Genomic DNA, 284,645 nt, shown 5'->3' on the forward strand with positions numbered 1-284,645 from the left:
CAATTCAACCTAGTTATAGCTTCCATAGTTGATCTTTATACCTGAAAGATCAACTATGAAAGCTATACATCTTTTTAGACAACTTATTGAGAGATATAGAGAGGGGAACAAAGATTTGCATATGGTTTTTATTGATTTGGAGAAGGCATACGATAGAGTACCTAGGGATGTTCTCTGGTGGACAATGATGAAGAAAGGTATCTCTCTCAAGTACATTAGTATAATTAAAGATATGTACGAAGGAGTAGTAACCAATGTCCGTACTTGTGGAGGGGTGACAAACAATTTTCCTATAACGGTTGGGTTACATCTGCATTAAGCCCTTTCCTTTTTGCTATAGTGATAGATGAACTTACGAGATCAATTCAAGAAAATGTGTCGTGGTGTATGTTGTTTGCTGATGATATTGTTTTGATTGATGAGTCTAGAGTTGGGGTTAATGCTAAGTTAGAATTATGGAGACAGACTTTGGAAGCAAGAGGTTTTACGTTGAGTAAGAGTAAGACAAAATATATGGAATGTCGGTTTAGTAAGCAACAAAGTAGTGATGAGAGTGTAGTGAAGCTTGGTGAGTAAGAAATAGCGGTGGATGACTGTTTCAAATATTTGGGATCTATCATTCCAAAGAACGGAGAAAATGATGGAGATGTAAATCATAGGACATTAAAGTTGGGTGGATGAAATGGAAAAGTGCAACTGGAGTGTTGTGCGATCGTAGAATGCCATTGCGGTTGAAGGAGAAGTTTAATAGGACGACAGTTAGACCCGCTTTACTATATGGTACGTAATGTTGGGCTGCCAAGAGACATCATTTTCAAAAAATGAGTGTAACTGAGATGCGTATGCTTCGATGGATGTGTGGAAAGACACTAAAAGATAAGATTCAGAACGAGGAAATACGTAAGAAGGTAGGCGTTGCATCCATTGAAAATAAGATGAGTGAGAATCGTTTACGATGGTTTGGGCATATTCGACGAAGGCTTAATGATGCTCTGGTTAAAAGGATGGAGAAATGGGAAAATATATTAGCTAAAAGAGGTCGGGGTAGGCCTAAGAAGACTTGGATGGAGATGATAAGAAAGGATATGAATGCTTTGAACCTCACCGAGGACATGACATTGGATAGAAATGAGTGGAGGAGAAGGATTCATGTGGAGGACCCAAAATGATTTTCTTTTTGGTTCATATCGCCAAACCCAATTGTTTGGGATGAAGGAGTTGTTGTTGTTGTTGTTGTTGTTGTTGTTGTTGTTGTTGTTGTATTCATCATATCACTTCTGCTCTTATCATGAGGAAAAGAAGAATTCTTTCATAGTAATCCATGACTTGAACTGACTGACCAAAACTAAAACAAGAAAAATTAGGCATGAGGCAATTCATCTAGTTTGATGTGACAAAACTACCTTTAAACCGTGCATGGATGTACTAACTTATACGCAAAGTCAGATATTTTAGGTTATTATATATTATTATTTCATAATGCAATTTTCCAGCTTATCCCAACTTTTTGGATAAGTGGCTTCATCTAAAGCCCCCCTTCAACTCCTTGATATATTGCTAGCATGTGGTATAGAGATTGTGTCACAAAAGACAGGGTCAAACATCCATTATGGGATCTTCTACCGTATATTCTAGTTATTTGCAGAGTCCATACTATATTCTATTTTTTTTTTCTTGGGAGCCTGGGGAACAAGGATGGCAAGTCGCGGGGAGGAAGACATGAATCGGGGATGGAGGTTAAAATCAAAACTCGTGCAGGGATGGACTTACGCTTTTTCCTGTCCCATTCCCGCCTCAATCCCCACCCCACCCCATCCCATCCCATCCCCAATCCTTCTTTAGGGATGACAATGGACCGAAGGGAAATGGGGTCCAGTCCCGCCTCACCCCATTTGGACCAGGGATGGAGGACATGAAACGGGCATGGAGGTTAAAATCAAAACTCGTGCGGGGATGGAGGCAGGGATGGACTTACACTCCCCCCCCCCCGGTCCCCATCCCCATCCCAATCCCCACCCCATCCCCACCCCATCCCCAATCCTTAGGGATGACAATGGACCGAAGGGAAATGGGCTCCAGCCCCACCTCGCCCAGTTTGGACCGGGAATAGAGGATAAAATCAAAACCCATGTGGGGATGGAGGGCACTGTCATCCCTACTGGAGAATGATGAAGCATGACAAGCTTTTGTTGCAAAACTCTATCTTTTTTTTGGGTTACTCTTCTTTTCCAAAAAAGAAATGAACCTAGACATGTGGGTCGGACCAAACTTTTGATTTGTAGTGCAATTGATCCATGCCTAGCTATAGCTATGCTCAGGAAATGGCAATCAAGCTGTTCCAGTACTGCAAAATACACAAACAAATGACTGGCTTAACTGCTAATTGGTTACATAAGGAACAATGGATAATTTGAACAAAGGCCCGATTAAACCACCATACCTAAGCGCAGACCACATGAGGGGGCTTGGTTTTTGCAAGCCAATGTAAAAAAAAAAAACAGTCCAGTAAGTGAATCGGTTTTCTCAGAAAAAAAAAAAAGATAAAATGGCTCAAATTCCAGTTGTTTTTGAATTGGACCTTTTCAAAAATTGAATTGTGTTCAACATGTATGTGTGTGTGTGGTGGTTGGTGGGGTTGGGAGTATTGGCTACTGAGTGGGTTCCAAACCCCTTGGTTGAAACTCATATGCGGAGGTTGTTTTGACCAAATCTGACCTGATAGATGTGTTCAGCTTGGTCAAAATAATAGAAATCAACTCTTGGATTGTATTTTTTCGATGTAAAATTAACATTTCCTGAGGGTTGAAAATTTGGCGCATTGTAGACAGTTTATTTTTTTACTTCCATAAAATCTGGCATGGACATCAAAAAAATATGACCCATGTAGATCACATTCGTGATAGAATTGGCCTGATATGGGCCAACTCTACAAAAATCGGTTGATTCTAAGAGGGCCTAGCCCGTATCACTGTGTCGATTTGAGTAGAACCCGCCGATTCGAATCGGTTTTCACAACATCACTGCAGGGAGGACATGCCCAATTTTGTCCAACCTGAACCATGCTGTCCTAGTCCACCCCTACTTAGGCGTTATGGGTTGCTCCATGATCCATCCCAAGCTTACAAGACCATGGTTTGCGATGCTCCTACCAGTCTTACCAACAAGCACTTTTTTTTGACAGAGAAAGCTGGGGTTAGGCAGACCCCTACCAGTTATACAACCATAACATTGGGATTCGAACTTGCAACGTCCCAAGACAAGGTGTCGTGCACTAACTGCTCCTGCAGGACAAGTGGAGTAGAGAGGGTGGTGTATGTTCCCCCTGGAACACGGGGCCGCGTGTTCAGGGGTCCGAATGAGTGCCACGTGGCACTCATTCGGCTGGTTATGTACGGAGGAAGATCTTGGGTTTTGCAATATTCCTTCCTCCGTACACAACCAGCCGAATGAGTGCCATGTGGCACTCATTCGGACCCCTGAACATGCGGCCCCGTGTTCAGGGGGTAACATACAACCTGCTCGGAGTGGAGTCCCCCTTGGTTACCAACAAGGACTTGCAAGTGAAGCACACGCAAGATCGGATACAAGTCTCCATCAAGTTGATGAGGTTCATCCACATTGCCTGCCCCACATGTATGCCTTGCAAATTAGCTACTTAGTTGGACAGCTTTAGTGTGGGCCACTAGAGAATTGTCCAAGTTGATAAAGTCTAGCCACTGCAACACGATTACGTTATATCATTATTTGAGGTCTGCATAGAGGACAAAACAGAGTTGTCCCACCATTTTGATCTTTAAGATCCAAGTAATTTTGGTAGCTTACAAGTTTGCTTCTCTTATATTACATATATGTAGTTTTTTTTTGTGGTAAATGTTTCTTCTTAGACTCAGCAGTAAATGAAAGTGATGGAGATGTGATACCCCACAGTTATAGAAGGAAAATGCCATTTTGTCATAATGCATAAGATCTTAGTGCCATAAGAATATAAATTTAAGTAGCCTAAAGTGTCGTCATGTTTATAAGGATTGCATGCCATGAGCTTAGACATGCATAAACATTGATATGGCTGAGGCCTTCATGTGGAAGAGGGTTCCAATTTTAACCACTCTAGAAATGAGGCATATCTTGATGCAATTGTCACAAGAAACTCTTGGGGGGGGGGGGGGGTGCGTTTGTGTGCAGAGGAAGAAAACTCTGCTCAAGGATTTCTGAAGTCTTCTTCCGCTGAAACAGACGGGAAAGCTTTTCACATAAAGGGGGGATCACATTGAAAAACGGGTCTCTCTTTCTATTGGCAAAGAGAGGGCAGTGTTTGTATAGCCATGGTGGAGCCCGTGAAAATGCTTCGTGTTTTGTGTGTTTCCGCAAAAAAACCTGTTTCTGTGGCATGCAAATGTGCCCTTAGAAGTTCTTCCCTTGAAAATCAGGAACAAAAAATTAGGAGATGTGGGATATAGGAAGCACTGTTTCCGGTATCTATCTATTTCTAAATAGCCTTGCAATTTGTATTGCAATTTCTCCTTTTGCAATGAAACTTGAACCGCATGAGGGGGAGGATTTCTTAGGTTATCAAATAATACATAGTGCGATATGGTCCTAACAAGGTATATCGTAAAAACATATATACCGTAGACAAGACATCTAATCAATGCATCCTCTCTTTTCCCATCCAACTCGTTCTTGTTTGGGTATAGTTATAAGAGATTGTGTATTAGAAATCCTTTATTCGTGCAACCCTCCTCCCCGCCTACATCGCCATTCAATATTTCTTGACCCACTATTGGCCAAACCACCTGGGCACTGGGTCCGATGTGAGTAGGGTCGCTTAGCCATGCTTCATGATTGGAAAACCATGGAAATACATGCCACTCAGCCAAAGAAAGATGATGGATAGTTGACCGAAATGAGCACTAAATATTTTTAGGGAGATCTCCTCCAAAACACTGGCATGGCTATCGAATTAATGGTGAGCATCAGCATGTAGGTTTCAAATCCAAGTGGTAGTATCAGGGCCCTTAGCTATTGTCCTTGAGAAATGGCCGGGTCTGGCCCATTCCTCGAATGGAAATTTAGGCAAATACTTTTTTTTTGTAATGACTAGAAAACTTATCCAAGGTGTGAGACCATTTGGTAGATTCAAAATCCACATGGTATGGGCAAGGCTTGGGTTGGTAAAACCCTTAAGAGTACACTCAGCTTGGACCTTACGGTAAAGGATGCTCCTCATGGATTTCGAACTCATGATGTCCCATTAACTTTGTGAAGTTCACAAGCTGCCCTTTTTAGATAAGCTGAGCCCTTGTGGCATCAACAAGGAAAGCCTTTGAAACATTAAATTCCTAGAATTTTTTTATGCCAATGTGTAAGGCAGTCTTGGGAAGCCATGAATCATGAATATTATCTTGTTCCATTAAATTAGGTGGAAGGTGATGCCTTTCATGCCCGTCTGACTAAAGACAAGATGTCTGCACAAGCACTTGTTCGGTCAATATCTTCTTTATCAAAGAAATTTGTTTAGGTCAGTATCAGATGATGCTGTATCTCATGATCGTGAATAAATTTCTTGTAAAAGGGGATCCACCACATTGCATATTGATGTTTTTTTTTCATCAATTGATTGTAAAAGAAAGGTTAATTAAAATATAGGCACGTATGAAAATTTTACAATTAGCTGCCTAAAGTTCAAAATATTTAAGATAGACTGCTAATATTTTAACAAAATTGAACGATTAGCTTAGTTTCCTTTATATCGAAAAATGAATGTTCTGCAAACGGTGCATTTTTAAGAATGCCCCACAATTTACCAAATCTATCAATGGACAATTTCGCATGTTCTTAATTTTTTTAGGACCTTTTTACACTTTTCATGTGTGAACCTCAAGAATTTTGCAACCCCATGCAAATTTTCTCAAAAACCTATATAACAGACTCTATTCTCAAATCTATATCTCAATTCTCATATCTATATCTCAGTCATCCGACATTAAAAACTCATATTTTTATAATCATTGAAAAGTTGAGACACTGATTTGGAATTTTTCTTTTTTGAGTCAACCAAAAACCCTTCTAGGGTTCTCATTTTTTAGACCTAAAACCGGAATAAAAAATTGTTATGCTATTTGTTACAACCAAATAGTCTGTGTTCCAAAAGACATTTCTTTTCAACCATTCATCAGATCAATTTGATCTTGATGATAACATTTTGATCTTTCTCAATTATTTATTCTATTTTCTCATAATTATTGGCACAGGTAGTCATAAAATAGCATATAATAACTATGATAGGCATAGTTGCACCTTTTTATCTCATGTTTTATGAATGTGTTGGGCTTGTATCTCAACGTTTGTTCGTTGTTTTTCAATGAATGAATAAAATATTGTTAGGAAAATACTTTTATCTATAATCTTTATTTTTTTTGTGTGTTTTTTGTATTCTTTCATTTTCTTGATAAAAAATCAACAAGATGAAGTACTGCCAATGAAGTATCATTATGTGTGTTTTGTTGAAAATGAAATGTTGCATTTAATGCGGCAGGAATTCCACAAACATTTCAGTTTGTTAGAGTGAATGCTTCTGCATCATCATCTTTAATATTTTTCGTTAATGAAATGTTGTCGATCTTCTCACCATCGATACTTTTACCAAAAAAAATCACCATCGATGAAATATCGCTCATGCTTTTACCGATAAAACTCATCATCGATGAAGTGTCGCCCATGCTTTTACCGGAAAAACTTACCATCGATAAAGTCACCCATGCTTTCAAAGTTTACCAGCACCGATGAACTGCCATCAATAAGAAATTTTCGCAAAGCTTAAATGTCGTCGAAATGATTGGGAACCAAAAGAACCTTAAGGTTTCAAAATTAGGGCATCTGGATGTAAATAAAGGGTTGAAAAACGAAGTGTCATTTATATAGACAATAGACAGGAAATTCACAATATAAGTGGGATACTCCTTGAAAATTTTGCAATATAAGATTTTTGTAAGTTTTTAATAATTTCTCAATACTTTATGCGATACTCCTTGAGAATTTTGTAAGGTAAAGGATTTTATTGAAATTTTGCAATAATTTTTAGAATATCACAACCTTAAGTGTGATTTTGTTGATGAGTTTCGCAAGTCAAACAACTTTTAGCGTCATGACCTGCAAAAATAAAAAATTCATAGCTACTAAGGGTAAATGCGTTAAGAAAATAGAAACTTGAAAAATTATTCATTTGACAAATTTAGTAAATTGTGGAGCATTTCAAAAAATATGTCAAATTCATCCTATAGTATGATCATTTTTTGCTTTTTTTATTTTGTTTTTTATAGGCAAGTTGGGTTTTGGCAGACTCCCACCAATTATGCATGTATCATAGGGTTTTAAACTTGCAATGTCCCTTAGTTGCTTTTTTGTAGAGGTGGGCACTGGGCTGGGCAGCAGCCCACCGTAGGCCGGGTCCGGGCCAGTATATTTGGCCTCTGGCTCGGCCCAAACCGGGCCTATGGCTTGGTCCAAACCGAAGTGGGCTGACATGGGCTGGGCCATGGTCCGGCCCAGTCCAGCCCATTATTATATATATAACATAATAGATATAATATATAATACACTATATAAATAATATATGTTATATTTTATAAATAACATATTATATGTTATATATTATATAATGAGCCCGGCCACATTAGGCCCATGTGCCTAATGGGCAGGCTGTGGGCCAAGGGTTTTCCCAACGAACCGGCCCAAACCGGGCGTTTGGACCGACTCGTCATTGATGGGTTGGGCCATTGATTGGGCCAGCCGGGTCCATTAGCAGCCGGCCCATGCCCACCCCTACTTTCTTGTTCATCTAAGCCTAACTAACTCTCCAAAACAATCATTTTAACATTTCTTTTTTTAATTATTAAATGTCACTTTTGTAGCCCTCAACTTTGGTAACTATACTTAAGGGTAAATACGTGATTTTGGAGAGCAAAGCAACTCATGCAATTATCTAAGCAATTTCTTAAAAGTTTTCATGTCTATCCTAAATATTTGAAATTAACCTGAGGCCAAATTCGCTATATATTAGCGCCATATATAAATTATCAGAAAAAGAATAAGCGTTTTAATTCCATGGATTTCTTTGCGCTTAAGGAAATAGAAACGCTTGTATTAATACAAACACATGTATCGTTTTCTTTCAATTTTAGGTTATTTTTTTAAATATTTTTATTCATTATTCTTCATAAATTATATTCTCATTAGGCCATGAAATAAGAAGCTCTTGAATTGCCACTTCAAAAAGGTAGCCATGCCCTGACGCTACGTTGCATGATGCGGGTACGCAAACTTTTTTGCAAAAAGGAAAACAGAAAAAGCAGAAAAGATCATAGTATGGAGGTCCATTATGATAAAGTCATGACAGTTACTTCTGATGACCACATACTTAAATATAGGACACGCATTTCGTATCAAAATAGCCAAAAGTACCATATATTTAGTGCTTAATCTCTAATGTTCAAGATATTTGAAATGCTTTTTCAGTTGTGGACACTTTTAACAGGTATAGTCGGTAAAGATTATGGTTAGGGTTAGGGATGGCAGTGGGGCGGGGCGGGGCGGGGGACAAGGTCTCCAGCCCCGCCCCGCCTCAAGATTTTATCCTCCATCCCCGGGGGGGATGGATTTTATCCTCCACCCCCGCCTTCATCCCCGCTTCATGTCCTCCATCCCCGGTTCAAACGGGGATGAGGCGGGTCAGGCGGGGAAAAGTGGTCGGGGCGGGGATCGGGGTGGGGAAAAGTGCACGTCCATCCCCGCTTCCACCACCGGACGGGGATGGATTTTAACCTTCGTTCCCGCCTCCATCCTCGTTTCATACCATTCATCCTCGGTCCAAAGAGGCGGGTGGGGCCCGCTTTCCCCGGGTTCACTGCCATCCCTAGTTACGGTGATATATATATATATATGTTAGAGAGAGAGAGAGTAAATATTGACTGCTAATGAAAGTAAGGAACTAATGAGTAGAAATAACTCTTAAAAAAAATCATGAATAAAAAAACTATCCAGACCAGACCAAGCCATGGACACTGGTTATTCATAATTTTTATTTTTGAACCGAGTCACGAGCGTCTCGTCTGGATTTCCATCTCTCCTTGCCCGACTCTTTTCAAGATCGATCAGACTTCTCGTCTAGCCGGTGCCATACCGATTCTTCACCCTTCGTCTCGGCTACCGTCAGACTGCAGACGACAGAGCACCTCCTTCCGACGACTGCGACGCGACTTACACCTGCGACAGGCCACCTCAGGCGTTCCTTCCAATGATAAGTTGCCACGCCGGCTCTGATACTCGTGCGGCAGGAGTGGCGGGTCGGGAATGGCACGGGCGTGCTTGTGGCTAAGGAGCGGCGGATGACGTGGAAGCTCGGCGGGCACGGCCCGCCTCCTCCCTATAAATAGGAGACTGGAGGCTCCCTCTACCTTCATTTTCCGACAAAGGCAGAGAATCGGAGACGGAAGAACCGGCGATGGATCTCACGGGGTTTCGGGCTCTGGGCCCTCTGCTTCACCTCCTCGTCCCTCTCTCTGTCCACTGGATAGCCGAGGAGATGACAGTCTCCGTGCTCGTCGACGTTACTACAGGAGCGCTCTGCCCCGGTAAGACGACGTGCTCAATCGCTATCTACCTCACGGGGTTGCAGCAGACGGTGAGCTTCTTCTTCTTGTTTTTTCTCTTTTTTCTGTAATTTTCTCTGATAAGTTCTCGATCGGTTTTTTAGTTCTCTTGAGCGAGAAATTTCGGTGATTTCGCGGTTCTTTTTATGTAGTACTGCTGATTTTTGTGTCGATTCAACCGAGTTTCTTCTGTCATTAAAATTTACGTTGTGCTTGATGGATTCTTCTCCTTATTCTTCTTCTTCTTTATTTGTTCTCCTCCTTTTTCATGTAAGTTTTTCTCTGATTGTTTTAAACCGGTTTGTAGTTCTCGTGCACTAAATTTGCGTATTTCCGCGCTCTTCTGGTGTGCTACTTCTGGTTTTTGTCTAATTCAACCGAGTTTGCTATGTTAATGTCGATTAAGCGTGTGCTTGATGAGTTAAGTGGCCTTTTGGCGAGAATTGTGGTCTTGGAGGAAATTTTTTATGCAGAACGCCGGAACCTTTTCTGTGTGGAGTCTTGGCCGTTGTTCAGTATGATTTCGTTGATTTTGTGTGCATCTTTGTAGTTCGTGAAACTAATGGAGATTAGAGTTTGTTTTCACGATGAAAGGTTTTGGTTCCTCTAAGAATGCTCCCCGTGCGGTGTGGAATTTGATGTATGTGAATGGCCTGTGCTTTTGTGCGAATTCAGGGATTTTTGAAATAATTAATGGTGAGTGTGTGTTTTTGTTGGTAATTGTAATGACCCTATTCGGGGCCTCTGGAGCCCGGGTACGTGGACCTTAGTTTCTAGAGAGAAATTACTCTAATAACCTCAAAAACAACTTTAAAAATTATACCATAATTTATTTATTTATTTATTAATTAAAGGTTTATACATTCTTTTACAATATTATAACCATCCAAATACATAAGCAGAATAAATAGAAGAGTGTAAGTGAATCATACTTCAATTGTACTGAAAACTGGTAGCAGAGTTGAAGTCTACTATTAAGTCATTGGCAGCAGATCCTGAACCTACAATTACAATCAAAAGAGAGGGGTGAGTCTACAATTCAGTAAGATTTCATTTATAAATAGATACGACTCTTACAATTGTAGTAAGCTCCAAGCTTTTAGTCTTAGTTTAATTTGCTAATTATACACACATGTAATCATTTTTCTCAAATATCTCCTCTACTCTAATCGGCTATTCCGAATATAGTCTCTTCGGACGTAGCAACCCATGTAGACAACTCAAAGTCTACGATGTTGGCTAAATATATTAATCATTCATAACAACATATTTCAAACCGGTTCAGACTACGAATACAGGTGTTGCAGCTGCTCACCGGGAGCTAAAGAACTCAATCGATAACTAGCTAAAGAGTCAGGGTGGCTATACCTACCTCCAAGGTGTTTCAAGGAGCTATACTTATCCCCAACGTATCTCAAAGTGGTATACTTGCCCCCAAGGTGTTTCAAGGATTTATACATGCCCTCAAGGTTTTGTGGTTCATGCTACATCCTACATGTGTCTAGTAACAATGTTTTAACCTTGAAAGATTACCTAGGAATGTTTGAGATATTCTCAAGGTACAAATCTCAATAATGCCCTAGAATATGCCTCCTAATAGAGTTCTTTATTAAGTTCTGTGTGGTTATCCTATATACAACATTCTTTCAACATTCATATCTTAAAGTCAGTGCATTATACAATCAACAATGTATGTTCACCAACTATTTTTTAACACATGTTCTCATGTCAGAACTTTTAAGGATAGCAGACTTATTAATTCTCGACACTTATAATGTTCCTACCAAAGTATAAACGTGACATTCTCAGAACAGTTCTTACCCTGAGACTCTGAAACTCTACCCTCAATTCTCAAACTCACAAATCATTCTTTTACATGCAGTAATGCTATGATACATTCATATTTATGTCATGAATCAAGAAATATGCATCACCATATTTAAGCAGCATACTGAACATTAACCTTTATAGATCCCTAAGCGTGTCAAACAATATTTTATTCATAATAAATAAAACTAGCATACTTAAAACACATGGAATCACGTTGAAAGATGCCTAAACTAGCTAGCATATATTTTATTCAACTAAAGAGGAATTTGCAAATATTCACTTATCTAGAATGCTTAAATTCTAATTCTAAGGAATATCCTTAGCCTTATGCAAGTTTTAATTTGAAATCAACGAATATCTCGTATCATCATTTACAATCTTGTATTTATCAAAATTACCAAAATACCCTTGAGCTTAAATGGTAAATTTTTACTCCATTCTTTCAGAGTTTGTCATCACATCTCTTGCTGATGGATCCTACTCGAAAAGTAGAATCCAAGGATAAAAAAACACTTGAATCTGACATCAGGGTATCAAGTTATGCCTTGCTTAATAATCAGGCATATTGAGGGCAAAATAGTCTTTTTACTTTTTGACCAAATGTAACAACATCTATGCTGTCTTTACACCACATCTTTACACAATGTCTAATTCATATTAAATTCCGGATCCAAATTCACGCTGATTTCAAAATGGATCACTTAGGTTTTAACCAAAATTCCAATTGGATCTGGTACGCTCGATCGAAACCTATTTAAGTCCACTTAGTTTCGAATCCACTTGGGTGTATGTGATTGGACTTGAGTTTTGGGTCCAAATTGGGATTCAAACTTGGATCCGATTTGTGATGGAAAATCGAGGTCTTCGCTATCTCGATCTTTCCACCAAACCTTTTCAATCACGCGCACACATATCTTTATATACATCAAAAGTCTGATTTGTCTTGGTTTAGACTGAGTCGGTCTGACCCATATTGGCCTGACTTGGTTTGGATCGAGTCGGTCCACAAATACAAACCTGACTTGGTCTACCCATACCGAGTCGGTTTGCTAAACTAATTCGAACCTGACTCTGTAACGCCCCAAATTTCAAATTTGCGAACATTTTCAAAAAAACAGGCAAGAGACTAGAAATATCTCTTTCCTTCAGAGTTTGTTTATGAAATCAGCGGAAGATTTTTCTTTTTATAAATCATAAGACAAGCTGACAACTTTGGGCACGTTAGCTAAAAGAACCAAAACTCACAAGATTCGGATATCCCAAGGAAATCCGATACAAACTCATAGCGTCCAGGACGCGAGCTAAGAGCAGAAAGAAGAAGTCTTGAAGCCATGTTGCAATCGCGCCATCGCCCGTAGAGTACCTAATCATCACCTGTACCCATATAATGGGTTAGTTTCGCGAAAAACTAGTAGGTGCATAAGAGAGACTACAAGAAACTGAATTAAGTACATTTAATTGAGTAGGTTACGCAGTTTAAAGAAGATATGCAGTTAAACAGGTAAGCAATGCAAGCAGGTGAATAGTGCAAATGCGTAAGTAGTGCAAATGCGTAAGTAGTGCAAACAGTAAGCAGTTCAAAGCAAGTAAGCAGTGCAACTGACAAACGCAGCATACGATTCAATTGATCGTAGGCTGTGAACCACCACGCAACTAGCTTGTTCTCGTTCCTAGAACGAGGTCACAACATCTAATCATCATCAGGACATCGTTTGTCGCTCACTACTTCTAACAAACGCGTTGTCCTGAACAACCTTAATCTATTCTCATCTCTCAAAACCTTACGCGGCCAACTGTCACCTGTTATGACTCACTAAGGCGTCATACTTTCTCAGAAAAGCTCACCCTTCCGTAGAAGGTCCAAAACATAAACACTAAGTCAAATCGCTAACGATCTGATTCTTACATCTGAGTCCTGCATGTAATCATGCTAAAACAGAAAGCCGAAACTATGAATTCATAGTTGGCTATCACAAACAATCTCAGAAGATCATCACAACTCACCATAACTTTTTATGGTAAGCAAAAACACAAGATCCACATCGGATCGCTCGGTCCCGGAGATATACGACCTGACAAGGAATTACCGCCCTAGAGGGTATACTTGGTCTTGCACTATACATTTCCTCACAGGAGTTCACCGTCTTTGCGACTACCCGTTCGTGGATAGTGTACCTCCTCACAGAGAATCTCCCACTCTAGCCGGGTCACCTGATCTTGATCATACATACCCCCACAGCGAAACCTTTGGGAACCCGGTCCCCAACAAATGCCATATCCAATGAAAATCATTGTGATACATGCATCAACACGAATGACCGCTCTCAAGGTCGATAGCTACTAATACAAACAACAAGATCAACGCCGGATCACCTGGTCTGGGAAATGTATAACCTCATAAGGAATTCCGCCCTAGATGGTATACCTGGTCTTGGACCATACACTTCCTCACAAGAGTTCACCGCCTTTGCGGCTACCCGTTCATGGACAGTATACATCCTCACAGACAACCTACCACTCTAGCCGGGTACCTGGTCTTGATCATACACGCCCTCGCAGATAATCCTTTGGAGATCAGGTGCTCGACAGACACCCCACTCAGTGATACATGCATCATTAATCGACTGCTCTGAACCATTGACCGCCTCAGGGTCAGTAGCCACAATATGGGCACAAGCATGTATATCAGCAATATGCATCGTATCACTTCACATAGAAGCATATAATCCTACGCATCGTGTTATTGTCACGAGGAACATTACAATCCTCAAATAGGACCTCAAAGCATGCGTAAACGACACATGAGAACACGCAGACATGGCAATCCAGTTGATTTTATGGGCGAAAAGTAACTAACTCTACCCGTCAGCCAAACAAAACAACTGAATAAGACGAGCACTCATAACAATGCTCGTAAAACATACAATTACCATCAAATGGCTCAGTTCATCAACAAGTAATTAAATTAATCGTAAGGCATAAACCATTGCATCACAAGTCATTCATAAGGAATCATACGGCAACAGTTATATCATAATATGTAAGCAGCTTATAGGACAAGCGGCCACATCAATCCTAGTTGCCACCAGTTCGTAGATTACGAGCTGTATGCAATCACATCAATCATAAGAGATGCAAGCCAACAAGTGCTACGCAACAATAAGCACCAAACAGTTTGACCCAGGGATAAAGCAAGTCACATGCTAATATGTAGCAACTGGCATAATGCTATTATTATAAGCATTTAACTAGTATGAGAAGCTCCTTTTTACTCCGCAAAGAACTGCATAATCAGTTTAACCAACTAGAGTAATGCCTTGACAGGCATGCACAGCTCAACGAGTAACATACTGAACTACCGAGCAAGCAAGCGATTCAGTAGTGCAAGCGAATCAATAGTGCAGGCGAGTCAGTAGTGCAAGCGAATCAATAGTGCAGGCGAGTCAGTAGTGCAAGCGAATCAGTAGTGCAAGCGAGTCTCACGACCCAACAACCAATATGAATAGACTTTATGTTCTGATATTACTGGTCTGCAGGTACGCGCAGGCAAAACGTAGAAACAACTGAGACTAGTTCGGGCGTCTGTTATTCTATGTATTTTCAATAACCCGAATAGCTAGTTGAGTCCGCTCCAAAGGGGACGGCTTTAGCCGAGAGAGGATTCCTCAGAGGTTGAAAAAGCAGTGCCACGGATGCATCCAACTTCTGCAGAAGTCGTGATCTAACTATTGTAGCCCTTTTCCCCTTAACTCCAATGACTGGGGAGGCCAGATCATTGCCTGTGGGGTGGTTGTTAACAACCTGTCCATTGGAGTTTTGTACTGATCTGTCCTCTTTCTTGACAGACAACCAAAAGCGAATGGGTGTGTTAAGGGTTGCTTAACTAACGACCCATTCTATGTTGTGGTCTTTAAACCACTCAAACATCTTGCCTGTGAAGGTGAATGTGAGGCCATTTATGTGATTACAGCATTGTGCATTGTGCATTGTTCGAGGTCGCACAACCGTCTCATCCGATCATCACAGTACTAGACGTGTCGTGCACGACTACAAGTACTCTAGGATGAAGGGGGTATAGCTTCTCAATAGAAGCCTCAACATGAGTGTTTCATAAAGATGTAAAGTTTATCAACTTTACTCTATCTTTTGAAACAACAGTACATTGTGCCAACATTATGCATGTGATTATCTCGAATCACATCTGCTATCGGGGTATCTACATGTCTCGCATGACTCGATACCGGCCTCGATAGACGGGATACGGGTTTCTCAACAGAACACCTGCTAAGAAGTTCGCTCGAACCCCCAATTCGGGATCACCCGAGATATGCCAAAAAGGCGGGCAGAACCAACCAGTCACATCCTTCCAAATGCTTTGTTTTGGAGTAGTCTTTGATGCTTTTACGCAGCTCCCTAAAATCTCAAGTCGACTCTGCAGGACTGCGCACACGAAGAGCCAGGATCCTTGCGAGGTATCCCTCTCCTTAGACGAGGATGTGTCGTTCGCTCCCGACTGAACTCTTGTCGCAAGAGGAAGAGTGGTAAATGCCCCTTGCATCCTCCACGAGGATGCCTTTAATGCATACGTAAAGAGCAAGAACCTGCACGTCATCTGCAATAGCAAGGCAATACCAACACATATGCAAAAGCAAGAGCCTAGGCGCAAAGCGCGGCGACAAAGTAAAGACGGTAAGCAAAAGTGCAACGTAAAACCTTCGTGTGGTGCGCGACGACAAAGTAAAGGGCTGTAAGCAGGAATACAATGCAAAACCTTTGCGCGACGGCAAAGTAAAGGACAAGGATCGCGAAACCGCATCCTCTAGTTAAATGCGTACTCGTATAAATATATATGATATATACATACATATATATATATATATGCATATATATTTATTTAATCATCCTTTTTAGTTAATTGAACTCAATTCAATTGTCCAAGTCTTCTGTGCAATCTTCTCCTACCTTAAGGGGTGACGGTCCTCGTATGTCAGCTGCGTAAGTAAGCATGAGCTCAAGCCATGAAGAGCGAGCAGGATCCACCGTTCAACCTGTGATGCTAAAAAGGTTAGCATGCTAAAATACAAATGAGAAGTGGGTCTGGTAAGACCTGCAACAGTACCAGACCCCGATACGAGGTTAGGCAGGGAGCTCAACTCCCTGCAGAAGGCAGAAGAGCAACAAAGGCAGCAAGATCAAGGCACAGGGGCGAAACCCCCTACCGGAAAACAAACAAGGTGTAGGGGGCAACGATCCCCGCCAACCTTAAAGAAATGCGAGGCAGGGTCCAACGACCCTTACTGCCGAAGAACAGATGCAGGGGACGTCGCCCCTGTCGACAAAGGACAGGCAGGGCTCCAGCCCCTGCCGACCTCCCAGAAATGACAGGCAGGGGATTTAGCCCCTACCGATCCAAAAGTTTTAGGCGACAGGGTCAATGCCCCTGTCGTCCTGTCAAAAGACGTTATGTAGGGGCCACAACCCCTACCGGCCAACGATAACAGAGAGAGAGAGAGGGGCAGGGGCTGGAAACCCCTGTCAGTCGATAAACAACAGGCGGCAGGGGGGGCATCACCCCCTGCCAACCAGTCGGACACAGGCGACAGGAGGCGTCGCCCCTGCCAGCTTGCCGACTGAAAAGAAGGAGAGAAGAGGACGATGGTGCAGGGAGGGGCTCGACCCCTCCCCTGACCAAAAGAGGCAGCAGGGAGGGCTCAACCCTCCCCTGCCGTCATGAGATGCAGGGAGCAGGGAGGAGGGGCTCGACCCCTCCCCTGTCGTAACAGAAGCAGGGAGGGGTCGTGCCCCTCCCCTACCGAACAGAGGGAACAGAGAGGAGGGGGCGAGCCCCTCCTCTGCCGTAACAGAGAGGACAGAGAGGAGGGGGGCGGGCCCCTCCTCTGCCGTGATAGGCCAATCGGCAGGGGCTTTTGCCCCTGTCAGTCGATGAAGGGAGAGGAAAAGAAAAAAAAGGGGAAAAAATGAGGGGAGGTGCTCAGCATCTCTCTCCCTGGCAGACCCAGAGCCACCACGATTGGTGGCTCTGGTTCACCGACCCTTGAAGAGGAGTGTCGGGGGAGACGAAGAGGAGAGAAGGAGAAAGAGAAGCGTACCTGGGGAGTCGTCTGAGGAAGAATTGTCGGCATGCGAGCGTCGTCGGCGAGGTCGCAGAGTGGAGGCTCGAGCAAGCTGCCGACGTCAGGGCCTTTCGATGAGCCGAGAGATCGCAGCAGGAAGAGGAGCGATCGTCGTCGGCGAGGGGGGAATCCGGCGATGCTGTCGTCGGTGGCGGCGGGTCGATAGGGGTCTCCAGCGAGAGAGAGTGCAAAGCCGAGTCAGTCGGGGAAGAGAGACCGAGAGACGAGAGGGGGAAGGAGGTTTCCAAAACCTCCTCCCTCAGTCGCTGCGTGCTTTTAAAAGCACACAGCCGACTGATTTATCCGGGTCAGATCCGGGTCCGGATCCGGCCCGGATCCAAACTTTTTTTTTGTCGCGTTATTACAGACTCGGTCCAAACAAACTGAGTCAGTCCATCGAAAAATAAAGACCTGACTCGGTCTGTCCAAACCGAGTCGGTCTGTTGATTTACACAGACCCGACTCGGTCTGTGTAGACCGAGTCGGTCTATCGAACAATTTTTTTTTGCTGCTTGGCTTGGTTTGGGCACACCCAGATTGAGTAATCTCGGTCTGCCTTGACCCGGCTCAGTCTGGGTCATGCCCAGACCGAGCATTATGGTCAACTCGGTCTGCAGAAAATGCAGACCGAGTCTGTCATTCACAATCTGCAGAAACGCAGGTCAATGCCTGCCGACGGTGAGGGCAGCGGCCAGACCTCTTGCCTCCTCGCGGCAGGCGGTCCGTCCCATTTTCCATCAGTGTCTGGTAGCCATAGCAAAGGGAAAACTCCTCTGCTACTCCCTCTTTTCTATAATAAGGTAGGGACCCATACCTCTGCAACTTGCCGGGGTTTATAATAGCAAAGGAAAAACCCCTCTGCTATCTTCTTTTCTACACCAAGGCAGGGACAAGGTTATCCTTGTCCCTGTAGTTCTGCAACTCGCCAATCGACGACCTTTGCGTAAACTAAAAGTAAAACGAGATGGAGGGGGACTTACCTGTCTGTTGGCGGTTTGCTCCTCCTCCTCTCCTTCTCCTGTTCTCTCTTCTCTCCCTTTCTCTGAGTAGTCGAATGGGGAAGGGAGGAGCCCTCCCATGACTTTTATAGCCATGGGTGGGGGCGTCGGTTACCCCCCTCACTTTGGCCTTCCTTCGTGGGGGAGCCGTTTCCCCCCTCTCCCTCTCCCATTTTCGTGGGAGAGGGAGAGGGGCGGCAGTTCCCCCTCTTCCCGTAACCGCCCCACAAGGGCAGCGTTACAGTAATGCTATACTAAGTTTTGGAGACAAGGTGATTCGTGAGTTGAGGAAGATGCTTTTTCTGATGGTCAAATTGTTAAAAGTTTGGTTAGGAGGATGTCTATGTTGACTCGTCGTAAGTTTAGGTGGGCTTTGGAGCGAGACGCCTTTTGCGATAAGATGTGTGTGTTTCTTTTAAGTTTTCGGATTTAGAAATGTGCCGGCCATATCGGGAGCAGAACCAGAGTTTCCTTTGAATTTTTTTAGGTAAAGAAACTCTCTCTCTCTCTCTCTCTCAACATACACACACAAAAAAGCATGTATGCATGCGACCAGACATGCACAGAACAATAAACTTCATGGTATATGACTTAAGCTTTAAAAAGCATCTGGTGTTATCAATGTGCAGTGGAAAGTGATTTGTTTATGTATTTTTCACTATATACTTTATCCTTGTTACGTATATCCTGATGTTTCTCAGGTTATTTGCACTTGTAGGTCGTTGGAGTGTTCAAAATGATCGTCCTTCCGATCCTTGGCCAGCTTGCAGATGAGTATGGGCGTAAACCAATGCTTCTCATTACTATTTCAACGTCTATTGTTCCGTTTGGTATGGTGTTTCCTTGATACTGCTTTGTTTCTCTTAGGTGTTAGTCATTCTTCATGCTTAATACCGTCGATCTGTATCACAGTAACTCATGCTACTAGTTACTAGTTAGAGATGCTTGGGTTGCGTGCATGTATTTGGCATGTCATTTGTGGGCAATTTTATGGGAGCATTTCTTTGTGATTCCATTTACTGTTCTTTTGGGGCAAGGAAGGTGGGTAAGAGGCTACTCGACCAATGACAGTTGGGGATTCCATTTACTGTTCTTTCTTTGGCTTGAGGAGACCCGGATGTATATTGCTACACAACATTGTGTAAGCATAGCATTGGTTGATAGGGTTATCAAGATCATGTCCCATATCTTAAGCTACTTGAGAAGTCACTCATGTAAGACTTTGTCAGCCAAGTGCTACTGAACATGACTCATTTGATCTGAGTTGGGTAGCGGAACCCTTGTCTCAATTTTGGGTTTCATGTCCTCTAACTCTGGGTACATCAACTGTACTTTATACAACAATAGGGATACTTTATTAGGCACAGCTCAGAAACGGCAAGGAAAATGCATATTTGGGTGCTGTTTTTCTGAAAGATCTTTTACAAATATGCGTGTACATCATCAATGCACATTTCCCTGACACAGTTGACTTAGAATATTTCAAGACGATGTTTCTGTGTAGTACACTCCTTTTCAATTTGTTGCATTTCTGTATCAATGCCATTACTGTATCTAATAGCTGTGCCAAGATGTGTTTGACACTAGACGCAAGCATCCTGGTTGGAGTAATGGGTTAATTTCTTATCAATGATATATAGGAAAAAAAGGAACTCCCTTCCTTTGATTGGTTCTTCTGATGTAGACTTTTGACATAGTCGATTCAAAGTGGGCAGAGCTGCAGAGAGAATGGGAAGTCTGTGGAATCTTGCAGCAACTTAAAGCTAAATTTGGAGTAGAAAACAAGGAGGTTCTGGATATTGAATTAACTCAAGTTGAAGAACTATTTCTTATCCTCTACACTGTCCCTTATCCTTTCAAGGACAAATTCACAGGCACTAGCATAATAAGATCTGAATGCCTTGGTCAAACTAAGAAAATTTCTGATGGGATTCATCTGTAGAAACAAAAGGTATCTGTTTAAAGACAGAAAAATATCTGTCTTCCACGGAATCGATAGTCTTCATTGCAAGATGAGTTGATAATGTAGGGGCACAGAATAATGAAAAAGTCACATAAAACACTACATTCTTGGAGGAAAATGCATATTTCTTGCTGAATCTGAAAAGTGGATTCTGTTCTTTCTTTTTCTTTTTCATGAGTTGCCAAATTTTCATTTTCAGCGCTGTTTGTTTTCTGACCTTTCACTACAAAGAAATATGTCTGGCTTAAAAAACAGATATGATGGTTGTCTAGACATGATGCTGTTGTTTATTTGTGTTTCAGCTTTATTTTCTTGGTATAAATCAGAGTACTTTATGTATGCGTGATCTACCTAATGATTTAATGAATCTCATGTAACTCTGTGTTTCAGCTCTACTCGCTTGGAATGAATCAAAGCCCTTTGTCTATGCATATTATGTTGCCCGAACAATTTCATATATCATAAGTCAAGGAAGCATATTTTGCATATCAGTTGCTTATGGGGTAAGTTCCTTGGGTGTTTGTTTCTTTTGGACATGAAATGTCATTATATAGCAGATGCAGCTGCCATTAACAATTTCATATTTTATTTTTAAACTTATCAGTTCTATAATTTTCTATTTCTTTGGTATGTTATAGTTGATCAGGTCTTCATAGCTCCCAAACCATTTGGTAAAACTTTTCATATTAGATGTTTTTCCATCATAAAACTCTGCCAGCCATCATGTTAATTTTTTAAGCTAATTAAATGAACTCCATAATTTGTAATTTCTAGGGTAACAGGTAAGACATGGATTGATTACTTGTCCTAGTCATATCCATCCTCAAGGACAGAACATGGATGTGTGATATAGCACTACTAGAATATGGACACAGATGTGGCCCTTGAAATACATGACAATTTGGAACTGAATCTGGATATAACGGTGCATCTCACTAATTTATATTTGAATATGTTTCTATATGTTTAAAAATTAAATTAAAAACTGAAAATAAAAAATTGAAATTTGTTTTTTTCTGGAAAAAGTTGCATAAGTCTTCTGGTGTTTTTTCAATTTGAAGTTTATCACAACATTTGGAGTATTTTGGTTCTAAAAGCTTTTTTAATTGTGCTGAAAGTATCATGGGATTTGGCGACTGTATGTACACATGTGCACATGTGTGCACTCCATGGGTGTCTTCATATGTAAACTGGGAATGATCAAGCTGGCACATTGCATGAATTCACTAATTTATGGCATTGAATGTGGCATCATAGGGTTGGCAAGTGCAAATTAGGATTTTTTTATCTTTCCCAGATTGACATAACTTGTGTATTTTGTATTAAACACATTTTCACATCTTTATAGGCAGATGTTATAGAAGACAGCAAGAGAGCTGCAGCTTTTGGATACATTACTGGTCTTTTCTCTGCTTCACATGTATTGGGGAATGTGCTTGCACGCTTCCTTCCAGAAGATTATATTTTTGAGGTGTATTTCTCAACCATATGTGAAAATTGGTATTATTTGTCATATGCATGTACCATCTTAAGCTTCCCATATGTGTATGATATGGTTTCATATTTGTTAAGCCTATTGACAGAATTGCACATTCAGGTCTCGGTTTGTCTGTTGATCTGTTCCACAATTTACATGAAGCTGTTTCTAGTCGAGACAGTTGAGAGAACTCCTATGTCAACTGAGCATGCACCATTTACAGTTATGATTAAGAATGTTTTCAAGAACCGAGTCAATTCAATGAAAGACACTATTACAGTGGTTATGGGAAGGTTTTGTTCGCATATTGCCTGATAGTTACACTTCTACCGCACATTTTCTGCTTATATTTATGTAATTTACCTAAGAGGCTCTAGTAAGGATAAGTTCTCTAACAATAGGGAATTGCTTTGACAGTGGGATACTTAAGCGCATAGCATGTGTTTCTTTCTTCTATGAGTTGGGAATGTCTGGCATCAACAGTGTATTACTGGTATAACTTCCTCTCTCTCTCTCTCTCTCTCTCTGTGTGTGTGTGTGTGTGTGTGTGTGTGTGTGTGTGTGTGTGTGTGTGTGCATGTGCAGATATGCACTTTTTGGGTGTTCCTTGCTTATATCTTGCTCTTAAGTCTCTATCTTTTTCTTTATGCTGAATCTTCATGCATTGGCATTTTTTCCACCAACCTGATGGTAGAAAACCTGTTTAAGACCGCTAGGTTTGAAAATTCATATTCATGTCTCATTCATTTTGTTAGCTCTGCAAACATTTAATGCCTAAGAAAGTGGGGTTTTGCAGAGTAATTGTGGGCCTCTTTTGACAGCATTTTATGCTTAATATTCCTTGTATTCACAAATAACTGCCAAGACTGTGTTATTGTATTAAAAGGAAAAAGAGGGAAAAAAAAAAGAAAGAAAGAAAAGGTTTATTGGTCTACGTAATGTGTATCACTTGTTCTTGAGTTTGTTCACAGTCTCTATCGCAATTTAAATACCAGAAGAGAAAACTCATTTAAATTTTGAATGTACAAAGAAACATAAAAGTCCTTGATGTTTTCTGATCTATAAATTGTTCCACTAAAATGGGTAACATATGAATTAATATAATATGGAACATTGAAATATTTATTTGCATGGCAGCTGCAACATATAATGTGACAGATAATTAAGAGTTCGATCCATTGCTTCAAGAATTCTTTTATGCCAACTTTTAAATATATATGCCTTCACACAAAATTGTTACTTCCTATTGATGCTAGATTGTCCTAGCAATGTGATAGTTGTGACTTCAATCACGGCAAAGCTTTTGTCTTTTCTAGTTGTCTTCTAAAGGCTTCAGGTTTATGCCTTAGCCTGCTTATAAACTCCTTACTGGTTGTGCAGTACTACCTAAAGGCGGCTTTTGGTTTTAGCAAGAACCAGTTGTCGGAGGTACTGATGATGGTTGGAATTGGTTCTATTTTTTCTCAGGTATCTTATGCATTAAATGATTCATATCATTGTGATAATGCATCAATTCCTCTTTTCCCTTTGTTCCATTTTCTACTTATTTGCTTTGTTCTAGTAGTACATTTAGTTTCTATTATATTGTAATAAAGATGCAAATGGAAACCTCATTTTGTTGTGCTTTTGCAAATTTTCTTCATTCATGTGATTCTTTTGGTCTGTGGATGTGTTTCCATTGTGTGTGTGTGTGTGTGTGTGTGTGTGTGTATATATATATATATAGGGAGAGAGAGAGAGAGTGAATAATAACTCTCAGACCATCTCAGATCCCTTTAAAAAATGCACTTACATGTGTTTCTGTTTAATCAAAACATATAAATGTGTTTATCTTATCATTACTTATTCATTAATAATCATGATTTGGATCAAATCAATTTAACAAGAATTTTTTATTTTTGGATAATGAAGTTGTTGGTGTGGTACAGGTCGGCTCAGCTTAAGAGAGAGCTAAAATGATAAACCATTGATTTTTTTGTTGAGCTAAAAACACATGTAAACATGAAAATGTTTAAACTAATACATGTTTTTTACTAAATAAAGTATAGAGATCACATATACGGGTTTAGATTAAGTAGAAAACACATGCAAATATGTTTTTAAAGGAGTCTGGGATGGTCTAGAACTTGCACATTACTCTATATACATATGTATATAAAGCAAATGCTTTACAAACGACTCGCTTGTCTAGAAGATGGTAAAAGTATAGAATTTCTCATTGTTTTAATCAAGGTTGTAAAAAGCATATTGTAACCGGTATCGGCTGGGCTTAAAATAAGATACTCAGTCATTAAACATTCAGCTAAGCATAAATGTCATAATCAATTAAATATAGATTTCATTATACAAATGTTTTGTGACAAAATATACAAAACATCATCATCAAACATCCCACATTTTACATCAGAGATGACATCTTGTTGTGGGCCTTGTGGCTCTTCATCATCTTTATCATTTGGTTGTGCAGCCAGTACTGGAAAATATGTCATTGCTTGTACCGTTTGCTCCCTTATATTTTTCATATTTTTAATTTCTTCTATATCAGCGCACATCTCAGCTCGTGCATCATCTATAGCCATCCGAGATGCTAGCGCTCCCTCACCAAACACCACAATGTGCAGCTTCATGCGGTGCAAGCCTCTGTAAGCAATAAATGGTAGAACCTACATCTCAGTCACATGCCCTCTATGACCATCAATAACCTCGCAGTATCGCCATGTTGGGTCATCAACATATGGGAGATGTCAAGCCATTAGTAAATCTTGTCATCACAAATATAGTTGATTAAGACAAAATGTCACTACATACAAAAGCTAAAAGGTTTTCACAATTCATTACAAAAGTTACAATTACAAAATGTCGGCATACAAGCTAGAGTTCAAAAACATATATGTATATATACAGAAGTCATCTTCAATATCAAATTTAAGTTCAATGATTTTCTCCATTTATTGCAATAGCCTGAGATGATAATGAATCATTTTCATCTTCTAAATCAGGGACCACCTTTAGCAAATTTTCTCAAACAAATGTTGCATGTATTTGTATATTTCTTTTATCAAAGACTAGTAAGAAGCTCGACACTAATATCAGATGGAATATGATGAGTACATAATCACATGTTGGAGTTGTTATGCCCCACAACATAATACTTAAATCTATGCAACTCACTATACATTATAAAACCACAAAAGTCACACTTTACTATTCTTTTTAAACCTTAGGCAAAACTAGGCTCAATTACAGACCTAGGACTAGATTTTGCGTTCTATGGGCACAAAAAAGGGAATCAAGGGTAAAAACAAAGAAATATCTTGCAAAAACATTAAGAAGAAGGAGCTTACCCTCCTCCAACTTCAATCTTGGACAAATAAAGCAAAAAACAAGGCCTTTTTATCTCAAAGCATGTCTTTAAGCAAATAATAGGTGGAAAAATGCTCCCTTGCATGAAAAGCTCAAAAACCCTCTCCCTTGCACAAAAATCAGCCTTTCAAAATGCCTCCAAGCCCTATAGTGTGTGTAGGTTCTATTGAAAGTCCATTTAATATAGAGTAGCATAGTTTTATGTAAAGTAGTCTTGTATAAATTAGTATTTACATACCCTATAAAGAAGGGGGCATACTAGTCATTTTATTTTGTTTACCTTTATGTTGTACTAAAGGGGATCGGCCCTCTTAGAGAGGAATACTTTCATTTCATGATATCTATAGAGAAACTTTGTTCTCCCCCTTCTTTGTTATCTCTCCTCTAACCCTAACCTCTTTTTTCTTATTTCTCATATCATTAACATGGTATCAAAGTCATGCCTGCATTTTTGAAGAGGAGATTTGAAGGCATTTGTGAGGGGAGGAGGGCTCAATTCTGAGGTTGTGTGAAGATTGTGCTGACATCATCTTTGGGGGTGTCGACTGGTACAATCAGGTCATTTTGTGATTTTTGAGTTTGGGATTCACTAGCTCATGATTTTAGAAGTAGATATCAAGTGATTTGAAGCAGAATTGGATTTTTGGTGATTTTTCTAAGGATTTCTGGATTGTAGAGTAGTTCCTAACTAGATTTGAGAAATTTCTTGAATCTAATTAGGTTTTGAGTTTTTTAGTCCAGAAATTGCTTGGATTCATATCATTTTTCTTGGAGGCTGACAAATCTGCTTGGGTGAGCAGGTTTGGTGTTTTGGAGGAGTTTGTGGAGTTTTTGGGGTGATACTAGCAGGCGGTAACCCATTTTTTGGGGTTTTACTTTGCACGACTGCCCTGGTATTACTGAATTTTGGCGATGTTAGCATATGTATTATGCTTTGAAAGCAGGGTTGGTGTTTTAGAGGACCTTTGTGGTGTTACCAGGCAGCCTATTGGGTTTTGGCTGGTTATAAAGTCTGGAATCTCATATGAAAAAAAGGTGGAAACCCCAAAAGTTATAAGTGCTAAATTAAGACTCAAAGATGGTGTTCTACTTGAAGATCCTACTCCATATCATTAATTAATTGGATCTCTTATCTCTCTATTACCCGACTTGATATTGTTCATGTTGTTCATGCGGCAAGCCAGTTTCAACATGACCCTACCACCGTACACATGGCAGCAGTAACGAGGATTGTGCGATATATTAAAATTATCATTTCAAAAGAGCTTTTCTTATCCTCTTCTTCATCTTTTAGTTTAACTATTTATCCTGATGCTGAATGGGAATGTAATCCAAATGATAAAATCTTAACTACTAGTTTTTTTTCGAAGGTAATCCAAATGATAGAATCTTAACTACTGGTTTTTGTATTTTTTAGGAGATTCGCTAATTTTTTGGAGGTGCAAGAAACAACAAAAGGTGTCTCTATCCTCAACTGAAGCCGAATATCGTGCCATGGCCACAACAACAATGGAGATTGTGTGGCTTAAAAGTTTTCTCAGTGATATGGGTATCATCATCTCAATTCCATCGAAGATATGCTGTGACATTAAAAGTGCAAGCTATATTGCAAGCAATCATACCTTCCATAAGTGCACCAAACATATTGAGATGGATTGCCATTATGTTCGTGATGAATATTTAAGATGAACTATTACATTTCCATATGTCACCTCGAAGTATCAGTTGGCCGATTTCTTCACCAAAGCTCTTACTACTGATTTTCTCTTTCTTCTTAGCCAACTTTCAGTTCTTTCCCCGTAAAGTTTGAGAGGGAGTGTTAAAATATATATATATATATATATATATATATATATATATATATATATATATATAATTCTTTTGTATTGCCCGATAGGGGCATTTTTGTATTTTTACTTATATAATAGGTTATTTATTAGAAATAACTTATTCTTTTTTTTTCTTTTTTACCTTTTTTTTTTTCTTTTTTACCTTTTTTTATTTCTTTTTGAGCATTGGGACCCCACTTTTGGAGTCGTTGGGTCCCCAACGATCATAAATATGACCGTTGGGAGCTACATAACGACTCCAAGAGTGGGGAGCTCCTAATGGCTCCATCTCCTTTTTCTTGTATATATATAGGGGTGTTCCCTTTTCATTTATATAGAGTTCTCTCACTCATATTTTCAATAATATTTACCTTTTTTTCCTTTTTGCATTATCCCTTTGTGGATTTATGTGTGTGCACTTAAAGTGCTTGTATACTCTCTTTGTTTTTGTCCATTGTTGGACTTGTAAGTGTTCTACACTTGATATTTGCATTTTCGCTTACTTCATTACACTACCCGTCTTGTAACCTGCTTGGGGGACTTTACGAGACCGATAAAGGTACCGACGTGAGCTGGACTCAGAGAACTTCGAGACCTTTCTCCCTATAGACTCATCAGGGATGTCAGTGTGGGTCCTTTCTTTAGGATCTTCATCGAATATGATATTTTGCATCATATAGGGTGGCATCCCATACGTGGGATTATCCAAAGGTAGTTCTTCTATGATGGATTGGATTTGGAATTTTCAGGCTTTGGATCAGGTATTCATTATACTCCAAGCAATTGGTTCAGACAAGCCCAAACAAGTAATGAGAGATTTTCAAAAATAATGGGTACCTTAGTTCTCGAAAGATGTATCTAAAAATCTGCAAGGTCTCTTCGGGTTCTAGGATTTAGGGTTCCCTTCCGAGTCTACACCGATGTACTCAAGCTAACAACTTAAGGGTATTGATGTAGATTATTCGGCTCCAGTGGTACCTCTATCGATATACCCAAGCTAACAACTTAAAGGTACTCGTTGGGAAATCCAAAGATCCAAATGATAAGACAGGGGATTTTTCAAAAATTTTCAATAAAAAGGCAACTCTTTTCCTAAAAGAAAGATAAAATCAAGAGCACACCAAAAGAGATCCAAATAAGGTCCTGTATTTTTTCTATTTTCTAAGTGGCATGAATATCTCCAGCAAGGGTTTCTAAAATGTGATTGGCCTAAACCTAATGTTTATGCATGCATGACAAACAACTAAAAAAAAGACTAACAGAAGATCTGCCAAAGAGAAACAAAGGAAAGCGACAGTGTGATCTACACAGCACTGTACGAACAGTAGAGTCATCTAGACGGCAAAACCTACCAGATGGTTAATTTGTCATATGGCACAATCTAACAGATGTCAATACTAGCCAAGATAGTAGGCAGAATAGAGGACATTGTTTGCGGACATAGAAGCACTTTTTGTCGATGCTGCAGACGACACTCTTTGCGGACGGCACTGTCGGCAAACACAAAAACACTTTCTGTCAATGTTGCAGATGACACTGTCTGTGAACGGTGAAGCTACCGACACGCGGGTCTGCGAACAATAGAACTAGAAAAAGACTACAGACTTCGGGTCTGTGAATGGCAAAATCTTACCGGACGGCAGAATGTTTGCAGATGGCGGGAGTCGAATGGCAAAAAATCAGTGGACGACAGAAGTTGGATGTCAAAACAGGGTTTGTCGTCTGAACAGTGATAGAAACCCAAAAATAGAGATTTTGGGCTCGTTAGGGCTCAAAATCTCCCCGCAATATAATTCTAGCTACGAAAAAAAAGTACGGTGTCCCACCATGATGTGATTACCAAAAACTGTTTGCAAATTTTTTTGAATGGGGAAGAACAAAACTTACCTGGATTTGATGAAATCCTTTTTAAATTGTTGGGACACTGTTTTCAAGTCTTAACTGCCCTTTGCCCAAAGGAAAGGTAAAGTCAAGACCATTTTTTTTTTCGTAGCTTGAATCTAACCATCGTAGATTCATATATGTAAATAAAATAAAAATGTGTGTAAGCAACAATCGAAAGAATAAATGAAATTGAAATAAATAGATTGGTGATTTGTAAAATACCTTTTTCATACTTGGGGGTTTGTTTAGCTTTTAGGCTCCTTTTGGTTTGTCTGCACCTTCGCATAGGTACAATGGTTCTTTAATGGCGTCAGGATAGAGTATCAACAGGGCTTGAGTAGTCATATTTTGCAGGGCCAACACTTCGGCATCTAATTTCCAGATGCATGGGTCATAGGGGTGAGCTCCTATTTATAAGACTCAGAACAAGATACAGGTCAAGGGATTTCTTTGGATCTTAATCCAATCCTAGTGGATCTGTTCTTATCCCCAGATGGAGATAAAACTTATCCAAGAGAGTCTTCTCGGATGAAGGCTCATCCAAGAGGAGACCTCCCACCCTGAAAAACTCGCAGGGCAGTCCTAAAGAGATAGGGATAAGCCAAATGGCTTATCCACACATTTGGTGCAACGAACAATGAATGAGCTATGTCATCCCATAGCGGACGACAATCTCGTTTTGACGGCCCCAATACCGGACGACAGTCCATTATACCATCCTGTAGAGGACGACAATAGACGAAGTTGTCCCCTGGATAGATGGCCAAATCCTCTTTGTCGTCTGAGTTTTAAGGGGTATTTGATTCCTGTTGGGTACCTGCAAACACTTGTTTTAAAATATGTCAGTAATCGGGCATCATAAAAATTTTGTGTCTACAGATGGGTAGTGGGCAACTTCAGAGAATAGAGCAGGTTCAACATCAAACCCAAAAATTGCAGCTTCTTGCTCAGTCAGTCGTTGACCCTTCTTCTTCTGCTATGCTTGCCTCATCTTCTGGTATTGTGTTCTCAGGTATCTCAGGCCCTTTATCTGGTTGGCTAATAGATTCTAGGGCTTCATGCCATATAACACCTCATGAATCTATTTTAGCTCATTGTCGTCTCTGCAGTGGCATTTTTCACGCTGCAGATGGTTCTTCTATGTTTGTTTTTAAAGTAGGTTCAATTACTTATGATTCCTATTCTGGTAGTAAGTTTAATCTTTCTCAAGTTTTTCATGTTTTATTCCTTGCTATAAATCTTATCTCTGTGGGTTAAATTGCCAAACTTAACTGTAATGTCATTTTCTCCTTAATTGGTTGTGTTGTGCAGGATTAGTTGTTAGGGAAGAAGATTGGGATTGGCCATAAGAAAGGAGATTTGTACTACCTGGATTTAATTGATATGAGAGAGCAGAAAGAAGTTAGAAGCGGATATGGAGCTTCAGTTTTGTATGAGTATGTTTTGTGACACCAGAGACGGGGGCATATTTTCAGGTCTAGGTTGCAAGGTTTAGTGTCCTCGAGAAGTTTTGGAAAATCCAAACTAGTTGTGTCAAATTATGTTAAAGACTGTGTGAGTTGTAAATTGGCCAAGAGTCATGCTCTCCATTCAAGTGTAATGATAGGGAATCAGAAAGTCCTTTTGATTTGATACATTCAGATGCATGGGGTCCTCTTGTTGTGTCAAAAGGAGGATCATATTATTTTGTGACTTTTATAGATGATTGTACAAGGTTTACTTAGATATACTTTATGAAAATACAAGTAATCTTTTTGAAATCTTTAAAAGCTTTTGTGCCATGATTGAGAATCAATTTTTAGTTAAGATTAAAACTTTGCATACTGACTCTGTTGGTGAATACATTAGTTATGTGTTTGAAAGGTTTCTACAAGAAAGAGGTATGATTCACCAAAAGTCTTGTCCTTACACTCCTGAGCAAAATGGTGTAGCTGAGAGAAAGAACATGTGTATCTTGGAAATAGTTAGAGTTCTGTTTGGTGGAGAAGTAGCTAAAGTGTTTTAGGCATATGCAATTCAACTGAGCATTTATCAAATAAATCGTATGCCTTCTAGAGTACTTAGCATATCACCTTTTCATAAACTATATAGAAGAGTTCCAAATTATGATATGTTGAAAGTGTTTGGTTGTGTATGTTTTATCCTACTAGCTGACAGATACAAAGATAAGTTCTCTTAAAGCTGCAAAATATTGCTTTTTTGGTTTTTCTGAGGGTCAGAAAGGATATAAGTGCTATGATCCGATTGGAAAGAAAGTGTGGGTATCCATACATGTGGTTTTTCAGGAGAATGTGCTATACTTTAGCTAATATGGAGAGAAGACTGAGAATGAAAGTGACTTGTCCTTCTTGGTTCCCTTTGAAGAAAGGGAAGGTGGGAGAGAGAGGATGGAGAATCAAGAGGAGAAAGTTCTAGCTAGAGGAGATAGGTTTGGTTAGACTTACTCAAGGAGACATGAAGGTGTATTTGAAATTTCATTTTTAAATCAAGTGGAAGAGCAGGGAAGTGAAGAGGTCAATCTTGATCTCATTCTTCGACAACAGTCCGGGACAACAACAACAAAACTTAGGGTTACCTTATTCTTCTTCCTTATCCTCTGGTCAGGTATGTAAAAGTTTTAGACCTTCTGTACTTCTGTCTCATTTTGTGTTCTATGAGTCTTTCACCTCATCATCGTGCTTTCTTAACCCTAATCTATTCCTATGTTGAGCCTAAGTCCTATGCAGAAGCCATAGAAAAGGAGTAACAAAGAGCCACATTGATTAAATGAATGCACTGGGATGAATGCAAGCATGGGAACTAGTAAAACCTCCTCCCAAGAAAAATATTATTGGCAGCAAATGGGTGTATAAGGTAAAGACAAAGGCAGATGGGTGGAGAGGTATAAAGCTAGATTGGTGGATAAGGGGTACAGTCAACGGTTTGGAATTGACTTTAGAGAAACCTTTGCTCTGTGACTCATATGACCATGATTTGTACTCTTCTAGCAATGGCAGCCATACAACAGTGGGACCTTTGGCAGTTAGATGTCAAGAATGCATTCTTGAATGGGGACTTACAAGAAGAAGTCTATATTGAGCTTCCACAAGGATACTCAAATCCAGAAGGCAAGGTGTGTAAACTTTGTAGAGCTCTATATGGTCTAAAACAAGCACCTTGAGCTTAGTTTGAGAAGTTCAGTTCAGCAGTGAGGTCACTTGGTTTTGAGCAGAGTCATCATGATCCTACCTTGTTTGTATATTCCTCTATTCTTGGACAATGTATATAGCTTCTTTATGTAGATGATATTGTTCTTACTAGAGATGACATAAAGAAGACTAAAGAGATCAAAAAGAAACTGGTCAATATGTTTTAGATGAAAGATTTAGGGCGTTTGAAGTACTTTCTTGAGCTTGTGATAACTTACTCTTCAAGGAGACTGTAGTTGTCCCAACATAAGTATGCTACAGTTTTGGTTGTGAAAGCAAGATTTATGGATGACTCGAAATAAGATAATTCCCTCATTGAGGCAAATTCGAAGATAAGAACTATTGATGGTGTTGAGCTAGAGGATCTTGTTGTATACAGGCACTTAGCCTTATATATTTGACTATATCTAGACTAGATATAACGCACCCAGTTCATGTAGTAAGTCAATTTATGAGTGCTCCCCAATAAGTTCATTTGGTAGCAGTACTCAGGATCACCAGGTATGGAAGAGATTCTATGCATTATGGTATGTTTTTCTCGTTTTCGTCGGGCAAAGAGTTGAGAGCTTTCTATGATGCTGATTTTGAAGGCTCTACTAGGGATCACCTTTCTACTATAGGATTTTGTGTTTTTCTTGAAAGCTCCTTGATCTCATGGAAGAGCAAGAAACAACAAAGGGTGGCCTTGTCCACTGTGAAATAAAATACAGAGCGTTGGCTCAAGTTGTGGCTAAGATTATTTGGATTCGATGGCTATTAGGGGAATTGAGAATTTCATGTGAAAAGAGAACTCAGTTATATTATGACAATATGAGTGTTATTCATATTACAAAGAATCCAGAGTTTCATGAGTGCACTAAGTACATTAAAATAGATTGCCATTATACAATAACTTATGAAGAAGGAATTATAGCTTTAGAGCATGTCAGCTCAAAGAATCAAATTGCAGATGTGTTTACAAAAAGTCTTTCTCCTTGCATTTCAATTCTTTTCTTTCCAAACTTGGAATGATTTCTTTACATCCTTCCAAGTTTGAAGGGGAGTATTGAAAGTATATATAATATAGACTAGCATAGTTTTATGTAAAATAGTCTTGTATAAGTTAGTATGTACATACCCTATAAAGAAGGGGGCATACTAATCATTTTATTTTGTTTACCTTTATGGTGTACTCTGCCTGTGTATAACTGTTTAGTTATACACTGTCGGTCCCAAGCCCGGATAAAGGAGGAGGGTTGCGGTAGGCCTGTGACAGCCAGCATAAAAACTTAGTCATACCCTATGAATATGAACCAATATGAGAATTTCGTTGGGGCGTTCCCTACTGAGCGACGCGTTGTACTCTATAGGCCCGGAGGCAGTGATAAATGGGCAAGGGTTGCTAGGTCGTCGCCCGGAAGCGACGCGTCACACCGGCGCCCGGGTGTGGTGTCAAATAGGCAAGGGTTCCCTCACTTTGTTGGACGGGTGGGGGTAAAGAAGTTAGTCCAAGACCAAAAAATTAGGTTAGCCACTTGGAACATAGGGTCTTTAACTGGTAAGTCGGTAGAGTTAGTAGATGTTATGTGTAGGAGAAAGATTGATATTTTATGTCTACAAGAGACCAAATGGGTAGGTGAGAAAGCAAAAGTGATAGAACCTTGGGGATATAAGATTTGGTATACAAGAATAAATAGGAATAAGAATGGAGTAGGGATTGTTATGAGTCGTGAGTTTATAGATAATGTAGTTGAGGTCCGTAGGAAGGGTGATAGGATTTTACTTATTAAATTAGTATTAGGTACGGATATTATTAATATTATTAGTGTTTATGCACCTCAAGTAGGTTTAGATGATTCCACTAAGCATCAATTTTGGGAAGATTTAGATGGAGTAGTACAAGGGATATCTTATGGAGAAAGGCTTTTCATCGGCGGTGACCTTAATGGGCATGTAGGCATTAGTAGGGATGGATTTGAGAGTATCCATGGAGGCTATGGTATAGGAGAAAGAAACGATAGTGGAGAAAGGATTTTAGATTTTGGTTTGTCCTATGATATGATCTTAGCAAACACTTGGTTTAGGAAGAGGGAGTTTCACCTAGTAACATTTAAAAGTGGGGTTAATACGAGTCAGATAGATTTTTTCCTACTTAGAAAGAGAGATAGGGGTTGTTGCATCGATTGTAAGGTTATACCGGGAGAAAGTGTAGCTACACAACATAAAGTCTTAATTTTAGATCTTAGAATTAGACAATGCCGCAAAAGGGATAAACATAGGATAGATCCTAGAATTAAGTGGTGGGCACTGAAAGGAGCTTAACAAGGAATGTTTGTAGAGCGGGTAGTTAAGGAAGTTGATTGGTGTCTCGAGGAGGATTCAGAATCTATGTGGAATAAGATAGCGGGTGGCATGAGAAAGGTGGCTAAGGAGGTATTGGGTGAGTCTAAAGGCGGTGCACCGCTAGGTAAGGATACATCGTGGTGGAACGAGGATGTCAAATTAGCTATTAAGGTTAAAAGAGAGTGTTATAGAAATCTAAGTAAAAGTCGTGATAATGAGAATTTGGAGAAGTATATGATAGCAAAGAAGGAAGCTAAAAAAGTAGTTCGGAACGCGAGGGATAAGGTATATAAGGAGGTTTATGAAAAGTTTGATACCAAAGAGGGTGAGAAGGATATTTATAGGATTGCAAAAATGAGAGATAGGAAATCGAGGGATCTGGGTATGGTTAGATGTATCAAAGATGAAACGCAAAGGGTTTTAGTCAAAGATGAGGAAATTAAGGAGAGATGGAAAGATTATTTTGATAAGCTATTTAATGAAAGTCCTGCTCAGGATCTTGGAGACTTTTTCATCCCTTGTCATGAGATGAATCGTGACTTCATGTGCAAGATTCAAAAGAAAGAAATTGCAGAGGCTTTGAAGAAAATGAAATCAAGAAGGGTAGTTGGCCCAGATGGTATACCTATCGAGGCTTGGAAATGCTTGGGAGAGAAAGGTTTAGAATGGTTGACAAATATTTTTAACAAGATTTGGCGGACAAATAAGATGCCTAATAAGTGGAGGAAGAGTACTTTGGTGCCTCTATATAAGAATAAGGGTGATATACAAGATTGCACAAACTATCGTGGTATAAAACTCATGAGTCATACTATGAAACTTTGGGAGAAGGTGATTGAGTCTAGGTTGAGGAAGGTTGTCATGATATCGGAGAATCAATTTGGTTTTATGCCTGGAAGATCTACTATGGAAGCTATACATCTTCTTAGACAACTTATTGAGAGAAATAGAGAGAGGAACAAAGATTTGCATATGGTTTTTATTGATTTGGAGAAGGCTTACGATAGAGTACCTAGGGACGTTCTCTGGTGGACAATGATGAAGAAAGGTGTTTCTCTCAAGTACATTAGTATAATTAAAGATATGTATGAAGGAGTAGTAACCAATGTCCACACTTGTGGAGGGGTGACAACCAATTTTCCTATAACGGTTGGGTTACATCAAGGATCTGCTTTAAGCCCTTTCCTATTTGCTATAGTGATGGATGAGCTTACGAGATCAATTCAAGAAAATGTGTCGTGGTGTATGTTGTTTGCTGATGATATTGTTTTGATTGATGAGTCTAGGGCTGGGGTTAATGCTAAGTTAGAATTATGGAGACAGACATTGGAAGCAAGATGTTTTAAGTTGAGTAAGAGTAAGACAGAATACATGGAATGTCGATTTAGTAAGCAACGAAATAGAGATGGGAGTCTAGTGAAGCTTGGTGAGCAAGAAATACCGGTGGATGATTCTTTCAAATATTTGGGATCTATCATTCAAAAATATGGAGAAATTGATGGAGATGTAAATCATAGGATAAAGGTTGGGTGGATGAAATAGAAGAGTGCAATTGGAGTGTTGTGCGATCATAGAATGTCATTGCGGTTGAAGGGAAAGTTTTATAGGACGACTATTAGGCCCGCTTTACTATATGGTACGGAATGTTGGGCTGCCAAGAGACATCATATTCAAAAAATGAGTGTAGCTGAGATGCGTATGCTGAGATGGATGTGTGGAAATACAATAAAAGATACGATTCAGAACGAGGAGATACGTAAGAAGGTAGGCGTTGCACCCATTGAAAATAAGATGAGAGAGAATCGTTTACGGTGGTTTAGACATATTCGACGAAAGCCTAATGATGCTCCAGTTAGAAGGATGGAGAAATGGGAAAATATATTAGTTAAAAGAGGTCGGGGTAGGCCTAGGAAGACATGGATGGAGGTGATAGGAAAGGATATGAATGCTTTGAACCTCACCGAGGACATGGCATTGGATAGAATGAATGGAGGAGAAGGATTCATGTGGAAGACCCAGAATGATTTTCTTTGTTAGTTCATATCGCCGACCCCAATTGTTTTGGGATGAAGGCGTAGTTGTTGTTGTTTGTTGTTGTTGTTGTTGTTGTACCTTTATGGTGTACTAAAGGGGATCGACCCTCTTAGAGAGGAATACTCTCATTTCATGATATCTATAGAGAAACTTTGTTCTCTCCCTTCTTTGTTATCTCTCCTCTAACCCTAACGTCTATTCTCTTATTTCTCATATCATTAATAGGTTCTTCTCTACTGACTTCTAAACAAATGAAGGAACAGGCCCTAGGGGGTTTAAAACCCAAAACACAAAATTACCTTTTTGGTCCTATTTGAATACCGTCGAGGATGTATCATATGATACAGGGGATACAAGACACACGAGTCTGCATCGTATCCCATATGGCCTTTGATACGATATCATATCATGTCATACAATCTAGTATGATACAACACTGGTTTTAATCAAAATGTTCAAAGATGTAATGCATGCTCTAAGATGGAATTTAGACTCTATTTCGGTATGCAACATCTCAATGTTCAATATGAGAAAACCATGGTAATAGTAATCCATGGATGGCATTTTTTTCAATATGTCATTGTATGGTGTAATCAGCTGTGGTTTCTTCCTTTTTTTTATTAATATAGCCTTCCAAGCTGCATCTGAAATCTTATATTGCACTTTCATGCATTCATGCGCGCACACACACACACACACACATGCAAAATACTCTGTACAATTGAAAGAAGTCTGAAATATGACTAATAAAATGGCTGTAAGGTCCAGAGGTCCTAATGCTAGAGGACTCAAAAGAAAATGATGGGTGGATGGCTTATCCATCTGATGATGGTATTTTGCTATTCTTTCTAGGGAAGATATTAAGAGCATCAGGAATGGAATTTCTACTTACATTTGTGTACTAAGAAGGGTAGACTTATATCCCAAAGCAGGCTCTGTTTTTATTTTTCATTTTTTATGTGTACTATCTCATCATCATATTCATAAATTTTTTATGTTGTCTTCATATGCTCCCATTGAAGGAGATGTTCCGTTGTTTGCTTGTTGAGATTGCTGACATGCAGTTTGTTCCTTATAGATTTTGGTGCTTCCTGTCATCAACCCTTTGATAGGAGAGAAAGGGGTTCTATGTCTTGCATTGAGTGCAGCAATTGCCTATGTATGACCATAATATGTAATCATATCCTACTTATTTAATTAGAACTTCATAATTATTTCTTCTTCAATGACAATGTTTATTTGTGCAGGCTTTTCTCTATGGTTTGGCATGGGCAGCTTGGGTATGTAAAAATCACTCTTAAAAGTCATTGAGAATTGAAAAAGTTGTTTATCTACTTTCACACATTGTAGCATGTTTATTTATGCTCTAAGTAGGAGATAATATGTACTTTTTATCTGTTAAGCCAAATACTATATTGACAATCATGAATAGTCAAGTTTTTCCCTGTACTTATGCCATGTAATCAAAAGCACTAGGCAATGCCAAGGGTCTGGTTCCTTCCTGGTCACCTGTCTTGCTTAGGCATGCCTGAGCTTCTCCGATAGCTGCAATGCAATTAAAGGAAAAGAATAATACTTAGGTCAATTTGGTTGCCTATCTTGCTTAAGCCTTGCCTCTTGCCTCAGTCACCTAGACCATTGTGTAGCTTTTGTCAAATGAGTGTTGTCTAATCACCAACCAGGACCTAGGTCAACTAGGCAACACTTAGTGCCTTTTGCTACAACAATATTAGAATTTAGAAATTCATAATGCATCTTTCTTGACCGTCGTCACTGTTTCATTATAATAAATTTATTTCTCTTATTATAAAACAAGATAAGTTTAATTTTAGGTCATAAATGCCGCAGTACATGGGAAAGAAAAGGACTTGGAAGTCTCCGTCAGACCTCAAAAGGGTGCAGTATCTCTAGGAAGACTTCATTAATCTTAATTGACATTGTAGAATATATTTAAGGAAAAGTTTTGTTATACCTAGGAGAGTGTAAAGGAAACTTGCAGAGGATGATGAATACATATCTTCTCTGGTGAGTAGAGAAATAAAGGAGAAAGAACCATGAACCTAGCAGCTTACCATGAATTAACAACAGGTTTAGTGGCTCAATTTCTGAATGAATTGAGAATGAGTGTGTAACGACCCCAACTCATACCTCTTAAAAATGCAGAATTTTTTTTTTCAAAACCATTACGGAAATATTCTCAGAGACCAGGGGCCTTTACAGTTCCACTCTCAGTTGGATAACCAAACAAAACACTCGAGATCTTACATTTATCATCCACACCATAGCAAACCAATATTTTATTAACTAAGTAGAATAGCCTCGAGACAATTGCATAATAAAAATCAGAGTGCATTAACAATTTAATGTAAAGAAAAATAAAAAGGAAAGTAGAGTCAGTCTATCTGTGAAGTTGTCTAGCAAACGTGTAGTACTCATAGCTCTCCCAAAAGTGAATCACTTCACTGATCCCCTACAGCTGCGAAAACCACAAAAGTAAGGGTGTCAGAAATCCGAGAAATTTTGTGCACAAATCCCTCTAATGAAATAAATGAGCATAAAGAATATAGATAAAATTCATGCAATAACTTAGAGGTATGCAATTATGATAAATTCATAATTCGATTAAGCATTCATGCATTAGAGACAATTATTAAGCATGAAAGAACATTTAATAAATAATAAAGATCACAATTTAAGCAATACAATCATCTAACATGTATTAGAAAACAATAAATTCACCAACATTTAACAATTAGGGGAACAGGTAAACATGTATGATCTAATGCATAGCAGGAATATGCATGGCTTTGGTGCAATGCATGAGTAAATTATTACCTCTTATTAGAATTTTCTTTTCATATGCATATCCTTATTAAATGCACACAATTTAAGTTTCTCTTTTTAATTATCATTGCCCGCGGATACACCAAATGGGTAAAATCCCCGAGGTCAAATTAGGTTCTTAGGATAGCTTAGCACACAATTTGTATTTTATTACTATGTTTCAAACTTAACCCTCGATCAAAACAGCCTTCAGAACATTAAACCACTCATCTAATGTCGAGAATACTAGAGACCACCCATCCACAAGTGCCACTTTTCTTGGTATACCAGAACAACAGTTGTGTCTACATACCACCTCCAAGCAAAGTGGCGAAAACTGCCTAAAATTGTGGTCAGGAGAAAGAACCCCAATATCGGGTTCAGGGGTAATCAATAAAGCACACGAAGTTTTTGTAACCTCGTGGTCTCTCAAAATCGAAACTCTAAGATTCTCATTCTTTCGACGAGAGATGTCAGAACCTATATTACACTATTCTTTTATTTTTATTAGATTATTATTATCTCATTTCTTTAATTTGCAATTCGGCATGCAAACAAAGGCAATAACTCGCATATTCCCCTGCGAGAACCATCACGGGACCACCGTCCGCGGAAAAACATAGAACAGTGCAATACAGTGCAAAATATTAATATGATTTTTGCGATGCATTTAAACAAGTAAAGCAAGAGCAAACCAAAGCTCAAGGCTCTCCAGGCCTACAATGATTCATATTGATCATTGATGCACTATATGCAAAAACCAGAGTTACCGGAAGCGCCTAGGCAAAAGGGGAAGCGCGCTTCGGAAGCGCGAAACGTTGCACTTCCGAAGCGTGAGGGGAAGCGTCCCCCTTTTATGGGAAGCGAGCTTCCCTTTTATGGGAAGCGCTTCCCCCACGTTTCCCTCTTGCTTCCCCATTTTTTCATTTTTTCGCTTCCCCCTCGCTTCCGATTCGCTTCCTAGGTCGCTTCCGAGACGGTTCGGAATTTTCTTCTAAGTGGTCCCACGCTTCCCCGCTTCCTAAATTTTTGAAAGTGCCTCGCTTCCCGCTCCCGCTTTCCGTATCGCTTCCCGCTCCCGCTTCCTCGACCAAATGCACATTCATATATACAAATCTTTAACTATGCACATGATACAAAAATATTCATACGCATGTTTTATTTCATTTCATATGTTAGTGACAAATACAAGCTTTCATTTAATGCTCATCTTTAAATCAATTGCATACTTGCATTGCAAACACATATTCACATCAAAGCATAATTTTCTTAAGTGTACATACCCTGTCAATGCATGCTTCTTTTTGTTCATCAAGTGTATACATAACTGTCAATGCAATGTTTTTTTTTAATATGCATTTACCTGTAGATGCACGCTTTCATTAAGTTTGCATATGACTGTCAATGCATATTTTCATTAAGTTTGCACTTACCTATCAATGCATGTTTTAATTAATAAATCATTTCATTTAAAACATAGGAATGCTCATGCCATCATTTGCATGCTACAACTATAAATTTCACATATGCACGTGTATGCACAACTGTGTCATAACCTTTTAATTAAGCATGATATACTACTGTGCCAGCATACAAACTTTTTATTACTTTACACGCATACGGTTGATCCCAATTTTTGAGTTTTACATCTGGAAAAAAATATTTAAATCACAACATATAATATATTTTTTTCAAATCTGTCCAAACCAAGCCCTCGACTGGGGCTCGACCTCAGCCCAGCCAACCAGCTGACTGAGCCCATTCTGGGCCAGCTGCCCAGCTGACAGTGAATTTGCTGGGGCCCAAGTGACAAAAAAAAGAAGAAAAAAAGAAATCACTTCTGTTATGCTTCCTTTTTTTTTCGAAAGTTGCCCGATCGAGCCCCACTCGACTGGGTTCAGTAAAGTCGGTTGGTCTGGCAAGCCAGGCCAGCTGAACCCAGTTCAGCCAAGCCTGACAGGCCAGCCAGAACTTGAAGTGGGCCTGGTCAGTTGGCCAGGTCCAAACAAGTTAAATTTAGGTGACTAGATCCAGACAAGTCGGACCACAAAGAATTGAATTTGAAAAGGTCAAAGGGACTAGACAAGATCTAGCTTAAATGTGTTGGTTTGATCATTGACCACATCAGCTCAAAGACATAGAGTTAAGTAGGTTGAAATCCATTAATCATTATTCTTCCTGACAAACTCACAACTTATAACACATATTACAGCAGTATTGGTTTCACTAGTAGAGGCTATACTATAATCAGACATCCGATTATCTTGGTTCTACCATTGCATTAAACAAGAAATAAAATGTGGGGAAAAAAAACTTCAAACAACAACGGGAGCAGTAACTTGATTAGATCTACTGATCTAGAATGTGCTAAACCAGTATCAAAATGATTGAAATAGGAATATCCTCCACCTAATATTATGAAACTGTCAGTAAGTTGAGGGATCAATTACAATATAATAGACAAACAAAAGCACCAAAGGCTAACCACAACATACAATACAAGCAAAAAGAGAACATCAGCACAACAGAAAATGCTGACAAGGTGCAAAGCAATTAGAAGTATGTAGCTAAACTATCAGCCTATGAAGTTTCTTGATGAGAAAAAAAAAACAGGAGTTGGACAATATGATTTCACATGACGTCAATTTTATAACTATATTTTACATCAGTTAGCTTATGCATTTCCTTCCACCCACATCAAAACCTAGAAATTCTTTGATCAATACCTGCATGAACAACCAAGATGTTGATTCTTACATGTACTAAATCTGGGCTAGATTTGCACATGTTACAAACATGGCGAATCTGTCCCGATTTAGGTATCCACAAATACAAGCATCAATATATATATATATATATATATATATATATATATATATATATATATATTTCCCCAAAATAAACTTCGAAAATGAGAAACATCAAACCCATATTAGAGTAAATATCCAGATTCGTTCTTCCACATGGATTCCTACTAAATTATTCCATAAAAAATGAATCCATATTCTTTTTCTCATTTGAAATTAAAAGAGGAACCTGTACCTTTGTAAAAATTGAAAAATAATGAGGAGCAATGGTGGAAAAGGGGCTGCATGGTTGGAGAAGGACCTTCTTCTTCTTCTTCTTCTTCTTCTTCTTCTTCTTCTTCTTCTCTTTCCTCTCTTTCCTCTTTCTTTCCTCTCTCTCTCTCCTCTTTCCCTCTTTCTTACTTTCCCTTCTCTTTTTTTTTTGTTTATTTATATATAAAGAGGGTGAGAGGGGGGTGATGGCCCCCCCTTCTCCAGCCCTTCTAAATGGGTTGGAGAGGGTGAGTTTCTAAAAAATTTGAAACTCCTCTCTTGTTTCCAAAAAATTTCCAACTCCTCCATGTTGACTTTTCTAAAACTTTTCAATTCTTTTAAAACTCTCTCTTAATACTTCTTAAGCCTTCTTAGGTAAGTAGGAGGACTCTTTTAATAAGTCCTACTCAGCCCTAAACCAAATTTTCGGAATTAATAAAATTTAATTTAATAATTAATTATTAAATAAATAAATTTCAAATTTTCAAAGTTAGTTTAATTACTCTAGGAGCCTTTTTAACCCTAACTAACTTTATTTTAAAGCTTTAAACTTAATTTAAAGCTAAGATGTTTTGGACATTGATTTGGATCCGGATCCAAAATCCAAACCCATATCCAAAATGAAATTGGATCGAAATCTAGATCAGGCCTAGATTAAAGTGGGTCTTGAATCAGACCCAAACCCATATTAAATCAGATCATATGCATCGGATTCATTTTGACAAACTGCTCAATTTTTGAAAAATTATGATTTTTGGGCCAACCAAAACTCGAATTCAGGAAAGTAAAATATCATTGCCCTCAGAATTCCGAGATGCATCCAACGACATATTACACGAATATCAAATTCTGAAATTTGTTTGAAAATAACTCGAATTTTGCTTGAATTTCAAAGTCGAAAGTAAAACTTTTTATCTCGCTTTGATTGGCTTGTTACGACCTTGTCGATGGGGACCTGGACCATGACTAGACTCAAAAATATCGGTTTAAAATTGAAGCTCAAATGATTTTTTTCTCAGACTTAGCCAAATTTTTGACAAAATATAAAAATGATTAAGTGTGGAAATGTGTGATATTACAGAGTGGTTGGCCTGCTATGCCACACAGATGCTCCACTTTGACTCCTACGACGTATCCCCTTCTATACATCATATTAGAAACTTCATAAAAATGGTCGTAGTCCTGTATCTGCAGCCCATTGTGTTGAGGTTGTCATTCATATCGTGAATTGTTTATTAAATCATCTTTCATGCCCCTTTTCCAATCATTGTGTTGCTAAAAGTGGTGTGCCATGCTGAATCTGGAATCATGAACAAATATCATTCTAGACTTCTTTGTGCTCAAGCCTTATCTAATAGTAGTTGCAATGCAGGTGCCATATCTTGGTGCTTCTTTTGGTGTTGTATATGTTCTTGTGAAACCCTCTGTAAGTACCATGGGATTTTGTGTCATCTATATATTTAGATGATTGATTTCTTTCATTCATAAAATTTTTCCTTTCTTTTTATTATGTTGATATAGCTTGTGTTATTCAATGCTTTTGTTCTTTGATGTTGGGCAGACTTACGCAATTATATCCAAAGCAACAAATGCAAATAATCAGGTTTGACATATTTTCTCTTGTTGTCTACTTGCTTGATAAGATTCTTAGTTCCTGAACTAGGCTTTTTTTTTTTAAAGAAACCTTAACTGGGTTGGATTGCTATTTACTTCCAATACTAAAAGTAACATTTTTGTCCAACTCTTTGAAGTGACCCATGCTAAAAGCAAAATTGGAAAGAAAAAATTGCAAAACAAGAACTTGTTCTAATAAAAGCTTTTTGAAAGGGAGGAAGATGGTGGGATTTGAACTCAATTCACTTTCAAAGTAAAGCAATGACTTACCCATTAAGGTAAGACCTCTCTTTGTGACCATGAACAAAATTCATACATATATAAAATCTAATTTCTTTATATAACTATGTGAGTTGAGCTTATCCGAGCTGAACTGTCTGTTCAAGCTCGGCTCGTTTAAGTTTATCGAGCCTGAACCCTTGTTCAATCTTGGCTCATTTATTTTTTTGAACGAGTTCTAGCCGAGCACCCACTTATCTATAAAAATATCATTAGGGTAATTGTGTTGTAACAGTATGCAATTTACCAACTTGTCCTCCTTTTCTGGATAATTTGGATAATTGAGTGCATTCAAGTAACTCCTTAGAATTGAGTTAACAGAGCTCTCTCTCTCTCTCTCTCTCTCTCTCTCTCTCTCTCTCTCTCTCTCTCTCTCTCAACTGTTGCCGGTCTATGAAACTTTTGCAGGGAAAAGCCCAAGGATCTATTGCTGGGGTGCAGTCCATTGCCAGTTTGCTGTCTCCAATTGCGATGAGCCCATTAACATGTAAGTAATTTGACCATGTACAGTAGAGACCATGATGATCGGACTAAAGATTTTCCACTCAGCTACTGAAAGGAAAATAGGAATAACGTGTGTGGCCGAGTACACTACAATGATGACCCAACGTGTAAATCAATGAACGACATGCATTGACAGGCCTCCATTCTGCATTCCTCGTTTCCCATCTCTCATGTCATTCATAAGCATTTGCCATTGCAACTTTTAAGAATGGTTCGCCTTGTTGGCTCCCAATTCTTCTGTGAGAAAGTGGGCTCCATGAGGTGCTTCGTTCTCAACTCTCAAGCTTGCTTTTCTCAACTCCCTATTCCAACATGGTTCATAGAGGTGCACCATGACCATGAATATGCCGTTGGCTACCCCTACATCTTCCCTTTCCTCCCATTTATCTATCTACTTGCTTTGCAAATGCTTGCTTTCACCCTATCGCTTTCTCATTGCAATTTACTTTTTTGTTTGTGTGGATGCATCAGGGTACTTCCTGTCCAGCGACGCACCATTCCATTGCAAGGGTTTCAGCCTCGTGTGTGCCTCCATCTCAATGGTGACCTCTCTCTCTCTCTCTCTCTCTCTCTCTCTCTCTCTCTCTCTCTCTCTCTCTCTCTGGGTCTTACTGGGGAGAATGATAGCTCACCATGGCACTAACCGAACTAAGGGTTGACTCACCTGGATATGGGCTGAGCCCGAGTTGAACCGCTCTAGATCTTTGATCGGACCTGGCATAGGCAGAATCAAATCTGGGTCGAAGTCCAGATTATAAGGACCAGACCCAGTAAGATACATGTTTTTCCAATACTTTACGTGTAAAATCCTTGAATCCAGTTTTTAAACTTACAAACCCAATTGATCCCATTGCCACCGTCCCGTGTGCAAGTGGCGGGGCCTACGATAAAGGCTCTAATGACGTTCACCATCGGTGGTCATGGTGGTCGCTGTAGATGCACCACGATGATGGTGTGGATGTTACAAGACAAAAAAAAGTGGGTGATTTAGCGTATCACTGACTTTTTTTTTCGATGAAGAAAGCTGGGGTATAGCTCGACTTTTCAGTTTTCCCACCAGACCAGACAAACAGAAACAGCTACACTCCCCTGACATCTGTCTACCAATGGGCTATACAGGAAACCCCTAGATATGGGCTTACTGCTGGGGTTTTGAAGTTTGACCGGGTTCAAGCCAAGCAGGCTTTAAGATGCTTACCTAAAAACTTTTATTGTCCATACATACATACCCCTGTTGAGGGCCCATACTCGTCGGTGCTGGGGCTCGGGCGACTCGATAAAGAACCCTCACAGTGGTTTCATAAGAAGCATGGTGAACTTCACTAACTCATGGGACAGTGTTAAGACCACTTCAGCTACCCTTAGCGCCCGGTTGTTAACATTGCTCGGTTGCTCATGGTGCTATTGAGCGAGGCAACTTTCGTCTTTTCTGTCATTTACCCTTAGGGCCTGTTTGGAATCTCGTTGCTGGGATGGGCGCTTATGCATTTGGTGTTCTCTAGGCAAAATCTTGGTCAAACGCTCATGGTGGTCCTGTTTGGAATCTTGGTGTTAGGATGGGCGCTTATGCATTTGGGATGGAAAGTGAGGCCCTTTCTCCTTTGTATTTAAACCAAGGGATGGATTTGGCAACCACGCAAAGCAGCTGCTACTTCCTCAAATGCTAAACGTCCATCCCAGCTACCGGTCCCAAACAGCCCTTAAGAATTTTGGGTCATTAGTTGGGAATTTTGTTGAAAGGCAAGCTGGGGTTAGGCAGACCCCTATACAACTATACCATTGGGATTTGAACTTGCAATGTCTGACATGCCCTAGTTACTCCCGTTGGTACAAGTTGGGAATTTCTGCTTTTACTCCAACAGGCAATGGCGTGGCTTATCCCACGATGCTGGATAAGTGGGTTCGGATTCCCTCAACCGCAATTTCTCAGTTTAGTCGATTTTATCCTATTTTCGAGTTAAAATATCTCCACTCACTAAATTTGCAAATCCTCATACCATGACAGGTCGCTGCTTTGTTCCAAGCACTGACGCTAAAAACAAAAGAGGACGAAGATAATCCACAATGCCAGGACATAAACGACAACCTTGAAGCACCCCTTCTCACCTAATACTCAAAATTTTCAACTGTGCAAAAGATGCCAATTTTTTAGATAGAGCATGGGAGCCATTGTGAAGAGGAACAACTCAAAGCTACTCATAAATAAGGGGATATCTTCCAACCACGACTCGGCAATCAGTACAGTGGCTGCTAGTTTACTTTCATCTTCATCCGCAATGTAATGTAAAGAAAAAAAATCAGAGACGAGTGTAAATATCATAAATTATCAACCTCTTTCGTTGTTTCTCAAGTCCCTTTGTCAGGTAAAATGATGACTAGATTTGAGCCAAAAAAAAAAAAAAGGTTCCGTCGAAGCATGTGATGAAATGATAAAAAATTACGAGAGGACAGCCTCTGGTGATCAAAAGGTGCCACGCCCCCAAAATCTAAAGCCTAAAAGAAATAAAGACGTCATACGTTACCAAAGGAAACTCCAAGGCAATGACTCAGAAAAATGCATCAGTGCTCGCTTTTGAGGGTTAAAGATGACCAATCTCGTCGCCACTCAAAGGAAACAAAAGTACAGAACAGTGAGTGGAACCTTTCAAGAATAAGCCAATCTGGAGTGCGGTTGCTTAGGTTTAGTCAGTGAAAATGTGAAAGCTACCCCAATTTAAACCGTATATGAAAACAGAAAATCTCCAGACCCATAGAGAGATCAATAACAAGGGCACAAAAGCTTGGTCTCTGGGCCTGGAGCGGTTTCTCCAAATAAAATAAAATAAAATGATAGCAATAACACGGGGCACGATGGTGCGTTCATCACAGAAGCGCCAGATGGCCACTCCCACCCCCCAAAACTTTTTCTATAGCAGAGTCTATAGCTAGCTGACGCTACCTCTTGCTACGATGGGCAAAGTAAAGAGTAGACAGCTATCTATCAAGTTGTAAAGAAGCTTTCTTTTAAACCTAGTTTGGATAGCTTACCGCAGGTAATAAAGTAGGGATAACCGTAAAATACGTCAAATCATAATTCAAAAACTCAGAAAAACGACGGAGGACGACCGCTGATAATTCAAAGAAAAACGACGGAGGACAGTCTGTCGTGTATGCCAGAAGACAGGCTACGAGTGGAACTCCAGAACGCCTGAAACAAGCGAATATGATTTATGAACAATATGAGAGAGAGTAAAGAAACGTCCACATATCCACACCACGCATCTAAAAGATCCACAATAACAGATAACATGAGCAAATGAAACGGAGAGAGTCCTAGGAGGTTACACACTCCACGCGCAACGCTTTACCCACACAACCCACCCTCACTAAATGTTTTTCACGGACGAAACCAAACACTGCGTCTCCATTCAACCGCAGAAAGGAGTTTCCTTCAGAAACAGAGAAAGAGAGGAAGGTGGTCGGGTTTCTCTTCATGAGGGCTCCGTTTTTTACTTTTTTTCTGGTTGATGTCGCCGTTGCCTTTTCTATCTTAGTAAGGGATAGAGACTCCTTCAGAACCGCATCAGATCTTCTCCAGCTTCTCGGCCTTCACCACAGGGTTCTCCTTGCGGATCGTATCCTGACCACGCAGCTTGTAGTCGTAGTCGCACTTGTGCTCCTCAGGGTATCGGTGGGAAGAACAGAAGGTCCTGCCGCAGCGGCACCGGAATCCAGTGAGCCCAACGCGCTTCCGGCATGAGGAGCAGCGGTTGGGCGGCTGGTGGGCCGGGGGATCCGACGGCACTGTGCAGGAAGATGAAGCGTGCTTCAGGCAGTAGTCCTCCGGACCGGTGGAGGGCGGTGCAGGGTCAGCCTCGGCTTGGGTGGTGGCGATGGCACCGAGGGATTTCTCCACGGCGGCCTTGGCCGAGGAGGCCTGCTCCTCCTTGAGGCAGTGGTCGCGGTAGCACTTGGAGCAGAGGTTGAGGGTGGCGGGGCTGCCGAAGAATCCGCAGTTGTTGGCGCACAAGCGGTGGCTTTCGGGGGCCTGGCAGCCGGTGCCGTCGGTACCTCGGTTCCAGCTTTCCTCCGCCATTGCTGAGCTTCTTTTCTCTTGTTGAGAGATATGCAATGTCAGAGGCGTTCTCTCTGCCCAAAAACAAGGGCTTCTTGTGTCCAACCGCAACCTGAAAATCCACAAATACACAAAAGAACCAGGATGAGAGAGAGAGGGTGATAGCGAGATTCTCTCCTGCTGTGTCAACCCAGAGCCGACAATAAGGACAATAAGCATATATTGCATTTATGTGTGACCAACCTCTTGTAACCGCATCCCAATTCTGCAACGAACTAGTAAGATAAAAGGATTAGCTCTAGGTAGGAGTCGCATCACGATGCTAACCTAGCATTGTATGATGAATTTTTGGTGCTTCTTCTCAGGAGTCAAAAAGCAAAATAAAAAAGTATCAGGAAAAAATGGCATCACTCATTGGGTGTATTGGCGTAAAACCTCAGGACTCCCTGGTTCATCAGGGATAAAGGATAAAAGTAAAAAATGTTACCATTCCTCTCTCTCCTAACTTTCATGTTTATCTTTATATGTTTTCTCGTGTCCAAAACATAATTTGCTGGTTTTTTGTCCCTTAAGGGTGTGTTTGATGGCATGTCGCGCGGGACACCGCGCCCATCAAACACTGGATGCGGCGCAAACGCAGAGCAGTAAAATACTGTTTCACCCTCCCTGCTACGCTGGGAACAGGGACGGTGGTAACACCGCTAACGCTTTGGATTATAAAGGAGAGGAACGGAACGAAACCTTTGATGAAAGAAAGAGATACGAACCAAATAAGGGGCCGACACCACAAGACATAAACGGAACGGAAAGAATGATGACTCTAAAAAGGCCGAATCATAAAAGTATTTAGCGTAAATCCTGAACAAAATCCCTAACGTAAACATGAATTCGGAAGAGGAGGATTGGAATCTGAGATTCCAGAAAAGCATCCGCTGTAAGACGAACAAAAGGAAAGGAGATGAGATTAGGATTCATTTGGAGGAAAATAAGAAAAAGAAAGACCGATTTTAAACCAAACAACGACATAACGACACCATTTTCAGATTATCAAAGGAATCAAACACACAAAACAAGCCAAAAAGGGAGTACCAGGCAAGATGTGGGTTGCAAGAAGAATAGGCTTTTATGGCGTAAGAGCTTTGAAAAACCCAAACCATGAAAAGTAAGATTAATGATAGATGAACTGTGAAAAAAAAAACATATCAATGATAGATGAGTTGCATAAAAACAAATTTAGACAAAAAATAGAGAAAATGGAGAGTTTGAAATCGCATATGCAGGAGAGATACACAAACGCATCTCATGCAGCCCAAAAGAGAGAAAATCAAATTTTCTATTTTCAACGAGAATTCGAACCAAAAATATCCATAAATTTTATCTTCACGCAAGAAAGATTACGTTATGAGGTTATCCCATCTACACGCAAACATAATCTATAAAGACACCCCCCTCAAAGGAAAGCAACAGAAGATACGAAGCTTCACGCCATGGACGAAGAACGATCTACGAAAAGGCAAAAGGCCAAGATGACGATCGGATGCGGAGAAGGGGAGAAAGAAACACGATCAAAAAAAAATCGGAGAAAATTTTAGAAAGAGTCGCAGATCATGCAGAAAAATAACCAAATTCCAGGCAGGAAACCTCAAAACCGCAAATTAAACGGGAAGAAAGCCCCAGAAAAACCAAAATACGGCCAAAAAGAAAAACCGAAACCTGTCTAACAAGGACCTCAAAGGCGTAGAATCCATCCCAAAAAACTCACAAACCAATCAAAACCAGCACTGAAGCACATAAAACCCCAAAATCCAAACTGAAACCCCACAAACGCTCAAAACAAGCCAAAAACGACCTAAAAACTTCCAAAAACGTCGAAACCAAAACAAGACCCCGCAAAACCTTCACGGATCATGAAAAAAATCAAGATCGTCGAGAACTCCACCCGAAAACCGACGATCGGAGCCAAAACACAAGCCATATCTTTTCCGATCTAGCCGAAAACCAGGTAAAAAGAAGCAAGACATCAGATCCACGCACCGACGTACCTGCAGGCTCCCGTCCTCCGAGACCTACGGCCCAGAGCGATCCTCTCTGTCTCTATAACAAACGATCATTCAACGAACAAAGAGAGAGGGCAGAAAACGCAAAACACGAAGCCAAAGAGGGAGAAGGGCGTAGGGATGAAGAAGAGAAAACGCAGAAAAAGAGAAAAGGAAATAGAAGGAAGAGATTCTTCGGGGCGAGGGATTCCGCCCTAATACTTCGATTTCTGGGGTATAAGTTTTCGTGGGTGAAGAAGAAGGGGGTATCAGATTTCAAAGGAAGGAGGACGTTTTGGGGAAGAATTTATATAGAGGAAAGAGAGAGAAACGAGTCGTCTTCGTCTCTCTCTCTCTCTCTCTCTCTCTCTCTCTCCTCGAACCCACCAACCTTCCTTTGGGCTGCAACCAATAATACCATAAAACTGCAAAACCGGAAGTGGTTTTAGGAAGATTCCCGATCTCTCTCCTTCTCTCTTTTCGCTAACCTAATCTGGTTTTTAATGAATTATTAGTCCGTAGTGCCTGAAATACCCCTTCCTTTTTATTTAATGTTGTGGTTTGTCCACGGTCAATGTGACACCCCTTAGGCCGTAACAAAACCATATCGGTAGTTTCTAATCGAGTTAATCTGAAACCGACTCAATGCAAATAAAAATTTGTGTTTCTCGAAAAATCTTACAATTTTTAAAAATTCGGTCATGTTCAAAACCGCAACTTTTCGATCGTACAAAAAACTTTTCCACCGTTCACATGTGTAAATTTTCTCTAATATGTGAATTTTCTCCCATAGATTTGCGAATGTCTTCTTAGATGCTTTCACATTTATGAATGTCTTAACCTTTGCACGTGAATGTCCTTTTATTTATTTGTGCTCTTTACGCAATTTTTAGTAAAAAGAGTTTGTTGGTAAGAACTGAATGACATTTAACAATATTTCAAAAGTGTCACTAAAGCCTTTAGCAATACTTTAAATGCACATATTTGAAAAAAATTTTAAAAAAAAATTACATATTCTCATATTTTGAGAAAAAATTCACATATTTGAAAGAAAATTCACAAATAATAAAAGAAATTCGCATATTTAAATATTTGAGAGACATATGAGAAAATCAGCATGTGCAAAAGGTGAAAAGGTTGTTTTACAACCAACAAAAAGTTGTGGTTTTGGGCATGGGTGGATTTTTGAAATTTGTAGATTTTTTCTGAAAACATATCAATTTTGTTCTATAGTACAGTCATTTTTCCTAAGAAAATGCATTGTTTTAAAGTTGTAGGCAATAGGACTTACAACTCCAAACTTATTGAGTTTATCTTAATATTTCCTAAAGAATTTAGGTTTTTTGTGTATTTTCAACTATATTTATTTCTGAAATTTGATATACAAGAACTGGTGTTTGTGTACGAATAAACTTGGAGCAAAAAAATGTATTATTAAGGTTGCAATTGAGTACGCGTGTGGGTTTTGAGCTCTAATGAGGCTTTAATGGATATTAGTAAGGATGCAAACTGTTTGGATCCAGTACAGCTAAAATACATTGGGGAGTTGGATCCAGAACAGCCAAAACTTGCAAAACCATTAATCTGGATCTGAGGATGCCCTGCATAGTTGTAGGATAAATTTCTCAGTAAGATCCAAATTGAGCGATCATAACCGGTTTATACTATAGAACTATGACATGGATTAGATAATCTCCTAACTGAGATCCAAGGCAACCAAACGCACCTAGTTTTCTGTGGTTTTGTAGAAACAATTTGCACCGTAGTTACTGTGCAGACCCTTCGTAGGGGGTGCCGTATGGATTTGAGTAGGTTGGACCCATTATTTTTGGGATATGGATCCTTAAAAGATCCAAGTGTATTTTCGGTTCTGATTGACGCACATAAGGTCCAACTAGCAATTGGATTGACCTTTTCTATTGGATCTATTTTTGGATGTGGAGCACGTCCGATCTGTTTATGCATTCTACATGCAACAAAACTCCATAAATGGAATTTTCTCCGTGAGAGAAAGTCTTCTGATGAATAAGTTAAATAATACAAATTTGTGATATTTAAAATTGTTTTTTATAATATATCTGGCCACTGTGATAATATTTTCAAAGTGTGGCAATAATTTTGGATTTTATAAGTGTACGAAATTATATTGATGAAAATCATGATACTTCCAAATATCATCAATATTGGTTGCATAGTTTTCAACCTATTTTTACCGGATCCAATACTACGATATGAAAAACCTGGATTTTAAATCAAATATATTCCAAGGGATTTGTATTTCGCAATGCAATTAGGGTTCTGATTTATTTCTTTAAAATTCGTTCGGGTTCGGATCCGAATGCAGTGCAATCCGTTTTTGCATCATCCACTGTGCCATCCGCGTGAAGGTGTGAGGGCAATTTGGTCATAGAATTTGTAGGAAGACTGCCTTGAGAAAGGCACCCCCAAAGTGCAGACCCGGTCCACAAAACGGCCTACACGCGTAATAACGTAATCACGGACGGCGTAAAACCCTACGCGTTGCCCATACGGCTCCCTCTTGTCCATTCTTGATTTGAACCCTTATTTACTTTGTCTTGACCAAAATAACCTTTCGGTGTTGGATCCTCATGGGATCTGGGCCAGGACCAGACTTGGTGGGTCCGGGTGCACAAGGAAAAACGGGTCCAAAGGAAAAGTGGACAGCCATGGCCCATGAACCGGTCTTAGGCGAGCAAACTGAATTCGGGTTGACCTAGGGGTGGCAGGAAACCCTTTAATACAGGGACAAACATGAAATATGGATCCGGGTCTTCACTCAAAATCGGTCTGAATCGGCCCATTCAGATCGAATCGACCCTTAGTAGATTCAAAACAGGGTTCGATTGGATTCCCCCTCCAACATCGTGTCAAAATCGTCATTTTCAATTGAATCGGTTATTCAAGGGATTGAGATTCTACTTTATGAACATTTTTTTTTAAATATCATCTTTATTAATGTTGTCTATATTGGGATATATTGTTTTGTTATTTTTTACAAAATTTTATTTGTTTAATTTTGTATTTTTAAATTTTTTGAATAAAAAACAAATTTTTTTTTTTTTTAGTATTGCTAAGTACTATATTGGATCTGGAATGTATTTAACGGATCGGGTTCAGTTAGACCCGCAATAACAAAACGTGAGTTGCAAGAAATATTAAAGACTAATTAAATATATTTTACCAAACAGGGCTTGTATGAATATAATTTACATTCAAACGGCCAGATAAAATAATGGCACTAAAAAAAAAATCTGCGTATGATGTGTACGGGATTATTCGGACCTAATTTTACAAAACAAAGTAAAGAGCCAAGACAATATGTTTTTTTTTTTAAAGGCAAGCTGGGGTTAGGCAATAGGCAGATAGGGATGTCAACGGATTTGGTTTGGTTCGGACCCTGGTGGAACCTGACTTGGACCAGATTTTCAGGTATAAACATGTGTTCGGACCGGATTCTAATTGGGTACACTATAAGAAAAGCCATACCTGGTCTCGATAAGAATTACATGAAGCAAACCTGGACCATACCCAGTAAAACCATATTTTTTATCATTTTTACATTGAAAATTTGCGGGTCTTAATCGAAACTCGGGTCAGGTCCGGGTCCGGTATAAAAGTTTACAAACTATACCCAGATCCATGTATTAATCGAGTCTTCTTATTTATCACCATACCCCCGACCCTATAAGGATTGGTTCTGGTAAACCATGCCGGTTCACACCCCTAAGCAGAGTCCTACCAGTCATACAGTGAGATCTGAGCTCATTGGTAGGGGCGACTGGTGAACACAGAACATGGCCAAGTTGACCGGACCAAAGCTGGGTGCACTTCCTAGTAGGCAAGGAGATATGCAGTCTTTGTCCGAACGTTGCAGTTTTTCCTTGTTTATCCAAAAAAATATGATCATATATCCCAATCTAATGTATTATTTTCGGATATCAGTACTAAAATAAAGTACCGACTGTCCCCTAGCATAATGGTTGGAGGGGTCTGGGGTTCGAAACTTGGCAGCGCCCAAGTCAGAGAAAATGTTCAAAATAAAATCGCAATGTGTTTTCACACGAGAGTCAAGCTTAGTTTGGATTTGTACTAGGATTTGGATCGACCTTTTAGTTGGATATGTATTTGAAATCCATATCAAATTTGATTTTTTTATGCATTTAGCATGCGAAGTACAATTTTTTGACCTATTTTTACTTGATCTATGGTCTGATTTTAATTTGGATTTGGACTAAACATTGAAGATTCGTAACAACCATGAATAACCTTTTTGCAACCATAAATAAATAAATATTGTTGCCATTACCTAGAAATATCGTTTCTTTTCATTTTTTAGTTGCTTTTCATGAAATTAACCTTATAGATGTACTCTACATGTTTCACATAGTGAGAATTGGCTCTTGAATTGTTCGATTAGGACATATACAAGTAGGCATGATACTTTCTTGGTTTATAAAGTCATGATTTTTTAATGGAAAAAATATGATCCAAAAGCCAATTCTCACTATTTGAATCCATCCAGGAGGTCGGATTCGAACAGAACAACATGGGCATGAGAGATCTGGAGGTATTTGTACATAATGGCACCATTACTAAAATATTACCCTATATATATATATATATTGGTATACGCTTGATTTACATAGATCTAAGCTCGAAAAGCAAAATCTAACCTTTGAATCATGTTATATATTGGTATACGCTTTATTTACATAGATCTAAGCTAGAAAAGCAAAATCTAACCTTTGAATCATGTTTAGCATGTTATATTTATTATTTTCATGAATTCAAGTTGACTGACAGGTGATGATTTAATCATTTTTAAACCATCCTTATTTACATGAATTGTGAACCGTTGGTTTTTTACTGTCCCAAAAATGAAATCTTGAAGTTTATTAGACATGATGAAACCTTCTATCATAGTAAATAAACCAAGTTAAACACATCCGTACAACCGTTAGATCTGCCATTTAATGGTTAGATCCATCTAAACAAGAGCATGCACCACCGTATGATATCATGTATAGAATCACCATATATATATTATATTATGTGGCGTTATGTTTCTTGAAAGAACATCCCAATATGAATTCCTCTAAGAGAGAGAGAGAGTATTTATGCTTGATTTTTCAAAGCCATCAAATATTTTTAAACCCAAAAGATACTTTTCATCCAACCATTAGTTGATTACATATCATTTGGGCTTACTTTTCATACAGCCATTAATTTATTATAAATTATATTAATGCCAAAAAAAGTTTTGCAGCTTTATAATGAATTCTGAGTATGAGTTGTCTGAAGGTTGGTTTTTTAATATAATATCATAACTTTTTTTTTTTTAGCTTCAGCCAATATAATAATCCATCAAAGTAGCCAACACTATGATGGCTGTGCAGGACCATTGTTTTGGCAGCATAAAAACTCTGTGGGCTTACGCCTTCGACTTGCGTAAGGGATGATGCTCATAGGATTTGAACCTAGGTCGTCGGACTAGCAGCCTAGCCTCCATCCCTCTATGCCAAACCCCTTTGGGGCAATTTGGCTCCATTTGAGTCTTGAATCAGAGATCCGATGATCAGATCTGGGTGGGGGCAGCGCTGATGTGGTGCTGGGCCCAGACATGACCACAGGATCTCAAACGACTTATCTGAAATCCTCACTTTTTTATCTTCTCGAGGAAGAACCAAGGTTCACAAAAAAAAAATGTGGGCACCGGCTAGAGATCCTTAGGGTTGAATGAGGTCAAGAGTTCGATACCCAGGATGTGCATCTTTTGCCGCTCGACCAGTAATGGGATGTCCAAACCATAATGGTGGTTTATCCATGAAATAAAAAGAAGCTGAGTTTAGTTTGGAGTAAAAATTTAGTGCTTACTCTATGGACCTGGACCCAGATCTGGTTCTGCCTAAGACAGGTCTGAGATTCATATCAGCAGCCGGTGGCAGCACCTCAAAAGTCAGACCTGGGTCAGGGTCCAGATTTGTCAGGCTCAAGTAAGACTCGTTGATGGCCCTAGTCATCTAGACATCCGTATGCTTTTAAAGAAGTTTGTAGAGCTTGAATTGGGTAATCTAGATTACCCACCACCTATAGCTCAAATTCTGCAACATTATGTAATTGCATAAAGATCATTTTTTATTTTTCAATAACCTTGGATTCATTGGACCCCCATGTTCAACCTCTAATTGTTTATTGGATCATATCCTGATGAGATGGATCGAGCTCCGGTATATATATGACCCAAGTTACCACATGTTCCTTGGGCCTGTTTGGGATCGGTAGTTGGGATGGGCGTTTATGGAGTTTATGCATTTAAGGAAGTGACGGTCGCTTTGCCGGTTACTGTCAAATCCATCCTTTAGCGTAAATTCGAAGGAAAAAGAGCCTTACTTTCCATCCCAAATGCATAAATGCCCATCCTAACGCCGAGATTCTAAACGGGACCACCATGGGCATTTGACCAAGATTTTGCTTCCGGGAACACCAAATGCATAAACTCCCATCTCAGTGCCCAGATTCCAAACAGGCCCCTCAAAACCTCTTAAGTTCTTCACCACATGCATAAGATTCCACGTTTCCTTCACATTTATAAAATTTGATTAGATGTGTATGCTTGCTAACGGGGCTCTGCGTGGTTGGTAGGAGCTGTCAGCACATATCTCCTTGTGGTGGGACGTTGCAGGTTCAAAACCCGTAGGTTGAGTAATAAACCGGTGGGGAGTCTGCCTAACTCCAGCTTGCCTTAAAAAAAAAATGCATCGTTCGATTGCAGTGGCAAACTGGCTTCCGAAGAACTTATACAAAAAGACAAAACAGAGGGCGGTAACTGTGATCTATGTGGACGGTGAAGACCGGTTCACGTGGCAGGAAATTACTGGTGGAGAAGGAGATAGATATGAATCAACACACACACACCGGCGGTTCCCGTCCAGGTAAGCAGATTCTGTGGCTTTTCTACATGAGTGGAGATGCCTTAGTTTTTTTTTAAATATATTAAGTAATTAAAAATATTAAAAATAAATAAAAAGGCTTTATCTTTTTTAAATGTTAGTATATCAATTGGATGCAATTTAATCCTATGGTTGGATTATTATATTTACACTAATCTAATAGTTGGAGGGTTAGTCGTAAATGACAATGGGTAAGATATACTAGCCAGGGTTTTAGAAAGAGGGATCTTCACATGAGATGGTGCCCATCCATCTGCCATGAGGACATCATCTGGCCGTCAAACTTGAAACTTTTGGTTGAAGGTGGATGGCCCACATCTTGGGCTTGTCTTGTGTATGTGCATTGTGCCATAATTCTTTTGGAAGACGTGAGCTAAAGTGAATTGAGATCGAATGCAATGTGATTGCACACTTTTAAGTGTGTTTCTGTAATTGATCACCCACCATTTGCTGTTGGGCCCCACAGATGACAGGGTGATCAGAGCGGCGGCACACTAAAAGTGTGCAATCACATTACACCTGATCCTCCCTCTTTTGCATTGGCCTAAATCCAAGGTATTTGATCAGGGTAAGAAGGCAGATTAGGTGCAAACGCATCTCACAGAAAAAAATGCAACGCTTGCTTGGCTGGGCAACACTTGTCCACTTCAGGCTGTGAGACCCACAAACCTTTGACAATTCTTGGCATGTTTTGTGGGGTCCAACAACACATGTTGTGCAAGTCGATGGGGGTGTCATATTTATTTTATGCAATTGCATTGCACCTGATCCTGTCAATTTCGATTATTGATTATGGATTCATGGTAGGAGGGAGGATCGGTCATTGGTACAAGTGCATTGCACAAAAAATGTGATGCCCATTTCGGCCGTGCAACTCTAGTCCGATCAATATTTTGAATCTGACAAACTTTAACCAGTTCTTAGCATGTCTTCTGGGGCCCAGCAGCAGCATGGGTTGTGCAAGTAGAATGGGTGTCTCATTTACTTTATGCAATTGCATTGCACCTGATCTCTCAGTGTCATTGTACATCCAAGCTGTTGGTCATATTCGGAGGGTGGATCAAGTGTAATCACATTGCACAAAATAAAGCAACGTGTTGGCCATGCAACACTTGTCTGATTCACACCGTGTGCCCCCTACAAACTTTTTTTTTTGACAGAGAAAGCTGAGGCTAAGCGACCCCTACCAGTAGGGACGGCAGTGGACAGGGGTGGAGACAAAGTCTTCACCCCCTCCCCATCTCAAAATTTTGCCTTCCATCCCTGCACTGGTTTTGATTTTAACCTCCATCCTTGTTTTGTGTCCTCCATCTCTGGTCCAAACGAGGTGAGGCAAGGCAGGGCCCTGTTTTCCCTCGGTCCATTGCCATCCCTAAAGAAGGATTGGAGACCGGAAAGACAGGGATGGGATGGGACAGAGATGGGAAAAAGCGTAAGTCTATCCCCGCCTCCATCCTAGCACGGATTTTGATTTTAACCTCCATCCCCGCCTCATGTCTTCCATCCCCGATCCAAATCGGGCAAGGTGGAGCGGAGCCCCATTCCAGTTCCACTGCCATCCCTACTTACCAGTTATACAATCATACCATTGGGATTCGAACTTGCAATGTTAACACATGGTGAGGTGTACTAACTGCTCATGCCAGACAAGCCGAGCCCCTATTGGTGAGCCCCCACAAACTTTTAACACCAGTTCCCGGCATGTTAAGGGATGTCACATCTATTTCATGCAATTACATTGCACTTGATCTCGAGTGTCATTATAGATGATTAGGCCTAATTTGTTCAAGTAAGAAAAAAAAAACATTTTTAAACAAGTAAAAAGGGGGGGTGTCACATTTATTTCATGCAATTACATTGCACCTGATCTCGAGTGTCATTATAGATGATTAGGCCTAATTTGTTTATGTAAGAAAAAAAAAGTTAGCCATTTCTATAGATGTCTATTTTAAAACATCTTAAACCAACTAAATGTGTTTTTGCATTCTTACCGGTCCAAACCCATCTAGACCCGATAATAACCGAGCTTGGACCCACAAAATCAGGCTTGTTTAGATAAATGGTTTCGGACCTAGAGGTGGGATCGGTAAGAGGCCTGGACCTTTCCAGCATTTGTAATTCAGACACAAGTCCGATCTGAGATCCAATTAAGATTTTTTTTTCTTTTTGATAATCAACTGGGGGGAAGAGTCGGGCCAGAGATACACTGATCTCTAATCCTTGGATCTCAAATCCGAGCTTAAGATCCAAGCAGACAACTCAAGATCTTATTATGTCTTGTTCTTGCCATTAGATAAACTTGTGTGCACAAACAAAAGCAGTCTTACTCCCATATTTGAAATTCCAAAAGGCTAACGATAGTATGTTCTCTTGCAGATGATGAAAGCCATAGTGGAAGTGGGATAGGGACCCCCATTCAACCACATAAGGATATGGTTCTCAGTGATGCCATCCCAGGGAAGCTTAAATAAGTTCTCTTTACAAACCACAAGTATCATTGTCAAGAATTTCTCTGCAAGGGAATATCTCAGGATATTTTTCAAAAAAAAAAACTTTGAACAATCTCAATGAATTTACAAAAATAAACTGTTCTTTTTTTTTTTATAACGAAGCGAAAACCATTGTTGTGGTTCAGATGTCCCGATACGGGCCGAAATGAGTGACCATGGCTTTGTTCGGTTAATGGTATAGTTGTATAACTGGTAGGGGTCTGCCTAACTGCAGCTTTCTCTGTAAAATATATATATATATATATATATATATATATATATATATATATATATATATATATATATATATATATATATATATATATATATATATATATATATATATATATATATATTTTAGAAATCAACTTTTGAGTTTTTTTTTTTTTTGTAGTTAAGGGAAAACACCCCCACCCAATCATTGATGGCACATTGGCTGGCCTCTGGTTGATAAAACCCTTAAGGTCCCCTCTGCCTACCAAGGAGTATAATCATCTTAGACATTGTAGCAAGAGACAGACTCTCTGGCTTTAAAACTTGTGACATCCTGTAACTTAGTGACATTTACAAGTCGCCCTTACCAGATGAGCGGAGCCCTTATTGGCAGAAATCAACCGGACCTTTGTAATACCATCCGGCATAGGCCTAACTTATCCTGCTATCCACCTACTCTTTGGTTCATGTTTGGTCCTAAAATCGTTCAATGGACCTTTGTTTAGGCAAATAAAGTGAATAAAATGCTCTTAGTGCCTGTTTGTTCAATAAAAGAACATAAGATGACAGAAAAATAAGTAAAAATCTAGAAATGTAACAAAATGTCGTTTATACCTAGGGATGGCAATGGACCGGGGTGGGGGCGGGGGACAGGGTCTCCACCTCTGCCCCGTCTCAAGATTAGAACCTCCATCCCCGCACAGGGATGAATTTTAACCTCCACTCCCGCCTTCATCCCTGTTTCATGACCTCCATCCCCGGTTTAAACAGGGTGGGGGCCCGTTTCCCCGTAGTCTATTGCCATCCTTTAGAAGGGTTGGGGATGGGGCGGGGTAGGGACAGGGCAGGGCGGAGAAAAGTGTAAGTCCATCACCGAATGGGGATGGATTTTAACCTTCGTCCCCGCCTCCATCCCCGTTTCATACCCTTCATCCCCGGTCCAAACCGGGCGAGGCGGGGCGGGGCCCCGCTTTCCCCGGGTCCACTGCCATCCCTATTTATACCTCAAGTATTTTGAAGTGCCTTCATATTAATATGGCTTTGAATGTAATGCAAGAATTTCTGTGAATAGCTGATAAATTGGGTACACTTTTTTTTTAAAACCCAAATGTATCACATTCAGTCTACTGGTCTATTAAAAATTATGTCATCTTTAAAACATATATTTTGAGATATTTAACAATAAATTCAAAATTTTGTGGAGATGGCATTGATTAGCCAGTAACATTCTCATTTTTTTCTTTTTTCTTTTTTCTTTTTTCTTTTTTCTTTTTTTTGAAAGACGGAAAAACCACCTCACCCACTCAATCAGCTCATTGGTGTAACCACTGTTGTTAGTTTAATATCATTGCGAATCGTTCTGAATATTTTTAAAAAGTGTTAAAAATAGTTTTAAATATTTTTATATTTTCAATATTAATCACGTCACTGCTGGTTAAAAATTGGTCGATTCATATCAATTTTATTGAGAATAAAAACCAGTTGTTTTTCTGAATCATTTTGAAAATCAATTCAGCCCCCCGGTACTGATTGTGACAACATTGGGTGTAACCATAGTTGCATTTGTACTTGATATGCACTAGTGTATCGTGTATCAGGCGTGCCTTACCAGGTACCGATATGAAACTCGTCTCGGAAACCATAAATTAAAGAACCAAATGTTTAATAAACCCGTTTCAATTAATTGAAAAACATATGCCATATTTACACAGAAACACATTTTTATTATAATAAAAATGAGTATCAAGTTCATTTTTATTAGCATTTTTGCATAAAAACAATAATTTTATTTTATAAAGACATTTTTTTAAGAATAATAAATATTGTAATTTGCCAACAATTATTCTACAATATTGATTGAATTACGTATTACGTTTACCGTTTTAATTTATAGGTATCTTTATAAAAAATATATGCTTTGTATCAACTTTTAAGAAAACACTTACCAATTCTTTTAGAAACTGTCAATGTATATTAAAAACTCATGTCGATATTTTTTGGAATTGTCTCAACATTTGTTTCAAATAAAAACGTACCTGACTTACCTGTACCTGTACCCGTTCCTGGCAATTATGGGTGTAACACCCAGCTTTGGCCATAGGCAAGAGTAAGGTCACAGATCAGGTGCAATCACATTGCACACTTTGGGTGTGTACCGTTGCACCTAGCTGCCCTCAATCTTTTGCTGATATGTGGGGCCAACAACAAATGAAGGTCTGGCAGGTGCAGCGGCACACTCAAAGTGTGCAATGTGATGGCACCTGATCTGTCATCCGTCTCTTCAGCTCAGTGACGTTAGTGCGCCGCCACTAGTAGATAAGTGCAGCCCTTGTGGCCTTGTGTAGGCTTGGTGTCATATGGTAGGTGTAGAGTACACTCAGCCCTACTGTTACTGTTTAGGGATGCCAGTAGGTTGGGTCCTGACTTGGGTCTGGGCTAGCTGGATCCAACCCAGTCCAGGTTTGGAGAAGAATTAACAATAGATTTGGGGTAAATTTTGATCTAGCCGACCTTTTTCAGTTTCTTTATAAAAACAATGTAAAAATCCAATTTCAACTTAACAAGTTCAGCTCATACTTCTATCTAGGACCCACAAATGTTCCCTAAGTTGTTCTTAGGTTTTATCTGTTGGATTTTGAATCTACTAAAAAACTAAATAGATCGTTAATCGTGTTCACGTTAAATTGTTAAAAAGAACAAACAGAATCTAAAACTTGATATGAAAGTGTACTTAAATTCATTGGTGCTCTGATAGATCTTCACAAGTATGATCTTTCAGGACCTTTATACGTGGCTTTGCCTTCTTCTCTAAACCTTATGAGAGAAAGATAGTTTTTCTTTGATGATGATGAGGAGCCAAAAGAAAATTCATAACTTAATTGTAACCACTTTAAGGTTTATTTCTAATTTAGCCCATCATAAAATAAAAAATTGACAGATAAGAATACATGAGGTTTATACACATAACAAGATCATACCATATGAGATATCACATGGCCCAACCGTATGAGATCACATAATACGAGCCTTAACCTTAGACATCCTATAATGTATGATTAAGCATATGTAGGCCCACGCTATTTTTCTAACAATCTCTCACTTGGACCACATATGTCACCTTATAATCATGCATTATATCCTTATGAGTTCAAAACCATTGTTTTATAAAATGATATCTCTAGCAATCTGGTTCATTGATCATGTCAACATAAAACCAAAATGATCTTCATTACAAATATCGTAATTAGACCCATCAATGATCATGTATATTAACATAACCAAAAAGCATAGATCAAATATGGATGTGAAGCATGAAAATTACATGTAATGTGATCCAAACATGCCTATTTTCAACTGGTCATGCCCTAATCTTTAGTGAGATAACAAAAAATGAGTAGAGAATGAAACCGAAACTTGAACTTTATGAAGTGGTAAACTGAAACTTTATTATATCATAGAATGTCCAAATACAAACTCCTACTAAACTAATATATAATTAAATGATAAAACACTCATTCGAGCAGTATGCACATAAAAGACCTTGGATAGCAAACCTTTGGTAGGCGGATTCATAATCATAGAGTTTGTGCTAATATATTCTATCGATATCTGACTATTCTGCACTATTTTTTTAACAATAAGAAATTTGATGTCAATATGCTTTGACTTTGATGAGCTCCTGCTGTTGTTGGAATATAGTACTATTGACTTATTGTCATAAAACAACTTTATCAGTCTTTCAACAATATCCAAAATCTATAGCCTAGTGACAAAAGTGTGTAACTATATTCCATGATTGGATGCCTCATAACAGGATACGAACTCTGATGCCATAGTGGAAGAAGTAATGAGTGTCTGCTTAACACTCCTCCAAAAAATAGCTCCCACAGCCAACAGAAAAATATAATCTAACGTGGATTTGCGATTGTTTTGGCATCCAACAAAATCAGAATCAAAATACCCAATGATCTCCAACTGATCTGACTTCTTGTATGTGAGCATATAACCTTTTGTTCTTTACAAATACTATATAACCCGTTTGACTACTTTCCAATGATTCATACCCGGGTTACTAATATATGTGCCTAACATCCTAACAATGTATGTTATATTCAAACGCGTACACACTTGAGCATACATAAAACTTCTCATAACAGATGCATAGAGAAACTTTTTTATACCCTTAACTTCAGTCTAGTATTTAGGGCACTGAGCGAGACTAAACTTGTTTTCCTTAGCAATAGGAGTATCACCTGGTTTACAATCCTCCATACTAAATCTATCTAGAATCCTTTCGATATAGCTCTTTTGTGAAAATCTAAGAATACTTTGAGAACGATCTCGATGTATTTGGATCTCTAACATAAATGAAGCATCACCAAGATCTTTTATTTCAAATTTCTTTGTCAGAAATCTCTTGGTTTCGTACAATATGCATATATCATTACTGACAACTAATATGTCATCGATATATAAAATCAAAAAATTATACTTATCCCCATTAAACTTATGGTATATACAATCATTTCAAAACTAAATGAGAGGACAACTTGATAAAATTTATGATACCATTGATGGGAAGCCTGCGTAAGTCCATAGATGGATTTCTTTAATTTGCAAACCATTTTCTTTGCATTGCCTTAGACAAAATATTTTGATTGCACCATATATATTGTCTAATTAATGTTAGTATTAAAGAATGAAGTTTTTACATCCATCTGATGCAGCTTCAAATCATAATGAGTCACAAGTTCTATCATAATTCTAAAAGTGTCATTGGTAAAAATTGGAGAGAAAGTCTTTGTATAGTGAATACCAACCATTTGAGTAAACACTTTTACAACAAGACGTACCTTATATCTTTCAATATTACCCATTGATTCTCTCCTGATTTTAAATATCTATTTGCAACCAATGTGCTTCACACATTCAGGTAATGGAACAAGATCTTATACGTCATTGTCTTTCATGGATTTAATCTCGTTATGCATTGCATCAATCCATTTTTTAGAGTTAGAACTTTGCATAGCTTGGTGAAAGTTGATTGGATCATCTTTCCTTAATACAATATCACTCTTATATTCTTGAAGAAAAATAATATAATCATATGAAATTACCCTTCTCTCTCTAGTTGATTTTTTTAATGGCACTTGTTATTGAGTTACTTGAGATGTTTCTTGATGTTGTTGAGTTTGCACTTCAGAAGAAAAAACTTAATTTTGGATAGGGAGATCTAGAACATTGCCTTGATCTGAATTTGTTGAGACGATGTCAAAAAAAAATTTTGATCATTGTCAACAATAAATGTAAGAAGGGTAAAAGATTCTTCTTCAAAAACAATGTCTTTTACATTATCACTATTGTCAAACTCAGCATTATCAAATAAACAAATGTTTCTCATCTCAAAAAAGGACTTATTCAAAAGGTCATAAAATTTATAACTCCTAAATCTTTCAAAATACCCAACAAAATATCAGCTAATCGTTCTTTAATCTAGTTTCTTTTCATGTGGCTTGTAGGGCCTAGCCTCAGCTGAACATACCTAAATATGAAAATGTTTCATATTAGGCTTTTTACCTGTCAACATTTCATATGAGGTCTTGGTCACTGTTTTAGATGATACCATGTTCAGTACATAAGTTGCAGTCTTTAATGCCTCTCTCTAGAGAGACTCTGGTAAGGTAGAATGAGAAATCATACTCAATACCATATCCTTTAAGGTCATATTTTGTTTCTCAGCAACACCATTAATGCTAGAAGTGCCTGACATGACATACTCATGAGGGACAATATCATAGTCCTCTAGAAATTTAGCAAAGGACCCTGAACGTTGTTCACATAATCCATCATATCTATCATAGCATTCTCCACCATGGTCAGATTTGACAACCTTAATCTTTTTTCCAAATTGGTTTTCAACTTTAACCTTAAATGATTTGAATACATTCAAGGACTGAGACTTTTCATTAATTAAATACAAGTACCCATAATGAGAATAGTCATCTATGAACGCAATAAAATATTATTGACCATTCTATAAAGTTGTAAGGAATGACCCACAAATATCAGTAAGAATTAATTCTAAGATGTTTGTTATCATTCAACACCTAATTTCTTTATGTTTGTTTGTTTCTCTTTTATATACTCAACACAAACCTAAAAGTTAGTAAAATTAAGGAAATCAAGAATTTCACTTGTCACAAGCCTTTTAATTCTTTGTTTAGAAATATGACCTAAGCAATTGTGCCATAATAAAGTGAAATTCTCAATTATTAATTTTCGTTTTGTACTATGAGAAATACAATGCAAGGTTTCATTGTACGAAATAATAATATTAAGCAAATAAAGGTTATCAACCATAGATAAATAATTGGTCTCAATAAGATTTGAATCAAGAAACAATTTAAATTGTTTATTTTCAAATAAACAAGAATAACTAGATTTATCTAAAGCAAAAATAGAAACCAAATTTTGTCTAAAAGACAGTACAATGTATGTTTCTTTCAAATCTAAATAACTACGAGTTTTTAATAGTAACATAAATGTCCCTATTACCTTAATATGTACTGATTTGCCATCACCCACATAAATAAATCTTTCAGCATCAATTGGTATTCGACAACTTAGGCAACCTTGCATGGATAGACATATGTGAGTGGTAGCAGCAGAATCCATCCATCAAGTGTGTTTAGGTACAGAAGTTAAATTAACCTAAAGACAAACCAATGCAATGAGCATATATTTCTTCATGTGACCCTCTCCTTTGTAAAAGAAACAATTGAACTTTAAATTCTGATGTCTCTTCTGTTTCTTCTGTGATTGAGGGTTTACTGCAGCTTTCTTATTCCTTTTATTTTTCTTAAATTTGTCCTTAAAGGCTACTGCTAAGTAAACACTTTCTATCTTTTCTTACTTCATCATTTTCTCTTCTTGCACATAGTAGAAAATGAGCTCATTTAAGAGTTCATTTGTCCTTCTAGCTGTTATAACTAACCTTAAACTGACTATATTGTGCCAGAAGAGATATCAAAACTAAGTGCACAAGTAAGTCCTTAGACAACTCTAACTTTAGTACATTTAGTTTCGAAGCAAGATGAAATATTTATATAATGTACTCTCTAATATTTTATTTTCCTTTATATCCCATTGAAATAAGACTCGAAAAAAGAGTGATTGTCTCAACCTTTTTATTTTTAGCAAAAATTTCTTCTCAATAAACTCTTTGACATTGACCTTTTCGTTAATAATGCCTTTGAACGAATCGAGAATTGCACGTTTTATGATCATATGACTCATGCGATTGGATCGATCCCACCACACAAAATTCTTTTTATCACCAGCAAAACTCCTATCCGTAAGAGCAGGTAGTTGTTCATCTCGAAGTGCAAGATCCAAATCCATACATTCAATAACAATCATAATGTTATTTTTTCAGTTTTTTGAAGTTAGAACCACTCAAAAGAACGATCGAATTTATATTTGCAAATATCATAGAAGCAGAAGTATTAACTGAATCAATAATAAAATAAGCTCACGATTAACATACATATTCACATGCATTAACACAAAATAATATATTTAAACTGTGGTAAAACCCATCACAAGATACCCAACATAACAATGACATTTAATCTTTGGATATAAATGTCAACTTATAAGTGGTACTCTCATTACAGTAATCAAACATGAATAATTAATCTTGTCAAACAACGAGCATTTCTTTAGATCGACTTGTTATTCACAAAAAAAAACGTACAATTGTCTCATATTTATTACTAAAAAATATGTATTTGAGCTCTGCCAAATAGTAATCTTTCTTTGGGCCGATCACTATTTGCATGAACCTCAAATATATAAACATCTCAATATTCTAAATGAGTCAATCTACATAAGAGAGGTTACTTTGATAACATATTGTTTCAAACAACTCGATTAGAATATCAGACCCTTATTCTGAAAAGAATAACAAGGTTTAAATACATCAATACATACATATGAACAAAAGAAAAACATAACTATAATCTGTATAGAGCCAAAAAATGACCGAAGATGGCCCTTCAAAGGTACCCATTATGCATACTGAATGGTCCTGAATTTAATAATAAAGTCTTCATAATTTATCTTTTTTTATTACAAGGCACATGCAAGGGTTCGGCCCATGGGATCGGGCCGGACCCATCGACAAGTAAAAAACTGGCCTGACCTGGCACAGGTCAGACCCAACTGTATCATAATCGAGTATGAGCCTGAGCTATCGGGTCGGGTCTAACCAGGCTCGACCCACACAATGGCACCGCCTAACTCGGTTCGGCACCACAACTAAATGGGGACTGAACCGGGTCATCAACCCCCATCCCCAAATGAGATATGAGCCGACCTAGCTCCAACTGGGAGCTGAACCTGACTCGGGTTGCTGGTGAGAGCTACAGCCGGCATGGTACATGACCGAACTGGTCCACCCAACTAAAACGGTTGAAGGCTGCCAAACCGTCTTGTGCCTAATGACTAAATCAGCCTAGGACTGACAACTGAATCGCCTTGGAACTAATAACCAAATCCCACCGATGGAGGGCCAAACCAGATGCCAACTGTTGCCGACCCTCGAAAGATGCTGGTGATGGTTGAATCCGGCTCAGGATGTCGACGAATATGCTAGATCAGGCAGAGGGCCAAAATCTAAAAAATGAAGACAGTCGAGAACGACCTTGGGTGGCCGTGGAATCGAGTGCATCCAGCGATGGTCAAAATCGGCCCCCAATGCTGAAGAACTCGGGTTTGAATGGGTGTCCGCCCTTCCACCGTCCGACGATCTGATCAGCAAGCCCCTGTTCGGCAAACCATTTGGATGACACCCCCGTCCGACAAACCAAGAAAAGGAAAAAACTCTTTGATCATTTGGACGGTGGTCTGAATGGTGACATCCTTCTGGTAAACAAGAGAAAAATGGGTGAAGGCTGATCGGCTCTCCTGACCGACTTTTTGAAGGGGGAAGAACCTATCGGCCCTTCCTATCCGGTCCACCCAAAGGGGACTCATCCAGCTCAATGAAAGGGGAAGGGCCTGCCAACCCTTCCCGTCCGGCTAACTCAAAAGGGATGAACCCTTTGTAGGCCAGCAATGATCCGATATTCAGAAGAGGGAGGGCCGATCAACCCTCCCGTCTGTCTAAAAAACCTAAAAGGGGGGTCGATCGGCCCTCCTCCACTCGCACCCACCGATCAAAGTAGATCATCACCACCAGCGAAAAAATATAAAATATATATTAAAATTGAACATTTCAATGATTCGCTCTGATACCAATTGTTGGATTTTGAATCTACTAAAAAACTAAATAGATTGTTAATCTTGTTCACGCTAAATCGTTGAAAAGAACAAACATAATCTAAAATTTAATGCAGAATCGTACCTGAATTTAGTGGTACTCTGATAGATCTTCACGAGTATGATCTTTCAGGACCTCTATACGTGGTTTTGCCTTCTTCTCTAAACCTTACAAGAGAAGGACAATTTTCTCTTGATGATGATGGAGAGCCGAAAAAGAATAGCCACTATATATGGTTTGAGAATCATAACCTAATTATAACCACCTTGGGGTCTATTTTCAATTTAACCCATCATAAAATAAAAAATTAACAAATAAGGGCACATGAGGTCTCTACACGTAACAAGACCATATCGTATGAGATCACATAATACATGCCTTAACCTTAGACAACCTATAATATATGATTAAGCATATGCTGGCCCATACAATTTTTTTAACATTATCCATAATAATTACAAGGTTTAAAAAAAATGTTTTTTAAGAAAGTACTTTGAAAATCTTTGTAAATAAAATGAGTGTCACAATCTCTCTCTCTCTCTTTATATATATATATATATATATATATATATATATATATATATATATATATATATATATATATATATATATATATATATATATATATATGAGATGAGCCTAACAGTCAATGACATCTGTTGTTCACTGTTAATGGACGCGCACTCGATCAGCAGCAGGCACTGATTTAAACAATTTTGAGCTTTTAGTGGCGGCTCTTGACCAGTGCTAAAAGCGCTTTTTCTGCCCAGCACTTTAGGTGGGTTAAGACTGCGCCAAAGCACCATTTTTGTTTTATTTTGTGCAAAATCACATTCTCAGCGAGCGTATGACACTTGTTCGATGATTGGGCATTCATTGTTACACTCAAAATATATATATATATATATATATCATTTAAAAAATGATTAAAACACGTTAAAACTGTGATGCATTGAAATTAGGTGATAAGACTTAGGAATTGTGAGTGGGGCCCACCATATCTGCATCAAGTGAGATGTGTGGTGGGGAATATAATTATGTAACTGATGAACTAGTGTTATTTTTTTAACAATATAACTGATGAATTAGCAATAATGGAGAATTTGGATATGAGCCCTCTCATATCTGACCCGACAAATACCTGACTCAATTTGGACTCCATTTTTAGGGTCAGGTATGTGGAATCCAAATGGGTCTGATACGTATGACTTACTGACAGCACTACTTGCGAATCTCCATCAAGTGAGATGTACAGTGGGGATTGAATATAACTGATGAATTGGTAATATAACATATGACCTGATCTGCCATGGCTGTATAAATATATTGCTCATGATATATTTCTATGAAAGGACTGGATCACATGCCCTTTATGACTGGTAAACAGCAGTAGATGACGTGAAAAGACGTCAACATGGTTGAATTTTTTATACTCAATGATAGTTTTGGTTGATTTTGCAATTAAGAAATGTTCTTGAGATTCAAAATTTACATTTTTTTATTTACTTACGGTCACTGTGCTAGCAGCATAAAACTCCAAAGGCCTACTTAAGCTAAATATGTTCTCTTCTAAATTGGGGTGTTTCTTTTTTTTTATTTAAGCAAGGCGATGGTCATAACCAAATGACACTCAAAGACACCTTTGGAAGCAAGAAAGATACAAGAAAAGTGATACAAAATGAAAAATTCTTAAGAATTTTTTTGACCCTTCCAAACAAGAGACATTTCCGCTGATAAGGGTTTTTAAGAAAGTACACTTTTTTTTATATAAAACATTCCTCCATTGAAGAGAAGTGAAAGAATGTTTCCTACCAAAAATTTATTTTTATATTCCCCACCACCACCACACATTATCTCACCATCACCACCACCCTCCTCCTCCTCCTCGCTCTCATTTTTTCACATTTTTCCATTCTATTTTTCTCATGATATACAAACAAGCAAAAAACTTTCTTTTGAAAAACTTCTCATGTCAAAAACTCTCACAAACAAAACTTTTTTTCCTATCAGAGTTTTTCTCTCTTCCAATGTGCCCTTAAGCAATCTTGGTAGCGCGCCATAATGTTCGGCGAACAAGTTGATACAACCTCACAAGTTCCAAATCCATGGGAAGAAGTCCCTTGGTGTCTGGTCGAAGCTGGATGTACCCCGAGATGGGGATGCCAACAGATTGGAGCAGACCATACCTGGGTGGATCCAGGTTTAACTGTGAGGTGTTCAGATTTGGAATTTCGGGCCAGATTGTACCTCTTTAGGTATAATGAGGCCCTAGTCCCATTATAAATAGCACAAACCAGATATGATCAAATCTCAAAAATTTGAAGTTTTTACATCTAAAACATGACTTTTATCATGACTCAAGTAGGACCCGGGTCTGATCTTATACTTGTTAAAGCCAATCTCTTATCCTACAAATCCAAGATCCAAATTAGAATCGGGAGACATACCAGAGCTATTGACAGCCCTACTCCTCGATTGGCATGGGGAACCTCAAAGAGTTTCATCAACCAACGGAGCTCGGCGTGGTTGGCAGGAGCTATCAGTTCATGTCTCGTTGTAGTGGGATGTTGCAGGTTCAAACCTCAGTGGTACGTGGGGTCTGCTTTTGAAAAAAAAAAGCAAGGCCTGTCAATGTTTGGTCAACAATCAGGGGCTTTTCCCTTGGCCCAGTAAATGAAAAAAAAAAATGCAAAAGCACCCAAAAAAAACAAAAAGAAAATAAAGAACTTCAATACTTCCTTATAGGGGTGGCAAAATCTGACCCGACCTGCCAACCAGCTTCTTAGCTGGGTTAGGGTTTGGCTTAAACAGGTTTGTGTCATAAATGGGTCGACCCACCTAACCCGTTTATTAAACGGGTCACGTTCGTGTTAGGGGTATGCCAACCCGCCAACCCGTTTGACCCGTTTAATAAACGGGTTAGGCGGGCGGGTCAACCCATTTACACAAACCCGTCAACCCGCAACCCATTTATATATATTAACTTCTAACCCTACAAGAGTAGTGTTAACGTTAAAGTTAGGAGTTAGGTTTTATGTTAATGTTGGTACTCTCGACCCTTTCTTTTTTCTGAAAACCGAAGAGGGTTAAACCCTCACCTATTCTCAAAAACACTGGTTTAAGTTTTGACGACGATACACCGGTGGAGTTCGCCCCAGTGAACCGGCGATGGAGTCCAACCACTATAGGTCTCGATCGATGCCTTAGTGGGTGTTGATCGAGCCGATTCCGCTTTCACAACACGTTTGGGGCTTTTTCGGCGATGAGATGGGTGATCTCCGACGATTCAAACTGGACCTTACATCGAGTATTGTTGTTAGACTCCCTATCCCTCGAGATGTCCTGAAAATTTTGGCGAGAAGGGTATCTGACCCTTCTTCTCGTTGTTTTCTTCTTCTCAATAGAGGGGTTTTCTTCTTCTTAGTTTGATCTTTGATTTAAAGGGGATTTTGGTGACTCTCACTGCATAAAAACAGTGAGCAAGAATATTTGCAAGCCGGGAAAATACACGGCGGCCTCTGGCTACCACTAACTCAGTTTTGTTTTTCCTGTTTCTTTTTTCTTTAATGTATTTAGGGAGCACCTTAGAGCAGTCACCTGGATTCCTTTGTTCAACGAATTTTCAGTGACCGTCAAAAGAGGGTGTCAATAATCGGAAAACAAAAACTGACAATTATCTAAACCCCTTTCTCCTTAATACTTTTTTCTTTTTCCTATATATATATATATATATATATATATATATATATATATATATATATATATATATATATATATATATGTGTGTGTGTGTGTGTGTGTGTGTGTGTGTGTGTGTGTGTGTGCGCGTGTGTGCTGTAAAAGAATTTTTTTTCCAGTTTTTTGATATTTGGGTTAGACAAGTTATTCGGGTTACTCGGGTCGGTTATCGTGTCTATGTTATCAGGTTGACCCGTTTAATAAACGGGTCGTTGTGACATGTAATTGTGTCGACCCGACCCATTTATTAAACAGGTTAATCATGTCGGGTCAGGTTACCCATTTAATAAATGGGTCATGTTCGTGTTTGCCACATTCAACCCGTTTAATAAATGGGTCGTGTTCAGGGCAGTGCCCCCCAAAAAAAATGTAGTGTGATAGTCTGGGGTTTAGGGCAGTGCCCCAAAAAATTTTTTTTGAGATAAAATAGAAAATGGCTACAATTATTAATAAAAATCCATTTCATATGGACAAATCAAACTATTTGCTAGAGTCGGAGCTGGGCTAGGACTGGGCTACAAAAATGGATAAAAAACTATTTCATATAGAATCAATGTAAAAACCAAAAAATTTCGCTAATAAATTTTGTTTATATTACGAAATATGCAAATTTGGGCCGAAGATCCACATTTCGGATCTAGGACTCATAAAGGGATATCTAGTTATAAATGCTACTACCTACGTTTATACTAATAATAATAATAGAAATATTAATAATAAATATTTAAAACATATAAATATAAATATATATAAACTTAATATGAGGATCCACAGTTGGATCCAACTTGTGAATCCATATAAGAAGGGTAAGGCATGGACCCAACTCGGGGTCGGTTACCGGGTCCCGAGTTCAGATCCGGGTCGCGCCCTGTGTAACGAGCACATAAGGGGCAACCCGATAAGGGTTGCCCGATAATTCTAAAAAGTGGAAAGAAAGAAGGGGTTAGGGTTAAGAGAGAGAACCCTAACTGCTATCGCGTGAAGGAAAGGGGGATGGGCTTGGAGCGCAGCCGCTGGAGGGAAGGGGGCTCCGATTTTGTCGGGCCTTCCCCATCAAAAAAGGGTCCTGAGTTGGTTCTATTTCCCCATTTTCTCTCTCTCTCTCCCTCCCTCTCTCTCTGTTGGTGTGCGCACGCCGGATAACTGGGGCCATCGGCTGCCATTGGAGGCCAGCGAGCATCCCTGTCACGGCAGCGGTGAGGTGCGACTTCAACTGACCCTTCTCTCGCAACGACGACAGTCTCTGATCACCCAAAATTTCACTAAAAAGGTATGGTCCTTCTTGGAACCCGGGTGAAGAATCGAACAGGGGTTCAATTTCGTACGATGATTCAAGATGGGTTCATGGAACCCCCCCCCCCCGTAGGTGTTTGTTTTCCCTCAAGAACCATTGGGACAGACTATAACTTGATTCCCCTGGCCCGACTTTCTCGTGGGGAAAAAGATCTAGGGATTAAAGGAGGATTTAAGTCTCGTATGGTTCTTCGAGATGAGGGTATACAAAGAATTTTTTTGGGGTAATCTGGAAACTGAGTTTTACTGCATGCCTGGATTTGTCTTGGTATTATTCTTGAGCATAAAATTTCGGACTCTTTGGGTGTGTTTTAACCTGTTTCGTCTTGCCCATGTTTATCTTGCCCTTGAGGGTTCTAATTGGTATTTGGCATGCGTATGAATGAGGAGATTTAGATCATTTATCATAATTTCTTTTATTTCCCTTTTTGGTATGAAAGAACAATACTGTGCAAGTCAATCTAACAGGTTTTTTTGGGTTGATTGAAATCTTGGGTTTCTTTTTGGCTAATATGAAATTGTTATTTCTGAATCATGAGTATTGTATTCTTAAATTGAATACATGATTCCAGAAAATGGATTTTTACATTTCCTTGTTACATTCGGATATTGCATTCTCCAATAGGGATATTTATACATGTAAGATTTGTTAAAAAGAGGTCATGTGATATCGTGTTTGGACTGGGTAATTAGGACTCAGAAATTGGTTTCAAATGTTGTTTTGTAATATTGTACAGTAATATGCCATATATGAGGACCGATCCATTTGATACACAGGATTATCCTTGTGTACAACCTGTATACTCGACAGTATAAGGTCCAGTACAGAGGTGGTATGAAATTATGGAAACCTTAACTTAGGTTACCACCAGATTTACAACAGAACTTCTATTTTAAATCTTTACATCAACCTACTGGGAACACGTAGACAATAGAGCACGATGAATTCCCAGGGCACATACTCCATGTGTCTACGGCCCAGTTATGTATAACCATGTGGATTTAGAACCTGTTCGAAAGGAAGGACAGGTAAATCTGAAATCCAATACATGATTTCCAGATGTGACTTGCCTTTGCTGTTTCTATTTGGGCATTGCATTCTTGAATAGAATTTCATGTGTTATTTAAAGGCTTGCTTATTGGTTTGCTATGGAAGTCTATGATTACACTTGACTGATATGAATTAGTTTTAATAAAAATGTGTTTCAGATCTAATGACTATTGTGTATGATCTAAATTCTGATATGAATAAAGGAAAATTTTTGGAACCTACCTATACCTATGTGTATGTCAAGAATCCCAGACTTTGGGACTATGCTGGAATGTTTAGCTAGAAGGATGGGAGTTCGGGATTGGTAAGCCTGACTATCTTCTCTAGCATATGCGGAAACCTACACTTCTGCCTGGTGAATATGTGAAGTATTATCTCAGTATATCACTTTACTGGTTGTACAATCATGAACGTGATCATGGATTGGTTATTGATATTTTTGTTGAGCATGTACGCTTGATGAGAATCTTTATTGCATGTGTACACTCACACACTCAACAGAAATGTGCATTGGTTAATACACGTATATGATGTAGGTACCACATATAGTGAAAATGTGTATGATTAAGAAATGGCATGCATAGGATTGGGTTATGTTTGCATGAGTGCACATGTTTTTGGCACTATTGGCCTAGTGTTATGAATAAACACTACTTGGTTTTATTATGTGATGCATCGATGACCTAAATGAACCATCACCGGCCTGGAGAGTTGTGGGTTGGGTTTCTTTCATATATATTTTGAACTGCATCACTTAAACCACATTAGTTGGTATGACACACTATTACACTGTTTTAGTTATTCTCACGGACTGGAGTCCCGTAAGGGCCCCCGCAAGGGAGGATGCGGGTTTTCACTTTACTTTTGCATATGGTGTTGCAAACTTAAAGAATTGACTTAAATAAAAATATAATGAATAAGAACAGTGTAATATACGTTCTAGGATATCTCATTTGGGTATGAGAATCTTAGAGATCCGGTATTGGAGAGATTGTGAGGATATAAAACTCTGTGTGCTGTAATTTTGTCCCCTGAACCTGATATTGAGGTTCTTTCTCCTGGACACGGTTTTAGGGAGAATCTGCCACTTTACCCGGGAGTGATGTGTTAACACAACTGTTGTTTATGGTACCAAGGAAGTGACACTTGTAGGCGTGGGGTGTCCCTTGTGTCTCCGACATTAGATGTGGACGTCTAATGTTCCGAAGGTGATTCGGTCGAGGGCTAAGTTGGAACCCAGTAATAAAATACTAATTGTGTGTTAAGCAACCTTGGGAACCTACTTGACCTCGGGGATTATACTCGTTTGGTGTATCCGCGAGCAACGGTAATTAAAAAGAGGAACTTAAAGTTGCGTGCATTTAATAGGGCATGTATATATAAAGATGAGACTTAAATAAAAGATAACAAAAGGAATCATGCATTGCACATAATCATGCATTTTTCTGTTATGCATTAGATCATGCATATTTAAATTGTTCTCTTTATCATGACATGATATGGTGGTAGTATGTTATTTACTTCCTAAAAACATGCTGCAAGGTTTGATTATTTACTTTCGATATATGGTACTGCTTTTTTGTTCTCAACTGGTGAGTATATGCAATCTGTCACATGTATAAATTGTTAAACACTGCAAATTGTTATATCTGCACTCACTCAAATCATGATATGAAATCTTATCAATGTTCTTTGTCTCACCTGGTTTCTTTAGAAGTAGTTGTGCTTAAAATTTCGGTTCTGACACCCTACTTTGTTGGTTTTTTCATAGAAAATGGTGAACAATGAGGTAGGACTGGCTACTGAGGATGGATGTGAGTCATACTTGGGCTTGACAGCTTCGGCAGGAGACAGTGTGACTCTTTTTTTTGTTTTAATTCTTCTTGCTTTTTCAGTTGTTACTTTACTTTCAGTCGAATAAAACATTTCTATGAAATTCACTCTTATTCTTAAATAAAGAAATTGTTTCAGTTCTTATGGATGATGGTTGCTAGTTCGTTTGTGGTGTTTGGGCTATCTAAGGGAAATTGGAATTGCAAAGACCCCGGATCTCTGGGAAAGTTTCCGCATTGATTGAAAAAAAAATATTCTGCATTTTCAAATGGTATAATTTGGGGTCGTTACAGGTTTGATATCAGAGCCCTGTTCTGAAGCGTCAACAAGTGTGACTCGTCCTCAAGAGCAGTCATCTTCATTGGTAAGGCCATTTAATACTTTTACTTAAATTATGTGTATTATGTGTGATTGATTGCAATTATAGTTCAATATTCTTTGGTGTGGATTTAAAAGTCTTAGTGTGATTACATGAACGATTATTGTTCGTGATCAACCCTAAGGAAGTAGGATCCGTGAGAGTCTAATTTGTAGAAAGGATGTGCGTTGTAGATGTCGCATTATACCCGTCGAGGTGCTTCGTCTTCTTCTGCTGCTCCTGCGAACTAGCAGAAATAGAGGAACTTTATGATGGAGGCCATTCACACCCTGACCGAGACTATGACGATTCAGGCAACTCAAACTGCTCAGGCTCTGCAGGCTGCACAGGCCATGCAGGTGGCACAGGTTGCTCAGACAGCACAAGCAGTGTAGGCGGCGCAGGCAGTTGTGCGTGATCCTCCTATTGTCGTTGGTTCAAACACATGCGGCATTTCATTTGAAAGGTTCATGAAGTTGGATCCACCAACTTTTTCAGAAAAGGCAGACCTAGAGGCTGCAGAGAGTTGGGTCGAGGAGATTGAGTGGGCGTTCGACGTCTTACCTGTCATTGAGGACAGAAAGACACCGTTTGACACGTACCGTCTGAAGGGCGATGCCAAAAAGTGGTGGGACACCCTACGAAGGGTGAAGTTCGCCGATTGGGACGAGATCCCCTGGGAGGCATTCAGGGAAGAGTTTCTGGATGCATACTTTCCCTCTTATGCCGATGAACATATGCAACGAGAGTTCCTTGATTTGACTCAGGGAACCATGAGTCTGGTAGATTACACTACCAAGTTTCGGAGTCTTGAGAGGTACTGTCCGAACCTCTTCAAGAATGAGAAGGCAAGTGCGGCGAAGTATGTGCATGGACTAAAGGATGGGTTACAGACTCGTGTCCTGACAGGTCGACCTCCTACTTTGGTCGATGCGATCGAGTCAGATACTGTTCTGACCAAGGACTGGGAGAGGTCTAGAAATATTTCACAAAAAGGATACATCAATGGAGGGGATGCTTCGGGCGAAAAGAGAAATGACTCACCTACAAGCGGAAAGACTTAGGGTGGCAAGAAGCAGCGAACCCATGAGGGACAACAACAAGAAAAGGCCCTGCCAACATGTCATAAGTGCGGCAAGAACCACCCACTAGGTTTCTGCCCGTTGTTCAAGGGAATTTGCTATCAGTGTCGGCAGCCAGGGCACATTGCTCATTTCTGTCCGAACAAGCCAATGGCGCAGGATGAACAACAACCACAACAGCAACAACAACAACAAATACCTCAGTCGGAATAGGGTCAATGGAGGACTAACAGGAGGGTTTATGCCGTTACGACTACTACCCAGGACGATCAGACTGAGCTGGTCTAAGGTATCTTCTTAGTTGTCAATCGTTAGGACTTGTGTCACAATTGATTTTAGTACTACTCATATTTAGTACATTTTAATTTCACGAACGAAATTCTTTTAAGGAGATAAGGATGTAAAAACCAAAAATTTCGCTAATAAATTTTGTTTATATTACAAAATATTACGAAATATGCAAATTTGGGCCGGAGATCCACATTTCGGATCTAGGACTCATAAAGGGATATCTAGTTATAAATGATACTACCTACGTTTATACTAATAATAATAATAGAAATATTAATAATAAATATTTAAAACAAATAAATATAAATATATATAAACTTAATATGAGGATCCACAGTTGGATCCATCTGGATCCAACTTGTGGATCCATATAAGAGGGGTAAGGCGTGGACCCAACTCGGGTTCGATTACCGGGTCCCGGGGTCGGTTACCGGTTCCCGGGTTCGGACCTGGGCCGCGCCCTGTGTAACGAGCACATAAGGGGCAACCCAATAAGGGTTGCCTGATAATTCTGAAAAGGGGAAAGAAAGAAGGGGTTAGGGTTCTGAGAGAGAACCCAAAATGCTATCGCGTGAAGGAAAGGGGGAGGGGCTTGGAGCGCAGCCGCTGGAGGGAAGGGGGCTCCGATTTTGCTGGGCCTTCCCCTTCAAAAAAGGGTCCTGAGTTGGTTCTATTTCCCCATTTTCTCTCTCTCTCTCCCTCTCTCTGTTGGTGTGCGCATGCCGGATAACTCGGGCCATCGGCTGCCATTGGAGGCCAGCGAGCATCCCTGTCACGACGACGGTGAGGTGCGACTTCAGCCGACCCTTCTCTCGTAACGACGACAGTCTCTGATCGTCAAAAATTTAATTGAAAAGGTACGATCCTTCTTGGAACTTGGGTGAGGAATCGAACAGGGGTTCGATTTCGTACGTTGATTCGAGATGGGTTCATGGAAACCTCCCCGTAGGTGTTTGTTTTCCCTCAAGAACCATGGGGACAGACTATAACTTGATTCCTCTCGCCCGACTTTCTCGTGGGGAAAAAGATCTAGGGATTGAAGGAGGATTTAAGTCTCGTATGGTTCTTCGAGATGAGGGTATACAAAGAATTTTTTTGGGGTAATCTGGAAACTGAGTTTTACTGCATGCCTGGATTTGTCTTGGTATTGTTCTTGAGCATAAAATTTTGGACTCTCTGGGTGTGTTTTAACTTGTTTCATCTTGCCGTTGAGGGTTCTAATTGGTATATGGCATGCGCTTGAATAAGGAGATTTAGATCATTTATCGTAATTTCTTTTCTTTTCCTTTTTGGTATGAAAGAACAGTATTGTGCAAGTCAATCTAACGAGTTCTTTTTGGTTGATTGAAATCTTGAGTTTCTTTTTGGCTAATATGAAATTGTTATTTCTAAATCATGAGTATTGTATTCTTAAATTGAATACATGATTCCAGAAAATGGGTATTTACATTCGGATATTGCATTCTCCAATAGGGATATTTATGCATGTAAGATTTGTTAAATAGAGGTCGTGATATCGTGTTTGGACTGGGTAATTAGGACTCATAAATTGGTTTCAAATGTTGTTTTGTAATATTGTACAATAATATGCCATACATGAGGACCAATCCATTTGGTACACATGATTATCCTTGTGTACAACCAGTATACTCGACAGTATAAGGTCCAGTACAGAGGTGGTATGAAATTCTTAAAACCTTAACTTAGGTTACCACCAGATTTACAACAGAACTTCTGTTTTAGATCTTTACTTCAGCCTGCTGGGAACACATAGACAATAGAGCATGATGAATGTCTAGGGCACATGCTCCATGTGTCTACGGCCCAGTTATGTATAACCATGTGGATTTATAACCTATTTGAAAGGAAGGACAGGTAAATCTGAAATCCAATACATGATTTCCAGATGTGACTTACCTTTGTTGTTTCTATTTGGGCATTGCATTCTTGAATAGAATTCCATGTGTTATTTAAAGGCTTGCTTATTGGTTTGCTATGAAAGTCTATGATTACACTTGACTGATATGAATTAGTTTTAATAAAAATGTGTTTTAGATCTAATGACTATTGTGTATGATCGAAATTCCGATATGAATAAAGGATTTTTTTTTGAACCTACCTATACCTATGTGTATGTCAAGAATCCCAGACTTTGGGACTATGCTGGAATGTTTAGCTAGAAGGATGGGAGTTCGGGATTGGTAAGCCCGATTATCTTCTCTAGCATATGCAGAAACCTACACTTCTGCCTGGTGAATATGTGAAGTATTATCTCAGTATATCACTTTACTGGTTGTACAATCATGAACGTGATCATGGATTGGTTATTGATATTTTTGTTGAGCATGTACGCTTGATGAGAATCTTTATTGCATGTGTACACTCACACACTCAACAGAAATGTGCATTGGTTAATACACGTATATGATGTAGGTACCACATATAGTGAAAATGTGTATGATTAAGAAATGGCATGCATAGGATTGGGTTATGTTTGCATGAGTGCACATGTTTTTGGCACTATTGGCCTAGTGTTATGAATAAACACTACTTGGTTTTATTATGTGATGCATCGATGACCTAAATGAACCATCACCGGCCTGGAGAGTTGTGGGTTGGGTTTCTTTCATATATATTTTGAACTGCATCACTTAAACCACATTAGTTGGTATGACACACTATTACACTGTTTTAGTTATTCTCACGGACTGGAGTCCCGTAAGGGCCCCCGCAAGGGAGGATGCGGGTTTTCACTTTACTTTTGCATATGGTGTTGCAAACTTAAAGAATTGACTTAAATAAAAATATAATGAATAAGAACAGTGTAATATACGTTCTAGGATATCTCATTTGGGTATGAGAATCTTAGAGATCCGGTATTGGAGAGATTGTGAGGATATAAAACTCTGTGTGCTGTAATTTTGTCCCCTGAACCTGATATTGAGGTTCTTTCTCCTGGACACGGTTTTAGGGAGAATCTGCCACTTTACCCGGGAGTGATGTGTTAACACAACTGTTGTTTATGGTACCAAGGAAGTGACACTTGTAGGCGTGGGGTGTCCCTTGTGTCTCCGACATTAGATGTGGACGTCTAATGTTCCGAAGGTGATTCGGTCGAGGGCTAAGTTGGAACCCAGTAATAAAATACTAATTGTGTGTTAAGCAACCTTGGGAACCTACTTGACCTCGGGGATTATACTCGTTTGGTGTATCCGCGAGCAACGGTAATTAAAAAGAGGAACTTAAAGTTGCGTGCATTTAATAGGGCATGTATATATAAAGATGAGACTTAAATAAAAGATAACAAAAGGAATCATGCATTGCACATAATCATGCATTTTTCTGTTATGCATTAGATCATGCATATTTAAATTGTTCTCTTTATCATGACATGATATGGTGGTAGTATGTTATTTACTTCCTAAAAACATGCTGCAAGGTTTGATTATTTACTTTCGATATATGGTACTGCTTTTTTGTTCTCAATTGGTGAGTATATGCAATCTGTCACATGTATAAATTGTTAAACACTGCAAATTGTTATATCTGCACTCACTCAAATCATGATATGAAATCTTATCAATGTTCTTTTTCTCACCTGGTTTCTTTAGAAGTAGTTGTACTTAGAATTTCGGTTCTGACACCCTACTTTGTTGGTTTTTCATAGAAAATGGTGAACAGTGAGGTAGGACTGGCTACTGGGGATGGATGCGAGTCATAATTGGGCTTGACAGCTTCAGCAGGAGACAATGTGACTCTTTCTTTTGTTTCAATTCTTCTTGCTTTTTCAGTTGTTACTTTACTTTGAGTCGAATAAAATATTGTCTCTGAAATTCACTCTTATTCATAAATAAAGAAATGTTGCAAGTTTGTTTGTGGTGTTTGGGCTATCCAAGGAAAATTGGAACTGTGAGGACTCCGAATCTTTGGGAAGGTTTCCGCATTGATTGAAAAAAAAATTATTCCGCATTTTCAAAAGGTATAATTTGGGGTCATTACAATCAAGGCTGGGCTAGAATTGGGCTTTAAAAAAAAAATTAAAAATTAACTAAACTGAGAGGCAGGATTGGGCTACAGCCCAGTTCTCTCCCCCCCCCCCAGCTCCACCTATGACCCCTTATGTGGTTTTTATTGTCACGGAAATAGAATTGGACCCCCTATCACAGGAACCGTTTTTGCGGAAAAGATGGGGTCATCGTGTAAAATGACACACCCATCGACGCAAATCAGCAATGCCATGTTTGTTTTGGCATTGTGGGCTCTGCGACCCGGCGATGCATTTATGCGAAAAACCCAATTTTTTTGTCACACACATATACCCCTTTAGTGTAAATACAAAGGAGAAAGGGCCTCACTTCCCATCCTAAATGCATAAATGTCTATCCTAGCGTCATCCATCCTAGCATCCAGATTCCAAACATGACCACCATGGGTGTTTGACCAAGATTTTGCCTTCGAAACTCCAAATGCATAAACGCCCATCCCAGCACCGAGATTCCAAGCAGGCCCTGAACATAATCAAACGTAACTTAATTGGACTCGTAGTCCATGGAAAAAGACTACCAAATTCAAAATCCTATTAGTCAGTTTTTCTCTAATTGGATCTACATTTCCATGTAACCAGTGCAGATTCAGCCGGATATAGAGTTGGGAAGTTCAAATACATATTTAAGCATCTGAAATCTGACTTGACCCAATTAACTATTGAGAACTGGAAACCTATATCAAATCTGACTAAACAGATTCAGGTCAGTACAATATCTAACGTGAACTCATATGGTTGACATCCCTACCCACCAAGAAGATGGAGATACATTAAGTACAGCCGCAACTGTTTTTTGTTCACGAGATAATAGTATAGGGCATGATCTAGTGATTGGACAGAGCACCTAGCAGTGCACTTTGTGTCCCTTTGCAAGTCATAGAGCTACATTTTCTATGAGATGCTGGCACGTTTGGAAGAGAGAAAAACTCTCATAGGAAAACAAAATTTTTGCACATGAGAGTTTTTTATATGAGAAGTTTTCCAAAAGAAAGTTTTTCTCTTGTTTGTGTAGTATGAGAAAATGTGAAAAATGAGAGAGAGGCGGCGGATGGTGGTGGCGGAGATTCACCTTTCCCCACTGATGAATGTTTCCTATCAAAAAGTGTACTTTTAGAAAAACCCACTCAACAAAAAAGTCTGTTTCATTTGGAAGGGTTGAAAAATTGGTACAGATTTTTCGTTTTGCATTACTTTTCCTACATCTTTCTCTTCCAAACATGCCTACCAGTGACTTGAAAAATCTTTAAACTCAAAAGTGATTTTCTTTCAAAAATTGTTTAACAAGAAAACAAACTTCAAAAAATCCATCTTATTGTTAAACATAATAGCAAATTTCGCTTGAAATATTTGAATACAACAATTCATAAAAAATGATGCTAACGACCTCTATGGTACGCAAGGAGAGCCTGAATCAGATGATTTGTCAAATCACTTTAATGTAATGATTTGACATCTCCACCGTCCATTGACCTCATGGTTTTTCCTCATAGTTTTTGTGCATACTGTAGACAGTGAGGATGCCAAATCACTTTTGTGATTTGGCAGATCACCTGATTTGCTTCGACAGTAAGGGTGTGACAGGAAACAAGAGTTGCATTTTTGGGGGCCAAGTACCTTGCTAAGTACTTATATAATGACATTGTATTGATTTGCCATCCACCACAACGTATCTGTTTAGGAAAATTTTCAAAAACATTGATGATAATAGAAAACACACCCAAGTTTTTTATCGTGATAAAAAATACACCTAAATTTACACTTCATTAATCAAAAACACATTCTCGACAATTTAACTTGGGTTATCATTAACATTATTAGAATAAAGTTACTAATTTACTCTCTTAAACTTTTTATTTTTTTGTTTTTTTTTTTTTAAACAGTTTTGATGATAATAAAAAAACACACCTAACAACACGCATTCAACGGCTTTCACATGTGCAAACACTCAGATGCTTTCGATTAACCATGAAAAAGTTTTAGTTTGTCTTTGACAATACGAAAAACTTAGGTGTTTTTTAATTATCACCCAAAATTTATGTGTGTTTCTAAAAATTCTTTCTTATTCTTTTATGATGAGAAAACCTTGCCCAAACCAGAGAAACCCTGGGTGAAGAAACTAAACCCGGCAGGAAGATCTGATCGTGCTGGCTTAACCTGCCATACCTACAGTCATCATGCCGGCAGCGTAAAACTCGGAGGCTAGGACCCCTGCCCTTGGGGCTTATGCTACATGTTAGCTTGCCCAGAGGGATGACGCCCATGGAAATCAAACCTTGGCTGCCGTCTAGCAGCCAAGGCCCCCACCCCACTACACCAACTCCCTTAGGGCGACCATCATGTGCTATGCCTTCTTCCTCCGCCTTCTCTTTTCATTCTCCTCCTTATTTCTTTGCTTTGCCTTCTCTTCGTCATCCTTCTTCTGCGTCTTTCGTTCTTCAACATTCTTCCTTTGGTCCGCAGCCTCGATATCTGAGGGATAATCCTCCGCATAATACAATTCCAAGGCTTTCTTCTTGTCTTCATCGTTCTCAATCTTAAGTATATTTTGGTACCTCTCAAAAACCTTAGATAGATGAGATTGGCGGATCACTTCTCTAATACACAAATTAACCATAAAACGACGGGGCATCTCTTCTCTGATGAGCCGCAGACATTGCTAACCTGCACAACACATTAAACGATCATCATGATTACAAATCGTCGCAATATTTGAGTTCATAAGTACACATCTTTGTAAGATTTATCAAACTTACAAATCGTTGTATAAGAAACAACCTACAGATTGAATAACAAAACCTTACACGAAACTCACCGAAACGATAGGATTTTGGATATTCCAACTGTAGAGTAAGCAACAGTAACAACTAATACGCAACAGAAAGTGGCAACGATGTTGCGACTGCGCGTAAGACGGAAACGGATGCTCTGGAACAAAGGAAATGATGCTCCGTTGTACACAGATGAAAGAAAGTATGCTCTGGTAGAGTTTTTTGCTTAGGGCGAGAATGGATTGTTTTGAACTGTTTAAATCTTACAACATATAGCTTGCTGCATACGCAAACTTTGCGAAACATTTTGGTGCGATAACGATGGAAGGCAATTTTGTCATTTTCACGAACCGCCGATTCAGTTTTCTAGATGGAGGGCATTTATGTCCGTTCGAGGAAGATGAAGAGAATGACGGTAAAGGGTACTTAAGTCTTTGCGACGACACTAAATTACGATGCAATATGATGCGGACATACATGGGGATACATGCCGATCTGCATCTTATACGTGGCGCTCTTTGGGAACACTCGAACATGAGATGGAGTACCGACCCTGTTCAGGGGGGCACATATAACTTGCTTCGGACTTACATGGCGTACCTTCTCGAGCTACGAACACACCCGTGTCACCGTGTGCCAATGGGCCCAGAATTTTTGGCATCCAATTGATTCTGGGAAGGGGATAATGAAAATGGGAATTAAAAAAAAAAACGGAGACCCCGCCCATTTTTATTTTAAAAATTTGGGGTTAGGCAGGGGTGGTTGGACTCCGGATGGCACAAAAATTGTGCATTAAGCACTTGATTGCCCTCCATCAGTTCTTGAGGCCCCACAACTGACAGCCCTGTCGCCAAGATGGAGGGTGATCGTCCAATCATATTGCACCTGATCTTCACGGTTAGTTGGGGGACAGAAGGGTAGTTGGAATGAAAAGCGAGAGGGAGGCGAGAATTAGACCCTGCACAGCAGTCTCCACCTCCAAAAAGGCACCCAAAGGTAGAATTTGCTTTGGTTAACATTCCTTTGATTTCCTTTTTCCCCTTCTCCTCCTCCTTCGTGCTCCCACAATTTCCTTCCTCTGTGTCTGTCTCTGCGTTTGGTTGATGGACAGGCAGAGGGTTGTACGCGTGCTGTGGTCCCTCTTCTTGGGCCAAGTCGTCTCCTTCTTCCTCACCATCGAGAGCTTCGCTACCTCCTTCCTCACCGATCTAGGCGAGCCTCTCTCTCTCTCTCTCTCTCTCTCTCTCTCTCGTTGCGACTTAGGGTTTTGATCTTCTTCCTCTCGTTTGGTTCTTGCAGGTGTGGATGCTCCGTTGACACTGTCGTTCTGCAATTACTTCCTTTTGGCTCTCGTTTTCGGAGGTATCCTTCTCTACCGGCGCAGGAGATTGAAGGTACAACTCTCTCTCAGTGTGTGTGTGTGCGTGCCCGCATGAGTGCGTACGAGTATGTGCTTGTGCGTGCATCCACACGTGCGTACGAGTATGTGCACGTGTGTGTCTCGTTGCATTTTAGCGAGAATGAAGGCCATTTGAGCTTAAATTCTCTCAGGTGATGTTGAGTTCTGGAGTTCTAGTGAAAATCGAGCTTGAATTTTAGCTACTTGTGTTATAACCTCCAAATTTACAATGAGATTTCTAGGCGATCGTGTTGCTCGAATTTTAGTGAAAATTGAGGTTGCGTGCACATCTGGTTGCATTTTAGTGAGAGTCAATGCTACTTGGACGTGGATTTCTTCATGATAATGTTGAGTTTCTGAAGTTCTTGTGACGATTGAGCTTGAGTTATCGTTGTTGTGTAAGTAGGTTCCAAACTTATGATGAGAATTTTAGCTATTCATGCTTTTGGATTTTTTAGTGACAAATTGAGCTTGAATACTCACTACTTGTGTTTGAATTTCCATATTTTTAGCGAGTTTAGATGAGTCAAGATTCCTGTTTTTTGAGTGAGAGTTGAGCTTTGATCGTTGCTACTTGTATTTCAACCTTTCCAAAGGTTCAACGACAGTTTAGGTGAGTCAAGTTTAATGTCTCCAGCACCGGCGAGCCTTTTTGGATTTTTAACAAGAATCAGGGTAAACAGAGTATGAAGAATAGATGGTTTAGTTAAAGAAAGTTTTTGGCTTTTCTTTCTTGTTTGCATTATCTGATCTTCATTAGTAATAGGGAATGTAGTTGGGACTTGTTTTTTTGCCAATTCCTGCTGGTGATGAGTTTTGTGCCATGTCAAACATTATGGGGATCTTGTTGTAATAACTCACACATGGGTTGTCGGACACGTCAACACTTCAAAAACTAGGTACAGGGATACAACTGCACAAAAAAAATGATTGAATGACACATTTATTAGCGGCACACAATGTCCTTTAATATCTGCTCTTTATAAAATTATTTACATGACCATGTTGGTAATGACTAATGACTAATGCACTTAACCAACAATATCTTTTAAAAACTTTTAGGGGCGTAGCTACAGATAAAAAAGAAAAGAGCAAGACAGTTGAACTTTTTAACTGCAAGGAAAGACAACTAATAGTGAGATATATAAGATCAAGAGTTAACACTGTATAAGATTAAGAGTTAACCACGTACTAGTGTTTTATTCTTAATTTTTTGATTTTCGAGTAAAACCATGAAGTATAGTGTTGCTAATATGCTTATTATTGTAGACAATTATAACAGAATTAACCGCTAAAGTAACATAGAATCATAGGTTTTAGGGCTTGACTGTTTTTTCTGTTCAATTATGGGACTCGAGAAGTTTTCTTGTGTGCATTGATGGATATGGTGGTCAGTAACAAATGTAATACAAAATGACTTCATGCTTATTTTTGCCTTTCTTTTTTTTCCCCTTTTTTGGGGAGAGTTGTCTTGAGTTTTATGGGAATTAAGGCAAACTACAAGTGCAGTAAGGAAATGATTTTATGCTTGTTTTCGTCCTTTCTTTTTCTTGGAAGAGTGGGGTTTTATGAGATTAGCACAAATGAGAATGTATATCACTGGTAGTTCTAAGGAAATTGTTACTGAGCTTAGAGGAAATAGGATTTTGGTTGATTTGAGTGTGTTTATTATGTGCTCTATGAAACCACTTTAGAATGAGCAATTTCTTCTCCAAAGTTTCTGAATTATTGTTAGGGAGCATAAATCATCTATTGAAGTGTCGAAGAAATTTGAGAAGTTTAAAACTTTCTATTTTATTTACAATTCACAGATGGATTTATAGGGAAAGATACATAATATGTTATGGAGTTTGTAGTTGTCCTTACATTAGTTGATTGACGGTCTTTAACCTTTTTTTTTATACATTTTTGTATATCACCCTTAGTATGAAGGGTATAATGGACTTTTTGGTGTAAAAGATGATCCTTTTAATAAAATGAATGTGTGAGTCGAGAATTTTATTCTCTCTCTCTCAATGTGTCTTCTCTTTTCATCTTCTTCCTCCTTCTCTACTCATTCACTTTTGCGGCTGATTCTAGAGGAAAATAGCGGCACAACCAGACATATAACCATATGAAGATGGTATCAGAGCTTCACTACTAAGCCTAGCGTGATGTCAGATGCTGACATCATGCCTAAGCCAGTAGAGAGGGGATCTAAGGATGGGACTACAGGCCTTTTGAATAACATCATTTTTAAAGATTTATGGTGATTTCCCAAGATTTTATATGAGTATTTCATGTGTTGTTGATTTTAGAGATGGTGGGCAAGTGTTTACATTGTGATATGTGTCAAAGAGCCAAACTGTGTAGAGTGTTTTTTCGTATCAATCAAACGAATCATGTTTTTTTTAGTTAGTACACTCAGATGTTTGGGGTCTTGCTCTTGTCATGTCTCTTTTTGGATATAAGTACATTGTGACCTTTATAGATGATTTTTCAAGAATGACTATGATTTACATGTTAAAATCCAAAGATGAAGTGTGCTCTGTTTTTCCCATTTATCATAAGATGGTTGAGAACCAATATCAAGCCAAAGTGAAGATATTGCAATATGATAATGGTGGAGTATATATCTCTCAATGATTAAAAGGTTATCTTCACGTGCAAGCAGTGGCGTAGCTAGGATTCATGTGAGGGGGCGTCAAACAGGGGTGTAGCAAAAAAAAATTAGTGTGACAGTCTGGGGTTCCAGGGCAGCGCCCTCGAATTTTTTTTTTTGAGATAAAATAAAAAATGGCTACAAATATTAATAAAAATCTATTTCATATAGACAAATCAAACTATTTTCTGCAATCAGGGCTGGGCTAGGACTGGGCTACAAAAATGGATAAAAATCTATTTCATATGGAATCAGTGCTGGGCTAGGACTGGGCTACAGCCCAGTTCTGCCCCCCCCCCCCCCAACTCCGCCTATGCCCAGTTCTGCCCCCCCCCCCCCCCAACTCCGCCTATGCGTGCAAGGTATTGACTCTCAAACCATATTCTCAAATACACTCCAAAAAATGGGGGTGCTGAAAGAAAAAAACAACACCTATTTAAAATAACTTGCTCCTTGATGCTACAAATGAATGTTCCGAAGGCATATTGGCTTGAAGGAGCCCTTACTGGGGTTGCTGAAAGAAAAAACCAACACCTATTTGAAGTAACTCGCTTCTTGATGCTACAATGAATGTTCCCAAGTCATATTGGCCTGAAGGAGCCCTTAGTGCTGCCTATCTCATCAATAGGATGCCCATAAAAGCCTTGAAAGGTAAATCTCCCATCAATGTTTTGAAACCCAAGGAACCTTTATTTCATGTCAATCCCAGGGTGTGTTTGTTATGTGCATCTTCCTACTATGTATAGAGACAAACTTGATCCTAGAGCTAGAAAATGCATATTTGTTGGTTATCCTCCATCTCAAAAAGGGCACAAGTGCTATGATCCTTTTATGAAGAAGAAATTTGTCTCCATGGATGTAACCATTTTTAAAGAAATTTCATATTATACCCAAGATACCAATGAGGGGGAGTTTCTAAATTATAACAAAGAAATGTATGAAACCCCCTACCTTCCTAGAGTTTCTCTTGAAAGTGAATTGAGGGAGGTTGTCCCTACACCTGAGATTACAAAGGTTTACACTAGAGGAGAGGTATGTCTCTCTACCCTCCATGTTCACTTCAAAGGAGACTCTTGACTCAAGATCCCAAGTGCAAGAACATGAGATTTCAATACCTCCAGTAAGTGATCTTGACTTACCTGTAGCCTTGCATGAGAGAAAGAGATAATGTGTCACTTATCGTATGTGTAACTTTGTATCCTATCAATTCATATCTAAATCTTGCAGGAGCTTCATTGCCACATGTGAGTTTGTTCTGATTCCAAAGAGTGTGTAGGCAGATTTAGCAGTTTCTAAATGGAAGGAGGCTATAAAAAGTGAAATGAAAACTTTAGAAAAGAATCATACATGGGACTTAGTTCTATCAGCCCTTTGCGAAGAAGGTTGTGGGTTGTAAATGGGTATGTACTCTCAAGTTCAATCCTCATGGAATTATTGATCGATATAAAGCTCGTTTGGTGACAAAAGGGTATACTCAGACCTATGGGATAAATTATCAAGAGACATTTGCACTCGTGACAAAGTTGAATTTTATACATCTCATCTTTACTCTAGCAGCTTGCAAATAGTAGCCACTATATCAATTAGATGTAAAGAATGCATTCTTACATGGACAACTTACTGAATAAGGGTCTATGGCTCCTCTATCCAGATTCGTGCTGAGAAAGAGTCAGAACCTAGCATGCAAGTTAAGAAAGGCTATCTATGGCTTAAAGCAATCTCCCCGTGCCTAGTTCGATAAATTCAACAAGGCAATCATTGAGTTTAGATATCATAGAAGTGTCTTTGATCAAACTCTTTTTATCAAAAGAGGACAATTTGTGAGTATTCTTAGAGTATATGTTGATGACAGTAGTTACTGGAGATGATGAAGAAGAAATCAAGAGATTAAAACTCCATCTGAAGAAAGCATTTGACATTAAGGATTTGGGAGTGCTTCAATATTTACTTGGAATTGAAGTACTAAGATCATCCCAAGGGATAGTTATTTCGGAAAGGAAGTATGTGTTAGATCTCTTAAAGGAGACAGGGATGTCATGATGCAAAACAATAGATACTCCTTCGGACCCTAACAATAAACTATGTCAAAACAATAGGGAGCCTTGTGGAGATAAGTTATAGTACCAAAGACTTGTGGGAAAGTTGATTTATCTTACCATAACCATAGATATTGCCTATATTGTAGGGATATTGAGTGTTAAAACATATGTAATAATACCATAATACCCGATAGGGGTATTATGGTCATTTCACAAAGTACCCCATAGGGGTACTTATTTTGTTTCTTTTATTTCACCATTTTTTATTTTTCTTTTTATTTTTATTTTTGTATTTTTTGGATACTGAAAAGGGGCCCCACAATGGAGTCGTTGGGGCCCCCAACGGTCACATATGTGACCGTTGGGGGCTCCCAACGACTCTATTGGGAGCCCCTTTGGTCTCCTTTTCTTATAAATAGGGGGAACCCCCCATGTATGGAGTATTGCTCTTGAGAGCTCCTCTTCAATAATAGTGATATTATTTTTCATGTGTGTTGCCTTTTTATAAGGCCCTTTGTATATCCCTTAGTGGATTTTCTCTCTTGTGCTTGTTGCACTTGTCCGTGTGGGACATAGTGAATGCTTTAGCATTCTTGGTTTCTTCCGCTTATTTCATTACAATTGAGTAGGTTCATGCATGCCCCAAGCAATCTTCATATGCAAAGTGCATTCAGTGTGTTGAGGTATTTAAAAAGGAATCCAAGGAAAGGGATTCTCTATGCCAATCATAATCATTACAAAGTAGAGATCTACACTGATGCAGATTGGGCTGAGCCCATTGATGATAGAAGATCTACTTTTGGATATTGTACTTTTATGGGGGGAAAGCTTGTTTCATGGAGAAGTAAAAAGCAAGATATGGTGTCAAGATCTAGTGTTGAAGCTGAGTATAGGGCAATGGCTCTAGGTGCTTGTGAATGAATGTGGATCAGGTCAATCTTGTATGAAATGGGTGTTGATGTGGTTGTTCTTATGTCCCTTTGTTGTGATAATAGTTCAACTATCCACATTGCAACAAATCCGGTTCATCACAAAAGAACCAAGCATATTGGGATTTATTGCCACTTTATTAAAGAAAAGGTTGAGAATGGAATTTTCAAACTCAATTGGCAGACTTTCTTACTAAAGCAATTAACAGGACAAAGCATGAATAAATATCTTACAAGTTGGAAATGATAGATGTATTCATTCACAACTTGAGGGGGTGTAGAGGATACATAATGTGTTAATAAAGTTTGTAGTTGTCCTTATATTAGATGATTGATGGTATTTAAATCCTTTTTTGTACATTTTTGTATATCACCATTAATAATAGACTTTTGATTGTAAAAGAGGGCCCTTTTAATAAAATGAATAGGAGTCAGTTGAGTATTTTTTTTCTTTCTCTTTTCTGAGAAGAAGCCTTGGAACTCATGCAACCTACAGTAGAAGATGCAATAGAATGGCAGCAAGAATGAGAGGATGTCCCACATGATTAGGGTTCTTCTCTTTTTATATTTAAGATATTTTAGATGCACAAAAATACCGTTGAACATATACAACATGTACAAACATATCATGATATAACTTGAAAGACTAAAATACCCCTATTTAAAGTACACGTCTACTCTTAACACTCTCCTTCAAACTGTGTATGGTTATAGATCATGGACAGTTTGGCTTTCAGAAACCAATGCCTCTTAACTGAAAGAGGTTTGGTAAATAAATCTGCAATTTGCCTCTCACTGGTCACAAACACAAGTTGAATTTCTTTATTCTCAACCTTTTCCTAAAAAAAATGTTGATCTAACTCCACGTGTTTCATTTTTTCATGTACAAGATTAGTGGAAATAACAACTGCACTCTGGTTATCACAATAGATCACTGATTTTACTATTCAAGAGGGCCCTTTTAATAAAATGAATAGGAGTGAGTCAAGTATTTTTTTTCTCTTTCCTTTCTGAGAAGAAGCCTTGGAATTCATGCAACCTACAGTAGAAGATGCAATAGAATGGCAGCCAAGAATGAGAGGATGTCCCACATGATTAGGGTTCTCCTCTTTTTGTATTTAAGATATTTTAGATATACAAAAATACCCTTGAACATATACAACATGTACAAACATATCATGATATAACTTGAAAGACTAAAATACCCCTATTTAAAGTACACGTCTACTCTTAACACTCTCCTTCAAACTGTGTATGGTTATAGATCATGGACAGTTTGGCTTTCAGAAACCAATGCCTCTTAACTGAAAGAGGTTTGGTAAATAAATCTGCAATTTGCCTCTCACTGGTCACAAACACAAGTTGAATTTCTTTATTCTCAACCTTTTCCTAAAAAAAATGTTGATCTAACTCCACGTGTTTCATTTTTTCATGTACAAGATTAGTGGAAATAACAACTGCACTCTGGTTATCACAATAGATCACTGATTTCACTATTCAAGAGGGCCCTTTTAATAAAATGAATAGGAGTGAGTCAAGTATTTTTTTTCTCTTTCCTTTCTGAGAAGAAGCCTTGGAATTCATGCAACCTACAGTAGAAGATGCAATAGAATGGCAGCCAAGAATGAGAGGATGTCCCACATGATTAGGGTTCTCCTCTTTTTGTATTTAAGATATTTTAGATATACAAAAATACCCTTGAACATATACAACATGTACAAACATATCATGATATAACTTGAAAGACTAAAATACCCCTTTTTAAAGTACACATCTACTCTTAACACTCCTTCAAACTGTGTATGGTTATAGATCATGGACAGTTTGGCTTTCAGAAACCAATGCCTCTTAACTGAAAGAGGTTTGGTAAATAAATCTGCAATTTGCCTCTGACTGGTCACAAACACTGGTTAAATTTCTTTATCCTCAACCTTTTCCTAAAAAAAATGTTGATCTAACTCCACGTGTTTCATTTTTTCATGTACAAGATTAGTGGAAATAACAAATGCACTCTGATTGTCACAATAGATCACTGATTTCACTATTCCCTGATGCAACGCTATCAAGAGATGTCTAATCAACAAAACTTATGTTGTAATTACTGCCATGGCTCTATACTTCGATTTTGGACTAGATCTTTTGACGGTTCTTTACCTTTTGCTAGACCAAGAGACAATATGCGCCCCAAGGTATATCCCGTAGCTACTCACTGACCTTCTAGTGGTTGGATTGCCTGCCCAATTAACATCTGAGTATGCTATAATAGTGATATGTTAATGAACAACCAGAAAAAGCACCTTTAATGAATCATAAAATTCTCTTGACACCTTCTATGTGGCTTTGTCTAGGCATATGCATGTATTAAGAAATTTGAATGACAACATAAACAAGATCAGGTTTAGTGAAAGTCATGTATTGTAGGGCTCCCACAATACTTCTGAATTTTTGTTGTTGCTCAAGCAACAAATCACCATCTTGAGTTTCCTATAATTTTATATTTTTAGCCATGGATTTTGGTTGGTTTGCATTACATCATCCCACTTCACTGAAGAAGATCACGATCATAAAAACAAGAGCATCATCTCTTTGGTCCACTTAAACTCCCATAAAATATGTCAACAACTCTAGATCTTTCATGTGAAATCGATCATGTAATAATCTTTTCAACTCTTTGATCCTGGAGATGTCACTTCTTGTTATGACTATATCATCCACATAAACAAGCAAAATAGTCAAATCTTTGTTGTCATGATGAATAAACAACAAATAATTGCAGTGACCGAGATGTCTAATTACATCACTAAAGGTCTCAAACCAGGCTCTAGATTCCTGCTTCAGCCCATAGATAGCTTTATTCAATATGAGAACCGTACCTTTGGTGTCATAAGGGTGATCCATGTAAACTTCCTCGTATAGATTCTTGTGAAGAAAGGAGTTCTTCACGTCTAGCTGAAATAAAGGCCATTTGTGAGGAGTTGTGAGGCACAAAACCACTCTTATTATACCCATTCGAACAACAGGGCTGAAGGTTTCATCAAAATCCAGTCAGTGTTCTTGGGTGTATCCTTTGGCAATGAGGCTTTAAACCTCTCTATGCTCCTATTAGACTTATATTTAATTTTGTACACCCATATGCAACATAAAATATTCTTTCCTGGTGGTCGGTCAACGTCCATGTGTTGCATTCATGTAATGCCTTGATTTCCTCATTCATGGCCTCCACCCATCGGGGGTTTTGACTAGTTGCTCCATAGGAGACATGTTCTTTTTCATTATCAAGTGTTGCAGCGAACACAATGAAGTCTAAGGAGAATGATTCTTATGTGACAAAACGATCTAGAGAATGTCTCACCCTCAAAGATTTCCTTATCTGTCTAGGAAGGTCAACAACAATGTTGATCTGATTTTCACCTGTACTAGGTTGTATATAATTCAGTTTTGAAGAGGATTCAACATGCATGTCATCTCTTTCAAATGTTGGTTGATTGTGTTTGCGGTATACTTTATAAAATCGAGGAAATGCATGATCGAATGACAAAGTAGAGGAAGTATGAACACGTTCAGCTTGGGACATCTGTGATGTGTTGTCTTGTCTACCAGTAGGCACGAGTATACGATAAATTTGGTTAAAATGATGTGCTGAAATGCTGGTTCCACTGACATGGGAATTGTGGGAGGAAGGCCAAAAAACAGCTAATCTATGTGACTGGGTGCAGTTACAATCCTTGCTACAATTTTCCATCTTGTTTTTATCAAAGATAACATCTCATGAAACAATTTACGAAAATCATGGTCAAAACATCTATAGCCTTTATACTCATCATCATAATGAACAAACTGACAAGGTCTGGCTCTTGGAGCAAACTTGTCTCTAAGAGTCTTATGGATGTGAACATAGCATATGCAGCCAAAAACCTTAATGTGTGAATAATCTGGTTCTTTCTCAAACATCAAGAATACGGTGTATGACCATTCAGATTTGTCAAGACATTCGGTTAATAAGAAAGTTGTGGTATGGAATGCCTCTGTCCATAAGTTGGTCCTAATGTTGGACTCGATCATTATAGTAAGGGCAGTTTCAACTATATGCCAGTGTTTACGCTTAGCAACATCATTTTGTTCTGGTGTTCTAGGACAACACATCTCATGCAAGATGGCTTTATCATACAAGAATTGTTTGAATGCACTGGATGTGTACTCACCATCACCATCACCATCACTCATGAGGGTAAGGATTTTACGAGAAAAATGGTTTTCAACATAATTCTTGAAACGTTGGAAGGCAAAAAGTACTTGATCCTTAGATTTAAGAAAAAAGATCCAATTATATATGCTTAAATCATCTATAAAGGTAACATAATGTCGAGATTTAAAAAAAGAGAGAACAAGACAGGTCCCCAGAGATCAGTATGAATCAACTCAAAGGGGAAAGAAGACCTTTTACTAGATATTTCAAAGGGGAGCTCATGGCTCTTATAAATTTAACTGAATAAACAAATGGATGAAGTTTTAGGGATCTTATTTTTCAAAGGAACAAGATTCTTATTACATAAAACATTGAGAAAATTAAAATTGCAATAACTGAGTCTTCGATGTCACAACTCAGTCTCTTTATTCATACTCTCAATAGTAGACATAAAAACTGAACTAAAGGACGATGATGACGGAAGTTGAGTTCCACTAATGACACCGAGATCTTGCATCTCCTTCCTTCAACGAACATCCGATTCGTGTGAAGGTCCTTCACAAAAATAGAAGACCGGGGTGAAGTAAATGTAAGACTTAGACTGATCACAAAGTTGAGCAACTGAAATGAGGTTACATTGAATACTGAGAACAAGAAAAGTGTTTGGAAGATGCATAATGCCAGAACTTGTGGGAACAACAGTTGTTCCTACTGTTAGAAAGTATGCGGAAATGAACTACAAGAATGCATAATGCATTCATAAGGTCCAATATTGGACAAACACAACCCCATAATGGGGAATAACAAAATGGTCCACTAAGGGACACCATAAGAAGCCTACGAAGAGGCATAAGTTGCACATACTTCATTGAATGAGGGCCTAAAAGGCCATAAAAATACATGGGGTAGAGACCCCTATTTATACAAGAAAGAGGGCTGAAAAAGGGGAGCCATTGGGAGCTCCCCATAGAGACGTTGGGAGCCCCAACAGTCACATTTGTGATCGTTGGGGCCCCAACGACTCTATGTGGGGCCCCTTGTGCGTGGATCCCTTATTTAAAATAAAATAAAAAAATAAAAAAATAAAAAACAAAAAACAAAATATAATTATTTACATAAAATAGTTGTTTCTAAAAACAACTATGTAAAATGACAAAAATACCCCTATCGGGTATTTCACATATATATACTTATAAGTGCATATATATATATATATATTTATATATATATGTGAGAACATATATATTTTAATATCCCCCCTCAAACTTTACGTGGGGATAACGAATAGTTTGAAGATACAAAAATGAGAGTTCCAGGTCTTTAAAGAATCTTCAATGGAAGCCATCATCTTTAGAGTACATGAAAGAACTTTGCAAATATCAGCTTTTAACTGCCTTTAATGATCATCCTCAAGCTTCTTCCATGATGTATCATAGATACTTCTTTCGTCTCATCTTGGTGATCCTGTAGAATAAGCCAAAAGAACTTCAAGTAAAAAATATCTTTGTATCTTAATCAAATAAAAGATAAATAAGATTGACCATATGATTTCATCAAAACAACTATTTAAAAGATATTTCATGCATTTTAATTGAGTATTATGCAAAAATAACTTAAACTTAAATATTCTATTGATAAAACACACTATGTTCTCGAAGAAGGATATGTGCACAAAGGCCATACTAAGAATACTTAAATAAATGTATCTAAAAGGTACAAGAGAGGACACCCACAAATGCACAATTTATATATTTAGAACCGATGCCAAAGATATTTCTCACAAAGGGTTTTATCAATATTTGGTAGTAAGAAGTGTGTGCACGGAGAACACTCACAAGTGCACAAAGACACAAAATTATGAAATGTGTATTAAGATTAAAAAGGTTTCATGCATTACAAATATCTTTAAGAACACAATATTCACATAAGAACTAATGGCTCCCAAAAAAGAACATACGAACGAAAGCATATTTGACACACAAATCAATAATAGGGAGACATTTTAACACAAGATGATCTAATGATTTTTTTCACATCTTAGAGAGAAGAAATTCTAAACAAATGTCACATGTGATCTTGCTAAAAATGTCCACCCAAGAGTCAAGAGTAAAAGATATTTGAGTAGAAAACCTTACACATTGAGGAAATTCTTACTCAAATATTTGCAAATACAAAAACTCATTAGGTGGCCGAAAAATCAAAAAACACTTAATATATAGGTTAAATGCCAAAATATTAAATTGGTTTCCAAATATGCATATCAATTATATGATCCACTAGAATATCTTAAAACACAAGTTATGAATGAAAATTTGCAAATTTCAATAATAGTTCATCCACTACAAGCATCTACCTCATTAGTCCTCAAAAACCCATAAATCAAGTGTATAAGCTACTAGATCAAGAACATAAATATAATGCTATTAAAGGCCAAAGACACACACAAAGGTGCGTAAAAATACCTCTTGTCTACATGTAATAATACTTGAAATGAGTGCATCAACAACAAGAACAAGAGAATACACGTCAATATGGACCAAAAGCATCTTTTGTCTACGTAAAAATACACTCAAAATCAAATATGTTCAGCTACTAGAACAAGAGTACCAAGCCAACCATGGGCAAAAACACACACGATGTGACAAAACATTTCTTGTCTACTTAAAATGACACTTGAAATGAGTGAAAGAAGCCAACCATGGGCATACATCTCAGTGACTAGAACAAGAACACAAATGCCAACATTGACTAAAATCACGCACAATTGTGTGAATCAACGTGCCTTGTCTACATATAATGACACTCAAGACAAATGCGTTCAACTACTAGACAAAGAGCATAAGAATATGCCACTAAAGTGCTACCAACACACAAAGGTGTAATAATATGTCTTGTCTACATATGATGACACTTAGATAAGAGGTATAAAAAGGAGAAGACTTTTGAGGCAATAAGACTTGCAATGACAAACATTTAACAAATAAAACATTAATTCCAATATACCTTAAAACATTTGAGGTTTCAAACTTCATACATCCATCACAGGTACACATAATTAAGAGCATCCATAAAAACAATGACAAAAAATAAATGAGTGACACACTCATAATTAGATATCACATAACAAGTCATTTTAGAGTCAAACTACAAGTTGACAATCTAAAATGACATAACACGAGGTGCCCATAACTCACCTCAACAAACATCTCTAATATAACAATAATAAGGCCAAAAAGGATTGATGCATCATATAACAACTTGTGATGGATACATATAAATGCCATAAAAAGGCAATGAACACTTAGGGAAATCATTTTCCAAATAGGTGATTTTACAAAAAGGGCCGATTTGAAAAAATCAAATCAAAGGTCCAATATAATCAATCAAACAATATGCTTTATAATAACGATTTTGCATAAACACGAATTATGCTTAATCATGATCAATTCTTCAAAGAAGTTAAAAAGGTTTATTATGCAACAAACACAACATGAAATATTAAGCAACGTCATGTGCACAAAGACTATAAGCATACAAGCATAAATACTTGATAAACAAATGTGCACAAATGCACTTACACCACACTTGCACAAATATGTAAAATACAAAAAAAATGAGCAAGCATGCACTTTTACGCAATACAAGATGTCGAATGACAATAATCTTGAATGAGCAAATAACAAATTTAGGACAACATAGGCATTCATAAAGATGGTAAGATTATGAAGTTTGAAAATCTTATGAAGACCACTATTGTAACTTAAAAAAGATGCTCACAACCAATCTCAAAAGATCCACAAAGGTTTACAATTATTAATGAATCTTTGAAGGATATTATGCAAGAGAAAGATACTCACAAACAATCTTCTCACAATAATCATGAAATCTTCATAAATAGTATATACTCATAAGAAGATTACAAGGACCAAAAGGCTCCTCAAAGAGAGTTCAAATACAAAAAACACGCAAGATCCCCAAATGAGGGTACACATGAAAAGAAGGAGAGGAAAAACTTCATTAAAGTGGGAGAAATCCCAACAAAGAAGAATAATAGGTTTATTAAAAAACCTTACAACAAAATAAGATTGCACTGTGGCATAAATCTATAAAATCAAATATTTATTGAAAAAAAATTCAAAACTCATAAGTTTATCAAAATCATATGACTTAATAGGTTATAACCAACTTCTAATGCAATAAGTATGCAACAAGCATTAATGAAGATCATAAATTTTACAATGAGACAAACTCTTGAAATCAAATTTGAAGAATCTTTAAGAGTATAAAGATGTAAAGAGAATAACCATATTTCATAAGACCATTTTAAAATTTAATTCAACCGGTATTATAAGACGCATTCTTAATCAAATATTGTTCATATGAAAAGGACACATTAGGTAAGGGAATCAAAACTTAATAAGGAATTTTTCATAGATGATATATGTCAATCATTTTTCCAAAACACACACGATATTATAAGAAGTCACATATAAGACTTTTTAGTGGATAAACACACATCTTCAATACGAAACAACAAATATGATGAGAGTGTAGAAGAGTATGTGATCGATACTATATATCTCGCAAACATTTTAATCTTAACACAACTTTCTTTAAAGACTTATCATTCATATAAAAGATATTCTTACAAACAAAGTTAAATATAAATTCAAAAACTCCAATGGTCATAAATTTTTACCGACCCATTAAAGCACGTTTTGAGCAATCATATATCTAATTGAAAAAGAAAACAAGTTCACCGGTTTTTAGAAATTAACATTTAAATTTTTTCAAAGAAAAACATACGAAAAAGTATAATATACGAAAAAGGTTCAATAGAGTATCAAGTAACCCAAACTCTTATAAAAAAGACATAATGACAAAGAGAATACATATGAAAAATATATATAATTCTTCATAATGCTCGACACTTAAAGAAATAGAATGCATACCAAATAACTTTAAGAAAGAAAAGAGAGAGAGAAATGAAAACTTTACCATTTTTCTTTAAAATTTCTTGAATAACACGCTTCTCGATGCACCAAAGAAAAACTCGATCCCAACCTGGCTCTGATACCATGTTAGAAAGTATGCGGAAATGAATTACAAGAATGCATAATGCATTCATAAGGTCCAATATTGGACAAACACAACCCCATAATGGGGAATAACAAAATGGTCCACTAAGGGACACCATAAGAAGCCTACGAAGAGGCATAAGTTGCACATACTTCATTGAATGAGGGCCTAAAAGGCCATAAAAATACATGGGGTAGAGACCCCTATTTATACAAGAAAGAGGGCTGAAAAAGGGGAGCCATTGGGAGCTCCCCATAAAGACGTTGGGAGCCCCAACGGTCACATTTGTGACCATTGGGGCCCCAACGACTCTATGTGGGGCCCCTTATGCGTGGATCCCTTATTCAAAATAAAAGGAAAAAATAAAAAACTAAAAATAATTATTTACATAAAATAGTTGTTTCTAAAAACAACTATGTAAAATGACAAAAATACTCCTATCAGGTATTTCACATATATATACTTATAAGTGCATATATATATATATATATGTGAGAACATATATATTTTAACACCTACATGAGTGATGTGGTGGTGTCCTCCATCACCAATGACTATTTTACCCATGCCATGATAAGAAACTGCATTAACAAGCTTACCTAAATCACCGGTTACATGGTGTGTAGCCCCGAAATCAAAATACCAAGCATTGGAGTGCTGCCCATTGGATGCCCCTGATGTGCTACTTGTTGCAGCCCATGGAGAAGATGAATTGGCTGGATCTGCCCAAGTACTTGCAAGAGGATTCTGGTTCACACTTAAGTTGTAGAAGCCAACACTCAGAGTGTCAAGATCTTGGGCTTCAACTTGAGGTGAACCGAGGAGTAGCATATCCGGAACCCATGTAGGATGGTACATGTGGTCTGGGAGAAGAAGGAAGACCAATAGTTGCTAAGGCTCTGAAACGTGCAGGGATGGGAACTGTAGGTGGACTGTAGGAAGGCACATATCTCCAGTAGCAATCATAACTAGTATGACCACACTTCCTGCACATTTGACACATTATTTGGTCTTGGACCTGATGGAGTAGGTAGTATACCTAATCCACTCCCATACTGTTTGCCTCTGCCTTTGCCTGATCCTGGTGGTCTAGGTGCAGCATGCCCGGTAAAAAGAATTTCATGCTGAGAAGTTGTTGGTTCCTTGTTGACACTGACAGATATATGAAACATCGTTTCATGTTCTAGAAGTTTGCTGCAGAGTTGATCAAAGTTTGGTCGGGGACTTATGCCAGTATACATTATAACAAACATGTCATACTCAGGCCCTAATCTCCTAATGGTCTTCATGCAAATATCCTCATCATATATTAGAGATCCAAAAACAGCCAATTGATCTGTAATAGATTTGATTTGATTGAGATATTCAATGCCATGAGAGTCCCCACGTTTCAGTTAAGCAAAATTTCCCTTCAAATGATATATTTTGAGGTAGAATGTATGTTGAAACTCCCATCGATACCTGCAAGAAAACTTCCTTCGATAGAGTAGTTGTAATAAAAGCGACTACAGATTGATCATGTTTCTTCCAAGCCAAATACGTTGGATTCTTAGTATCTGGTTGCCCCTCTTTTGCATCTAGGGTTGCAACAAATTCATTAGGCATAGGAAGAGTCCCTTCATGATGCCCCAACAAATCAAGACTGTTGATGAATGGTATAATTTGCTTTTTTCAGGTTATAAAGTTTGAAGAATCCAGCTTGTCAGAAACAAGTTGATTCAGGAATGAGGAATTGATGTTTTAGAATTTTGGGAAGACATGTTGTTAACACATGGTGATTCAACGATCTCAAAGAAAATAAGAGGGAGAGGTCTCAAACACTAATATGATTAAAAACAAATCAGCAAATAAATCTAAACAGGGAATGACATGAGTAAGAGGAAAATAAATAGGGATCGAAATCAGTGATCGTTGTTAAAATATATGTAATCATATATATATATATATATATATATATATATATATATATATATATATATATATATATATATATATATATATATATCATACCCGATAAAAGGTATTTTTGTAATTCTGCCTATTAGGGGCATTTTAGTCTTTTTACAATATTTTATTTTTCATTTTCATTTTATTTTTATTTTTTCTATTTTTCTTAAATATAAAATGCATTTAATGCATTGCATTGGGGGCCCAACCAAAGGAGTCGTTGGACCCCCAACGGTCACAAATGTGACTGTTGGGGGCCCAACGAGTTCCTTTTGGGCCTCCCAAGGTCCTCTTTCTCTCACTCCTTTGTGTATAAATAGAGGGGTTATCCCTCATGTATTTCATGGCCTTTTAGGCCCTCATTCAATGAATCATATGTAACTTATGCCTCTTCGTAGGCTTCTTGTGGTGTTCCTTAGTTGACCTTTTTGTTATTCCCGATTGTGGGGTTGTGTTTGTCTAATGTTGGACCTTATGAATGCATTATGCATTCTTGTAATTCATTTCCGCATACTTTCTAACATGGTATCAGAGCTCAGTTGGGATCGAGTTGTTCTTTGGTGCATTGGGAAGCGTGTTATTCAAGAAATTTTAAAAGAAAAATGTGAAGTATTCATTTATCTCTCTTTTCTTTCTTAAAGTTATTCGGTATGCATTCTATTTCTTTAAGTGTCGTATGAAGAATTTGATATGTTTTTCACGTGTTCTCTTTGTCATTATGTCTTTTTATAAGAATTTGAGTTACTTGATACTCCATTGAATCTTTTTCGTATACATACTTTTTCATATGTTTTTCTTTGAAAATTTTAAATGATAATTTCTAAAAACCGGTGAACTTGTTTTTCGAAAAATTAGATATGTGATTGCTCAAGACTTGCTTTAATGGGCCGGTAAAATTTATGACCATTGGAGTTTTGAATTTATATTTTATACCTAACTTTGTTTGTAAGAATACCTTTTATATGAATGGTAAGTCTTTAAAGAAAGTTATGTTGAGATTAAAATGTTTGTGAGATATGTAGTTTGATCACATACTCTTCTACTCTCTCATCATATTTGTTGTTTCGTATTGAAGGTATGTGTTTATCCACTAAAAGGTCTTATATATGGCTTCTTATAATATCGTGTGTTTTTAAAAAAAATGCTTGACATATATGAAAAATTCCTTATTAAGTTTTGATTCCCTTACCTAATGTGTCATTTTCATATGATCAATATTTGATTAAGAAGGATTTTTATAATGCCGGTTGAATTAAGTTTTAAAATGGTCTTAAGGAATATGGTGATTTTTTTTGCATCCTTATACTCTTAAAGATTCTTCAATTTGATTTAAAGAGTTTGTCTCATTGTAAAATTTATGGTCTTCATTAATGTTTGTTGCGTACTTATTGCATTTGGAGTTGGTAATAACCTATTAAGTCATATGTTTTTTATAAACTTATGAGTTTTGAATTTTTCCTCCTTAATGAATGTTTGATTTTATAGATTTATGCCATAGTACAATCTTATTTTGTTATAAGGTTTTTTAATAAATCTATTATTCTTCTTTGTTGGGATTTCTCCCACTTTAATGAAGTTTTCCCCCTCCTTTGGGAATTTTGTGTATTTTTGAGCTCTCTTTAAGGAGCCTTTCCGTCCTTATAATCTTCTTGTGAGTATATACTCTTTTGTGAAGATTTCAGGGTTGTTGTGAGAAGATTGCTTGTGAGTATCTTTCTCTTGCATAATATCCTTCAAAGATTCATTAATACTTGTAAACCTTTGTGTATCTTTTGAGATTGGTTGTGAGCATCATTTTTAAGTTAGAATAGTGGATTTCATAAGATTTTCAATCTTCGTAATCTTACCATCTTTATGAATGCCTATATTGGCCTAAATTTGTTATTTGCTCACTCAAGATTATTGTCATTCAACATCTTGTATTGCATAAAAGTGCATCTATTATCATTTGGTGTGCATATAATTGCACTTTATATCTATCATAATTAAGGCTTGTTTTGACTCTTTGATTATTCCAAATCTGTTCTTACACATGATGTTGCTTAATATTTCATGTTGTGTTTGTTGCATGATAAGCGTATAAATGACTTCTTTTGAAGAATTGATCATGATTAAGCATAATTCGTGTTTATGCAAAATTGTTGTTATAAGGCATATTGTTATGATTGATTATATTGGACCTTTGATTTGATTTTTTTTTTTAAATCGACCCTCTTTGTAAAATCACCTATTTGGAAAATGATTTCCTCATGTGTTCATTGCCTTTTTATGACATTTATATTTATCCATCACAAGTTGTTATATGATGCATCAATCCTTTTTGGCCTTGTTATTGTTATATTAGAGATGTTTGTTGAGGTGAGTTATGGGTACCTCGTGTTATGTCATTTTAGGTTGTCAACTTGTAGTTTCACTCTAAAATGACTTGTTATGTGATCTCTAATTATGAGTGTGTCACTCATTTGTTTGTGGCCGTTGTTTTTATGGATGCTTTTAATTATGTATACTTGTGATGGATGTCTAAAGTTTGAAACCTTAGTGTTTTAAGGTATATTGAGAAATTGGTGTTCTTTAATTGTATTTCCATTACAAGCTTTCTTGCCTAAGTATTCTCCTTTTATACCTCTTATCTAAGTGTCATCATATGTAGGCAAGATTTTTTATTACACCTTTGTGTGTTGGTAGCCCTTTGTTGGCTTTGTTCTCTTGGTCTATAAGCTGAACATACTTGTCTTGAGTGTCATTATATGTAGACAAGGCGCATTGATTCACACTATTGTGTGTGATTTTAGTTCATGTTGACATTTGTGCCCTTGTTCTAGTCGCTGAGATGTGTGCCCATGGTTGACTTCTTTCACTCATTTCAAGTGTTATTTTATATAGACAAGAGATGTATTGGCACACCTTCATATGTGTTTTAACCCATGGTTGGCTTGGTACTCTTGTTCTAGTAGCTGAACATACTTGATTTTGAGTGTCTCTTTACGTAGACAAGAGATGCTTTTAATCCATGTTGGCGTGTATTCTTTTGTTCTTGTCGTTGATACACTCATTTCAAGTATTATTACATGTAGACAAGAGGTATTTTTACACACCTTTGTGTGTGTCTTTGGCCTTTAATGGCATTATGTTTATATTCTTGTTCTAGTTGCTTATACACTTGATTTATGGGTTTTTGGAGGACTAATGAGGTAGATGCTTGTAGTGGATGAACTATTGTTGAAATTTGTAAAATTTCATTCATATTTTGTTTTTAAGAGATACAAGTGAATCATATCATTGATATGCATATTTGGAAATCAGTTTGACCTATATATTAAGTACTTATAGTTTTTCGGCCACCTAATGAGTTTTTGTACTTGCAAACATTTGAGTGAGATTTCCCTAAATGTGTAAGGCTCTCTACTCAAATAACATTTATTCTTGACTCTTGGGTGGATATTTTTAATGTAATCTTGTTCTTACAAATTCTCATATGACATTTGTTTGGCATAGAATTTCTTCTCTCTAAAGATGTGAGGAGAATCATTAACTCATCTTTTATTGATAAAAAGTCCTCTTAGTGTTGATTTATGTGCTTTTGTAAAGCCCCTCTTGGGATCTCATATATTGAAGTTCATATTTTTCATGCTTTTGTGCATGTGTATATGTGCCTTTGTGCACTTGTGAGTGTTCTCCTTTGTGCCTTTGTGCACTCTTTGTTTTTCTTGTATTGTGGTATTACACAAAATCTCTTTTTATAAAGATTTTCACATGTACTTTTGTGTACTTTTATTCAAGTATTCTTGATGTGTCTTTGTACACGTTTTCTTTTAGGGTGTTGGAACTTGTAGTGCACATCTTTGAAGACATTTTTACATTTATTAGTGTTCTCTACTTAGTGTAGCCCTTGTGCACATATCCTTCTTCAAGAACATATTGTGTTTTATCAATAGAGTATTTAAGTTTAAATCGTTTTTGCATAATACTCAATTGAAATGCATGAAATATCTTATGAATTGTTGTTTTTTATGAAATTATATGTCCTTCTTAATCAATATTATGGTCTATTATTATTTGATATCTTTTATTTGATTAAGATACAAAGATATCTTTTACTTGGAGTTCTTTTGGCTTGTTCTACAAGATCGCCAAGATGAGAGGAAAGGAGTATCTATGATACATTGTGGATGGAGCTTGGGGATGATCATTGAAGACAGTTAAAGGCTGAACTTTGCAAATTTCTTTCATGCACTATAAAGATGACTTCAATTTTTTTAAGACTTGGAACCCTCCTTTTGTATCTTCAAACTTTTCGTTATCCCCACGTAAAGTTTGAGGAGGGGTGTTAAAAAAAAAAAATATATATATATATATATATATATATGTATATATCATCATCATCATACCTGATAAAAGGTATTTTTGTAATTCTGCCCATTATGGGCATTTTAGTCTTTTTATAGTATTTTATTTTTTATTTTCATTTTCTTTATTTTTCTATTTTTATTAAATGTAAAATGCATTTAATGCATTGCATTGGGGGCCCAACCAAAGGAGTCGTTGGACCCCCAACGATCACAAATGTGACCGTTGGGGGCCCAACGAGTTTCTTTTGGGCCTCCCAAGGTCTTCTCTCTCTCTCACTCCTTTGTGTATAAATAGAGGGGTTATCCCTCATGTATTTCATGGCCTTTTAGGCCCTCATTCAATGAAGCATATGTAACTTATGCCTCTTCGTAGGCTTCTTGTGGTGTCCCTTAGTGGACCTTTTGTTATTCCTCATTGTAGGGTTGTGTTTGTTCAATGTTGGACCTTATGAATGCATTATGCATTCTTGTAATTCATTTCTGCATATTTTCTAACATATATATTTTTGGAATAGATCTGATCATAAAGTTTTTTTTTTTAAAGGGATCTTTCCTCTCTTTTTTTTTTGGCCCTTTTTTTTTTCTTTTTTTGAATCAGAGTCCTTTTTTTATAGTTTTGAGTTCGACCCCCTTTTTTTATCACTTTCTTTTCTTTTTGGAACGATGGTGCTGCCTTTCGAGAGTGAAAACCTGCAGTAGAAGATGCAATAGAGTGGCAACCAAGAATGAGAGGACCTCCCACATGATTAGGATTCTCATATTTTTATATTAAGATATTTTAGATATACAAAAATACACTTGAACATATACAACATGTACAAATATATCTTGATATAACTTGAAAGACTAAAATACCCTTATTTAAAGTACACGTCTACTCTTAACACTTCTCATCATTTCTTCTTCTCTTTTCATCCTCTTCCTTCTTCTCTACTCATTCACTTTTGCAGCTGATTCTAGAGGAAAATAGAGGCACAACCAGACACATAACCATCTGAAGAGGATTTTCATGAATAATTTGAAAAGCAGCCAGAAATGACTTTTTTAAATTGTTTTTCCTTTAAGGCAGCCTTGTAGAGATGGCACTTTTGTTAAGACAGAAAGATAAACCTGAAGAAAGAGATTTTATTGAAGTTTTCTAATTGATCATTTAATGCTTAATATTTGCCATGAAACCCATGCCACCTCCAAGTCCAAGATTGAACTCAATTGAACTGCATTGGAGAAAGACCAATTAACTATAATGTGAAAATGGAAACTGTAAGTAAAATCACAATTCAAAGCCAAAGTCAAAGTCAAAACTAAAACTGATGTGGCCTGTGGTTATTGTCAGATATTATCCGATCTTTTTGTACATGACCACATACGCCTAGTTCTGCTGTTATACCGAGAATTACCGTGGTTACATAAAAACTTCTACAGATGATATGTTTTTATGTTTATTTTTGCTTTTCAAGATGTTCAATTGCTCTCTTCTTCTTGTGCAGTTATTAAATCTGTTCCATAAACTTGAGATGCATTTTACATAATCGTGGTAGCATGGACCTTGCAGGTTTCTTGGTATTGGTATATCTTTTTGGGCTTCATTGATGTCCAAGGAAATTATCTTGGTAAGCGTGATAGTTCTTGTTTTCTATCTGGAGTTAATCTAAAAGCATGTTCATAACCCTGAGAATAGATATGGTAAAGTCCTTGAATGTGAAGTGTTTTGATGGCTGTCACTGTTAATGAATAATAAGCACCAATTGTACCAAATTCTTGCACTTTTCTCATTTTCTGAACTAATACTAAAGGCATTCTATGTGTTGGTACAGTTTTGAAGTCATACCAGTACACATCAATCACAAGTGTAACACTGTTGGATTGTTGTACTATACCATGGGTGGTTATACTCACCAGAATCTATATTGGAACGAGATATACGATCCTGCAGTGTCTTGGTGCAGCCATCTGTGTGCTGGGTCTAATTTTAGTGCTTTTTTCAGATGCTGGGGTATCTGGAGGAGGTATTTGACCTTGTCCTGCTTTCACCGCAAACATGCATTTTCATTTTCATTTTCATTTATCTTCTTATTTTCACTGAGTTTCTTATAACATTGTGTAATAAAAAGCATACATTCTTACGAGAGGAAACAGAGAAGAATGTAAAATGGAAGTACTTTTATTGTTTAGAATATATACTACAAATTCTATTGACATTTTTTTAGTTATTAAGATGTCATTAGATTATTTTGACTATTGCAGTATTGGAAGTTTCCAGGAATTACCTTTGATTGAAAAATCCTGGCAACTTTTAGCTGAATCATTAAAATACATAAATGTTTGGCATCTTTGATGTGCCAAGATGTGGATTGCTGCACAAAATAAACTAAATTTGAGATTAAGCACAACATCCATGTATTTCATGAATACCATTTTAAATATCATGATTCTGTTAGTCTTGCTACATATTGATGTTTTTGTGCACCATTTTTGGTTTGTTGTAGTTTCATGTTGGAAATTGACCGAATGCACGTGCATCAATAACTTGTAAGAAACAAGAAAAGTGCTTGTGTCCTATTGATAGCATGGAGGGAAAATTAATTATTGTCTGAATACAGGTGGAACAAAGCCCCTTGTTGGTGATGTGCTTGTCGTTGCAGGGACAGTTTTTTATGCAATCAGCAATGTTTGGGAGGTTAGTTTTTTCCCTATTGTTGTTGTCCTTAACTGTTACTGATAACTACTTGCCGGCATGGGTGTAACGCCCCAAATTTCAAACTTGCGAACCTTTTCAGAAAAACAGACAAGAGACTACAAATATCTCTTTCCTTCAGAGTTGTTTTATGAAATCAGCGGAAGATTTTTCTTTTGATAAATCATAAAGCAAGCTGACAACTTTGGGCACGTTAGCTAAAAGAACCAAAACTCACAAGATTCGGATATCCCAAGGAAAATCCGATACAAACCCATAGCGTCCAGGACGCGAGCTAAGAGCAGGAAGAAGAAGTCTTGAAGCCATCTTGCAATCGCGCCATCGCCCGTAGTGTACCTAATCATCACTTGTACCCATAGAATGGGTTAGTTTCGCGAAAAACTAGTAGGTGCACAAGAGAGACTACAAGAAACTGAATTAAGTACATTTAATTCAGTAGGCTACACAGTTTAAAGCAGATATGCAGTTAAACAGGTAAGCAATGCAAGCAGGTGAATAGTGCAAACACGTAAGCAGTACAAGCGAATAAGGCGTGTGAGCGAGTAAGTAGTGCAAGCGAGTAAGCAGTGCAAATGCGTAAGTAGTGCAAACAGTAAGCAGTTCAACGCAAGTAAGCAGTGCAACTGACCAACGCAGCATACGATCCATTTGATCGTAAGTTGTGAACTACTACGCAACAAGTTTGTCCTTGTTCCTAGAACGAGGTCTCTGCATCTAATCACCACCAAGACATAGTTTGTCACTTGCTACTTCTAACCAACGTTTTGTCCTGAACGACCTTAATCTATCCTCATCTCTCAAAGTCTTACGCGGCTAACCGTCACCGGTTATGACGCACTAAGGCGTCATACTGTTTCAGAAAAGCTCACCCTTTCGTAGAAGGTCCAAAACATGATCACTAACTCAAATCGCTAACGATCTGATTCTCACACCTGAGTCAAGCATGTAATCATGCTAAAACAGAAAGTCGAAACTATGAATTCATAGTTGGCTATCACAAACAATCTTAGAAGATCGTCACAGCTCACCATAACTTTTTATGGTAAGCAAAAATACAAGATCCACGTCGGATCGTTCGGTCTGAGAGATATACGACCGGACAAAGAATTACCGCCCTACAGGGTATACCTGATCTTAGACCCTACACTTCCTCACAGGAGTTCACCGTCTTTGCGGCTACCCGTTCGTGGACAGTGTACATCCTCATAGAGATCTCCCACTCTAGCCGGGTCACCTGATCTAGGAAATGTATAACCTCACAGCGAAACCTTTGGGAGATCAGTCTCTAACAAATGCCATATCCAATGAAAATCATTGCGATACACGCATCCACACAAATGACCGCTCTCAGGGTCGATAGCCACTAATACAAACAACAAGATCAACGCCCGGATCACCTGGTCTGGGACATGTATAACCTCACAAAGAATTTCGCCCTAGATGGTATACCTGGTCTTGGACCATACACTTCCTCACAGAAGTTCACCGTCTTTGCGGCTACCCGTTCGTGGACAGTGTACATCCTCACAGATAATCTACCACTCTAGTCGGGTACCTGGTCTTGATCATACACGCCCTCGCAGATAATCCTTTGGAGATCAGGTGCTCGACAGACACCCCACTCACTGATGCATGCATCAATAATTGACTGCTCTAAACCATTGACCGCCTCGGGGTCGGTAGCCACAATATGGGCACAAGCATGCATATCATCAATGTGCATCGTATCACTTCACATAGAAGCATAATATCCTATGCATCGTGTTATTGCCACGAGGAACATTATAATCCTCAAATAGGACCTCAAAGCATGCGTAAACGACACATGAGAACACGCAGACATGGCAATCCAGTTGATTTTATGGGCGAAGAGTAACTAACTCTACCCGTCAGCCAAACAAAACAACTGAATAAGACAAGCACTCATAACAATGCTCGTAAAACATACAATTACCATCAAATGGCTCAGTCCATCAACAAGTAATTAAATTAATCGCAAGGCATAAACCATTGCATCACAAGCCATTCATAAGGAATCATACGGCAGCAGTTATATCACAATATGTAAGCAGCTTATAGGACAAGCGGCCACATCAATCCTAGTTGTCACCAGTTCGTAGATTACGAGCTGTATGCAATCACATCAATCATAAGAAATGCAAGCCAACAAGTGCTACGCTACAATAAGCACCAAACAGTTCGACCAAGGGATAAAGCAAGTCACATGCTAATATGTAGCAACTAGTATAATGCTATTATTATAAGCATTTAACTAGTATGAGAAGCTCCTTATTACTCCGCAAAGAACTGTGTAAGCAGTTTAACCAACTAAAGTAACGCCTTGACAGGCGTGCACAACTCAACGAGTAGCATACTGAACTATCGAGCAAGCAAGCGAATTAGTAGTGCAGGCGAAGCAGTAGTGCAAGTGAATCAGTAGTGCAAGAGAAGCAGTAGTGCAAGCGAAGCAGTAGTGCAAGTGAATCTCACGACTCAACGACCAGTGTGAACAGACCTTATGTTTCGATAATTACAAACCTGCGGGTACGCGCAGGCAAAACGTAGAACCAACTGAAACTAGTTTGGGCGTCTGTTATTCTATGTATTTTCAATAACCCGAATAGCTAGTTGAGTTCGCTCCAAAGGGACGACTTTAGCCGAGAAAGGATTCCCCGAAGGAGGTTGTGCCACGGACGCATCCAACTTCTGCAGAAGTGTTGAGCTAACTAATGTAGCCCCTTTCCCCTAACTCCAATGACTGGGGAGGCCAGATCGTTGCCCGTAGGGTGGTTGTTAACAACCTGTCCATTGGAGTTTGTACCGCTCTGTCCTCTCCCTTGACAGACAACCAGAAGCGAATAGGTACGTTAGGGGTTGCTTAACTAACGACCCATTTTATGCTGTGGTATTTAAACCACTCGAGCATCTTGCCTGTGAAGGCGAATGTGAGGCCATTTATATGATTACAACATTTTGCATTTAGCGTTGTTCGAGGTCGCACGATCGTCTCATCCGATCATCGCAGTACTAGACGTGTCGTGCACGACTATAAGTACTCTAGGATGAAGGGGGTATAGCTCCTCAATAGAAGCCTCAACAGGAGTGTTTCACAAAGATGTAAAGTTTATCAACTTTATTTTATCTTTTGAAACAACAGTACCTTGTGCCAACGTTATGCATGTGATTATCTCGAATCACATCCGCTATCGGGGTATCTACATGTCTCGCATGACTCGATACCGACCTCGATAGACGGGATACGGGTTTCTCAACAGAACACCCGCTAAGAAGTTCGCTCGAACCCCCAATTCGGGATCACCCGAGATATGCCAAAAAGGCGAGCAGAACCAGCCAGTCACATCCTTTTGAATGCTTCGATTTGGAGCAGTCTTCGATGCTTTTGCGCAGCTCCCTAAAATCTCAAGTCGACTCTGCAGGACTGCGCACACAAAGAGCTAGGATCCTTGCAAGGTATCCCTCTCCTTAGACAAGGATGTGCCGCTCGCTCCCGACTGAACTCTTGTCACAAGAGGGAGAGATATATGTCTCTTGCATCCTCCACAAGGATGCCTCAAACGCGTATGCAATGAGCGAGAACCTGAGCGTCATCTGCAATAGCAAGGCAGTAACAACACATATGCAAAAGCAAGAGCCTAGCGCAAAGCGCGACGACAAAGTAAAGGCGGTAAGAAGAAGTGCAACGCAAACCCCCGACACAACGCGCAACGGCAAAGTAAAGATCGTAAGCAGGAGTGGAACACAAAACCTTTGCGTAATGCACAACAACAAAGTAAAGGACAAGGATCGCGAAACCGCGTCCTTGAGTTAAATGCGTACTCATATAAATATATATGATATATATATATGCATATATATTTATTTAATTGTCCTTTTTAGTTAATTGAATTCAATTCAATTATCCAAGTCTTCTGTGCAATCTTTCCCTACCTTTGAGAGTTGCAAGTTTGCTGTCGTCCACGGATGTACGCGATCGGCGGCTCGGGTCGCGGAGCGCGAGCGGGATCCATCGTACGAGCTGTAAAAGTAACAATCTTAGCAAGCTAATACCAAAAATAGAAGGTCAGGGGCATTGACGCCGTCCTGACGTAAGGGAAGCAAAGGCAGGGGCATCGTGCACATGCGCACCTACTATAAGCGCAAGAAGCAGGGGCAAGGGCTTGGTCCCTGCTTGACGAACACGCAAACAAGCAGGGGTGAAGCCCCTGCCTGATGCCAGGGAAGAGGGAGCAATGAGGGGGCTCGACCACTCTCCTCCTACCAAAACGCAGGGAAAATGACAGATGGCCCCTACCGACCTATCCGAACATAGGGAGGTGGCAAGGGCTCGACCCCTGCCCACTCAATCAAGAAAAAAAAAGGGAGACGGCGAGAGGGCTCAGCCCCTGCCATCATTCCCGAACTCAGGGAGGTGGCAAGGGCTCGACCCTTGCCAACCTACCGAGAACCCGAAGAAAGGAGGTGGCAGGGGTTCGGCCCCCGCTGACCTGCCTGAACAAGAGGCAGGCAGGGGGCCCTGCCACCCTACCAACCACAGCACAAGGGCCACCAGAGAGCCCTCCCTCGGGAGCCCTCTGCCTGAGAGGAAGCGACGCAGGCGGCAGCCCTGTCGCCTGCCGAAAAAGAGAGCGGGGGCGGCAGGGGCTTGATTCCTGCCGGCCTGCTGGAGTAGGCTGACGACAGGCCCTCTCCCCTGTCATCCCTCCGAAGAGGAGACAGACCAGGAGGGGTAGACCCAGAGCGAGAGGCAAGGGGGGAGTCCCCTTGCCGACGGGTGGCGACGACAGGGGGTCAGTTCCCCTATCGGTCGACCCCAAAAGAGAGAGGCAAGGGGGGAAATCCCCCTGCCAATGAGGGGTGACGACAGGGGCTCAGCCCCCCTGTCAGTCGACCCCACACAGAGAGAGGCAAGGGGGGAAATCCCCCTGCCAATGAGGGGCGATGACAGGGGCTCAGCCCCCCTGTCAGTCAACCCCACACAGAGAAAGGCAAGGGGGAAATCCCCCTGCCAATGAGGGGCGACGACAGGGGCTTAGCCCCCCCCCGTCAGTCGACCCCACACAGAGAGAGGCAAGGGGGGAAATCCCCCTGCCAATGAGGGGGCTCATGCCCCCCCCCCCCCTTGTCGGTCGATCCTAAGAGAAAAGCAAGGGGGTAACCCCCCTGCTGATGAGAGGTGAGGAAAACAAGAGGGGAAAAGGGGGGAAAAAGGCGTACCTGAGGCTGCCGGAAGAAGGAGCTCGTCGGAAGAGAGCTTGCCGGAAGGAGGGGGCCGTCGGTGGCCACTACTCGGCAAATGCGAGGTCGGGTACGGAGGCATCACCGACGAGAGAGAGAGAGAGTCGGGGGAGAAGGGAAGAGAGATGGTGAGGGGGAGAGACAGCGAGGGGGTTCGAGAACCTCCCCTCCTTTGGCCTCGTCTTTCAAAAGGGGAAACAGAGGCGATGCCTCAGTTGGGTCCGGGTCGGGTCCGGATCCGACCCGAATCCAAGCTAATTTTTTTTTTCGTTTATTACAATGGGTGCTTAACCAGCAAAATTCCTATTGATCTGATAAAATATAATTTTTCTCATGAATAACCATTTCCCTGTGTCATATCAACATATGTCATGGGAAGAACTTTGATTTATCTCTAACCATTCAAGGATGGTTTTTGTGTGCTATTTTGTACTTCAAATTTAAAGGTGAATTTTCTTTCAATTCACTAAATAATTTCAATTTTTTTAAAGCATACTAAGGTTAGCACATGAAATTCAACCAATAATATATATCTTTCAATCAGACCTTTTGTTCTCCAAGTTGGAAGTTTGGAACTTTAGTGTCTCTCTCTCTCTCTTCTGGCCCCTTAATGCATTCTTTTCTAGGTTCAGTCCACTGGGTGTAACACAAGAATTCACATCCCAAGCCAAGGTCCTGACTTTATCTCAACCTTAGGCTTGGCATTTTCCATCAAAACCATTTGTTCTCTTTCCTTTGTTCGTTCTTGTCTATTTCTCCTTTGTTTGGAGAGTTGGAAGTTATTCATTGCAGTTTGAGAAAACATTTAATTGCATATTAGTATGGGTATTAGGACTCCTTTGTGTTCAATGAATATGTAGATACGAGTGTAGGCTATGCATGTGCAGGCATTTGTAGAAGTTGAGGTCATCATAGCAATTGCAGGCTCACGCTTCTAGGTGTAAAAAGCTGCTATCCAGGTAGGATATGTTTCTGGTTTGCAATAACTTTGGAGGGAGAGGTGTGATCACCCCAAGTTAGGATAAGCACCATCTCATAGTGCGGTCTGATCATTTAGTCAAATTCATTTCAATGTCCCAGTTTCTAGATTTCTGTTTCACAGATGAAATTTCGAAGTAAGCAACCTGTTTCTTGAGTGTTTGGTCGTGATAGTAAAGCCTTGGCTAACTTTGCGCCAGCACAGGGTGGTGGTGGATTTTTTTTTTTTTTTGGGGGGGGGGGGAGATATGTAGACTAGAGAGATTCAATTTGCAGTTCCACATGTTCCACCAAATCTCCATTCATTTCTGGCATGACTGGATGACAAAGAAATTTTTTGAGTAAAATTCTTGTGAGATTGGGTGAAGATGATTTCTCGTAGTGCAAAATATAGAAAATATAAGATTTTCCTTCATTTCACTTTCATGAAGTTAAGCAAATAAAGAAAAAAACTTATGATATAGGTGCTGAACTACAGATTGGTTTGGAGTTATTGTCCAATAACAATTCAAAGATTGAAATGCAGATAAAATTGTTCAGATATTTGAAGGAATTTCATCGGTGATATTCTAGGATGATTAATAGTCCAAGAAAAAAGAATCAGATTGCTTAACTAATATATTACCGATTATATTGAGTAACTATTTTATTGGAAGATGGCCATAATGAATCCTAGATATTGTTTGCCAATGTTAGGGATTTTTCTGTTAACCCTATTCATTTGACTTACGAGGTTTTTGAACAAATACACTGAAACCAGCATGATGGAATTGAGTGCCTTTCTGAACATTTACAAAAATATTAACTAATGTTTATGTGTGCAGTGTGCACTGACCAAAATAAAACCATCAAGTTAGATATCTCTTGCACCCCAAAATTCTCACAAGAGAATTACACGTGTGGCTGAACATTTTAAGAAAATGTTCAAAGTGAATCTCAAGTAATTGAAATTTCTTATTGCCAGAAACATATCAAATTCACCGGGAAAAAACAAACCCTATTAATGAGCTATATAGTAATCACTTAGACAATACATATAACGATGATGGGCCGATCAATGATCGAATCATCTTATCTAACTGATTTAAAAAATTGTGTACCTACATAATCCTAGGCAAAGTCTAACTGCATGCAACCACCAACTTAGAAACATTCAGACTGGTACAAGTGGTAAACTTCAGAAAGTGCCGAGGCTAACCATCTATAGAGGTGAGCATCTTCCGAAAGATCTGAATGAGTTGTTGCAATACCAATTGATGTTAAGATTTTTAATTTCATCTATTTGCAACATGGTTTGATGTGCTTTCTTTCCTTCTGATTGTGCAATATGAGTGTCTTATGTTTGCATTGGAGTAATGTTCATCTCAGGTATGAAACTTTCTATCTATTAATCTGCAGGAATATTGTGTTAAAAAGAAAGACCTCATTGAAGTCATTGGAATGCTTGGAGTTTTTGGGGCTCTGATTAGTGGATGTGAAATGTATCCTTTTCATCCTTGATGTATTTCTGGGACATGTTTTTATGTTTCCGTGTAGTTGTACATAGGACTTGCTTGTATTAAGTACTCCAATTTGCACCTTTTGATGATGATAAATTTGTTAGTGTTTCATGAATTTTTCCATTCAGTGGTTATCAAATAGTCCCTGTATGATTGTCATGGCTAGAGCGAAAGATTGGTTTAGGCAGATACACATTTGGCTTGTTCTGATTATCTGAAACCTATGGTACCAGGACACGCCATTTTACCCTCCGTACCCGTCTCGACATGCATTGACACTGGGACACGCCATTTTACCCTTCGTACATACAAGTTTGTATTCAATTTATTCAGTTTATAATTTATTTTCAGTATATAATATATATTTTAGATATACCATATATATTTAGATTATATTCAGGTTATTTTGAATTTATTTTATCTTTATGTGATATATATAGCCGTGTTTCCATACCCACATTTTTTTGAATTGCTGTGTCATACCCGTACCTGTACCCGTACCCGTACCCGTACCCGTACCCACACCTGTACCCAGGTGACATAGTCTGAAACATTGATAATTTCAACTACTACGTGTTGAGACAATTGTTAAAGCGATAGTTTTAAAACCCAGTGACCCATCACTCGGCTTGTCATGAGTTGACTCGTGACTCAGCCATGTCATGTCAACTTTATATTTTATATAAAATATGCAAAGATATGTAAATATGTATATTGTAGTATATTACTAATATATTGCATATAATATGTATTATATTGATATTGTTATGATATGTTTATTTCATAATTTATTAATATATGTATAACCATCCTTTTATATATAATATACATAATATTATATTATATTTCATATAATAATGCTAATTATATAAAAATATATAATATATGTATCAAATAGATGTATGACTCGGCGAAATCAACCTATGACTTGCCTAAGTCATGCCAAAACTTGGCTAACTCGGCCGAGTTCTGTGAATTCCCGGGCATTCACTAGTTTGACCCAGTAAGGGAACAAAGTGGGCCAACTCAACAGAGTCACTGGGTTGACTTGGCGGGTTTTTAAACACTTGTTAAAGTTAGGATATATGTTCTACATGCATTTAATTTGCTACTTATGCATGTATATAAATGCTCATGCTGGAGTTGGTAAGTGCATGATTTGTGGTTGGCAACAGGAATGTAACTTTAAGAATACCCTTTTAGCCATCGACATGTTTTGTTAGTCATGCATGCGTCCCATTGTCCTTGCATGCAGTTTTCATGGCTAAACATATGCTTGAGTTGTCAACCACTTGGTGTACGTTTGGATGCTATGGATCTCAACCAGAGATCTTTGGATATGCTGATCAAGGGATGGATCCAGCATTCCCTCAAACAGAGGGTTAGATCTGGAGATCTGAGATCCCCAAAGAAACTAAAACATGTGGATTTCTAGTCCTTTTTTTGGGTGGGTTGAGTTTGTCAGACTAGAAATCCACAGATCTCAGATCCTAGGGCCTCAAGTCAAGATGCATGGATATCGGATCTAGGTGCATTCAAACGCACCCTTAAATAATTAAAATGCCAATATCTGCTTATGTTTTATCCATACACTGGATGACTGCAATTATCAAGTTATCAACTATACCTTATCACAATTATATGTTCCTGTAATAACATCTAGGTTCTGTTTGGGAACCAGTATTTGACAATGAAATGTAAAATTCCTGAGTTGCCAAATCTTGGATTTGGGTTGTAAGAGATTTGGCATTCCCATTAGTTGTTTGGAAACCTTTTCAGGATTCTGGCTAGAGTTGGTATATGATCTTAAATAGGAAACTGTATGTAATGGTTATACGTTTATGATCAAGACCTACATTATGTTATTGATCTTGTTGGATCTAGGTTTGTCCAATTTAAATACAACCAGATTAGTTGCAGCTGATCAAATAGAAACCATATTGAAGCCGTCTCATCTCTCTTAGTGTAGGCATCATAAATGTACCACATTTGTTTGGGGCATTTCATCAAATATTTGCTGCACATCTATTTTGCCATATTTAGCACACCCACGTATTACAGCAGTCCAAGCCACAACATTTCTGTTTGGCATTTCAACAAACAATTTTCTTGTAATCACCTACACCACAATCATGGTTGTCCATAAAACTTCATTTCTATGAGGCATTCGATCAAACATTTATGGTCATTACATTTGCATCCTCTGATCTTAGAACATCATCCAAAATGTGACACAGAAGCGCTGCACCCAGGATCCCTTTGGGCAAAGTTCTTCATGCTCAGAAAATAGAACAGGAAAAAGGAAGAAAAAATCATACTGTATTCTGTGATAGATGTTCTTTGATCACAGTTTCACTTTTTTTATGTTACTTCAGTTATTAACAAGAGCATGATTTGTAATTTAGTGATGTATTTCTTCTTTGTATATGTTAACTGAGATATTTTCAGCTTGATTTTTGAGAAGGCAGTGCTGGAATCAGTCCACTGGACACCCAAAATTGTAAGATACTATTTTTCAGCCACTTTGTGAACTTCAGTCTTATCTGATCTGATCTGTTAAGAATCTAGACAGAGCATATGTCATGTGAAATAACTAACAGAAGTCCTGCCAGTCCATGTTCATTTTCACATAACATTTCTTGTTGGAAAACAAGTCCATGATGTGAACAACGTAACAGAAAAAATCCTATATACTCTAAACACGTTGTGTAACTTTCAGCCGGATTCTGTCACCCTAGAAAAGCAATGCACCTCATGCACGGTGTAGGAGAATGGTTCACTTTGTCAACCACACCGTGTATTTCTTAGCACATCTTAGGATCTACTTTTATTTCCTATATTCAAATACCAGTGTGCAGCATGTATGCTGAGCACAAGTATTGATAATGGTTACAAGAAAAATGTATTAAATGGTGGCTCGAACAAACTATAATGGCATAAATGAGGCAAAGTACGTGCATTAAATACTTGAATAAATTTTTTCAGACTGAGACAGGATTATAAGTTTGTATATGTTTCTAATTTCTGGAATTTATGTTTCCTGTAATCTTTGATAATGTAGAATTTCAAACTAAGATTTATTTATGTGCTTTTTATTTCAGATACTCCTCATTGCTGGTTTTGCTATCGCAACCTTTTCATTTTATAGTACAGTTCCTTTCATTCTTCAGGTATGGATTCCTTTTCTAGCATCTTTTATTTGTATCTTTAGTGATGTGATACTTTAATTTTCAGTAGTCATTAATACTTATGCTGTTATGCACTGCCTGAACTGTAGATAATCTCATAGAAAGTACAAAATAAAACTTTAAACCATCAAGTGTAGCAACTTTCCTCCCATCCTTTTTGGATGTGAATGATGTAATACTCTTGCATTTAGAAAATCTAAAGATAACGTGGTGGGTGCAGTTGTATACAGTGGATGACCTAAGCAGTTTGTAATATGCATACTTGGGAAAAGAGTCCTACTCATTTTTGGTATTGGATTAGGTTCATCGTTAGCGCTACTGCTTAGATCATCAAGTCATTGCGCTCAGGCCTCTTGACTTTCTTCCTGACCAAAATGAAGAGAGGCATCCATAGAAATCAGATCCTCATGCTCCATCCACCACATACAAATTTACCTCATGCCATAAACAGGCCTCTTCATGCTGTGGGATATCATTATCTTTTTTATTGATATTAACATGCAAGATTAAAAGAAAAGGGGATCAAGTTGACATGCAGTGCAGGGTAATAAGCAAAAGCAAGCTGCTGTTGTTCCCACACATCCAACAATTAAAGTCCTACAGTTTCCAGTCTCATGGGTAGACTTTTCACATTCTTTTAGGGCTTGTTTGATGGCTTGTTCAAGATAGGACAGAACGAACAAACATAACACACGTTCTGTCTGTTCTGTAAGAATTGTACGTCGTCCAACGTTTGTTTTGACCATACACGAAAGCTATGTTCATTATGTCTGTCGTTTGATTTACGTTGTGCGGACAACTTGGACAAACATGGATAATGGATCAGATAACTTTGTTTTGGATCGTACGACCCGATCTGCCCTACCATTATCTATGTTTTGACATGTTTATTATGGATTTTAGCTCCGGATATGAATCTCGAATTGGATCCAAATACGAAAAAAGTATAAAACATATGTAAAACAAATATGCAAACCATATTTTCGTTATACAAATGTTATAATTGGACTGAAACAGGCATCACGTTCTTGGTTTGACAGTTTTTCTGTAGAGATACAGAGGCACGGTTTCTCACGATCACTCTTAGATCATTCTCTGTTTATTTTTAGACAGAGACATGTAATCACCTTGCTGCTCATATATGTTGATGATATTGTTATTACTGGGAACTCTAGAGATCATATTGAAAAGGTCAAACAACTTCTAAGTCAAAGGTTTAAGATGAAAGACTTAGGGGAGTTATGATATTTTCTTAGAATTGAGGTTGACAGAAAGTCAGATGTCCTAATGCTCACTCAACATAAATAGACCATGGATATCTTGACTAAGGCAGGTATAAAAGAATGTAAACCTTTGAGCACTCCATGCATACTTCACCATAAGTTAAGCTCAAAAGATGGAGATTTATATGAAGATCCTACACGATATCGAAGCTTGGTTGGCATGCTCCAGTATCTCACTTTTACTCGACCTAACATAGTTTACTCTATCAATCAGGTCTCACAGTTTATGCATGAACCAAGGGTAGGGCATATGGAAGCTATTAAAAGGATCCTTCGATATTTAAAATGGACGATTGGAGATGGTCTTCTGTAAAAACCGAGCTTGTCAAACATGAGATTGTTGTCTACAACGATGCTAATTGGGAAGGAGATCCAGATGAACGAAGGTCAGTTTCAGGTTACTGTGTTTATATTGGGTTGAACTTAATATCATGGAGCAGTAGAAAACAAAAGGTTGTTGCAAGATCAAGTACAAAAGCCGAATATAGATCAATGGTTGCTGCCACTGCTAAAGCCACTTGGATCAGACATATATTGACTGAAGTGAGACAACATATTTCACGAACACTCTTATTGTGTGACAATCAGAGTGTGATTAATGTCTTTCAACCCCATTCATCATAGTCGGGCTAAACATATTGAAATAGACCAGAGTTACCGGAAGCGCCTAGGTAAAAGGAGAAGCGCGAAACATCGTGCTTCCGAAGCGTGAGGGGAAGCGTCCCCCTTTTTTGGAAAGCGCGCTTCCCATTTATGGGAAGCACGCTTCCCCCACGTTTCCCCCGCGCTTCACCCACGCTTCCTCCTCGCTTCCCCCATTTTTTCATTTTTTTTGTTTCCCCCTCGCTTCCGGTTCGCTTCCTAGGTCGCTTCCGAGACGGTTCAGAATTTTCTTCTAAGTGGTCCCACGCTTCCCTGCTTCCTAAATTTTTGAAAGTGCCTCGCTTCCCGCTCCCGCTTCCTCGACTGGTAACTCTGAAATAGACCAACATTTTGTGAGGCAAAAGGTAGAAGACAAGGAGGTTGAACCTCAATTTGTGAGAACTGAAGATCAAGTAGCAGACTTATTCACCAAAGGGTTAACGAAGGACAAATTTTGGATACAAAAAGGCAAGTTGTCCATGGTACAAGGCCATGTACAACTTGAGGGAGGGTGAAAAGATAATGTCAGTTTGTTTTGTATCTTGGACCGGATCCTTAAGATCCAGATCCAATCATTTTTATGTCTAATATTCCAGACATCACTTATAGGTGTACATGTAATTTTTAATTATTGTTTAAGGGTAAACTTGTACCCTAATACGTCTTGTAAGCTAAGTCACACGGACTCGGCTAAAAGGTCGACACACCCGCGTCGTCCATACCCGACACGGGTGCGGACACGGTCAACGCATCGGGACCGAGTCCATCCACATTTTGGTCTCGGTCAACTTTGACCAAGTCTATTTTTGTCCATTTATTAAAATTATTTTTGGACTTGGTCAACTTTGACTGAGTCTATTTTTATCCATTTATGATTGTTATATATATATATATATATATTTTTTTTTTATTGTTATTATTGTTATATATATATATATATTGTCAACTTTGACCGGTCAACTTATTGCTTTAAAATTTATAATCTTATTATTGTTATATATATATATATAGCCGTGTCCCCGTATCCAAAATTTTTGAAATTGCTCCGCACCCGTGTCGCACCCGTACCCGCACCCATGTGACATAGCTTGTAAGATCCATATATTCAATGAGAAAGGACGCCCAAGGTGGTTGGGTTCCCTCTCTGTTTCGTGTAGCCCCTTTCTTTCTATTGTCTTTCTTTCTTCTACGGGTAAAAGACTGGAGATCTGAAAATCTAATAGGAGGGAGGGTGGAAGGGTGGAACGGTGAAATACCGTTCTAGGGACATGGCGGACGTGCCTTCCGTGTGTCCATAGTTTTATAGCGATCGTGTGATTTGTGGTTGCGCCATCCCGAATCACGTGGTGGACGAGCCAACAAACATATCCTTACTGTACGATATTCTGACAATGAGAAAATCCATTTTCGCCTTCATCTCATGCATTGATTGTTCACTAAGATAAACAACATAAAGTTGCCATGAAAGCTTCTATAAATGTGTTGTAGAATTTGCAAAGAGTGATATATATGCCTAAATGTTCTTTCTTCTTTAGGCGCTGTTTGGAAAGTGACCATTGGAGGTCACCAAGTAATAAGTGTGGAATCCCCACTTCCAAAACCGTTTGGAATACAGGAAATGGAGAAAAATAGGAACTGCCATGACATTTGTCACTTCCAATTCCTCATTTCAGCTACCACCAGGGTGAGGTGGTAATTACCAAATGCTACATCAGTGTCACTTCCAATGGTCATGCCCGTGACTTTCTGGTGACCTTTTCAATTAATTTATGAGGGTAAAAAGTGCATCCCAAACAATATAACCTTGGAAGTGGGGAATCCTTAGTGGATTCTAAAGACTGCTCCCAAACGACTCTAAGGATTTGCTAAATCCATGACCATTATGGAATCCACCTTTCCATCCCAAAGAGGCAGTTTCCAAACAGAGCCTTTTACTTCTTCAGTTCTGAATGTTGGTATCCAAAGAAAAGCGATATTAGTTGTGAATATATATTATCAGTCTCCTTTTCTCCCATCCTATTTAAGTTCTCTTACTAAAAGTTTCTCTACTACGGCGCACAGACAAGTGGAGCAACAATGTTCAACCTCTCCCTCCTCACCTCTGATATGTGGGCCGTTTTGATTCGTATTTTTTTCTATCATCAGGAGGTTTTATCTAGATCCCTCAAGTTTGGTTCCTGATGTTTATACTGTTTTCCTTTTCTCCCTTTTTGAGCTTTTTGTTACCTTTTGCAGGTTGATTGGCTTTATTATGTTTCCTTTGCTGCTGTCGCAATTGGTCTTACCATGTATTCAGCCTTGTAAGTACTCTGAACTGTCTCATACTTTGACAGAGATAGAGCGGACTAACCATACTACATTGGTCCTTACAGAGAAAAAGGTTCTGGCCATGCAACACAAATAGAGGATTCAGGGAGTGTCCAATATCATCAGCTCAGTGAAGAAGAAAGTGGTTTGAATGAGGTACAAGTGAGCTGAAACTGCTGATCACTGAAGTCGGAATACAAAAGATCTTCATGCAAGCTAAATTTGAGGGAGAACTGGTGGCTGGTCGCTATTGAGACCAACTTACAGCAAGGTTGAAAGCAGAAGTTTTATCTATAATAAGGCGAGGCATGCATCACAATTTCCATATTCACGTTGAATCAGATCCCGTCAGTGATTGGTAAAACAAGTTTCATCTATACTAAGATCAGGCATGCACAGCAATTTCCACATTCACGTTGAAGGAGATTCCATCAGTGAGTGAAAATATTCTGAGAACTGCTTGCCATGGGTAAGGTCATCCTTGTTTGTGAGCACCTTGTAAATGTGCTTGAAACAGTGATAAGAATGCAAATAACATCCTAGCTCTATATATGTGGGCTGTTGATTTTTTTACACCGTAAAGGTCCTTCCTACACATTGCAATGTGATCCAAAACCTCTTTTTTAATTAAGCAAACAGTTTTGTTCAGATCTGTAGGGTTTTTTGACCATCTAATAATTTGATGGATGGTTTAAGGTGAGTCCACACCTAGGCACACTGATTATATATATATATAAGGAAATGAAAACCTCCCCAATGGAAACCTCTCCCAAACCTCCTCAATGGACGTTTTATTGAATTTTTGGTTTTTTTTTTTTCAAAATTTTGACTGTACTGTGATCTATATGTTTGTTTTTATAGGAATCAGTTCTTGGAGCATTTGATTCTGATGCATGGATAGGTTTTTATAAGTTTCAAAATCAACAACGTACAATTTTCATAAATTTTCAAGGCTCCAAATACCATTTTTCTATCCAAAATTCACAATCCAAGTGGCGATTTGCAGTAAATAAATCATGCTGAACACGTGTATGGTCAGAATTTGGAAAAAAAAATACCAAAAAAAATTCATTTGGGAGGGTTTCCATTGAAGATATATATATATATATATATATATATATATATATATATATATATATATATATATATATATATATATATATATATATATATATATATATATATATATATATATATATACGTGCGTGTATCAGAGAGAGTACAATTCTCTTGCAATGCCCGTTTCAGTTTAAAGGATACACGGTAAACCATTTTAGTTCTCTTGAATCACTTGTTTGCAGTTTCATGCTTTGAAGAAATCGTTGCCCATTTACTTTATATATATATTTGAAAAGCAAGCTGGTGTTAGGCAGACTCCTACCAGTTATACAACTATACCATTGGGTTTTGAACCTGCAGAGTCCCAACACAAGGTGACGTGCACTAGCTGCTCCTACCAGAAAAGGGTAGCTGCTCCTACCAGACAAGGGGAGCCCCGTTGGTCCATTTACTTTATAATTCATTTTACTGGTGAAGGCCAAAACCTCTTCATATTTGACATCATCGTCTCCAATATATTTATCTGCATTTCTTCTTTCTTCTGTCTGGCAAATATTCGGAACTGATTCCCTCATCTTAGTGAGAGTAAAATAAGGTCGAATCCTGGCCTTCACCATTCTGCACTGGGATAGGCCATCTCTCTCTCTCTCTCTCATGCACGTGTTCACGCCCACGACCCACACACACCCAATAGTTTCATATTTTGTTGGTTAATCCCTTTCATCTTCATCAATGAAATAGTAACAGTTCTTAGAAGCATTAAGAAATTTGCAAGTCTAGAAGTTCTATGACTAGCGCCCAAGCATGGCGGAAGTTGTATCTCAATGATGCTGCAATCCAAATCCCTGAATGTATATATTGCAAAACTTGACATTGCATTGATTCTGCAAATTTAAATCATGAGAACCCACAATATCTCTGATAGACCTGAATTTTAAGATAATCCAAGAACTGCATCATCCAAGCTTCTTCTGGAGGAATCTGATATCTTTTTCATGATTTTATGGGCCGACTGTGGCCATCCGAAATTTGATTCCTACCATATGACTCGCTCCATGAACACTTCCATTTTGTTTAAGGCCTACCAAAATATATAATGCATCTGTAAAGCTATAAATGTGCCACAAGCAACTTTATTATATGCACGATTTTTGTTAGTCTATTAGCTTATGCACATGACCTAAGTATGTCTATGATGAAAGTCAAATGCCACAGTCAGTCTGTTATGAGAGGGCGGTGTATGTTCTCCCCCGATGGTTCACTGAATCCCACGTCTGTGTTAGGGGGTCTGAATGAGCACCACGTATACAAGCACATGGCGCTCGTATTCTCGTGTATGTTGACATCACTTAGCATTGGAGTCTAGTGTGGCTGCAAAGACTTCAGTACCCTTTCTTGCTATTCTTCTCATAAAGCGATGGTTTGAGAAAATAACAAAAATGCCCTTCATTCAAAAAAAAATAGTTCAAAAAAAGGACAAACATGTCCTCCATCCAAAAAGTCGAGAATGATGTTGACTCTTCAAAGTCTTCTTCTTCTTTCTTCGTAAAACACTGTAAAACCATCTCTCTCTCTCTAGAGAAGAAATCAAGAGAGGCAAAGAGTTCTCCCTGGAGAAGGCCATGAACATCAACCCTCTCACACTCTCTCCCTTCTCTCTCTACTTCTGTGCACATCCAACATCGATTTGTAGTATTTTCGGGTCTCCAACAAGCCCCACAATGATTTATAGTGTTATCCGGCTTTTCAACAACGATTTGTAGTGTCTTCCGCAAATCACTATAGCGATTTATAGTATTTTTGGGTCTCCAACGAGCCCCACAACAATTTATAGTGTTATCCAGCTTTTCAACAGCGGTTTGTAGTGTCTTCCGCAAATCACTATAGCGATTTGTAGTGTCTTCCGCAAATCACTATAGCGATTTGTAGTGTTATTTAGTAAGCAAATCGCTATCCGAATTAGGACCAACTTGTCAGGGTCATATATCCTCGAAGGTCATATTCCAAATCCGTAAAAAGCGGTGTCTTCGTTATTGAGTCTAGTTTATTCCTGTAAATTTTCAACGATTTATATTGTCATTTCATTTCCCATTTTAACTAAAAACCAGACCCCTATTATTCTGTGTTATTTAAGTTGCACAACACCATTCTCGCTTGACATCCACATCTTGATTCTAGCATGCTCCTTGTTGGATTTTCCATTGACTTCTTTCAACCTTGCTTGAAACAAACATATGTCTTCCTCACTGTGATCATCGCAAAAATTTTCCTCTCGTAATATTCTCTCTTTTCCTTTCCAACCTATATTTTCTCCTTTTTGAAGGGAGAAAAATAAAAGACAGAAAGAAAGAGAGAAGAAAAAAAAAGAGAAAAGAAGAGAAGATGAACTCTTTTGCGGGGTCTCACTTGACCTTAATTTTGAAAATATTTAGGAAATTACTCGCCTCCATTTTGAAATATTTGCGAGAAAACTAGGAGACGGGATTCGCTCGTCGGTACAAGGTTCGACCGTTCCTGACGCCTTTACCAGGGGTAATCGAACCAAGGGTTGAATTTATGCCTTTTGTTTTGCCGAAATATCACCTAAGAATTTATCCTAAGTCTAAATGCACAAAGAATAATGCTTGTGCAATGCAAGGATGTATGCTCCTTTTGAAAAGTGATTTGGAAATCCCCAAGTGTTTCTGAGATGAATATGATAATAGAGTGAAGAAATGGTTTACTTAGAACTTAAGATTTAAAGTTCTAAGTTTTTGGAATAATCAGAGCTTTGGGAAAATAACTCTGGACTTTGAGAAGGAATGTTTGAGATAAAAGGAGAAGAAAGGAAATTTTAAAATCATAAATGGACTTTGAATTTTAGAATTTTGAATCAGGATAGAGATGAAATGTGATTTAAATTTCAGCTTTAAAGTTTGAAATCAGAGTAAGATTTGAGAAATCCAAATAGAATTGATAGATGGAATTGGTTTTTGGAATTTTAGGAATCAAAACTTAGATTTTGAAATCTGGGATAAAATGGAATTGGATTTAAGAATAGAAGTTGATTTGAAATCTGGAATTCAAGATGGAATTTGAATCCAAAGTCTGGATTCTAAATAGAGTCGAGATTCAAAATTGAATTCTGGGTTTAGAATCCTAAATGGGAATTGGATCTGAGTTTTTGGAATGGAATTTGGATTTGAAGTCTAAGATCCAGGATGGAGTTGGATTCTGGATCCTATACTGGGTTTTGGATCTAAAGTCTGAGATCCAAGGTGAAGTTGGATTCTGTATCCTAAAAACGGATTTTGGATCTGAAGTCTGAGATCCAAGATGAAGTTGAATTCTAGATCTAGAATCCTAAATGGGAATTGGATCTGAAGTCTGAGATCCAAAAAGTGGAGATTGTACTTTGGAAATCTGGATTCAAGTTGGGATTAGGATCTAATTTTGGATTTTGAAAGTCCAAATATGACTTTTGAATATGAATCTGGGTTTTTGAAAACCCAGATTAAAATTAAAAACTTTAGGAAGATTGAGATTCAGAATCAATCTCAAACTTGGAATTTGAATTTGAAGATAGGAAGATAAACTTGGTTTTAAATCAGAAAATGAATCAGAAACTTCAAAGTTAATCTGAACTTTGAAGTTTGAATTTTGAATTTGAATTGGAAATTTGAAGTTTGAATAAAAAATGATTTCGAAATTACAAAGTCAATTTAGGCTTTGAAATTGAGCCTTGAAATGAGATAGAATTGAATTTGAATCTATAAATAAGATTTGATTTGAGAAATGAAGAAAAAGAATCACTTGGAATTTTGAAAAGAGAATTTTGAAAATATAATGCAATTCTATCCTAAAATGATGAATGAATTTAAATAATTTTGAAATTAGATTTGAAAGGCATATTTCATTCTTTAAATGAATTAAGAATGAGATTGAAGATATAATATATCCCTGACTATGGTCATTGAATGTATTATAAAATAACCACATTTAAATTCAAGTGAAGAATAAAATACATTTTTTTGGTGCTTTTATAGAGTTCAAAATGAAACTAACTCTCAATATACCCTGACTATGGCCATTGGTATATATATTGAATTAATTTTAAATTAAACTTTGATAAAAGAAGAAAATATTTAAAAATATGATGATTTTTGAAGAGGATCCAATGTGGATCCAATATTATTTTATAAAAGATAAAAATCCTAAGTTTTGTTTACATCCTGACTATGACCATTGATGTAAATCGTCAACTTAGGATTAATTACCTCTTACGAAATGGTGCACGTGCCATTCGTGTTCCCATTCGTGAATTTTTGAAAATAAAGAAGAAAATAGGAGAACAAGTAATTCATGATATTTACAATGCTCATTCATTCTAATCTAGAACTGGAAATGCAAATTTCTCATTTATATCTAATTTATTACAAGTTTGAATTGCAAACATCAGAAATTTCTAGTCCAAGGGAGAAATTCAAGCTTCTTATATCTTCCTGCAAAACATAGTTAGCACAGGACATTGAATATATAATAGACGGATGTTATATTAAGAACTGATATATATCTATGTAGGCAATGTACATATATATCTATATCTCTCTATATATATAGGCATATACATATACATATATATATATACACATGTACATGTATATATACATATATATATATATATATATAGAGAGAGAGAGAGAGAGAACATGTGCTTATATTGTAACGAGGAATGAAAATGTCCCTCCTACTTGCTAGATAAAAATTGTGTATAATACCTATACTGAGGCCTATGTATTTATGCATCTAAGGTAAATGTGAACATGATGGCAAATGGAGGTAAATGTTGAAGAAAAGGAAAGAGCAGGTAGGCTATAACATGTTTGGGGAGTGAAGGATGGGTACATAATATGAAGATGATATTATAGCTGGACAATGGGTTGTGAAATGAGGGGTTGGTGTTGTGAAAACATGGTGGAATGTGCAGGTGACAGAGGATGTGGTGGAATTGAGTATGACAGTAGATGGTGTATTATGAAGAGATGATATCGGGGAATGTAACATGGTGGAGTCATTAAGGAGCTGGAGGGTGGAAATAATGATGCTATCATGCACAGACTGCGTGCAGGGATGAGGGTGAGTGGGATGTTACAGAGTGGAAATGTAAGTGATAGATGCACATGCTGCGTAGCGAGTATTGCCGCAAGTAGAAGATGGTACAACCGATGGTGTTGGTGGCTATAATGCAATGTAGGTGAGTATTAACAGGGATGAATTATAACAAGTGGTATAGGTGATAAGATTGGGCTGAAGTGGATTTTACGATAGGTAGTAAGTGCTGTGAATGTGAAAATATAGTGGAGATATTTGCAGTGATAGTGAGATATGGGAGTTGGCTGTAAGACAATGAATGGATTGCAAGGGGTGACAAACAGAGAATTAGTGCAGAGGTATGATTGCAACTTATAGCAGGTAAGTGCATGGGCTGTAGAGTCACTGTGAAAGTAGAATGACATGAGTACTGTGGGTAGATACAATAGGTGAGAGGATGATGTGCAGTGAACATGAGAAGGAGTTTGTGATGGTGTTGTGCAATGGACAATAATAACTGCAATGTAGGAGATGAAATGAAGCTGATATATGAGTGTTACAAGTGTAAGTGGTAACATGAATATGTGTAGCAGCTATATTAGTGACGACTTTAGCCTTCTCGCAGTGATGAGGCTCTGCAGCAGCACAGAAAAGCTGTGAAACACTACAACAAATGAGACCACAGGGGAAGATGGTGGCAAATATATCATTTGAGACTGTGACTGTATCAACACCTGCGGCTGGACCTGCATCCGTTGCAGAACTTGAGGTTGCATCTGTGAAAAGTGGACTGCCAATATGATTTAGACAATCATGGGGAAAGGACAACAGAAGCAAAAAGAACTAAATCAATACCCTGTATCGCTGTGAGTGTTTGAAAACCACGGCAGTGCCTAGGTACTACTGTGGTAAAGCAATCACATCAATGTTTTTAGTATTGTTGTAAGTGTGGTGAAAAGCTACAAGGAAAAGTGATAAGATGGTGAGAATGGAAGGCTAGATGTAACCAACATTGAAGATGAATGTGGTGTTGCTGTGAAGATGATAGGTACACGAAATTTGGATATACTGAATAAATGAAGGGGTGATGTTTGTGTTGTAGAGAAGATTACAGGGGATGAGTGGCAATAGGGTTGGATGTCTACAGGGCAGCAAATGGTGATGTTGCAGTTAGTAAAGGAGAATGTGGTTGTATTGTCAAAGGAAGAAGGCATAGATGGGGATGAAATTGATCTCCAATTAAGTTGTGAACATGAAGTCTGCATCCTTGGAAGAGGTAGCTGTGATGAAATTGCAACTGGCATATTGGGCATCATCTAAGAGTTCTGTGATGTCTGTACAACATTGAACAAGGCATTATTTGCAATTTCAGAGGATTGATCCATATGAATTCTTAACTGGCTTCCTTGAGAAATTTACCCCTATGTGATATTTCACTGAATATGTCCAGGCTGCAATGGCCTGTTTTGGAATCAAGAATGTGCTAGAGACTGAGAAAATTGTGATTGACGTTGGCCAGGTACTAGTTGGAACTTCTGTGGAATCTGCCCATGAAGGTCATGTAGCTGAACCTATTGTATGCTATACTAGTCTTGGTATGGAAGCTTGAGTGATATGTCCTAAGAGACCAAGTGATGAGGTGTGGCTGACGATGTGCTAAATGCAAATGCACATATGATAGGGGTGTAACGATATGCCATGGGGTGACATACTGGGTAGTGATGGCAATGTGTTGGAGATGTAGTGGTAGCAAAAAGCTACTGTATGGGCAGGCCATGAAGGTGGAGGTAGGTATGATGCTAGTCTGGTGGGACTTGAATTGAACCATGCAAATATAGTTGCTAACCTATAAATGCATAGTGCACAGATGCTGCAGGTGATTACTATATATGTAATGTGCAATATGGAAAATGGATCTATTAGATAGCAGGTGGATGCATTGTAGCCGTGCAATGGTTAGGAGATAGATACTGTGTACGGGGGTGAGACATTGTTGTGCACAGTGGAGGTGAGGGGCTGATGCACGTGGGTGCTATGCAACAGATATGAAGCAAGGTATAGCAAATGGAGAATGCACCAGATTTCTGCCATCTACAGTATCTAAGAGTTCTGACTTACCTATTTTAAGATTGAGCCCAGAAATGACGATATTTTAGCATTCACTAGAGGCATTTTAGATATAATCCCTGCGATTCATACACAGGCTTAGCCTATCAGCAGAAAATAATGTGATTTCACAAATTCTATATTAGTTACAATGTGCTGGGCTGCTACAATCTGAATCACCCGAACTGAGAGTTTTTCTCACAATGGATAGAGCTAAAACAACAAAATTGTCCAATCAAAATATTGCATCAAAATAAAAAAAATCTTGGATCTGCAATATGGTTTAACACCATCCTCGTAGTAATCCATTCTTCCACTATTCTAGAAGGATCTGATGGGTATCTGATTAGTTATACCTTGTTTGTAAATCAATGTAACAATTGGATTTGATACTATACACACATGATGCTTGTTGATACCCAGCTATTGAATCTTGTGTTGCCAATGGATACACTACAAATCGAGTTGAAGGGATAATTGCCACCCGATCTGGGATCCACTAATTCTGGATACTTTTCTTATGATTTACCTTGCTAACGACATCTTAACGGAGGAACATGGTATTTGGGTTCAGGTGTAGATAAACTTGCCTTCAAGATAACCGTCTTGGCTGAGATGAATTCACGGAGAGCAGCCCCAGAACACATGGATGTTCACTCCAGAAGAGCCACTCTCAAGACGAACATGCTCAAGGGATACTGATATGATGCAATTGGCACAAATATTATGCTAAAAAAAATGTTGAACATGCGACATAATGAAATGCACAAATGCGATATACAGATAGGTTCACTTTACAGGAATAACACGAAGCCTAGATTCAAGGTGTGCAATACAGAACAATGCAAATAGAAACTAAATGCAGGATATGCGCCAATCTGAAGCTAGTATGGCAAAGAATGCAGATGGGAAGAAGTAACATTAAATAAAATAGTGTAATAAACGAAAACACAATGTTACTCATCGGCACGCGTAGCAACTAGAGATCACAACAAGGTAAACCATTGCATCACAACTCACCAATTATAAGCTGGAACAAAAAAAATGGAGGAATTATGAAGAAGAGGAGATCTGTAGGAATGTGGACATTCTGTTATTGTGGCAAAAGGTGGATCGACACTGCTATATGCAGGTCGATCCTACCGATTATGCCTAAAAAAAAATGCAATCAAAGCCAAGAGGTACTGAAAAAAAAAAATGAAAGAGTATGGTAAAGCAAGAAAGGAAATCTCCACGGAGGGTTAAAGGGATGAAGAAGATGATCACTCACCTGCGATTCTGCTGGAACTCTGATCGATTCTTTCAGAAGAAGGAAGGAGTTGATTGCTGCAGGGATCTAAACCGAGGAGGGCTGGAGCCGATCGAGCTCCTTGGCGGTACCTTTGTAATGGAGCCGACTTACCTCAGTTGGTGGAGAAAGCCAGGGGAAGAAGCAGGAAGGGGATAATGCAGAAGATAAGAATCGTCAAGGGGAAGGATGGGAGCCGATTGTGAAGAGGAGTGCGGGGGTGATAGTGGATGAAGTCGATGGATCAGAGGATGTACAATGGAAAGGTAAAGAATGGATGGCTCCTCCCCCCTGCATGCTCCCCTTTTAAAGAGCAAAAGGAGAGTTCGAGAGAGGGGCATTGTTGGAGATAGAGGGCCACCCACCAGAGAAGAAGGCGATGGAGGGTGCGCGGGAGGATGGTCGTTGCCATTTTCCTCAAATTCCAAAAGAGGGGGCGCTTTTCAGGATTTTCTAAAAAATGGTCTTTGATTTTCAAAAAGGGGTTTTAAGAGAGGGTTTTTAACAAAAAGTTTAAAAAAGAGAGTAAACTGCATAGTTTTCTGAATTTTTTGGATTTTTTATTTTCTTTTTTTTTGTTCTTTTCTTAAATTTCAATATTTTTTGTATTTTTTGAAGACAAAATTCTAAAAACTAAGGAATTTAAACTACCTTTACAAAATTTCAAAATATTTACAAAAGAAGAGTTTTTCTGAAAAGTCAAGGTTATTTTGGGAAAATTTCTTCAGAAGAATGGGTTTGGATCCAGGTTTTGAGAAAATGTTCTAGTTTTGAAACTTGAATCGAGAAATACAACGTGATGGATCCACACGGATGTCGGATGGACTGTTTGAGCTATTTAAAAACTATTTTTGGTATTTTTTGTAATTTTAGTTTAAAAGTTGGACAACGAGACTCAGATTTGGATCTTGACAATGAATCTGGATCCGAAATCGATGTCAAATATATAAAATGAATTTAATTTCAGTAAAATTTGAGAAATGAACTGAAATTTAGATTTAAAAGTGACTCAATTGCTCAGAAAATGAAATCAGGGACAAAAAGGGAATATTTAAAAGATTTTGAAAAATTTGAGGTGTTCACACTCACCATGACACCCTGTGCATTTTTTGACCACGACACCCGGGACCCGTGCCGGAGGGGAGCCCTCGGACCTCCCTTCTATAAGGGCAAAAACTCTAAATCAGGCTCCACAATGAATCAAGTTGAACGATGCTACCCACGCTGGGAGGAACCCCCAAACCCTTCTCTTGTAAGGGCAAAAACTCTGAATCAGACGCCACAACGAATCAAGTTGAACGATGGTATTCATGCTAAGAGGAGCCCTCAGACCCCCCTTCTGTAAGGGTAAAAACTCTGAATCAGACTCTACAACTCTTCAAGTTGAATGATGCTACCCACGCTAGGAGGAGCCCTCAGACCCCCCTTCTGTAAGGGTAAAAACTCTGAATCAGACTCCACAACTCTTCAAGTTGAATGATGCTACTCATGCTGGGAGGAGCCCTCAGACCCCCCTTTCTGTAAGGGTAAAAACTCTGAATCAGACTCAACAACTCTTCAAGTTAAATGATGCTACCCACGCTGGGAGGAGCCCCCAGACCCCTCTCTTGTAACGGCAAAAACTCTGAATCAGGATCTATAACTCATTTAGTTGAATGATGCTACCCACGCTGGGAGGAGCCTCTAAACCCTCCTCCTGTAAGGGTAAAAACTCTGAATCAGGCTATAACAGTCAATGTGCAGGTCAGTCCGTGCTTGATGGAGCAATGTAGGATAATCTTCTGCTGGATGTGCACAGAAGCAGAAAAAGAAGGGAGAGAAAGAGTAAGAGAGTTGATGTTCATGGCCTTTTCCAGGGGAGATTTCTTTCTCGGATAATCCTGCAGTGCAGAGACTGGGTCTTAAATAATCATCTTCGGGGCACTTAAGTCTTTACAACCACTCCTTTTCTAGAATCGTCATTTTTTTTTGCACCAATGGAGGAAAGGGTACATAAGTCTTTGCAATCGCATCAAACTCCAACTCTAATTAATGCTGACAAACATGGGGATACGAGACGCACATGCTTACATACGTGGTGCTCTTTGGGACCCCCCGAACATGAGATGTAGCTAACTGCCCTGTTCGAGGGGGAGAACATATAACCTGCTTCGGTCTGTTATGGTTCCCCCCCCCCCCCCCCCCCCACCACACGCACACACACACACCACCTCCCACCTTCAATTCATTGACGACCTTTATGTAGGGGCCTTTGAGAAAAAATATCAATTGGCTATTAGTCCAGTGAATCCATCAAATCAATAAATAGAAAAATATTTTTTTACTATTTTTTAGTACTCGAATATTTAGTTTTCTTCACTGAGCATTTTATACTTTCTTGGATATTTCCTGGATCAAGCCCTAGAATATTCTCTATGTTGATTATTTATTTAAATTCAAGTTTTGAATTGTGTGATTGTGATGTGGGAGCAGATTTATTAAATGATTGAAAGATCAATGGTCCATAGTATACCAAAATTTCATGCTAAAAAAATAGGTAGTCACATCAAGACAATATTGTCACGGTAGTTACCCATATGGTCAGCGGGGAGCATGGGGGATACCGTTGCTTTATCACGGTTGGGTCATGTAACACTGGGTGGTTGCGTTTGCATCCCAGAGTCTTACCTCTTGGGGGAGGCAGGCCCATTAAGTGACTTGGCTCTCGATGAGGGTTTTTCTTCATCATAAACAAATAAATAAATAGATAAATCTGACAATTACATAGAAAGCCCTCCCTTTTATTGGAAATACTATTACTAACCGCAAGCTAGAAAATATAACAAACTCGACCAATTTAGTGTTTATTTGACACTATTTTTCCTTTGTTGCCTGAAAATTTAAGTGTCTAATTTTTCAGGAGACAACTTATATGGCGCCTGATTTTTTCAGGCGACACTTACATGGTGCAAGATTTTTTCAGGCAACTTAGATAAATGGTTCGACTAAGGTGTCTATTTTTTAGGCTATAGAAAGGTAAAACCGTCAAGAAAAAAATCAAGTGGGCATGTTTGACATATTTTGAGTATTAAACTGGCCATGTTTGACACATTTCTTTAGTCTCGGCCAAAAACCAGAAATAGTGCCAAAAGTGAGTACCATCTATGTCATTGTCAGATAAATAAATGAACCATATTGAACTCAACTGAGAGGGTAGATTGAGCAAATAAAGCTCACACCTCTGATTTTGTATTAGACAATCAATAGTATGAGATGATTACCTGTAAGCAATCTGCTTATTAACATAGATTAGGTACAAGCAATGCGAAGATGGATCCTGACTCTGAACTTGATTCAGACATAGAGAACCGGTTCTTACATGTTACAATCGAGATATCTTAGGGATGATTCTGATCTAAGGACATAAACAGTTTTATAATTGGTTCAGCCTGGTGCATTACCAAATCCAGTTATATGATCTGGACATGGATTTAGACTTGTGTTGGGAGCATCATTATAAGACCTGAATCCCATCAGCTCCCTTATTCTTATCTGGCATAAAATATGTGAAGTAGCTCAATTTGGATCTGGATTTAAGGTATCCTGTAGATTTATATTTGGATCCCCCTTGCCGGATGTGCCCCATTATTTTATTAGATACTTTAGGGGCTTAACAGATCCAGCTAATGGGTATGCTGTTGGTCGTGTGGCCCATACCATCGGTATCCCTATTTTTGCAGTGGATTTGGTTCCATGCTGATCTTGCATTCTGATGCAAAGTGGACCTGTGATACAGTTGACCCTGATGCTAGGATCCAGGATCCAAATCTTAAGCCAGTTGATTCTGGACCCAAACTGGACACCGAGCCTAGTCGGGGAGATTCACCTGTGCAAAGTTTGTTAAGGTCAATGAGAGGACAAAGGAGGTAAGCGTAGTCCTTCACCTCCCTAGTTGGATCCAGGCTTACCATAGTTCAAACAGGTCTATGCAATAGACCCTCCACATGATCCAAATCCGGTTTCATATTTCTGTAAGAGACTATATATAATTGTTCAGAGAGGGGAGAGAGTTAGTTAAAAGATTACATAAACTCTAATTTACTATTTTCTTTTTTGTTATGCTTGATTTTCAATTCAATCGGTCATAGTTTCTTCTAGTTTTGGTATGGATCTGCAAGGTTAGGGAGAAATCCTCCTATTCACTGCATCACATTCAAAGCCGGATATGATCCAAGCAGATCTAATCTTCAGGATCTAAGTCAACCTATATTGTAAACTCACTTATGGGCTTACCGGCCCCATTAAACCTTGTCACTTTCAATATACCTATTACACATTTCACAAAATCTTCCTTCTCATGCAAATTAAGACTTTGACAAGTTCCCGCAATTCTGTTTGAGCATCCCAGTACTGTGTTGGATCTACAGTTGATCCGGATGCCATTATAATGGTTCTACAGTAGAACAGTAGTGGACAATAGATCCTAACCATAGGAAGTCCCAAGATTGGTGTGATGGCACTATCGAGCTGTTCTAACATGTAACGGGAAATCTATGGATTCTGACTAGCAGAAATGAGCTCATCCTATCTCTTTGTAAGCGTGTTGAATTCCATATATCTTTTTTTATCTCCTTTATTTAATATGTTCACCTAATGAGTTAATGACTTTTTGTTAATTATTATTATTATTTTCTTTTTACTATACAAGGGATTGGCATGAGATACTCCAACCAGTTGACAATAATATAAAACTAGTTTCTCTCTAAGTTCGGATTTCGTAAGGCTTGAATCATTCCGAAATCCTAAACGGAAACCTACAAAAGCCAACTGGGAGATCTAGGGTCGTTTGCAAGCTGTGTGGTGCTAAGTGCTAAATCATGCAGTTCTCTGTGTCCCTCTTGCTTCTACTTCTTTCATTTGCTGTAGCAGATGGGGATAGCAGATCCAAGGTAACGTGTTGCATGAGAGAGAGAGAGAGAGAGTATGGTGTGGTATGGAGATACTAAGAAATTTCTCTGTTTCCTTCGTATGCAGCACTATATTGTTTACATGGGTAGTCATTTTCGTCCAAACACAGAGGCTGTGATTCATTCAAATCATGCAATTCTTTCATCGGTGATGAGCAGGTGCAACCAAACACAAGACGATGATCATCTGCATCAGTTGGCGTTCATTTCTTGTAGCTCTTTAGCATCTTGATTTTGTGGTAATTTTTCAAGTCATGTGAACTTTCAGCTTGCATGGGGCGCGACGTGCTGTTCTTCACCACTACAGCAAGAGCTTTAGGGGCTTCTCTGCGGTATTAACATCCGAGCAAGCTCATAGACTCTCAGGTATGCATAACTCCACAACTATTCAGCCGAAAGCCAATCTTCCAGAATCAGACACCATAATCAACACAACAACAACAACAACAACAATTTAGTATTTATTTTTAATGACAAAAAACCCTCACTGAGAACCGGGTTAATTTTTTGGGGCCGCATCCCCATGAAGTTTCAAGTAAAACTTCATAGGGTTGAGGACACGACCACCCAGCCTTACAGCAATATATTTATCTATTACATTACATGCTTCATGGGGAACGCAGACCCCCCCGCCCCCCACATATATATATATATATATATATATATATATATATATATATATATATATATATATATATATATATAGAGAGAGAGAGAGAGAGAGAGAGAGAGAGAGAGAGAGAGAGAGGTGCTTGCAATAAGTGCTTGATGGGTTTTCCTGTTCTTTCGGTGGTTTTTTTTGCAGTTACAAAAATTTTAGACCGATGATTTTTCAAACCTTATAAAAACCCACCCATGTATCAAAATCTAACACTTCAAGAGTTGATCCCTATAAAATCAAGCACATAGATCACATTTGTACGGCCAAAATTTAAAAATAAAATAAAACAAACTTGAAAAATCCACCATGTATCACAAGTATCTAACGTTCAAGCACCTAAGCTCTCTCTCTCTCTCTCTCTCTCTCTCTCTCTCTCTCTCTCTCTCTCTATATATATATATATATATATATATATATATATATATATATATATATATATATATATATATATATATATATAGGCTACAATTGAAGGTAAGGAATTAATTAATGAGTAAAAATCACTTTTTTCTTAAAAAAAGTTATTTTTTTATATATCAAATATTACATAGGTAATCTACATGGTTTGTTTAGTAGGAAACTTGCTTTTGAATCACATGATTATAACAAATAATTGGGTTTTTAAAGGGATTCAAGAATCAATGGTCCACAATGTACCAAAATTGTATAACTCAAAAAATCACATTTTTACATGAAAAAAGAACTATTCGAGGCTTATCCTTAGCAAACAAACTATGTTAAACACTTTGTGGTTAGATTGAGTGAATACAGCCTACACCTATGATTTCTAGCTCATTAGTAGCCAATATTGACCATATATATATATATATATATATATATATATATATATATATATATATATATATAAAAGGAACTAATGAATAGAAAACACTTTTTTCTTTAATTTTTATTTTTATTTTTTGTAGATCAAATATTGCATATGTGATCTACATGGCTTATTTAATAGGAAACTTGTTTTGAATTATGTGATTATGACAAGTAATTAACTTTTTAAAGGGGTAAAAAAATCTTTGGCCCATGATGTGCCAAAATTTTATAATGATCATGTGCACGATCCAAGGCTTGATTCTTTGCTAACAAGCCATGTTGAACACATCTATGTGGTTAGATTGAGTCAATACAACTTGTACCTATAATTTGTAGATCATTAATTCCTTACCTTCGTTAGTAGCAAATATATATGACACTGCATATGAGTTCACCATAGTCAATTTGTTTATACTTTTTTTTTTTTTTAAAAACATGATTTTTGGATGCTTGAGAATTTACAAAAATTCTAAGTTGTCAAATTTCAGGCCTTAGAAAATCCTACTTATGCATTGCAGTTGGATGATTCAAAAGCCAACCCCTTAAAACCAAGCATGTAGATCACATCCTTATGATTAGATTTAAGCAAAAAAACACTATATACAGTAATGAGTCTGTGCTAACTAAGTTTTTCAGGGTTTTTTCATCTTATTTTTAAATTTTGACCCGTACATATGTGATATATGAACTTGATTTTATAGGGATCAGTTCTTGAAGTGTCCGATACATGGGTGGGTTTTTATAATGTTCAAAAAATCAACGATCCAAAATCTTTATAAATTTTTGAGGCTCCAAATATCATTTTTTTCATCGAAAACACATGATCCAAGTGTGGATTCCTCGTAAATCGTCCATGCCCAACACATTTATGGGGTCGGAACTGCAAAAAAAAAAACATAAAGAGCAGAAAAACCGTTTAGCGTGTTTCATTTAGCATGGACTCATATATATAAGTTGGTTCACACTCTAATTGTCATATTAAAATACAAAAAGTTAATTTTTTATTGGTTAAACAATTAAAAGAAATCCATGTCCTTCTCAACAAAAAATTGAACTTGAGTCACGTGTGGGGGTCACGTAGGTACCCGTATCTTTGTGACATAGGTCATCTCGGTAGACCTGTCAGCACGTTTAAGGGTTATGCAAATTGAACACAGGCCCTAAGTTGAGATTAACGGTTAGGATGGAACAGTGACAGGGACTAACAGTCGAGATGAAACATTGACTTTTGCAGAGCATGAGGAGGTGGTATCTGTGTTTGAGAGTCAGATGTATCCTGTCCACACATCTCATTCGTGGGACTTCTTGGGAGTAAGCAGCGACATCTTCGGCGCAGGCAATGACTTCGTCGCACAGGGGGACGTCATCGTAGGCCACATCGACACAGGTGAGGCCTTTGATGCTATATAGGGATGTAAACAGGTTGGACTCGGGTTGGATCTATGAAGTATCAAATTCCAATCGGATCGAGTCCGGTCTGATCGGATTCAGATTCGGAGGCGGAATCAGATGAGATCAGCTAAAACTGAATGCAGATCCGACCAGCTTAAAATCTTGCACTCGGATTCGGATGTAAAATTCGATGCCGAACCCGGCTGGATCCAATTTTGTGAGATTCTGATCCAGGTCAGATGGATATATCTGAGCCCTTGACATTCCTACTCCTCTCACTCACCCCCTCCATGTATTCCTGCAAACGGCCCTAACCATGCGTTGCATATGATTCGTGAGCTTTTGAAGGATGTTTGGTTCCGAAATGGAGTGATATGGTTCTACAGTTTGAGAGTAGATTCAATGCTCGGAGCCGATTACTTAGCAAAGTAGTTGGTTCGACTGGGTGCTGCTGCCCACGTCATGGAGCACACCCTCCCTTGCGGAGGACAGATCAGGTGATTTGACAAAACATAAATTTTTGTGTTTTGAAATCCCCACCGCCCATCACTTCAATCACCCCACCCCACTCTGGAAGTGGAGGCCACCAAAAGTGATCCAGTGATCTGCCAAATCACTTTTAGAAAAGTGATTTGGCATCCTCACGGTCTACAAAGACCATGAATCAATGGACGGTGAAGATGTCAAATCACTTTCTTAAAGTGCTTTGACAAATCACCTGATCTGGCCCACAAAAGAATCTTAGTGAGTGAGGTGTTTTTTTCTGATTATCCCACCAAAAAAAAAAACAGCTGAGTTATTGGTGCCTTTGATCCAATCTAACCCGCCTTGCATGACAAAAAAAAGCATGACTTAAATTAGTGGTGGACAACTGGACATGGGGCTGGACAGGTACCTGTTAGGGCTTGACAGGCCAGACCCAGACCCAGGCTCTTTGAAAGACCGATCAGGCTTTTTTTCCCTTTTTTTAGCCAACATGACGGGTCCAATCTAATTTTGTACCCAAAACTTAAGGGCCTAAGAACTAAGCTGCTCCCTCTTTACCCAAAATGAAAGGTGTTTGGATATGCTTCGCTGCCATGATAGGTGGGCTATGGTGGCCCATAAAGAAGGCAGGAGAGAGAGAGAGAGAGAGAGAGAGAGAGAGATTAGAAGGAAACTGAAGTTAAAACAAGTGGAACAAGGCGGTGTGGTTGCAGCGGCAATATCTTAACAAATATCAGGATTTTATTGCATCACATCCAAAACACAATAAAATAACGATTATCACCCATTGGGAGAGTAAGGTTGAATTCGTGTTGTGACATTTTCTAAAATATCACCTATTCTCAAGTTTCAAAACTTTACTTAACAATTTTTTGATTTTTCAATATTTTTCCAAATTAAGGTTTTGATTATTTATACATGACAACATTTCCCCTGAAGTTTTTTTAAAGAACAATTTTTTAACTTATCACAAGATTTTCCAAATCCCGGTGCATTTGGCAAGATTTGTCACAACTGGCTCATCATTTTTTAATTGGCCGAGCCCACTGGCTTTGCTCACCAAGCTGGAAGGATGTTACAAGTTCAAAACTGTCACTGCGGGGTGGTTGTGAGGGTGCTGAGATGAAGGCACCGAATCAAACCTCACTGGCGCACGGGTGTTTCCGTTGCTTTCAAAGGTGGACCATGTAATGCAGGGTGGGCGTGGGGCCTCACCGGGGGTTTTCCTCACTTTGGTGAGGGTTCTTCATCATAAAAAATAAAAAGGTTCAAAACTGGCAGGGGCATCCGGGCTGGGGACCTTAAGTGTGTTACCAAAGGCAGGACAATATTGTGCAATTAGTGGTGGGGATTTTTTCCCTTGGTCTAATAAAGAAAATGGGTTTTCTCCTCAATGGATTTTAAGGAGTGTTACAATCCTTGGATGTAGGCCCCAAGTTAGGTCCGATCCATTAATTGTCTGATAATAGCTGTTAGTATCTTTAGACAAAATAGTAAAACCCAAAAATTTTAATCACTTTTTGGCGACAGGGATATGGCCAGAGTCGAAGAGCTTCAGTGACTCAGGGATGGGACCTGTACCCCAGCGATTCAAGGGTCAATGTGTTACAGGACAGAACTTTACCTTAGCTAATTGCAACAGGCAACCTCTCTCTCTCTCTCTCTCTCACACACACACACACACGCATGCACATCATGCATTATCCCATTGACAGAGACTTTCATGATGAAGCTTATGCATGGCTTTGTTGAAATTTTGTTTAATTCTGGGCAACTTTAGATATTGCACACTTTGGCCTCTAACTTCTGCATGTTCCACTGTAGTTTCTTTCAGTCTTCATATATATATATATATATATATATATATATATATATATATATATATATATATATATATATATATATATATATATATATATATATATATATATATATATACATGCAGATTCGCAGTATTGTTACTGTTAGCTTATCTTCTAATTACCAGTATAATTGCACAGGAAAATCATTGGTGCCCGTTATTACTACAAAGGATTTGAGGCAAATATTAGCCCCCTTGAATTTGTTGGCCGACTTTTCTATCGTTCAGCCCGAGACGCTGATGGCCATGGCACGCACACTGCCTCCACGGTAGCCGGATCATTAGTTGCCAATGCCAGTTTCGTGGGATTAGCCAGTGGGACTGCAAGAGGTGGTGCACCTGGTGCTAGGCTAGCCATCTACAAGGCTTGCTGGTTTGGCTGGTGTAGTGGTGTGGATCTACTTGCTGCCTTTGATGATGCCATTAGTGATGGAGTTGATATCATATCCATATCAGCAGCACCATATCCACCACAACCAAGTATCTTTCAAGATTCATTTTCTATTGGGGGATTCCATGCATTTCTGAAAGGAATCCTTGTATGTGCTTCAGCAGGCAACGAGGGCCTACCCAGTAGTGCTACCAATGTTGCTCCATGGATGTTTACTATTGCAGCTAGCTCCATAGACAGAAGTTTTTATTCTGATCTAGTCCTTGGGAACCAGGTTGTCTTGAAGGTAAAATTTTGGAATAGATTGTTGATTTCTCTATTTTTAGTTTCTTGTTCAGTTGAACATGCTCACAGTTACCACTGATGCAATAGAAGGGTGTTTGGTATCTGCTGAAACACATTTCTCTATTTGAGTTTCTTGTTAAATTAAACATGCTCACAGCTACCACTGATGCAATAGAAGGGTGTTTGGTATCGGCTGAAACATGGAAAAGTTCATGAACTTGTGCTTTTTCTAATTAGTAGTGAGAAAAACAACCAAGGCTATCAATAAGTGAGACGCTTCACCTGATTTTGACACAATTAATACTAGACCAAAACTATACTCGTGAATCCAGCAGGCTTATATATTTGGTGAGCTTAGAAACAAAACCCAGTTGGGGATTGATCAGGTTTGCCAGGAGTCAAGTCCACATGTGGCCCCCGTGGGTTGCCTGGTCAGCGGGGTCTTCTAAAAGGCGTCCAAGTAAAAAGGAGTCTGGAGTTGGTCCCTCATTGGCAGGAGAGTACACCACAGTTAACTTCATTGGTGGGACCACTAAGTGACCTGTGCCCCTGTTAAGGTACCTTGACATAAAAGGAAGTTTTATTTCCATAAGTACACAAAGAAAACAAAGGGTTGGTTTATATGCAACAATTTTCTCAACCCTCAAGCTTTCTTAAGATAAAGAGTTGTAGTTTCTCTTGTTTCTGTGTTTTTTTTTTCTATAAGATGGCAAAGTAGCTACTGACAGTGACTTGATATCCTTAACTGCAGGGTAGTTCACTAACCCCTTCAGGGTTAAGTGAGTTTCATGATCTGATTGATGCAAGAAATGCAGCAGCTCCTGGTGTTCCCATTGCTAATGCAAGGTACTTTCTTCTCACTTGAGAAACAAGCAACATTGTTGTTTGACCAGGTCCCTTATGTTGAGGCACGTGTAGCTAGTGCAAATACCTCTAAAAAAGTTGACGAAGTTAGGATTAAGTCTATTGATCCCAGTCAATTTGTGAACACAAAGTTGGAAACCAAAGGGTAAAACTAGCACATGAACCAGGTGTTGGAGGCTTGAGTATCTCGCAACACATCTTGCGAGGCCAGATATTGAATGTCTCATGTTCTAAGTGCCTTCTTGTCTGCTAGGCCTGTTTCTCACCAAGCCTAACTTAATTGGTTCAATAAGCCAAGCAAGCTCTGATGCCTACTTCAGGTATGGTTAAGGTTCGATTTGAGATTGTGAATCCAGGTTGAGCTTGATTTGAGGGTTATTTGGTGGACAGGCCATGCTTGCAAAAACCTTGACTCCATAAAAAACAATCTGCAATCGCATAACTGCCGGTTGCCACATCTCGAGTTGATTCAGTGAAACCTTGGTCAATAAAATTATCACATCTACATGTGTTGCTGATTCATCATCAAACAGTATCACATCTACTTGGGATCATCTTCCCATTTCAAAAAATTTGGCACTACCTAAGCTGATTGCTGAGCTAATATTGCTATGCTTTCTTATGAATCCCTGATTGGCTGGTTGCATTTTTCTAGTTAACAAGCCCTTATGTCATGTTATAACCCAATCTAGATTGGTTAATATTATTATCAATTTTTGTGCAGCTTTTGCATGCCGAACTCATTGGATTCTACTTTGGTGACTGGAAAGATTGTGATATGCACCGTGGATACGACAAGCAACAGCAGAATAGAGAAGAGTATTGTTGTGCAACAAAGCGGGGGTGTGGGAATGATCCTCTTGGATCCCATCTTTAAAGATTTGGGGATCTCATACTTTATACATACAACAGTAATTGGACAAGAGCAGTATCAACAAGTTCTGCAGTACATGGACACTCAAGGGTATGTTTTGTATATTCCATATATCTAACAACTCTGTCACTTGGGTTGTGTTTGGATGCAACCAAAAGACTTGCATTTCTTGGGTATTTGAATTCCAAACTCACCAATAGTGGCACAAAAAATTCTTGAAAATAACCCAGTATTATTCAGGTTTATACTTTGGCATTTAAAATCTAATAAACTGTGGACTTTCATGCCTATGCTTAGGTGAGAATGTTGAAAGTATATTAATACAGGATAAAGTTTGATAGACCATGAACTGTAGAGTTGGCTCAGCTTTGAGCCAGCTTCAATCAGTTAGCTATGTTTTATTAACTTTCGTTTTCCTTATGCATCTTAGGAGGCCCACTGCAAGAATCCAACCACCAGTAACCATACTCGATGTCAAACCAGCGCCACAGGTAGCTGCATTTTCTTCAATGGGACCCAACACTATGAATCCAGACATCATCAAAGTACTCTCTCTCTCTCTCTCACACGTTAAATTATTAAGGTTAACAACATTCAACTCATTGAAATGACTAAAACACCTTCTAGAGCAAATACAAAGAATTAAAAAGGTATAGTTACTTTTAAGGGTATATCAGGTCTTTTGTTTTAAAAGGAAAAAACAAAGTTAAACATAATTTTCAAAAAAATAAAATAAAACCATTTTTATAATTCTCAATTTAAAAGTTGAAAGTAACATTTTTAACTTTAAAAAGTAACTGGTGTATTTCTAAAAAACTATTTATTCTATAGGTGTTTTGGTCATTTCAATCAATTGGATGTTATATGTGTGTATGTGTGAAGGAAAAGAACTGGGTTCATTTTTAATGGTAATGTGGCTGAAACGTGGTCTGATTCTGTTTAGAACATGCAACAAGCTTATTTATGACATATCTCCTATTTTGTAGCCTGACATAACAGCCCCGGGATTGAACATCTTAGCAGCATGGTCTCCAGTAGCACTGGGAGGATCTGGGGGAAGATCTGTGGACTTCAACATAATCTCTGGCACTTCAATGTCCTGCCCTCATGTTTCTGCGGCTGCTGCACTCATAAAATCTCGGCATCCTTCGTGGGGCCCCGCAGCTATTAAGTCTGCCTTAATGACAACAGGTATATATATATATATATTTCTGATGTTTGATGATTAGAATTACTGAAACAATATGAAATATCACTAGAGGGAGTAAAGGATAAATGATCAAGCAGGCACCCCTGCATCTTCAATTTCTTAAGGACCATGATTCTTCACAAAATCTCTACACCAACACTGGTTTTGGTTGTTGGAATTCAATGCGGGTGGGATAACCCAAGATGCACGATCTCTTGAGGCCAAGTATAAAAGAAAATTTAAAACTAATACCAAAAAGAGTTTTTAGTGTTCCTCTTGTGATCATCACTATAATCTCCTCATATTTGGCTAATGTGGGGAACATGAGGAGTCTATGCTTATCATGAAAGCGTATAGACTTTGCAAGTAGACCAGTAACTTAACCCATGATGTTTATAGGGTCTGTATTTTTGTTTTTGATGTGGGTATGTAGTTTGGCATCTATTTTAGATAAGAGTTTGGCATTTAAGGTGCTAAAGAGAGGCTAAAGGTGTCCTCTAGATTTTGTTTGAATTAGTTAAACATTATGAGCATTGGATTTACCTTTATTTATTTTTCTTACAATGGGATCTTATGGAGAATTTGATGAACCTTCTCCTTGAGGAATCTTGTGTCAGACTTAATTACTGAAGAGTTCATTAGCTACCGCATTTTACTTTATTAAAAGGGTTAGCAACAAGTTGTCCATAAAGGGGCACCCCTTTTTCTTTTCCTTTTTCCATATAATGAATGTTTTTAACTTGTTTCTTCATGATTGATTCAGCCACTATCAAAGACAACACTGGAGGTCCTATACTGAGGCAACCACAAGGCACTAGAGCAACTCCTTTCGACTTCGGATCAGGGCATTTGAACCCGGTTTCTGCGCTTGATCCTGGTCTAGTCTATGAGTTCGACGCGGAGAATCTCATAGACCATCTTTGTGCTACAAATGCAACACAAGTTCAGCTGCTATTTTTCATAGGCAACACGATCAACTGTACTAATCGCCAACTTCCTGCCTACAACCTCAACTATCCTTCCATTGCTGTGGCTCAGTTGAGAGGAACTGCATCTATTTTTCGGACTCTTACAAATTATGCAGAAGGTGGTTCGGTTTACACGGCCACAATCGAGCCTCTAACAGGGGTTAATGTCACAATAACACCAGACAAGCTTAGTTTCACTAGAAATAGTGAGAAGCTTTCATATAGGCTGGACTTCTCTGTACAAAAGCCAAGTAATGGGAATTTTATTTTTAGCTATTTAACATGGAGTGATGGAAAACACAGTGTACGCAGTCCAATTGCTGTAAATGCAGTTTCTGCATGACTTTTAACAATGAAACAATTAAGAATTCTTTATATTCTTATACTCGTGTGTGTGTGCGTGTCACAAAAAACTTGCTTCAAAGAAAGGGAAGGTGGTGGTTACAAATGGAGCCTTAAGTTGAAAAAAGAAAAAAAAAATCCTTAGCAGGCATCTAGTCTCTCTCTCCTCTTCGGACAAAGTACTTGACTCTACCTGGTATAGCCATAAACTCTTCCGGGCATAACCCTTTTAATTATCTATGGTGCCTCATATTATTACTTGAATAAAATGTGAGTTGTATATATATATATATATATATATATATATATATATATATATATATATATATATATATATATATATATATATATATATATATATATATACATGCGCTGGTGCTGCCCACTTTTCTCGTTCTGTCCCGTTAGGCTCCTTCAAAAATCATAGTTTTTTGCATTTTTTCTCACATCTAACACCATAGATGTGACCTATAGGTTTTGTTAAGTGAGAACTGGTTTTTGGATCGCCGGAATCTAACCTGTATACAGGGTTTTTGGGTGATCCAAAATCAATGGCCACGAAGGCATCACATTTTCTCGACTCATATTAATATTAACTTTCTTTGGTTAAAAAACAAGATCCAATATCGAGCATGCTAAACATATCTAATGGTTTAGATCTATCATAAAACACTTCAAACTATGAGAGTTAACTGGGCAGAAGTAGAAAAGAACGCTTAATATGTCCAGTTCTCATCTCTCTCTCTCTCTATCTATATATATATATATATATATATATATATATATATGCGTGGTCCTTATTGGAGGGATTTCTTTCTCACTTCGGGTGAAACAAACACCCCCACACAAAAAAGTTGTGTGGGCCCACCCACTTAAACAGACTGAGGCATGAAATGCCGCCAAAGTCGCCACACCTTCCCTGGGAAATGAAATTGGTCACTTTCAAGGCAAAATGCCTGTATGCTCTAACCCATGTGTAAAAACGAGCCCTTAGAGGGTGTTTGTTTCATGCCCTTTATTACAAATATAAAACAAAACAAATTTTTTTAAAGTAAAAAAAATGTCAGTTGATAAATATGTAGCGGAACCAACATAATAAATGTAAAAAAGCAGATCAAAATAGGTTCATACCTCTCCCATAGGAAAGCACTTTCCCTCCAGAGTGACCATTTGAAAGGAAAGAGGCTTCCTAGGAGTGTAACAAACGCCCCCTTAAAGCACGTATGCAAACACATGAGAACTGTAGTTAGATTTTTTTCCTTAAGAGTGCCTTGTGTGCTGCTGAAAGTTCAGCATTTCTACGGGAGCACAACCTTTCTCAGGGGAGAGGAAATGGGGTGTTGATTCAGTAGTTTCCACACAAGAAGGCTCTGTATGGAATTCATGGGTGATTTTTCCAGCGAAAAAACCACCTAAGGAGAAGGACACACAATTTTCATGGAACTTTTCTCAATGATCAAAATTTGAGTCTATCTCATGAGATAATGAACCACACATTTGGCTTTTCATGTGATATGAATCTTTAAAATTTCTAAGGAAAAATTTATCACTTAGAAACATGGCCTTCACTCATTTGAAATTGGAAAAACATATGAGAAAGTTCTACCTTTGTAAGAAAAAAAAGAAACTTTTTCCACCCTACCTTATGCACGATACTAAAAACATCCCTGTCTTGATTTTCAAGATCATCCTTGCATCTGGAAACGTTAAGATAAATTCGCTGTACGTTTTTTTTTTTTTTGGGGGGGGGGGGGGGGTTGATTTTACCATGGTTGCCCAAAAAGATGATTTTGTAAACTAGGATAAATGAAGCATAGTTTTGGATTTGCCTTATGAAGGACTATTATGAAAACAACAATTTCTTTTTTTTTAAGGAAAGCAACAATCTTCTTTCTATACATGGTATGTATTACATAAAAAAAATGGCCTGATTTTCAAAACTATACTTGAAAAAATATCCCCCCAAAAAAAATATCTTTTTTTTTTAAGAAAAAGTAAAATTCATTGAAGTAGTAAAACATAAAGTATACGGTCATGGTTGGCCCTGACCAAGTTGGCTTCCATTACATTGAAACGGTGTTGGAAAGATAGACCCCTGATTGCCGTAGTGGAATGGTGGCCTAGACTGTTAGAATGTCAGTCTAGGTTCAAATCCCATAGGTGTCACCCCCTGCATAAGCCTTGGTGACTCCCCGAGGTCGAGGGGTAAGCCCTCACAGTTTTACACTGACATGGACAGAGACCGTAATATGGCAGGCTGAGCCAGCCCAGATAGGTCTCTGCGTCTGGGGTGATTTCTTCAAGTAAAAAAAAAGATAGACCCCTGGTTGGCACCCTTAAGGAATGAGGTGCAAATACCCATTTTTGTTGTACACAGTTTTACCTCGATTCACTGGTAGGAGTGCTCCTAACCCCAGCTTGACTATCGAAAAAAGAAGGAAAGTATACAATCATGGTGATAAGGTATCATCATGTCCAAAATTTATCAACATAATCTGTTTATGGTGCAAGGGTGAGCCTTGGTAGATGGAGCATGGGTCGAGATACCATAAAATATCACATATGGACCAATAACTAGGACGGATGGGAGAAACCACCTTCGGCATCATAAATCTAGTCATGCTGGTTAAGTCTGTCAGACTTGTGGTCTCTATAAATCCATGGCACACTCCTCAAAAGTTGCCAAGCTTCAGCTGAATAAGAGCTTATCCCTTACCCTCATTAAGGGGCTAATGGCCATGAGAATAGAACCCTATTCACTCATCTAGTGGCCACGGTTCCTTCCAAAGGGATGTTAATAGATCGAGGGGAATCAGAGCCCCGCCCCGTTTGAATAGGAGATGAAGGATATGAAATAGAGAATAGTGTGGAGGATCGGAGGAGCATACACATTGTGTATAACATATATTTGAAGGGATATGGCCACATACCTGTCCCTGCCATTGCATTGATGTGAGAGACACGATCTCCTGCTCCTGTTGATGAGTATAGGCCTTCAAGCAGTGGGTGAGTAGTGACCGATCTCTGTAAGCCTTCAAAATTTTCACTTGCTACACCATTGCCCATATCATATGGTATATATATAGGTATCCAAGGGATAACTCTGAAGGGTCACCATGCATCATACCAAAAAGTATGATGCATGGAAAGAGATACATACAAAGGGACACTTTATTTTCCAACATTATTTCACTTGACTCGAGTATGTGAAAGTTCATGTGGATAGGTCTTAAGCCCACTTTATCAGTCCAAATTTGTTGTTATGCTAAACTCTTAAACTTTATGAGCAAACTTGATGCATAACCAATAAAAGAACGAAAGAGAAAATCATATCTTTATTACCATAATGTGATCACATAAAAGTCAGTGTACATAATTACAGTGTTTCAAACAAGCTCATTCTCTTAACATGTTCGACATATAATCTTGGGGCCAAACCCTTAGTAAGAGGATCAACTATCATTTTCTTAGTCCTTATGTTTTCAATATACACCAAAAGATTCTATGTCCTCTCCTTTACAACAAAATACTTCAACTCCATATGCTTGCAAGACATAGTACTTTTATTATTATTGAAGAAGGATACAACGACTTCATTATCACAGAATACTTTCAGTGGTCGCCCAATGGATTCAACCATCTGAAGTCCTAAGATGAAGTTCCGCAACAAAATGACCTGTGAAGTTGTCTCAAATAGAGCTATGAACTCAGCCTCCATGGTGTGGGCAGTAGTAGTGGACTGCTTCCCACTCCTCCAAGAAATCGCACCACCGGCTAGCAGAAATATGTATCATGTGGTAGACTTTCTACTATCAGGACAACCTTCCAGATTTGCATCTGAATAGCCAATAACCTCAAGGTGGTCCACCTTTCTATAGGTTAACATATAGTCTTTTGTCCCTTGCAGATAGCGCATGACTTTCTTAGCAGCCTTCCAGTGAGCTAGACCAGGATTCGACTGAAATTTGCCAAGAACCCCGACTGTAAATGATATGTCAGAGTGAGTGCATGTCTGAACGTACTACAAGCTACCAATCACTGATGCATATGGTATCATGGTCATCTACACTTTTTCTTCTCCAGTCTGTAGACAGTTCTTAAGGCTCAATTTATCCCCTTTTAATATGGGTGTCGTAGTAGGAGCACAATGCTTCATCTCATATCTCTTAAGAACTTTATTAATATAAGCTTTCTAAGAGATACCTAGTACACCTTTAGACCTGTCTCGACGGATCTCAATGTCGAGAACATAGGCAGCCTCTCCCAGGTCTTTCATTTCAAAATGGAAGGATAAAAATTGTTTGGTTTCTGTCAGCATATCATTATCGTTGGTTACAAGTAATATGTCATCCACATAAAGCACCAGAATTATGAACTTACTCCTACTTGTTTTGAGGTATACACATCGATCAATGATGTTTTCTGTGAATTCAAAGGTTAAAATGACTTCGGTGAACTTCATATACCATTGACGGGAGGCATGTTTAAGTCCATATATTGACTTTTTTAACTTGCAAACCAAACGGTTTGACTTATCTTTATAGAGACCTAGAGGTTGTTTCATGTATACCTCTTCACTTAATTCACCATTTAGGAAAGTTATTTTTACATCCATTTTGTGTAGCTCTAAATCAAAATGAGTTACTAGAGCAAAAATAATTCTCATTGACTCCTTAGTTGAGATAGGAAAAAATGTCTTGTTGTAGTCAATGCCCTCCATTTGAGTGAAACCTTTAGCAACCAACCTTGCCTTATACTTTTTGATATTGTCTTTAAAGTCTCTTTTGGTCTTAAAGACCCACTTACACCCTACGAGCTTGACTCCTCTAGGCAATTCGACAAGATCCCATACTTAGTTTTTGGGCATATAGTCTAGCTATTCTTTCATGGCCTCTATTCAAGATGAAGATTGATCACACTCAACAACTTCCTTAAAAGAAGATGGAACCTCAATATCTATGAAATCATTGAGCTCCTTTAGATACACCACATAATCTGGATGAATAGCTGATCTTTTAATTCTTGTGGATCTCCTGACAGGTGAACTAACTTGATCAACCTGTGGATGCTCTTCAGCATAATCCATAAATGGTTCTTCTTGAGTTGGTGCATCACTAATAGAATCAATTTATGTTTCATCATTTGAATGAATAATGAAAGAAAGTTTTAAATTTTCAGGTGGAGTAACTTTATCCTGAATTTCCTCAAAAGAGAGGTTTTGCAATGCATTTATACCAACTGAACCATCTTCTAAAAATCTAGCTTTATCTGTTTCTACTATTTGTGGTATATGAGATAAACAATAAAACCTGAAACCTTTTGACCTTTCTAGATAACCAATGAAGAAACCACTGATTATTTTGGGGTCAAAAGCCATGATGTGAGGATTATATAATTTTGCTTCTGCAGGAAAACCCCATATGTGCATGTAACTTAGACATGGTTTCCTATATGTTCACAACTTATAAAGTGTTGTTGACACGGCTTTGGTAGGAACCTTGCTTAAGACATGTATGGTTGTTCGCAGAGCTTCACCCCACAGGGTGATGAGAAAGGTTGACTAGTTCAACAATGCACATACCATTTCTTTAAGCGTACGATTTCTTCTTTCAGTTACACCATTCTGGTATGCACTTTCCGGCATGATGTACTAACGGACTATTCCTTCTTCCCTAAGAAATCACGCTAATGGTCCTTTCCGTTGTCTCATCTCAGTGAAACGACTATAGTACTCGCCACCTCAATCTGATCCTACTATTTTTATTGTGTCACCTTTTTGTTTATCTACTTCTTTCTTAAAGTCTTTGAAAATATTATAGACTTCAGATTTTTTAAATAACAAGTAGAGATATATGTACCAGGAGTAATCATCAATAAATGTGACGAAGTACCTTTCTCCTGTATGGTAAAGAGAGAAGGGTCCACATACATCCGTATAAACAATTTCCAACTTATGGTTGCTCCTTTTGGCACCTTTCTTGTATGTGTTGGTTTGTTTGGCCTTTATGCAATCCAAACACGGTTACTAACTCTGAAATCAATGGATTTAAAATTCCTTCTTTCACAAGTCGTTGGATCCTATCTTTAAAGATATGACCCAGACGACGATGCCAGAGCATATAGGATTGCTCATCTAATAAGCCACGTTTATTGCCAATCAACACATTTTTTGAAGAAAGGGTTTCACAAATTTGGACATTAGTTTTCAGACGGTATAATCCATCACTTACATTTGCGGAACCAACGAGAACTAAATTCTTATAGATAGTCATTTTTTAATTTTCAAATTTAAAACAATATCCAATGAAATGCAATTTTGATACAGAAATGAGGTTCTTGCAGTATGTTGGTACATAAAATGTATCAAATAAGTCCAAAATAAACCCATTTCTCAAAATCACTCTGCAAGTTTCAACAGTCTTAACATGTGAGCGCATCTTGTTTCCTTAGAAGATGCTCTTTTCATGATCTGTTGAATCCCTTTTGTTCAGGAAGACTTGCAAAGTGTTGGCAATATGGACAGTGACACCCAAATCAATCCACCAGCTATTAGTTGAAATGTTGATCAAATTATATTCATGAGTAATGAATGACAAATTACATTTCTTTGCCAGCCATTTATTGTGCCTCATACAGTCTGCCTTTAAATGTCTCTTCTTCTTTCAAAAGAGGCACTTGATAGAAAATTTTTCATGGGACTTGGTGCCTGACTAGTTGAACACAGATGCATCTGAGTTCCTTTTTGCCTTTTCCTTAATGACATTCTTCTTTGGTTCATGCCTTTTGTGACCTTTATGAGAAGATACGTGAGCGCTATGTATCTTCTTCCCTTTCAATCTCTCTTCTTTCTCAACACACTTGGACATCAAGTCATTGAATGTCTATTCATTATTATGAGTGTTGTAAGAGATCTTGAAAGGTTCATATTCACTAGGTAGAGAAGTCATTATTAAGTGGACCAGGAAGAAATCAGATATGCTGACCTTCATATCATTCAATTGAGTTGTTGTATTTCTCATTTCTAGAATGTGTTGTCGGATGTTCCCCCCACTGGTATATTTCATAGATATTAACCTTGCCATCAAGGTGCTAGCCCTTGCTTTATGCGAACTGACAAATTGCGCCTCTATAGCTTCCAAAATTTTTTTTACTGTTCTACATGTGGGTATGAAACTCCTTATATTCTTAGCCACACGAGACTGCAGGAGCAGTAAGCTAAATATAATTGAGTGTTCTCACTTATCAAAATCAATTTTCTTTTCAGTTGTGCTATTGTCAGTTAACGGTGCAGGCTCAGGCTTGCGCAGGGCTAAATCTAGATCCATATAACCTAATATGAATTGTACAGTTTCCTTCCAATCACTAAAATTTGATCCATCTAAAAAAAGAATATGACTTGAACCACCAGGAACCACAAAATTAGACACTGTAAGGACAAAAAAGACATTTTTAAATATTCATGCACATTCGAGATTTGAAAAGGTAAATGCAATAACATGACCTCTTTATCATTTACACTTTTCTAAGCAAGTGTTAGGGGTCATTATGGTCCCACTTTGGTGAGTACTCATAACATGCAAATGCATTTCACATCCCACTATTTGATAAAACTGAACAGACATGTAGCGAGAGAAAAGTCGATATGGCACCTTTGGGTGCTACATGTTTCATGTGTTGGGATACATTCTTTTCATTTTATCCTGCTAAACTTTAAACATGACATCACTGTTGTTTGGGCAATCCATCATTTTATTAAGCGTAACACAATTCTAATATTGACTCATTCCATTATTGATATAAAATAACTTAATTAATCATACATTTGACCACTTTGGTGATTACAAATGCATCTTAATCAAGATTCAAATACCATTTTTTATGTCAATATTGTTCATATGATGTACAAAAATACATATTTCTAAGACATAAATGAAACATCATGCATCATAACATAATATGTGTGAAACAAACTAAGTGTTATAAATGAAATGTGCTTAAAACTCCTTAATTGATTCTAAAACTGAATGAATCAATCACAATGATACTAAAAAAACAGTCCAAAAAAGCCCCAAAAATATTGAACCGACACCAAAACCATTCAAACTGGTCATTTTACATATAAAGAGTATTCAAAAACATGATAAACCCGTAAACATGGCCTCTAAACCGATTAGAAAAGTAGTGAACCAGTCCAGAAAATCCCTGAATCGGTCTGGAAAGGCTTTGAATCGGTCTAAAATACAATGAATAAGACCAGAATGGACAAAAACAGTCTCAGAAAACACTGAACCAACCCTTAAACGCCTCAAACCAGTTCTATACAGCCCCAAATCGGTCCCAAAATAATCAATCTAAAACAGATAGAACTGGTCCTAGAAACGGTCAAAACCTGATTAACCGGTTCTGGACAGATTCATTTTGGAACCAATTTGTTCCCTATTGTCCGAAATGGGAACTGGATTGGGTCGGGTTCAATGATAAACATTATCCGAGATCTGAAACAGTAAATGGATTTTGATATTGGGGTCCCATGATCTAAATACCTGATAAATCTGAGTAACGGATCCGAATCCGAAAAATTTGAGGACCGAGATCCAAAAATCAAATAGATTCGGGTTTTGGATTTGGATCTCAAAGTACTTCGTCGACCCAAGATCCATAAACTTAATGGATCCGGGTCAGTGACAATGGCAGACCCGAATCCAGAAAACTTAATGGATCTGGTTGTGGGTGCGGGTCTTGAAACTTGAAGTAGACCTAGATCCAAAAACAAAAATGGATCTGGATTACAGGTCCAGACCCGAACCCCGCCACGGGCCGGGTCAGGATCCTCCCGGATTGGGTCTACTATCTCCAGACCTGATCCAGAATGTAAAATAAAACCCGTTAGGGTTTTTATTTTTCATCTTCCCGAAATTTCTGAGAGAGAGAGGGGGGAACGGTGGACGACGAGTAGACCACCGACGATCGATGTCTCTGGTAGGGGCAGAAACAGCACTGTTTCCCGACGTTACTCCTCGACCCTAAAAGGGGAAACTGCGGGCAAACCGAAAGCGGCAGGCATCGGGCGGACCACAGATGACCGACGTCTCCAGCAAGGGAGTGCATAACAACGCCAGGAAAAAGGTTTTCCCGACATCACTTTTCGACCCAGACCTACCGGTGTCTCTGGCGGGTTCGATCGACCCACAGAGAGCAGACAACCTTCGACCGATAGTCAATGGTCCTGACGATCCACCTACATAACCTGACACTGGCAAACCAAGAGAAGAGGGGATTTGACAACCCTCGGAAGTTACATGTCGCTGGATGGCAAAAAGCACTTCTCCCCCCGGCGTCAACCCGTGATGACCCTGGATTCGGCGGACCCGGTAGTAAAGTCTTTCACCTTTCTTGTTTTTTTTTTTACAAATGCAATATCCCGGCGACTACTGGCAGCATATGCCGTCGGTCGGGATAGGGAAAAGGAAAAAGACCAGTACCGAGTCATCGATTCGAGTCTCGAACCAAAATGGTTTGATTCCCGAGATGATCAATCCGACCCGATTCTGTAGAATCGGGTCTCTGTACGGGTCAAGTCCAACTGGATTCGATTTAGATCCAAAAGAATTCGAGTCAGAACCGGTTCCTGAAATGGACCCCGATAAAAAATAATACACGTCGGTTCCGATTTTTCCTCTTTCTGTTTTAACAGAAATACAGAGAGGGAGAAAACATGATCAATGGGCAAAAAATGTATGGGAGAGCCAACACTCTGATACCACAATGTGGAGGATCGGAGGAGCATATACATTGTGTATAAAACATATTTGAAGAAACATGACCACATACTTGTCCCTGCCATTGCGTTGATGTGAGAGACGAACGATCTTCTCAGCCGAACTGCTCCCGTTGATGAATACAAGCCTTCAAGCAGTGGGTGAGTAGAGATCAATCTCTGTAAGCCTTCAAATTTCTTACTTGCTACACCACTACCCATCATGTGGTATGTATATAGGTATCCAAGGGATAACTCTGAAGGGTCACCATGTATTATACCAAAATGTATGATGCATGAGAAGAGACACATACAAAAGGACACTTATTTTCCAACAAATAAACCAAGGATAGAGGTTAAAATCAAAACCGGTGCGGGAATGAAGGTTGGGATGCACTTACTATTGACCTTGCCCCACCTCAAATCCCCGTTAAAGAAATTACTATTATACTTTTATATATATATTCCTAACCTTAACATAAAACCCTTTCTCAAATGTCTTGTCTTCTTTCTCTAATGAGCCATAAGGTCTTGTTTCTCTCCTCTACTTCCTCTTACTAAGGAAAGCGGCAACGAATGAAGAAACTGGGACAATATAAAACCAAGAATGAACAAAAAATGTAGGTTAAAATCAAAACCAGTGCAAAAATAGACGGGGAGATGAAGAGCAAAATTTTGAGATGGGAAGGAGGTGGACATTGTCCCCCACCTCCGCCCCGGTCCACTGCCATCCCTACCCTTTCACACATCCACACTGCACCAAACTCGATAGGCTTATGGACCAACAATTAGCCCATGTCCATATCCACATCATTTGGCATAGGTGGATGCGGATCGATCAACCCCAACCCACCCATATTCAATCCCTACTTTATTCTCTCTCTCTCTCTCTCTCTCTCTCTCTCTCTCTCAACAGAAGAAGGGATGGAGGCAGAGCAAGCCCCTCCTCCTACAACGCCGTCTTCCTCTGCTCCAGTTTCTTCTTCTGTCCTTCCTACCTCATCACCCCCTCCAAATCCTGCTCCCACCCCAACTCCATCCTTCACTACCACCATCCCCACCACCACCGCCATTGCCACCACCACCACATCGATCACCCCTACCACTGTTACCACCGCTACCCCAACCACCACCACCACCAATGACACCAACATCCCATCATCGACCAGTACCACCATCACCACCACCACCAATGCCTCCAACATCCCAACTGTCACCAGTACCACCACCGCCACCATCACCACCCCCAATCCCACCTCCCCATACTCTATTTTCGATCGCCCATCACCAACAACTACACTTCCTCTAAGACCCGCTTTTCCAATCAATAGGAACCGCCCCCAAACGCCGTATCCCCACTTTGCCCAACACCTTCCTTCTCCTTCCCCGCCTTCTCTGTCCTTCCCTTCTTCTTCATCACCATCTCCTTCTTCTTCGTCATCCTCGTCTTCGTCTACATCATTATCATCATCTGCTTCTTCTTCTTCGTTGCCGTCCTCTTCTCCTTCCCCCCTCCAGAGAGGGGGCGTTGCCATTGGCGTCCCTGCTTACCACGCCAGACCTCAACAACCAACCTCTTTGTTGCCTTCGCCGACGTTCGCTTCACCGTCTTTTGGTCACCAACTAGGAGGGTTGGGCAGAATTCCTGATCAGACGCCAAGCTCAAGCTCTCAGGTTTGAGAATTGAGGAATTTTTACTTGTCTTTTGGCGATTTTCTTTGAGTAGTTTGCTTGCTTAGGTTCGAATTATGATTGAAAATGATGGGTTTCTTCCGTTTCTAACATGAATCTTATTTGGTTGATAGCTTTACATGAGTTTCTGAATGTGCCAAGTTCTTTGGCATATACATGACTGACGAAGCGGTTGAGTGTCTTTTAGATCATATCGTGTATGGATAGTTCTGCGTAGAGATGTATTCTGGATAAATAAACCGTAGGTCCGTTATTTTTGTCACCATAATTTGAACGAGATTTTTGTTTTTAGAGGATGCACGCATTTATCCACAAAAGTGGGATAGACGATGCAGTATCAGGTCTTATCCCGTTTCAAATAATCATAGGAAATGAGTGTTGCTAAGAGTCTAGTTTATTCAAGTGTTATGTTTTCATGCGTATTGTACCTGTTTTCTTTTTTCCTGGAAATTTAGGTTTTTTGTTTTGTTTTCTATAGTAGACTAGAAAACTGCCAATCCTTAAGGACGGGATGGAAACGAAAAGATATGTAGCCATTTGTATCCACAAGCTGTTTTAACTGCAAATATGAAACATATTGGTAAATTTCAGTATAAACTTGCAGTTTGCAATGTAAGTTAGCAATAAAAAAAATGCCTGTTTTCTTTCCACTTGAATGAAGAGAAGTGAATACATATACTACAATGCTTTCATAAAATCAAACATATTACACAGATTTCATCAAATCAAATACATTACACTGATAAATACATGGTTACTGTCATGTATTAACTGCAGCTCCCTTGAACACTGTTACATTCTTGTACGGGTCATAGAGAGTAATGAAAACTGTCATGAGACTTGCTTTTGTAGAATCTCTAGCTACTACAGCATCACAAAATCTAGCTTCCCAATGCTCAAAAGCATTTAATAAAACACTGAATATTTGCAGTAAGCAGCAACTGAGAACTGGTTATGCATCTGCTGAAAACCAGAAGTGAAGATCAAGTTTGATTCTTTCTCCTATAAAAACAGAGTGAAGAAGGTCAAGGTGTGTCTTGCTGCTTTTGTCCACTTTACTACTATTTCAGCTTGAGCAGTCATTAGTCATCCACAGAAGAGAAAGTCTTCTTCCATGTTGAGATGAGCAGTTATTAAAATAAAAATGAAACACTAAATCATGGTTACGGAACTGAAGGGATCATCTAATAGATCTCATAATGCATGATTCAACTTTTACAGCCAAAACACAAGTTGTTATCTGTCAAATATAGGACTTGGAACCTCAAAAAGAAACACATTCAAAATACAAACGAGATTTCACAAAAGACAAAAAAAGTCCAATTACTATATCAATTAACCATCAAAGAGAGAGACAAACTAGTTTTATGCATTGAAAGACTTGCAACTCTGTTACAACTCTATAATCTCCTTGATTGGAACACGTCACACCAGTCCATTAGGTAAGTCAGGTAAGTCACCATCCCCACAAGGTTCATCTCCAAACTATGCATACACCACTCCAACAAAGTCATTTAGTGCCTTCATACCTTCTATGGTGGTGTTTTTGAGAGATCATGAGAGTAATCACAAAAAAGAAAAAGAAAAAAAGTTTATCTCACTCATAGAAAAACACTTACTTGAAGCCTATCAACATCAAGGTTTGCTTCAACAAAACCCACACTTTCATTGGTATACCAGACTACCAAAGATCATTAACCACAGCATACACAAATACACACATATTAGCATAATTCAACATCTATCACTGTAAGAAGATACATAAAACCCCTACACCAGAAAGAGAAAAAAGAAAATCCCAGTTGGCAGTTGGCAATACACTAAGCTTATAGTTCATGCAAAAAAAAAACCCCATCCATCATCAGTGTCATCTAGATAGTTGAATTTATCACATAAATCATGAAAAAATCAGATCATTGGAAAAAGAGAGATTAGAATATCTTCCTCAGAATGGGACCCAAATAGTAGATCCTTTGAAGCTATCATCCTCAATGTAATTAAAATCCTTCATAAATCCCTAAAAAGCTCACAACCTAATAAAATAAAAGAAAATAAACTCATATAGAAATCCCTAACCCTAATTCTCTACACAAATGAGGCAAATCAACCAATCAAATTTGATTGTTCTCATTGAGTCACCAACCGAGTAGGCAAGGTAAGGAGAACCCGTGAGTAAAATAAATAAATAATAAAATCCACCAAAACAAAAAAAAATAAGAGATAGATTTCATCACGACTCTTACAAAGTTACCATATTGTTGATGGGTAATCCTGATCTTACCTAGGGACATCATTGATATTGCATGTTTTTCGTTGGAATCGACAAGCTCCTCCACATTCTTATCAGTTAAATTCCTTGAAGATGAAGAACTGCTTCAAACATTGTTCACAGAAGGCCCCTCACGGATGGACTTCCTGAACCACTATCATCCATCTTCCTAAAGCAAAAAAAAAAACCCTAATTAACCATACATCCCAAAATAATTCACAACAAATAGAAAAAAGTAAACCCAATAAAAAAAGTTGAGCACACAAAAAAAAACACGTCTCTGTGAAGCGATGATAAAAAGAGAAAAAAACAACAACTCTAGACCCACCAAAAGAAATTGAGGATCTAATCAGCAAATTCTATTTATGACAGAACACATGTTGTACGAAGCAGGAAATAGATTTTAAGGCACACAAAAAATAAAAACAACTAAACATGGAGCAACAGCAACCTAGTTATGAAGCAAACAACACAAAAGGAGTAAAGAAAATGCTTGCTATGATTAAAAAAGATTGCAAACCAAGGACAATGAAGAGTACTATATCAAAAGAAAAAAAGGAATCACAAAAAAATGAAAATAATAGCAAAAACAAAGAACCCAAACCAACCATCCTCTTCCTGAATATAGCAAGTTGTTCCTGCTCATAGGTTCTTCAAGGCTGGGGAGGAAAAGATAATGAAACAAAATGACAGAAAAAGAGTGAAAAAATAGCTAAAAAATCTCTATTCTACCTTCCTCCTTCGTGGACACAGCAAGTTGCTCTTGCTCATAAGTGTTCCATGACTGAAAAACTAAAGGGGTGAAAAAGGAAAGAAAGAAAATGACAGTTAATAGAGCACAAGAAATAGAAGAAATCCATTTGTTGATTGTGATGTGGGCCCATACGAAAGAGAGAAAGAGAGATACGGATGCGAAACCACCTTCCTGGTTGGAAGGTGTAGACTGGTGCTTGAGGCACCTGTCCACCCTACACCCTACAAACCAAGACCATGTAGCAGATATATTCAAGTGAAGTTCAAAAGGTTGAGCCAACTTTGACTCAAACCCAAGATTGTCACCACCTATGTACCAAAAACCACTGCAACAATCACATATCACACCTAATACAACTTTCGTACAAATAAATATCAAAACTCCATCCATGTACAACAGAACCTGAACCCTTACGGTTTCACTCCTTTATTTTCTTGGACTTGAGGACAAGATCAAGCATCAAACATCATAATAAACAAAGAGATACAAATAAATCATGGTTTTCCGGATGGAAAGATCACAATACAATGAAATACGGCAAAGATTGCTGCCATCTTTGCTTGAAAATGAGAGTTTTTCACTGATTTTGAGGATTGGCCCCAAAAAAAATCCAAACCACAATAAATATCAAAGAAACCAACATAAATCAAAGGAAAAAGGGAAAAAAAGATATTTCCTTGATGACAAGAGTGATTGGAGAGAGCATTACCTTGAAGGCTGCAGCGTGCAAATTCCAAACCTTTCCACAAAACAACTCATTGAAGCAAATAAAATAAAATAAAAAAACACATAATCACTTCTCCAACCATCTTCAGCAGAGTCGATTTGTTCGCCAATCACCTCCTTCCACAGCTTCTTGCATCACGGAGGCCTACTCTTCGATCAGGAAGGGGCTGATGGCCCTTCTCCGATATTTCATAGGGAACAACGAGAGAGAGAGAGAAGGAGAGACGATGCTGGTGGTGGTTGTGTTGCTGGCGGTGGGGAAGGGGCTGATGACCCATTTGTGGCAACGAGAGAGAGAGAGAGAGAGAGAGAGAGAGAGAGAGAGAGAGAGAGAGAGAGAGAGAGAGAGAGAGAGAGAGAGAGAGAGAGAGAGAGCAGCTCAATAAAAGACATTTTACGTAAGTGCCCAAAAACTTAAAAAAAATTACGAAAACGCAAGGTTCGTGATGGGGGTAGTTCTTCATAAAACTAAAAGGCTAATACAAATTAAAAAATTACATGCAATTCAACTGGAATAGCTTTGTCATTTTGAAATTGTTAAAACTCTGAAGCATTTTGATCCCCTGATGCTCCTCTTTATTCCCTTATAACTCGTATAGAAAAGACCAAGAGCTTTTCAAGATATCTGAATTTGTTGACCTTGTTTGTGTAATTTTAGTAATCTGTGATTGTGATCCCTTTGAACATTTTAGTATGTAGGTGGTTGATGTTCCTTTTTTTTTGGACTGATGATGATTGGACACATTGGTTTTAGATGTGTTGCATTTAAGTGAATATTTTGGTAATTGCTAAAACTGATTTATTTTGTAATTTTCTCATGCAGGCTAGACCGAGCATGCAAGGGATTCAAACAATTGGGATGATGGGTGCACTTTCAGGTTCGCAAATTCATCCTGGAGGTGTTACTGGGCATCTTCCACCACGACCTGGTCAGCCACAATTGAGACCACAGCCTCCTACTAATAACCAACCCTTAGCACCTCAGGTTAATTTTTTCCATTTTTTTTATGAGAATGTATTTGCTTTTCCTAATTGATGTATGATTTATTAAGCCAAGTGATCTACATGTTTCTGATTTTTGTCACTTCTATTAAACAAACATCAAACTGAAATGATTGCTTAGCAACAAACAGTTTGGGAAGGCATGCCATAGCATCCTTGTGATGTATGCAAGGTTTTAGTGAGTGGTGCACCTTAGTATGGTCCACTTCATCACCATCTTTAATTTATTTTTCAGACTGATCACTTCACTATCTTTTCTGTTTAACAGCATAATGTTCGCTAACAGTCTTTTTTTAGTTTAGCCTGTTGTTTCATTAGATTTTACTTTTAAAATTATTTGTATCCTAACAGGCCAAGCTCTTAAGTGAAGACCTTAATAGTAGTGTTTACTGAGTGCTAATTCTGTATCACAAACTTGTTGATTGTTGTTAGAACCATTCGTCATGAACCTTGTCTTTTGTGGGTGGTTGATGGCTCAATGGTTTACTTCTTTATATTGTGCTATCTGAATTTTGCAGAAACAGCAAGGTCCTGGCTTGTCAAGAGTCTCCTCATTCGGTTCAGGGAATTCTCAATCACCCACCATGCCACAAAGTCCGCAATCACATCCACAGCCATGGTTGTCATCTCAAGGAAAACCAACACCTGCATCTGTTTTGTCTTCTCCTTCTTACAGACCACAGTTTCGATCACCTATCTTGCCACAAAGACCAACAAATGCTCAGCAACAACAGAATCCCATGCCGGTGACACCCCAACAACAACAAAGTCTATCTTCACAGCAGTCACAACCGCAACAACAACAACCACAACCACAGCAACAACAACAATCACATCAACCTCAACAAAACACATCACAAATGCAACATGCACCAGAGTACTATCCTCAACTGTATCACCCATCTAGGATGCAGCATCCTGTGTCGCAGCAGCAGCAAGGCCTACGATCTCAAGGATCAACTCAGAAAATCTCTCCATCCACGATTCAATCAGCTCATCATCGACCTCTTGCACCAACCTTAGCATCTGAAGCTGCCGAAACAAGCAATAAAATACTTTCCAAGAGAAGCATCCATGAGTTAGTCACCCAGGTGTGCTATGCTACTGTTGCTTTTGTTCATTATGGTTGAGATTACTGCTGCTCCAAGTCCAACCTTATAAACTTGTTTTGTCTAGAATTGTCACGATGTGGCACAGAATCCGAGACACAGGAAATACTAAAGAAAAACAATAATTTCATCGGACATAGATGAAATCCAAATGCATTATTATAATGCATTTGGCTAGATTAAATCATACATAGCTATGAGGAAAAACAAAACATAAAAAATAAATATTTTATTAATGATAAATATTCACACAAATATACAAGGTAACCTCACTACAACACACACACACACACACACACACACACATATATATATATATATACATACATACAGCCTCTCTCAATAAACACTATGAGGAATAAACCTCATTTATGTACAAACAGCCATATACTAGCTGCTAGGATATTCTAACACCTAGTTTGACTAGCCTAAGGGCTAGTTTGACCCAACAACTAGTCCAACGGCTAGTTAGGCCAGCTACAAAAAAACAATAAAATAAAAATACAAAAATGAAACACACAAAATAAGTGTATGAAAAGAACCCTATTCTAGCCTACAAGTTTACAATTAAGTATACTTATCCTAACTAAATAGGTATACCTTGTGTATACCTAGAATACAAAACAAAAAGAACACAATAAATATAATACACGATACCTATAAGTATACACAAGTATGTTAGATTTTGATCCCTGCTGAATACCTGCAAGAAAACGTGAGAAGAGGAGGAAGAAGACAAGTTGAAACAAGGAGCAGCAATTCACGTTAATTTTTTCATGTTTATTGCTGCTGTCTATTCACTTGATTTTATGTTATAGGTTAGGGTTTGGTAATTTAACAAAATACCCTTAATAATATTACAACTTACAATCTTACATGACGTGTTTTATAGAATGGATCGGGTCTGCTCAGACCCCATCAAAAATCTGTATATACTATATACTAACTTTTTTACAGCCTCCCTTAAGCTGTACATGTAGTTTGGATCATGGACAACTTGCTCTTTAAAAACCAGAATCTTGCCTTTGTAAGTACCTTTGTGAGCAGTGTTGTTAAAAGCGCGCCTCACTTTGAGGCGAGGCCCTCTGCGCCTCAAGGCACCAGACTAAGGCATGAAGAAGAAGAAGAATTTATTTATTTGTAGACATTTTTTATAGTTTTTTTAATCAGTTTTTTATAGTTTTTTATAATCAGTTTTTTATAGTTTTTTTAAATCAGTTTTTTAATCCTGTTATGCAATCAGTTTCTCAGTTACTTTTAGTATTTATTTGAGATTTTCTATTTCTTTTTGGTTGTTGCTTCATCAATAAAGCATTTATTTATTTATTTATATTTTTAGATATATTTTTATAGTTTTTTTTAAGTTTTCAAATATTTTTTGAGGCTTACGCGTTACGCCTCGCCTCAGTTATTGGTGGAGCGCCCCGCTACGCCTCAACGCTTTTCACAACATTGTTTGTGAGAATGTCTGCCACTTGATTATTAGAATCAACATACTTTGCCTCAATATTTTTGTCCTCAATTTTCTCCTGAATAAAATGTTGATCTAATTGAATGTGCATAGTTCTGCCATGATGAATGAGATTCAACCAGATTTTGATACTACTCTGATTGTCGCAATATATAACGGAGCATCCAACTTTCTGATTTAAAATAGTGAGACTATGACAAATCCAAGTAATTTCCGCAACAAGAGATGCCATAGAACAATATTCTGCCTCCACACTTGATCTGGCTACAGTGCGTTGCTTGCTATTCCAAAATATTAGATTACTTCTCAAGAAGATGCAATATCCTGACACAAACCTCTTCATATCCAGATCTCTTGCCCAATCCACATCCGTGAAGCCAAAAACAATTAGAGGATCACATTTGTCTGGGTGATATTGCAAACCATCATTAAGTGTGCCTTTAATATATCTCATAATACGCTTCACAACCTTCATATGTCCTCTCGGATCATGCATAAATTGTGATACTTGGCTGACTGTGTAGGCTATATCTCGATGAGTGAAACTCAAATATTGTATCCCTCCCACTATGCTTCTATAGAACGTCACATCTTGAATAGGCTCCCCCTCATCAATTCTCAACTTTTCATTAACAGATTGGTTTACAATCCTTCATTCCAGTCTTGTTAAGCAAATCTATGGCATATTTTTGCTGTGATAGGAACATTCGGTCTGTAGTCCGATCAATCTCTACTCTTAGAAAGTACTTCAGGTCCCCCAAATCCTTCATTTGAAAGCTTCTTTGTAAGTATTTTTTTAACTCTGCTACATGCTGATCAGAACTTCTATGCTTTTCAATGCAAGTAAAGAGAGAATAGTTTACTTGACTTCTTTGGAATCCATAACTTTGAATTTCATCTGAAAATCTTTGGAACCAAGCTCTTGAGGCTTGTTTCAATCCATAAAGTGATCGTTGTATGAGGTGTACTTTTCTCGTTAGATCTGTAAATTTTTCTCTCGGTTCCTGTATTGAGAAAGAGAAGAGAAATAGAGAGGGAGAGAAAAGGGAGAGAGCGACTTCGGCTGTCAGGATTTCTATATGAAATCGTGACCTAAACTTAGGTATTTAAGTTACATTAAGGTATGGGTCCGGGTCTGGTGTATCCAGACCCGATAAATGAAAAACAAAAAAATACATTACATGTTACATAGATTGGGTACATGGATCGGATCCTATGCACCTTTTTCATCCCCCCTCAAGTTGATCATGGTTTTGGACCATGAACAACTTGCTTTTAAGCATCCAAAAGCGATCCTTGGTTAGCCCTTTTGTAAATATGTCTGCAACCTGTCTTTCAGTACTGACAAACTCAGGTTTAATCTCTTTTTCTTCAACCTTCTGTCTCACAAAGTGTTGGTCGATCTCAATGTGTTTGGCACGACTGTGATGTACTGGATTGAAAGACATACTGATAGCACTTTGATTGTCGCAGAACAAGGCAGTGTGGGAGATCTTTTCTCCTACTTCAGTTAGAAGATGCCTGATCCATGTGACTTCGGCAGTGGCAGCAACCATGGATCTATATTCAGCCTCAGTGCTTGATCTAGCGATAGCTTTTTGTTTTCTACTGCTCTAAGAGACTAAATTTCTTCCAATGAAGGCACAATATCCTGATGTAGATCTTCTTTCGTCGGGATCTCCTGCCCAGTCTGCATCACAATATACAGCAATTTCGTGCTCGTTTTGGCCATGGGACTGTGGTAAATATATCAATCCATCCCCAATAGTCCCTTTCAGATATCTAAGGATCCTCTTGACCGCTTTCATATGTCCAGTACGTGGCGCATGCATAAATTGAGACACTTGATTGACTGAATAAACAATATCAGGTCTAGTGAATGTGAGGTATTGTAACATTCCTATTATGCTGCGATACCTGGTGGGGTCATCACACAGATCTCCATCATGAGCGCTAAGTTTTTGATGAAGTACACTCGGAGTTCCTAGAGGTTTGCAGTCTTTCATGCCTGTCTTGCTGAGAACATCTACGGTGTACTTGTGTTGAGTGAGTATCAATCCATGAGCCTGGTTGTCAACTTCTACACCAAGGAAATAGCGTAGAACTCCAAGGTCTTTCATTTTGAACCTTTGACCTAATAAGTCTTTTATTTCTTGAATGTGGTCCGCAGAGTTTCCTGTGATGATAATATCATCGACATAAATTAATAATAGAGTGGTCACAGACTGGCTTTTAAAAATAAATAATGAGTGGTCCAGCATGGAACGTGAAAATCCATGTTTCTGAATTTCAGATGAGAAGCTATCAAACCAAGAGCGAGAGGCTTGCTTCAGGCCGTAGATGGCTCTTTTTAACCTGCATACATGGGTTTTATAATTTTGTTCTTGATATCCAGGGGGTTGTTCCATGTATACCTCCTCCTTCAAATCCCCATGTAAGAATGCATTTTTTACATCAAGCTGGCTCAACTTCCATCCATGTTCAACAGCCAGGGAAATGATAATTCGAATCGTTCCCATTCTTACAACCGGACTAAAGGTCTCATCATAGTCTTGCCCTGCTTCTTGAGTGAATCCTTTTGCTACAAGCCTTGCTTTATATCGTTCAATAGTTCCATCTGGCTTGTACTTGATTTTGTAGACCCATTTGCATCCGACAACATTTTTGTCGGGTGGTCTGGGAACAACTTCCCATGTTCCACATTCATGCAAGGCTTGCATTTCATCATTCATGGTTTCTACCCATTTCATAGAAGTTGCTGCCTGATAATACATGATGGGCTCTTCATCCTTATTGATGGCAGTTAAAAACAATTGAAGGTCCAAGGAGAAGTTGTTATAGCTAACCCACATGTCAATAGGATGCCGTATGCGGTTTGATTTTCTGACTGCGAGGGTATGAGAAGGAGTAGGATTGGCGGCTGAGACCTGATCTAAAAGACTTGATGTTGTCGGTCTTTGTCTGGAATAGACAATGCCTTTGTATCTGCCTGGTACTTCCTCTGCATTCTGTGACCCCGACGTCCCAGTGTTCTCAAAAACCTCTTCTTCTTGTCGCACGCAATCTGAGGAACATGTTTCATTGGAGCCAACAAAAAGTTCTGAGCTTAGCCAAGGATGGTAAATTTCAGTTGGCATACTCGTTGTGTTAGCTCCGTGATCAAAATTTTGTTCATCAAAGACAACATTTCTTGAGGTTCTGATACGTTTGTTGTTGGGATCATAACACCTATACCCTTTGTAATCATCTGCATATCCTACAAATATGCACTTTTGGGCTTTGTCTTGAAACTTGTTTCTCAGGGACTGATCGATATGCACATAACAAACACATCCAAAAACACGCAGATCATAATAACTGGGATAAGTTCCAAAAAGACAGTGATAAGGAGACTTATTTTCCAGAATAACCATAGGCAGTCTGTTTATCACATGCACAGCAGAATGGAAGGCTTCTGTCCATAAGTTGATGGGAAGATTGCTGTCATGAAGCATACTCATGGCACTTTCAACGATATGCCTGTGTTTTCATTCATCAATTCCATTTTGTTGAGGGGTGTGAGGACAGGACACCCTTCTTCCTATTCCATTACTTTGAAGAAAAGAGATAAAATCACGGGATGAGAATTCCCCACCTCCATCACATTGGAAAAATTGAATGGACTCAGAAAATTGATTTTTGACAAGTGAAAGAAAATTTTAAAACAAAGAGAAGACTTCCGACTTATTTTTTATGAAATATATCCAAGTGTATCGAGTATAGCTATCAACAAAGATTAGATAGTATTTGCTCCAAGATCCAGAAACAACTGGGGCTGGTCCTCATACATCAGAACAGATGATCTCAAAAGGTTTTGAAGCTCTCTTATTAATGGAATGAAAAGGCAATACATGACTCTTGCAGGAAAGACAACTGGAACATTTGTGACTGTTCTCATCCCTATTCAGACTTTCTTTTGGAATGAGATTATTAGATACAAGTTTCTTAATGAAATGACCCCCACAATGTCCTAATCGACTATGCCATAAGAATGACTTATTACATTCAGAAATACTAAAAACATTAGCAGAAGAAGATGAACACGACTCTAATGAAGGCTCTGAATTCAGGTGGACAGGGCGGACAACATGACAAGGAGCTTCTTCAAAGACATACATATTGCCTCGTCTCTTTCCTTCAGCGAATGTTTCCCTCGTGCGAAGGTCCTTGACCTGCACAGAGAAGGGAGTGAATTCAACTGAAGCATTATTATCATCAATAAGTTTGGAGACAGAGACAATATTTTTCTTAATGTCAGGAGCATGAAGAACGTCAGAAAGAGTAAGAGTGGAATGTGACATGGGAATGACAGTTTTTCCAACATGAGAAACAGGATGGTGGGACCCATCTCCAGTGACAATCTTACTTTTTCCAAAATAAGGAATGGGATTAGAAATCTTACCTGCATCACCTGTTACATGAGTCGCTGCCCCTGAGTCGACAAACCAGGTGCCTTCATCGCTCTGCTTCAATTTCAACTCTGACAAGGCAGATATCAACAAATCTTTAATCTCTCCACTGCTTGAGAACTTCCTCTTGTTTTCTGTCTGTGGACCCTTTCCTTTATTCTCTGGATTATGCCAACAATTTGCCTTGATATGTCCCTTTTTATTACAAAGGAAGCAGGTAGGAATGGATCTTGGCCCCTGCGCATGAGCTAACATATTTAGAGTGGGAAGTAAACCACGCCCTCCGTGTCCACTTCGCCCTTGTCCTCCTCGTCCGCGTCCTCTACCATAAGACATCCCTGTGGCAAAAACTTCTTGAGAATTTGTGTGAACGTGACATTCCTCAGAGAACCCTTTCAGAGTCATCTCATACTGAATTAATTTTGCTCGCAACTCATCAAAGGTAGGTAGAGCAGGGAGACATAATAAGGAAGTGACGATCATGTTGTAGTCGGATCCCAATCCACTCAGAGTCTGTTGTACCATATCGCTGTCATTCACCGCGCATCCTATAACTGCAAGTTGATCCTATAACTGCAAGTTGATCTGTGATAGTCTTCATCTTGTTCAGATATTCCATGATGGTCATGAAATCTTTTCTCAACATCTGGAATTCCCTCTTGAGAAAAACCATTCTCGCTTGCGAAACTTGTGAATATGTTTGAACCAATTTTTCCCAAAGTTGCAGAGCAGTACAATTGTCGGGGATGGCAACAAGGACCTCTTGGGACAAGGTGGAAGTGATGTAAGCAACCACTGATTGATCTTTCCTTTCCCAGTTGAGGTACTCAACATTCTTGACATACACAATTGAACTTACTCCTTTGTCGTCTTTTTCTTCTCTCGTAACAAATTCGAGTGGGACGGGAGTGGTTCCATCAAGGTGACCTAAGAGACCTTGACTCCTTATAAAAGGAATAATTTGCCTCTTCCAAATCAAGAAGTTTGAGGTAGTTAACTTTTCAGAAACGAGTTGAGTGAGAAAACTTGAGGAAAGGTTGGATGAAGAGGAATGAAGATCCATGAAAAGGGTTTTAACAAGAAAGAGAACCGCCTTTTGAGTTTTTGAGTATTGACAGATTGCTCAGTCTGCAGTCAGAGTGGTTTGCTGATGGCCTTTTTTTTTTTCCGGCTGTAGTAACTCAAGGATAGACCGATCAGAAACTGTCAGAAGAAAGCACTGAGTTTTCAATGTGAATCCCACTTGTAACAGTCAAAACAAGAATGATACGAAAAAAAAAATTAAGGCAAAGGAATGAAACAGATTTTCTGTCCCACAGCAGGCTGAACAACAAAAATTTTGTTGGATCCTGCGTGAACAGATTAGGGATTCACGTGAGATGTGAATCCACTAAATGAAGTAATCGCAGAAATGAAGTACACGTGAAATTAGGGATTCACGTGTGATTCACTGCGTGAAAAAATTGGGAAAACAAAAAAGGGGAAAACGAGAGGTTGATATTGAAATCGTGATAAAAAAAACAAGATTCACGTGAGATGTGAAACGATTAGGGATTCACTGCGTGAAAAAATGAGAAAACAGAAAGGATAAAAAAAAAACCAAGATTCACGTGAGATGTGAACTGATTAGGGATTCACGTGAATCCTGTGTGGCGTGAACTAATTAGGGATTCACGTGGGATGTGAATCCACTAAAGGAAGAGATCGTGGAAATGAAATCCACGTGATATTAGGGATTCACAGCGAGGAAAAGGTGGGAAAACAGAAAGAGAAAGGAGAAGTGGAGATTGGAATCGTGGTAAAAGAAAAAACTGAAGGAGATGAAGAAAAGAGTAGGCGAAACCTCAAACCTTGATTTTCGGCACCTTCGGAATCCACTTCCACCCTTAGTTGGATCTTGGCTCTGATACCATGTAAATTTTTCTCTCGGTTCCTGTATTGAGAAAGAGAAGAGAAATAGAGAGGGAGAGAAAAGGGAGAGAGCGACTTCGGTTGTCACGATTTCTATATGAAATCGTGACCTAAACTTAGGTATTTAAGTTACATTAAGGTATGGGTCCGGGTCTGGTGTATCCAGACCCGATAAATGAAAAACAAAAAAATACATTACATGTTACATAGATTGGGTACATGGATCGGATCCTATGCACCTTTTTCAAGATCACCTTATGCAAATCCCGGAGGTTGCTCCATATAAACCTTTTCTTTAAGTTCACCATGAAGGAAAGCATTCTTTACATCCATTTGATGCATTCTCCAGTTATACATCACAACAAGGCAAAACACCAATCGTATGGTTCTCATTTTGTTCACGGGGCTAAAAGTTTCATCATATTCCAGACCGTATTCTTGTGTGTATCCTTTTACCACAAGTCGAGCTTTGTTTCTTTCTATACTTCCATCGGCTTTCTGCTTCACCTTATACATCCATTTGTTGCCAACCACGTTCTTGCCAATGGGTCTATCAACTATCCTCCATGTTTGGCATACATGGAGTGCACACATTTCTTCATTCATTGCCTCGATCCGATGATAATCTTTTGCTGCTTCTGAGTAGTGTTTAGGTTCTTTGATCTCCATCATTGTGTTAAAATATACCTGATAATCAACACTAAAATCATCATAACTCACCCACCTGTCAATGGGATGACGCTCGCATGCAAATTTGTGCATTTCAGCCTGTGGAATTTGTTGGCCCGTGTTTAGCATTGAGATCAGATGAAGTTGTTGAAAGAGAGTTTGCCGTTGCAATATTATGTTCATCATTGAAGGGAGCATGCTGGGATGCAGAATCAGCTGCACTTTCTTTTGGCAGATCTGTCCATGAAGTATCCTGCTGTATAAAGAGTTCAACCAATCTTGCAGATTATAATTATATATGGAAGATAGAGGAGGTTTATCTGTATCAGAGCCTTTTCCTGTAAAACCAAAAGTATTTTCATAAAAAACGACATGCTTGGATATAGTTATGCATTGTTTTGCAAGGTTCCAACAGCGGTCCCCCCTGTATTCATTATCATACCCTACATATCGATGCATTTGGGAGAAATTTATTATGCTGAGAATCATCTACACAAATATAGCAAACACAACCCCATACTTTCAAATCTTGGAAACAAGGATCTTGCTGAAAAAGAACTGAATATGGTGTCATGTTCAAAATTTTCACTGGCAGCCTATTTATGATGTGGACAGCTGTATGAAAAGCTTCAGTCCATGGCTCACGTGAATAATGGTCGTAGCACTCTCAACTATATGCTGATGCTTCTTTTCAGTTATACCATTCTGTTCAGGTGTATGAGGACATGATTTTTGATGTATTATGCCATGACTTTGTAAATATTCTTTAAAGGCATTGGAACTATATTCACCACCACCATCACTGTGAAGACGGATGATATTTCGCTTAAACTGTTTTTTCACAAAGGCATGAAAATGACAAAACAAGCCAAACACTTCAGATTTTTGTTTCATGAAAAAGATCCACGTATGTCGACTATAACCATCTATGAATATCACATAATACTTAGTTGATGAATACGAGGAAACAAGAGCTGGACTCCAAACATTAGAGTAAACGATTTCGAAAGGAAAATAAACCCTTTTATTGAAAACTTGAAAAGAGAGTTGATGACTTTTACACACTTGATAACTAGGACAAAGACTATTTGTCACCAACTCTTTATTACAAAAAGAACCAGACCCTAGACCAACACTAACTAAAGATTGTAAAAAAGGTTGCCCATAATGGGCGAGACAACGATGCCAAAGATCAACTGGTGGTGTCCAAGCAGACTGAGACTCAGAAAGGGGCAATAAAAACTTTCGAGCTTCTTTTATCACATATAGGCTCCCGTCTCTTTCCCCTTCAACGTACGCTTCCTTTGAATCCAGTCTCTTCACATAAACATGAGTAAAAATAATAGAAGAATTATTTTGTTGACAAAGTTGAGAAACTGACACAAAATTATGTTTGAGCCCCGAGACAAGAAATGTGTTAGATAGGACTATAGGTTTTGGGCTGCTAGAGAGATAGGCTTTTCTTACATAAGTGATGGAATGAATAGTTCGGTCACCTGTACTAATTTTACCATGGCCAGTATATACCTTGGGTTCAGATATCTTATGCTCATCACCTGTAACATGATTGCTGGCTCCTGAATCTAAGATCCATGCTTTATCTCGAGATCCTTTTTCCGTTTGGTCCACTTGCATTCCCTGAAATGCTTCAGCTAAGGCTTCATGACTTTGTTGCTTTTCATTGCCTTCTGAATTTGAGCATAATTAATGTTATATTCGACCTTTTTTGCTCCGGCTACCACTCCATAACTAGGCAAATCCCAACAGTTAGCTGCACTATGCCCTCTTTTCTTGCATAGCTAAGTAAGACTCCCATGATTCTGATTTGAATGCTGCTGAAAATTTCGCTGCTGTTGTTGCGGTAAGGAAAGTAATCCTCTTCTTCCTTGTCCATAGTTCGTGCCACGTCTCCATGATATGAAATTATTGTCGCCATCGACCTCTATTCAACATGTTTGTTTTGTTGATCATCACCTCCCTTTTTAACATGTGAAGCCTCATGTTGCAACAATATGGTTCGCAATTTCTCATAAGGAAGACACTCCTATCACTCCAGAGATATGACAAGCATGGAATACTCCGGTCCAAGTACAACAAGTATTTGCTGTACCTTATTCTTGTCAGAAACGGGCTGTCCAATCAAGGCCAACTCATCGGTAATGGTCTTCACCTTGTTCATGTATTCCATGATAGATGATGAATTCTGATTCAAATTAAGAAATTGAGATTTCAGTTGTATTGCTCTAGATTTAGAAACCTGAGAATAAACCTCACGAAGTTTATCCCAGAGTTCCTTTGCCCTCATCCCATCGTCTATGCTGATAAGAACATCTCGTGAGAGAGTAGACAAGAGATATGCCACCAACATTTTAGCCTGCCGAATCCACTGATGATACACGAGGTTTTGTGTGAGACTGCTGCCAATGTTCCCTTCTCCATCATTTTTCTTAGTTAGGAATTTAGAGGGTTTGGGATTGGAGGTGTCACATTAGATCTATACTCTCTATTAAGGGAGTAATTTGACGTTTCCAGATTAGGTAGTTGGAAGAGGTAAGTTTTTCTGGAATAAGCTTGGAAAGGAGATAAGGATTCATTAGAAAATGAGTGGAGATTTGAGCCATTTGTAGAAGTTGGGTGCAAAGGTCAGAAGAATAAACAAGATGTGAAACTAGACTCACGCTTTTTTTTTGGGTCAGGTAGGGTCGAAAAACTGAATAGCACCCGAGATGCTGTAGGAAAATACTAAATAATAAAAGAGGGATTCAAGAGAAGCTTTGATTCCAAGAAATCATGTTTTGCATGATTTTGATATATTTTTTTGATAGGGAAAATATTAAGGAAGAAAAGGGAAATTTGAAAGATCATCCCTTTCCCCCTTTTTTTTATTGACCAGGAAATACGATTTCCCTCTTGAGATATGGAGACAACATAGAATCTATATTCAAAAGATTCAAGAGAGGAAAAAGAGATATATATTTTTTTTCGAAAATACCAAAGAAAATAGGGAAATGAGAGATTTTGGAAAAATCCAAGATATTTTTCAGAGAGATTTGAGGAGAAAATAAATTCGGAGAAAAGATGTCGAAGATTGGAAGAGGAGAGGGATCAAGATTAAAAAAAAACGTGAATAAGGAAAAACTGGGTTTTCCTTTGGAAAAGATTGGAAAGTTTAAGGAAGAGGAGAAAGATAAAGAAAAAGAGAGATAGAGAGTATTAGATCTGATAATAACTCACCTAGATGAAAATCTGACCCATATACCATGTTAGATTTTGATCCCTGCTGAATACGTGCAAGAAAACGTGAGAAGAGGAGGAAGAAGATAGAAGTTGAAACAATGTGCAGCAGTTCACCTTAATTTTTTCATGTGTATTGTTGCTGTCTATTCACTTGATTTTATGTTACAGGTTAGGGTTTGGTATTTTACCAAAATACCCTTAATAATATTACAGCTTACAAGCTTACACGACGTGTTTTATAGAATGGATCAGGTCTACCCAAACTCGATCCAAAATATGTATATACTAACTTTCTTTCAGAGTATACTTATGTGTATATAAGACAAGTACATTTTTAGTTGTCATAGGCGCTAGGCGGTGAGCCCCTAAAAAGGCCTAGGTGGTACACAAAATAAAAAAATAAAAAGAAACATAAAAAACATAATAAGAAACATGTATATTGTCTTCTTTTTCTTCTTCTTCTCCTCCTCCTCCTCGAAGAAGAAAACAAATGATGTCTTCAAAAAAAAGAAAAACTAAAAAAAAAGAAAAAAGCCTAGGCGATGATAGCCTTGGCGGCGCTTAGACAGCAATATAGGGCCCCACCGCCCTGACCTGGTCGCCCAGGCGGTGGGGCTGTGCCTAGGCGCCACCTTTGACAACTAAGAGTACATTGCATATTTTCTCACAATAATATGTGACTTGATGATTATGATAATGTTGATGATAGTGAGTTTAGAATTTGTTGTGAATCTACTATGAGTTGTACCCTAGGTTACCAAAACACTATAAGACTCGAGGAAGCACGCTTCCTTGAAAATCATTTGCTTTCGAAACACGAGGGGAAGCTCGCTTCCCAATATAGAGAAGTGAGTTTTCTTTTTTTTTGGGGGCTTGGACAATTTTAGGCTTTTAGCCTTTAGTATAATTTTTTTACACAAAAAAGAAAAGAAACTCTGTTTTTAAAAGGGTAAAATAGTCATTTTCAAAATTTCGTGAAATATGAAAAAATGAAAATGATTAGGGTTTGAGGTTTTGGATTCCCAATCCCTACCCTCTCTCATTTTAGAGTCCTAGACTTTCGATGACCTCCAACGAGCTTTGGTGACCTTCGACGACCTCCTACGACCTCCAACAACCTCCATGGGTGTCCACTGTCTTTCTCTCTGACTCTTCTGTAACACCCCGAAAATCCAGGCCTTGTAACTTTTAGAATAGTTTAGAAAGCTTTGAAATCATATGATTATCAGAGTTTAAATAGTAATTCAGCAGAAAATGATATTTTTAAAACAAGTCAATGGACCTTGAGCGCATTACAGCGTAAACTTTCCTTTGTTGAATTCCACACAACTATTGAAATCAAATGGTTTCAAAATGCAGTTTTAATAATTGAGAATTTGTACATCAGATTTTGCAACTCATTATATTTATTGAAACAAAAAAGAAGTTTAGTATAACAGTTTAGTAACTCAAGGTTTAATTAAAAGAGAATTTTTGAAATACACTTTATACCAAATTTATCAACATGTCCTCATGAACGAAACGTCAGGGAAAAAGCCTCATCTTGATCTCATCACGTCATCGTGCCATCACAAGCAGCATTGACGTATACATCACCTGCCCATAAAATAGGTCAGTTTCACGAAAAACTGGTAGGTGCACAAGTGAGACAATATAAAACTGCACTAAACAATTTAGAACAAGAGATGAGTTATATCAAACATGTGCAAATAGACTATGCAAATGAATAACTATTTCTAATATGAACAATTGAGTATGCAAATAAATAAAGGTTTTTAATATGAGCAATTTACTATAAAATCAAGTGAACTATCAACTATTACATGGTAAGAGTTCATTTCACATAAGACATACACAATTTCATGACAAACAAATACATTAATCATAAGGTGCACGCAATTACACAACAAACAATTCTATTAATTACAAGACGCAAGTAATTCGTAAACCATAAGCTATAAGCAATTGCACCACAAGTAGTTTATAAGCTATATGCGGCAAGCAATCACACGACAGTAATTATATTAATCACTGATTGTAAGCAGCTCATAAGACAAACAACTACAATAGTCCTAGTTATAAACAGTTCGTAGATTATGAGTTGTAAGCCATTACATTGCAAGCAATTCTTCCAAGCACATGGTATAGGCAATGTGCAAATTACAAACCATAAGCAATTGTACAATCAAGCAATTACATTAGCCATAAGATGTAAACGGTTCGTAGATTTGAGTTGTAAGCCGTCACATTAGTCATGAGAGACTCAAACCAACAAATGCTACATTACGACCAATACGAATAGTTTAACCAAGTAGTAAAGCAAGTCACATGCATCATATTGCAACTATTATAATGCTATTATCATAAGAATTTAACTAGTATTGAACAACTAGTTATTACTAGCAAATAATTAGTGTAATGCTGAAACAAACGTACATACTTCAACGAGTAGTATATTGAACTATTGAGCAAACAAGCAAGTCACATCACGACACACAATCTTAATAATGTGAATAGTTTAACTTATGTTTCGATATTAGCTGGCCAGGCGGGTACGCGCAAGGCACGAAACGTAAAAACAATCGAGACCAGTCCAGGGGTTTATTATGCTATGTGTTTTAGATAACCCGGATGGCTGACTGAGTCCGCTCCTAAGGGGACGACCAATGACCAAGAGAGTAAATCCCAAAGGCGTGTGAGTGGTTCATGGATGCATCCAACTGTAAGCTACCTTTTGTAGCCCATTTTTCCTAACTCCGATGACTGGGGAATCCGAGTCTTTTGCCCGTAACTGCCATTAAAGGACCTGTCCATCGGAGTTGAATTCCACACAACTATTGAAATCAAATGGTTTCAAAATGCAGTTTTAATAATTGAGAATTTGTACATCAGATTTTGCAACTCATTATATTTATTGAAACAAAAAAGAAGTTTAGTATAACAGTTTAGTAACTCAAGGTTTAATTAAAAGAGAATTTTTGAAATACACTTTATACCAAATTTATCAACATGTCCTCATGAACGAAACGTCAGGGAAAAAGCCTCATCTTGATCTCATCACGTCATCGTGCCATCACAAGCAGCATTGACGTATACATCACCTGCCCATAAAATAGGTCAGTTTCACGAAAAACTGGTAGGTGCACAAGTGAGACAATATAAAACTGCACTAAACAATTTAGAACAAGAGATGAGTTATATCAAACATGTGCAAATAGACTATGCAAATGAATAACTATTTCTAATATGAACAATTGAGTATGCAAATAAATAAAGGTTTTTAATATGAGCAATTTACTATAAAATCAAGTGAACTATCAACTATTACATGGTAAGAGTTCATTTCACATAAGACATACACAATTTCATGACAAACAAATACATTAATCATAAGGTGCACGCAATTACACAACAAACAATTCTATTAATTACAAGGCGCAAGTAATTCGTAAACCATAAGCTATAAGCAATTGCACCACAAGTAGTTTATAAGCTATATGCGGCAGGCAATCACACGACAGTAATTATATTAATCACTGATTGTAAGCAGCTCATAAGACAAACAACTACAATAGTCCTAGTTATAAACAGTTCGTAGATTATGAGTTGTAAGCCATTACATTGCAAGCAATTCTTCCAAGCACATGGTATAGGCAATGTGCAAATTACAAACCATAAGCAATTGTACAATCAAGCAATTACATTAGCCATAAGATGTAAACGGTTCGTAGATTTGAGTTGTAAGCCGTCACATTAGTCATGAGAGACTCAAACCAACAAATGCTACATTACGACCAATACGAATAGTTTAACCAAGTAGTAAAGCAAGTCACATGCATCATATTGCAACTATTATAATGCTATTATCATAAGAATTTAACTAGTATTGAACAACTAGTTATTACTAGCAAATAATTAGTGTAATGCTGAAACAAACGTACATACTTCAACGAGTAGTATATTGAACTATTGAGCAAACAAGCAAGTCACATCACGACACACAATCTTAATAATGTGAATAGTTTAACTTATGTTTCGATATTAGCTGGCCAGGCGGGTACGCGCAAGGCATGAAACGTAAAAACAATCGAGACCAGTCCAGGGGTTTATTATGCTATGTGTTTTAGATAACCCGGATGGCTGACTGAGTCCGCTCCTAAGGGGACGACCAATGACCAAGAGAGTAAATCCCAAAGGCGTGTGAGTGGTTCATGGATGCATCCAACTGTAAGCTACCTTTTGTAGCCCATTTTTCCTAACTCCGATGACTGGGGAATCCGAGTCTTTTGCCCGTAACTGCCATTAAAGGACCTGTCCATCGGAGTTTTGTACCATCCGCCCTCTCTTTTGACGAACCGTGTCGAACGAGCATGACAGAGGTTTCTTAACCGCCGCCTCGTTCTACATGCTCTGTTCTTTCGACCCACTCGCGCATCTTGCCTGTGAAGGTGAAACCATCACCATTATGTGGATTATACGCACCATTGCACGTTTAAGGTAAACATGAACCTCTCATCCTACTTATTGTAATACGCAACATACATGTTTAAAAGTACAACCACGATGAGAGGGGAATGAATTTCTCATATGAAATCTCCAACAGCCTTGCTTTGTAAAAGTACACAGTGTAACCACTCGAGTTCATATTTGTCATGCTCTGGTCCTTTAGACCCTCACGAGCCTTTTTGCCTGTTAGGCGATCATCAACATTACATGATTACAATAAGGTGCCAAAACACGTTTCGAGGTTACCACAGACCTCTCATTCGATCATCGTAACACCAATGTGACATACCTGTCTAAAGGTACGACCATACCTGTCAAAAGGTACGACTACGATAAAAAGAGGAAATGGTTTCTCAAAAGAAACCCCAACGTTTATCTTTTATAAAAGAAGGGGAAAAGCTCCTGTCGAAGGAATCCCAACGATAGCAGGGGCATCGTCCCTGCCGGCCGAAACAAAAGAGGGAGACAAAGAGGGGCAGGGCATCACCCCTGCCGACCAAACCAAAGGCGGCAGGGGCCTTGCCCCTGTCTGCCGGGAAAGACACAAAGGGCAGGGGCGAAGCCCCTACAGAGAAGGTAAAGGCGGCAGGGGCTCGGCCCCTGCTATCCTACAAGGAACCCAGGCGGCAGGGGGATTGGCCCCTGTCGGTCTGCCGAAAAGAGGCGGCAGGGCCATAGCCTTGTCGGTCTATCAGAGGAACCGAAGGCAGCAGGGGCTCGGCCCCTGCCGACCTATCGAAAGAAGGCCTAGGCAACAGGGGTTCAGCCCTTGCCGGCCTGTCGGAGGGCGAGCGAAAAGGAAATCGATAGGGGCAAAGCCCTTGCCAGACCAAGGGAAGGCATGGCGTCACCCTGCCTGCCAAAAGTCTCAGGCGACAGCGGCGTCGCCCCTGCCGAATGAAGAAGAAGAGGAAGCAAACAACAAAGGGAGAGAGAGAGTAACCTGAGAAGAGACCGACAAGGTCGGCATCACCAACGATGGCTCGCAGGCCGGAGCTCGGAGGTCGATCATAAGGGGCGAGCGGGTGAACACAGAGAGGGTGAGAATGGCAAGGAGCCAGTGGTGTTCGGGGCACACCTGACAGGAGGGCTACTCGGGCTAGCTCCGACGAATCGAGGAAGGCGCGGGAGTGTGAGAGAGAGAGGAGGGTGATCGGGAGGGAGAGGAGGAAATATGCGCACATGCCCTCTTTCCCCTCGCACGACCTCTTAAAGGGCCCAGGTGGAAGCATGAATCGGGAAACCCTAGCAGGGTTTCCTTTTCCAGGGAGAAACGAGAGGAGGGAAATAGAGCGGCTATGGGGGAAGAAAAGAAAGAAAAAAAGGTGAGGGTTTAAAACCCTCGCGATAACGATTTATAACCCTAATGGGTTACATGTTACGGTTTCGGGTTGGGTCGGATCCGACCCAGGTCCAAAGTTTTTTTTTGTTTTTAAACTTTGGTTTTACACTTCTCTCGCTCTCTGTAGGGATGGCAATGGACCGGGGTGGGGGACAAGGTCTCCACCCCTGCCCTGTCTCAAAATCCGAACCTCCATCCCCGCACAGGGATGGATTTTAACCTCCACCCCCGCCTCCATCTCCGTTTCATGTTCTCCATCCCCGTTCCAATCGGGGGCGAGGCAGGGCCCCATTTCCCCTCTTTCTAGTGTCATCCCTTAGAAGGATTGGGGATGGGGCGGGGCAAGGCAGGGATTGAGACGGGATGGGGCGGGGCGGTGCGGGGCGGGGGAAAGCATAAGTCCATCCCCGCCCAAGGATGGGTTTTAACCTTCATCCTCGTTTCATGCCCTTCATCCCCGGTCCAAACGGGGCGAGGCAGGGCGGGGCTTCGCTTTCCCCCGGTCCACTGCCATCCCTAGCTCTCTGATTCTCTCTCTCTCACTCTCTCTGTCTCTCACTCTGTCTTCTATCTCTCTCTCCCTGTTTCTCGCTCTCTGTCTCTCACTCTCCCACTCTTTCTCTCTCTTTCTGCATTTGACACACTGTCACATGTGGACCCCACAGAAAAGGCCCTCTTTATCGTGGAAAGATGGTTTTTTCTACGACATGCAAACATACCTTTAGTTTTTTTTTTGCTTTATGAAGATTGAATTGGTTATTCTCTATGTAGTCAAAAGTGTTAGCCGGTGCCTAGTCGGTAGACCCAAAGTTATCGGAAGCGCCCTTGGGAGTGGCGAAGAGCGCTTCCCTGAAGCGCATTTCGGATGCACGAAACAAATGGGAAGCACGCTTCCCTTTTTTTCATTTTTTTGTATTTTTATTTTTTTTCTATATGGTACGCAAGATTCAAAAGAAAAAAATTGCAGCGGCTTTGAAGAAAATGAAATCAAGAAGGGCAGTTGGCCCAGATGGTATACCTATCGAGGCTTGGAAATGCTTGGGAGAGAAAGGTTTAGAATGGTTGACAAATCTTTTTAACAAGATTTGGCGGACAAATAAGATGCCTAATGAGTGGAGAAAGAGTACTTTGGTGCCTCTATATAAGAATAAGGGTGATATACAGGATTGCACAAACTATCATGATATAAAACTCATGAGTCATACTATGAAACTTTGGGAGAGGGTGATTGAGTTTAGGTTGAGGAAGGTTGTCATGATATCGGAGAATCAATTTGGTTTTATGCCTGGAAGATCAACTATGGAAGCTATACATCTTCTTAGACAACTTATTGAGAGAAATAGAGAGAGGAACAAAGATTTGCGTATGGTTTTTATTGATTTGGAGAAGGCATACGATAGAGTACCTAGGGACGTTCTCTGGTGGACAATGATGAAGAAAAGTGTTTCTCTCAAGTACATTAGTACAATTAAGGATATGTATGAAGGAGTAGTAACCAATGTCCGCACTTGTGGAGGGGTGACAACCATTTTTCCTATAACGGTTGGGTTACATCAAGGATTTGCTTTAAGCCCTTTCCTATTTGCTATAGTGATGGATGAGCTTACGAGATCAATTCAAGAAAATGTGCCATGGTGTATGTTGTTTGCTGATGATATTGTTTTGATTGATGAGTCTAGAGCTGAAGTTAATGCTAAGTTAGAATTATGGAGACAGACATTGGAAGCAAGAGGTTTTAAGTTGAGTAAGAGTAAGACAAAATATATGGAATGTCGGTTTAGTAAGCAATGAAGTAGTGATGGGAGTGTAATGAAGCTTGGTGAGCAAGAAATACCAGTGGATGATTGTTTCAAATATTTGGGATCTATCATTCAAAAGTATGGAGAAATTGATGGAGATGTAAATCATAGGATAAAGGTTGGGTGGATGAAATGAAAAAGTGCAACTGGAGTGTTGTGCGATTGTAGAATGCCATTGCGGTTGAAGGGAAAGTTTTATAGGACGACTATTAGGCCCGCTTTACTATATGTTACGAAATGTTGGGCTGCCAAGAGACATCATATTCAAAAAATGAGTGTAGCTGAGATGCGTATGCTTAGATGGATGCGTGGAAATACAATAAAAGATAAGATTCAGAACGAGGAGATACATAAGAAGGTAGGCATTGCACCCATTGAAAATAAGACGAGAGAGAATCATTTACGATGGTTTGGACATATTCGGCGAAGGCCTAATGATGCTCCAATTAGAAGGATGGAGAAATGGAAAAATATATTAGTTAAAAGAGGTCGGAGTAGGCCTAGGAAGACTTGGATGGAGATGATAGGAAAGGATATGAATGCTTTGAACCTCACCGAGGACATGGCATTGGATAGAAATGATTGGAGGAGAAGGATTCATGTGGAAGACCCAAAATGATTTTCTTTGTTGGTTCATATCGCCGACCCCAATTGTTTTGGGATTAAGACGTAGTTGTTGTTGTTGTTGTATTTTTTTCTTTTTTTTCGCTTCCTAGGTTGCTTTCGAGACGATTCTTGGTTCGCTTCTAAGTCGTCCTACGCTGCTCGCTTCCTAAAATTTTGAAAGTGCCTCGCTTTTGTTTTCTGAATCGCTTCCCGCTTCCATTTCCTCGACTGACAACTTTGGGTAGACCCCTAAAAAGACTAGTCGAGGACTAGGTGAGACTAGTCGGTACCCTATTTAAATATAAAAAGATACACAAAATATACATGAAAATGTGTTTAATTCTTTTACTAGTAAGATGATTTCATTACACAAGTACAAAATTACACATGCTTTCACAAAATATGTTAATATACATAACCAGAATATACATATATAATTGTATATATATATATTTTAAATTATTCATAACATATTCAGTATAATCAACAAAATATGCTTTCAACCTTTCATAGAAGCACAATAACACACGCGCGCACACACACATATATATATATATATATTATATAAATAACATATTACATAATTCCTAATACTAAACATGCTTTAAGGCTTTTATAGAAAAAATCATCAAAAGCAAAGTAACACACACATAAAAAACATAATCAATTAAAATTAAGTGTGCATGCTTCCAATGTTTCACAAAAAAAATCCCAAAAGGAAAGTAGCCCACACACAAATATATAAATATAATAATATTGTCATGATTTCACAGAAAAAATCACACAAACACGCACATACATATAATTATATATACAAAATAATATATATATTATTTTGTATATATAATTATAGGTATGTGCGTGTGCTTATATATATATATATATATGAATAATAAATAACTAAACTGCCCTCGTGCTTAGGCGGAGGCAGCTTAGTTGCCGACTAGGTGCCTTAGTCGGCGAAATTGATACCTTTTAAGGTACTCACCTAGGAATTGCAAAGCCTAGGCGTTTTACTTATCCTAGCCAGATTAGTCGGTGCCTAGTCGGGGCTTTTGACTACATAGGTTGTTCTACATTGATTGAGCATTGCAGATGCTGCTTAATGTGGGGCTAATCTGGCTTTTGGAATTTAGGCCTTAAGGGCCTGCTATGGTTTAGACAAGTTTGTGGATAGGCATAGATGCCAATGCTTTATTTCCTTCCTGAATCTTGAATATCATTACCTTTCTTAGGACTAACATCTTTGCTTGGTGATTGGGAAAGCGCCTGATAAACATCCCAGTTTAAAAGGCCTGAAATATCATTTTAAAGGAAGTTCACAGTTTTGTCAGGGAGCATTGCTATTGTAGAGTTTCAACTAATATAGATCAATTTGCCTTCATACCTCAAGTGTGAAAAGGCTTGAAATATCCTTTATGGCATTTGTCAGTGTTGTAAGTATCGTACCACATCGTACGATATGGTACAATACGTATTGTTACTTTTGGTGATACAAGTATGTATTGTACTCGTATCAAGTGTATTGAATGATACACCCCAGTATTGACCCGTATCGTACGATACAGGGCGTACCATACGATACGGTATCAACGCACTTTAAAAAGGCCAAAAGTTACTTTTTTCATTTTGGATTTTAAATACATTTTGAGGGCCGACTTCTCTATTTGTGCATAGGCCATTAGAAGGGAACCTACACACCCTATGAACGGTGAGAGCATTTTGAGGGTCGATTCATGCTCTAGGGAGAGGGCTTTTTGCGTTTTTCTCAAGTAAAAGTGCATTTCCATCATTTTTTCACTCTAGAAAGTGAATTAAGGTAGAAATCATGCTCCACACTCCAACAAATATGACATCATATGATCCTGCATGACAATGAGGCACTGAAGTAATGAGTGAAAACTGATTAAAAATCAAGTACAACTATTGCCATAATATTTTTGTTTATATAATATGAAAGTACGAGTCTTGTGGCATATTAATTGTAATTTATTCAATATTTTGCATTGTTCTTGTGAGATATGCATGCAATATTATCTATGATTCTATATTAGTTGATGTTTGATGATGTCCTATGCAGGTCATAGAGACATAAATGCTTCATATGTGATTTTATGGATGCATTTTGTGCAATTCATCATTGTTTCATGTGATATGATTTTTTTTAGATTTTTTGCTAAATTTTTTGATTTTTCTTGATTTTTTTGGAGTTTTGGACTTTTTTTATTACAAATTTATGATATTTTACGATACGATACACAATAATATGATCTTAATTTGGGCCCGACCGATACGGGTAACAATACAATACTTACAACCTTGGCATCTATGATCAGTCTGACTCATTACATTCTTATTAACATGTATGCATGGGTTGGTGTGCGATTTTATACAACAAATTAACACAACAAATGTTATTTTGTCATTTGTTAAATTGTTGCACTTGCATATATGATTCAGTTTTGAGATTAATAGATCAACTTTAATGTTATCTACTCATGTTTTATTTTGTCAATGATAACATAAACTTTATATTTTTGGTAAATTAGGAAAAATATAATTGCATTTTCGCTTCTTCGAATCCTATTCGCTTCCCACTCGAATCCTAGGTCGCTTCCCTCTTCGTTTTCCTTTTGATTCTGGTTCGATTCCTATGTCGCTTTCAGTTCGCTTCTCTTTTCGTTTCCGGGATGATTTCCGGTTCGCTTACAAGTCGTTCCGCGCTTCCTGCTTCCTAAAATTTTAGAAGTGTCTCACTTCTTGCTTCTGCTTCTCGATCCTGCTTTTTTGACTGACAACTCTGGTTGTACCTCTTAACCAATGCTTGTTTTAGTATGAATTTGTATTCATAAGGAGCCCTTGAAATGTTTATGATTTATTACAGTCTGGATTTATCTTTCTGTTTCATCGTTTTGATGGCATTCAAAAGACATTGCATTTGTATGTTGAGATGATCCATTGGTCTTCATTGAGCACAATGAAGGGATCATGTTGCCATAGAAGAAAATTCTAGGGTTTTAATTTCATCAGGTGTATAAGAATGACTCATGAGAAAAGGTGTACAAAAGTGGAAGAAGGTGAAGAGGATTCAAAAAAATTTTTTTGGTTAAAGAGGTGCAAACTTGAAAAAATGAATGAATACAATGAAATAAAAAATGCGATGCAGATAATAGTAGGACAAAATGCAACGTTAAGTACAAAATAAAGAAGGGACATATAGACCACATAATATGGAAGAGTTCAAGAGTATTCATGGAAAAAATGACTACAACTAGTGAGCTATGTATGTGATTGGTGCTTCTACACCCCCAAAGCACCCATCCCACCTGACCCGCACAAATTGCCCAAGTAAAAAAAAAATGGAACCTTATAAAAAACTTATAGTTTTTTTCGAGAAGAAAAACAAACATTCTTATTCTCATTTTATAAATGAATTGCATTGAAGATACTAAGTGATGAGATGTCACTCAGGATGAGATGGTGATTACATTTGATGGTGCTTAGTGTTCACTCATCCCATAGGTAAAGAGCCAATAAGATAGATATTACAATTGTAGACTAAGCACATCTTGCGGTCTTACTCCTCGAATCCCCCAGGCCGATTACTTGGAGTTCACATTTAGCATCTCAATTTCAGTTCTTTTCGGCCTGCACAATTGCACAAGTGCAAATACATTTTATATATCTATCTATATCTATATCTATATATTGATGAAAACATGCTAAATGAGTTTTCGAGTGATTTTTCCTCAATTTTGACCCCATTTATGTGTTTGGCATTGTCGATCTACTAGGAATTGATACTTGGATAATGTTTTTTGATGAAAAATGTGATATTTAATGTGAAATTGTCTACGAAGAGACAATACATAAACAAGCATAAAAACTTTATAAAAGAAGTGCACGAAAGCACTCTCACAACACTTTGAACAAAATACACAAAAAGTGTATAAATAATAAACATGCAATAATGCATGTATTTCAATATATAAAAGCAAATGCTTGAGACTCTCAAGCTTAGGAAATACAAGGGGGGAACACCCCTATTTATACAAATGTTAGAAGGTGCAAAGGGGGGGCTCCCAAAGGAGTCGTTGGGAGCCCCCAACGACTCTATTGGGGGACCCCCAATGCACATAAAAGAAATTAAAAATAAAAAGAAAAAAAAGAAATTACAAAAGTAAAAAATAAAAAGAAAATTACAGCATATTCTAAAAGTGAATACGCGCAAAACAGGAAATGACAGAAATGCCCTTTCGGGTAAAAATATATAAATATATATATTTATATATATAGAGATATATGTACATATAATATATTATATGTAAATATATCTCTATGTATATAAATATATATATTTATATTTACAATGATTTTAGGAGCTACATTTTAACACCCCCCCTCAAACTTACGGTGTGATAACCGCAAGTTTGTCAAGAAGGAAATGAAATCTGGGCGAACATAGAGCTTTTGTGAAGAAGTCGGCAAGTTGATACTCAGATGTCACATATGGCAGATCAATGATCTTCTTCAAGTATTCCTCTCGGACATAATGACAATCCATCTCTATATGCTTTGTTCGCTCGTGAAATGTGTGGTTCTTGGCAATGTAGATGGCACTTTTATTGTCACAGCATAGCTTTGTTGGTTCTTTGACAACTACTCCCATATCTTCCAAAAGACGTCGAATCCATACTATTTCCATGGTGGTAGATGCCATGGCTCTGTATTCGGCTTCAGTGGATGATAAGGAGACCTTCTGTTGCTTTTTACATCGCCACGAGATCAAGGATTCTCCTAAAAAAATACAAAAACCAGTGGTGGAGTGACGGTTACTAGGGTCACCTCCCCAATCTGAGTCAGTATAAGCAAACAATTTTAATTCAGAAGAAGAGGATAGGAATGCTCCCTTATTCACTGTTCCCTTCAAGTATCTGATGATGCGAAGTACAACACCCATATGGACGGTTGTAGGAGCATGTTGAATCTGACTGGCGATGTGTATAGCATGTGACAAATCGGGTCGAGTAATGCTAAGATACATTAAAGAACCTACCAACTGTCTTTAGGGAGTAGGATCAGTTAGAGGAACACCGTCGTCAATCTTCATTTTGGCTCCCACAACTTCAGGAGTTTCACATACTTTGTCATCAGAAATCCCTGATCTGTCAATAATCTCACAAGCAAGTTTAGACTGAGATAGAAAATAACCACGTTGCGAATAGGCAACCTCAATTCCAAGAAAATATGTCAGAAATCCTAAGTCTGACATCTCAAATTTTGAAGTCAAGACGGACTTAATACCCTTGACTCCTTGTATATCATCACCTGTGATTAACATGTCATCAACATATAATAACAATATTACAATCCCTGCTTTAGATTTTCTAGTAAATAGAGCAGTATCAGTATAACATGAGGAGAAACCATTTTCCAGCATTACACTGGTAAATCTGTCATACCAGGCTTTGGGGGCCTGTTTCAAACCATAAAGGGCCTTTCGAAGACGAAGGACTTTATTTTTAGGGATCTCCATGCCAGGTGGAGCATCCATATACACTTCTTCATTAAGATCACCATTTAAAAATGCATTTTTCACATCCATTTGAAAGATATTCCAATTTTTGATAGATGCAATAGTGATAAGACACCTAACTGTAACCATTCGGGCTACAGGAGCAAAAGTTTCTTCATAATCAATCCCATACTCTTGCCCATACCCTTTTGCAACTAAGCGAGCCTTATACCTTTCAAGTGATCCGTCACTCTTAGTTTTAACTTTAAAAACCCATCGACAACCTATAGTTTTCTTTCCTATAGGTAGAGATTGAAAAACCCACGTTTCAGCCCTTTTAAGAGCACTAAGTTCATTTTGCATAGCTTCTTGCCATTCTATACATTTCTTTGCTTCTTCAAAGTTTCTTGGTTCAAAATAAGAATGAATGGCACTAAGACAAGCCCTATATCGGGGCGAAAAGGAATCAAAGGAAACAAAACGAGTGGGAGGTCTCCTATTCCTCTCAGACCTTCGGTGATCGAGAACAGGAATGAGTTCACTATATTGGTCAATAGCACTTCTAAAGGTGTCTTGGTTTCTACGAGAGTATGTTATAGGATCACTAGAAATCTTGTCTTGTTGGTTATGCTCTTCGATATTACTTTCAATGTTCTCATCATGGTTTGATGACATATCATCATCACTGGATGTATCATCATTACTAGATAATAAGTCAAAAAGGAAGGAATAATCAAAATTTTCTTGTTGAGAAACATTTTTTTCAAATCCACTTTCATTTTCCAAAAAAGTTACATTTCTAGAAACATATAATTTAGCTTCCCGAAGATCATAGCATCGAAATCCCTTTTGAGTTTCGGAATATCCAAGAAAAGTGCAGGGGATAGCCTTGGGAGAGAGTTTGTTATTCTTATCCGTAAGTATGAAACACTTACACCCGAAGACTCGTAACCTATTATAATCTGGTTCGAGTTTATACAAGATCTCAAAAGGGGATATTTTTCCTAATATTCTAGAGGGCAAACGATTTATTAGATAAACAGAAGCAAGAGCAACTTCAGCCCAAAAAATTTTTGGTATGTTTTGAGAAATAAGAAGGGTTCTAGTGGTCTCAATAATATGTCTATGTTTTCTTTCGGCCAACCCATTCTGTTGGGGGGTTTTAGGACAAGATCTTTGGTGAATGATTCCTTGATCTTCAAGATATATTTTAAATTGGTTGGAGAGATATTCTCCTCCAGAATCACTTCTAAAAATCTTTATGTTACTATTAAATTGATTCTTGATCATCGAATGGAAAGTTCTAAAGCATGAAAAGACTTCATGTTTGAATTTAAGAAAAAAGATTCATGAATATTTAGAGAAATCATCCACAAAAATAACATAATAAGAAAAACCTCCTTTTGAGACAACAGGTGCTGGTCCCCAAACATCGGAATGAACAATTTCAAAAGGTTTTGATGAGAACATAGTTCTTTGCTCAAAAGGTAAACTTTTCATTTTTCCGAGAATACAATCATTACAAGAAAAAAAACTTTTACATAGGTCTTTTGCAAAATGTAAGTAAGACAACTTGGTGATATTAGGATGACCAAGTCTTTTGTGCCACATGTTTATATCTTTGTTTCGGGCAACATTACAAAAAGATTTTGGAACTCGAAGAGATTCCATGTAGTATAAATCGCCTTTTCTAAAGCCTTCCCCAATCAATTTCCCGGACAGGCGATCCTGTATTAAACATTTATCACATGAAAATTTAATATCACAACCATGATCCGAGAGTTGAGAAACAGAAAGAAGATTTAAATTAAGTTTAGGTATAAATCTAATTTTGGAATAAAAAAATCTTGAGTTTCAAAACTACCTATTCCTTTAATTTCAAGAGAAGTTCCATCCGCAGTGGAAACAAAGGATGGAGAAACATTTTTTGAATAATCGGAAAGTGAAAACATGTTTGGGGACATATGAAAGGATGCACCTGAGTCCAAAAGCCAAGGGACTTTACCTGGAATGGAAGAAGTAGACACGACGGCACCGGATGTAGCTCCCTTGAAAAGAGGTTGAAGGGCTTCCATTATTTGGTTCAACGAGAGTGACCCACTTGATGATGCCTCTTCCTTTTGTGGTGCGCCGGTGGTGGCCATAGCAAGAAGCTTCTTCCATTTGGGACATACTGGCTTGATATGCCCCGGTTCTTTACAAAAGTGACATATAGTCTTGCTATAGTCCCGCTTCCCTCTTTGTCCACCATCTCCTCCTTGATTTTGGAATTTAAAGTGAGGAGGACGATAGGTCTTTACATTATTCCCGGGTCTTGATACGTCATTAACCTCATTATTTTCTTCATAATTACAAGGAACCATAAGAACACTTGGTCCTTGTTTACATAAATTCATACGAGTCTCCTCACCACTTAATTTGGTGAGAACATCTTCAAGAGAGGGAGGAGTAAATGAGGATAAAAGTGATGACCTTATTTGCTCAAATTCCGGTCTCAACCCATTCAAAAAATTGAAGAAACGATCTTCTTCAAGTTGCTTGTGGCGGAGTTCAATTGCCTCTCCACTCCATTTTGGTTCAAGCATAGAGAGCTCATCCCAAATAGAGGAAAGATCGGCAAAATATTCCCTAATAGACATTTCACCTTGAGTAAGGGAGAGGGCCTTCTTTTGAAGGTAATACTTATGAGATAGGTCTCTTGATGTATACATCTTCTCGAGATAATGCCAAGCTTCCGATGCCTTTTTGAATTTGATAATGTTGGCATTAATCTTCGTTTCGACGGATGCGAAGAACCAAGAAAGAATCTTGAAGTTCTTCATTTCCCATTCGTCGTGTTTCTTTGAGTATTCTTCAAGAGCTTTGATCCTTTCCTCTCCCTCAAGAATCTTGATTTCACTTCCGTCCATTATGGTTATCTTGGGTTCCGGCTCCGGAATTGTTCCTTGCACATAATCCCACAATCCTTTTCCTTTTATGTGGGCCTCCATATTCCCGGCCCAAATATGATAGTTGGACCCATTCAACTTGGAGCCAAGGGCAAAGTGAGACTCTTTCTTACCCATTAAGACGTAGAGAGAAGAAGAAAAAAGACATACCAATACGATGTTTCAACTTCTTCTTAGCACAAGATCCTTCTAAAATATTTGAGAAGCAAGATCCACCACTTCAATCTCAAAAAATCCGAAGGCACGGTTTTCGAGGCACTCGAACAAAGGCGGATCTCACGATCTCCAATCACCAACCGAGCTCTGATACCATGTGAAATTGTCTACGAAGAGACAATACATAAACAAGCATAAAAACTTTATAAAAGAAGTGCACGAAAGCACTCTCACAACACTTTGAACAAAATACACAAAAAGTGTATAAATAATAAACATGCAATAATGCATGTATTTCAATATATAAAAGCAAATGCTTGAGACTCTCAAGCTTAGGAAATACAAGGGGAAACACCCCTATTTATACAAATGTTAGAAGGTGCAAAGGGGTCGTTGGGAGCCCCCAACAGTCACATTTGTGACCGTTGGGGGCCCCCAACGACTCTATTGGGGGACCCCCAATGCACATGAAAGAAATTAAAAATAAAAAGAAAAAAAAGAAATTACAAAAGTAAAAAATAAAAAGAAAATTACAGCATATTCTAAAAGTGAATATGCGCAAAACAGGAAATGACAGAAATGCCCTTTCGGGTAAAAATATATAAATATATATATTTATATATATAGAGATATATGTACATATAATATATTATATGTAAATATATCTCTATGTATATAAATATATATATTTATATTTACAATGATTTTAGGAGCTACATTTTAACAATTTAAACCCCAAAAAGTTTACGTAGATTTTTTGGCCGTTCATTTTTCAGACCTTATAAAAACTTACCCATTTGTCTGAACCAATGTTGTATCGTTACTTTTGGGTTTTTCGATACGATACACACTCGTATCGTGATGCGTGTGTATCGTACTCGTATCGGGTCTATCGTATGATACACCCCTATATCGTGTCGTATCGTACGATATAGGGTGTTGAAATGAAGTATGTAGAATTACAAATAACAAAGTGTAAAGGACTTACAAGTCCAATAATGGACAATTACAAACAGAATAGACAAGCACTCAAGGGCACGCACAAATCCACTAAGGGACAATGCCAAAAGGCTAACAAAAATTAAGTATTATTGAATAGTGAGAGAAAAGGAATAATACATGTAAGGGGGGACACTCCTATTCATATACAAAAAAGAGAGTAAGGGATTCATGGGGGCTCCCCATTCATAGAGTCGTTGGGGAGCTCTCAACGGTCATATTTATGACCGTTGGGGCCCCAACAAGTACATGAAGTGGGGCCCCAATGCTCAAAAAGGAAGAAAAAGAAAATAAAAGAAGAAAAAAATCAAAAATAAGAAAAAAAATTAGTTGTTTCTAATAAACAACTATTAATACATGTAAAAATACAAAAATGTCCCTATTGGGCTATATATATATTGACACTCTCTCTCAAACTTTACGGGGAAAGAATCAGAAATTTGCTAAGGAAAAAAAGAAAACGAGCACGACGGGCTTTGGTGAAGAAGTCGGCGAATTGATACTCCGAGGTGACATATGACAATGTAATAGTTCCTCTAAGATATTCATCACGAACATAATGACAATCCATCTTAATATGCTTGGTGCACTCATTGAAAGTGATTGCTTGCAGTATAAATTACACTTTTATTGTCACAACACATATTCGATGGTGTTGAGACGATACCCATATCATTGATCCGACTTTTAAGCTACACAATATCCATTGTTGTTGCCATTGTATGATATTCGGCTTCAGTTGAGGATAAAGATATTTTTTGTTGTTTCTTGCACCTCAAAGAAATCAGCGAATCTTCTAAAAAAATACAAAAACCAGTAGTTGAGATTCTATCATTTGGATTACCTCTTCAGTTATCATCAGTTAAATCAAAAGATGAGGAATATGATAAAAAACGCCCTTTCAAAATGGTGTTTTTAATGTATTGCACAATCCTCGTCAATGTTGCCATGTGCACTGTGGTAGGGGCATGCTGAAACTGGTTGGCCGCATGAACAACATGAGCAATATCAGGTCGGGTGATGAAGAAGTAAGTGAGAGATTCAATTAATTGACGATATAAAGTAGGATCTTCAAGCAGTACACCATCTTCGAGTCTTAATTTAACATTTATGACTTCTTGGGTCTCCACATTTTTTTCATCTGAAACACCTGACTTAGCACATATGTCAGCAGCTAATTTCATTTGAGAGAGAATATATCCTCTAGGAGAGTAGACAACTTCAATTCCTAAAAAATATCTCAAGAAACACAAGACATATCAAATTTTTTTTAAGATTGATTTAATTTCAATAAATCCTTTGTCGTTTCCTGTGATGATTATATCATCAACATGTAGAAGAAGAATCACAATTATAGTACCTATTTTCTTGACAAAGAGAGCTATGTTAGTATAAAAAGTGATAAATTCTAAATTAATCAAAACATTACTAAATTTGTCATACCAAGCCTTAGGGTCCTATTTAAGACCATACAAGGTCTTTTTAAGTTTTAAAACTTTTCCATTTAAATTCATTCTGACTTTCTCAGAGAGTTCTTCATTCAAAAATGCATTTTTAACATCTAATTTGAAAACATGTGATTTTTTAATAAAGGCATTGGCAATGAGAGCTTGAACACTTGTCATACGTGCTACTGGGGCAAGGGTTTTCTCATAATCTATTCCATATTCTTGAGCATACCCTTTGACAACTAACCTTGCTTTATATCTTTCTAATGATCCATCATTTTTTATTTTAACTTTAAACATCCATCTATATCTTATAGGTTTCTTGCCTAAGGGAGGATCAACTATTTTCCATGTGTTGGCTTTCTTAAGAGTATTAAGTTCAAATTCTATTGCTTTGTTCTAATGAAGGTATTGTTTGACATCATTATAATGAGGTTCATAATAAAAGTGAAGAGTTATTAAACATGCTCTAAAGTTTGGAGAGAATGAGTCATCTGATACAAATCTATTTGGAGCACTAAAGATGATTTTATTTTCTTGGTTTAGATTCTTCTAAAGATATGTTTTGAGAGAACTTGTCAAGGGCACATGGATGATTACCTTCACCCCGTCTAGTATACACGTGTATCATTTGATACATATTCATTCAAATTCTCATGTTGATCAGTATCCTTATCATCAAGTGGATGCTCACTACTAGAGTCATTGTCAAAAGATTCAAATACTTCAATAGAGTTAGACTCATCATTTCTTGGTAATAAATTAAAAAGAAATGAATAATCAATTTTTTCTTTAGATTCTTTGCTATCAAACCTAATTTTATTTTCAAGAAAAATAACGTCTTTTGAAATATAAAGCTTGTTATTTATTGGATCAAAATATCGGTATCCTTTTTTATTTTCTCCATAGCCTAAGAAAACACACTAAATGGTTATTGAGGATAGTTTATCATTTTTATGAGTAAGAACATAACACCTACAACCAAAGATTCTTAGTATTTTAAAATCGGGAGTCATTTTAAAAAGCTTTTCAAATGGAGAAACATTGTTTGATGAGGACGAAGTGGTTCTATTAATTGAGTAAGTTGAGCTTAGAATGACTTCGACCTAATATTTTTTTGGAATATCCTTTGAAATTAAAAGTGTCATAGTGGTTTCTATTATATGTCTATGCTTTCTTTCCGCTAACCCATTTTGTTGCGGAGTTCTAGGACAAGACCCTTGATGACAAATTTCATTTTGTTTTAAGTAATTTTGAAAATCATTAGACATGTATTCTCTTCTCGAATTCGATCTAAGAATAGAAAAGTTGCTTAAGGATTGATTTTTAATCATTATATGAAGTTCTTTAAAAAAAGAGAACACATCGGATTTATGATTTAGAAAATAAATCCATGTGTATCTAGTAAAATCATCAACAAAAATAACATAGTATGAGTAACCTCCTTTTGATATGATAAGTGAGAGGCCCCATACATCTGAATGTACTAATTCAAAAGGCAGTATAGAAATAAAAGTTTTTTGAGGAAACATAATGCTTTCATTTTTTCAAAAAATGCAATCTTTACAAGATGTTTTTTTTATTAAATGTATTTCCGAAAAAAGAAAAGAGAGACATCTTCGAAAAGTTAAGGTGACCAAGTATCTTATGCCAAGTATCAATACTTTTGACATGTACAAAATTACAAAATGACTTGGGTGGAAGAGACAAAAAATCTATAAAGTAAAGATCACCTCTCCTATGGCCTTGCCAAATTAGTTTCTCTAACTAGAGATTCAACATGGTGCAATCTTTAGGTGAGAAAGAAATTTTGCAACCATGATCGGAAATTTGAGAGACGGAAAAAAGATTTAAATTTAATTTTGGAACCACCCTTATTTTTGGAACAAAATTTTTTTGAGAATGTTTTGAATCAAGTGTTCCAATACTTTCTATTTTTAAAGAAGTTCCATATTTTTAAACAAGTTTCATCGGCCGTAGAAACATAAAATGAAGTAGGATTAATGTAAACTTTGGAAAGAACATTCTTATGAGGTGTCATATGAAAGGAACCACCCGAATCAAGAATCTACATACCTAGAAGAGATGAGAAAGATGCAATGACGACACCCGATGTGGAGGATGATTTGAGAAGTTGTTGAAATGCCTCCGATATTTGGTTAAGTGTGTCTTTAATATCTCTTCCATTTTTGCTTGATTCTTCTTTCTTAGGTGTGACTTCTTCAACGGAAGCAATTTTACCTTTAAGCTTTGGACATACCGGTCTAATGTGTTTCAGTTTATTATAATGATGGCAAGTGACTCCTTTCCTATATTCACTATTATAGTTGAGCCCATTACTATAGTTATTGTGTTTTACAAAGTGGAGTGGCTTATAGGTTTTGACATTGGAACCCGGCCTAGTAACGACCAAAACATCATCATTCTTATGGGTCATGCCAAGATGAGTTTCTTCTTGACATACCTCGGCAAGAGCATCTTCAAGAGACATAACTTTGACCCTACGAAGGAAAGAAGACCTCACTTGTTCAAATTTTGGTCTTAGACTGTGAAAGAATTGAAAAAAGCGCTCATTCTCAATTTGATCTCTTCTCATTTCAATATCTTCGGGAGCCACCTATTTAGGCTCAAGAAGAGCTAATTCATCCCAAAGAGGGGACAAAATGCTAAAGTAATTTTGGATAGACATGTCCCCTTGCTTAGTTTATCTAATTTTATTTTGACAAAAATATTGTCTAGCAAGATCTTTTTATGTATACATACCCTTAAGAAAGAACCAACCTTCATTGGCTCTTCTAAATTTAGCAATGTTGTCACATATTTTTATGTCAACATTTTTAATTTTTTATAAACCATGCCAATGGTTACTTTTCCAATCCTCTACTTTTATTTGATGTTCATTGATGACTTTAAGACGATCATCTCCAATGAGAGCTTTTTCAACAGCTCCTTCAACTTTGGTGAGCTTCAACAATGGTTCAAGAGAGGTTCCCATCACAAAACCCCAAAGTTTCTTCCCTCTATGATGATTTTCCATGGCCGACACCCATATCTATAGTTGGATCCATTAAGTTTAAAGCAGAGCTCCACTCTTGATTATGCTCCATGATGACAAGAGAAAGAGATGAAGAAAGTGATAGCACCTTTGTCAAGATCTTCAAATACCACAAAAAATGCTTCTAAGATCAAGAGAACCCAAATGACTCTGATACCATGAAATGAAGTATGCGGAATTACAAATAACAAAATGTAAAACACTTACAAGTCCAATAATGGACAATTACAAAGAGAATAGACAAGTACTCAAGTGCACACACAAATCCACTAAGGGACAATACCAAAAGGCTAACAAAAATTAAGTATTATTGAATAGTGAGAGAAAAGAAATAATACATGTAAGGGGGAACACCCCTATTTATATACAAAAGAGAGAGTGTGGGACCCTTGGGAGCTCCCCATTCATAGAGTCGTTGGGGAGCTCCCAACGACTCCATGAAGTGGGGCCCCAAAGCTCAAAAAGGAAGAAAAATAAAATAAAATAAAAGAAGAAAAAAGGGAAAATAAGAAAAGAAATAAAAAATAATTGTTTTTACTAAACTATTATTAATACATGTAAAAAAGACAAAAATATCCCTATTGGGCAATACATTAAAATACATATATATGTTTAATAGGTGTATCCTTGTGTGCACTTTAAAAAGGTTTTTTGTCATTTTGGATTTTAAATACCTTTTGAGGGTAGGCCTAGGAAGACTTGGATGGAGATGATAGGAAATGATATGAATGCTTTGAACCTCATCGAGGACATGGCATTGGATAGAAATGATTGGAGGAGAAGGATTCATGTGGAAGACCCAGAATGATTTTCTTTTTTGGTTCATAACGCCGACCCCAATTGTTTTGGGACGAAGGCGTAGTTGTTGTTGTTGTTGTTTGAGGACTGACTTCTCCATTTTTTAGAGGCCATTAGAAGTGCATTTTCGTTGTTTTTTCACCCAAAGAAAGTGGGTTAAGATAAAAAAATATATTTTTACCATTTTCTCACTAAAAAAAAATGGGTTAGGGTAAAAAATCTTTCTTATGAATAAAATTATAAAGTTACTCCAATTTTTTTTTGCCTCGGGGGCATAAGATTTATATCAAGGTAGAAATTAGGCTCCACACTCCAACAAAGATGACATAAGATGATCCGTCATGACAATGGCGCACTCAAGTAATGACTAGAAACCGATTGAAAATCGAGTGCAACTATTACCATAATATTTTTGTTTATATAATATTAAAGTATGAGTCTTGCGGCATGTTCTTAATTGCAAGATATTTAATATTTGACATTGTTCTTGTGAGATATGCATGCAATATTATCTATGATTCTATATTAGTTGAGGTTTGATGATGTCTTATGCGGCTCATAGAGACATAAATGCTTCATATGTGATTTTATGGTTGTATTTTGTGTAATTCATCATTGTTTCATGTGATATGATTTTTTAAAAATTCTTGCTATTTTTTTTATTTTATTGATTTTTTTATTAAAAATTTATGATACAATATGAGGGTAACCTATGTCACACGAACTCTTCTAACAGGGCACTGCACCCGCACCCGCACCCAAGTGGGTGCGGCACTTGGACACAACTTCCTTTTGTGTTAGGTGAAGTCAACCACACTGAGGTCCATTTCTATCCAAAAGTAGATTCAATTAACCCTAATCAAGTCTATTTTTATCTATATTATATATATATATATATATATATATATATATATATATATATAAATGTTAAGTTTGCAATACTCGAGTTCTTCCACACGTGAAGGGTGAGGAACAGAGAGAGAGAAGGAGCTGCAGGAAAACCCGATTCCAGTCATAGGATCGATTGCTCTTCTAATTCATTTATAGTCACATACTAATAAAAATTTTAAGGTACTAAAATACCCCTATTACAACAAGAATTACATACTGCCATTAATGAAATAGCAATGACTACGGGTCTGGATCCCTTGACCCGTGACCCATTACAAGAGGTACACGTCTTTTCACCCTCCCTCAAGTTGTGCATGGTCCTGAACCATGAACAACTTGCCTTTTAACATCCAAAATTTATCTTTTGTTAGTCCTTTTGTAAATATATCCGCCACTTGATCTGTAGTTCGTACAAATTCGGGCTCAATCTCCTTCTCTTCTACCTTTTGTCTCACAAAATGCTGATCTATTTCAATATGTTTGGCACGACTGTGATAGATGGGATTAAAAGACATACTAATGGCACTCTGGTTGTCACATAAAAGAAGCGATCGAGAGATCGATTCTCCTACTTCTGTCAGTAAGTGCCTAATTCAGGTAGCTTCAGCAATAGCGACTGCCATTGACCTGTATTCGGCTTTTGTACTGGATCTAGCAACAACCTTTTGTTTCTTGCTACTCCAGGAAACCAAATTCATCCCAACAAACACACAATAGCCGGATACTGATCTACTCTACTTTCATCTGGGTCTCCCGCCCAGTTTGCATCAGAATAAACAGTAATCTCATGTGCATTTTGCCCATTAGTCTTTCTCTTATACAAAAAACCATCCCCAACAGTTCTCTTCAGGTACCGAAGTATCCGTTTAACCGCTTCTATATGCCCTTCATATGGTGCATGCATGAACTGAGATACCTGATTTACAGAGTAAACAATATCAGGTCGAGTAAAAGTGAGGTATTGTAACATGCCCACTATGCTACGATATTGTGTGGGATTCTCGTATGGGTCTCCATCTTGAGAACTGAGCTTCTGGTGAAAAACACTAGGAGTTCCCAAGGGCTTGCAATCTTTCATACCTGCTTTATTGAGGACATCAATGGTATACTTATGTTGAGTGAGAGTCATTTCTTCAGGGGTACTGTCGACTTTAACTCCAAGAAAGTATCGTAGTTGACCAAGGTCCTTCATTTTGAATCTCTGATTCAAGAGATGTTTGACTTCCTCAATATGCTCATTGGAATTACCAGTGATGATATATCATCTATATATATCAACAACAGAGTAACTGTGTCTTGGTTCTTGAATATAAACAAGGAATGGTCAAGAAGAGATTTCCTAAAACCATATTTTTGTATTTCAAGAGAGAAACTATCAAACCAAGAACGAGATGCCTGCTTTAATCCGTATATCGTCCTTTTTAATCTGCATACATATTTTGTAGGATTCCCTTCTGCATAACCAGTGGGTTGTTCCATGTATACTTCTTTTTTCAAATTTTCATGAAGAAAAACATTTTTCACATCAAGTTGACTAATAGTCCATTGATGTTCAATAGCTAAAGAAAGTATGACTTTGATTGTCCCCATTTTCACCACTGGACTAAAGGTCTCATCATAATCCTGACCTTGCTTCTGTGTAAATCCTTTGGCTACAAGCCTTGCCTTGTATCGCTCTATAGTCCCATCTGGTTTATACTTTATTTTGTACACCCATTTCGACCCAACAAGTGGTCTTGGTACAACATCCCACGTACCACATTCATGTAGAGCTTCCATTTCTTCATTCATTGCTTCAATCCATCTTCTAGAATTTGATGATTGAGAAAACGTTGTGGGTTCATCTTCCTTGCTCAAGGCGGTTAGAAAAGTTGAAAATCCAGTGAGAAATTTTCATAACTGATCCATCTTTCAATCGGATGCCGAGACCGAGTGGATCTTCTAGCATCGAAGGTAGAAGTGGATGTGTCCATTTCTGAATTAACAATAGTGGGCGCCTCTCGTCCTCGTCGGGTGTAAACAAGACCTTTATACCTTTTGGGATCCAAAGATGGCTCTGTATTCTCATGTGCAATCATCTCATCAGCAGGCATATATTCTTTATCCTTGTGAGCACAATCTGAAGTACAAACATCACTAGTTCTGGAGAAAAGTTCAGAATTCAACCAAGGATAATAAACCTCAATTCTGGAATTTGATTCTGAAGGGCTAATGCATCGACAATCAAAATTCAATTCATCGAAGATAACATTTCTTGATATTTTGATGTGCTTGCTTATAGGGTTATAGCACCTGTATCCTTTATAGTCATCGGCATAGCCCACAAACATGCACTTCAAGGCCTTGTCCTGAAACTTATGTCTCATTGAACTATCAATATGAGCATAGCATAAACAACCAAACACACACAAATCATGATAGTTGGGATGAACTCCAAATAGAGAAAAGTAAGAAGACTTGTTTTCCAAAATAGTCATGGGCAATCGATTTATCACATGAACTGCAGAATGAAAGGCTTCTGTCCATAAAGTAATCAGAAGATTACTATCATGCATCATGCTCATCACACTCTAAAAAATATGGCGATGCTTTCTTTCAGCAATCCTATTCTGCTAAGGTGTGTGAGGGCAAGACACCCTTCTCCTTGTCCCATTACTTTGAAGAAAGTTAGTAAAGTCAATTGAAGAAAATTTACCTCCTCCGTCACATTGGAAACAAAAAATGTTTTCAGAAAATTGATTCTTGACAAAAGAATGAAAGCTTTGGAACAACTTGAAGGTTTCAGATTTGTGTTTTATGAAGAAAATCCAAGTATAATGAGAATAACTGTCAACAAATATAAGATAATATCTAGTTCCAGATATGGAAGCAACTAGGGCAAGCCCCCAAACATCAAAACAGATAATCTCAAAAGGTCTTGAAGCTCTTTTATTTATAGAATGAAAAGGTAAAATATGATTCTTACATAAGAGACAACTAGAACATTTGTTGTCATTGGCATTTATTCCTAAACTTGACTTGGGAATGAGGTTATTTGAGACAAGCTTTTCAATGAAACTACTACTGCAATGACCTAGACGACCATGCCAAAGATTTGGCTTCTTGATTTCAGAAACACTAAAGACACATGTAGGATTCTCAGAAGGCAATGATGAGGAGAGCTTCAAGTTTAGGTCTACAGGACGAATATGTGCTGAAGGTTCTTCTTGAAAAACATACATATTGCCTTGCCGTTTTCCTTTAGCGAACGTCTCCTTCGTGCAAAGATCCTTGACAAGAACAAAAGAGGGAGTAAATTCAACTGAGGCATTGATATCATCAACAAGTTTAGAAACCAAAACAATATTTTTCTTGATGTTAGGGGCATAAAAAACTTTTGAAAGGTTGAAAGAGGATTTTGACAAAGGTATAACAAAGTTTCCAATATGAGAGATAGAATGGTGGGATCCATCCCCAGTAACTATACTACTTCTACCAATGTAAAGAACAAGGTTTAGGAGCTTACCAGCATCGCCAGTAACGTAAGTCGCTGCACCAGAGTCCACGTACCAAGTACCTTGCTCATTCTGTTTCAGATTCAATCCTGCTAAAGCTGACAACAATAACTCCTTTACTTCTCCGTTGGTCCTTGTACTGTCTGTACCTCTTTTTGCTTCAGCTTGTGTTGATTTTCCTTTATTTAAGGGATTAAACCAACAATTAGCTTTGATGTGCCCCTTTTTATTGCATAGAAAACAAGTAGGAATTGTCCTCTGTCGTTGTGGATTGGTATATGTGTTGGGTGTAGGCAATAATCCACGACCTTCTTGTCCACTTCTCCCTTGTCTTCCCTTTCCCTTAATATCATAACTTCCTCGTCCCCTGCATAAGCCATCCCTGTAGCAAGAACGTCTTGTGTCCCTGTATGCATAGATGATTTTTCAGAAAATCCCTTTAACTTCATCTCATATTGAAATAATTTTTCGCGCAGATCTTCAAAGTTGGACAGCTCAGGTAAACATAACAAGGAAGTAACAATCATATGGTAGTCAGATCCCAATCCACTGAGAGTTTGTTGTACCAAATCTTTATTAGTCACTGCACACCTAACAACTGCTAGTTAATCTGTGATGATCTTTATTTTGTTCAAGTATTTATGATAGTCATGGAATCCTTTCTTAACATCTGAAACTCTCTTTTAAGAAACATAATCTTGGCCTGAGATCTGTCCCAAAGTTGCATGGCAGTACAGTCGTCTGGAACATGGTTTTAAAACTCGCTGAGTCAACTCGTTGACTCGGCTCGGCTCGGCCCTCCAACGAGTCAATCCTGCAAGGCAAACTCGGCTTGGCAAGACTCGGGCTTGACTCGGCCGAGTTCTGGGATATTTGAAATTTGATTTTTTATTTGAGTTGAAACAAACATGGGACGCAGTACGGTTGTTACAGACAGAACATATGTTTTGTCTGTTATGTTCTAAGGGTCTGTCCAATCTTGGACAAGCAATCAGACAGACCCTTAGGGTCTCTTGTGAGTGTGTCCTTAGTGGTCCTTGTGTTGGCTGATTTGGTGGACTGATGTGCTCATTGGATTTGTGGTATGTGTGCTTTTGGATCTTCCCTGTGTGTGTGTTAACTTGATAACAGGTATTAGGTATCACTATCATAGCATAATCAACTATAATATTCATCATGTATTATCAGAAGCATAAAATTAAGGAACTAAGTATATGTTGGAAATTGGTAATTGGCCTTGTGGTAGCCAGTAGCTAGAAGTCACTCAAGAGAGGATTTTTAACGTTTCCATAAATTTCTACCAATAAGACAAATGTCAACAGAGCTTCACATAAGTTCTTGATTGCTTGACAATGCACAGAACCATCAAAATACAAAAATCTCGCTAATTCATAAGAAACAACATTAGGAGCCAGTGTTCATAGGGAAAAGAGTTTTAGCTCTGTTTGGGAGTGAACAACCAGGATTTTATATGCTGCATCTCTTTCGAGAAATTTTGTCATGCCAGTTAATTTCATATTTTTCAACTTACACCATAGTTATTCTTTAACTTACTCCATAGTCCTTTGTCTAAAAAAGAAATTTGAAGGCTATTTAGCTGGCTATCCTAGAGTTTTTTGCTACAACATTAGTTGCTTTTAATGACCTTTGTTCATTTGTCAAGGATGTACATTTATATATGGTCACATGGACAACAAAAAGGACACATGACATGCCATTGTTGTTCAATTTTTCATTAAGAATACTGTATAAGGGGGCATGATACAAGGGTAACTGGTAAGTTGGGAATATTCCTGTGAGATAGTCTGGCAGAGATCAGCCTATGCATTTTCAATGCTACTGCTCTCTATGAATGGTTTAACTAGAAAATGACAAACCCAGGAAGTAATACAAGCAAAAACCAAGCTAATTTAGTTGATGCCAATTGTTATCAGTTCAAAAGCAACCTAAGAAAGAGTCACATCTCTCTCCCAGTTTCAGTGATTACATGCCTTAACACAACCCAAGGATCTCTTGTTTACTGAAAAACATGGTTTGAGACAAATTATAAATTGTTTTTCTTTTAAAATCAAAAGTTAACAAAACCCGGTCCGAGTCACCAAGTTGACCCGTCGAGTCACGAGTCAATAAAGAACGAGTCGAGTCCCGAGTCACGGGTTTTAAAACCTTGGTCTAGAATTGCCACAAGCACCTGTTGTGACAACGTAGATGTGATATTAGCAACTAGCGCTTGGTCTCTTTTCATCCAGGCTGCAAATTTAGGATTTCTAACATATACCGTAGTAGATGTTCCTTCAGTGTCCCTTTCTTCTCATGATATGAACTCTTGAGAAACTGGAACAAATCCATCCAGATGTCCAGAAAGATCCTGACTCCTAATGAAATGAATGATTTGCCTCTTCCAAGTCAAGAAGTTAGAATTGTTTAATTTTTCAGACACGAGTTGACTGAGGAAGCTTGAAGAAAGATCAGACTGAGTAGGAAATGAATCCATGTTTCACAATATTAAGAATGTGTCCAGCACACAGCCCGTCTGCAATTTCTGCAATCCTCTTTTTTTTTTGATGAAAGGTCACGCACCTGACTAATGTAACTGCTGCAACCTCTTCTCCTTTTTTTTTGCAGAGAGGACTATATCGGGCTATGTAAATGGCACTAGATAGAGATTAAGAGAAGAAAACTGATTCGATATCTAATTCAAAATCAATATCTGATTTAAAACTAAATATTGAATTCCGATCAGATTTCTGGTTTTCAGAAAGGCATAAATAATTAATCACTGAATATGAAAACCACAAAACAGAAACAAAAAACATATGAATAGAAAATCACATCCGATATTAATGTAGTGCCTTTCAAGTATGAAAAGAAATAGAGGTAAGGAGGACGTCAAAAGGAAGAAGAATCCAGATCTGAGTCTGGTCAGATCTGATCAAGGATATGACTGGATCAACTGACACCCGATTACGTGACTAGATCACACTCTGATCGAAACTGATCAACAAGATATATTGAAAACAGATTGAAGGATAAGAAGGCAGCCTTGAGAATGCTTAGGATCAAGATACGTAGACCGAGACGATTCAGTTTTATCAGAAAAGAAAACTTGATCAGATCTGATTTTAATCAGAACTGATCAAGATCGAGATACCAAGAGAAATATTGGGCGAGATGAGGAGGCAGATAGAAAGAATATTGAGAAAAGAAATTTTGTTGACTTGGAAGAGTAAAACGATGAGATTCAGATCTTTTTAGACATACCTTTGGAGTCAATCCCAGATCCAGCTGTAGCGTGGCTCTGATACCATGTTAAGTTTGCAATACTCAAGTTCTTCCACACGTGAAGGGTGAGGAACAGAGAGAGAGAGAGAGAGAGAGAGAGAGAGAGAGAGAGAGAGAGCTGCAGGAAAACCCGATTCCAGTCATAGGATCGGCTGCTCTTCTAATTCAGTTATAGTTACATACTAATACGAATTTTAGGGTACTAAAATACCCCTATTACAGCAAGAAGAAATTACATACTGCCATTAATGAAATAGCAACGACTACGGGTCTGGATCCCCTGACCCATGACCCATTACAAGAGGTACACGTCTTTTCAATAAATACATAAATGCACACAAATACACGTAGTGTTAACTTAAAACTGTTAAAAATTATATATATATATCCTCCCCGCAACCCCGCGCCCAAGTTTTTTTAAAGTGCCGCACCCGCACCCACACCCGCACCTATGTGACATAGAGGGTAACGATACAATACTTACAACCTTGGTCAGAACCAAACATTCCATGAGGTGATGATCCCTATAAAATCAAGCAGATCACATCTGTACAGTCTAAGTTTCAAAATAAAAAAAACCCGAGAAACCTATTTATCATGTTTTTATCACTATATATATTGAGAGAGAGAGACCCAAGTTTTTTGAAGTTGCAAGTGTCACACCTACACCTACATGACATAGCTAGCGAGATATGGTTTCTTGTGTCAAAGTACAAAAGAAATAGGTGTTTCAAGTGCAAAGAAGACAGAATTTTGGAAAGGACAATCTTTTATACAAGAAAAAAAAGTAGAAAGGGAGAGATAGAAGAGCATGAAGGCTAATGTAAATCTATGAAGAAAAAAGTAAGAATGACGAAATAACTTCTGAAACAATTTGGTGGAAACCCAGATTGAACTACAGGTTTTGTGCTTCGATTGCAAGTAACATTTGGGGAACTGAGGACTAGGAAGAAGAATGAAGTGTTATAATGAATCACTTTCACAGCCTAAATCAATAGCTTCTATTTTGTGTGAAGTAGAATAGAAGCAAATTACCTTTACACTCTTCCATATTTGGTGTTTTACATTACTATATAGCTAAAAACAAGTGTATGACTGAAGACGGTTATTATAAGAACACAGAACAATAAATTCTTTGTGTAGCATAATTAAGGTGTAATTTTCTTTAGTTCACACATTGGGTATCAAGATCTCCTTTTGTGCTTATAATACTATTATGTTTCCAGATAATGTTTGAATAAGACCGTTAGAGTCTCACTATTGTGAGGGGTCTTGGGTTCAAACGCCTGTCCAGGGCTATCACCCAGACTAGCAATATGTTAGTTCTTTTTAATTATTCCATGCCTAACATGACATTCTTGCTGATGGATTTGGACACCATTTAATTTTATGTTTAGTTAAGGAAGATGATTTGTAAGCTATTGAAGCTATAAAGTAACCTTTTCAAAATTATTGAACAGCATCATGAAGGAAGTTCCTCCCTTTATTTAGTCACATACTATTTACAAGGTTGATTTACAAGCTTGATTTTGGGATGCACACAGTTTAAAACTTCATATCAACTTCATTTTTTAGGTTCAGTTTTAACAATTATCATGGACAGATTGATCCGTTTGAGAGGTTGGATCCAGAAGTTGAGGACGTTCTTGTGGAGATTGCTGATGATTTTGTTGAATCTGTAAGTGATCTGATAATCGCTTAGTGGATATATCAGTTTTACCTACTTTCTATTTCATGCCTTTTGAATGAAAACTACACAAATATGTTCGGCTTGCATGAAGGTATGGGGTCTAACACCAGATTGTTATTGGTCCTGGTGAAGTTGGGAGGCCTTTTGAATTGATCTATTTCAACTGGATTGCCTTTTAAATGTTTACTGTGGAGCCATGTAATTGTTGGATTGGCTGGATCCCTACCCTGTTCTGCAGACTTTATTTCCAGTTGTGCTTGATTACAGTAGCAACTCGTTTGTGTTTAATGTTTGTTTTGTTTTGTTCCTCTGAGCAGATAACAACCTTTGCTTGTTCATTGGCCAAACATCGGAAATCTTCTACACTAGAAGGAAAAGATATACTTCTACACATGGGTTAGAATTTAATTATTAACTTGATTCTTAATTTTATTTTCATTTGCTAGCTGTACTAGTACAAGATTTTTTTCCCACTCATCTTTTTTGGGTTTTTGCAGAGAGAAACTGGAATATGACACTCCCAGGATTTGGTGGGGATGAGATTAAGGTCTTCAAGAAGCCGGTGAGTGTTCCTATAATTTGAGAGCAAGTAATGTTATGTAGTATGTTTCATTTGTTGCCTCAGCATAGAAAGCTTTGCATCTGATTGCTTGCTTTGGGTGGTGATCTGCAGCCTGTGAATGATGTCCACAAGCAGCGAATGGCAGCGGTATGCTCTTAGTTCATCCTGTATTAAATCTTTCAGTATGCAAGGACCCAACACTAAAGAGTAAAGACCTAGATCCCTTCATTCTGTTACATGGCCTGATCTTCAAGTAGTCTGGGTCAGAGACCTTGGGGGTACTCATGAGTTGGGAAAAAATCAATAAAAGTCAATTGTTGTGGGAACTGGGAAGCAACAGGGATAGTTGCTTGGTTGAATCTGGATGCCTTTTCAGCTATGTCACATGGGTGCGGGTGCGGGTGCGGGTGCGACACGGGTGCAGCGCAATTCCAAAAAATTTGGACACGGGGACTCGGCTATATATATATATATTAAAAAATATATATTATAAATATATATATTTTAAATATTATAATTATATATATATATATATATATATATATATATATATAACAATAAATTAACACATAAAGATTGTAAATTTTAAAGAAAAAAAAGCAATTCTTAACAACACAAACTTACCAAAATATAACACATAAAGAAGCTTGTGAGTGTGATAAACAACAAAACTTATCATAAATCTGCCTCATCGTCTGAATTAGAAGGAAGAACAGGATCGAGGTAGTCCATGTTGAGAGTATGTAAATTATGTTCTCCCTCCAAGTCAAAATCTTCTGGATTTACATCCCAATTCTTGGATGGTCCACAACTGCATCAAAAAAACACTATATTAGTATCTAACTTAAAACTTTGAATACAAATATTTAAATACAAACTTTGAATACAAAGAAAAAAAAGTACCTATACTCTTCTTTGGTGCGGCGAGAAATTAATCGTAGATTTGAGTGAACATATACCAAATCCTCTGCTCTTTTACTAGTGAGTTTGTTTCTTTTAATGTTGTGAATTTGAGCATATATACTCCAATTTCTTTCACAACAAGATGATGTAGCAGGTTGAGATAACAACTTCATTGCAAGACGTTGCAGATTTAGTGTCTCTGATCCATATGTTGCCCACCAATTAAGGGGATCTTCCTCGTCCCTTGTCACAAGTGCTGCTAAAGAATCAAATCTCCCAGTAGAAAACTTGCCAAACTCACTATTTACAACCTTAAACATGTGAGGATCGTTAAAAAGTCTTCCCAAATATATCATTCTATTTCTTGATATCTCAGGATCTTCATTTGGAGAAACACGACCAACACCTGCTGTCAACCATTTTTTTGCATAGTATTTTGGATTGAGAGAGTGTGCCATGCAATGCAAAGGTGTATTGCTTTTATCCCTCTTCTCACTAAAACTAAATGTACATGATTATAAAATTCTGAATCATCAAGTGCAATATCTTTCTTCTCATGTTTAAAAATGATACTTTGAACTTTTTCAATCATATTGTCCCACATTTCATAAATTCTATGAAGCATGGGTACATCTCTATCAACTTCTCTCAGCATTTCCCAAATAGGCTCTGTAAATTCAACAAAATATGTAATTTTATCCCACCAAAAATCATCACAGTTGCATTTTTTGATAGCTTGAGCCTTGACATCATCTTCAGTACGATAAAAATCCCAATCTTGATCAGCCACCATCATCAATGCGTTCTTGAGTTGCTTAATTCTTTTTATCATAACAATGAGAGAAGCAAAACGAGTTTCAGCAACTTTCAGTAACTTGAGATCAAAATGCCTATTAAATATAGAAAGGGCATGATGATGGTTTACAACAAAATTTCTAATATTTCGAACATCATGCTCTATTTCCTCAATCCATAAGCACATTTCATGTGCATGTGCATCATCTTTTGATGGATTGCATATACTCTTAAGTGCCAAATTTAAACTGCGTGCTGCACAAGGAGTCCAAAAAATAAGTGAATATGTATCTTCACTTGTCAAATTCATTCCTGCACGACTGCAAACTGGAGCATTGTCAGTAATGATTTGCACCACACTTTCTTCACCCACTTTTTTTATCACTTCAACAAATAATCTCTTTAAATATTCAACATCTTTATACTCTCCAGATGCATCAACAGTCTTAAAAAAGATTGACCCATTTAGTGAGTAAGCAATGAAGTTTATCAGTGGTCGCCTTTGTATATCAGTCCACCCATCAGAAACAATCGACACTCCATGTCGTTTCCATACAAATTTTTGGGTCTCTAGCAAGTCTTCAATTCTATTTTTTTCCTCTGCAAGAATGACTGTTCTTAGTTTTTCTGAACTAGGAGGCACATAACCACTCAAATTGCAATTAGCCAAAGATGTAATCATATCTTTCCAGTATGGACTTCTAGCTACATTAAAAGGAATTGAGCTTGAGTAAAAGAATCGACCAATCTTTTTATCAATTTCTGCTCTTGCCATGTTTTTGAATGACACTTGTATTGTTTTATTGCTTTCCATCTTTCTTTTCTTTAAAAGCTCTTCTTGTATATCACTAGCAGTAGGAAAAGACAAATTAATCGAATCGCTTTTCATCTCTGCAATTTTCTTCTTTTCAGCTTCCTCTTGTTCTTTTTTTAATTGCTTTAACATGTCTTTGTCAACCCCAGAACATGCCCTAATTCCTTGACCACGAATATGCAAAAGATGTGCTTTCACACGCGTATAAGAACCTGTGAAAACAGTCTTACATAGATTACAATGAAACTGCACATTCCCACCACCACCACTACTAGCTTTTATCCCTTTTGTCACAAGCCTCCAAAGTGGTTGAGAAACATCTAATTCAGGGTTAGAACTTGAACCAAATGTATTGACACTATCGCTAGAACTCGCCATTATATCTGAAAAGTGAAAACTGAAAAGAAAATAAGTAAATAAACTAAAGTTAATAAACACTACCTCTATGAATGGGAAGCACAGGGAGGGGCCGAGCCCCTCCCCTGCGAAAACAGGGAAGCATGGAGGGGCCGAGCCCCTCTTCTGCGAGCAGAGGGTGCAGGGAGGGGGGCCGAGCCCCTCCTCTATGAATGGGAAGCACAGGGAGGGACCGAGCCCCTCCCCTGCGAAAACAGGGTCTGCGAGCAGAGGGTGCAGGGAGGGGGGCCGAGCCCCTCCTCTATGAATGGGAAGCACAGGGAGGGGCCGAGCCCCTCCCCTGCGAAAACAGGGAAACATGGAGGGGCCGAGCCCCTCTTCTGCGAGCAGAGGGTGCAGGGAGGGGGGCCGAGCCCCTCCTCTATGAATGGGAAGCACAGGGAGGGGCCGAGCCCCTCCCCTGCGAAAACAGGGTCTGCGAGCAGAGGGTGTAGGGAGGAGGGCCGAGCCCCTCCTCTATGAATGGGAAGCACAGGGAGGGGCCGAGCCCCTCCCCTGCGAAAACAGGGAAACATGGAGGGCCCGAGCCCCTCTTCTGCGAGCAGAGGGTGCAGGGAGGGGGGCCGAGCCCCTCCTCTATGAATGGGAAGCACAGGGAGGGGCCGAGCCCCTCCCCTGCGAAAACAGGGTCTGCGAGCAGGGGCCGAGCCCCTCTTCTGCGAGCAGAGGGTGCAGTGAGGGGGGCCGAGCCCCTCCTCTGCGAGCAAAGGGTGCAAGGAGGGAGGCTACGAGCAGAGGGTGCAGGAGGTCGACATACCTGACGGAGGGGGAGACGGTGGCTGCCTGTGGGTACCGTCGCCGGAGTCTGGATCGCCGGCGTGGGTGCAGGAGAAAGCTGCAGGGGCTGAGGGGGAGAGGCAAAATCGAGAGGGTAAGCCCTCTCCCTGTCGATAAACCCCTTTTAGGGTTCAGCTGCCAAAAAAAATTGGATCTGGGTCGGGTTTGGACCCGACCCGGATCCAAAACATAATTTAAAACTCGAAATGGACATTTTTGGACTCGGTCAAAGTTGACCGAGTCCAAAATGTCGACGGACTCGGCCTCAACTCGTTGACCGAGTCAGACTCGGCATTGACCGAGTCCGGGCCGAGTCCGAAGCCGCACCCGAGTCCGCACCCGTGTTGGGGCGTGTCGACTCGGGTGCGGCAACCCTTTAGCCGAGTCCGTGTTACATAGCTTTTCAGCATGGGTGCCTTGATAGCTGTCATAAGGATACTCCATTTTGACTCCCGTTCGGTATTCCCTCATGTATGAGTCATATTGGAAACTTATTAAAAATGGCTGTATCCTCATATCTGCAGCCACAGCCATGGCTTGATAATTCCTTTGCCTCAAGTTTTTTTAGATTCTATAAAGTACCAAAAATATACAAGCAAATTATGGCATTCTTAAAGTACAATCATCAGTCAAGTTGCCCATGTTCCTCCATGCTTAAAGATGACTTAGTAATTGTGATTAATGGTTTACTCATTGATAATTACACATTCTTTATTGGTTCAGATCAAGAAATCGATTATAAGTACTCAGGCTGTGTCTGAAACTGCGAATGTAAAGAGTTCTGCTGGACAAGTTCCTGGAAATGTAAAGGGTCATCCTGCAAAAGCTCCTGCAATGACCTCTCCTAAGACATGATGGTTTTCTCTCCTTGCAACCTTGGTAGGCTTCCTGGACTCTTGTTGTCATGCTTCACTTTGTGTCAATTGGCATGCTTGAATGTTTTTTTCTTATTTCCTAACATGTCCACATGGAAGTTTGTAAGATTGGTGATTCCGTTTTACTGCCGTTTTTCATGTTGGTGGATCGGTCAGGTGGATATCTTTCATTTTCTTCTGCAACTAAAGGATGTAGAAAGGTACACTAAAGAAGCTCTTGATCAACTCGGTGATAAGCAGCATTGATCGTTCGATATGAACATTGCATCTGAGTTGAACTGCATTGGTTCCTAGATGGATTTGATGTTGGGCTCTCTTTTTTGCTAGTTTTGTTTTGTTGACTTTACCCGGGCCTATTTGGTTCCATATTAGAACAGTAGATCTTGAAAACCGATGGTCAAATGGGTTTGAAGAAGGTACTGAAATGAAGGTTGTATATATGAAACTAAAAGTGCATGTTAATGTGCTGAGAAAATCTCTATTGAAAATTTTATTTTTTGGAGAAATCTTGGGAGAATATCAGCAAATGTGAGCTTTTGGTTTATGGATATCTTGGGAAAATTTTACCGTATATGATATGACTGAAGGAAGCCTCCAGCCTGGTTATCAAAATGTAATGTGGACCATAGGCATTTTATTTCTGAATCTTTTCCATTTATGTCTATAGAGTTTGTGGAATATGAAATCTGATTCGTTAACTTTCTAGTCTTTTCAGAGCCGTATTCAAACACAGGTTTTAGAAGTATAATTGAGAGTGCTTCTTTTTGGCTTTTTTTAATTGGTTCGGTACCGTTTCTCTTTCGAGTAAATTGCAAAAGACCAGCTTGCTTAATCACTCTTTTATGCAAGTGTTTAACTCATTCTTATTACATTCAACGGCTTGCTTATAGCATCTGAAAGTGCAACTTCGGGTATGAGATTAATGCTTTGCCTTCTATCTATAGAATAACTCATCGAGCATGTTTTTGGTTTTCTGGTATGAACTTTATGAGATCCGGATTTAATTAGATATAGAACCGGACTTGTTTTGCAGAATTCAGATACAGTATTGGGTGTTGTACAACGAGACCCCTGTCCAACCCTCTTCTTCAGGATGCAAACACACCCTAAAAGCATTATATAGCGAACACAATGAATTGCCTTTCTTGGTAATTACGATCTATGCAAACCTGGTAATATTATTTGATCCAGATCAAGCCTGGATCATGCTCCCATATTCTTAACCAGCCATTGATTTGCTAATTCCACATCTGCCTCCTAAATGGCTAAATCTCCCTTAGACATGGAATTTCCATGCCATTTTCTTTTCCAAAAAGCCCCCCCCCCCCCCTCACCTCTAGAAATAAAATATGTGAATCGTTATTCCTTTGTAATCTACTATTTAGTTTCTGATCGGAAGCAGATAGATCCATATGGTAATGGGCCATGAGCCATGGTGGGTCTCAAAATTGCAGCCCAAAACTAGCATAGACAGGCCAGAGTGCCCAACCAAATGCCTACCCTTAAGCATATAAATATGTTAATCTTAACATTTTTCTTTCTGCTTCATTTAGGGCCGCTAGTATAGAGGGATATCCTCAAGAGACCATATCCTGGAGCAAAACTAACAGTGTATTGTTAGAAATAGATCATTACATTTTTTAAAATATTAGCTGCATATAAATATTTTGAAGGGGTTAATATTTTGTGTTATTGAAGGCACAAAACTATTGAGCTGAAAATCATAGGTTCACGATTTATCGGCTCAACATAGATGCATTCAATATGATTTGTTTGCTAATGATCAAACCTTGAATCATGTTATTTTGATATAAAAATTATGATTTTTTGAGTTGTGAAATTTTAGTGGATTATGGGCTATTGATTTTTGCAACCCTTACCCTGCTTATGTCTTTCTTCATGAAGGACAGAGAAACCACCCTTGGGATCAGAGACCTAGTGATGCTGATTAAGCCTAGTATATTTACGATCGCTGTCCTAATGGTGTAAACACGTGCCATACCCCTTGCTCTTAGGGAGGCGTTAAGACTGAGCAAGGGCTTAACCCTTGCCCTCATTAATGCAAGGGGCTGATGCTCATGGGAATGAAATCCTATCCACCCGTGTGGTTGCCAAGGTCTACTCTACTTCATGTGACAATCACATGATTTCTTACTGAACAAACCATGCAGATCACATCAATAAAGTTTGGTCTAAACAAATAATTTGAAAAATATGAAAAGAAGAAGATTTCTATTCACTAGTTCAGTAATTGCAACAATATTAACCCTTTTTAAGGTCCAAAATTACGAAGTTCTCCTAGAGGGGATCTTATGAAACCCTCCTCCCTTTTTGGACCCCTTGTTTTCCCCAACTGACTCCCTCCAATTCTTTCCAACCCCTTCCTCATTAATTCTTAACATTGGACGAATAATAATGAACATGCTATTTGTTAAAATTATTTTTTAGCATCAACATATATGAAACTAGATAAAAATAAATACACTAAGGTAAAACCCTTTTTTCTTACTGTCATATGCATGTGACACCAAAATAAGCTTATATATATATATATATATATATATATATATATATATATATATATATATATATATATATATATATATATATATATATATATATACTAAGGGAGCGTTTGTGTGCCAAAGAAAGGGCCTCCGCACATCATCGTTCACCAAGTCTCTCTGCACGAAAACAAAGTCTGACCCACCGCGTCGGACTTTGATTCCGCTGAAAGAGGGGGGGGGGGGTCTTTCTTCACTGAAAGAGAATCCTATGTTTCAAAGGGAGGTTGTGGGGCCCGCGTAAACACATGGGGCATCATGCGTTTCTGCGAAAACCTCCCACTTTCTCTGGCATGCAAACGTTCCCTTTTGCGTGACGCGAAAAGCTGGGACTTTCCACAAAAAAACACAAACTTTTGATGCATTTTTGCGGAGCTCATCGCGGCAACACAAACAGGCGGATCCCTTTCCTCGCAGAAAGGAACCCCAAAATCACTGCTAGACCCTTCCACGGTAATGGTTCTAGTGGGGGGAGGGGGTCAGACATGGTTTCCTCGGAAGAGAGCTCCACAGTAAAAGCTACTGCGGATCTCTCTTCCATGAGACAAACGCCCCCTAAGGGAAAACCCTTCCATTGCACTTTGGCAGGTCTCTGATTGGTTAAAACTCTTGATTATTCACCAAAGAGTAAACCCAACTTTGACCTTGCAGCAGGGCAAGCTCCTTGTAGCTTTCACCGGACTACACCCAGCTTTACCCTTAAAGTAGGCAAGGTCCTGATAGCTTTCAAACTCGTGATGTCCTAACAAACAACTTAGTGACATTCACATGCACACCAAAATAAACTATAATGAGCCTCACATTGTTGCAATGATGAAACATTTAAATCTCTCTCTCTCTCTACACACACGCACACTCACACAAACGAAAGTGCCTTTCGAACTAACCTGTTCGTCTCATACAGCACATGCCGAAAACAGACCACTATTTCGTTTGTAAAGATCAGGTGCGATATGATTGCACGAATATTTGTGCATTATGGACCTGATCACCCTCCATCTTGAGGACAGTCCTGTCAATTGTGCGGCCCAAGGCCTGGTGGAGGGCAATCAGGTGCTTAATGCACAAATTTTGTGCCATGTGATTGCACCCGAGCCGGACTCCTATTTCGTGGGTCAGTTGTCCCAACTACCCAAATGTCCTTTCCCATAACACCTACTCAATACTTCAAAATATTTCGCTATTACATCTATACTATTACATTAATAGCAATTGAGGGTCAGTTGCACTGATGAGCATCTCAGCGACCAGATTTCTATCTATCATTATACAATATCATCATCTATACTGCTGTTAGCCCGTCTAGCTCAGTTGGTAGAGCGCAAGGCTCTTAACCTTGTGGTCGTGGGTTCGAACCCCACGGTGGGCGCTTTTTTTTTCTTCTTTCTCATTGATTAATCGGTTCAAAAGGGAACGAAAAACATTTTTTCTTTTCCCACATAAGAATCTGCCCGGTCATATGGCCTATGATAGGCTTCTAGCATATGCAACTCTGACCGTTGATAACTTGATATCAACGTTCAGGGAAGGCGGATTAGTGTTCTGGCCTTCACTCCTCAGCACGAGGCAAAGCACACTAATTGAGTCCACACGTGACACTACCTGCGCGTTGAGATCAACTGTTGGGGTTGGCATTCAATTCATATAAACGTGTCAGCGGATTAATAATACAAAGCCCATCATACATGTCATTTGATTAATTAAATATATCTATCATTTTTATGAATAATCAGATAAAACTGTTAAGGATAGTTACTGTTAATCTGTTAGGTTAATAACGACCTTTTTTTTTTATATATTTTTAACGAAACTTATTAAAGTTCACTCATGAGTTCAATTTCTCTTGAAACTTTATTTTAAAGATCATAGTACCTAACCGTTAAATTGATGTTAAAAAAAAATGGCCCTAACTACCAAGTGATTAGTTAGCCACTATAAAAAAATATTCACATCAAGTCAAATTCGTTTGATGAATTGATGGCTAATCTGTAAAATGGTTGGGCAAAGGGTCATGAACCATACGGGACCAGATCCAGATCTGACCTTCATTAAACCTTATCCCATGTGAGGTCCTGGATCCATATCCAATTGCTGATAACATCTTAATCTTTAATTTCTTGCTCTGTGAAAGAAAACAAATTCTTCAAACGGTCCAGAACTAGGGGTCCAGAACCAAAAACAGGTCCTGGGTCGAACCACGAATTTCATCAAGTGCTAGAGCAGATCACATCCATCACTTTCCCAACCAATAGAGCTCCACATGCGGTGAATGTGGGCCCCAATTTTTCTGGGGCCCATGGCAAATAGTCTCATGGGATTGGTCAGAAAGATGACCGGGTCTATCGCTCGGTCCAATATTGATCTGGACCTTGGACCATCTCAAAAAAAAAAAAAAAAGAGAAAAAACTTTTAAGAAGCATATATCAATGGTCATGTCCATAGTTTTTTTTGGATAAGAAGTGGTAATTTGCACAGTCAGTAATTCATGAAGCAGCAAAAATTTGTTAAAACAAATACTTGATTAAAAAATGTAATGCATTAAAAAATATGGACTAAAAAAATGGCATTATAAAAGTCGGAAAATAATTTGAATGAGCAGGGGTAGAGCCAGAATTCTAGACTAAGGTGGGCACAAATTCACCTAGATTTTACTTTTATATACAAGCATGTAGAGTAAAAATTCTAAATTATAGAGGCATAAAAAATGTACCTAGACTTAAAAAAACCAAACCAAAATCTTAACTCCCACAAACACCATAAATTATGTATTTACGCTAATTGATAAAAAAAAACTTATCATTCAAACCAAAATCAAATAATGCAATATTAATGGATTCATGCCTAATGGTAATTAAAAAAAATAAAGAAAATCCAAAAAAACCATAACTAAACATTTGTCATTCTAAAAAACCAAATCAAAACCCTAATTTGCACAAAACTAATAAGTTATGCATTTATGCTAATTGATCAAAACCTCTTAATATTCTAACCAAAATCAAATCACAAAATATTCATGGATTCATGCCTAATGATAATTAGAAAAAACATAAAAACAATGACAAACCCTAAAACCATAAGTAAACATTTATGCCATTCTAAAAAAACCAAAATCAATACTCTAATTGCCACAAATATCATAAATTATGCATTTGTGCTAATTGATAGAAAAACTCTAATATTCTAACCAAAATCAAATAATATAATATTAATGAATTCATGGCTAATGGTAAGTAAAGAAAAACACAAAGAAAAAATCCAAAAACCATAACTAAATATTTATGTTATTATAAAAAAATCAAATCAAAACCTTAGTTTCTATAAATATTACAATTATGCATTTATGTTAACTGATAAAAAAATGCCTAATATTCTAGCTAAAATCAAATCATAAAATATTTATTGATTAATGCTTAATGGTAATTAAAAAAACATAAAAGAACCCTAAAACCATAAACTAAACATTTATGCCATTCTAAAAAAAACCAATTAAAAAATCTAAATCCTAACAAACATCATTCGTAGACATGCCAATTGAAAAAAAATAAAACCCTTAATTAAATATTTATGTCATTTGAAAAACCAAAATAAAAAGCTTAAATCCTAACAAAAATCAAATTTAGCGGTTGCTAATCAAATTCAAACATTTATTAATTGAATCATGCTTAAGGATAATTGAAATAAAATTAGCATAAAAAACCCTAAAACCCTGATTACAGATTCATGCATTTGGAAAAATCCAAATCAATAACCTAAATCCTAAAAAAAAATCATAAATTTATGCGAATTATAAAAAATAAAACCCCTAATATTCTAACCAAAATCAAGAATTTATATTCATGCCAAATGCTAGTTAGAAAAACACATAAACCCTAAAACCTTAATGAAAATTCCATGCTATTTCAAAAAAAATAAATAAACTAATAACCTAAACCCCTAAATACATTATGCTAATTGAAAGTTAAAAAAAGAACAAAACTCTAAAACCCTAATTAAAATTTCATGCTATTTAAAAAAAACTAAAAGCTTAAACCCCTAAATACATTATGCTAATTGAAATTAAAAAACCAACAAAACCCATAAAATCAAAACTTTATCTGACATGACATTTCAGAAAAAAAAAATGGTCTCAGTTTGCTAGTGCCGCTGGGTAATGTGGGCCTACATGGATTCAAATCCAAGGACCCGGCCAACATCTAGGCTCCAAGGGATTGGCTACATGGTTTCAGACTCGGTGACAGCGTGATATCCCCTATCTAGAGTTCGAATCTCCATGTGGGCGTCCCATTCCGAAAAGGCCAAGCAAGACAACTCTCTAGGGGTGTGCCACATGTTTTACACCACAGGGACAATGGGGTAGTCAAAACACAACATGACTAGGTCTCTTATCCTGAGGGTGGTTTAGCCGTTCAGTGTGGAAAAACAAGAACCTGGATAACTGTAGAGTCCTCTTGAAAAGTACTTTTTAAAATGATTTTATGCATTATAAGCATTTTTTCAAAAGATTTTTTTTCTTGGGTTTTCAAAATTTTATTAAAAATAAACAGAGTTTTACTAAGTATGGTCATATGGATTATGGGCCAATTCAAAGAGCAAAACCAAGGGCCGTACTGCGTATCTGCTCAACTGACTAATATGCAATTTTAACGCGAAAATAAAAAGTAAAGAAAAAAACTCGAAAAAAATCCAGAGTCAAGCGACACATTACCTGCTGTGCAAGGCGTCCCCATCTTCCCCACTGAAACTGCACCACCAGCAACGCCTGGAAGACGTCACTCCCATCAACACCAGAACACGTCAAGCCCACTCGCCACCTTCCCTTTAACACCAACGCTCTTATAAAAAGGGGATGAAGCCCAGGAGAAGGAAAACCATCCAAAACAGTCGTGAAACGAAGAAGATGGCAAAACCAACACCACCACCTTCTATTTCTTTCTACTTCTCTCTGGCTATAGTGGTCTTAATGATGTTCTGTTTCTTGGATTTGGAGCAGAGGGAGGCTGGGAATCACACGATGCTCCACCACCACCACATTCAACCACTGGGGCATGAGTGTGATGAGTTGTATGTTGCAAGAGAAGGGGAGACACTGCAGACCATAAGTGAGAAGTGTGGCGACCCCTTCATTGTGGAGAACAACCCTCACATTCAAGACCCTGATGATGTCTTCCCTGGTTTGGTCATCAAGATCCACACCATTCTGCGGTAGATGATAAGTCTTCACGCTGTTTGTTGTACTTGCTTTGTTGCTTGATGGGGATGTAGGGAGAGTTTGTTCTGATAAAGTTGTTCCTTTGCTCTACTCTGATGCTGTCTGTACATTATGAACGAAAATAAGATGCGAGTTTGTTATTTTAAAATCCCTTTTTGTTCTTCTTCCTATTCTTTTGCTGAGTGGGCTTTATTTCTTCTTCCTGTTCCTGGGCAAAATTGTTTTTTCTGGCCTCAAGGGATCTACTCGTTTGGTAGGGGGCCACTTGTAAATATCACCAAATTGACCCAACGTCACGAGTTAGAAACCCATAGGTAGGGCTGCTAAGCGAACAGAGCAGCTCGTGACTCAGCTCAGTTTGGCTTGTTAAGTACTCGTTCGTAATATAGCTGATAAGCTGAGCTATGAACAACTCACTTAGCTTAAACGAGTCGAGCCTGAATAAGGTGGTGGTGGTGGTGGTGGTGGTGTGTGTGTGTGTGTGTGTGGGGGGGGGGTCCGAGATGTTTTCTCCAAATCTGACCATGATTTGCTAAAAAACTATACTTTGATAATGTTTTTTTGATAAAAAATACAATTTTTTAGGCCTTAAATATTTATGATATTTATAAAAATTTTAACGACTTTCAAACCTTATAAAAGCCTACTTGTGCGTTGGACTCCAATGATACAAGAGTCGATTAGTATAAAGTCAAACATATGAATCGGGTGCAAGCAGCTACTCTCTACTCTCTCTATATATTTATAATATAATATACAAAGAAGAATGCATAAAAAAAAAATTGTACACCAAGAAAAGGATGCATAGAAAATATACACATAAAAATTGAACTATTAAGTGTAATATATAAAAAAATATATATTCCATATATGAATAACATGAATTGTTTTTTACATAAGCCAGCTCATGTTCGACTTGTCGCATTTAGAACTGAGCTTCAGCTAAATACAAATACGAGTCACAAGCTCAAGCCACCAATAACGAGCCGAGCCGGATCTTGCCCTATGCGGTTCGTTTGGATCATTTAACAACCTTACCCATAGGGTGTGTCCTCTTGCTCAAGGACAAGAATTGAGGCCCATAGAGATGCTCAAGTGGATCAATCATAAGTGTAATATTGTTTATTTTTTTTAAGGTTCTAAATATGTTTCATACTATACTAAAAAAATTAGTTAATTAGTTTGAAGTCTATAGTAAGATATCTTATTTGGGTTATTATCTTTTTTAATTAGAAAAAGTTTGAGTAATTAAGACTCAACCTCAAATCTTTTATATAAGAAAGTCCCGGAGAGTAGGGGTGGCAATCGTGTCGGGTTGGCGGGTCAGCATACCTCAACCCGAACCCGACCCGTTTATTAAACGGGTCGGCTGTGGCAAACACGAACCCGACCCGTTTAATAAACGGGTAACCCGACACGACCCACCAACCCATTTAATAAATGGGTTGGGTAAACGGGTTCTCAGGTTCGCGGGTCAGGTTGATGGGTTGACGGGTCGGGTTGGCGGGTTGGGTTGGCGGGTTGACCCACCCGCCTAACCCGTTTATTAAACGGGTCAGCCGGGTTGGCGGGTTGGCATACCCCCAACCCGAACCCGACCTGTTTAATAAACGGGTTACACGGGTCGACCCGTTTATTAAACGGGTTGGCTTAAGCCCAACCCGAACCCGCCTAAGAGGCGGGTTGGCGGGTCGTGTCAGAAATTGCCACCCCTACCGGAGAGATATTTTGATTATGGAATAAAGAATTGAAATTCTCACTCTCTCTCTAGCCGTCCCTCCTCTCTCTCTAATGTCTTTCTTTATCTTCTATCTTTCTCATTTCTCTCTCTACGTACTCTCTATCCCATCTCTCACAATACCTTTGGTCTTACTTGGTTATCAACATATCTGCCCTCCTTTGAAGCCCGAGCTTCCCCAAGTGTCTTGAACTGTGCATTTTGGCTCCCCATGAGCCAAATAGCCTCTTTGGGTTAAAGATTATGTGTTTGAGTTCTAGAACGTGTGAGACCTCATCCCAGTTTTCTGTAGACCTCTCAGGTACTTCTACCAAAAATTTTTAGCCTTAAAATAGCTTTCATTGGCTTCCCTAAACTGATAACTACTATCTTCTAGCAGTCTTTTTCTGTGTTTAGATCATATCCGAGACTCTCACACATGTTCCTAAGTGTCCTTAGAACCCTTATACCAGTTCTGAACCAAAACTACACCTGAAGCTCAGATCCAAAATACTAAGGTTAAGCAAATTACTAGATATAGTTATGGGCTACAACTTCACCTAGGTATTAAACCAAACCTCTCCATAGTTAAATCCTTGGAATACACGATTCAGGCGGTATTACGTATTGAAGAGATATTAACATATGATTTGGATCTACATTATTCTATTTCCACTCTCGCTTTCAAAATTACTTAAACGCGAGGCGATGCTTCGAAAAGGCACCGAAGAGCGGAAGCGATGTGTATGGGGCAACTATTGAAGGCCACCGCATGAGAGTGGATGCCCAATCAGTGATCTTAGCATTTGGGAGGCCCAATGAGGCTAAAGACTCGTGGGCAAACAACAACCCAAGAAGGAAGGCCACACGCGATGCCACAAAGGCAAGCAGTGTGGCAGGCAATCACCAAAAGAGCACACGACCCAGTAATGAGTAGATCCAATTAAAGAAGACTTGGATTTTGAATGTGATGAGTCCAAATCCATTTTGGTGGATTCTCATAAACCCATTTTAGACCTAACCCTTAATCATTTAGAATCAGGTGCTAGTAAGTTTTTTCACATCGTCTTGCCTGTCCAAACCCAAGTCCAATTAGGCCCAGTTCTTGATAAACCCTCTCAAGCATACCTAACGTCCTAAACTAAGATCCATTTTTAGATTGGTGCTTGCTTTTATGGGATCTACAAACTTTAGATCCATTTGATCCAGATCAATACAGAGGTTAAGATGATTATGGCTGGTTCGGGAAGTGCGCTCTAGGTTTTCATATGTACTTTGCAGCAAATCTTATTTGGCCCATTCAACTTTTGAAAAAAACATGGAGATCCTATTTCATATTGCAGACCCATAACCCATAAAGTAGAGCAGAATCGGGGAAAGCGAAATGTGATCTAGACTTGAGGGCAAGTCTTTTTCAACTCTGGGAGAATAATGCAGAAGCCGAGTAATTAAAAGACCTGAGTCAATAAGGGTTCATTTGACTTCATTTGTATTTTAGATTTCTGTTTTGTATTTTGGATTTTCTTATATTTAGATTATTCTATTTGATCCACAATTTTAGGATATATTTTATCTTTTCAAAAGGTTATCTTAATAGGTATATTGTTTTTATTGGAATTAAGAAATCTTCTTCTTTAAGACGAGAGATCTAGAGAAAAACCAGAGTTGAATATGAAAATAGTTTACTTTTTCCTTAATTTTCTGTTTTTCTCTTTATTTCTTACATTTTCACTAATTTTCCGCTTTTCTAGATAAAATTAGTGGTAATTGTAGCTTTGGTAGAATTTTCTTGTAGATCTGAGATTGAATCTACATCATTCCGACCAAGAATGCAACCATCGATCGAGCAGATCACATCGATCACCTCTTCAACCAATGGAGAGCTCCGTTTGTAGTGGCAATGGGCCCCATGCTTTTTTGGGGCCCACAGCCAACAGCTGCGTGAGATTGCTCAGGGAGATGACCTTGTCTATCGCTTGATCCAGTTTCGAGCCGGAACTTGGACCATCTAAACATAAATAAATAAACCTCTGATCGATCACGTACTCGTGTGGGTCGATCCAAAGACCAGAACAAGGGTTATACAGGGCGTCTGCTCAACTAATTACCACGTTGGACTAAAACGTTTTTAACGCGAAAAGTTCAAAAAGAAGAAGAAGACAGATACAAGAATCATGAGGAGCCAAGCGACACCTTACCCGCTGGGAACGGTACCTCCATCCTCCCCCGTTGAAACTTGAAACTGCACCCATCAGAAAACCAAGCCGACCATGAACCTAAGTACTTGACCCACCAACTACGCCCAAAAAACGTCACCCCCAACAATACCATAACACGTGAAACCTAGTTATCACCCACCTTCCCCTAACACCAACTCTCTTATAAGAGGAGGAAAAATCCACCATCAAGGGAACACCATCCAAAACACTCATGAAACGGAGGAGATGGCAAAGCAAACACCACCACCTTCTATTTCTTTCTACTTCTCTCTGGCTATAGTGTTTTTTATGATGTTCTGTTTCTTGGATTTGGATGAGAGGAAGGCTTGGAATCACACGATGCTCCACCACCACCACCACCTTCTATTTCTTTCTACTTCTCTCTGGCTATAGTGTTTTTTATGTTCTGTTTCTTGGATTTGGATCAAAGGGAGGCTTGGAATCACACGATGCTCCACCACCACCACCATCACCACCACCACCTTCAACCACTGGGGCATGAGTGTGACGAGTTATATGTTGCTAGAGAAGGAGCGACACTGCAGACCATAAGTGAGAAGTGTGGAGACCCATTCATTGTGGAGAACAACCCTCACATTCAAGACCCTGATGATGTCTTCCCTGGCTTGGTCATCAGGATCCACACCATTCTTCGGTAGATGATTAGTGTTCATCCTGTTTGTTGCTTGATGGGATGTAGGGAGAGTTTGTTTCTGATAAAGTTGTTCATTTGCTCCACTCTGCCACTGGTTGTATATTATGAAGGAAAAAGATGAGAGTTTGTTAATGTAAAACCCCTTTTTCATTTTCGCAATCTTCCTATTCTTTTGCAGAGTGGTCTGGATAGACTGGATTCTTTCCTCGGGAAAATATCGAGCATACCCTAGAGTATGTAGCTTTGTTTTTTTTTTTTCGCAAAATAGTCCTCCCTCTACTGACGATTTGTAAAATAGCCCTTTCTTATAAGATTTTGCAAATTGGACCCTGCCTTTTCATTAACCCCTGCAAATCAGTCCTTGAGGTTAACAGCCGTTTAATGGCAGTCAAATTAATAGTTCTGCCCTCACAGGAGGACTACTTTGCAATAACCAAATAAGACAAGGTCGCCCATAAAAAGTGGTTAAATGAAATAATAGAAATGTTCGGTGGATTTTGTAAACTATTTTTAATATCTTTTTCAAGCATCAGACGTCTAGTGCAAATGGTCTGGATTTGGAGGAACCCTTCATCCAGATATGCTACAATATATTTGGATCTCAATCATAAAGCAGAATCCAAATGTGTTTTCAGACTAGATTTGGACTTATTTGCAATAATTCTTTTTTGGATTCAGGCTCAGATTTGGATGGAATTATCTGCTCGATCAGCGTTCAGATCCAGATCAAGTACAATTCATTTGTAAGTTTGAGTTATAAAAAACATGTTTTTTTACCTATTTTTAACCCAGATCCAATAGTACCAAACAAAATTCAGGTTGGGGTTCAGATCTGCATCGGGCTTTAATTGTTCCAAATGATCCAAAGCCCAATTGAGCACGCCAATTCTGGCTATCATCAAAACCATTTTTACGTGTAAATATGTGAGTTCATTGTTATCTGGTTTGGTCAGACAGGGCTCTGTCTGGTTGTATCAAGAATCAAATCTGGACACTGACACTAGGATCCAAACCTGCCGTCTTAGGTGCCATGGTAGGGCTGATAAATGAGCAGATCAAAGAACCTACAGAGGGTGCTCATGCTTGGTTCATTCTTTGTGGCAAGGCGAGCTCAACATGAGCTTGTGGGGAGCCTGAGTTCGAGCTCACTTGTTCGCAAAAAAATGCATTTTTCAAAACTGAAAACAATAGGATTTGGATTCTGAACCTACTGACCCAGTTCTAAACAAACTAGTTCAAATCCAAGGCTGTAAGCAATAGGATTTGAACTCTGAACTTATTCCTTATAAGACGAATGCCTCATCCATCTAAATTCCATCATATAAAATATATATTGCTAGGTTGCTCATGTTTGGCTTGGCTATCCTATTTTATGAGTTCTTTATGAGCTGATCTATGAGTGGCTCGTTTCCCAGCCCTACCACATGTAAAACCAATTATATTGAAAATTTCTTGTTTTTAAAGCATCATTTTCGATCTTTGAATAGCTTTTTTTAATACTTAATTACTTTTGAAAGGAAAGCTAGGGGATAATCCCTAAGGGATTCAAACCTGAAAACCATCGATTGTATTTGTGAGTGACCTAACCATCCAGCTATCTCACTGGACTCCAAATTTTAACTAGTACTTCATTAACATCAAAAATTTTGCATAATTTTGTGACACTTCTTTAATTTTCTCCCATCAACTGACACCATTATTTTAAAAATTTCTATCTCTACTTAATCTTTTTTTAATTAAATGCCAAAATTTCATCATACATATTTTTTTAAAAATATTTTTTAATAACCGACGAGATTAATGTTGAGTGTTAAACTAAAATTAAGATTATGATGCTTAATTAGTATCAATTTTGAGGTTAGTCAATTGTTCCTTTTGTCAATCCCCAGTTGAAGAAGCGCTCACTCGTATTAACATGGTACTAATCTACTAATTAGCAAGCACTGGTCAAGATTTGAGTAGCTATATGTTGGTACTAGTGTGAACCCAAAGGTCAAGCCACTAATTGGGTGCAATTATTTTTCCGATAGAAAAAGCTGGTTATTTTCCCTACCTGTTATATATAAAAAAAACCCGATGTCACTAAATAAACTATGCAAATAAGGGGTCCTATATAATACTAGCCAAAATTGCAACCAACTGATGCATCTGGATGGTTACAATTAGTCCACATCCATATGAGAATGTCGAATAATTCCAACTGTTAGTTGGATGGCTAGGATTGAATGTAGGATAGATTTCATCATATATCAGTTGATAGAGATGTGCATGGACCCTGCTCTCACAGTCCTTAAGTGAGATGTGCGGTGGGGATTGAACATAACCGATGATCCGTTATATAATATGACCTGATGTGCCCCATCCGTTATATAAAATCGGTCTGAATCGGCTTGAATTAGAACCGGCCCCAAAAAATTCAAAAGGGGCCGATTTATTTTTTTTTTTACATATTTAAATTAGTTACATTTTTTATTTTTCATGACATGTGTCATCTTATGTTAAGAAAGGGCTGATTCACAAATGATTCGATTCAATTAAGGTTAGAAAAACCGCTTCACCCTCTGAATCGCCACCTCGTCAAACCTTGTGGATGCTAAACAAGAAGGCAAAAACTCTTTCGGATGAGTGTTTCTACGTTTAATTATGAAAGAAGCTAGCTCAAAGTTGGAGGTGAAGACCCATAAAAACTAGGAGTTGGATCATATTTCAGATCACAGTTTCACAATCAACATCATAATATAAATCAGAATAGGTATAAACACGATAAACAATTGATCGAAACATAAACATAAAGCAATCATGTCGAATTCCCTCACAAATTCAAAGAATAAAAACAGGAGGAAACCAAGATGCAAGATGGAGTAATATGCAGCAGGACATATCATGCTTTCAGTAATGGTACCTTCCAGTTTGAACCACTACCTTAGTTGACTAACTTTACCCCACAGGAACGAAGTGAACTAAAGTCTTGAACTTGAACCTTTGATGTAGGAGTGTTCATTAGCAAAAACACGATAAAGGTTCCGGTTGCAATATTTAGGGGTGGTACGTTAAAGGCCATGCGCCCGAATCCTGTTTCATGAGTGACTTAAGAAATAACCCAATTCCTTAAACTACGGCCATACAATTACACTCACATAGATGAGATTCTCCAGAGATGCACTGTTAACATCTCGCCTAGAAGGCTTTGAATCCATTAAGAGTTTTAACTCTTTCTTAACTTGCAGCTACAGCACCTTTCCAGAGTAATTAGAGGAACCGACACAGATACATAGTATCACATTAAGAAGGTGCTATCTAGTTTACTCTACAACTTGTTATTACCACATTGAAGCTACTTTGTGGGATCTTCAATCAGATAGACTGAGTTGCTACTGCAGATGAACTACTGATGGGTTTCAGTCTCATCCCCTCTCTGAATTTAAGGACTAATGAATTATCTAGTCCTTTCGTTAATGGATCAGCTGGGTTCTCTTTGGATCCAACATAGTCCACAACAATCACTAACTGAGACACTAGTTTCCTTATAGATTTTATTCTGACTTGGATGTGTCTTCTCTATTTTTTATTATATTTTGTGATTTTGATCTTTACAATTATGGCCATATTGTCACAATGCACTGATATAGCAGGAATTGGTTTGCTCATTAAAGAAATTTCCTTAAGAAGTCCCTTTAACCATTCAGCTTCCAATCCTGTGACATTTAAAGCACAGAGCTCAGTCTCAATAGTGAACCGAGACAAGATGGTCTGCTTTACTGATCTCTAGGCGACTGCACCGCCACCCAAGATAAATACATATCCTGTTACGCCATAACTCTCAGAGTTCATGGCTATCCAGCTCACATCACTATATCCCTCAAGTACGACAGAGAATCTCTTATAATGCAAACTCAAGAAAATAGTTCCTTTCAAGTACCTAAGCACCCTGTCCAATGCCTTCTAATGAGTGCGATTTGGACAACTTGTGTATCTACTTAATTTTGTCACCGAAAATGAAATATCCGGCCTCGTGCAATTTGCAAGATACATCAAACTTCTAATAATCTGGGAATACCTTAATTGAGACATATGAACACCAGTCGTATTCTTGTAAAGAGTAGAAGTGTCATATAGAGTTGCTACAGATCTTTTTTCATTATAGCCAAATTTCTCAAGTACTTGCTCAATATAATGAGATTGGGATATAGCTATATCATCAGCTGAACGAGTCAGCTTTAAGCCTAAGATCATATTTGCAACACCCATATCCTTCATATCAAATTTACTACTAAGAAACAACTTTGTCTTATTCATAATTTCCATATTGGAACCAAACAATAAAATATCATCTACATACAGGCATAAAATGATACATGCATCACTTTTAACTTTTCAATAAACACATTTATCAGATTCATTAACAACAAAGCTAAATGATAAAATAACATTATCAAACTTCTCATGTCATTGTTTATGGGCTTGTTTTAGTCCATATAATGACTTAACAAGTCTACAAACTTTATTTTTATTACCAGGAGCCACATAACCCTCAGGTTGATCCATATAGATCTCTTCTTGAAGATCGCCACGAAGAAAAATAGTCTTCACGTCCATTTGATGGACCGAGAGATCATAAATAGAAGTCAGTGCAATAAGCACCCTAATTGTGATCATCCGGGTAACCGGAGAATAGGTGTCAAAAAAATATATTCTCTCCTTTTGTTTGAACCCCTTGGCAACCAATCTCGCCTTGTATTTATCAATGGATCAATCTGGTTTCAACTTTTTCTTAAAGATCCATTTGCACCCAATAGTAAAACTACCACAAGGGAGGCCAATTAGTTCCCAAGTGCCATTAGAGACAATGAAGTCCATTTCACTCTTTATGACTTCTTTTCAATGCCTTGCTTCTGGTAAAGTCATCACATCTCAAAAAGTGGGAGGTTCATTCTCGATAAGGTAAGTGATATAATCACTTCCCAAATCCTTGGTAATCCGTGGTTTCTTACTCCTTTTTGGTTCAACCACTTTCTTAGACTCAATTGGTCTAGGGTTTGAACAAGATGACTCAACCCCCACATCTGTCATTCTTTCCACATGTTCGAGAATGGAACCAGAAGTTAAAGGTATATCTAAAGAAGAAAGATTCTGAGATACACGGTTTTAGGACCCAACTTCTTTCTGTTGTGCTCTAGGACAAGTACCTTTGCAAGGAACCCCCACACTTTGTGGTATTTCAAGTTAGATTTCCTATTTCTCTAGAGTTCAAATGAGCTACTGTCTTTATGCTTCTGAGAAACTCTATTCAGAATATGGCAAGCCATATTCAGAGCATCCCCTAATATATAGGTAGATAATCCGGAACTCCGAAATAAAGCATTTATCATGTCAGTTAGAGTTCTATTCTTTCTTTCTGCAATCCCATTAGATTGAGGAGAATATGGAGCGGTAAACTCATGAACTATGTCAACAGATTTACAATATTCATCAAGTTTGTTAGAGGTATATTCTCCCCTTCTATCAGACCTCAATCTTTTAAGTTTTCTATCAATTTGTGTTTTTGCTTCATTCTTAAACATAAGAAACTGATCAAAAGCTTCATCTTTTGATTTTAGCAGATACACATAACAATATTTAGTGCCATCATCTATAAAAGGGATAAAGTACTTTTTATGATTTCTGGTTAACACTCCATTAAATTCACAGATATCTATGTGCACTAGATCCAATATTTCAGAATCTCTAACAATCGTATGGAATGGTTTCTTACATTGTTTTGCTTGCACACAAATTTCATATTTTTTGGTTTTATCTATGGAATGCTCAGGAATCATCTTCAAGTTTATCATGCATTTTACAGAATTAAAATTCACATGACCTAATCTATTATGCTACAAATCAGATGATTCTATATTGTAAGCAACATTAAATAATGAATCAAAAGAAAAATCATTCTTTAATTTATTACTGTAAACATTTTTAACACGAAGTTTAAATAAACCATCATCTAAATACCCCTTACCAATAAAGGTCTTAGAATGTAAAATAACAACTTTATTACATTTAAAGTTGAATTCATAATCCTCTCTAACTAGACATGAACCACTTAAAATGTTCCTTCTAACTACAAGCACATGGTGCACTCTGTGTAAAGATAGAACTTGTCCTGAAGGAAATTTTAGATCCACGCATCCAATCCCTAACACCTTTGTAGTCGTTGAGTTGCCCATAATCACAGATCTGCCTGCAACAACTTGGTATGAGACAAAGGCAGACTTATCAGCACACACATGCACATTAGCCCCAGTGTCAACCAGCCACTCAGTTGGATGATAAATATGATAGATTTGTGGGTTAACAGAAACATACCCAGCACTGGTCCCAACGACCTCAGTCACCATATTGACTTGAGATGTTCCATCTATGGTCCCATGAGCCTTGGCCTTCTTGGAAGGACATTCCTTAGCACCGTGCCCAACCTGTTCATAGTTTCAGCATAGTTTGTTCTTTGCCTTTCTCGATTTTGGCCTTAAGTTTAAATTGGTTTTTAATTGCAGGTTTCAGTTTTTGTCCCTTGCCTTTAAAAGATCCGGCCATCATGTTCACTTTAGGTTGTTCAGTTGGTATAACAACCTGTTTCTGACTCCTATGCTCTTCTTTAATGACTATGGCTACCATAAGATCATCTAGGGAGATCTTCCTTCTACGGTGCTTGAGAGACATACCAAAGTCTACCCAAGACTTAGGAATTTTTTCCATGATGGTCATTACTTGAAACTTCTTAAGAAGTTTTATATCAGCCTCAGCCAAACTGTGGAGCAATAATAAAAACTCGTGTGCCTGTTCAGTGATTAACTTGCCCTCTACCATCTGATATTTTAGAAACTGAGCAACTGTGTACTTTTCAAGACCTTGGTCTTCAGTATTGTACTTTTTGTCAAGTTGATCCCATAAGGCTTTAGCAGTGGTAGATGAGAAACAATATACATCGAACAAAGTATTGGATAGAGCCAACAATATGCAACCATGACATATACTGACGTTCTTTTTCCACTCTACAACGACATTAACCGCAGTAGGATCAGAGTCAGTCTCAGAAACTGAAGGGCATTTGAGCTCCAGAACATAAAACAAACCTATAGTCATAAACCAGATTTTCATGCGTTGTTGCCAGAGCTTAAAATTTTGACCAACAAATTTTTCAGGTATACCAGACATGTCCACTTTCGGTATAAAGCCTGATGCAATCGACATGCTTAGAATCTTCTCTAAGACTGTTGGATCATATTTCAGATCACATCGTTTCACAATCAACATCATGATATAAATCAGAATAGGTATAAACATGATAAACAATTGATCGAAACATAAACAAGGAGCAAGCATGTCAAATTCCACAATATACCAAAATCTAGACACATGCAAATGAATAAACATATGCAAAGAACGCAATAGAAACAACATAAACATGTTAATATTATGAAATAGGCTAAGGCATACGAAAATACTCTCCTTAGAGAAGATTCGCCCCCACATACGGTGCAAATAGGGTCTGGCGTCCTTCCCACATAATACAATAGCCTCAACGATCCGGATCGATGCACTCCAACGGTAGATCGTCCTTCAAAAACAACCTCTCGGAACCCCTGTTGTAGAAAATCCCCTTTCTGGGAAAATTCAGAAGAGCGAGAGAGAACAAAGAGAGAGAAACAAAGAGTCGGGTGACTTCCCTTGTCTTCGTAACCCCAACCCTAACCACATTTTTATAACCCACAAACAGTTACAAAAACATGGAAGAGACCCGTTACGGAATCCAAGGGGTCTTAACCCATTAACGGATCTATCCGTTATCCATTCTCATAGCCCATTATCTAATCCAATCATTGAACTCTGATTGGATATGGCCCTAAAGGCCCAAACCCAAACCTGGCCTGGCATGGCACGGCGGGCGGGCGCACGTGTGTATGGTAGTCATCCCAACCCCTTGTTCTTTGGAACAAGTGTAAGAGCTTCCATATGAGTTAAAAAGCCCACAACATTCTTGAAACTCTTCAATATGGGACTATTCCACATGATCAAGTCCAAACATACTCCAAAAGGAAGTGGTCTCCAATGTTTTCCATTATTTGAATTCCCTCTTCTCCTCTTCTTACACCCAACACCAGGTTGGGCCAAGGCTCGCACAAGTCCATATCTCATTCTTGGTGTAGTTCATTCGGGTCCGAAAAATGAAAATGGTTGCTGACTTGGGTTTGGAATGGGTCCAAACATGATGTGCTCCGATAGGTCCAAGTCTGACCAAATTGACAGAACATGTGTACCAGACTATTATTTTGTCCATATCCAACATATTCCGAATCTGAACCCTTATCACCTCTAAATTCATAGCAGCCTTCTGGAGAAATATTGAAGCACTCATATTGGTTCAAGTCAGTTCTTAAAAGGCAGGTGGGTAGGGGAGGACACTGGGTTGGGCCTGCCGAATAGGGCCTAATAGGCACGACATGAACCCAGGCCGATTATTTTCAGGTTTGAGCTGGACCCGATGATTTTCAGGCTCAGACTAGGATCTACAGCCTGGGCCCGAGTCATATCAGGATGGGTAGTGGGTACCCAATTGCTCATCGGGTACCCAGCCCGATGTCCACTTCTGCTTTTGAAGCCAATCTGTGTCGTGAGAATTGCCAAAGAGGTAGGTCGTTCTTGAAATTTCCCTCTAAATACATCTTGAAAAGTGACCGGATGCATCAAGAGAAAAAAATAGAGCGATTAAACTAGAAATGCCCTATATCTAAGAACTAATAAGAAGAGTTAAATTTGTTACTTTTGACAGAAATGGTTGACCTCATGAAAAACAACGTGGCCTCTTGAACTATTACTTCGTTACTACCTTTTATTTCTTTTGGAGGGGAACAATTGGAAGGAATAAGATAATGGATTAAATGGAAAAGATAGCTATCCATGTTAAAATAAGGGATAGAAGGCATAAAGGAAATACATAATTCAACCCTATATTGTCCAGCTTTCTTACTCGACCAAAATGGGAAGGCAATTATTTTATTTTATTTTTTTTGGAGGGAAGGGAAGGCAATTATTATTATTTTAAAAATATGAAATACCAAAAAAGAGATAACGAAGAGAATGGAGGAATGATTTAGGTCACCTTTGGAAGCAAGAAAAACTCTTATAGGATTTTTTTTTTGCCTATGAGAAGTTTTGATATGATATATTTTTTCAAATGAATAAGTTTCACTTGTTTGGATAGCATGAGAAAAATTTTAAAAATGAGAGAGGAGGAGGGGGGTGGAGCTTCTTCGACACGGTTTTTTGGGAGGTGGGTGGTAGTGATGGTGAGATTGATGGTGGTGATGGTGAGATTGATGGTGGTGATGGTAGTGGTGGAAAATCATCGTGAGGGAGGTGGTGGTGAAAATCTTATAAAAAATATACTTTTTAGAAAAACTCTTTGAAAGAGAAATTTTCTCTCGTTTGGAAGGGTCGGAAAACTAATACAAAATTTTCACTTTGTATCACTTTTCCAATGACATCTTTTCCACTTCTAAATATGTGTATGAAAATATTTTCATGGAAAAGTTAAACTGACAGATTTTTTTAGAAATATGAACCAATGCTCATGAAAGGCCTTTCCATTCCATGAGAACAAAACAAATGAGCCATGCTTGAAATATTTTCTATTTCTAGGCCAGTAGAAAATACCCTACCCTCTTATGCGAATCCAATTAAACCTTGTTTCAAATTGACAATGATTGGTATGGGTCCAAAAGAACCAAGAACCCATATCCGAAGAGGGATTGGATGGAGCAGAGTAAGAAAAAACCGAACCTCACTTGGAAGAACTTGGATTCAAGGAGGACTTGGAGGGGCCAGTTGGCCCTAGGCTCACCTAGAGGTCGACCTCCCATTGGTGGACATGTGAGTAAAGTAAAGAGGGGTTGAAATTAATGTCTCTCTAATTCTGTCGAAGTCAACAAGGTGTTACTTATTTTTGAAGTGGTCTTACCTATTCCTGGGTAGGGGATTGGGATGTGTTATTTAAGTTTGGCCAAGACTTAGATTTAAGATTTGGTCAGGTAGTCATATTCTTCATTTAGATTTTTTTTATGAAATTTTGTAACTTGTGTAAAGTTGTTAATGCTTCCTCCACATTCTACATAAACCCCCGTATAATGTGCATTGAGTTTATGAAATAAATTGAATTTGAATTGCCACTCATCTTTCAAAATCATCTTCTCTCTTTTCTCTCACAATTCTCGCCTAACTTTCTGTATATCTCTCTATGACCCTAGGCTTCTCTCTCCCTCTCTCACGTTTCTCTCTTACTGCACCAAGCTCAGACCTCTAGTAGGTCAGAAACTTGAAAACTTGGCATAAGCCGACGGCGATCGAACTCTTCCTGCATAAACCTGCATCAACCACTGATCAACTGATCTGCAAAATATCGAATACATGCAAATGTAAAGTCTTGCACACATGCAGACATAAAAACTGTCGATTATTTTGCAAAATTTTGGATGCGTGTAAACATAAAATCTCGCATGCATGTAGACGTAAATCCCTTGATTATTTTGTAAATTGTCGGATGTGTGTGAGTGTAGGATCTAGTACACATGCAAACGTAAATCTCTTGATTATTTTGCAAATTATCAAATGTGTACGAGCGTAAGATCTTGCACACATTAAGATGTAAATCTTGCATAGAAGTAGACATAAAACACTTGTTTGTTTTGCAAGATTGTTGAGGGCATGTATACACAAAGTCTCGCATGTAAGCTTTTAAAAAGTGAATTAACATATGTGCACACACGTGAAAGCGTGCATACATAAGTAAATCTCGTGTAATTTAAATAAAGCATCACACAAAACTGCGCATGTAAATAAATGCATACATAATTTAAATAAAGCATCATATGCCAAACTGCGTAAGTAAATAAATTATACATATATATGTATATAACAAAGTAACAAGTACAAAATTGCATATAAAAATAAATGCATAAAGTTACGTATGCATAAATGCCATCATAAATAAATGCGTGCATAATTTAAATAAAGCAGTGTACGTAAAACTGCATACATAAATAAATCATACATATATATGTATCATTATATATATATATATATATAATAAGGATCATAAAAATACGATCATCATGTATATTTTTTCTCCCTCGAAATACATGCTATTCCTTGGCAAATCAGAACAAAAATACGTATGATTTTGCAAGTGCCTTGGTTTTCATATTGCTAGCACAAAAATGCATGTATATACAGGTGTCAGACCGTAATGCATGCCCGATGTCGGAGGCAACATAACAAACCATGGCCAGAGGTGGCAGCAGATTTGTTAGAGCAAGTGGTGCAATTCTTGCGGGGCAGGTTATATGTATGGTGGTAGTAGCCGTGAGGCAATGCATGGTTTCTAGTAGCGGTGACAAAATCTGACATGACCCGCCAACCCGCTTCTTAGCCGAGTTTGGGTTTGGCTTAAACAGGTTCATGTCGTAAACGGATCGACCTGCCTAACCCGTTTATTAAACGGGTCGGGTTCGTGTTAGGGGTATGCCAACCCGCCAACCTGGCTGACCCGTTTAATAAACGGGTTAGGCGGGCGGGTCAACCCGTTTACCCGAACCTGACCCGCCAACCCGTTTACCCGACACCGACCTGCCCGCCAACCTGTTTACCCGTTTACTCGAACATGACCCACCAACCCATTTACCCGAACTTGACCCTCCAACCCACCCGCCAACTCGTTTACCCGACCTGACCCGTTTATTAAACGGGTTAACCGTGTCGTGTCGGGTTACCTGTTTAATAAATGGGTCGGGTTCGTGTTTGCCACAGTTGACCGGTTTAATAAACGTGTCAAGTTCGTGTTGAGGTATGCTGATCCGCCAACCCGTCGACCCAACCCGCCAACCTGACAAGATTGCCACCCCTAGTTCCTAGGATGCATGGATCTTGAGAAGTGGTATTGACCGTGGGGCTCACCCGACTAATTGGTGACGGTGATTTATGGGCTGCCCATTTTTTCGTTTCTTTCTTTTTTTTCTTTTTCTTTCTTTTTCCTTCCTTTTTGCTTGCCTCTCTCGACAAGGAATCACGCAAGCTCGATTTGGCTCCGCCGAGAGGAGCTTGGTTAGGCTGAACCGAGCTGAGCTCAGTTTGGCTCAGTCTAGAAGAAGAGAGAGAGTGGAGCAGAGGGAGGGGTGGCTCTTCCTTGTCTTGAAAAAAGGGAGTGGGGTGCTCAAATCCCGACACCGGAGCGACGTTGGGGCATCAACGAAGGTTTCTTCTCTCTCTCTCTCTCTCTCTCTCTCTCTCTCTCTCTCTGTAACCATGGCTGCCGGCCTCTTCTTTTCACATACGTCAGCAGCCATGAATGCCAACCTTCTTTTTTTCGAATACGCCAACAGCCATGGCTACCGACCTTCTCAAAACAACAAACATAAAGAAAGAAAATAGGGGAAGGGGTAAAGGGGAAGTCACTTACTTGGTGGCGGCTCTTCCAGTCGATGGTGCTCCGGTGGACACCCTCCTCCTTCTGTTCACTCCCTCTCTCTCTTTGTCCACTCTCTCAATCTCTCTCGTTCACTGTGTGGTGGAGCAGGGGCTCACCGTGAAAGCTATTTATAATGCCCTCACGGTGGGTGAGGATAAGCCTCACCCACCCCTTCATCTGTTAATGGGGGGTGAGGTTTATCCTCATCCCTTGCCGTCCAGAGGGGAAAACGGTTCCTCAATTTGGGGAACCATTTCCTCACTCTCATTCCTCTCCCACTGGATCTCGCTTGGGTTTCCCTCTCTCTCTCTCTCTCTCTCTCTTGCCATTCTGGCCATGGCGTGCGTGTAGCTGCTAGGCCTGCCCATATAATGGCCATATTTGCTTTATCAAATGGTGGAGGAGGACCTGCAGATGGCCATGGAGGGTGGCGGGAGAGCTGTGGACATGCTGCAGGTCGACGCTGTTGCTATGGCAGAGATGGTGGTGGTGGTTGCTAAGCTCCCTTGTGAACGGGATACTTGGTCCTGAGACATGAGGGGGCTGAGAGAGGCTCTTGATTTTTTGAGGTTCTTCCCTCTTTTGGTCATCTTGTTTCCCTTGTTTTTTTACTAATGGAGTATTGTTGTTGTTTGTGGGGGTTTGACATGACAATCTGTTTAGTTGATGGAGGAATGCAGTTGCAGTCTGTAAATTGGGATTGATTTTTTAGAAGAAACCTACCTCTCTCTCTCTCTCTCTGTGCCAATTTCTGTTAAAGTTTAAACTCTATTATTGGAATATTTTTTAGGATAACATGCTAATGATGCATTAAAACATCATGAACTAATCATGGGATGTATGTGTGGGTGTGTAGTTGCTAAAATTTGTTGACAAGCTATATGAGTGGTATGGAGTGGTGACTAAACATGAGAAATATACAGTAAAGCAAGTTCCACCATGCCAATTGTTGGAGCTTGAATCGCTTGTAGGATAGGAATAACGGTCGGCTTCTTGCCCAGGGTTTGATATCCAAGATTTTATCTTTGCCCAGAGTTTTATATCCAAGATTTTATCTTGAATCTGTTGGGCCAGTTTACTCATCTAAAATGAAGAAGGCGGAACGACTGTTTCTCGTATCTTTTCTGCTCATCTCTCAGCAAATTTACTATTCAAAAAATCCTAAGCCAAAAACAAGGAAAATAATGGTTGACAGACATGTTAGGATGTCAAAATTTATTCTGTTTCTAGAAAATTGGGTACCAAGGTTGTTTGTGAACTTAGTTGTACATTAGGTACATCTTTTTTTCTCCATTTAGCAAGTTGCAATATTGATTCTTATACTATATAGGCTATTTCTATAGATTGGTTGTATGACTTCTGAATTTTCTAATTCAAATTACATGTGGCTTGGGTTGGTAAACGAGACAAGCAGCTGTAACTCAGATCAGCCCATCTCATTGACAGCTTGTTTGGGCTTGTCAAATAGGCTCAAGAGTTGAGCAAACAACCGCTGCTGCTCGCAAACGACTACAGGAGCCAAGAAGAAACAGATGATGTGAAACAATTGATATCTGACTCGAAAAGAAGTGGTCAGCTTGAATCTAGATGTTATCAGCAAGTGCACGCGTGCACACACACATACACACAAGCTCAGCTCATATGGATTGTTGTAAGCTCAGTTGGCCATGAGCTCATACCCAAGCTTGAGCTAAGATTCACCCAAAACAAGCCGAGCTTGAATAGGTGAAGCTTGGCTCATTCAGCTTGTTTATCAGCCGCCCCTCACCTTGGCATAATTCTCTTTCTAATGGTTGCAATAGGCTCTTTCTGGCATTCGTTTGGCTTTATGACTTGACTAAACGCTCAACTTGTTTCTTGATACTGCACTGAAGCAAAGGAGACAAGATGAAGTGCATAACAAGTACTACTACAGCAGACCTGTTTCTAGAACTTCAAACACTTTTAGCCGCTTAGCAGATAGCTTAATGGATTCTTATATGCAATTATGTGATAGCATGGAAATCAAAATCAGGGACAATTCTGTTGCCTCTAACATCGACATCTACCATAATATCAAGGTATCGTTACCAATTTATTGGCACAAAATAAATTTGAGTTTCCAAGTGCACCAGTTAAACCTGTAATATCCCTGCAAACCAACACCCTGAGCACATAAACAGTACAAGAATCAAGTGAACAAGGAATCCAAAATCCTTTCCAAAGTTGACCATCTGCTTTCTTGGCAAAGAAATCATTTACATCTTGGTGACCTGAAGTCAAAGATCTACTATCATTGACAAAATCTCTGTACAGTTGTATCGATGGTAACAGTTAAGTAATTCATGTGAACATGAAGTGTCATGCCTTCCAGAGCGTCTAGAACATGAAAGTAATCCTCCAGGCTGTTTGGTGTAGTACGTGGGACCTTCTGAGATAACTCATTTGTATTCCACCTGAACTGAGAAAACCCATTCCTACGGTTATTGAATGGTGAATGGTGACGGGAGATAGAGTTTGACTGTTTGAGGCTTATGATGCTTGGAACGTGCTGTAAAATTACTGTAAGGCAAAGATATTTGCTGATTTGATATGGAGACGGGATTGTAGTGGAACTGACTTCACACTTGCACACTGAGACGGTGAAAGTGGGGATCCATAATTACACACTGTTGAAGCCATGGAGAGGCGAACAGACTTAAATGAATCTGCAGAGAGGAGATATCCTAATTTGAAGTTCTTCCTTTGGGTTCTCCACTTCTCTTCACTGCCAGAATAGTGGCAATGGTCAACGGGAGAACCACCAGTGCCCCAGTAAGCACATGGAGCACGTGTCATAGACATAGCAATGGCACTGTTGCAGATTGTCACAAATAAAAATAGAAGAAACAATAAATCAAATTCAATGCAGAGAAAACCAAATAAGAATAGAAGAACAGGTTCATAGCAAGAGACCATACCAAATCACAGTATTTCTCATGTGGTGAGGTCTTCAAGGTAAACTTAACACGCATTGATAAGCATAAAAACATAAATTAAGCATCGCAAAATCAATTTAAACAAAAAACTAAGAAAACTAATTTTGCAAGTTTACACCCTCCTGTATCCAATCCACCCAAGATTGATATCCGGCCATTTGGAGATCCCTCTAAGCTTAAGCTCCTCCTTCAAAAAACGAGATTAAAACCTCAAGGCTTCTACCCACAATCCAACCAAATAAGCCTTTAAACCAATAACAACATCCACTTCTTCCCCATAGCTAGACTAGCAATAATAAGCTGTCTTGGAAAGGGGTCCTGTCCCCAGGGAGGCCTCAGATCTCCTCAAGCACTGTCATATTGGGATCTCCTAACAAGGCCCTCCCAAAATAGGTGTAAAGCATGTTCCTCCACCACCATAAACTACATTTGGTCGTAGGCCTGGACTCGATTGACACCCTATCCATTAAGACAAGCCATCCAAACATATATAGGTCCCCATAGTGGTAAACCCCCTCCCCAAAATGCCTTTTCGAGGCAGCCAATCTGAAGAAAGGCAGCAAAAGGCTTTGTAAGCTGAGGCTATGGTGAAAGAACCATCATGCAAAAACTTTTGGGAGGCCGAGTCTTGTTGATCGCCAAAGGAGATATTCATTAGGTTCATCCATTGTTCAAACACCTGATCCACTGAGTCTCTTCTAAGAAAGATCTACCATCAATTCCCCTGGGTCTGTATAGCTGCCACGAAGAGGAACTTGCCTCTAACCACCTCATAGAGTTCAGGTAGCTTGTTCCTAAGACACGTTGGTCACCCAACCAAACATCTTGTCAGAAGAACGTTTTAGCCCCATACCCAACACTGATCAAAGTACCTTGAAGGAACCTCTCCAAATACCTGAACTTTTCTACTATATGGTGTTCTCAACCCAATTTAAAGGCCACCCGTTCAACAACTATTTCTTGTTGCGACTTGCACCATCATGCCATCTAACATATGTATTATCCAAAGCTATTTTAAGAGGAATGTAAAGTTCAAAATCCTTAGGTCCTTGATGCCAAGACCATCTTGCTCAATCGGTCGAGGAACCAGCCCTCATGCCGCCTTGTGCGAAGCTTTTCCATCCCATTTTCCTCACTAGATGAAGTTGCTAAAGATCCTCCTAAGCCTTAATATTTCAACCTGTTTTAAAAACTTGCAAAAAATGAAAAACCACATGAAATATTGTATTTTACCAAATAAACCTGACCTGCCAAAGACAGGTGTCCGAATGCACACAATTTCAGTGATCGACGTCTATAAATATGTAGTCTTATGTGTGTTGTATTTCGATGTACATCGAATTTCTATAATGAATCCCAAAGGGTTGCCGTTAGGGGCGGACATTGGTTCAGTCTGGGCCGACCTGATAACTGGTCCGCAAAGGCCCGACAGTCCCTAATAACTTGCCCGGCTACCAAAAGCCTGACCCGATTATTATTGGGTTGGGCTTGGCACGGCATTATGTGGGTCAAGCTACCAATCATGTCTGTGTTCCGCCTAATAGCCTGATACTCACAATAGACCATGATTTTGACCTGAAACCTGATAATCTCATATAGAGCCCAATTTTGGCCGGAAATTCGATAATCTCATATTGAGTGTGATTTTGACTCGAAACCAGAAGCAGCGCTGCATTAATGGCTGGACAAGGCAGTGGCAGCTAGCGAGATGGCGTCTCGCAGTAGGGAGGCAGTAACTCACTAAGGGTAAGGGAGAAAGGGGAAGTCAGGGTTCTTCACAAATTGGCTAGGGTAAGGTATACAAAAGCGAGAGAGAGCCTAAAGAAGATCAACATTATCACTCATGAAGATCAACAAAAATGTTGAACCCAAGAACCGAATAAAATAGAAAACAAAACTAAAATATAGAAAAACAAAAGCTAAAGAAAAAGAAACTACAGACAGCTAGCAACAAGCAACAAACAACAAAGCCAAGCTCAACCAAGATCGGCTGGATTAGAGAACAAAAGAGAGAGAGAGAGAGAGAGAGAGAGAGAGAGAGAGAGAGAGAGAGAGAGAGAGAGAGGATGGCACTTTTCAGGAAGGAGGAGGACAAGATTAGGGCCTTCGGGGTGGGCCTTCAATGTTTGGCCTGAGTCGGTTTGAGAACCCTATTGGCTGTGTTTACCCGACCCGTTGTCAACCTGAGTTTGACAGACTAGGTTTTGCCTAAACTATGGTTCTAGCAAACTTGGTTTGCTAAAAACCTAATTTCTGGCTGTTTGGCTGACATAAATTTTCAGAGTTTTCATGTTTTTTGTTAAAAAACAAAAAAAAAAGAAAAGAAAAATGATGAAAACCCATTTTCTAGCCATCCATTGATCAAATTAAACCAAGTTTTTAAAAAACTTGGGAAAGTGAAAAAACTACAGTTAGCTAGTTTTTCACAAATGTAGTTTTGTGTCCAAATTTCAAATGGACACAAAACTAGGTTTTGGCTGCCTAACCCCAGCTTGCTTTTCAAAAAAAAAAAAAAGGGTCACTGAGATGCACGAGGGCATGCAACTCTAGTAGTGCTGGGATATGGAGCGAGAGAGGTGAAAGGAGTGGTTGCTTTTCTTCGAGAGGAAGCGCTGCTTAACTCCCAAGTGGTTTTTTCTGGCGCACGTTTAATGTGTGCCAGTAAAATAATTTTTTCTGTAGAACTTTTAATGTGTGCCAGTAAAACTGATTTTTGCTGGTGCACTTTTATGTGAGCAGGTTTTTTTGGCACACTTCTTTGATGCGTCATAAAAAGTTTATTATACTAGTGCAGTATATTTTGCGCCAGTATAACTCACGTTTTTACTGGCTCTAAGTCAAATAGTGCCGGCTAAAAGGCTCTGGCACTCCGGAGGACACTCCAGTAAAAGAAGTTTTTCGTATACTGATATTTTGGTAAATTACAAAAAAATGTCCAATTTATTACTTATACACAAAAGATCATCCAACTTTTCATCTATTCAAATGGCTAATGCACTTCAAATGCGGACCTTTAGGTTTTTTCCCCCTTCTTTAGTAAAATATACGGAAAAAGACAGGGCTAGTAACATCTTTTCCTGTAAAATATAACTCGTGTTTTCTTTTAAAGAACAAAATGAAAAAAGCAGGATGGTCAAATGTAATCACCAAAAGCTTGGGCATCTTTCTTAAATATGTGACAGGTTAGGCAACTTTTTGTAATTTATCCAGTCAACTTGGTGATATCCACAACTTGCCCCAACCAGATGAGCGGAGCCCTTGTAACCTGTAAAGTTGGTAAAGCAGCCGAGCTTAGCTTTTTTTTTTTTTGAATTTATAACCTGAAAAAACCGCACCAGGAATGAAGACCTGATCGTGCTGGCTCAACCTGCCATACCTACCGTCGTTGTGCTGACAGCGTAAAACTTGAAGGTTAGGACCCCTGACCCCCCCCCCCCCCTACCGAGCTTATGATATACATTAGCTTGCACAGAGAGGCGATGCCCATGAGAATCAAACCTTGACTGCCTGTCTAGCAGCCAAGGCCCCACCACACTATGCCAAACCCCCTTTAGGCCAGCCTAGCCTAGCTTGCTTGGGCTCAGCTTGTTTACCATTTAACTCAGCTTGGGTTTGATTCATACTCATAATTAGATGAGCCCAACCACACCATGAGCTGGCTGGTGTAAAAAAAAGTTTTGTAATTTGAATTTGTCAACAATGAAATTTGAACTTCAGTTAGGCTGTACAAAACTACCTTCTGTGATAAGCATTGCACTTAAATTCGCTATGTTACATTCTCATAACTTAAATGAATCAGACAAACCTGAGCACCCTTTGTTTTATTTATGGTCAATGAGCTACTTGGGGCTTGGCTGGCCAGCTACAGGAACCGAATACGAACCTTCTTCTTCGATATTTTACATTTTTTCGCTGCAAGAAAGAAATTATACTTGAGTTGCATCCAAACTCACTCTAGATCAGTCAAAAAAGTTGGGGCTTATTTGGATGCCACTGAAGACCAGGTTTAAGGGGATAAACCAGGTTCTATTCTGTTTGGGTGATACAGAACCTAGTTTTTGGTTTAAAAAAAACTAGAGTACCCTTGTATTTTCAATTTCTAAAAGCCTGATTTATCCGGGACCATTATCCCATGCTCCCTCCACTCTACCATCCTCAAAAGGACACTATTTGCAGCATATGGTTCTGACCATTTTTTGGCAGCCACTGATTGGAAAATGGCCGTGTTGCTGCCATCCAACCGTGATGATACCAGCCTGGTGGCCAGCGGGAATCACTTTTTTTTTTAAATGACCATACTGTCCTTGCAAAATGACACTTTTTAAAATAGCTAGCAATTTGACAAAATCTACTGCATATCTAAAATTTTGATTCTAAATTTTTTAGGACATTTTTTTCCCTCTGCAACAACACCAACTCCTACTTAAAATGTTCCCAAAATGTGCGAACCTCAGTAAAAAAAAAATTGTCTCAGGAATGAAGACATTCACGAATACAACATGACCCGTGCAACTCCATGGTTGCGAATGTCCTCCTTCCTGTGCTGTTTTCTTATGGAGGGTGTTTGCAAATGTGTGAGGACATTTGGCCTTCAGTGGTGCTTTTGAAGCACTACTAAAGGTCCGTTGAGACCTTTAGCAGCGTTTTAAAATGCTGCTAAAACTAATTGAAAAAAAAATGATGGGTGCATGCCTGCAGGGGCTTTTAGTGGCGTTGAAGCATCAATAAGGTCCTAGCAAAACTGGGACCTTTAGCGGCATTTCAAAATGCAGCTAATAAGCCAATTGAAAAAATGATGGATTTAGTGGCGTTGAAACATCAATAAAGGTCCTAGCGGAACAGGGACCTTTAGCGACTCTTCAAAAGCACGCTACAGCAAAATTTTAAAACTTAGTTTTTCATGTTTTTGGTGATCCTAACACCACCAAAACCTGATTTTTGATGAAAAAACCTGGTTTTGACAAACCAAGTTCATCAAAAACCAGGTTTGATAGAAAACCATTTTTTTAAAAGCTTGGGTTTGCCTTATGTGATCCAAACGAGGCCTAAGGGTTTTACATGACATCCAAACACACCTCATGGACCAAAATTAATTACCTTGTTTGTGCACTGCATGTGTGAGTTACCCATAGGATTGTCAACTTTTAAGGTATCCAACCCATTAGGCTGCACTTAAACAAGCGCATACGACATGCACTCACGTTCAGGTTGTGTTTGGGCAGTGCTGGGTCAAGAAAATGGAATCTCAAACCCGATCCACATAATTTAGAGGGTATTTAGAATATTTATTTTACTTAAAAAATATATAAGAAAACGCTCAGGCAGTCATCTCGGGTACAAACTGTCATAATGCACACTCACTCAGTCGGTTCCTGCCTTGTCCAATATGCCTAAAATTAAGCAGCAGGATGGTCGAATCCCTTTTTTTTTTTTTTCTGTGCTTCAATTATTGAAAGAATTGGTAGCGGTCCTCAAAGCTATGGCTGGTAATTAATGAACCAATCGGGCGCCAACCCCAGGTTGAGCTTGTGAGCTCATCAAGAGCTGAGCCCAAGCTCTGAATCCAATGACAACTTTGGTCCTCAAAGCTATGGCTTGTAAAAGTCAAATTCTGATTAGGATGATTGTCATTGTCCAATGATTGAAGAGTTTTAAAGGTTTCATGTCTTTACAGCAAAGACACAAGTTGCATATATGAGGGGATTTGACAACTTCATCACTATGGTAACAAAGGCTTGACCAAAGCCATTTAAGAGAGAGAAGGCCTTAGCTCGGTCATCAACAGGCGGTAGCTAATTCATCATGTATTCTTAAATGTAAAAATATATTCAATAAGAGAAATATTTCCCTTACAAGAAGTCTGCAGTTTTTACAAGAGATAACACTCACACTCAAGAGTGAATCAAGAGCAAAAGATTTTTCAAGAGTCGACCAAACTTGAGGAGCCGTGTCTAAGCTGACAACAAATCCAATCACGTCCTCAGATAACATGCCAATGTTTCAGCCTTTGAGCAAGCAATCTGACTTTCAGGCAATGAAGTCAGTGTTTTTAGTGCAGTTTAGTGCAGACACCATCAACTCCTACCAGGTTTTGATCTGGGATGGTCACCTAGGAGTTGATGAATCCCTGGAAGTCCTGACTTTCAATCAACTTTAGAAGCTGGGTGCACCAGAGTAGATAGTTTGTATGAGTCAGCTTTAATGAAATAAAGTTCTCAACATTTAGCATTTCAGGATATGTGAACTTGGTAGATGAAGTATTGTGTGCTATAGAGGCCATGTAAAATGAATCAAAGTTGTTCACGGTTCAGGCTTTGATACTATAAATGAATTTGAAGCAAGGCCTCAGGAGAGAGAAAGAGAAAAACATGAGAGAGAGACAACATGCAAGTTTTACGTGTTTTGGCTACTCTGTGCCTGTTGCACTCCTTCAACAAATTGCTACTCAAGCCTTCATCATGGTTTGTCATGTGGTCTGAGGCTCCAGAATCTATAATCCACTCATTGTTTGTAATATATGAAAGAAGGGCATGAGTCTTACCTTGAGATACAACAAAAGCATCACTGATGAAAGATGACAATACTAAGTTAGTTTTGACCATCTGCTGAAAAAATTAAGATTATCTTTGGTGACAAAGTTTGCAGCATTGTGCTTAGTATTGTTCTCCTTGTTACGGCTAGGTCGACTCACGAGATCCCAACGTCGATTTTTGGAGTGACCAAACTTTTTACAATAGGAGCATTTGAGTTTCAACCTTGGTCGGGATCGATCTTGAGTAAAGTTTTTTGGAGGCTCTGTGGCTGAATAATTTTGTTTTACATCAACCTGAAATGCCATTTTTTTAGCCTGTTCTTTTTTAATTTGCATGCTCAGATTCATAACTTTTTGGAGGGTTTCTTCACGCTGAATCATTGCACATACCGTGTTATATGAAGAAAACAATATTGTCATTAAGATCTGGCTTCGAAGATTTTCATAATCTGGGACGAGACCTGCAAGAACTTTAAACACTTTGTCTTTCTCAAACCTTTTTTTACTTTCAAGGATATCACCAGTAGGGAGACGATATTGAAGCAATTCGTCCCACATCCCTCTAAATGTACCTATGTATGTACTAAAGGGTTTGTCGTCACAAGTATATTTAGCTATTTCCAATTGAAGCTCGTAGACTCTTGCAAGATTTAACTGCTTACCATAAATCTCTTTAACTGCATCCCAGATTTCCTTTGTTGTGTTCATAAACAGAAAGCTTCTGGCAATAGCCGATTCTATAGAGTTTAACATCCAACTCATGACCATATCATTTTCAGATTTTCACTTTTCGTAAGTGGGATCGATGGGTTCTGGTTTTTTATTTTTTCCAATGATATATCTAAGTTTGGATCTTTCACAGAGAAATAACTTAACGACTTTAGCCCAGCTTAAATAATCGGCCCCAGAGAACTGCGTATTAGTGATTTTAAGAAGATAATTCAGCTCAGAGTAACCAACCTTATTATCGATAACTTGAGTGGAGGAACTCTCACTATTCTTAGCAACGGAACCTTCGATGGTACTGAAAGCATTGCCGACCATTGATTCTCTGCTTAATACGAACACTACCAGATTTTCGATCACTTCAACGCATCACGCTCTGATACCATGTTAGAGAATGTAACCATACACATGAAGAGCACATGTTAACATGGTTCGTCTGTCCAACCTACATCCATGGGAAAAGCAACCACTCTGTATCTTATTCTTTTTAACCAATGTTGGTTACATGATATATAGAAAATTAGCAACAACAACAATAGCAATTGCTCGAGATTGACGATATCTCTATCTAGAGAAAACATGAAATAACCCACGACACAATAATCTTGCATGATGCAGTTGCCTATTTTGGCTCAACATTTTTTGAAAACTGAATCCATACCATAACAACATTTGCTGACAGACACCTCAAAATTGAGTAGCGATTTGCTGAAGGAGTGCAATATAAAAACTTGGTAGATGAAGTATTGTGTGCCAAGAGGCCATGTAAAATGAATCAAAGTTGTTCACGGTTCAGGCTTTGATACCATAAATGAATTTGAAGCAAGGCCTCAGGAGAGAGAAAGAGAAAAAACATGAGAGAGAGACGACATGCAAGTTTTACGTGTTTTGGCTACTTTGTGTCTACGTCCAAGGAAAGGGGCTGGATTCTTATCATTCACTAGTGGATGAGGCCATTACAATTATAGAACTCTGAAGAGTTTACAAACAGGTGAGAAACCAAATATTGGAGACCCTCTTGATTGCAGATGTCCTTTTTGTTACAACGTTTTTTTATCTAGGACCTTTTTTATTGGAATCCCAGAGTGGAGTTTTCTTTCTAGGAGTGGATACCTTCTAGAGCATTCTTGTTTGAACTAGGAAATCAGCTGGTAGACATGCTGGTACGCAGGGACTCTTCTTGGGCCGGATCCATGGATCCAGACCTAGTGCTGATAATAGGTGAGAGAACGCTTTTACAATGGAGCCTACGCTTTCCCATCAAACATAGGCGTAACTCCTCTCCACTTTTCAGCCGCTTTGGGGGGGAGTCTCTCCCCTAAAATGAGGGGAAAAGTCTTGAGGTACCCCTTGTGATTTTTTTCCCCTTCTAGAATTTGTTCCTTCTCATACAACAATGACAAGTGACAATTATGAGTTATGCAAATCAAAGCAGGTTATATGCCCCCCCGAACAGGGGAGTTAGCTACATCTCATGTTCGGGTGTTCCAAAGAGCACCACGTATGTAAGCATGTGCGTCTCGTATCCCCATGTTTGTCAGCATTAATTAGCGTTGGAGTTTGATGTGATTGCAAAGACTTAAGTACCCTCTCCTCCATTGGTGCCAAAACAAATGACGATTCTTGAAAAAGAGTGGTTGTAAAGACTTAAGTGCCCCAAAGATGATTATTTAAGACCCAGTCTCTGCACTGCAGGATTATTCGAGAAAGAAATCTTCCCTAGAGGAGGCCATGAACATCAACCCTCTCACTCTCTCTCTCTCCCTTCTATTTCTGCTTTTGTGCACATCCAGCAGAAGATCCTACATTGCTCCATCAAGCACCAATTGACCTGCACATTGACTTTTGTGGAGCTTGATTTAGAGTTTTTACCCTTATAGGAGGAGGGTTTGGGGGCTCATCCAAGCGTGGGTAGCATCATTCAACTAAATGAGTTGTAGATCCTGATTCAGAGTTTTTACCCTTACAGGAGAAGGGTTTGGGGGCTCCTCCCAGCGTGGGTAGCATCATTCAACTTGAAAAGTTGTGGAGTCTGATTCAGAGTTTTTACCCTTACAGAAAGGGGGGTCTGAGGGCTCCTCCCAGCATGGGTAGCATCATTCAACTTGATGAGTTGTGGAGCTTGATTTAGAGTTTTTGCTCTTATACGAGGAGGGTTTGGGGGCTCCTCCCAGTGTGGGTAGCATCGTTCAACTTGATTCGTTGTGGAGCCTGATTTAGAGTTTTTGCCCTTACAGGAAAAGGGTTTGGGGGCTCCTCTCAGCGTGGGTAGCATCGTTCAACTTGATTCGTTGTGGAGCCTGATTCAGAGTTTTTGCCCTTATAGAAGAAGGGTTTGGGGGCTCCTCCCAGCGTGTGTAGCATCGTTCAACTTGATTCGTTGTGGAGCCTGATTTAGAGTTTTTGCCCTTACAAGAGGGGGGTTCAGGGGCTCCCCCCAGGCACGGGTCCCGGGTGTCGTGGTCAAAAAATGCACAGGGTGTCATGGTGAGAAAGACATATGTTTGTTCCAAGAAAGGTTGGAAGAAATCAATGGAAAATCCAACAAGGAGCATGCCAGAATCAAGATATGGATGTCAAGCGAGAATGGTGTTGTGCAACTCAAATAACACAAAATAATAAGGGTCTGGTGTTTAGTTAAAATGGAGAATAAAATGACAATAGAAATTTGCTTAAAATTTACAAGAATAAACTAGACTCAATAACGAAGACACCACTTTTTACGGATTTGGAATATGACCTCCGGTTAGTGAGATCCCAAAATACTACAAACCGCTATAGCGATTTGCGAAAGACACTACAAGTCACTGTTGAAAAGCCGGATAACACTATAAATCATTGTGGGGCTCGTTGGAGACCCGAAAATACTACAAATCGCTGTAGGAATGCCCGATAATACTATAAATCGCTGTTAGAAGACCCCCAAAAAATTATAGTATTATTGGTTGCATCGTAATACTACCCTCATGCCCGATAATACTACAAATCGCGACAAGAGATGTATCCCCATGTGTGTCCGCATCATATTGCATCATAATTTGCTGCCGCCGCAAAGACTTTTGTACCCTTTACCGCCATTCGCTTCCTCTTCCTCGAATAGACATAAATGCCCTCTATCTAGAAAACTGAATCGCGGTTCGTGAAAAGGACAAAAATGCCCTCCATCGTTATCTCGCCAAAACGTTCCGCAAAGTTTGCGTATGTAGCAAACCGTATGTTGTAGGATTTAAATAGTTCAAAACAATCCATTCTCGCACTAAGCAAAAAACTCTACCGGAGCATACTTTGCTTTCATCTGTTGTCGCCGGAGCATCCTTTCCTTTGTTCCAGAGCATCCGTTTCCATCTTACGCGCAGTCACAGCATCGTTGCCACCTTCTGTTGCGTATTAGTTGTTACTATTGCTTACTCTACAGTTGGAATATCCAAAATCCTATCGTTTCGGTGAGTTTCGTGTAAGGTTTCGTTATTCAATCTGTAGGTTTCTTCTTATACAACGACTTGTAACTTTGAAAAATCTTACAAAGATGTGTATTTATGAACCCAAATATTGCGACGATTTGTAATCATGATGATCGTTTAATGTGTTGTGCGGGTTAGCAATGTCTGCGCCTCATCAGAGAAGAGATGCCCTGTCGTTCTGTGGTTTGTGTATTAGAGAAGTGATCCGCCAGTCTCATCTATCCAAGGTTCTTAAGAGGTACCAAAATATACTTAAGATTGAGAACGACGAAGACAGGGAGAAAGCCTTGGAATTGTAATATGCGGAGGATTATCCCTCAGATATCGAGGCTGCGGACCAAAGGAAGAATGCTGAAGAACAAAAGATGCAGAAGAAGGATGACGAAGAGAAGGCAAAGCAAAGAAATACAGAGGAGAATGAAAAGAGAAGGCAAAGGAAGATGGCAGAGCAGAGGGAAAGGCAAAAAAGAATAAGGAGGATTGACAAAGGTATTTTAACAAGGTAATGATGGAGTCAAGGGCAGAAATGGATAACTGGATCTTGGAGAATAAAGCAATGTGAAACAAGGCAAAACTACTGAAGGAGGCGGAGGAGAGGCAAAGGCAAATGAATAAGAAGAAAGAAGAACAAAATAAGACTCAAGATGAGGAAGAAAAGGAAAGGTGAAGGAAGGAGAAGGAGTTTAAGGAAGGTAAGGAAATGCAAATGCAGAAGAAGGAGGATGAGGAGAAGAAGGAAAAGCAATGGAAGGAGAAGGAGAAGGAGGAACAAAAGGAAAGAGAAATGAATAAGCAGGAGGAGGAAGTGCAGGAAAGAAGGAAACAAGACTTGGAAGAGGAAGAAAGGCGGAGAAAGGAGAAGGAGGAGGAGGAGGAAGAAAAGAAAAGAAAAGAGAAAGAAAGAAGCAGGAGGAAGAAAGGCGGCAGAAGGAGAAGGAGAAGGAGGAAGAAAAGGAAAGAGAAAGGAAGAAGCAGAAGGAAGAAAGGCGATGGAAGGAGAAGGAGGAGGAGGAAAAAAGGCAGCAGAAGGAGAAGGAGGAGGAGGAAGAAAAGGAAAGAGAAAGAAAAGAGAAAGGAAGAAGCAGGAGGAAGTGCTGGAAAGAAGAAAACAATATTTGGAAGACAAAGAAAGGCGATGGAAGGAGGAGGACGAGAAAAAGGAGAGAGAAAGGAAGGAGGAGGCGAAAAAGGAGAGATAAAGGAAGGAGAAGGCGCAGAAGAAGATAGAAAGGAAAGAGAAGGAGGACAATGAAAGGAAGGAGAAGGAGGAGGCGAAGAAGGCGAGAGAAAGGAAGAAGAAGAAGAAGGAGAGAAAGTAGAGAGAAAGAAAGGAGAGGGAGGAGGAGCAAAAGCAGAGAGAAAGGAAGGAGAAGGAGGACGAGGAAAGGAAGGAGAGAGAAAGGAAAAAGAAGGAGCACGGGAAAAGGAATGAGAGAATAAGGAAGGAGGACGAGGAGAAGAAGGAGAGAAAAAGGAAGGAGAAGGAGCTCGAGAAAAGGAAGGAGAGAATAAGAAAGGAGAAGGAGGACGAGAAAAAAAAGGAGAGAGAAAAGAATGCGATGGTGGAGCCGGTAGTGAAGGAAAGGGAAAGGCAGAGGCAGTTGGAGGCAGTGGACCCACCAGAAAGGCCTAAGTTGGAGGGAGAACATGAGAAAAGAGCGACCAAGGTAAATAAATCTGTCCTGTCTTTGAAGATTTAATAATATGTTTAGCGATTTTGGTACAGCGATTACTGTGTTAGCTATTAATATGTATAGCGATTACTGTGATAGTCTGTGTGCAACCAATATTATTTATAGCGGTTAGTAGAATAGTATTTATAAGTACAAATGAAACTAATTGACAATTGGTAGGAATAATATGTTATTTTATGTTACAAGGAGGTCACAGGAGAAGTAGAGCACCAGGTGAAAAACTCGGAGGCCGGTGTCAATGGCCTGTAGTTCTGTCATAATATGGTCAGCTGAGTGCATATCAGAAGGACCAATTACGAAATATGCACTTCGGTGCCCTTTTGGACCAGCAATATTTTGAAACTTGCTGGAATACCCTGACCCACCTGGTAAATAAGTGGAATGATAAGACTAACACATTCCAGTTTGATTCTTTTGAGATCACCATGACTATAGAAGATGCGGCGAGAATCACTGGCCTTAAGTACGATGGTAGTGCTGTCCTATTACAGCATTCAAACTATAACGCAAGAGAAGAATGCACAACCCTTTTAGGAATGTTGATGGACGAATGGAGTCAATATATTTCTGGTGGAATGAAGTCTACATCAATGAAAGTTTCATTTTTCCGTAATAAATGGGAAGGTCGCTCCGCTACTTGTGCATCTAAAACAGCTGACCAAGAGTTGCGCGACTTCCTTCTTTATTTTTTGGTCTTACATTATTTTTCGATTGTTCTGGTTCGAGAATAAGTTCCATGTGGCTGCAGTACCTGACAGACTTAGACGAAGTTGACAACTATGCCTGATGTGCCGCTATGCTCGCACACTTGTACAGTCAACTCTACCGTGCGAGCAATGGTACAAAAACAGTTGGGGGATTTTGGCCATTTGTTCAGGTATTTGTTGATTGCATAGTTAGTAATTGTAGACTAATTTCATTGAAGGTTGTAGTGTTACTAATAATATTGTTTTTGTTAGGCTTGGGCGTGAGAACATATTATCCCATTGCGTCCACGTGGTGCCCCTACGAGTTGTGGTTTTCCAAAGATCAGTCGCTGGGCTAGAATAAACGTCATAGTGCATAATACTAAGTCCATTTTTGATGGGCTGCAACTGAATGAGGTAAACGTTCTAAAATTGTTTACTTATAATTGAGTATTATAAATCGTTGTAATGTTTAGTATTCATAAGTAATCATCATTGCATGAATGTCTTTCGTAGTACATATCGTTGTCGCCATATCATTCTTAAGTAAATTATAATATATTTGTCACTCGTTATTAAAAAGAATTACCAATGTACATGTTTTGTGGAGACCTTATGGAGATGGGGAGGCCAATGACCAAGACGTTGTTGCAGAGGCTGCTAGATTGTCTGACCGCGATTTGTTGCTGTTTTGCAATTATGAAGCTGAGTTGAAGCATGATAGTCGAGTTCTCCTACAATCTGGCTTAGGCCAGTCCATCCCAAATATGCCTTTGGAAGTGAGAAGGAAGATGTATAGTGGTGGGTGCAGGAACGTGAATTGGCGCGAACGCTATAAGGACGAATTATTTATTTGGAACTCAGGTGGTGTCCCTGCCGTATCGTATGATTCTAACTGACGACAATTTGATCCCTTCTATTTCGAAAGCTATTGGGAACCAATGTGCCGAAATCTGTCGATTGATAAAATTGGGAACCCATGCATCCCAACTGCCCCCTCTCATGTTGCAGCCCAGCCTCTACAACCAAAGCGTCGTCTCTCTTCTGTTACAACAACGATTCCCTCAGTAACAAAGCACGATGAGGAGCGAACAATTGCTACAAAAGAGCACATTGTCTCTGCCGCAAGGTTCGATCTTATGGAGAGGGAGAATAAAAAATTAAGGACAAAAGTTAGCAATATTGAGATACAATTGAACTCAGTTGTAGAGATGATGGCCAGTTTTTTAGTAAGATGGACGCAACCCAGAGGCCACCCAGGATAGAGGGTCCACCAATAAAAACAGAGAGACAAGTGTATGACATTTCATCTGATTCGTCAATAATAAACCCTGGGCATTCTTTTTTATCACGATAGCTATTTGTTGTAATTGTATAATTAATTGTCGTAACTTGACATTCTTTTATTGTTGAATTCTTTATTATTACATGTAACAGACACGTTTCGTCTGTGGATCTCGTAAATAAATAAACTTTAATCGAAAATAGATGTCTGTTGTTCAGAATGCGTGACATTGAATAAGGTCACCATCGTTATGATAGAGCATTTCTGCCCAGCAATCGCTGTATTTGTCTCTCCCTCGAAAATACATCGCAAAAAAGATTTGCGCTGTAGGCCGTGAACAATAATTTAACGAGTTCTGATGTCGTAAATGACATCAGTGAATAGCGATCAGAGAAGTTTGATACTCAGAAATCGTTACTGATGATCATAAGTAAGCTGTAAGTAAATTGCAATCGCGCAATAGGATGTCGGCCAACCAAAATCGGTACGATATTGTTCTCTGTCAGAAATCGCTCATTTGCGGGGACACCTTCAATGCAAACCGCAAAATAGGATTGCAATTCATGAGGTCAACAACGCAAACGGCAATGTCTTGTCCCTTTGTAAACGTTGTGAGTCAACAAAGATTTGCGGTGTTAAATGATACTAGTATAAAGCGACAATGAACGTAGTTAAAAAACCGACAATGGCTAAGATATGTGGCATGGATATATCGCTATATCCATGTTTGATAATCAATTGAGTAATCGTCAAAGATTATTCATACCTGAAAAACGGGTTTGTTCGGGTCGAGTCAATCTCCCATTCAACCATTGTTATAATATGAAGTCGAAACGACAATTTTTTAATTATTTAAAACCCAATCATTTAAGTTGCAGGCTGTCTTCGATAAAGGGCGGCATTTAAAACGACGATTTTTAATTATTTAAAACAAAATCATTTAATTAGCAGGTTGTTTTCGAAAAAGGGCGGCATGGGAGAAGACGCATTTTGTATTATTTAAAACGTAATCATTTAATTTGCGGGCGTTTATCAAGGGCGGCATGTGAAATGACGTATTATTAATTATTTAAAACATAATCATCTAGTTTGCGGGCGATTTTCGAAAAAGGGCAGCATGTTAAAGGATGTTTCCTTTATATTTGACTGACAACATCAATTTCGTATCTGCGTTGCAAAGGTGGCATCGATATCTTCGTCCAGGCATGGCGCCGAAGAAGAGGACTATGGGAGCAATACTACTAGGCATGGCGCTGAAGAAGAGGACGATGGGAGCAGTACGACCAGGCATGGCGCCAAAGGAGAGGACGCTTGGAGCAATACGATCAGTCATGGCGCCAAATGAGAGCACGATGAGAGCAATACGACCAGCCACAACGCCGACGAAGAAGACAACCACTCCCAGAGTACCAGCTTTAGCACTTAAGACGGATATTTTTGCCTTTTCATGTCGTATTTCATCTTTTGTTGTTTACTGTAGAAAATAATTTCAATGGCGAATTCTGAATACTACGCTTATGGTGCACTCAGTGCAACATCCACAAATAAGGGTGGGCGGCAACGCCCTAACAAGGTCCTAGATGACATCGAGCAGATGCAAGATGAATTTGCAGACATAAACACTATCAGTAATTTTGTACGTACGCAACCACTATCATTTACTAGGTCTTCGGTTTGTATGTTTTGAAGTTTATAAATTTTTACAACGAGACAATGTGTGATTTTGTTAATTATATTCAAAGCAACGCAACGAGCAATACAATACGCATCATCACCCTTTATTTCATGGTATGTCTGGCCTGCCATTGTTTTATTTGCTTTTATGAGTTACTCACTTTTCTTGGTGGTTAAACCTTATTATTTCGTGCAACAGATGTACGTCCGGCGAAAGCCATACACCAGTGGATTTGCAGATGCACTACCTTGTTGGAACAACGGTGAAGAGTTCGTAGACTTTGCGAATTTTGATAAGGTAAGTTAACAAACCTCTTCTCCAAGGTTTAGTCGTTACATCCCCATCATGATCTGTCTATGGAATTATAAATTATTGTATCGATTCGCAAATTTTACTTCCTACGCTGTGGCAAAATCCAGAACATTGGGTCTTATACGAGATGAATTTTGTGAAAAAACAACTATGGTGCTACAACTCATTGGACTGCCACAGTGGTGTAGAACGTGACACTATGTATTTGGTAAGCTTCTGCCCATAGGTGAAGCGTAGCTATTTGTGGTGGACTAGACTGTACTATATTTTCTCTTTATCACAGGCGGGATTCCTGAAGGACTATTTGGGTGTCGACATTGCCGAGTAAATGTTGCTCTATGCTGACGATGCTCCTGTACAAAGTAATGGGGTCGATTGTGGCATATTCGTAATAAAGCACATTGAAGCAATATACAAAGGAGAAGAAGCTGTTTTTGACGCTGTATGAGCTTTGTATCCGCTGTTATTGGGGATTCCTGTTATATATTGGTTTCACATTACATATTTTTGTTGCAAGAAGATATACTGGATTTACACAAGGAAATATGCGGAAATTTGATTGAGTTTAAAAAGAATGAGAGACAAAATATGTAATGTGAAACCTATTGATTTCTCTCTCTGTACAACCTAACGAGCTCCGCCATCACCGTTCTCGCCCAACTATGGTGGTGCAGTCGCAACATGGTGATGAACGGTCGGTGGAGGTGAAGTTGGCTGACGTGGAGCTGCCGGCGGTGCAGTCGCGGGCACTTAATTTGTGGTCGCCGCGCTGAGGGTGACCATCAGGAGCTCCACCGCGTCTTCTTCCTCCCGCAAGGAGGAGGTTTCAGAGGAGCGATCGTTCCGGTGACGGGGGTTCATCTAACCCGATTTCGGTGACGGGGGTTCATCTTTCGGTGGTAGGCAATTTTTGTAGGACTACAAATATTGTAAATCTGTCTCCGTTGAAATATAATTTGAACATTACAACACACTCTTGTAAATCGTTGTACTGCTTCATCTACGAAAACTAAATCGTATAAAGATATAGTTTTGTGTTGTATGCGCTTAACCAATGCTGGTAATGCTGCTCTTCGGTAATTGAAAATACTGTACAACGAAAGATGATTTGTTGCTGTTCCGAAATCGTTGTATAGCTCGTATTCTATGAACGAAAAGTGCGAAAATGGATTACTGCAATTCCTAGTAACAAAGGCACGTAATGTTCACTCTGAACAAAGTTATGGTTTTATATAAGAGCAAAAGATATTTCTATAATCAAACCCACACGCTACGTGCTATCGTGATTTGAACTACCATGTCCCATCGCATTGATTAGTTTTATGAATAGCTCTCTGACATGCCATTGTTCAAATTCATTAATGCGGAGGGTATTTTATTTGAGATTTGCTCTTTATTTATTAAAATTGTCGTATTTATTTAAAAACTAACTGAGGGTGATAGGATGTTTCATTAATATTTGAATGACACATCGCACAGGTTAAGGATGTGTTCCACTTTGCTTCGCGAATAAGGAACCGACAAACCGACAATTCCTGCAAAAGCGACTTGTTCTTGAATCGAGTGTATAGGCGCTTCGACGCAGTTGTTATATTCGTGTAGACTTTTTTCATATGTATGCAATATCATAATTAAAGGAAAAGTCGTTTCAAATTCAAAAAATTTACAAATTCTTACACAAGATTTCATGGTAGTAGTAGTGAAGATGACGTTAGACCACCATTTCTGAACAGCAAACCCGTCTTATCGCTGTGTACTATTTGCAATTACGAAAGCGACGTTAATGACTCTTGTTCACCGCATTCATCTCGAGTCTCTTCTGCGATTTTCATTCTGTGCGTGCCAGCAATAAGACGATGTTTAAACATCAAACATTTCATAACAATGTTGACCATTATCATTTCGAACATTACAAGGCTTCGTTCATTGCGTACATCGCAATCTAATTCTGCGACTGTCAATCATGCGTGTTGGGCACCGCTGGTTGCTGCCTTTTACATCCTCATTACGGCTCTGTTAGTTTCGCCTTCACAATTAGGAAGGACGTCAATATTTGGCAAAGTTCTTCGCGGAATTCAGGTATATCAACCTGCAAAAACAAATTGTAATGTGGAACGAATAGACATGCATTTAATCACTAATAATAGAGGACACAAAATAACATATAGTGTCGAAATAGGGTTCTGCACCATTGTATATCGCTTCAATGTACTTCATTACAAATACGTCGCAATCAACGCCATTATCTTGTAATGGAGCATGGTATGCCGTGCGATAGATTCACTCGCTAACATCGACTCCCAAAATGGCTTTGACGAAACCGATCTGAGAATAATGCGACACAAAGTAAATTCATGACCCCAGTACACGACACGATACTCATATAGATGGAATCTTACGAGATGAGAAATGTCTAGTCGTAAACCACTGTCAACTTCCAACGAATTGTAACACCAAAGTTGTTTTTCATGTAAATCCATCACGTATAAGACCCAATGCTTTTCTGATTGCTAGAGTGTAGGAATCAATATCTGCAAATGGATCGAAAAAATGCTGTTAGCACTGTCATGCTGTAACCTTGCACTCTAGGTTTGTTTGCTTACCTTTTCACTTGACAAAAGGTCTCTGCAATGATTACCGTTAACCCAATAAGGTAGGCCGTCTTTAAATCCACTAGAGTATGGCAAACACTGTAAGATTGTCTGCGTACCGAAACATAGCTAACAACAACGTCAACATACAAATCAATTGGACTAAATCAATAACCAAAAGCAACATAAAATACAACCGATATACCATGAAATACGGGCTGACGATGCTTATAGTCTGGCTTGGTGCGTTGCTTTTAATATAACTGACGAAATCAGATATAGTCTGTTTGCAACAAATACGGTGTTGTTAACGCACGTACACATGGCTTACGTATATAGACAACTCCTACTAGTTTCATACGAACAAAATTACTGATCATGTTGCATTGTGAGAATTCATTACGCATTCGTTTGATGTCCTCCAGGAGTGATTGACTAAGTTTTCGCCTAACTTCGTCGGTGGATGTTCTACTGAAATGAATAAGGACATTGCAATGAATGATATGGAAATTACATTATATAGTACACAACACAAATCGCAAAAAATGGCATGAAAGAGACGAATTTTGATGAAAATGGAGACGATGTGAAGACAATATATGCATGATTCGCCATTGTTGGTCGTGTAGCTGTCTTCGTCTGCCTCACGGACCACAATTTTCTATGTTCGGTGGTGGAACTCCAAGTTTATGAAGGAACCGTCAGTTTGATTGTTGCTGGTTCACAAAATAGAAGATAATCACACCATCCAGTACTTGTGCGACTATTTATGACCCAAAACATCTACTGCTCAACCAACATGATCAATGAATAATGTACGACAAATCCAAAATTTATGGTAATCGGTTGGAATTGCGTAATTCGACTACATATTCACTGCATAGCGAGTTGTGGTTATCGCGAGAAAGCGATTTGTGCTGTAATACTCGGCCTTTGTAAATGGTGTTAGTCCACACCGAATTGCGGTGTTAAACGATACTAGTATAAAGCGATAATGAACGTTTGTTGATAAAAACCCAAGGGATCTGAACGATCCCACGTTAAGAACTCCAAAGCGATTGTGAGAAATTGTGGAGTACCACTCACACTTGCACTTCCACTGTTAAAGCGAACAATGCTCCCCCTGTAACAGATGAAGAGGTTTACTTACCTCTTAAGAAATGAAGTGAGGAAGAGAAAAGACACATTGATTAGCCTTTTATTTACAACATATGGCTAAAAGTTTTCACAAGATAACAATAATGATTTCAAAAGGCAATTGGAGGTGTTGGGAACACGAAAGAATTGCTGGAGAAGAAGTTGAATCGACACTACGTCATAGCTTTACCAACTAACGTTGGTAAATTGACCGAAATTTCTTCTTTGTTCCATGGTTGATCTCTCTTCGTCCATGAATGGCGCCGTTGAAATGTAAGCTTCGATTACTGCTTATCGCTTGGAGCTGCGTAAGTAGACTTTGTATTCGCTGCATAGCCAGTTGTGGTTATCGCGGGAAAGCGATTGTGCTGTCAGCTGAACATGGATTTGTTGCCATCGCTGGATACTTTGTGCTGTGATCCAGACAACGATTTATGAGCAGCGGTGGATAGCGATTTGTGGCTTCTGCAGGAAGTCAATTCATGACATCACTGAATGGCGATTTTTTGGTTATCGTTGAATAGCGATATTTGACATCACAATATAGTGATTTAAGGGTATTGTTCGACTGTCAATCTAAGCGGGAAGCAAAAGGTTGTTCAAGTAAGTTTTTTTGGGGCATTCATCATGGTTGCGCTTCATTTTATGATCTAAGTAGGATTTCACTTGCGCGGTGATAGCTTACGCAGATCATAAAATGAATCGCAACCTTGATCAATGCCCCATAAAAGCTTACTTGAACAACCTTTCTCAGTCCGCTTAGATTGACATTCGAACAATACCCTCAAATCATTATACTGCGATGCCACATATCACTATTCAACGATAACCACAAATCGCCATTCAGTGATGTCATGAATCGACTTCCAGCAGAAGCCACAAATTACTATCTATCGATTTAAGCAAATACAAGCACGAACCGCAAGTTGTCGATGACAAATCACTATAAACTCGTAACAAATCCGACATTGTTGAAATCGGGTCATGCAAAGAGGCATGACAACTAAATTAATAGCCCACACGAGATTTCTGCGTCCCATACCCATCTGTCGAATGCATCAGAGCCTGTCATGATAGAGAAAATATAAGACACTGCATTAAGTTTCACAAGAAATGTATACCTCCTCACAACATTGATTACATACCAATAGACTTGTAAAACTGAAGCGATCGTTGCCGAAAATCTGGTCGGGAGGAATGGAGGTTTCAACGTCTGCTGGTACTTCTGTAGGGTATTGCTACATGTTGGACATTACACGAGTTAGATATTGACAAGCTTCACGTAATGTGAAGCAATATAATGTCTTACATACCTGTTCATTCTAAGGGATTTGTTGTTTTTTATTACAGGTTGGTTGTTTCTTAGCCCTTTTCTTGCCAACCAGTTCTAGTGCACCCTTTGCCCTCCGATGACTGCGATCAGAGGCATGTTTTCTTTTGATACCATGCGCTTCATGAATATGTCCATCATAATCAACAATGTTCACTATTGACTTGTTGAAGATAATGTTTACGCTTCGGCGCAACTTCTCGAGAGTGTCAAGCGAAACATGATTTTCACCTACGCTGTTCAATCCCATTATCTTCGGCTAGTATTCATTCGCTGCAACAGACTTAAGGTGAATTGACTCCACGTTTTCAAGTAACTCCATTGCAGCTTTTCTCACAGATACATAGCCTTCTTCACTTTTTGATGCCAAATCAGCAACATGCATGAATGACCTACACAGTTGTTGGTAACGAGAGGCTATGTGCCACTTCTGGTCAACACCAGATTTACTCGCATTGTCCATAGCGAGCATTTCAATCTTTGCGCGTCTCTTCCATCTTCGCATTACGTAAGACTCAGGTATTTCTTGTATCTTCTCTTGATTGAGTGCCTTTAATGCATGACAACATAGAATACCTTTGAATTCATACATTTTGCACGGACATTCAACTCTTCCGTTGTCAACATTGTACGTGACATGTGCTTCTTGCCTTTCATGATGCTTTTCGCCCTGCCATAAAATATGGTATTTGTGCATATTCTCGGTTTGCACGAGTCCTTCTATTTTGCAATTCATGACATGTAACACCTCTTTCTTGATCCATTCAAATACAGTTAGTGTATACAGAGTTGCAGGTCGCATCAATATTTTCATGACAAGAGTTAGAGGTCGTGTATTGAATCATTTCACGTCTTGTTCAAGCTCACTCTGTCTTAGACCGTCTACAAATAAATCATATTGTTCCATGAAACGAAACATTGTTAAACATGAATACAGGGTTTTCTTCAGCGTGGCATGCATAGATTCAGGTCTTTGTGTGCTTATCATACCTGCACAAAAGTATTGTCTTCCATATGTCAATGCCCACTTCTCTTTTTCTGTATATAACTTTTGTAACCACAGACAGTCAATACGGTCGTATGTCTTAATCATTTGCTCCCAATCTGACTTAAAGGTGACATCGTCTAAGCTATGAAGTACACACCTTGTAAACTTTTTGTCAAACCCTGTATTCTGATTAAATATGTGTCCTATGTTCCTTGTTGCATTTTAAAAGATATGCCACAAACATAGGTGATGATGTGCATCTGGCCACACATGAAGCACTGCAGCCGCAATTGCGTGATCACCATCTGTAAGTACAGTTTTAGGATGCTTCCCGTTCATTGCCTGTGTAAATACTCTGAACAACCACTCAAAGCTTTCCTTGGTCTGGTCATACAAAAATGCCCCGCCTAATATACAACTCTGTGCGTGATGGTTCAATCCGACAAACTGTGCAAATGACCACTGTTCAGTATTAATATTTACTGTAGTATCAAACACAAGCACATCATTGAAGCATTCATAATCTACTCTTGACTTTGAATCTGCCCAAAACATATTAACAGTATATCCATCTTCGTCCACTTGCATTGCACTAAAGAAACCATGTTCATTGCTTGATTTATTCTGTAAGTAATGAACCAAAGAAGATATTTCTCCGTTCTTCATGTTTTTTGTCCTCTTCCTTCTCAAGTGGTTTCTTAGATCCAAAGGTGTGAATGACACATTTTCGCGACCACCATCTATGCGGGTAAACAAATTGTATGTCTTCCTTGGTGCAATGCCGGCGCTATCGGCTATTTCAGCCATTGCAGCATGCACTACAGTTACTTTACGATGTGACCTTAGCATATGAGTCATAAATGATGCAGATAACTCATGATTATGATCACTGATTAAAGTACGCACGACAAATTTCCCATTCGGATGTCTTCTCAAAACCATTCTCGCTTGACATCCACATCTTGATTCTGGCATGCTCCTTGTTGGATTTCCCATTGATTTCTTTCAACCTTGCTTGGAACAAACATATGTCTTTGTAACCACGACACCCTGTGCATTTTTTGACCAGGAAAACCTTCTCACACTGAAGCCAACTTTTAAGGCATAATCATTGTAAAATTTATATGCAACTTCCTCATTATTAAACTGCATTCCTTCTACAGGAACAGAGTCAAGTGTAATTTTATGTACATTCCCAGTTCCTACGCTTTTATTGTGTGTACTGACATCAAAATCTGCCTCATTATTGACTTGCATTTCTTCTACTGTAACATTCAAGTCAAGTGTACTTCCATGTACATTCCTGGTGCCTACACTTTTATTATGTGTACTGTCATGGTAGTCTACCTCATTATCGAATTGCATTTCTTCTACTGGAACATTCAAGTCAAGAGTGGGTCTAATACATGCACCCTTCTTTTCATGTGCATCATTAGTGCAGATGTTCAATTCTTCGGTTGCGTCAATAGTATAAATATTCAATTCTCCAGATCTTTCGATTGATTGAGCTACATCATCTTTAATACAACCTGATGATAAGCTCAACAATGTTTTAAGCAATATATCAATTTGTGTTTGCAGCAAAATAGCAAACAAATCGATATTAACTAACAAAAACGTATCTCACAAAAAAAGAGAGTCTGTTACTAATACAACGGTTTGAGATACAATGCATATTATGAGTGAATGTAGGATACCTGATGGGGTAGAGGCCCTTCCTAGCATTTGTAAACAAGCATTCTTGTCAACAGGTCCCAGCGTCTTACAAATATCGATAAGTTTCCAACCATCGAAAGAACAAGATCTACCTGCAATAAACAAACAATGCCTTAATGGCGCACAATATGACATGCCTTGTTCCTCGATAGCATGATGAGATGGAAAGCTACTCACGCCGCCTTAATGGCAGTGGTTGGAATGTTTGTGAATCATTGCTTTCTTTCATAATGCCTAACAACAATGAAAAAGAAGAGAAGATAGTGGAATGTTTTGTAAGCAATATATCAATTTGCGTTAGCAAGCGTATACGTTTACTTTGATTTAATCAGGATGCATATAACAACGGATACCGATAAGGTTAAGCAAGTCAAAGCAACGATTTAATGAATGACAATATCAAAGCAAGTGCGGTTTGATGTTTGCTTATACTGAGCATCGAGTTGTCGCTTACCATGCCAATTGTAATACACATGTCGTACATGTGTGTTGACGATAACACTCTCATTACATCCACTAGGCTCTAAAGCGAGTCCAATAGAAGTCGCTGAGAGAGCAGCAACATGCCTGCAAAAATCGCCTCCCCCCCATGCGTGTAACAATGTGTTTCTGCACGCACATGTTTTCAAAGTCTGTGTACAAATATCTTAGAAATACATATTACAAAACATATAATATCTTACAAATCGATATGTATATCGATTTGTAAGATATTGAAAATCGATACGGCAGTTCAGCATAATAACTTACAACTCGACAATACAAAACCATACTATCTAAAAGGTCGATAAATATATCGCACAATAAATTATAAATCGATAAGAAAGAAATTGAGCATAATAGCAAACAAATCGATATTAACTAACAAAAATGTATCTCACAAAAAAGGGAGTCTGTTACTAATACAACAGTTTGAGATACAATGCATATAATGAGTGAATGTAGGATACCTGATGGGGTAGAGGCCCTTCCTAGCATTTGTAAACAAGCATTCTTGTCAACAGGTCCCAGCATCTTACAAATATCGATAAGTTTCCAACCATCGTAAGAACATGATCTACCTGCAATAACCAAACAATGCCTTAATGGCACACCAGACGACATGCCTTCTTCATCGATAGCATGATGAGATGAAAAGCTACTCACACTGCCTTAATGGCACTGGTTGGAATGTTTGTGCATCATTGCTTTCTTCCATGATGCCTAACGACAGCAAAAATGAAGAGAAGACACAAGAATGTTTTGTAACACAAGGCATGCACGAGAAGGCAACAATGTGTTGTAAAACAGGATAAAAAACAAGGCGAAAAACTCGACTGGAGACGAAGGCAAAGTTTGGGTTGATAATGGGAGCTACTGTTACAACAGATGGCGCAGGAGTTTAATGAATAGAGAACGTCTCCACTTTAAATAGTTAACATCAAACTTTCTGGATGAAGGACTTTTTTGTCCGTTTCTCGAACCAGAGTTTCAAAACTGTTGAATGGAGGATATTTTTGTCATTTCCTCAAAATTTCTCGATGGAGGACTTTTTTGTCCTTTTCTCGAACCGTCGTTTCACAACTTTTGAATGGAGGACATTTTTGTCATTTTCTCGAACCGTCATTTCAGGGCAAGAAAAGCAAGTAAGGGTGATTAAGTCTTTGCAACAACACCAGAGTCCGATGCAAAGTTATGTCAACATACGCGGGCATACGAGCTCCATGTGCATGAATACGTGGCGCTCATTCGACCCCCCGAACACAAACGTGGGATTCAGTGAATCATCGGGGGCGAACATACACCACCCTCTCTATGCAAATTGCTTAAGTTGACAATTTTCTAAGAGAAAAAAAAAATATATATATATAATTACGAGTATCTTCAATTAATGAGTATTTAATTGGGCGGTAACTCACCTGCCTTTGAATGGATGCCTTCTAGGTGCCTTCCTATGACACCAAACAAATAACACCATCCTTTGAATGGGCGGTAGTGAATGAGGTATCTCCTAAATTAACACCACGCCATCGCCCTAAATCAATTACGAGAGTGATCGTCAAAGAACGCCCCATATCTGTCACAAAGATATGGGTTAGACTTGATGTGCGACACGAGCTCAAGATGTATAATTTTTTGAAAAATAATACAATGGGACATGGATTTTTTAATTAATATTTCTTGATAATGTAATATATAAATATAATCTAATATATTAAATAATATTCAAATAATGCACGATTAGTGGTGCAAATTTCTTTTGCACTACAGGAAGACCCTTTTTGACATTCGTCCAACCTCTTGTCTGATGACTAAAACATACTAACAAAATGACATTTAAGGTTAAAAAAGGTAACTTTGACAGCTTCATAAAATTACTTTTTTGAAAAAGTTGTTAGATTTTTAAATTCTCTTCAAGTTCAAAAGACCTGTAATGCCCAAAAAATAACCTTGCATTTAAAAAAATACTATTATTTTAATTGTGTTTTAATCATTTTCATAAGGTTATATAGGGTTCTTTATACTATCCATATGGTAGGGACAGTGATTATTCTCAATGATCTGAATAATATTATGCAAATCAGACCTCATGGACATGTTCCACATGTTTTATTTGAGAGGAAACAACTGTTGAATCATGTTTTTATAATAAAACATATAAATTTATGAGCTTTGAAAGATGAAAATTTTGGATCGTGGATTTTTAAACCTATTAAAGCTGGCTCACGAGTAGGGATGCACACGAGCCGGGTTCGAGCAGAGCTTGAACAAGCTATGGCCAGGCTCGGCCCGAGCAAAGCTTGGCTCGGCTCGAGCTGACCACATTTATAAAAAAATTTAAAGTTTTTTTTTTAATTTGTAACAAAAGTGTTTTTGAAAGAAACAGTGGGATTTAGACCCAGGTAACTTTCCAAAGAGACTAAAAACTCAACCACTACGGTAACACCTCTTTTTGTGTTTAAGTATAAAAAAATAATAAACATATATAAACTCTAATTTCTTTATATAACTATGTGAACTGAGCCAAATAAGGTTTATCGAGCCTAACCTAGCTGGACTACCTCTTCAAGCTCGGCTTGTTTATGTGTATCGGGACTAAAGCTTTGTTTAAGCTCAGCTCATTTATTTTTTGAACGAGCTCGAGCCGAGCTTAAATGGGTTGAGCCCAAGCTAGCTCCAGTCGTTGTGCATACTCACGAGTAATACTGGAATGAGCCAAAAGTCTATTACAATTAAATTGACCATGTAGATCACGTCTGTAAGGTCCGATTAAAAATAGAACAAAAAAAATATTCTACCACGTCTACCTTCTCGCAAGATTTTCAAAATATCACGAGATTTATGAAAAAACATAATTACTGTGATTTAAACATGATATTTATGTTTTAAACTGCTATATATCGTGAAAAAACCGTGTATTTTTTATTTTTAAATAATTTTTATTAATATTTTCTTATAAAAAATACTTTTTATATATTTTAATTATTTTTTTATTGCCAAGATTTTGCCGAAAAAAATGCGAGATTTATAAAAAATTTTCAAGTTCTTGCAAGTTTTTGAAAAACGAGATTTTGCCAAAAAAAAAAAAAACGTTTGTCACTGTGGCTTACGCAGGGGGATGACTTCCAAGGGATTTGAACCTAGACTGCCCTTTCCGTTATATTTTTAACAAATATCGTCCGTCACTTTCTGAATTAAAAAATATAAGCAACATTAAATACTTATCCGAATGCAGAAGTAATCCTACCAATTAAATGCCAACCCAATCCGAGCACACTTTCAGATCTCATTTGAAGGGTTTATATCCTAAAATAATGTGTTGAATTTGGGTCACAGTTCCAACGAAAGCCAATGCAATTTCACCTCTATTTTAAGCTCAAGCAGCTCTGAAAATATACTTATGATTGATTTTGATACAACCAAGTGATGATGACCAACATACAACTCCGTTACCTAATCACTGGGTGAGTTCTTGTGTCATTTAAACAGAAATGGATGACTTGTGGAAAACCAATCACTACTCGTGAAATTCAATTCCAAATTGATCAAATCTACAAAACGCAGTTGACTCGGCGGGTTTCATGGTGTGAATTGCGTAAGCCCGATCTTTTTAATACGTAATGGATATGCCATGCCTGTGACCCTTGAATAGTATCCTCCTCCTTGTTATATATGGTGCCTTATAAATACAAGCCAAGAAGGGCCTTAAACAACCATCAATCTACAACTAGTTTGCACTCTCCCTTTCTTTCTCTTGCTGTGTAAATTGAGGGATTCTTCAATGGCTGCAAGACTATGCATTGGCCTCTTCATCTTCTCTCTTTTAGGTAAAGTTGGTCCCTTCATTTTTTAATTACTATTCCTGATACACCAAATTTGGTAAGCCATTGGGTGTTAGGCAGACCCCTACCAGTTATACAACTATACCTTTGGGTTTTGAACCTGCAACGTCCCAACACAAAGGTGACGTGCAGTAGCAGATCCTACCAGACAAGCAGAGCCCCGTTGGTATAATTGGTCAAACAGACTTCTTAGTATCTTTCATTGGCAGAAATTCTGCGATGAGACAATGACCCCCATGAGTTTCATATATATATATATATATATATATATATATATATATATATATATATATATATATATATATGTGTGTGTGTGTGTGTGTGTGTGTGTGTCCAATGGGCCATCCTTGTCTTGCTCCAACTTTAGTCCCAGCTAAACCAATGAACCCAAAGTCTCTTTCTGCAACCAAATAGGTTTGAGTCTTTCACCAGGCTTCGTGAAGTTTGCTCAACCATGGGCTAGGCCCAGTGTCAAAACAAGAGCTGCATCGACTGGATCTAGGCTCGGTTGAGTAGGAAACTTTTAAACGGATCAACATAATTCACATTTCCAATGGAACTACTCAATGTGGATTGGAGCCATCTAAACTCATGAAACACTGCATATATGGAGATGGACAAAGTCCGCTGGGTTGAGCGTGGTCAGTCAGTCTAGACTTGGCCAATTCATGGTTGGGATGGAGTCACTCCAATCCATTAAGACATACCCAATTTACAATTTTTCAGATGGCCTTAGTTGGTTCATATTATAGATTTATTGGTGCTCAGTGAGGTCTGAGGCCAAACCAAGATAATAGTCAATTAACTTGGGCTTTTTCTTGTCCTTATGGATTAAACCCTTGTACATTTCATGTTGACAGAAAGAAAAGAAGTAACAACAGATTTACGTGGTTCGGCTAATAGCCTACATCCACCAGAGAACCAACACACAAGCTTATTATTCCATTCATCATAAACAGCTTATATAAAGCCAGGGGAAAACATACGATAAGGCCAAAATATCAAGGCAGGTAACCACTTGCCATTAATAGTGGACCAATTCCAAGATCTAAGGGATAACGAACGACCTTAAAAGGTAAGATAGATTGTGAGATAGAAACAGTAACTGAAAGATATGAGAGGATATAATCTTCGATATTATCTTCTCAACACAGCAATCTTCGATATTATCTTCTCAACACTCCCCCTCAAGTGGGGTGTGAATATTGAAGCAACCCCACTTGTTGAGTGTATCGACTCATTCCTTTGGTAAGAGCATCAGCCAACTGATCAATGCTTTTTGTATAAGGCAAGATGATTTCTCCTTTTTGAACTTTTTCTCTGATATAATGACAGTCGATTTCTATATGTTTAGTCCTCTCATGAAAAACAGATTTTGAGGCTATATGAATGGCAGATTTGTTGTCACAATTCATTTTCATAGGACTAGTTATAACTATTCCTATCTCATTGAGAATAGACTTCGTCCAGATCATTTCACAAGTGGTGGCAGCCATTGCCCTGTACTCTGCTTCAGCACTAGACCTTGAAACAATGTTTTGCTTCTTACTTTTCCATGAGACTAAATTGCCTCCAACAAATATGCAGAAGCCTGTAGTTGATTTTTTGTCTTCACTTCCAGCCCAATCTGCATCTGAATATCCTTCAACCATATTGTGCCCATTTCTTGTGTAAACCAGTCCTTGTCCTGGACTTTTCTTTATATACCTCAAGATGCGTTCAGCAGCTTTTACATGGCAAGGTCTTAGAGAGTGCATGTATTGACTTATAGAGCTGACTGCATAAGAGATGTCTGGTCTAGTAACAGTGAGATATATGAGTCGACCAACTAATCTCTGATATTGTTCAATATCTCTTTGTGGAATAACTTCTTCATTAAGATCAAATTTGGTATAGGCTTCTATGGGAGTGTCAGCAGGTTTGACTCCAAGTTTGCCTGAATCCTTAAGGAGGTCAAGGGCATATTTTCTTTGGCTTAGGAAAATTCCCTTTTTTGAATGAGCAACTTCTATTCCCAAGAAGTATCGAAGTTGACCAAGATCTTTGATATCAAATCTTTTATGTAGATGATTTTTAACTTTTGATATTTCAAAAATATCATCTCCTGTGATAATTATGTCATCTACATAGATTAATACAATGGTAGTTTTGCCACAGGAATGTAATACAAACAGTGAATTATCAGCAATGCATCTTTGAAAGCCTCTCTCTTCTAGCACTTGACTTAGTTTCAAGTACCATGCTCTGAGTGATTGTTTTAAACCATAGAGAGATTTTCTAAGCCTGCAAACCAAGTCAGGGTTACCTTCTTGGGGATGACTAGGCGGTAAATGCATGTAGACTTCTTCTTCAAGGTCTCCTTGGAGAAATGCATTTTTTACATCCAGTTGAAATAACTCCCAATTAAAATTGCTGGCTAGAGAGAGAAGGATTCTTACAGTGTTCATTTTTGCGACAGGTGCGAAGGTCTCTTTGTAATCTATTCCATAGGTCTGAGTAAATCCCTTAGCAACAAGGCGTGCTTTGAAACGTTCAATTGTCCCATCACTTTTGTATTTTATTTTGTAGATCCAGCGACATCCCACAACCTTTTTTCCTTTTGGAAGTTGGCAAATTTACCAAGTTTTGTTTTTGTGTAGCGCATCAAGTTCTTCTCCCATGGCTTGAACCCAAGTAGCTTGATCCTTGGCCTCGTAATAATTTATAGGTTCTCTGTGTTTGTCGATGGCATTGAGGCACGTCAGAAATGCTTTTGATAGATGATCATATCCAATGTGCTTTTCTATAGGATGATTAGTAGAACTGAATGTAACAAAGTCCTTAAGATGGCTAGGAGGTCTAGTCACTCTTTCAGAGCGTCTTATAGGAATAGCATCATGATGGGATGAACTTCTATCTTCTTCATTTTGATGTGAAGAATCCTCAGCAATGCTTTCTGCATTATGATTTTGACGCTGCTTAGATAGAACCAAGTCTTTTGTCCAGTCCACGCTGGGAAGGACAGTTTGATTCTCCCCCTGAAAGTCATCATTGAGTATCTCAGTAGTATTAGAAAAATAAGGAACATTCTCATTAAACATAATATCACGAGAGATATAAAGACGTTTGTTCTGAACATTATAGCACTTGTATCCTTTCTTTGAACTGGAATATCCAAGAAATAGACATTTAATGGCACGTGGACTGAGCTTATCACTCCTAACTGAAATAAACACAGTGCACCCAAATGTTCGCAAGTGAGATAACTCAATTTTACGACCTTTTAAAATTTCCAACGGAGACTTATTTTTCAGACCTTTGCTAGGAAGTCTATTTATAAGATAACATGCGGTGAGAACAGCATCACTCCAAAATTTCTTAGGCACATTCATCTGAAACAAAAGAGCTCTGGTCATCTCCAAAAGATGTCTGTTTTTTCGTTCCGCCACACCATTTTATTGAGGTGTGCCGACACAAGTGAATTGATGATCTAGACCAGTTCTTTTTTCAAAATCTTCGAAGATTTTATTTTTGAATTCTGATCCATTATCGGTTCTAATAGCCTTTATTTTTGAATCATATTGAGTTTCTATGAATGCATAAAATTCTGTAAAGACTTTAGGAACTTCATCTTTAGACTTTAGAAGATATAACCAACAATATTTTGAGTAATCATCAATAAAGGAAACATAATATCTATAATCTGAATATGCCTCCACAGGAGCAGGTCCCCACACATCAGAATGAATTAACTCAAACATCTGAGTTGATGCACTCTCAGTTTGAGAAAAAGAACAACGAGCTAATTTAGCAAATTTGCAAGTATCACAACTGCTACAATCAAATTGAGTATCTGGAAATAAAGTTCTAAGAGCATAGTTTGAGGGATGTCCTAATCTGCAGTGCCATGATTTACTGAGATCCTTTCTTTTTGCCATTGATGCATAACTGTTGAGATTAATTTTGTAGAGTCCTCCTGACTTTTGTCCTTCACCAATCGTCTTTCCCGTCTTTCGGTCCTGAAAAATGACATTAGTTGGGGAAAAAATAACATTGCAGTCAATGCTTTCTGTGAGTTGTCCCACGGATAAAAGATTAGAGGCAAGGCCAGGTATATATAAAGCCTTTGAGATATGTTGCTTAAAAGAAAAATCTCCAATACCATGGACATGAATAAGAGTTCCATCAGCAATAGTAACTGGCCCTTTGTTATGAACTTGACTTAGATTATTTAATAATTCACGGGACTGCGTCATATGATCTGACGCCCCACTGTCGACAATCCAAATGGAATCAGATGAAGGAAAATAATTACCTGAATCAATGGAATTGGACACTGTGTGAGCACTAGGGATAAAAGAAAATCCAGCTTTGCTATAAGAGTTGAAAAGTTCAGTCAGTTTTTCCATAGTAATTGGAGTGCCTGTAGGACCATTCTGATCATGTTGGTGGACGACATTGGCTGAATCACTGGTGGCATTTGCCAAATCCTTGTTCTTGAAATTTTCAGTTTTATTTATATTCGGCTTTCCATGAAGAGTCCAACATCTTTCCCGAATGTGTCCTTCTTTCCGGCAATAGGTGCAATAAGGCCTCTTCCCTTTTGATCTTCCCATGACAACATTAGTACCTCTATTAGAGTTAATTTGAAGAGCCACACGATCTGGATTTTCAGTGATCGTGTCCGTCTGATTCATCACTTTTCTCCTGGCTTCCTCTCTCAGTATTGTAGAACAAACAACATTGAGAGAGGGAAGATCTTGAGTCATAAGAATTTGGCTTCGAAGGTTTTCAAAATCAGTCCCTAGGCCTGCAAGAAACTGAAAAATCTTTTCCTGTTCTAGAAGTTTTTGCAGAGTAATAGGGTCAGCAACAATCAGTTTGTATGAATCGAGTTCATCCCACATCCCTCGAATTTTACCAAGATATTCGCTCACGGTTTGATTCTGTTTTTTGAGATTACCGATATCTTGGGATAATTGAAACATTCGAGCAATGTTGTATTGTTGGCCGTAGAGTTCTTTGGCTGTTCTCCAGATTTCTTCAGCAGTATTTAGAAACAAGAAACATTCAACAATTTTCGGTTCCATGGAGGTTAACAGCCATGACATAACAAGATCGTTTCCAGACTGCCATTCATCAAATTTGGCGTCTAAACAATCAGGACGGGGCAATTTTCCAGTAATAAATCCAGTTTTGCCTTTGCCACTTAGAAATAAGCTGGCAGATTTCGACCATGACAAGTAGTTCTGGCCATTTAACAGAATTGAAGTAATTTTTTGGTTTGGACTTGCCTGTTCATGGATGAGAATACGCTGCTGATCACTGTTGCAGGTCTGTGAGGATGAATCACCGCTGGTGGAGCTGTTGCTCGTCATGGAGGAAGAGAAACACGAACAACGCCAACAGAGAAGGTGTGGAAGAGCTTAATGCTCTGATACCATGTTGACAGAAAGAAAAGAAGTAACAACAGATTTACGTGGTTCGGCTAATAGCCTACATCCACGAGAGAACCAGCACACAAGCTTATTATTCCATTCATCATAAACAGCTTATATAAAGCCAGGGGAAAACATACGATAAGGCCAAAATATCAAGGCAGGTAACCACTTGCCATTAATAGTGGACCAATTCCAAGATCTAAGGGATAACGAACGACCTTAAAAGGTAAGATAGATTGTGAGATAGAAACAGTAACTGAAAGATATGAGAGGATATAATCTTCGATATTATCTTCTCAACACAGCAATCTTCGATATTATCTTCTCAACATTTCATATAATAGGCTGAAAACATGTTTACTTTATCATAGTTGTAGGCATCACAGCAAGGGGTACAGATATCGAAAGGCTTTTTGTGTTTGGGGACTCTTTTGCGGACACTGGGAACATACAGAACACAACACTACCGTACTATTCAATCAGGTATCCTTATGGTGAGACCTTCCCTGGGTACCCTACCGGTCGATGGTCAGATGGTGAAATCATGACAGATTTTGTAGGTATGCTTCCTACAACTCCTTTTTTTTCCTTTTTAATCTTTGCATTTTATTGTTATATTCTAGAGCTTGGATGAGACTTTTTTTGGTCCCCAAGTTTTCTTTTATTTTGATAGGGATATATTTGATAAAAATAAAAAGTATGCGGTTCAAATAAAGCAAGGCAGGAAATTTCAAGTAAACTTGGCCATGCAAAGTTCAGTAAGGTCAAAAGAAACTCATGCTGCAGGGAACCATATATCATTTACATATCTTAAGACATAATTTACATCATTAGTACAAAAGGTTGGGATGACCTCTTTACTGTAAAAATACTTTATTCAAACTTAACAGAAGTGTAACATGCAGCTGCATACCTGGATCTTCCTTCTCCAATTCCATACAGCAAGAGAAATCAAAGTAGTGTGGTGCGCCAACGGTATGGCATGAACTTTGCTTATGGAGGAACTGGCGTTTTCGACACGTTCACAGGCTTACCCTCCATGACAGAGCAGATCGACGCATTCGAACAGCTTATCGACAGTGGCCTCTATGCTCAACATCTCGACTCCTCCATGGCTCTTGTTTCATATGCAGGCAATGACTATAGAGTTTATCTAGAAAGAAACAATGGCTCATTGGAGGTAACCAATTCATACCACCAAAAGCATTTTCTTGTACTGTCCATGCCATCTGCTATTGGTTTTAATGGTCTTTAAACCGAAAATCACAAAACTAGGGTTCAAGAGTTTGGATTCTTGTCTTTGCAAATGCATGGGAAAAGAAATACAATCAAATTCAGTAGTATTCTTCAGAATCACAAAAATCTATAAACAAAAAAATTGTGGCTCCGCCATTGCCAAGTCAGCAATCTATGCCACGTAGACACGCTGTGGATACGAAGATACAACAATTTTTGTAAAATTTTCAATAAAACTAGTATATAAAGGGATACAGAACAGGAGCAAAATGAAGTACCCATGTGACATAGCTGCAAATTAATAAAAAGAGAGGATTCTGAGAAAGGAATGTTTTGACTTTAAAAGTGGCATCTTAAAAGTTATGGCGAGCTTTGAAAAAAGAATGGCTTGACATTTACAAGTGGCAAGTTAAAAAATTATAGCAACTTTTTCATCATTTCATATAGATCATATATATTTGTGACTGTGGTTCCAGATGACCCAGATTGAAGAATTAATTGCTAAATGCCAGAGTATCCGCTTGAAGATTTACAGGAATTTAATTTCCTTCAACATGATTAGATACATGTTTCTTTCTAAAATTATCGATCGATTTTTCAGGGAATTGCTACGTTTCGGCAGGCAGTAATCCAGCAACTATCAGCAAACCTGCAAAGGATACAGAATCTGGGAGTGAAAAAGGTGGCAGTGACAAACTTGCAGCCCACAGGGTGCAGCCCAACCGTCACATATGCAACTTCATACTCGCAATGCGTTGCTCTCTACAATAATGCCAGTCAACAACATAACCAACGCCTGAAGGATGCTGTGGATGCCCTCAATTCATCAATTGTCATCCTTGACAACTACAATGGATTCTTAGCTGTATTGCAGCAAGGTGTGTGGTGCTTGTGTGCTTACAGAGAACTATTGTAGCTCTATGCTAACCTAAAGGAACATATATGATTATATGCAGACACCATTATGGAAACAAGCAGTTGATTGCTTTGGTGTTTTTTCTTTCTGTGCCTTTTGTTCAGAAAATTTTGGGAACAGACTCAAGGGATGCTGCATGGGCGTGGACATTACGGTTTGGTGTGGGACAGTGGATGGTAATGGCACACGGAAATACACTCTGTGCCCCAAGCCATTGTCCGTCTTCTGGTGGGACAACAATCACCCGACTCAGGCTGCCTGGAAAGCAGTAGTGGAGTATCACCGCTCCAGACTTGATCAGTTGCTGGGCTGACCAACACCACAAGCAAGTTCAAAGAAATAAAGCGTTTCCCACGATGGAATTGTGTCAAATAAGTGGGAACATTAGATAAAGTGATGTGTTTGTATTTGAAATAAGGTTGTTGAATGTTGGCTGAGGCATTGTATCTGCCTTCCCCACTCTTTCAATGAATCGGGAGTACCGTTTGCTTTACTTTCTGTAGCCTGTATTACAAGAAGATTACTGTCTTTGCAATGATGATGAGTTCAAACAATAAACTTGCCCGCTTGGGGTTTTCCTCTCTTCGTCCAAGATTCTTCGTTACCAAAAAATAAACATGCCCACTAAAGATAAGGGCGACGGGGGTTTCTCAACTTGACATGAGAGACCATGGTTCGAAATCCACAGGAGACAGGGAGGACTTCCAAGTGTTTTTACCAACTAAAGGCCTGTGATTTGAGGCTGGTGATTTTAGGGTGGAGGGTGTTTTCTACTATCCTAGAAACGAAAAATGGTTCAAACAGGGCTCGTTTGTTTGGTTTTCATGGAAGAGAAAGGCCATTTCATGAGCATTGATACAGTTTTTAAAAAAATCCTATCAGCTCAGCCTTTTCATGATAATCTTTCACATAGTGGGAGGTATAAAACGATTTTTTTTTTAATTTATTACCGGAAGAAACCACACCCGACACGAAGACCTGATTGCACCGGTTCCTGCCATACCTATGGTCATCATGCCGACAACGTAAAACTCTGGGGGCAAGGACCCCGGCCCCGAGTGCCTATGTATGAAAGGACTTAAACATGGTAAGTGGTGAAAAAAAACTGAGTCCACTTGTGCCAGCATGGCACTTTTCTACCATGTTGATTTGTTGTTTGTGTTACGCATGACAGGAAAGGAAGGAAAACGGATGCCAACTCATCAATTTTTCATGAAACAAACAGTTATAGTGGTTACTTTGGCAATGACAACCAAAGCAACATATGGTTTGGTTGACATTACTTGAAGAACATAGAGCCAAAGGATGTGTCATGAGACTTCGTTTCTTCATGCTACGAGGTGTTCACCAAGGCTCACCTTCACTGTGACACTCTTTGGTTGGTCGGCTCATATTATCGAGTTGCTTATCTTCCTAATAGACGCTATCGCCAGTTTTCCCATGCTAAGAGCATGTCTTCTAATGATTTGTTGGATGAGGGTCTTTGGGAGGCCATGGTGGGGACGAATCTATGGGCATCAAACTTAGATATAGTGATGGAATCTTGGAAGCACACGGTCATTGTTGTTTGATGCAAGAATCCAGTTGCTACGAAGCATTATTTGATATTATGGAAGAAAGTTTGACCACAATTTTTTCTGGTTGCTGATGCTTGAATTCTTACTTCACTTTTCTTGAACTCTTTTGTATGATGCATGTTCTATTTTGCTTTGGGTAAGGCTCATGGATGCTTGAATAAATGAAAATTGTTGTTTTTCCTTAAATTTTACTATAAATGAATGAATGACTAATGCATGAATGGGTGCTTCTGAATGGGCTTTCATGCATGTATACATGAGAAAAATTGCTTTGAAAACATTTGTGTAGTCTAACAGAAGCAGGCAATGTAAAGGTAGTAAATTAATAAGAATAACAAAATTGTGCTGCACTTACTAATTCGATCATTGTTTAGAGTTGAGATTTAAGTGGTCAGAGTCCACACTTTAAATCATGATGTTAGGCAATCACACACTGATCAATCAAACAAGGATTTGAACTCTACAAGAAAGATCGATTCTTTGAGATATTTGTTACTTCAAATCTCTCTCTCTCTATATAGTTGAGGGTGGTTGTCTATTCCATTTCATACCTACCACAAGCGAACATGAGCTTTCTAGGTTGTTTTTTACAAATCTGACCCTTCCTATGCATTTGACATGATCGATTTGCTAAAAAACATCACTTGGATCATGTTTTTTCGATAAAAAAACATAAAATTTTAAGCCTTAGATATTTATGACATATGTAACAATTTCACACCATCTATTTTCAAACCTCATAAAACCTACCTATACATCGGATTCAAATGATGCAAGAGTCGATTCCTATAAAATCAATCATGTAGAACGCATATGTATAATAAGATTAGATATAAAGATGAAAAAGATCCTACAAAAGCCCAATAGGATGTAGTAGGCATGAATCAGAGAGTAGGTAGTTACCCACTACTATATATGATATCCACCGTCCACAACAAAGAAATACTTGTTCCCAAATTTAACTATTCACCTATAGCCA

The 284,645-nt window shown here is 38.5% G+C and overlaps 5 protein-coding genes, 1 non-coding gene and 1 pseudogene across 8 annotated transcripts; 6 read left to right on the forward strand and 1 right to left on the reverse strand.

The window, feature by feature from the left end:
* Positions 1 to 9,328: 9,328 nt before the first annotated feature.
* LOC149848551 (uncharacterized) lies at positions 9,329 to 47,298 on the forward strand. The gene is made up of 14 exons (XM_090011820.1): positions 9,329 to 9,679; positions 19,328 to 19,439; positions 20,963 to 21,075; positions 21,921 to 22,043; positions 22,170 to 22,342; positions 22,467 to 22,542; positions 23,430 to 23,516; positions 37,748 to 37,828; positions 37,917 to 37,949; positions 43,924 to 43,977; positions 44,113 to 44,154; positions 44,853 to 44,931; positions 45,420 to 45,490; positions 46,954 to 47,298. The coding sequence occupies exons 1-14, from the start codon at positions 9,500 to 9,502 to the stop codon at positions 47,056 to 47,058; spliced, it is 1,329 nt and encodes a 442-aa protein (XP_089867946.1). The 5' UTR covers positions 9,329 to 9,499; the 3' UTR covers positions 47,059 to 47,298.
* An 827-nt stretch (positions 47,299 to 48,125) lies between these two features.
* Positions 48,126 to 51,511, reverse strand: LOC149848552 (zinc finger A20 and AN1 domain-containing stress-associated protein 4 pseudogene; annotated as a pseudogene). 2 transcript variants are annotated; one of them, XR_016430228.1, is made up of 2 exons: positions 51,045 to 51,511; positions 48,126 to 49,114 (listed from the first exon to the last, which is right to left on the reverse strand). The product of XR_016430228.1 is annotated as a zinc finger A20 and AN1 domain-containing stress-associated protein 4 pseudogene, transcript variant X1 (transcript). The 2 variants fall into 2 exon arrangements; XR_016430233.1 differs by having other exon boundaries at positions 51,037 to 51,431.
* A 27,097-nt stretch (positions 51,512 to 78,608) lies between these two features.
* On the forward strand, positions 78,609 to 127,557 carry LOC149848553 (uncharacterized). Its single transcript, XM_090004661.1, has 15 exons — positions 78,609 to 78,697; positions 78,773 to 78,895; positions 78,953 to 79,279; positions 87,459 to 87,488; positions 87,604 to 87,704; positions 87,792 to 87,886; positions 110,614 to 110,671; positions 110,876 to 111,067; positions 111,662 to 111,738; positions 119,389 to 119,471; positions 121,938 to 121,989; positions 122,591 to 122,659; positions 126,664 to 126,750; positions 126,838 to 126,902; positions 126,975 to 127,557. Exons 1-15 carry the CDS (start codon positions 78,609 to 78,611, stop codon positions 127,078 to 127,080), a joined length of 1,554 nt encoding a protein of 517 aa, XP_089860787.1. The 3' UTR covers positions 127,081 to 127,557.
* Positions 127,558 to 141,261: 13,704 nt separating this feature from the next.
* Positions 141,262 to 151,557, forward strand: LOC149848554 (subtilisin-like serine-protease S). Its single transcript, XM_090004671.1, has 12 exons — positions 141,262 to 141,360; positions 141,446 to 141,537; positions 141,647 to 141,744; positions 144,102 to 144,254; positions 146,276 to 146,387; positions 146,746 to 147,283; positions 147,336 to 147,380; positions 148,034 to 148,128; positions 148,871 to 149,110; positions 149,451 to 149,565; positions 150,007 to 150,211; positions 150,973 to 151,557. The coding sequence occupies exons 1-12, from the start codon at positions 141,289 to 141,291 to the stop codon at positions 151,518 to 151,520; spliced, it is 2,313 nt and encodes a 770-aa protein (XP_089860797.1). The 5' UTR covers positions 141,262 to 141,288; the 3' UTR covers positions 151,521 to 151,557.
* A 10,607-nt stretch (positions 151,558 to 162,164) lies between these two features.
* On the forward strand, positions 162,165 to 218,742 carry LOC149848555 (transcription initiation factor TFIID subunit 12-like). The gene is made up of 9 exons (XM_090011828.1): positions 162,165 to 162,950; positions 167,541 to 167,702; positions 168,238 to 168,810; positions 213,007 to 213,081; positions 213,411 to 213,489; positions 213,591 to 213,655; positions 213,767 to 213,802; positions 218,085 to 218,240; positions 218,393 to 218,742. The coding sequence occupies exons 1-8, from the start codon at positions 162,201 to 162,203 to the stop codon at positions 218,214 to 218,216; spliced, it is 1,872 nt and encodes a 623-aa protein (XP_089867954.1). The 5' UTR covers positions 162,165 to 162,200; the 3' UTR covers positions 218,217 to 218,240; positions 218,393 to 218,742.
* A 3,354-nt stretch (positions 218,743 to 222,096) lies between these two features.
* TRNAK-CUU (transfer RNA lysine (anticodon CUU)) lies at positions 222,097 to 222,169 on the forward strand. The gene has a single exon. It is a non-coding gene; the product is annotated as a tRNA-Lys (tRNA).
* Positions 222,170 to 280,309: 58,140 nt separating this feature from the next.
* On the forward strand, positions 280,310 to 282,647 carry LOC149848557 (GDSL esterase/lipase At5g03610-like). The gene is made up of 4 exons (XM_089996052.1): positions 280,310 to 280,497; positions 280,843 to 281,117; positions 281,775 to 282,051; positions 282,194 to 282,647. Exons 1-4 carry the CDS (start codon positions 280,482 to 280,484, stop codon positions 282,400 to 282,402), a joined length of 777 nt encoding a protein of 258 aa, XP_089852178.1. The 5' UTR covers positions 280,310 to 280,481; the 3' UTR covers positions 282,403 to 282,647.
* The last annotated feature ends 1,998 nt before the right edge of the window (positions 282,648 to 284,645 follow it).

The sequence above is a fragment of the Nuphar pumila genome, chromosome 1 (assembly GCF_984573655.1).
Source record: "Nuphar pumila chromosome 1, dmNupPumi1.hap1.1, whole genome shotgun sequence".
Classification (NCBI taxonomy): domain Eukaryota; kingdom Viridiplantae; phylum Streptophyta; class Magnoliopsida; order Nymphaeales; family Nymphaeaceae; genus Nuphar; species Nuphar pumila.

Bases quoted from the DNA above. Each gene is read 5' to 3' on its own strand.
- LOC149848551 (XM_090011820.1), top strand. From the start codon at position 9,500: ATGGATCTCACGGGGTTTCGGGCTCTGGGCCCTCTGCTTCACCTCCTC. The intron at 22,343-22,466 runs GTTTTGTTCGCA...TTGCTTTGACAG, and splicing joins ATTACAGTGGTTATGGGAAG to TGGGATACTTAAGCGCATAG. The intron at 45,491-46,953 runs GTGACCTCTCTC...ATACCATGACAG, and splicing joins TGTGTGCCTCCATCTCAATG to GTCGCTGCTTTGTTCCAAGC.
- LOC149848553 (XM_090004661.1), top strand. From the start codon at position 78,609: ATGACGATTCAGGCAACTCAAACTGCTCAGGCTCTGCAGGCTGCACAG. The intron at 87,705-87,791 runs GCGAGCCTCTCT...TGGTTCTTGCAG, and splicing joins CTCCTTCCTCACCGATCTAG to GTGTGGATGCTCCGTTGACA. The intron at 111,739-119,388 runs GTTAGTTTTTTC...ATTAATCTGCAG, and splicing joins CAATCAGCAATGTTTGGGAG to GAATATTGTGTTAAAAAGAA.
- LOC149848554 (XM_090004671.1), top strand. From the start codon at position 141,289: ATGCAGTTCTCTGTGTCCCTCTTGCTTCTACTTCTTTCATTTGCTGTA. The intron at 149,111-149,450 runs GTATGTTTTGTA...TATGCATCTTAG, and splicing joins CAGTACATGGACACTCAAGG to GAGGCCCACTGCAAGAATCC. The intron at 150,212-150,972 runs GTATATATATAT...TGATTGATTCAG, and splicing joins GTCTGCCTTAATGACAACAG to CCACTATCAAAGACAACACT.
- LOC149848555 (XM_090011828.1), top strand. From the start codon at position 162,201: ATGGAGGCAGAGCAAGCCCCTCCTCCTACAACGCCGTCTTCCTCTGCT. The intron at 168,811-213,006 runs GTGTGCTATGCT...TATCATGGACAG, and splicing joins TCCATGAGTTAGTCACCCAG to ATTGATCCGTTTGAGAGGTT. The intron at 213,082-213,410 runs GTAAGTGATCTG...TCCTCTGAGCAG, and splicing joins CTGATGATTTTGTTGAATCT to ATAACAACCTTTGCTTGTTC.
- LOC149848557 (XM_089996052.1), top strand. The intron at 281,118-281,774 runs GTAACCAATTCA...TCGATTTTTCAG, and splicing joins GAAACAATGGCTCATTGGAG to GGAATTGCTACGTTTCGGCA. The intron at 282,052-282,193 runs GTGTGTGGTGCT...CCTTTTGTTCAG, and splicing joins CTTAGCTGTATTGCAGCAAG to AAAATTTTGGGAACAGACTC.